Below are 288358 nucleotides of genomic sequence, written 5' to 3'. Positions count from 1 at the left end.
CCTTAGTGTTTGACAGCAAATCAGAATGTTTTGGAGATGGGGATTTATTTGGGGTGTCACAGTCTCTGAGTTCTAAATGAGTCAGGCAGGATTCATCTCACAGCAACAGCAGTAGAATCTACCAACTGTGAGGAATTTTTAAGTTTTATGAAGAAAATGTGAGAGACTGGAAAGATATAAAAGGAGGGAAAAGATTAGGAAATATAATTTATGAAGAGATTCACAGGGCTTATGCATAACATGATCCAGACTGTTCAGAAACAGTTACTTTTCACAAGATTACTGCGTATTTTTATAGCCACAAGATTGGTTTAGCTTCCGTAACTGAATGCATGGATTTAATATGTGTTTATTCCCTTTAATAAAAAGTATTCAGTCTTAAAGGAAAGCTACATAAGCCATTCAGAAGTTGGTCACGATTTTAATCTTGTAACAAGAAAACCTAAAAAGATTTCCCAAGAATTTTTAAAATCAATTAAAAACATAATCCTTTCTGTTGAAACATCTCATATAACATTTGTTTGAACAATAGAAGTCTAAATTAAATTTCACTTCAAAGTTGCTTGCTTAGTAAAGCTTAAAAGGAAGTGCAGTACTTTTGGAAATTTCCTTTTTAAAAGTGATTTTTGACCTTTTTTTAAGATGCATGTAAATTCTAAATTCAGTAAAGGCGAATATGCTGGTGACTTATTTTGGAGATGAAATGAAGGTAATTTATTCAAAACCAGAAAACAATGGAATATTTAAATAAAAAATTGGTCATTACTGGAGATAGATGTATTTAGAATATCTATAAAAGTTGTTTTATTTCTTTCTAAAATTACGTGTGAACCTCCCAATTCATCGCAATACTGCAATTTATATACCTTTATTTTCCCTCATAGCTCTCTACCATTTTAATGACTTTTTTTTTCTACAATTTTGCTTCTTGAAAATCATGATAAAATTGACAGGCCCAAAATACTATTTTTTTTAATATGTTTTTATGACTCTTATCTTTAAACTCAGGATGCTCATGCACAGGAAAGGAGAGGGTACGTAGAAGAATGAACCAGCATACTTGCTAACAGGGTAGAATAGATTAAGAAGCCTAATCAATCAAAAGGTTCCCCACACTGTAATGGTATGATCCTCATCATCTCCAGGACCCTGGGCTGGTTCATTGTCATCAGATGAGTTTACAATTGGACTGCCTGTGAAAATTCATGCAGATCTCCCAACCACCCCAACTTAATTTGGACATTGCACTCTGAAAACTGTAATATTTACCAATATTTTAGGTGTATTAGAAATTGGTGTTACAGATAATGGTGTTTTTTTAAAAGATTTTGTGACTTTCTCCCCTAGGGTTTAATGGGACCTAGAGGCCCACCTGGAGCATCTGGGCCCCCTGTAAGTACAGTCTCATCTCGCCTGCTGGCTAACATTAACATATATGTAAAACCATGAAATAGCTTGTTCAAACCCTAACAAAATTTTCCTTCCTCTTCTAGGGACCTCCTGGTTTTCAAGGTGTTCCTGGTGAGCCTGGTGAACCTGGTCAAACAGTAAGTACAGGTTTCACACGCAGACACTGTTAGCATTAGACATAGGACACCAAAGCAGGCTTGTAATGCTTAGGCCCCTTCCTCCTATCTATATGCACATCCTTGAATGTTTGAATTGGTTATTCCTGCTTGATTCTGTTACAGACACAGAGCTGAACACTCAGATTCAGACTCCTTCAGATTGGAATCGTAAAAGTTCAAAGTCAATTAGGATGGAAGGACCTTGCTTCAGTTCAGGCTCCAGCTATGCCCCAGCTCCAGTCAGAAACCAGTGAAAAGACTTACCTGAAGAATGATGCTTTAAGTAATCCACAATCTATTTCTAACAGGGTCCCCAGGGTCCTCGTGGTCCTCCTGGTCCTCCAGGAAAGGCTGGTGAAGATGTAAGTGGTGATTAAATATTTCTCATCTCTTTTGGGCTGTGATTTAACATTAGGTTATTGTTAAGCTAAGTGTTCTGTTGGTCATAATTTTTATATTGTTCTATAACATTGGATAAAGAACTCCCCAAACTAATTATTTTATGGTAAAAGAGATAATGTATGTTGGAAATGGATAACTTCAAAACCTCTCCAAACACATTCAGGTTCCTGAATACAGGAAGAGGGAAACTTGGAAGCTAACAAGCTCTCTGTATTTAATGAAAAAGAGAAACTCTGCCAATGCCTTTTCTTTTTTTAGCAGTTTACATTGTTATTTTATAAAATGAGTTTTCCTCTTAGTACATTTTTACTGCATTTTTCAGGGTCACCCTGGCAAACCTGGAAGACCTGGTGAGAGGGGTGTTGCTGGCCCTCAGGTACGTAGCCATATGCTGTATGCAATATAAAACCGTTCTGTTATTAATGAAGCCTGCTGGTGTTTCTGGATTACACCACGTTAACAGTCTAGTAATATTCCCTATGCACATTAATCCAGTTCCAGTTCTTACCTTCAGGGATATCATAGAGATGTGGTTTTGCGCTGTTTTCCCCAGTAAAGCTAGTGCAATTAGTAACAGAAGTGACTTAGCGAGGAGTGCCCCCACACAGGGGCAGGTGAGCAGAGGCCCTTGGTGTAGAAAGCTAAAACAGCTGTGTTATCTCATGTTAATGCTTGAAATTTCTGAGATTCAGAACTGGAAAATCAGGTTTATTAGTGTTAGTCTTGGAACAAGTCTGGTCCTGGGATGTTAGGGAATGGACTGTGTTCCTCACTTCAGTGATCGTGTCCCAATCTACTCACTAATTTTATTGAAAAACCTATGCTTCTTATTTCTATTTAACTGCATTATGTAGATGAGAAACAAGCATTGATGCACTTTATGTTTTTAGGGTGCTCGTGGTTTCCCTGGAACTCCTGGTCTGCCTGGCTTCAAGGGAATTAGGGTGAGTCTGTACATATGCTTTCCCTGAACAGTTAAGGCTGACAACACTTCAGCATACTGGAGACCCCTGGAAATCCCCTCAAAGTTAAGAAAGTACATTCTAAATGCATGAAGCTCTTTGAAGTTTTTCATATCTTGTGATACGAAAGACTGATTTAAAAAACAAATCTTAAAATTGTATTAGGCAATAATTTGGTGTGGAAAGGATTTACTTTTCAAGATTAAGAGTCTGTAACTATTAGTGGAAAATATGCACTTCATATTATTTTTCTCCTCCATATAGGGACACAATGGCCTGGATGGTCAAAAGGGACAACCTGGTACTCCTGGCAACAAGGTAAAGATGAAATCTGATAATGTAGGATGCATTTGTAGCACACTCCGGCAAGACATACGAAATCCCCTCCAGTAATCTTCCATGTTGTCATTAAACATTTCCCAGCTGCAGTAATCTAGAAGTCACTGGATTTGCATAGGACAAATATGTGCACATTAAGAGAAATTATTCCTGGGGCTTATTCTTGAGCCCCCAGTCAAGTTAGCACTTTCAGTGAGGAAGAGCTGCAGAATTTGCCTCTTAACAATTGGTTATCAGCAATTAAGACTGGTTTTTACTATCTCTGCTTTTCTATGGATTATATTTGGTGTTTTGGTGAATATTTTAAAACACATTAAAATGAAAAGATCTTATTTTTCTACAAAATCCAGCTCTGAGAGACACATGTTCTAGTGTAAAGCTTTCTGCTAAAACTTCGGGTCAGTGCAGTTTTCTTCTGAGTTAAGACAATTTATCTTTACAGTCTTCTTTTCACCTTCCTCGGATTAGTGCACATTTGAACGCTATCTTTAAAAAATGTTTTTAAACACGGTCTAGAAACATACTTAGAAAACTCTTCCTCTTCAGTTTCTCTCCCATTCCACCTCAGTGCCTCATAGCAGTGTTCTTAAAAATCACTGCTGCAGTATTAAGTTGTAGGAAACTTGTACACTGGTGACTCATTCACAGGAGATGTATATTCAAGAGGTTTTAACATAACAATGAAAATATCAAATACTAATTCTTGCTATTGCTTGTATCTAGGAGGTTAGCACTACTTGTGTAGAGAGTTCATAATTGTTCATTAGCAGTCTCCAGTATCACTGCAAGTTGTTAATCTCCAGAAAAAAAGTTTAGTAATGAGGTAGCAAGCACTCAGTCTTTCCAGACTTTGGAGGTTAAAAACATAAAGCAATAAAGGAAAGAACAGTTATTAGTAAGAGTGCAAATCTGACTGGAAAACACAAGCATAATAAATTAAAATCACTCACGATGTAACAGTACTACAGGCAGGGATGAAGGCAAGAACTTGAGTAAGTATCAGAATAAAGAAAGGGGGTGAAGAAAACTAAGATAGGTAAGTGAAGTGGCGTGCTCTGGCCTTCCTCTTCTAAGAGGACTCCAACTGGCCATGTTCCAGCATATGCAGGGATAGTCACAGTGTCTGCACCCTCAAGACCCAATGTGCTGTTACTGTATGCTGTGGTGTAAGTGCTACAGAGGATAAGGACAGTAGGGTCCAGTAGTTGAATATCTCTCTAGATGGTGTTGTGCTGTCTGTCCAAAGAATCCTTTAACTAATTCAGGCCTGCAAACTTTCTTTTTTATAGGGAGAACCTGGTGCCCCTGGTGAAAATGGTACCCCAGGACAACCTGTAAGTATTAATTGATTCTGTGGAAAATTATAATCTGATAGATAGGATTCAGCCAGCATTTTGGTCAGTTTTTGTCACCACTGACACTCCAGCTAGCTAGATACTCTAATGTGAATATTCAGAATATTCAGATAATGAATAATTAATATTCAGAAGATATTTGCATGGTTGCAACACACTTCATGTGGAGGCAGTAGAATTTATCTGTGTATCTTTGTTCAGCAAACAGGTATAAATGAGCAAATTTAATTTTTTTTTTCAGGGTGCTCGTGGTCTCCCTGGTGAGAGAGGAAGAGTAGGTGCTCCTGGACCAGCTGTAAGTGGCTTCCCATTTGTTTGTTGTCAAGACTGACCACTTGACTGTGGCTTTCTCTGATCATTGAGTCTTTTTTCAAACTCTGTTTCTTCACAGGGTGCTCGTGGAAGTGATGGCAGCACTGGCCCCACTGGACCTGCTGTAAGTTCCAGTCGTTGATCTTTAACAATCTGGTTCTGTTAGACCTTGTGTCCCTCTTTATGGAGCATTTATTGGGCTTCTCAGAAGTGTGGACATCTGCAACACAGTTCTTTGTTTCCTATCAGACAATTAAAAAAAAAACAACCCAACCCAAAAAACATATAAACCCTTTGTAGCCAATATACCAAGAGCCTGGGGATTTACATTAAACACGTCTGTATCAAAGGAGTCAGTTATTCAGTCATTTGCACTAGTGACTTCACAAAGAAACACTTGATCAACAGAATCCTCATTTCCATCAGTCTAACAGAACAGGTCTCATCCCAAAATTAAAAAGACTGTGTAGTTTTGAACAGGTGTGTACCATGCACATGTTGCAGATGGCCTCAGTTAGATATGCCCTGGAACTGTCACAGGCACTTCAGGACACAGCTGTGCACCTGCAATGTTGTCCTGTCTGACAAGCAGTAGCTAAAGTTTTTCATTCGCCACTGATACCTGGGTTATGTGAGCTAGTGAGAAAGGCCAGAAAGATCCAACTGTCCTGATCCATTTACTAAACAATAACTATTCTATTAAGTGCTAATCCAGTGCAGATTTATCCCTTTAAAAGCAGTTGCCATAGTACACCACCAACTTCAGTAAGCCTCATTTATGTCAGTGAAATAAATGTGCGTGCAAGGGTCTAATTTCAAAGCTGTAAAAAAAGTCATGAATAGCCCAGAATTAGTTTTTCCTTCCTGCCTTCAAAATTTGAGTCAGTGATAAATATGTACCTGGCTCTGTTGATTTTGATAAAGTTGATTTTACTCTTTGTCACTACAAATATCTGTCATGCTTTAACAGAGTGGAGGGTTGCCAGAGGTAGGAGTTTCACTTCAGTTCTCCCATATGGGTATTTGAAAAATATTTTTATTAGGCATTTTAATTGCAAACAAATAGAGACCTTACAGCCAAAATCTGGTGTTATACTTACAGTAGAACCAAAGCATTTTAGCTATCTTGAAGGCAAACACATTACCAAAGGAAAAATATTCTGTAGCTGCTGCCTGCAGAGGTGTTGATCTGGATGGGCAACAGCAGGAAGGTGTCTTGAGTCTCAGCATCTATGTCAGCCTGAAGTTACTTTACACATACTGAAGTTATCATGTAACAAACGTTCTGGGTAGCACTGACTAAGACTTTTTTAAACTAAACCAGAAATACTGTTACACTCTTCTTACCACTGGGAATATTAAAACACAGAAAGAGTCACTGTAATGGAAATCCAGAAAGTCCAAATTTTCATCCATGTGTTACAGGGCATTTAGTCTTTTTTCCTTCTCTTGCTGTGGCAGAATGCAGTGCTCACCTTCATACCTTGTGGGACTGTACAGCAAGATAACTTGCTTTGCAGATGCCTGTCTCTGCCCATCCCTGTTTATTCTTCCTCAGGTGTTTGGCCTCAAGGCAAGGTTTTACCAATCATTGCTTAATTCACACTTTTTTAGCAGCACAGTGAATGTTTTTCAGCATTGACCTTTGCCCTTAACAGTAATGAACCAAATCTGTCAGTTTGGAGTTACAAAAGGGAACTGATACTCTGAGGTGGTGATGGGTGGAACTGTAACAAAATGTGCATTTCTTACATCTGTGTACTTCAGCAAGCAAGGTGCTTCTGTCATCATCAAACACCCTTACACAACTGTTTCCCTTCCATTTCCTAGGGCCCTATCGGTGCTGCTGGTCCTCCAGGCTTCCCAGGTGCTCCTGGTGCTAAGGTACGAACATCGTCTTCTCCTGGTACATTTGACATTGAAGATGAAATATAGTAACTCGTATTGCTAGGCACTAAAACCCCCCTTCTTCGAAATGGGATACCTCTCTTATCAAGATCAGGATGCAGATGAATCCCTACAGTGTTTTGAGAAATCATGTATGAATGCTAGTTTAAAATACAGCAGTTAGTTCACAGATGAAGATAGATGGTATCAGACTTCCAGACCAAGTTCTTGAAATTACAATGGAGAAACTCTTAAGGTTTAGGGCAATACCATTTTGTTCTTAATACATTACTCAGGTTATTGCTCAAATCTTAGCATTTTTACTTGAGTAAGACTGTTGTTATTTTGAATTTTACTTTGTCCAAGAAGGGACAAAGGATTTGGGGCACGTGTGTCCCATTTAGCGCATCTAAAAATTTCACTGACCATTTTTCAGGAAGCTCAGAGGTGCATACACTTAAATGTAGTGTGATGCAATTTTTCATCCTTAACACAAATAGACAAATAGACAAACTCTGTTTCAACAGAAAAACATTTCTTATATTGATCCACACTTAGAAGAAAATACTGTTTGCTAGACCTCTTAATATTAACTGCAGGAGAGAGGAAGAAAATTAGAGATTCCATTCTTGTTATTTTTGTCAAAAGGGAAGACATTTGGAAACCACGAAGTCTTCTCTGATGTAGATGTGACTGTGGTTACAGCGTCCAGTTTCAAGAGAAGATTCTGTATGTGTCCAGGGTGAACTCTGACTACATAGAGACTTGCTGAAAAGTCATTACTAGCTGATTTTTTTTGTAATAGACTTAGTGAATACAAGCTTCTGAGAGCAAAATCAACAGTCTTTTTTTCTATCAATTACTCCACTGAACACTATCCTACAGCACTCTGATCAGACATGGTTTTGCATTTTGCATCAGTGCAACTGGCATTTTAAGGTGCAGGGTGGTGTTCAATTAGGTCTCATACACCATGAGGCACCTCAGGACAATGCTGGATGTGCACAACTGCAGATAAGACTGGAACAGTAATCCTGATTTTTCTAGCTCAGCCTCCTGTGTAATCCTCAGTGATAATGCAGCTTCTTAGATATGATGAGCATCTATTCCTGGCTTAGCCATCAGTTTTGATGGGACTTATCTAGGCTTCCCAGCTTCAGTGCCTTAAAATCTCTCAGCTCCTTGATTTCATGGCCTCTGAAGTGGGACTATGTATACCATATTGTCTTCTTAATGCCAGGCTAATACAGGATTGCTCTATTATTGCCCTAACACTGATGGAGGACTCTATCCTTCTCTCAAACAGGGTGAAATTGGGCCTGCTGGAAATGTTGGTCCCAGTGGTCCTGCTGGTCCAAGAGGAGAGGTTGGACTTCCCGGTTCTAGTGGTCCTGTTGGCCCTCCAGTGAGTAACTTGCCAAACTTTATCTATTGTCAGACAGGTACACTTGAGACTCTGAATTAACCAGTACTGTCATCTTTCTTAATAGGGCAACCCTGGTGCTAATGGTCTTCCAGGAGCTAAAGGTGCAGCTGTAAGTATGGCTATACACATACTTGTTTGCTCTGAAAGAAATAAAAATGGTTAATGCAACGATTATCTTTCAATAATGGGCTCCTCATACCATTTCTCCTCTCCATTGGACAGGGTCTTCCTGGTGTTGCTGGTGCTCCTGGTCTGCCTGGTCCCCGTGGTATTCCTGGACCTCCTGGCCCTGCTGGTCCTAGTGGTGCTAGAGGACTTGTTGTAAGTGACCTTGCATATTGCATCCCTTCATTTGGAAATTGGACGTGGTGTCCACAGTTATAAAAGATTTTCTCTAGATATATCTTTGGGTTTAGTGCAGACATTTTTTCTTGCTCCACTATAATTAAACATTGTACTTCATTTCTGTGTCACACTGCTTACTTCAGATGCTGAAACCAGAGGTTCACTTTGCACTCCCTCTGGGTGTCCTCAGCCCTGGCTATTTCACAGTTTAACTGCTGCCATTTCTAAGTATCTTTAACATTTGTCTTTCCATGCCTGTTAAGCCAAAATACAGTTATGGTTACTGACCATTTATCAAAGTAGAGGCAGGCATGGCACTAGATGATTAAATAGCTTCTTGATTCATGAAGAAGCTGTCCAGGTAGAAGTGAGATTTTTTTTTTGATGATGATGCTTAAATTTTGGAATTATGCTTAATTCTATATTCTCTTCTTGTTTTGGACTCCAGGGTGAACCAGGCCCTGCTGGTGCCAAGGGAGAAAGTGGTAACAAGGGTGAGCCTGTAAGTATGGCAATATGTGAATGTTGTTTCAGTGAATAAATCCTGATACAGTATCAGCAACAGAGCATCTCATTTCTTCTTTTCCTTCATTTGTCTGAAACAGGGTGCTGCTGGACCCGCTGGCCCTCCTGGTCCTAGTGGTGAGGAAGGCAAGAGAGGCAGCAATGGTGAACCTGGCTCTGCTGGTCCCCCAGGCCCTGCTGGTCTAAGAGTAGGTTTTGCTTTCATGTTCCAGAATTAGAAGAAAAAGGAAAGCGGAAGTAAAGCTAGACTCACAAAGGCAAATTAAGAATGAGTAATTAAATTTACATTAATGCTGCTAAACAAAGATCATTTGCCATTCTGAGCCTTTTGATCAGTTGTGACCAAACCTATTTTTGCTTTGTGTTAGTGCTTGTTACTACCCTAACCCTGAAGTAATTAGAGCTTGTTTTGATATATCCATTGTGTAATATTTAGTGAATTATCTTTGATTACTATTAAAGCTTTGTGATGGAATTTAACTTCTTAAACCAGATAATTGCCTCACATAATGTGAAGCAAACAGTTTCAATTCAGTGTCTTCAGGGGTGCCCAGTACCCTTTTCACAGGGTGAGGAGACCACTCTGAATGTCAGGAGGCATGTGGCTTCATGCAGGAGCAAGAAAATAACAGGAAATAATTGGTTTTCACCATTATTTTTCTGGTAGAGAGAAGGATTCAACATTTTACATTGGGTAGGGTGTACAGAATCATGGAGAAGCCAGTAACTCTCCACAGAGGAGCAAAGGCGCAACAGTGTGGGACAGGTTGCGGCATCCTAGCTGCTGCCTACAGCCACAGTAAGATTACAATGAACAGTGAAAATGCTCTGATACAAGCAGATAGAATTTAAAGAAATCTAAAGACAGTGAGAGATTTCTTTCACATTATACATATGCACTGAGTTGTATGTGCTTAGAGCTATATGTAAATCAAATTCAGCAAACCTGCTTGGAAGTCTGAAACTTAACAAGCACTGTACACCTTATAGGAACAGATTTATTTCTCCCTTTCTTGATTTGTTTTGTGTTCACTTGACAGGGTGTCCCTGGATCTCGTGGTCTCCCTGGAGCTGATGGCAGAGCTGGTGTCATGGTAAGGCTTCTGTCTGGGTCACTATTTCTAAACCATCTTCTTTTATATATAGATGTGTGATGCTTTTTGCTACATCCACCTAATTTTCTTCATTTATTTTGCTAGGGCCCTGCTGGTAACCGTGGTGCTAGTGGTCCTGTTGGTGCTAAGGGTCCTAATGGTGATGGTGGCCGTCCTGGTGAGCCTGGTCTTATGGGTCCAAGAGTAAGTTTGAACTCTGTGGTGTAAGTTTGAACTATGCAAAACAAAATTACAATATAGGGACAGAATTTTTGAGAAATCCCAACTGGAAAAAAGCAGCCTGTGCTGACCACAATTAGGGCGCTTCCACCACTCTATTGAAAAACCATCCATAAGGAAATTATTAAAAAGCATCAAAATGCTAATTGAAATTAGTCTGTTTTGTATGTGGTAACATTTGATTGCCTTGCCTTGGAGAGGTGCTCCCTTGTATTGGATACCACATTGACTTCTGAGAGGGGGTTGCTCTTGTGCTTATTTACAGAACGTGATCATTAAGATCACAGGTGAAGTGTGTGCCCCCTTTATTGAACTAACAGAAAAGCAAACCCCACTAAAATGATATGAGATGGCTGCTCTCTATTTCAACTTTTTTTTTTTGCAACTGATTTCAGTGAAAAGAAACAGCCACTTTTCATGGTGTGGGCTGCAGTCAGATTATGTCCACATCATTGTCTTTTATCCTCTTCATACCCCACACTCTGAAGTGAGAGTTTTCAATGCATGTGTGAACTGTCAGGCATCTGCAAACATTTAAGCACATTCTGTGCTAAAGTAGAGCCTGATTGAGTTTATCTAGGTGAAATAAATTCTTACTTATATTGATTTTCAACCACCATGGGAGCACACACCACCAAATTAAACTTCAGTATGTTTTCAATGTAAACTCGATAGAATATACACTTCTGTTTCCACAGTGCATATTGAGAACTTGGTGTCTGTGTTTGTGTGTGTGTTTGTGTGTGTATGTATTCATGTATTAAAAATAGGGTGAGTTGGTTTCCTTCTAAACACGTGAAATCTTTCTTTTCTCAGGGTCTCCCAGGCCAGCCTGGAAGCCCTGGCCCTGCTGGCAAGGAAGGTCCTGTTGTAAGTACCTTGCTTTTCACTCTGTTTCCCCATTGCATGTGAAACATAGGCATAAATGGAGACTTGAAGAAGCAGAGATCTCAGAACTGAGCTCTAACACAACTCTGCATAAAACCAGCAAGATTTTAGCACTGCATTACTCAGATGATCAGTGAGAATATTTGCATTCGTTTATGTGGGTCTCAGATCAGGCCACATAAATGTCCTGGAAGGGGAAGAAGAAATACACAGTCCTACAAAAAAGAGGAATGCATGAACATAGGATGTAAAATCAGTTTTTAAAACTTAAATGATACTTGCTTCCTGTCAGTATACATTTCTCCTAAAACTGAACTCTATTTAATTAGCCCAGGCATTTAATATTAATAGAAAATTCCTTTTTCTAGGGTTTCCCTGGAGCAGATGGTAGGGTTGGGCCAATCGGTCCAGCTGGCAACAGAGGTGAGCCTGGCAACATTGGATTCCCTGGACCAAAAGGTCCCACTGTAAGTACAGTACAGAAAGTTTCTATTGCTATGATGGTATTTATAGACTAATCTCTAGGTTCCCAACTCTAACAATCCAACACTTCTCCCTGTGTCTTTCCTGTACTGCTTATTGGATGGCATGCGATTACATTCAAGAGTTCTGCTTTAAAGTGTCTTCCAGTAATCTAAAACATGATTAAGCAAGTGAAAAACAATAATTAGTTTAGGAATATTTGGGCATTGAAGTGATTAGAATAATATATGTCTATATTACAATTTTTGCATGTCCATTTTACCATTTTTATATATGCAATTCAGTAAAACTTCTGTAAAGGTTGGCCATCAAACCTAAGTTTCAGTTCCAGAGCATTGTTATTTATAGAGCACAATCCAAAGCTCACTCTAGAATAAAAGCTATCAGTGATTTTAGTGGGGCTCTTGGCATGTCAGAGACCACAGATAATAATCTGGATTTCTGCTGCTATGCATACATGCATATGTGTATGTATATAGTGTATTGCATAGGATGCTACACAAAGTCATGAATTATGATCTCAAAAAATAAAGGAATGGTGTTTTCTTGAAAATAAATCTGATTTTGAGCTACTTTTTCTAAGTGGTTCAAAAAGGCAGATGGAGCTTGTGGGGTTTTAATTTTCATTAAAGAAATATTACAATACATCTACTAGCAAGGAGAATCTCTGTTTAGTAGTTTAAACTGAATCTCATAAGATGTCTTGGTTAACTTCTGTATCTTTTTCTTTCAACTTCAGGGTGAACCTGGAAAACCTGGTGAAAAAGGCAATGTTGGTCTTGCTGGCCCACGGGTAAGTGGATACATTTTCTCTATCAACCTCCAGAGAGAAAAAAGTAGGTTTTCAAAACCTCTTCAATAAGATAGCATTGTCATATGCAAGCACAAATAGATCATGATATAGGAAAGCACTTCACCTAGCCTTGTGTCATTGGGGACTATTAAGGGACAAATGAAAATGACTGTTCTTGGTTATTAATTGGTTAGTTAATTAATTATGGGGTCTTAGTTTCCTGAGAAGAGGAAAAAAATAGCACATCCCTTGCAAATTTTCAAGGACAGTGTGTGGTTTCTAATGTAACCTGTAAATTTCCAACCTTCTAGTTCTTCCATTTAAGGGACCAAATAATTGGTCTGTTGTGGGAAAAATACTTTCAATGAGATTCCTATATTCTGTAATTCAAAAACGTTTCTATAGGATTAATGCATTACATTAGCTAAAACAATCACCAGAGTTTAAAATTGTAAGCATCTTGAGTACCCTTTGACAGTGAAGCTGTTAGAAGTAAATGGTTATATTCAAAAGTTGCAGCTAAATACCTTTGGTTTTGTCACAGAATAACTTAAGAGAGATATTATTTATAATAAATCAAAACTTTGCTAACAAGTTTTATGTTTGAATATGTTTAGGGTGCTCCTGGTCCAGAGGGAAACAACGGTGCTCAAGGTCCTCCTGGAGTCACTGTAAGTAACAGCCTCCACACAGATCCAGTTTGTGATACACTCTTCATTAATGGGACTTCCCATTCTAAAATCTGTTTTCCTGTTTTTCTCCTAAGTTAATCACTTGTTTGTTCCATCCAGGGCAACCAAGGTGGAAAAGGTGAACAAGGTCCTGCTGGCCCTCCTGGCTTCCAGGTAAGTAACTGTGTTCTGCTCAATCTCACCTACGGTTTACAAAGCATGTGGTGCTTCTGCCTTAACTTCATTTGTATTCTTGTTTCTTTACCCTTAGGGTCTGCCAGGTCCCTCGGGTCCAGCTGGTGAAGCTGGTAAACCAGGCGAAAGGGTGAGTGACAGATACAGTACTCCACAAGTAGGGGCAGGCATTGCATAAGCATTATGTTTACAGTTGCACATGTGGTGAAGCAAGAGCCTGTTGGATCCATTTGCCAAGACGACGTAATCTGTGTTATGTGCAAGGTTCAGTAGTCCCTGTCGTTAAAGCTAGCAGCACATGAAGAAGGTCCGTTGGAATGTGCAACGTACTGCTTTCTTTTGCTGTGACACTGAACAAAGCCAATGCTGTGCTTTTTAAGCCTTAAGCTGCAATAAAATATTCCCCCTCCCCCAAAAGACAAGATAGTACATGAGAGATATTTTTACTTCAAATTTCTTGTGAAATCTTCAAGGTTTGATCTAACCTTGGATTACTGCAGTTGTATGCTTTTGCTCCTCAACTGATTTCCATGAATTTACAGTGGCATACAACTAAGGGAGCTCAGCAGTAATTCAGGCTTTACTTTCTGCTCAGTTAAAATACATGATGTAATCTGCAAATTGTGCGTCCTGTATGTCATAAACATCTTTAAAGCTCATACTTGGATCTCTCCATGTCCCAGTGAGAGACTTTACATTGCATGTACCTTGCAAATGAGTTTGGAATTTAATAGCTTTCTTCATAGGAGAAATTATTGTCTCATGTGCTTGAGATAGTGTGCAGCTATATGAAAGGGGTTTATTTCTGTGTATCTAAAAGACTGGTTTTAGTCTGAAGATTTTCAACATGCTGCTGCAATTTGAGAAGCATTTCTTTTTACTGTTAAGAAAGAAAGAAAAAATTAAGATAGTAAATTCACTTCAGAAAAAAGCTTTACCAATGTATCTACTCTCTTCTAGGGTCTTCATGGTGAATTTGGTGTCCCTGGTCCTGCTGGCCCAAGAGTAAGTAACTCATTTGAAATCTACTACAGACTGCTTACTGCCACAGACTCCCAGGAATGGGAGAGAGTTTTCTCTGTTCTTTGAATGCATCAGATTGTCTAACACAGTTACTGCTAATGTTAGTAAACTTTGAGATAAGCAGTATGAGTATTACCCAAGTAATGATATCCTGATGAGCTGATTACTTGTTTTTTTAATTAATGATCATCAGAGTGAGAATGTGTATAACACAAGACTGGTCCTACAGTGTAACACTGAGGCCTGATGGATATGAGAATTTTCATGTCCAGTGCCTGCGTACAGACCTTCTTAGCCTGACCATTTCAGTCATACTAACCCCTGCTGACTGGCTTCTACCTCCCATATCTCTCTGAACAAATGGTGGGCTGAATCCAGAGCCTGGAATGGTCATTAGAAGGTAATGCCTCCCACTTCCCTTTATTCCTGCACTGAGAATAAACATCTCTAAAGAGCTTTGTGTGGAGGCCATGCCATGCAGGGAGGTCTTATGTGCAGAGCAGTGAGTGTTTTGTAAAATGTTTAGTTCATTGTTCTCTTTGAAAACCCACCTATAATGAAGTTGGTATTTAAACTACTTCTGTTGCTCCCTCTTTTCTTCTGACCAAATATACTCATGACAAATATTCTCGTTCACTATTATCAGTCATGTCAATCTGTTTCAGTAACAGTCATCTTTGCTATTTGCAGTGTCTGAGGCTGTATTAGTAACCATGTCCTCTTTAAACTTTCATTTTTCCTAATCTATCCATGCCAAGTTCCCTTTATCGTTGTAGTAGCATCTTAAGCATCTCATACTAAACCAGTGTATTCAGTCTTCCAAATTAGGTCTTACTGATGCTTTCTACAACAAAATTAACACTTCCTAAAAATAGCTGCTTGGCACACAGCTTGTGCCAGATCCCATTTGCCTTTTTCACATCCACATCAGGTAATTTTCAGCCATGCAGCAGGTTATTCACTTCCTCCAGGGTAATAGGACAGCTTTTCTTCCTGTTGACAACAGTTTCCACTTCTGTGATACCTAGTTAGTTCAGAAATATCTTTCTTCATTTTCTGCCTCTCTGTCATTAAGAAAATATATATAAAAGTAATGAAAAGCTACATTAATTGGAGAATATCACTACAATATGAGTTAGCCTTCTGCGTCATTAGTGCTTTTCAGCAGTGTGCTGTCTCTCCTTGAGTCAGTTCTTTGACCACGTTACCATTCTTATGCAAACTCCCAGATTCTCCAGCATAACTAGAAATCTCCATTATGCCTTAAGACATTATTCACTGATGTCCAGTTTGATCACACTGGGATAATTTGAAATATCTTTAGAAAAATGGATACTTCTATCTTTGATATATCTATTCTGTGTTTAAACCCAGTTACCGGCTCTTCCCATGTCTCCAGGTGACCTCTGTTTCAGAGCTTATCCTTAAACCTGTTACACCTCACATCAGTAGGCTTTGGCTGTCATCTTTATTCTCCAATATTCACCAGGCAGTTGTCACTGTAAAGATATTTGTTTCCCAATTACTATGGCTTTAGTTTCACTAGAACCCATTATCTGCATTCAGATTGGCACCAGAAGCTCCATTTGACAGTAGAATGTAAGACACTGTTACCAGAATAGGCATGGTAGTAAAAATCCATGTTGAAGAAGTGCTTGTACTGTCAGCTGTTGTCATGATGCAAGACTTCTGTCTGTCACCGCTATATTTGGGCCAATTCTTATGACCAGTTTAGTTAATATCTGCACAATTCTAACACAGTTCTTGATGGTTTGTTCAGATAAAAAGCCGTTGCCTTGTCACTGCTACTAGTCAGTGCTTTTAAACCTCTAAGCTATGGAACAATGCAAGGGAAAACTCAAATGAGTCTGTCTTCTGCAGGGTGAACGTGGTCCTCCCGGTGAAAGTGGTGCTGTTGGTCCTGCTGGCCCCATTGGAAGCCGTGGTCCCTCTGGCCCACCAGGCCCTGATGGTAACAAGGTATGCCTTTTCCAGCCAACATTGCCTTACTGTGGAATTCCTGATGAAGGCAATCCAAAGCCTTCTTTTCTAAAACTGTAAATGATTACTGGTAGTAGATAGTTACCTATACATCATAGCCCCCCGGTCATTTCTTCAAGAAGTAAAACTCCATCCCAGCTAGTCCACACTAATGATAAAGGTTGTTATGTCCAGCACCATAGATGATGGAAGGGGAACTTCAGTTTGTACTCAGTTTGAATGCAGCTTGTCAGCTGGACATACTGTTTTGAGATAGGGCCTGAGATTTTGGGCAAAATTCTAAACCCACCTCTATTTATACACAGGAAATTTTTTTATCTAGTAAACAAGACTTTCCCCAAAACACGAGTACAATAGTGAGTGGTCATCTACCAAAATAACAGTGACTTGATGATAACTGAAGATGAATCTTAGTTTTCAAGATTCTCATGGTTAGTGTTTCCAGAGAAGTTTAGTTTGGAGTACTAGTTTTGGACACCCTAAAACCTCAGGAGCCCGTAGAATGAGATTGATTCATGTCTGGCATCTTCACTAGCTAAAGAAGAAAAATAAGTGCTATAGCTTAGGACAAACAAAATATTACTATTCACACTGTTTAGAAGGAAGAGGAATGATGGACAAAGTAGTAATGACAGAAATTTGTTCCAAATTATGTGAATGATTTGACTCTCTTTTACATGATATGCTGTTGTTCCTAGGGTGAGCCTGGCAATGTTGGTGCTGCTGGTGGTCCTGGTCCTGCTGGCCCTGGTGGAATCCCAGGAGAGAGAGGTGTTGCTGGTGTTCCAGGAGGCAAAGGTGAAAAGGTAAGGTGAACAACCTGCTATGTTATTGCATGCACATGTTTGGGATAAGCTGGAATTTTGTTACCTCACTGCAACTTTATTTACTTGAAACTCCATTAGATGATGACACATTACTAGAGTAGACCATCTTTTTTTTCTAAGGTTGTATTTTGATCTTTGCTCAGCATTTGGAATTGGTTTGTCAGTTCTTCACAGAAGTGGTTAACAACGGTCTTACATTTACGGATGAAATACTAAAGCTGTCTCTGAGTACAGGCTCTATAGTAGGAATGGGCCTTTTGAGCACAAAGGACTGACTTTCCTCAAAACCATGACTGCTGTAGAAGCAGTGACCTTATCAGTAAATTAGTTACAAAATTGTGATTATATCCATTTTCTATAAAATCAGAAACAATGCCAATGTAAGCCCATATATAAAGGTGTGAAGTCTGGTTGAAAGGCGTGTTGCTACTTCTGCTTTACCTGTATAATTACCTGTAAAATTTATATATTCTCTTCTGTTCATTATTTAAAATCTAAACTAGTATTTCTAGATCTGCTTTATTTGTTTTGACTAAAAAATCCACAGGAATTTAGCATAAAAAGAGTTGTAAGGAAATGAAGATGAAAATGGCTTGCAACTTTTTATAAGACACTAAGTACTGACATGCAGATTAATGCAGAAAAATAGGATGTTTTCAAAATACCACAGAGCAGTGGTCTGATGTCTTGACACTAGTGATGACCTGGATATAACATTTTGTTGTAAGAGCCATAAGGCATTTTATCTGACCACTCAGATGATACCATTGTTTTTAACAGTTGTTTTCCTCCTTCAAATAGAAAGTAAAACACATGATTACACAGAAGAATTTTTATGTATGGTTATTTCTTCACCAAAAGAAAAGGGATTTTGAGGGGGGACTTATATTCATCATTTGGTATATATATATCAACTTGGTTTTAAATTCAATTCTATTCAAAAGTCTTGCCCCCTGGGGGAAACTAAATAGGATTCCCATGAAAGAGGAAGGCTTCTACTTCTGAAAAGCATGTCAGTCCTCTTTGTCTGCAAATTCTCACTTTGCTAGTCAGTATATAGTCAGCAATAAGAATGAAATAGTAATCAAAGTCCATTACAAAACCCCCAACACTCTAGCATAGTAAGCATTTCATATGATATGCAAGTAATATGTGGGTACTCAGCAAACAGTTAGGTACTTACTTTGTACAAACTATTGGCTTGTTGCCCATATAATTTTTTATATCCCTGTGTGTATTCTAGGGTGCCCCAGGTCTGAGAGGTGATACTGGTGCAACAGGAAGAGATGGTGCTCGTGTAAGTATCTTTTGGCTTTGCTTGAGTTTACCTTGCTACACCTCAGAACTTAGGTGACTAAAAAGGATGTTCAGGACTTATATTTCCCCACTGCATTTGATTTTCTCTTATATCTGCTCGCTTTTGATACAAATCAATATGATTTTGGTGCCCCTTGTCCAGGGATATTTGAATCTAGAGGAAGAGAGAAAAGTGATCACTTCTCATGCACACAAGCAGAGAAATTACATGAGCAAACAACCTTGTATTTCATAGGCAATTGTTCAGTGGAACGTTGTTCTGTTTAACTTCGTGGGCTCAGCCTAGACAGATAATTTTAAAGACAACCTGCAAAGCCACAAAAAATTACCCTTATTTTGAGATTTTGGCTGTCTTTCCTCGAATTCATACTTTGGAAGGAAAATAACAGACCAGATTTTAGTTCGTAAAATCATGTGTCCTTTGTATATTGAAAATAGCTGGAAGAAAGTTACACATCTGTCTCCAGGAGGAAAGAGAAAAAAACAGGAAAAGTTATCACTCCTTCTTAACATTTTGCTAGAAATGGTGTCCTGTCTCTTGACCTACAGGGTCTCCCTGGTGCTATTGGTGCTCCTGGCCCCGCTGGTGGTGCTGGTGATCGGGTAAGTCTACTCTTCGATTGAAAAAGTATCTTGTTTGTTTATGCAGTTTACCCATGCATGAGTATTTAAGATGAGGAGCTCTATAAAAAACAGTTCCACCTTCCTAGTGTGCATGAGTTCTGCAAGTTTTTTTCAGATTTGGGAAGCAAGTGTTATTTGGACTCCCAGAAGTATTCAGTGGAGTTTGTCATAGCACCCCAAAAGGGTAGGAAAGAAGTGTACATATACATGGCAGTAGGTTATATGGGGAGAAGATAATGTTTTAGGCTTTGTTTGAATTCTTCCCAGGCTAATCTCCACAACCCTTGCATACTGTGAAAATGGTTCTTTATATGGTGATAAACAACCACACATTAGCTCAGAATGATTCCTTATTCTGAGTATCATTAGAGATACAGGGTGGGTGAAAACAGAAACATTTTCAGTAGCACCCTCTCCATTGGAGAGATGGGGAGACTCACTGCATAAGTTTGTACCACCAGATCATCCCTGTTCTAACTCCAGTGATGCTTTCCCCTATAGTGTCATAATGTTTTCTGTGATTCTGTGATCTGTTTTAGGGTGAAGGAGGTCCTGCTGGTCCCGCTGGCCCTGCTGGTGCCCGTGGTATCCCTGTAAGTGAAAAATCCTTCAACTATTCCCATGTCAAAAACATGATGTTCAGAAAAATGCCCTTTTAAAGCCCATTCCAACCAGTCCTCTCTTGTTTGTCCTCTCTTTAGGGTGAACGTGGTGAGCCTGGTCCCGTAGGTCCTAGTGGATTTGCTGGGCCCCCTGTGAGTATAGTTTGTGCTTTCTTCTCACTGGTGCCACCTCATTCCTCTATTTCCTTCGCGTGATTTTCCCACTCCTTGTTCTGTGTTTTTTTGCCCACAGGGTGCAGCTGGTCAGCCTGGTGCTAAAGGCGAACGTGGGCCTAAAGGTCCTAAGGGTGAAAGTGGACCAACAGGTGCTATTGGCCCAATTGGTGCTTCTGGACCACCAGTAAGTGAACTGTGTCTTTGTGAGTGCATGGCTCTTAACTGTGCTGTGCAAGCAATATAATGTCCTGAAGGCCTTTAATTTTGAAAAGGTAATTAAAAAAGGAAACAAAACTGCAAACTAGGCTGTGAGGTAGGCCACCATACTGAGTTTCATATATTATATAAACTTTGTCGGTCTATTTATGTGGGCTCAGATCGTGAGTCTGGAACTGAAATTAAGAGAAAAAAAATAAATTGAATTTGCCCTGAAGATGAGCAAAATCAGTCCCCAAAATCTGGGACCATTCAGGGAGTGATTGCGGGTAAGTTCTGAGCCTAGGATGATGGTATCTTCCTCCTAAAGACAGGATGTGCTGTCACGTCTTACTTCCAGACCCAGTCATCCAGAAGCATATGTGCATATTTGCCTGTGTACCCACTTGTGCACAGGCTTTTCATGTGTTAACACCTTTACAGCCCAAGGGTTTATACTGGTTCACATGCATGCAGCCTATTACTGGGGAACTGGTTGAAATTAATCAGGAAGTTGAGTCCTGGCATTTCAAATTCTGTAAAGTGTTAGAGGATATGGTGGCTTGGGGTTCTTACTGCATGCTTTGAATAGAGCAATACCAGGCCCTTGCATTACGTGGCTGTATTAGTCATGCAGCACAAATGGAGGACTTGCTGTTGTTCTTTGCCTTACTAAGTCTTTCACATTTCGACTTCCAGATTTTTACTCAGATGCATGTAGTATATGCAAGGCAAATTCATTTGAATCATAAATGCCTTATGCAACTCTTCTCAGTCCTTATGATACTGATTTAAAACATCTATGAGAATTTACTACTATCAGGACAGAAACTGTGGGTTTAGGCCCAGTCCTCGTCCTGTTAAAGTAAAAAATAAAACTTCTCTTAACTTCCATGTGAGGGAGACTGAGTGCTTATTATAAATAGTGAATATTAACAGTCTTTGCTTCATTCACCTGCCTTTTTCTATCCTTCATACATAGGGTCCTGCTGGTGCTGCTGGTCCTGCTGGCCCTCGTGGTGATGCCGGTCCTCCTGTAAGTCTTCAGGCTTTTGGCACTGACATGTTGTTTTTCATGAAGTCATTGTTTCTTTTAAACCAAATCTTCCTTTTCGCTTTTATTTTTAGGGTATGACTGGTTTCCCTGGTGCTGCTGGAAGAGTTGGTCCTCCTGGCCCTGCTGTAAGTAATAAATGAACAAATTCTGAAGGGAGAGAAGTCAGAAGGTGACTGGTTAGGAGTAATCCTCATTTTTATTACATGGGCAAAAATTCTCACTGCATTGGAATCACCTCAGATCCTTATAGGACTGGATGATGAGAAAAATTTTCTTAGCTGTTTAAACTCCCAGAATGGGAGTTAGACATTTAGTTTTGTTGGGGTTTTTTTACAATTCACCAAGCATCCCTCTGCATCTTTAGCTGCCTCACCACTTGCAAAAATCTGTGGCTCTTCTGGTTTTGTTCACCATGAGTAACTGTGTAGCCATTGATTTTGAGTGGAATAAGAAGGTCATGTCCTTTTCGAACAAGAACGTTAAGGTTATCTTTTGTCCATACTTTATAAAACATCTCATTGGGTTTAAGAATGTGAATCCCTGCTGCTTTATTGTTCAGCCAAAAATTCTTTCAAACTGACATTGGTAGCTTTCTTTTAAAAGGTATTTCCAAATACCAAAAGGTACTTCTTTCCTTAGATACTGTACAATTAAATATATTGTAAGTCCCAGTATCCAAAGCGAACAATCCCGCTGAGGTTTTTTTCTCACAGATTTTATAGTGCAACTAACGTCTCCAGAGTCAAATCAATATTTTCCTGCTGAATTTTACCAATTTCACCTCACTGAGTAAAAAAAAATACAACACCTCAGTAATTATACTGAATATATATATTGCTAACAAAAGAAATAGAAGTTGCTTCTTCAGAACAGCTGATAATGTGCTTGTTGCAAAGCACAATGTTTGTACATGGACATAATATGAATCTATCTCTCTTCTCTCCAGTTAATGGGTCTATATTGTAATCCTATAATTTTCATACTCAATCCTAGGGCATCACCGGTCCTCCTGGTCCTCCTGGCCCAGCTGGAAAAGATGGTGCTAGAGGTCTGCGTGGTGATGTTGGTCCAGTTGGCCGTACTGGTGAACAAGGTATTGCTGGCCCACCTGGTTTTGCTGGTGAGAAAGGTCCATCTGGAGAGTCTGGTGCTCCTGTAAGTTTCTGAATATCACATCTCATTAACAATGTTTCTCATCATGTAAATGTTATGGCTTCCAACACACTTTTCATATTTGTGAAGGGCTTTTCTCTTTTATCCACAAATTTAACAAAGCTTTTAAGTAGACTCTCCACTGAGACTCAAACTGTTCATAGACCTGTTTGATAAGCATGCCATAAAAAGTGAACATTATCAATTTATAGAATTTTTTTCTGTGATCTGCAGAAGTTGCAGCTAAGAATGAAATCTTGCCTGTCCTTTTCAGACATGTATGTTGTGACAACTGAAAATATGCATTTTCATTCCCAGTATAAAGCAATACCTAATTTTTATGTTCTAATTTAACTTCAATTATGAAAACCATAATTGAACTAGCAGACCCAACTGTAAGGAAGGGTAATGATTTAGGGTAGTCTGTCAGGATGATTGCTTGTGCCAGGTTTAGCACCTGTCAGATGCCACCTAGAGATCTCCTAAGGTTGCCTCAGGATCCATCTCAGAAGATCACTGTCTTCCCTATGGAATCCCTTCAGTCATCTCTATACCAAATACCCCAGGTTCCGTGCATCACCCACTGTTAACAGAATGGGAAGGGAAAAAGCATGTGCAGAGTGCTGTTCAGAAACAGCATCTTCACTGGGAGACAGCTGTAAGGGGAGTATAGCTGGCATTACATTCATACAGACATTTAAGTTTGGAGTTTAAAGTCCTGTGGCATGGTTACAATTTCTTCCATGCAGGAACTAGTACTGCACACACTGAGATCCTTGGAAAGTAGTTGGTTGTGGAGCATATTAAATGAGAAATGTTTAAAAATATGGGGGTTTAAACCATAAAAATATTTTTTTCTTTGTTAATATAAGTAATCATCTCTTCATGTCACAGGGTCCTCCTGGTACCCCAGGTCCTCAGGGTATTCTTGGTGCTCCTGGTATCCTTGGTCTACCTGGCTCTCGGGGAGAACGTGGTCTTCCAGGCATCTCTGGAGCAACAGTGAGTATATGACTAGTTAACTGCTTTGAAGAGATAGGTGTAAAAAAAGTTCAGGTCTCTTAAGGGGAACCAGTGAAAAGAAAATGTGGATTCTGCTGTTTTCATTGCTGCTGCAAGCAGAAGATACAAACCTAACAGACTTAGAGCAGTGAAAGGAATTACTGCTTGCTGCAGGCAAACAAGACTTGTGTCTGCAGGTGAGCGTATTGTTGAATGGCATCAGGTATCTGATGGAGGTAGAAAATTTAGAATGAAGATATTTGGTATAGTTATGTATGTTTCTTATGTTCTGAACCTGTTCCACTTCCAAAAATGATTGCAGAGAAACATTTCTCTTAGATATAGCCCAAAGGTTCTGTAGGACTGGTTTGTGTTGTATTATAATGTCACATTTTGTTACTACTGTTCCTGTATTAGGGTGAACCTGGTCCCCTGGGTGTTTCTGGTCCTCCTGGTGCTCGTGGTCCCTCCGGTCCTGTGGGTTCTCCTGGTCCAAATGGTGCTCCTGGTGAAGCTGGTCGTGATGTAAGCTATGTTTTATTTCTTCTTCAAAATCGCTTTTCTTTATTCTGAGCCAGAAACAAATACACAGAAAAGATGGATGTAGCTGGAGGTTTTTCTGCTAACAAATGTGGGCCTTTCTGTGTCTTCAGGGAATGCTATAGCAGGATTCTCATAGACATGGATTTCCACCATTCAATAGGTGATGCTGTTGTCAAGCCACTAGTTGTGTCTGAAATACATCCTTAATAAAAAGGAAACATACCCATCCAATTTAACCATCCAAGTTAGTAGACCACCTTGAAGAAGGGTATCCATAGAGTGGTTCTACATGAATTACAGTATAAGAACAGCTGAAGCAAAGCATTACAAGTTATCTTCTCTGTAGGGATAACTATAAAACTTTCTCTGTGCTTTATCAGGGAAGCTTATTTGATAACTTGAATCACAGTTAATACAGGACTCCCAAGAGCCCAGAGACTCGTAGGATTTCAGAGATATAAGAAAACAGTAATTTTTTTAAGTACTAAAAAGAAATTAACTTCCTGTTTTATGAGAATTTTCTGAAAGGAAGATGTTTGCTAGTGTACACAGTGAAGCAGTTGATGGGAAATTAACATTCATAAAGGAAACTATTTAAGTTTGTGAAATACCACAGCAAAGAAATTTAGCTGTGACTACTGTCAAAGTCCCTTTCTCGCCTCTGGCATTTTCCATCTAAAAAGTAAGTCTCAGTTTTGCAAGAGTGCAAGCTAGATGCCTTGACTTCTTCATTCAGAGAAAAAGAGCAGAACCCACTAATTTTCTTGCATACCCTATTTGTAAAACCTAAAATATTTGAAGATCATTTTACTTTTCTGAGAACTTTAGTACATTTAAGGGATTTGAGCGTGGCATCTATTGCAAGAGTTTTTCTTCAGGATTTACACTTTCCCATCTCAACGTCTTCTTACTCTCATTGGGAGCAATTAGACTGACACACAGTTCCATGTGAGATGAAGGTTAATGGAATTTCATACTTTTTCATGGTATTTTAACAGGGCAATCCTGGAAACGATGGTCCTCCAGGCCGTGATGGTGCTCCTGGTTTCAAGGTAACTTGTTCATCTATTTTAATTTATAATCAGGGAAAACATTTCTAGTATGTGTGAGTCAGTAATAACACTGTCTCTGCCTTGCATTCCTTTGTTCCCAGGGTGAGCGTGGTGCTCCTGGTAACCCTGGCCCCAGTGGTGCTCTGGGTGCTCCTGGTCCTCATGGCCAAGTTGGTCCTTCTGGAAAGCCTGGAAACCGTGGTGATCCTGTAAGTTGATGAGACCTTTATTTTTTTTATTAAGACAGGACATCAAATCCCTACAACATGTGAATAATTCCTTGCTTTCTGTAGAAATGTGTTGAGCATGGAACCTTACTGTGGGCGTAGCAGTGACATGTGTTTCTGTTCCTGTTTCAGGGTCCCGCTGGTGTTGTCGGTCCTGCTGGTGCTTTTGGTCCAAGAGGTCTTGCTGTAAGTCTGACTTCCAAATACATTACCACATTCCTGCAAGAAAAGAAAACATGCTTTTTTAATACTAAATTAATAATACATTATTTGAGTATGCCCAAAAATAGTGCTTAAGGAGCTGCAGATACTTAGAGACCTAGAATCTTGATCAGCATTCAGTGTTATGGGGCTGATCCTGAAGCTTGTGGGATTGATGCTTTTCCTGGGTGTGTATATATACTTGGCAGGTTCTGTGTGGAGCCGGGAGTTGGACTCAATGATCCTTACGGATCCCTTCCAGCTCAGTATATTCTATGATATATCAGGGGCAACCTACGGTATAATGTTGAATGCTAGTGCGTAATTCCTGCTTGACAGTAGTATATACTTGACAACACCTATTGTATTCATCTGACACCAAATCCCTTCCTAGGGCCCACAAGGTCCACGTGGTGAGAAAGGTGAACCTGGTGACAAGGGACATAGAGGTCTGCCTGGCTTGAAGGGACACAATGGATTGCAGGGTCTTCCTGGTCTTGCTGTAAGTAAATGATTTTTAGCATTTTTAATATAAAGAGCAAAGAAAACGAAATCAGGTCATCCTAGTGTGGAATTACATATGCACAACCCAGCAGGTTGATACCACTTACTCCACTGCATCATCTTTCAAAGGCCACAAGATTCTCTTTTACAGTCATAGCTCTTCACACAAAACAGCAAATTTTGATATTGCAAATTTTTGATATTGAAGTTGGCCTTAGAACTGTGACTACCATTAGTTGCCGTGAAACTTGACTACATTTGGCTAGCACAGAACTCAAAAAGCTCTGGCTTTGTTTTAATAGCATTTCATTCAAGATTTTCTTTCCTTAAAATTCTGTTATCCCCTTTAGGAATTCTGATTTTTTTTATTTTAAAGCCTTCTCTGAGAATCTGAAGAAATTCTATAGGTACTTTGATAGGTTATCCCCTTAAACTCCTCTTTAAGCTCTCTCCTCCCTCCCCGAAACAGGCAATTTTTACCACAGCTGCACTAATAAATGGCAGTAACCCTAGGTTCCCATTTCTGAGGACAGATACACATACTGAGTGTAACTGCCTCTTCAGTCATGGTAATAACAGTGTGTGTGTGCCACTGCTTTTTTTGATGACTGTGCATATATCTTTCCCAATAGGGTGCACATGGTGATCAAGGTCCTCCTGGTAACAACGGCCCTGCTGGCCCAAGGGTATGTGAATTTAAGAGCATATTCAAATAACTCTCCCATTCCTTCTGTGCAGTGTGTATTTACACTTCTATTTATATGAATCTCTATATGTAGTGTTTTCTACTGTCACTGAACAGTTTGAGTTCCCTTTCAGGGTCCACCTGGTCCTTCTGGTCCCCCTGGTAAAGATGGTCGCAATGGTCTCCCTGGACCTATTGGCCCTGCTGGTGTGCGTGGCTCTCATGGTAGCCAAGGCCCTGCTGTAAGTATAACTTACTTTTTGTTGATTTAATGCATTTATGTCACAGTTACATGAATATCACTTCAAAAGCTTAGCAATGTAGGAAAAGATGTGGGTGAATTTATTTAAGAAAAACTAAAACAAACCCAAAACTTCCAAATGTCTGTTGTTGTTCAGCATTAAAACTTCCCTGATAGGCCTAAACCTGATGTCCTTGTTCATTCCTTGGACAGAGAGCAAATACTCAAAGAAGATGTAGTGTGGTAGTCCTACACCGTGCATCTTCTGCTGCTTGACCCCAGAGTAGGTCCGTATGTGCTGCCTCAGATTAGAGCTGAGGGCACTAGGAGCTAAGTAGGACTACACATGTGGAAGCATTTAGTTGAGAGAATCTTATGACTAACCAAATACCTGTTGTCTCTTGCTTTTGAAAAACTTTAGGGTCCTCCTGGTCCTCCTGGTCCCCCTGGTCCCCCTGGTCCCAATGGTGGTGGATACGAAGTTGGCTATGATGCAGAATACTACCGGGCTGATCAGCCTTCTCTCAGACCCAAGGATTATGAAGTTGATGCCACTCTGAAAACATTAAACAACCAAATTGAGACCCTGCTGACCCCAGAAGGCTCCAGAAAGAACCCAGCTCGCACCTGCCGTGACCTAAGACTTAGCCACCCAGAATGGAGCAGCGGTATGTTAGTGCTAGTAGTTGCCCTCTCTGGGTCAGGGAGTAGTACTTCAAGCTGATAGGTTTCTCTGATGAACAGTATCCTTAGACACCCAGTGAAAATACTAAGTGGCCAATTAAGAAGTTCACTTTGTCTCCACTGAAAATAGATAAAAGGACATTCTGAAAAGCCTTTTATAGCTATTGTTGCACAATTAATGCAATAATTTTTCAAAATAATACAAAAATATTTAACTATAGCTTTCAAATATGGTTTCTTATAGATTAAAAATCTAAAATACATATTTATCCCAGTTACCCCGTTAATACTGTACCCAGTATTGTGTATTTGTGACCTCTCTCTGAGTTCCCGTATCAAGTGAATACAAACTGAACGCAAACGTTAGGCTGAGTGAACTATTGTTCTCCTGTCTTTCCTCACTGGCAGGCTTCTACTGGATTGATCCTAACCAAGGCTGCTCTGCGGATGCCATTAGAGCATACTGTGACTTTTCCACTGGTGAGACTTGCATCCATGCCAATCCTGACAATATTCCTGCTAAGAACTGGTACATCAACAAGAACCCCAAAGACAGGAAGCACGTATGGTTTGGTGAAACTATCAATGGTGGCAGCCAGGTAAGTGATGTATGGGAGGATGATTCTTTCCTACAGTGCTATTTGAAAAATTCCTAATTCACTGACTTTCAGCCAGCAAACACGTAAATGAAACTCTCTTAGAGACATGAAAAAGGGAACTACCTTTTATTTCAAGGGAACAGAGTTCCAGCTCTGGTTTGGATCACAATTTGCTAAAAGGGTTTCTCAGTATTGTTCTAATTTTTCTTGGTATCTGCAAATGATCTATTCAGCATGACTAATGGTTATTGCTAAGTGAAGCCTGGAATGGAATACACTACATTAGTATAAAGACAGGCCAGAAATTGTCTAAAAAAGTTAAGAAAAATATCTTTGCTTATTCTTTTAATTGAGATTTTTTACATATGACATTGCTCCTGGAAAGATAATTGCGATACACATTGCAGAGCCTGTGTGTCAGCCACTCTAACATTCAGAATTGAAACAAGAAATAATTCTACTTGCATGGTAGACACTGTACCAGCCAATTGCAAATAAACCACTTTTGTACAGTGAAGTACATTTTTAAATGAAATTAAGTTGATCTTAGGATGAAATCACACTGTTCAAGATCTTTAACATAAGAACATAAGATTGATCAGACTGGGTCGGAACAAGGTTCCAGGGTAGTCCAGCGTCCTGCTTCATACAGTGGATAAAAGTAGATGCTGTAAAAAAATGCAAGAATGAAGTAAGCATTTGGAATACCCACAGACACTATTCTATTAGACTCAAAAAAGAAAATAATCAGTATTTTCATGAGACAGTAGCTTTCTTTTTCTTGAACTTGTCTGATCTTGCCCTTGAATCCATGTAAACTGGTAACAACCTGTCTTGGAACAGAGTTGTACACTTTTAACTACACCCACCCATGTCTGGTTTTCAACCTACTTCCTGACAGGACTTTTTGGTGCTCTTGGGTTCCAACAGACAAATGATTGCAGACTTTTTAAAATGTTCCTAGAGCAAATACCACATGCATCCATTACAAATGTCCACCTTTCCCCAGCAATACAAGTGAATAGGCTCCTTTCTGTTTTCCAGTTTGAATACAATGATGAAGGAGTGACCTCAAAGGATATGGCCACCCAACTTGCCTTCATGCGTCTGTTGGCCAACCACGCCTCCCAGAACATCACCTACCACTGCAAGAACAGCATTGCCTACATGGATGAGGAAACTGGCAACCTTAAAAAGGCTATTATACTGCAGGGATCCAACGATGTTGAGCTACGAGCTGAAGGCAACAGCAGATTCACTTTCAGTGTTCTTGAGGATGGCTGCTCTGTAAGTAATGCAGAAACCATGGGAGCCATGATTGCCCATGTTTAAACACAGGATTGGGGACAGAATTGTGCTTTGATTCAGAATTACGTCATCAGTCAGGGCAGCAAGATTTTAGGCAGTGAAGATAAATAGCCTACAAAGCCACCTATGCCAGATCTTGATGGGAAGGACTGGGGTACAAACAAAGCCTACCTTGTACCATGCAGCTTTTCAGGGGGTCCAGACCCAAACTCTGTGTAAGCTGAAGACTGATAAGAAAATTCATGCACAGGCTGTAGGAGGGGCAGGATATTAAGTCCTGAAAAACTCAGGCAGGGTTCTCTGAGGATGTAAGAACAGTGTGAATAGTATGGTAGTTCATGATGTCGGGCATCTTATGCAGAACTTTCACTTTAATCTTCTGAAGTTGTATATGTAAATATCTCCTCAGTATCAGAGAACTAAATAGTTGGGTATCTGGTTTGCAAACAACTGCAGCAAAATTAATATGAAAGTCTTTCTGAAAATACCAGTTCAGGGGGAACAATCGTCAGTACTATGAACCATGTAATAACAATTGTAATGAATCTCCTTTTGCAGAGAAAGAACAACAAATGGGGCAAAACGATCATTGAATACAGAACAAATAAACCATCTCGCTTGCCCATCCTTGACATTGCACTTCTGGATATTGGCGGCGCTGACCAAGAATTCGGTGCGGACATTGGCCCAGTCTGTTTCAAATGAATGAACTAAAATTAACTTAAAGCCTCTCCCAAATTATTCTCTTGTCATGTCTTTTTATAATGAAAGCTGACTCCTTCCATTTCTTCTGTTCATCTACTTGCTTAAACTCTGGGCGAAAGAGAAGGAGAAGAATTGATTGGAGCATTGTGCAATGAAATTTAATACAGCCCCAAAAGGACTTGGAAGTCTTTCAAGATTTAACACCTTGCTTTGGGAAATGTCAACCTTTGTAAAGAAAAAAAAAACAAAATAAAAAAAATCATGAAAGTTCGCACCACTTGTGGCCTTTGAATATCTTCCACAGAGGAAGTTTAAAACCACGACTTCCAAAGGTTTGAACTACCTCATACACTAAATCGAGTGTGATCCACATCTCTTACAGGTGCTTCTCCATGTAACCTGAGGTACTTTCAGTTCCACTCAAAATACAGTGGTGCTAATGGCAGTATTAGAGAGTATCTTTCCAATACTTGAACTTTGATGGTGCTAGTAGCATTTAAAGTATCACTTCTCTGTTTCTTTGAAGTCTGTCTCAAAACTTCGAATGTCCCATCTCACCCGCAGCTTAAGCACGTGGATCATTTTTCCTCATCTTTGTCCTCTTCCTCCAAAACCAGGTGTTCCTGCTTTCAAATCTCATTTCCATCTTCTACAATGGGTTTAAAAAAAAATCATAATTCCTCAAAAAAAAGAAATAAAATGTATTTTGTATATGTGAGATGTTTAAATAAATTGTGAAAAAATGAAATAAAGCATGTCCAATGTTCAAAAAGAAACTATTTAACGAGTTACTTGCTTAGATGCATTGGCAGAAGCTCACACCCAGAATTTCGAATACGCCTGCATTATTAAAGCTCTCGTAGTGTACAGCTGTAACACACTTGGAACATTTGACATCTGCCTGCAACTGCCTTACGGGTGTGACTGTTTATTCAACTCCTCATTTCAACACCACCTTTTGAAAAGTCCACCAGAAAACTCCGTGCTCGCTGCATGCGAAGCTCAAGGGCAGAAGCAATTAATTCCCTTTTTTCCAAATGCTAAGCAGGATTAACGGCTGGAAGAAGGGAAAGGAGGCCTATGAAGACAGAAAGCTCCTCGGCACTGAGAGCACTGTGTTGGCTGATGCCGTGCTGCGGTGGGCAGAGCTGAGCTGTGTGCTTTCGAAATGCTCTGCAGAAGTCCATGCAAGGACTCGATCTCAAGTTAGGGGTCTAGTCAGGAAGATGGGGGTTTATTATGCCCCTACAGTTCGTTCAGTTCTGCGTAAGAGACAGAACTACCTGCTGTTGCTAACTTGAGAAATTAACTATGAAAAAAAGCACCATGAGCAGCACAGGCTGCTCTTAGCTGTGGGCTTTTGAGAGACGGCTACCAACAGTGCTGCTCTGAAACCAGTTCCACCAGCCGTGGTTATGGAATTGGGAAGGCGCTTGGGAGAACACACAAAGGACCATGAGGACAACAGCCAAAAGCAGGTAAGGGGAGTGGTGAGAAAGGCTCATACCCCAAGAGGGGTATGAAGGAAACATCAGGAGGTCCCCGTACCCTGAGGACAGCACTGCTCCAAAGGTTTGCGGCTCAGAGTCTGAAGGCAGCTCCGAACAGCGCAAGGAGAAACACACACTAAAAACTGTTGCTAAATAAAGGTTTGAATTGATTAAGGAAAAAAAGGCCAATGTGAAAGCATGCCCCTGAGTGCAGCTGCTGCATGCCCACAGCTGTGTGCTGCATTAAGAGAAGGGGACATGGCATGATAAAATACAGCCCCTTGTTCTCTTGAGTAAAACACACTGCCGGTAAATACCTGCATTTGTTCATTGGACCATGATGATTCTTAATACTTTCAACAGTCTTAGTATTTCAAAATATAAATTCTGCTGTTGCTGTAAAAAGAAAACAATTAAATGCTTTACTTTATAAAGAGTTCTTTTCTCATGTAAATTATCTACACACTCAGAAGTTCCTACAAGGACTGAAAAGATAAAATTACCTCCTTCAGTCTGTGTAATCTGCAAGGGTGTATGCAAAGCTTATTGCTAGGTGATGAAGGTGGACTACTGCTGCCTGGGAAGGCAAAAATCCCACTGTTGAAGTAACCCTTGAGGTTTAGAAAGGAAACTGTGAAGGGCAATTGCTTTCTCTCTTGTCATCTTCTGATTTCTCCTTTGCTCTCTGTGGTCTGTTCCACAGCAAACCCTGTTAGGCAGAGAACGCTTCCTTTCTACGAGCTCACTGGTAACACAAAAATTCTTCTCCTCGCCACAAAAGCAGACTCATTTAGAAATTAAACCAGAAAAAAATGCATAGTACCCACCTCACAACCTCTAGATTCATTAGCACCAAGAAGATACTCAGTTTGGCCTGCAGATTTTGAGCCTGAATTTACTGTACAATGAAGTATTTTGCTTATGCTATGTACAATATCGAAAAATCTATCTTTCTGCTGTAGCTGAAAATGAGTAAGATGAACAGCAGACAGGGCAGGAAGCCTTCATATTGTCTAATTTCAGGAATACAAAACGTCAAATAAACCTCTGGTGAAGTGAGCTCAATTGCTTTTGGGAGTGGTCTGCCTCCCTGTAAGGATTATTTAACTACAAGCAGGTATGCATCGGCAGTAATGCAACTGGACAGCATAAATTAGCTAAAATAAGGTTTAAATAGGTTAAAGTCTGTACTCAGAGTAAGAAATAAACTTTGGAAGGACAGGGAAACAGCAGGAGGAGCGAAGTGAAAGGTACTGTTTGCAGCAAACTCTGGCTGTGCTGCACAGGAACAGAATTGCTGGAGCATCTGTGTAAGGCTGGGTAGAGGTGAAGGAGCCACTGATGTGCACAGCACTGGCTGTGACACAACCATGTAAATGAAAGTACTGCCACCTTCAGCCCATCTTCCTCTGGAATCTGTGGGACTGATCTTCCTTTTGTGTGGTAAACAGATGTGTCCTGTCTGTCAATTCCTTACACCATCACCCCAGGAGGTGAACAGAGACTAAAAGGCTCCTGTCTGTAGGTGCTCCAAATTGCATCTAGGCTGAACCCTCAAGTCTCTAGTGCAAGTATTCCTGCATAAATCTTACCAAAAGCCTTCAGAAGCATTTGGTGCTCTGTGTGCCTCTGTGTGTATCAACAGGTCTTGCTATGTAGTCCTCTTGAACTTTACCATTGTGATGGCCAACAGCTTCTGGGCCTGGTGTCAGGCTGATCTATCCTGTTTCCTGTTTCAGCAGGCTTAGCTGGCAGCTTGTTGGCCTCTGAGTAGTGTGTGCTTTTGCATCAACGTGGCATAAGCAGGTAAAAAAAGAGGAGAAGAGAACACAGTAAATTCAACGAAACTCAAAACCTGGAAAGCTGTTGCAGAAGGGATGGCTGTAACTGTGTGAGCTGCTTCACTGGGAGGAGAATCGCAAACCACTGACCATTACCTGAAGGATCTGGTTTTATCAGCTTAAAATATGAATGCTGTGCTAAAGACTGCAAATGAACAGTGACAAGGTAACATTCTTGTTAACAGATCTACACTTCCACCACGCAGATTTAAGTTGCCGCTTTTGGCGTCACTTTGGGTTAGTTTTGCTGTAGTGCTCAGTGATTTCAGACAGGATCTCCCAGAAGGTGTTTTCCTGCCAGTATTAGAACCACATACACCAATTTCAGACAATGAGATAATAGCAAGTTCGAATAAAGCAGTTCTTAGGCATGCTACCAGAGTAATCTCTAATTTATCCAGCTTTACTTAGGTTTCATTCTGAGTTTACCAAAAAAACCCTGGTTTTCTGTATTGCTCCCCTGTAAATCTCACATGCAAAATGATTGCAATCTACAGTGCATAAATGAAGATATTCTGCAGAAATAACTATGTCTACATTCCTAGGCTGGAATAAATTTGTCCTTTCCCAGAAAATAGGTGATTGAATACAGGTATTACATGACCAAAATTTCCTAAATATGATACCATGCTTAAGTATACTCTCCAACTACTCATGAGATGGTGGTTCTTTCTAAGCCAGATATAGTTACCAAGGCAAACAAATGCAACATTTGAATGCCATTTGGAACACAAGCATTTGAAATATCTATCATTCTTTCAAGTAATTATTGTCAACAACATCTTAAAAAGAAACATGTATTTTATTCTCTTTTACTGCTTTCAAGCTATGGAAATTGGTTCATTCTTTGGGTAAAATGAAACAAGTTGCCCAAATGCCAGTTCTTTGTGAAACAAGAGCAGTTCTCCACCAGTTACACATGCGGAGTGCACCACCTATTGATTTACACAGTAATTACTGGCTCCTGATGAGCATTTTTCTAGTTGTTTTTTTTCCCTGAATTCACTGTCACGGTTTATATCCAGATCTTCTGAGCTGTCTGTAACCTAGAGTATGCCAAGGGCTACTTCTGAAAAATACCAGCATCACAACTCATCCTAAAAATACATTTATCAGAAGAACACCCATCCAAACTAGGAAAGCTGCTGGCAGCAAGCCATAGTCTCACTAGGGGCAGAAAAGCCTCAAGACAATAAGAATTTAGTCTTTTAGCTGTCAGGTTCTATGAACCTGAAACAGCAGATGCAACTTTATCTGATTAGTAGGTCCCAGGTGAAGTTACTGCGTGCTGCCTGTAACTCACCTGTCAGTCTCTTAAACCCATCTCTGTGCAGACACACTGCTGTTAGAGGGACTTCTGACATTGCAGGTGTTCAGTTGTGATCCAGAACAGGTCTGAGCAAAAAGACATCAACTTACAGAGGAGCCGCAGGACTGGGTTCCTTCTGTTCCACAATATTGCTACAAGCTTTGTAAGGGCATGAGTGGCAGAAAGGAAGGAAATTCAAGATACATCTCCCAGGCATGTCTTTCTTCCTCTCTGTCTTCCTAACAAACTGCTGGGTGCTTACTCAGCTCCCATGGTCAGGGTCTTAACCTTTGAGCACACCCTGGGTTATTGGATGAGAAAATTGATTGGAGAAGTGGAGCACTTCCACCAGCTCTCTAAGCAATCCCCTAACACTGGAATCACTCAGGCCTATACAACTTTATCTTAATCCAGGGCAAGGTTTCAATGTTTTCCCCTGCTGTGTGCCTGCACTTCTTAAGAGGTTAAATGTTTTTCTGCCAGGCAAGACAGCCTTGTCCTGAGGCCTAAGTGGAAGCCGTTAACTACTGCACTCAAGCTTGAGTAAATTATTCACACCCCACGAAACCAGCCCCCAGACCTCAGGGTAGGACCTGAGCACTGACAAACATGAGGTTCATAATGGGGGGAAATGGTGGCAAACCAGCCTGAGGTGAGAATGGATGCCCTCTCATTGCTGCCCTCTTATTCCCTCCATTGCTGCATTAGAAATCATCTCACAGAGTTACTTCAGAACGGCCATTATTGCAGGGCAACACACCGGCTGTAGCATTTATTGGGTGTTTGATATAAACAACCTCTGCGTCGAGCTCCTGAAGATGCAGAAGGTTTTTCCTCCATATTATAGAGTCAAAGTAGGGGAGAATCAGGCCCTGACTTGCTCTTTGCCAAGGCAGGCAATGGCACAGACCTCATATTTCTATCGTCATGCATCTTTTCAACCAGAAGGTAGTTTTCATTTCAGAAAGCAAGCAAGGCATCTTTGATCCTGTGTCCAGATGTTTAACTACCTTGTTAAAATTCCAGCTATCCAGGAAAGCAGCATTTCCTCAGCCTACTCAGCCGAATCTCTCTGAAAAAGAAATCTAGATGACCTAAAACCTGACAGAAACAATAGGGTGTCTCGGTAAGTAGATCGTGTGGTAGTAATAACTACATGTTGACATTATTGTAAATTCTAATCTAAAATTAATCAACCATTTAAATACATTTAATTATTACATTATTGACTAATGCTAGTATTATAGTATTAAAGAGTAATAATTAAATATTTCCCCAATGAGAAAATTCAAATTTTCCCATTAAAAACCAGAATTTGCTTTTGTTTTTCTGTTCAAGCAGTTCTACCATGTTCACGACTGTTGGACGAATAGGTGTTCCTTTCTTCTTTCCATACCTTCTTCCATCCTAATCACCAGTATGACAAACTATCTCACCCTGCCAGCTCTATTTCTACACCTGGATTTTTATGTAAGAGGATACTTTCATTACCCCAAGGCCATACCCCAATGCATTTTATACTTTTGCCAGAAGCAGTAAGTATGTCCCAGATCTCAGGTCTGGGAAAAACCATGCAAAAGCCTAATTGCTGAAATGATCTTCTTTACTCAGTGGTTTAAAGGTCAGGGTTTTGTCTTCATTAAATCCTCCCTCCATAATGATGACAGTTTTTTCTGGGCAATTTTGTCCAAAGGGGTTTACCACTACCTTTTGGTTAAGGTGTTCAGGATCTCAAGGTGTCTGTCTCTGCTCCCGATTCCCAGTAAATTCTCTACACAGTGCCTACCATATGTGTCAAGAAGAGTCACCCACACAAAGCCTTCCTGAATTTTGACAAAATGCTTTTTGTTTGTCCAATTCTTCCTGGTGAATCGTCTTTTTTACCTTTTCCTTAATTTTTATCTTTCATCATTTAACAGGGAATTGGACTTACTCGAATTCCTCAGTTCAAAAGAACACCCATGGTTTTTATTGCTGTACCTGTCTCAGCACCATGTTTGGTTTAACACAGTCATCTAAAATTTCGATTCCTACAGAAGCTGCACATACTGGAAACAACAGTTTCCCCAGACTCTGCAACAAGATCCAGAGGATCTCTGCTTATTCTTCCAAAGAGGAGCAAAGAGGCCAATTCATATCCATACTGAGCACCTTCCTCACAGTTCACAAAGCGTAGAATTAAAGCCTGTATCCTCTTCATCTCTCTCAGTTACTTTTGGTTGCAAGTATATATATGTATGAGGCCCTTTGAACCTTTACAGCTCTATATTTGGTTCTGGGGTACAGACTTCAGACACTTTATTTCATATAGTTCCTATAATTTTTGAAACTATAATTTTAGTTCACTGTCTTTGTTGACTATTTAAGGTTAAGAACTCCTTCCCCATGTGAGGCAACCTGGTGGCTTGTGCCTCCAGGTGAGAATGTCCTTGGCCGGCTCCATTCCCTGTGCCTGCTTTCTTTCCCGGGTGTGAGGACTAACATTTCGGGTCTGGCCTCTCAAGCTGGGATGCCTTCATCTCCTTGGGGGTTACAAGGTCTTCATCTCTGCTGGAGATTCAGGAATTACAATCCTACCCACCACAGATTAACCATTAATTACGCATTTTTACAAGCACATACAACAGTAAACTATACTGTTTCTGAGGCACCTGTACTGCCACCTCCACAGCCTTTACTGTTATCTGTATATCAGCATCTCATAGACCACTTCTTTGCTATAGACTTGGGTATCCATTCCAGGTGTGACTACTCTGTTAATAATATTACAGACCAAAGACCAATGATTGGATTAACTGAGCTTCTCACCTTTCTTCCAGGTCCTCATCAATGTTCTCATTTCCTCCTTATTCTCTGCTCTAGAAGTTTAGTCTATAAACCCATTTTCTATGTTAATTCCACATAAATACATCAGAAATCTCATATGCCACAATTCAGTGACTCTTCTATGTGGACTTTGCCTAAACAACTCCTTTACCTCTTTTCCACAACACAACTGCACTGTTCAAACACATGAAGAATGGTTGCACTGATTCCTATTGACCCCATCGTGTTTCTTAGCAAGGTTACAAAGCTCAATAGACATTCCAGTTAAAGTCATAACTTTTTACTATCTGAAGCGCTGACATTTACGATAGCATGATCTTGTAGAAAATAATAGTTTTTAACTGATTGTCTGATATGATGTGGATCTAGTGTGGTGAAAAAGAGCTGGGATTTCTTTTCCATTTTGACGTTGCTTTGCACTCTTCTGCCACCTTCAGGGCACAGAGCCATCTTCTGAAAGCCAGGAGGTGTTTGTAGACGGGAAGCACTGTCAAAACCAACAGACAGCACCAACCATCTCTTCTGCTTGTATCAGCTACTCTTTTGCACCCAGATCAGAGCCGCAGTTTTTTCTTGGCTACTGGCTCACCTCTTTACCAGCTAATTGTCTGTTTCCTGCTAGCAGCTTGATAGTATGACAGAGGTTTTGCCTCCAGCTTCAAAAACAGCATTTTGATTGCCTCTTTCCTAATATGTAGATCCCTATGGTCCAGCACCGTAGAAAGGGAGACATCTCAGAAAGATTAAATTCTTGCTCATACCACGAAACCAGGCAGATGAACAGCAGAGAGACCCCTATCAGTTTTCCCTGGGACAGAAGAGCTGACTCATAAAATGATAACCAGAGAGAGCTGCTGAAGGATTACTTCTGGTTTCAGGCTTTAGAGAAAGTCATATTTTGGCAGTTAAGCCTCTCTGTGCAAGCATTATCAAAGCATAGGTAAAAACATCACGTAAAAGAATCAGGTCCATATGCCTTTCATTAAAGCACTATTAAAGTGTGCCATTTAAAAATAAAGGCAAACAATACCAGCTGTCCTGCAGATTCCAACTCACCAGGCTTTTAAACAAAACTTCTGGGAGTGGCACAACGACTCAGCTATCCATCAATTCCCAAATGCCAAATCTTTACTAAGCCTGAGGTACACAGTAGCCCATGTTGATATTTTGTGTATCTATATGTATGTTTACCTTTCAACATCATAGAATTACACAGACCCATTAGAGCTCACAGCAACCCTACAGAGCACCAGAGACAACAGAACAATGAGAACCCTAAGGAACACTGTGATATTCTGCTAAAATTAATCATTTTCTATGCTGTTTTATCTTTAAATAAAAACCCATGGAAAGACTTTAGTCTGTTAACCCATTGCTGCTCCAAGCCTGAAGCTAACAAAGAATCTGTTATGAAACTATATGATCACAGAATCGTTGGAAGGGATCTTAAATTAAAGATCATCTAGTGCCAACCCCCTGCAACGGGCAGAGGAAAGAGGAGAACACGTCCCTGGGTGGGCTCGAACCACCAACCTTTCGGTTAACAGCCGAACGCGCTAACCGATTGCGCCACAGAGACTCCTGATTTACAATTATCTTTGTAATAAAAAAAAAATCAGTTTCCTTCCTAAAATAAAATTGCCTTCCCAAAAGCACTGACTGCAGGTAGCAGAGATCCTCTGCGTTAAATCCTATTATATCCTGGAAGCTTTCAAGCTGGGAAAAAACCCTTAAGAATACGAAGTTTAATTAGGGTAGGTCATTTCACACAGGATCTAAGTCAGTCAGTGTTTACATACAAAACCCTCTCAGGAGCACCCTGCAAATTCCAATAAGAAATTACAATGGCATATAAATAAGATTGTTCTTACTGGAAAAATTATTGGCTGGCAGGTTCTCCCTATCAGTTCTGAGAAAAGACCCCTGCTCCAGAGGCTTGATCTCTCACTATCAAAGTGAACACACAGGGATATTTCCATCCCTGAACTCAGTCTAACATGCCCAGTTCAAACTCATTTGAAGAAACTTGGCAAATCACAATAACTCTGAAGATCCAGAGTTACAGCAAGTTCAGTGAGGTATTACCTTCTGGAAATAACTTTATAAAGCCTGACTTCTTCCATTTCTAATCCAGGTTGGTTTTCATTCCTAAAAGAATATTACAGAATCAAATGTATAAACACCAGTTGCTTGGATAAATCAGAGCTGACAAGAAATTTAGCAATTTCAAAACAGTGTAGTTTTGCACTCATGTAACACCCAACTACAATTTTTCATTCACAAATAAATCCTCTCAATACTTTGACTTTTCCATTTTAGCTTTTGCCCCATAAGCTAGCCAGAGCTTCCCATTTTTATATTTGCATTTAAATTACAAATTCTGTAGCTCATTCACAGCTGGTTCCACAGTGAAATACATGGTTCTTTTACAATCCCCCAGCTTCACAGACTGAAATACTGCTGGATAAGCAACATGAGCTGAGAACATGAAGGGAAGGCTGCTGAATGAAAACACTTTAAAGGCTTCTCTGCAGAGCTTGGGTGCTCTCAGTGACCAGCCAAAGGAGGCTGTGCTGCCTCCCTCCAGCAGCATTCAAGAACCTGCTCAAATATTTGCTAATCAACATAAGTATATTGAATATTTTGGAGAGGTTCTGGAACACTGGATTGCACAAGAATAGTGACAATCATGAATGAATGAAAATGGGTCAGTTAGGTTTGGGGTATGAAACCCAGTGGGACATTCTGGTTTCTGATATCCAGTAAGGAGATGCTACTTCATTCATCATTAATACTTACATTGTCCTTAATTTTCTTTAGCCAAATGTCCTTTGTGACATTAAAGTTTGCCTCTGCCCTGTCCAGGATCAAAGATCAAAGGATTTAGTTTCCTATCCCTGTGTTTTCTTATCCACTGGAATTATTTTCCTACCAGTGTTCCAGGTGTCACTGCAGGCAGCAATAGCTGCTTCACTTCTCGCTTCCTTTTCTAACAGAAAAGCTTCACCTTCTTGTTCTAGCTTTGTATCTACTCCTTTTATGCTTGTGCACATGGTTTTGCTAGGAAATCCAGTTTGCCTCTTCATCTAAGCCTCTTCTTGATCATTTTCTAGACTTGGACAGTTTTCCTAACAATCATACCATTTTCCTTGCTGTGTTTTGCTCTATATCAATTGCTGTCCCCATTAGAGATTCCAGGCTTTGAAAATGGAACACATTCTTTAAGAATTAAGGGAATGGAAATAATCTCTCTACAGAGATGCTTTACCTTCAACCAGCACTTGTATCAAGTGCAGCCTGATCTCTCTCTTACTCTTGCCACATACTTTTTCCTCAACCTATGCTGTTTCCCCAGCTTCTGGAAGGTTGCACGACTTCTGTGCGTCCAAAGGTCCTGTGACATGCAAACCTTTTTAGCAGCATCAAAAGGTACAAGCCATTAACAAAGCTGTATGAGTAGATGCTGTGCAAGCACAGAGCAAAAAGATTCCAACTAGAGCAGAGTGAAGCCTATCCGAGGAGTGCTAGAGGACAAGTAACCATGTCAGCAGACTTTTAAAGAACTTTTAATAAGACTTCTAAGATCTTATAGATTCACCTTTAGGTCTAAAATAATTCAAGATGATAACATGGGAAGAGAAACAAAGAAACAGGAATTTAAGCACATAACAAGACCAAACTGGCCCAGTCTGCACCAAGTATAAAAATTAGGCTGAAGACCATATCTAGTTGTCCTAAAGATAGGATGAAAAGTCAGTTACATTTTCCTATTAGTTTTATAGTAACACAGCTTTGTATTAGTGATCAAGGGACGTGCTCTCGGGCAAGTACTCCTCTGGAATGAAGCCCATGCTCCTTCAGATGTTTGCATTTCACGATGCACTGAACTTTTCATCTCCTGCAGCTCCTTATCTGAATCTTGGGCAAGGCTTAGCCTTAACAGTTGGACCACCTACTAGTATTATTTTAATATTTCTTTAGCTAACGTTCTTTAACATTGTAAAACACTGAAGCAATCGGTACTACAATTATTAAATCTTTATTACATCATTTTAGCTAATTTGCTATATTCCTTAATTAGTATATTCTATAAAGTTCTTCCTGGAACTTCCTTGCGTCTCAGCTTCATGTCAAGGTGATTAATAACTGAGAATCAGCTCTCACTCACACCGGTACCTGGCCTTTTTACCAGAGCACACCTACCTCACATCTGTGACAAAGGTGAGTTTGTGCTGTGTTACAGCTGCACACTAAGCATAAGCTGCCTGAGACTTTGCTGTAGGTCCTTCTGAACTCAAGGCTATGTATTTTTTAATGGACCAGTATCAGACAGACTACTGCACAGAACGTTAATGACGATTAGTGTTAATGATTTTTACTAGAGATCACACTGGAAATGATATTTGCATTCCCTCTGTTTTAAAAAGAATGTGGTAACCACAGGCTGGCAGCCAGAAGAGAGGGCTTCCAGTGCTCCACAAATATGACAGGGTTTGAATAGCGGCTGTGTGGGCTTCCAGAGACTGCCCTGTAAATACAAAGAACTCCGAATTTTAAAGAGACACATCAGGGAGCATAGGGGGAAGATAAACAACGTGAAAACAAAGTGTTGAATAAAGAATAACTCCGTTTGACAAGGAACTGATTGGCATTTTCTCTCAATCAGGCGTCAAGAAAAGAGGGGGGAAATAAACAGAAATACTACCTACATACCAAAAAACTCTGTAAAAGTCATAATTTGTGATAAAATTTCTAAGTCTGGTGGCATACTTGTTCCAGTATTTGGTAAAGACAGTACTCAGGGTACACTGCTTGACTGAACAAGTCCACTGAGAAAAAAACTTCTCTACATACTCCCTCTTCATTAATGTAATCAAGTGTTTGCAATAGATAGCAACCATGCATACACACACTGCATGGAAACCTGATGCTTATAGAAAGATTGATTGCCATCATGAGGCTGAAAAGTCTGCAATTAAAATGTCTGATGCCATCATTTGGCAAGTACACAACAACTGCTGAAGGAAAAGCTGCCCTACTGAAAATATTACTCTGCCCAGAAATCCGCTGGATCTACAGCTTTATTTCTGGAATTACAGTATGGCCAGGGCAATCTGACAATGCTGCACAAATTAAACTGTGATATGGTTTGGGGTACAGCAGATCCTACTGATTAATTATTCAACACTTAACCTAGAAGGTAATGTAGGTAATATTTCAGTTAGTGTATAACAAGCAGCATGTTCTTTATGAACATAGGAATATTTTCCTTATGAAACTTACAGATTAGAGGTAAAGTGTAATTTTTCTTCCAGCTCTGGTGCCTATTTTCCTTGCTATATATACTTGTGAAAAGCTGATTTCATTCCTATAAGCACATAAAAACTTTAAAGGAAAAATATCCTGTGAGAATGCCCTAGTAGTCCTCTGACAGAGAATGTTTAAATATCAGCTCTCTGCAATAACTAACTTCAAACCTCAATAGTCACTTTATCTGTTTACAGTCCTTGGGATTGCCTTGTGCCTTTGACTGAGGAAAGTAATCTAACTCCAGAAGGCAGACGTGGCTATAATGCTGAAATGAGGAAACTCAAGAGAAGGAGATCTACTGTTAACTAAGCTTATCAGCAAACTCGTATGTGCATACCAGGTTTGACCTATGGCACAAAGTTCTCCTTCCATTTACACTGAGCCTGAGCCTGCCAAGTCAGGAGGCAGTAAAGGAAGAATTCTCTCACCTAAATTACACCCGTGTAAATTACATCTGTCCAATTTAAATTTATTATCTAAGTTCAAAAGAGCTTTGCCATTCCTAGTCCACCTTATTCTGAGTAAACGTGCCCTGCTCCCCAGTTCTACAGAGAACTACAGTTCTACAAAGATGATTAGTTTAAAATGGATTGGTCTGCTGAAAGTGGGTGGAGTTACATGAGATGAACCTAATGGATCTTTTCTGATTGCTTCATTATATTGACACATAGGGGAAATAGCGCAGACAGAAACCATGGTAATATCTTTAGCTTCTGTCATTAGAGACCATACATAGCACCACAGTCTCTTATGAAGACACTGAATTCAGTTAAGCCAAGGCTACACCTGTAGAGAATCGAAATGTGAAATCTTTCCTGTGCCTTTCCACTTTTAATATTCACAGCCATTACCCCGTGCATGCAGGAGTGCCACCTCTCTGCCTCTCAAAGGCACTGCTTCTCTGTTCACTGGGTCTTCTCCCTGGTAGCTCCAGGTGCTCCCCTCCCACTAATGGCCTTTGATGCTTCCAGCAGAACAACCAGAAAGCCAACATGAACAAGCTTTAACATGTGAACACCAAAACCTGAGGTCTGACTGATCAGAAGAGCTGGCAGACTCACGATTTACTTCCAGCTCACTGTTTATCAGCAGACAGGAAAATAAAGTAGGCATATAATTGGAAATTACAAAGCTGCTTCTAGCTAGGAATAGTTCATGGGGTATTTAGTAATCCCTAATTAGCCGTTTACATCAGGCCTTTTATACGTAGTGGTTTTGGTGTGAATCACTTAGGTATATGTAACGATGCCAAATTCAAATAGCTTTTGAAAAACCTGTAAGAAGCAACACCACACACATGCAAACCACTTCCTAACTCCTGGAACTTCAGCCAAAAGCTTCTGGCTGAAATGAGAGAGACCTCTCTTGTCAAATGCCTAAGCAATGCCTCAAGTGGAGGAGCAATGAAGCAAAAGCAGATGCCTCTCTCACAGCCACATACATATTTAGTATACACAGGTTGATCATCTTAATTATTTAGCCTGCAACAGCATCAGTGTGCATCTATCCGTACAGTCTTAAAATAGCAGAGATGTAATCCACACAACAGATTTCCAGGCATCACTGGAGGCCAATGTTGGTGCTTCAGGGCAGATAAGGACTGCCCAGGGACTTCCAGCAGCAGGCAGCAGACCTGAAGCAGCCCATAGTCTTTGGGACAGAGTTACTCTTTCTGGATGTTGTCATTTTCTCAGGTATCTATAAATAAAAGTATGGCTGGTTTGATCCCTTCTTAATTTCTGTTCTTCTTTCGTAGGAAGAAGCTGATTTAATCTAAGATCAGATAAAGTCCCTACAGAGACTACCTCACAGTAGAGAGCTGAATTCCTTTTTTTATTAATTTTGGGAGAAAAATTGAAATTTAGCTGCTCAGGCATAGCAGCCATCCCAATTGAGAAGCCAAGTCAACACTCCGGGAGCTCCAGTTGAACACTGTGCCTTTTGCATTTACACCACGCAGAGCAGCAGCATGAACTAGGGTTAAGTTCTGAGGAGCTACGCTCAGTCATAAATGCACCTTGCAGCCTTGCAGCACAGCCAGCAAGCTTAACACAGGTATATTCCAGAATGAAACAGGCTGAAGTAAATACGTTTTGGATGGATGAAAAGTCTTATTTATTAATAACTGTAATAAAAACAAATGAAAAACAGTATCTGGGACCCTTAATGACTGCAGGAAAGACACACTGCTAAGGCTCTTAGGAATCATTAATGTGTAACAATGCAAAAAGCTACCAAAAAATATTCCAGTGAATACCTTCAGCTACAGAAGCTGTTAATAAATGTTTAAATTGCTTCCTAAAGTGTATAATGCTTCCAGCTGTTACTTGAACATATGTGAAATGAGGGCAAAGAAAGCAAAACTCTAACAGGAATATTTTAACACATAGTAAGGTTTGTTAACTGTAAGAGGGCTTTAAGAGTTCTTGGCTCTGTGAATGCTGCATGACCAAAAATAATAAACGAATGGGAAATTTTCTGGGGTAAAATACTATAAGTGTGTGTGTGTGTTTGTTTTGGGTGATTTGTTAGGTTTTCAAAGAAAAAAATAACCCATTAACTACAAATCTGTACACTTTGGAATTAACCCAGTGGCTTTCTTCTCCCCTCCATGACATAAAAAACCTGAGCACTTTGAAATAGTAAAGCGGTTTTATTATTTTTTTTAAACATTGCTCACAAACTGAATGAATTAACAGACTGAAATGAAGAGGAAAAAACGGTTTGCAAATTGGCAGCTAGTAAACACATAAGGTGGAAATGACATTGAATATTTAGTAACAGTGCAAATCAGAATAGTATTTAGATCTCCAGTCCTGTACATACATGTGCACAGTGCTTTAAGTCCTTCTGTATTTCAGATAGGGTTTGAAAATAAAAGAACTTGTGTGCAGTCTGTAAATTTCCCAGTTTTGTTTCAAGCATTTCACTCCTTTCTTCCAACTATTTTTTCACATATTTCGAAATGGATAACAGAACTCCATGAGCTGCCGTCCAGCATAGCGTTGTTTGGATGACAAGGAAACAGAAAGATGGTGAATCTAAACCCAGACTTTTGTGTGTGTTTTCAAAATCCAGATAATTATTTACCCACCTAGCTGAAAAACCCCCAGCTTTCCCCATTCTTCTTTTTTTTTTGGCCAGTCGGAAGAGTTCTGCTGGATCCGAGGGAGAATGAAGAGATTTCATTTCAGAATCTGCCAAGCGCATGGCAGCGCTTCACTAGGAGCCAGAGGCTGGACTGCTCCCCGCTTACTCCCCGTCTTTATGCAGAGGCTCGCTAACACCCTTCCCGAGCTGTACGTTTGTTGCACGGCCGACACACGGTCGCTTCGTGTCGTGGCAAGGCGCTCCCTGCGAAGGCCCCGCAGCGCCGAGGGGAGGGGGAGGCCTCGGCCCGCAGCCCCGCTGCCCAGCGCCTCTCCTTCCCAGGGGCGACTCGAGTTTAACTGGCAGGAAGAGGCGCTGCCTCCTGCATGAACTCAGCATTCACCCGCAACACGCAAGGAAAGAAGAGGTTCTTTCCTCCTCCCCTGTAAAACCAGGCGAATCTCTGCGTGTGTGTCGAGCTTCTTCCACGCTGTTTGCATTCCGCGGGAGTCGACGTCTCCCAGCGCGGGCTGGCCATCCGCACGCCAAGGGAGCCGTGACACGCGTTTAAACATCGCACTGCTTGGAAGAAAGCCCGCACCGCTGTGCCAGCTGTCACGTACCGGCTCAGGTACAGCACCTCGCCCAGGTACTCTGCCCCTTCACGCAGCGCAGCCCCCACGACCCAACGGCGAGGAGCAAGTCGCCGGGGACTGGCAGGGGCCCCACCTCGACACCACCCTCTCGACCGCGGACCTCGGACCCAGCCCAAAGGGATCCACCGCACCCTGACGGGTGCCGTAGGGCCCCGCTGTGGGGCGGGGAAGTGAGCGCTGGGGCCGCCCGCTGGCGGCTGAGGGAAAGCGGTGACGCTAGGAGGAGGGGGAGGGCGGCGGCTCCGCCCCGGCAGCGGGGAGTCGGGCTTCTCTCCGCCGGAGCGGTGGGTTCGGTGGCAGCCGGCAGCGGCGGGGTCTGCCTTCGCCGCCAGCGGGGACCCAGTGCTGCCCCGCTGCGCCCGCCCGCTCTATCGCACACTGTTGTCATGGAGGAGCCAAGATGGCGGCCCTGGCCTACACCCTGGGCAAGCGGGAGATCAACTACTACTTCAGCGTGAGGAGCGCCAAGCTGCTGGCGCTGGGCGCCGTCCTGCTCCTCACTGCCTGCCACGCCGCCTCCCGCCGCTACCGAGGTGAGGGGGCGGCCGCGGGTGCTCCGCGGGGGGCCGCGGCTGTCGGGCAGCGGGAGGCGGAGCCCCGGCGGAGCCTGGGGACCGCAGCCGCGTAGGGAGAGCGGCGGTGCTCTCGCTTGCAGCAGCCGCGGCGGGGCTGAGGGGCCACTGGGGATACGCGGGCACCCCTGCTCCGGCTGTCTGTGGCGGGGAGCGTAGCGCGGCGGGGCAGGTCGCTGCCTGCTGCGGGAGGCGAGTGTGGGGACAGCGGCGGCGGAGGACACCCGGCGTGCGCCCTCGTCACGGGGCGCGGCCCGTAGGGCCCTGCAGGGCCCGGCTTCGGGGTCGCCGCAGGCTTCCCGCCGGCCGGGAGAGGCCCCGCGGCTCGGTCGTGCACGACCCGCAGGGTCTCTGGAGATGCGTGGTTTTTGCAGGGAGCACAGCCCAACTCTTGGGGCCTTGCCGGCGGCGTGTGGAGTGGCTGTGCGGCTGCAGGTGAAGGTGCAGGGGTAGAGGGTGACTTCTCGGGCACTTGATTTAGTACAGAGTGATTAAAGACACTTGCTTGGCAATTAGTTATTAAAATCTGTAATTGGTATAAAACCTGGTATATGTTCCTTTACTGTTAGAGTTATTGCCTCAAATGCAACAAAATCCGGCCTCTTCAGTGGATGAAGCAAAATAAAGGGTGGTTTGGTTTCTCGTGGCGGTGTGGCTCTGGACAAGCCAGTAACCAAGTTCTGGAAGCCACAGCTGTAAACGTGATGGAGCTGCACACGGGTGCACGGCAGTTATGGGATGCTTGCTGATTCCTCCTCTTTCAGGTTGTTTTGGCCCCAATGCTGTGAATCATGGCATGATCCATAAATGCTAATGTAACTGCTAAAGGAAATATTTTCTTGTTTCCCATTCATGCTAAGAATTGCAGTATGCTTTTGTGAATAAATCAAAAAGTCGTTCCATAGAGAGATCATTGCAGCCCTCTGTTGTAGGGCAACTACTGTTGTTGTATTCTAACACTTGCTGCCAGTGTCTGTGGAAGACGAGACCTGGGCGGTTAACTGTGGAAATGGGAAAGGGAGTATAGGGAGCCTTTAATATCGGTACTCTTCCCTAGATTCTCCCTCCGTCTCATGTGCCAGCCAGTCTGATAAACTGAACAGTACTGAGTTGCAAGACACGGAAGTGTTTTCTGAATTCTAGAGGAGCTCAAGCATGAAATAACCGAACTCGCCTGTTGCGCTGCGTTCCTTAAGGCCCAAATCAATCGCAAAACTAGACAGAAGGATGTGATGCTGCCTTAAAGAGTGTTTGTGACACTGGCCCAAGGAAATAGGGACTGCTCATATCGAACAGATTACAACGGAACTGGACGGTGCATAAAAATCATATATGGTGGGAGAGTTAATGAGGGGGTTGAATTGCAAATAACCAAATTAGGAGAATCAGCGGGCCTCTGTGTAGGTTGATAGGGTCTGTATGGATTTTCACAAAGCTTTCAACAAGTGCCTTTGCCCAAGCCTTTTAATTTCTTGATTCTATTACAGGGTAAGAGAAAGGCTTTCCAGTAACTGTTTAAAAGATGAGGTATAGGGTGAGTGACTCCAGAGTTACCAGTATGGTGTCTTTTGAACATGTAACATTCAAAGACATACATAGTTTAAAAAAGGAGGGAGGGGCATTTATAGCAAGTAACAAATATTTTCAGGATAGATACAAGCAGAGGTGCTTGAGAAATCTTATTGCAACCCTTCCATGATGCCGGACATCTCAAATTCAGCAAACATTAGGATTTTTTTTTGGCAATTAATGAAAAAACAGATGATTTCACTGTGATGTCACAAAGCTAAAGCTAACTGTTACCTTACTGTCAGTGGTGCTGGTCATCCCCTCTTAGTAGTAATATAATAGAGCTTGGAAAATGTGTAGTAAAGAGCAACTCAGATGGCAGTAGAATGAAACAGCATCTGTACAAGCAGTGGTGAAATAGATTAAAATCCTGTAGCCTGGACAGAAAATTAGTAATCTGGTAATGGTCTCAAATATTGACAGTTATTGGGGGAAGGTAAATTCATTGTGATTGTGTCATAACACAAAAAGCATCAACTGGAAAATAAAATTATCAGGCAGTACATCAAAAACTATGAGAATAAAGTGATTTTTCTCTTCTGCACAAGGCATTTTGAAATACGTTGCCAGGATTTTATACCAATACCCTGAAAAGGGTTATCCTGATTTGCAGAATGTGAATGAGGAGGGGCTGCAAACATTCTACACTCCTCAGGCTGTCTGTCTCAAAGTTGCTTGGCTATGAAGGCCTGGCCATGCCAGGGAAGGGATTGCTCTGTGTTTGACATGCTTTTATACTCTGTCTTTGGACATGTGTCATTAGCTGCTGTCAGGAAGAGGAGAGCAGGTAAGACCAGCTCTCTCACGTGAACGTATGTTCTGGCACAGTGGGGCAAACAAAAAAAATTAACAGTGGATTAGCCAGCCTCCTGGATATTGTGTCTCACAAATACATATCCAGGAATGTGGAGGAAATGAGAAGGAGCTGCATATGAACACAAAGTGATAACGTTTGTTTTGTGGGAGGAGTGGGGTTTTTCCTCCCCCTGCCAAATTGGATCTTTAATGTCTGAAGAAAACTGATAACCTAAAGTTTGCATTAGTTGAAAGAGCAACTGCCTGAATAAAAGAGAAAATGAGATTAAACATGCCATTTAGGCATGCCTGATGATACAAATGAGAATCTGGTGTATAGGTGTCCTGTAGAGTATATAAAGAATGGCAGGGCCCAGGGTTGGCCTTGAAGAACAATGATACGTTAAGTCTCACTTTGATACTCTGTTATTTAATGTCCTCTATTATTTACAAAATCAAACTTGTACCACAGAAACACATTGACAGTGTTGAGACTTCTACCTTGTCCTACTGCAGTTTTTTCCCTTAGGCAGTTCAGCCAGGGGGAGAAGGCCACAAATAATGTATATAACCAGTGAGAGAATGCCGTGTGTGAAGTATGTCAGTGGATCTATCTTTCTGTGTGCAAAGACTCCTTGACAGATAGTAGTTATTTTTAAAGCTGGGGTCGGGTTTTCTGGAAGACATTCTGAGAGTGATAAAGGTACATAAAGACTGCTTCTTTCATAGCTTTTTTTCTTACTATTCCTTAGTAGGAGTGAAAACATTAATATATTGATATTCTGTGTTTGCAGTGTGCCTGTACTTGTACCTTTTCAAATGAGTGGCAGGCAGTTGGATGCTTTAACTTTTTGGTAGTTTATCTTACTCAATTTAGAAACCCATGTTAAGTAGATTGCCATCAATTTTTCTTCTCCCATTGCACTATTGATAAGTTCACAAGTCATCAAATAAAGTTTTATGTTTTATGAAGTGGTTCATTTTCTCTTGGCTTCCTTTGGGACCTTTTGGATGACTGAGGCTTTAGTTAGATTTCCTTTGTTTTGTCTGATTTGTCTTACATGTAAAGGGTTCAGCTAATTTTGGCCTCAATCATGCACATACATACTATAGATAGGAGCAACACACCACTTCCCAGTAAAACTTGCATGTGTAAAAGCTACCTCTCTGGAAGAGAAATGCTGGACTGGGATTGTTAAGGTCAAATTCATGTTCGTATTTAGGGGTTGCCTACATTGTGTGTAAAACAGTCAATTAAGAGAAATTGAGGACTGTCTTTAACTTGTGGACAACTTCTGTGAAGGGTTTATTGGAGTGTTTATATACTATCCAGTGAAGCTGCTGCTGTGTACTTTTCAATTCATTTTAAAGGTAGAGTCCTAAACTTTCTTGGAAATAAGTTTTTATTTAAAAGTTTGCATTCTTAAAATCAGCACTAATGGATAGTGTTTAAAATGACGTTTTTATTTTGAATAATAGAGAACAATTTCATTTCCATTTCTTTGAAGCAGTATGCCTTTTATAGAAAGTGTTGTGAAAGATTTTTCTGGCACTGAACAAAGACAGATTTCAAAATTTCAATGGAAAGAAGATTTTGAGAATGATAAATTAGAATAATGACCATAATATAAGAGAAAGTGAAGTCTTTGTATAACTATACCATAGTGTATCTAAATGCAACCTATGGTAAAAATAAAAGATAATGGGTTGGAAGGATAATTTAAGCAAAGCATAGAGGAAGAACTTAAAAATAGAGGAAGAACTTAAAAAGAATGGTCTGTGTTTCCCATATAGAATGGTATGCAGATTTCTTTTACTCAGGTGGTGTTTAGTTGGGGGGGGAGGGGGGGTGTTATTGTTGGTTTTTTGTTGGGTTGTTTTTTTTTTTTCCTTTTAAGAGCTCATTTATGGTTAAGAAAAAGGTGTGATGTATTAAAATAAGAGAGTTCTTTGGCTGCAGTGTATTTCATCTCCTGAGTAAAACTTGGGCATTTCTGGAGGTGCTGCCTTGCTGTAACTTTGTTTACTCTCTTAGCCACTGTTTCAGCCTTTCTTTATTCTCCTCCCTCATCTTCTCCACCAAAACTTGTGCTGTTACATTTAACGAAAGGACATCAGGCATTAGTAAAGCTCTAATGCATTTCAGGAGCTTTCTAATATTGTTTGGGGAAATGGTAAGATACTTGGTGTCTGGAGTTGGGGAAGAAGGCGTAACTCCTTGTCCTAAAAGATTATCCCCATGCTGAAAATGTATACAGCATGTGATGTTTGGAATATTAGTTCAGTAAACATGCTGCAGGAGGGAGGATTGCTTTATCTGTAGGTAATTACGATGAGAGTGCCGTGTTACGCAGAGCTACCATTGGGCCATGAGCTCAAAATATGGAACGTGCTCTCCTATGAAGAATTAGTAACCTAACATTCTTCAGTCTTTAAAACTTGGTTGAGGAAGGATTGATGGTGGTCTACAAATCATGATAGACATGAGTGTGAACTGTCTCTTCCTATGGAAGAACTATGGAGTGCCAAGTAAATCCAGTAGAAACTATATTTAAAATAAAGACAGGCCATTCTTCAAACAATGGCTGTGCATATGGAACATTTTGTAGAAGGATGCTCTGGGTGCTAAAATATTGAAGAGAAGACTGCATGGTTTTGTTGGAGGGAAATCTATGGAGGCTTCTACAGAATAGGTCCAGGAACAATGTCTAGCTTGGGGAGTACCTGGACTGAACATACTTGGAAGAATAATGGACAAGAACATAATGTTTACTTGCTGTCTTCTTACTCATCCATGAGCATCAGTTTATGGCTCAGTTGAAGGCCAAATACCAGGCTAGACTGACCGAGTCACCCTTTCTCACAGTCCAATCACAAGCAATGAGTTGGATTTTTTTTTTAATTATTACTGACAGTTTTTTTATGCAGCTAATAGAAATGGCACTTCACATAAGTGTGTATGTTTGAGAATCAGGGAAATTATATTACTTAAAGGCCAAAATATAGAAGTAGGTTTGGGGTTTTTTTAAGGAACAACTGAAAGTACGGTCATTTTGGATTTATGATTTCAACTGGAAGATATCTATTCAGCAAATCTGAGCTATGCCAATATATTTAAAGACAGGTGAAGGTTCAGTTTTGCATGTCATCTGTTGTGTTCTGAGCTACTTCTGCAGAAGCTTTGACAGCAGGATCAGCAGCTGTCTTGTAAGTAGCAGTGGTTGGAAAAGGAACAGAAAGTCATGGATAAACTGCTTCTGGAAGATCTCTTCTTTAATCTGTTGAGAAATGGCACTGTACTGAATAATGAAACAGGCTCTTACTTGAAGAAAAAAAAAAAAAGATGATACAGCTGACCTGGAGTGACCTGTTCTGGTTGAAAGATAGGCGAGTTACAGACACTAGCTTTCTGGCAACTCTGTGGCCTCAGCTTACTTTCATGAGAGCGGTTTTAAATGTTCAGAAGCACGGAGCCCTCTGCATCTGGCCATTTGCCACATCCCGTTGCTGCTGTGCAGTAATTAATCAGTTTGACAAGGATAGTGTGTGTGTGTTGTGATTGGGAAGGAAGTGTCAATTTGATTTGTGGTATCTCAAGGATTTGCTTGAGAGGCTACTGGTCAATTTGAGAGAATTCCTGAGCTACCTTGGGGCAATTAATAGACTACTAATGATTATTAAAATAGCTTATTGCCATTTGTATATTATTTTAAACACATTTACATACATCAAAATCTGCCTTACCAAGAGAGAGCTCCCAAAACTGAGAGATAAGTAGTAAAGAATGCCAGTTATAATAAAGCCAGTTTATAATGCACATATATAGAAAAACCATTTCAGTATAGATACTGTAGTCATTCTTCCCACTATTAGCAAATTACGGAACTAAGTAGTTTTCTCAGTTATCCTATGTCCAACCCAAAAAGACCCACCATCACCAACAATGTTGATTCACAGCATATGAGAATTAGTTTGCTTTGACTGTGGTCTTAGGACCATAACTTAGGATATGTTTTCATATTAGAACCTTACACAAAAAGCCTTTTTTTATCCCATATGCTTTTTTTTCCCCTTTTTTTTTTATTTCTAGTGATTGGGCCGTGGTCATGTGGAAGCCTTTGTTTAAGCACAAGAGAAGTGATACCATGGCTCTATTTTCCCTAAAAGCTTTGCTGTAATATGATTGAGGACTCTGAGCTTGGGTCTTGGTCACATCAGGGGTGCCTTGTAAATTCTCATTCTTTCAGACCTCACACTACTTGCATCTCTTTCTGTTCACATCGTCTAATTTGCAGTTCTAGATTTTCTGCTGAGAATGGAAGCAGACAGTCCCTCTCATAACACGTGGCTTCCAACAGCAAGAAAGTCAGCTATTCATTATAATTAGTTCAAGTTTCAGCAGAGTAAAAGAGCAGTTCTCTGGAGTGTAATGAACTCAAGGTTTCACAGAGAGGGAAGTATGGGGTGTGATATGTTGTTTCTGCACAAGCTAGGACAGGTACTTGTCATTTCATTCACCACCACTTCCCTGGCTGTCAGTGTTCTGAAATGCCAAGTATACCAGAAACGTTGGAGGGCAGCTCCTCTTGCGTGTTCAGTTGCATTCTGTTATGGGCAGCCCAAGTGACGTGGGGTCGCGGGAAGATAAACCACACCGATTTCTGAGGGGGTATTTTATTTATTGTATATAGTAAAGTGACCTGAAACATCATCACCGGTAAGGTGATTAATCTTAATTAGGGTAAAACATCTCGACAGAAAAAAGGTAGCTGCAGTTCAGAATGATCAGCAAATCCTCTTGTAAATGTTTTTTGTTTTGCATATTAACCCAGCAAGTAACTTCCCCTGCTTGAAGGTGACCGCTGTGCCTTAAGGAAGGAGATGCAATAAACTTTCATTCAAATATCTGGTTGAGATTCATGTTCTATACAAGATGTTCTGCATAGTGATTCTATGTGGAAGATTATTATATTTAACAGATTGATTCTTTAATTTCATATTAGTGTATTCTGGATAGTAGCATTGTGGATTGACATCTTTTGGTGGAAACATCATTCTCAGTCACAACATCTTGTGGACAGAGGCCTGATTTACAGAGAAATGGCCTGTGATGAGTGTGAAGGCAATTTGCAGAAATTGTGCAAGATGTTTTTACAATAAGTTAAATTTGTTTGCTGCTGTTGACTGTTTCAATTCCTGTGTTATCAATATTGTCAGATAATTTTTTAGTAGCAATGAGGTTGTGTTTTAACTTTCATGTGTTTGAATTCTAATCTTAATGTAACATTTTAAAGGTGGCGATACATGTGAGTATCTTCTGTCCAGTGGGAGATTTCTTGGAGAAAAAGTATGGCAACCCCACAGTTGTATGATGCATAAGTATAAAAATAGGTAAGGAAATTCATGTCTTCTGTTCATCTGCCTGGAAAGAAGAGTCATTGTTTGATTGCAGCTGGAGTAATCGCAGTGTTGTCTGTTTTTCACTTTTATCACAATAGCTCGATTTCCAGGCTTTCAAAAATATGCAGCTTTTATCAGAAAGTAGCCTTTTCCTTGTGCATTATCTGTGTGTCTACAGCATTCACCATAGTTGTATTCATATATAAAAACACAAATAAGTGTCGGTGATAGATTGGTACTGATACCTGCTGTGGAGAGCCACAAGGTTCTGCAAGAGAATGCATAGCTTCTTATGTCAATCTCACATTGCTGAAAAGGAAAATGCTGACCTTATGTGTAGAATCACAAGTAAAAAAAAGGTCCCAAGTAAAAGTAGCAATCACTTTTTTTCATCTACTAATAAGAGATATTTATTTTTTAGAATTATGCTGTTTATTACCATATCGAAACTACTGTGTGTGTTAGCTCCACAGACTAGGAAAGCCTGCTTGTTTTTTTACCTGATCACATTAGCAGGAGAGTTCTTTTTCATTTCTATGCAAATTATACTAAACTTTTTATTAATTCACCATGTTTAAAAAAAGATTTACCATTCTGTAGAGCTGGATATAATGCTTAGAAGTATCTATATTGCTTTCTAGATTTTCTAAACACTTTTTCCTAAAATAGAAATTTCCTGTAACATGAATGTTGCTGTTTTGTTTTACAGTGAAGCAAAAAATTGTCTCATAGACAAACATGTTGTGTTTCTAGGAGATTCTAGAATTCGACAGCTGTTCTATTCATTTATAAAACTCATAAATCCTCAAGTCAGAGAAGAAGGAAATAAGGTGAGCTGTTTTATTGTATTTTGATGATGGCTCTGTTTCTTTCTTCCTAATTTACCCCATAACTCTTCTCTGTACTTCAAAAAAGCAAGAAATTATGCTGTTTTCTGCCCTAGCCATCAGAAAGAAAATCCATAGAAAGGTCTTTTGCAGAAGAACAAGATTAGACCAAGATAATTGTTTCCTAATGAGATGATTGGGAATCTGAGAAGTGAACTAGGAAGCTCAAGAGAATGCTTGTGACAGTCTACGAATAAATTAATGAAGCTCTCTTGTCCCACAGCGAGCTTCATATTTGGCTTCTTGATGAGAAAATGATCGCTTCTTTGTGTGTTTTTAAACAGTAGTAATTCATGGCTTATAATTGGTAATTTTAAATGTCAGTTAAATTGCTGATCTAATCTCTTCGTAAAAGTCCTTGGGGCAACAACAGATTTCCAGGTCTAACTTGAGGCTGAAAATAAAAATAGCTTCTGGTCTTACCTTCCTTCTGATTGCTGCTGAAGAGCTGTTTGCATTTTGTCAGGTGAAGAATGGAGACTGAAGCTTGCAGGGTGGAAGCAGTGAGAAAGGATTTAGCTGTGTCATTTGTTGAACTGAATATTCATTACTTTTGCTGTATTGTGCTTCTTGGGCATATCCCTTTATGGATTTGTGTATATATGTGAGAGAAAGATATTTCCCCTTGAACCATGGTTCAGATTTGTCAATTAATTAACACTTCTGTCATTTAGAAGTGCAGCCCGGCAGCTTTTTCAGCAACCAGCACTTTGACTTGTCAAAACAAGATGTTTGAATAACTCCTTTTTTCCTAGTCTCTTGGCTAGGTCAAAGTTGCTGCCCAAAAGTGAGGATATGATAGAGTGCTGTAGTTTTGGGAGTCGAGCAGCAGCTTTTGTTAAGTATTTATGAAATCAAGATCTCAGTTTGTGGAAGAGAACCACACTTGTTCTTTTGGGCCAGGATTGAAACTGTTATTTTATTTAGTAGTACTTTAAAGAAGGATTGTGTATGCTGTAGCTGACTGCTTCCTGTCTGATTTCTTACAGTATCAGTCAGCAGATTTAAGAATGCATTTCAGACTTCATTTCTGTCTGAGATTTTCTTTTATTCTTTAATTAAAACTGATTTGGTTGTTTTGTGCAAAGAAGATGGGCAGATAAAAAGGAAGTCTAGGGAAAAGGAAGTGTAAGAAAAGAAAGAAAACAAGTTAGTTATTCTCATTTTGGGAGACTAAATTTGAATAAATATTGTATACCTTTGTAACAGAAAGTATTGAACAGAAAGTATTTCAGACTTCGTTGGATAGATTTCTTCCAGGAAAAATAACCCCTTATACAAGTAGCTTGTTTTATAAAGATAGTAACATAAATATTTTGCATGAGTATATTGGCAGGTTTATACAAGAAAAATCTGTTCTACTGAAAATAAACATTTGGGTGAGAGCAAATTAACATGTGAATGTAATTTATTATTTTTTTCTTTCTGAAAGTTTGTGTTTTGTTTTATTGCTTTGTATTTTTTTACAGCATGGAAATATCCCTTTTGAAGATAAATCTGCTTCAATTAAAGTGGTAAGTTTTTACCTGGCATTAAATTTCAAGCCATAATAATACATATTATTATTTCATACAATTTAATCCAAATTGCAGACAGAGCTGGATTTTTCACATTTCCACAAATGCTGTATAAGTCAAAAGAAGATTTAGACATTGTTTATAGATTAAAAAAAAAATCAGAGGTCTCAATGAATTACATTTTGAATAAGATTCTTTGAGAGACTTTGGCTTTGAGTATTCCCTGTTAGATTTGGGCATAGGCTGTGAAGGCATATATAATTTTTCTTTTTGTGCTATTCCAGTAAGTATTCCTGCCACTGCTTTTGCATGTAGAAATAGACCACAATGTTGATTATGATGAGGATTTTTTTTTTTTAAAGAAAACAAACAAACAAACTCCTTGAGGGTAGGTTTTATGAAGGGCTCTGTTCTCCTCTCCCCTGGCAGTTGAAATGGTGTCCTCAATAGCTTTCTTTGCTTCCCATGACAGCTGTCAGCAGTGCTGGCATTCTGCTAGTCATGTATTTGTTTATCTCCTAGAGACAGCTCATTCTCTGTTCATGAAAACCAAAGCAGCAGTGTACTTGCTGACTTGTCTGCAAGTGAGTTTTCAGTACCTGCCTGTGCACTTTACAGCGTGAGCCCCTGGCCGTTTAAGCCTGTGCCATCTCGCTCTGTATTTGTGCTGTAAGCAGCCCTGGTGCAGCTGCAGAGTGGGCAGGTTTAGAAATCAATTCAGCCACACACTTACTTTGTAGGGATCCTTCACAGTTTAGTTAATGTCAATTAATGGAGTTTTTTGTTTGGTTGGTGTGGGTTTCAAATTTTTATTAGGCTACTGCTTGTCTTTACGCTGAAGGAGTAAATCTGCATTTATGTTGCAGGATTTCTTGTGGTATCCAGAAGTTAATGGCTCTATGAGACAACGTATCAAATCTTGGACAGAGGTTTGTGTTAAAACCCTGTTTATTTTCAGGAAATACAGTAACTGCCTGGGTTTTTTTTGGATACACACAACTGTGGTAGTTCAGCAAATGCAGCATATCACATATATTCAGTCAGTTATGTACCAGAGATCTGAAATTCGACATCAAAATAGCGAAAGGGGGTGTTTGCTGACGTATATGTTTCTGGGCTTCTCCTGGTCTCCCAATGATGGCTTCACTGGAACCAGAAACCCCAAACCAAAACAGAACACTACTCCTAGGGGCAGGTTGATTCATCCTATTAAGAGAGGAAAGGATTTTACTCTGATTTGGCATGTCTCTTCCTCTGTGTCTGCTATGGCTCTGCCTTTATGTGGCCAAAAGGTTTTGATCCTTAGCAATCCCTTCCAACTTGAGATAATCTATATTTGATGAATTTATGTTTATGTATGAGTGTTCCAAACTGAAGGACAAAGGCAATTTGGAAAGTCAAGAATGCCTTCATTTTTTTCCCCAATATTTCCCTCAAATTGCATACTAATTCATTTACTTATTTCAGTTATAAGTTGTGATGTTATTCAGCATAATATGTTTACAGATTGGCAACTAATTTTTTCTTGTTTCTCCCTTTGTTACCCTTTAAATAGCCTGGAGTTGTTTAGGAATGCTCCCCAGTGATTGTTTTGGTACTGTATCTGTCATTCTTGCACAACACCTTCCATCAAGTTAGCTGAAGTTGTATTCATTTTTCCGTGGTTTTTACAAAAAACTGGGACCTGCTAAACCCTTGTTTTACCAAGGCAAAACTCACACAGAGGTGATGAGCAGTGTTTGTGTCCTTGTACTCTCTGTTTGAGCACATATTCTATTCCTTGTCCCAGACATCATTTTCAAGCCGCTGGGGCAGTGACTGCCCATTGTCCTTGCTCTGTGTTAGCAGTGGGTTTACAGCCACTTCAGGCAGCACAACAGCTCAAACAGATATTTGAGAATGTGGAGACTCACTGACAGAAAAAATGCTTTAATAGTATCATCTACAGTTTACTTAGACCTTAGGAGGAGATGTTTAGATAGCTTTTAAAGAGAACTTCTGATGTTAAATTGATAATGATTGTGTTATTGTGCTTTATACTGCTGCAGATTCTGTCATGTGAAAAGTTTGTGTATCATAAGTTGATATTTTCTGTAATATACTTGCAGCCTGTGCTTTTCTAACCATTAGCTGATGGACAAGTTGTCACAGTTAATTAAAATATGAATCTTAGTTAACCTGCTCAGTATAATAATAATTTGTGAAGATTTAAAAACTAATCTCTTTTTAATTTGTGTCTTAGAGTTCTGTGGCAAAACCTCATATAATTGTAGCAGGAGCTGCAACGGTAAGTTACACATATATGGGGCATTTGAGTAAAAAGGAGGTTCTATTAGGATGAATGTTACGCTTTAAGATGGTTACATTATGAAGTTGTTAAACCCAGATGATAATAAAAAACACGCTCTCAGCTCTAAAATATCAGGTATATTTTGTAATACCTGTAAGATACACTGTATTTGCTTGTTGGTAGCAGTACTGGTTGATAAGCACTGATTAGCTTGAACTAGCTAATAAAGTGGCTTCTTTGCTAAAGCAGATTGTTCGTTTTAAAAGGTGAATAAACTGAGATGCATTTTTTATAAACTCTTTTCAGTCACAGAATACTGCTTTTGAGCATGGCACAATCTGAAATGCTCTTTTTGAGCACACATTTATTTTAGAGTTAGATGGGCAAAGCCCTGAATTTTACATAAATAATTCAACAGCCAAAGAAATTGCATTTCTTGAATTTTATACCACTGAAGTTTCTACCACTGCCATGAGCCTTACAGAAAACAGGGCTGACAAGAACCTGCAGATACCGCCTAACCCATCAGTTTGCCACAGTGCAGGAGCAGTTAGTTATACCTGTGTCACATGGGACAAAAGTCAACCAAAAAAAACTTCCAGGGATGGAATTTGGCAGCCTCCCCAAGAGCTCAAGAGCCGCACTACTGTTCCAGTAGTGGCTGGTACTGGGAATCAAGAGTCAAACCACTGCTCATCTCGTTAATTCCACGTTTGATGTCCCTTACTTCCAGATATTTTGGAACTGGAATTTGAAAGCAATTAGCTATTATAAATTCATATCAGCTCAAGTGTAGAGGGGGATAAATGTGTTATATTTTAAATAAAGTCCTTTGAAAGTAGTTTGGTTTAGAGACTGCTCAAGCATTCTAACAGTCTGGAAGCTCCTGGTCATGCCAGTCTGTAGTGAATTCTCCCCATTTTAGGGGGTGATCATATGTGTATGCAGACCCCCTCATGTTTCCTGAGAGATTAGAAATTCTCTTTTTCCTTACAAGTGAACCATGCAAATTCTCTTCCTCCCTAGAATCCATGTAAATACCTGAGCTTTAGGAATCTTAGCCTGTAATATCTCTTTTCAGTCTGAGAATCTAGCGTGTCTTAATAGCGTGAGTCATTGTATTTCACACAGAATATGAAACAGGCTGCCCAGAGAAGTAGTGGATGCCCCGTCCCTGGAAGTGTTCAGGGCCGGGTTGGATGGGGCCCTGGGCAACCTTGTGTAGATCCAGGCCTGGAGGTTGGTGGCCCTGCCTGTGGCAGGGGGGTTGGAGCTCTATGATCCTTGGGGTCCCTTCCAACCCATGCCATTCTATGATTCTATGATATTATATGTGTGTACTGTTCTGGTGTGCAGAAGGTCAGGTTGCAAAACTACAGGACTCTTAGCTAATTAATTCCTTTTACACACACACACACACACACACACACACACACACACACACACACATTAACTTTAACACACATTAATAGCCTTTTGTCCTTTATGAACAGGAGGAGACATGAACCAACAATATGTGTGTGATGCTGTCCTCTTTATAATACCCAACCATTAATAATGATATCTAGAGCTGGCCAAAGATAAACATCCCTTATTTTAAGGGATTTGCAGAAAAAGAAAGTGCTTCAGAAATCTGATGCATAAGCAATATTACCATGGCTAGCACCAGTGTGGTAACCTGCTACTAGATTAAACTGGTGTGTGCCCTTGGGCTTGTCAGCATTTTGAAACTTACCTGTAATTTAGCTCTCCATTTAGTCATGCTACTTTGCTTTGGACATATCTGTCTTAAGATGTCAACTCCACAACAATTTATAAATAGAAGTGAGGTCTTATAAGATGGAGAAGATCCAGCTAGTGAAAAAGACTCAGTAGCTTATTCTGGGAAAAGGAGATTCTCTGAGAATGTCACAGCAGTGCTCTGCTTCTTAGTTCCTGACTTCCTCTTGAACAGAATATGTTTCTTAAAATGTCTCTTTAATCATGAAATACCTATAGTATCTAAAGGTTTAGCTAATGGGAGAAACTGCTTTTTTTCCAGAGTGTAAGTTCTCACAGCAGCTTACTTGGTTTCATGAAGTATTCGTTTATATTTGATAATATTCTCAGGAAGTGGATTAATCTGTGTACTTGGCTTACATAAAGAAATTTATGTGAGTATTTAGAAATAACTAGAGAGATCACTGCATTCAGGCTAATTTATTTTTTTATTGTTTTTACAGATTTTGACCAAATAAGTATAGATATAGTAAAACTTCTAAATAATGCTAAATCTGCTTTTCCTGTAGCGTGGGAGATTGTTTTCAGAAGTTAGGAGAAATTGTTGGGGTGGATGTAGCATTGTTCCAATCACTTCATATAGAAGATTAAATCAGCATTATTTTTTTCTTTGCCAGATTTTGCTTGCATGCCTCTCTTGTTGTGGTCAGTTTTCCTAGAGTAAAATCTACCAAATTGGCCATGATTTTTATATAAGGTGACTGGCTTTGCTACTTCATAATTGTTCAAAGTCAAGAGGCTTTTAATTAAAATGCCTTGCATTGTTTAATTTCTGAAATATCAAACATACTTTAATATTATATATTCTGAATTTAAATGGTCTGTTTGAATTCATTTGTCTGTCTAGACAGTGGGTTGTCCACAAGCAGTTTTTTAGCACTGGGAAGGTGAAGACTAAAGAAATAATCTAGCTTTATAGAAATAATGAAAACCAGCTGCTAACAGAGCAATGGAATCAGTTAATTAAGAGTCCTTAGACACAGAGATTCTGAATAACTGTCTTTTTTTCTCCAGTGGTCTATCAAGATTCACAATGGCAGCAACGAAGCCCTCACACAATATAAAATCAATATCACCTCAATTGCACCTCTTCTGGAAAAATTAGCAAAAAGTAGTGATGTTTACTGGGTCTTACAAGGTAAAGTAACAAATAGGAGGTAACAATTTCTACTGTCACTGTCTGTTGAATCATTATTGTGTAGGATATGGAAAACTTGGTCTGCACTGCTTGCTTGCAGAGTAAAAAGGGTGTTGGTTGAATTCCAATCTGGCCTATTTTCCAGTCTTAACTGCCTGGTACCTAACTAGCTGTTACCTAAATTTGTGATTTTGAAGTGCTCTCAGGAAAACCTTTTGCCTTGTGAACTCTTAGTTCTTTGTTAGCTTACTTTCAGGTTCAGTATGCCAGGTCTGTTCTCTCCGTGCTGTGCTCCATACGTGCCTCCTGGGAGATAAGACCACAAGTGAATAAACCAGCTGCATTCCTGTGTTTGTGTTCAATTAAATTTTCAGATTACATAAATAATAGGAGAGGTTCAACAAGGGCATCCTCTGTGTGTGTCTGGAATGAATAGACATAATTTCTGAAGCCTGCAGGCAATTAAGTGCTGTTTCATTCCTCTGAAAAAATGAAATTCTGCCATCACTTAAACTGGAATCAACAGGAGCAGGTGGTATATGCTTATGGACTATAACTTAGAGAAATGAGAAGCCATTTTCTTCTGCAGTACCTAGAGGGTATGAGAGATTATTTTTTGCCATGTGTCTGTTCTGCTGCCTGCCTTCTGTCCTCTTGGCTTTGGAGTCTTTCCTTGGGGGATTCCATTACTGAGAGAAAGCTTAAGCAGCTCAGCATTCCAGCACTATGCGCTTTTCATGGGTTTGGGAAAATTAAGCAGGCATTCATGTCTGGCTAAAAGCTTTCTAATCTCTAAGTGCATATGCATGACTTAGGGAATGGTGTTAAGAACATTTCACCCTAAACAACTCTCATTGCTACTCTAGTTACTGTAACAGTCACTCATTCCTCACTGTTCCTTTTTTTCCATATCCCTAAAGAATTGTGACTCCCTAAATGGAAGTAGCCTGCATGACTTGAGCTAAGAATTAGTCAAATAGAAGATTAACAGGTCTGTTCTTTGTCCTTTAACATCTAGACCCTGTTTATGAAGATATTCTGAGTGAAAGTCGGAAAATGATAACTAATGAGAAAATAGATGCTTACAATGAAGCAGCTGTTCGTATTCTGAACAGCAGCTCCCGAAATTCCAAAGCTAAAGTTAAAGTCTTCAGTGTGTCAAAACTGATAGCACAAGAAACTATCATGAAGTCTGCAGATGGCCTGCATCTCCCTGAATCAAGTCGAGATACAGTAAGTGCTTTTGTCGTTGGTCAACATTAGAAAGTCCTAATAATAAAAAAAGATTTTACGTGAACATTCTGAAGTGTCAGACAATGTGTATGGGATGAGGCCAAACTTTCTTCAGGAAAATTTGTTCAGATGTTCTCAATAGGTGGGAGGGCAGCCAGCATATAGGCTATTTAAAAACCATCACAGTAAACACATTAGTGCGTAGCTATTTTAAAATAGCTGTTAATCCACTAGATCTTTTAGATCCTGAGTGCAAACTTTGTGCCTTCATCTGCATGAATTGGAGTGATAATGATTTGTCAGGCAGCACTAAGAAATAAATCTTAGATGTTCCTTTATGTGCCCATGTAATTTTTTTTTTTTAGCAGGGAGTATGAAAAGGATAGGGAAACACATAATATACACCTTTCTGGTGGCATGGAGTGCCACTGACTTTATTTCTTATTTTATTTTTACCTACACATACACACACAAACATATATATGTGCATGTAGGGGTGTGTATATGTATGCAGTGAGCCCCCCTGTGCTTTATCAGCGTGCCCTTCTTGTGACTGAGTTCTCCCGCCGTGTCACTTGTAGCTCCACTCCTGTGCAGGTTTCAGTTGCTCTCAAATGCCACTGGCTGAACTATCACCCCACTGCAGGTTTCAGTCTCACTGTCATGCTTTAGAGACATTCATTACTGTGCCCCTTTAAGACCCCAGTTGGTGAGCTATTTTTCATTTATGGTTCATTCAGCTCTTTATAGCTCCTTTTACCAGCAGCAGAGAGAATCTTTCTGTTCTCAGGATTAGGATTAGCTCTTTCTGCTCACTTGAAGAAGCTGAAGGGTTTCCTGTTCAGAAGAGAAGTTCAGACTGTACTGTGGAATGCAACTAGGTATATGGGGGTACTGTGAAATTTTATCTGCATAGTGCTAAGGGAGAATTGCGTATTGTTTATGTCAGTGTGGGATCTAGAAGAAAATTTTTTGCAATGAGAACATAAGCTTTTTTTATTGAAAATTGATAAAACTGTCTGTTTCTTTTGACACTTTGACAGAATGCGATGATTCTTATGAATGTCTACTGCAATAAGATCATGAAGCCCATTGATGGCTCCTGCTGCCAACCTCAGCCTCCTCTCACCCTAATACAGAAGTTAGCTTTCTGTTTCTTTACTTTGTCCATTATTGGATATTTAATTATCAATGTAATTCATCGGAATAATTTCCGGAAGAACAAATGCACTGATTTGGAAAGTGGAGAAGAGAAGAAGCCTGACATCAGCGCTCCTAACATTTCTACTTTGGAGATGCTCCTACACTCCTTCTGCAAACTTGGTCTAATCATGACCTATTTTTATCTGTGCGACAGAGCAAATCTTTTCATGAAGGAAAATAAGTTTTATACACATTCATCTTTCTTCATACCAATCGTCTATATCTTGGTTTTGGGGGTGTTTTATACCGAAAATACAAAAGAGGTAATGACATCCTACTTACAATGTTGTTTCCCAGTGGGAGTGTAAATAACTAATTGCTGAATATTAAAAATTGTATTTTCAAAGGCAGTATAACTCATCTGCAAAAAAATGCATTCACAACTAATATAACATTTGCATGATGTTAGATGCAAAAGCTTTTTGAAAGCATATGGCTTTGAATGCTTTTAGCCTTTGGCAGTCAGACATGGCATGGGGATACCTCAGATACAAGGCAGCATAAAGCACAGTAAAATCTGGTAGACCTGTGTCCACTAGACAAAAGTCTTTGACAATTGAGACCTATGTACCCATAAAATGGTTTATTGTTTTGAACTTTTTCTCCTCATTTTGTAGATGTTCGTTGTACTTTTTGGAATAGCAACACTCTTCTTTTGTTTTGCATTAGACTAAAGTGTTAAATAGAGAACAGACTGATGAATGGAAGGGCTGGATGCAACTTGTTATTTTGATTTATCATATCTCTGGAGCAAGCACTGTAAGTGATCAGAATTTTTTTGTAAGTGGGAATGCAATTTGGGTACATTACTTCAAAAGAAAAGTAGTGCAAATGTGTATTAGGGCTTAACATAGTAACTTACGCTGTTGTTCCTGTTAAAGGTGTTAACAGAATTCGTTTTTCTCTCTATTTAAATATACATTTCATTGCTTAGAGCATTTTGTGCCATTACTTAGCCAATGAAAAAATACACCTGTGGAATGTTATGATAATTTATTTTTAAATTGTAGCCAAACATCATTTTTATGTTCAGAGCTTGGAAGTGTTGAAGAGGAGCTTTTGGAGGTCCTTTCTTATAGAATATCGAAGTGAAGAGTAATAAATAGCAGAAACATTTTAATGTCTGAGAGGTTAGGGTTACCAAAGAGCTCAGGAAGAAACAGGGAAATGCAGCATGTTTCTTTTCTTAGTTAAACCTGATTTACTGCAATGTATAAAAAACATAAAATGGGGGAGGAAAGGAAATTCAAAAGCATATATGTGGCCATTTACAAAAGGTACTTCATTTTTTCTCAACAGTTTTTGCCTGTGTACATGCACATTCGAGTTCTGGTTGCTGCATATCTGTTCCAAACAGGTTATGGACACTTCTCATATTTTTGGATAAAAGGGGACTTCGGTGTATACAGAGTGTGTCAGGTAAGAATATCTACTCACCATTCTTATAAATAAATCTATTCACATAACAAAATACCCGTAATAGATACGTACTCCCTAAATAATGTGATAGGAGATTATTAAACCAAGGTTTGCACATGAAAAATGGTTATTGTTTCTATGTAATCTGACCTGTTGAATCAGTAATGTTTGTCTAATACAAACATACCATGTGTAAATGACACTTGCAGTATAAAAAAAGTAAGTATGTAGCCTTTAAAATATTAAGACAAAGTAATTTCCCAATACGTAGCGATGGGGTTTTCATTGCAGTAGCAATTTACAGTATATAGTGATGGATAGGTAACGATCCAAGCAGACTGGCTGGCAGTAACAGCAGTGCCATTAGTTATTCACAATAAATTTATTTGCTAAAACTTTGAGATTTATTCTGTAGTTAGTGGTGAGTAAGAGATTTATGTGGCTAGCTGTGATGTTCTGAATCACCCTCTGGAATAGCTTCTCTCCACCTATCTATGTTGAGAATAGATAGGTGGTGTGAACGATCTCATCTGTTGTCCCCTCTTGGCAAAAAAAAAAAATAATGTGGTTTTCCCAAATTAGCCATTGGAGAGACCACATTTTGCTTCTCTTACCTTGTTCTTACAACATCAGTCTGCTCCATGTTGATAGTTTCCCATGAGGTTGGGGTTCTTTATTCATATGCTTCCATTAGTTTTTTTTATACAAGTAGATAAATGTTTGGTGAAGCCACTTGCTGAAATTGTGAAAGCTTGTTATTATGGTATGCATTTTGGGCTTTTCTCCTCACTTGAAATGACAAACTTCTTGGTTGGTTAGTTGGGGCCATTAATAGTGTCCCGAAGCACTTGTGGCATCTTTCTGTACTTCAGCTGAGTGATGTTCTGGATTTATTAAAGAAACTTCAAGTTGCTGTTAAGTAGCTGTTTTGGATTGAAGCAGGTTACTAACACATAAACAAGCATCACTACAGTATTTGTCACCTCTTTCAAGACACAGGAAAGTATCGCCAAGTACTGTACGTTACTTTTTCTTTCATTCTTAACCGAGTTTGGGTTGTTTGTTGTCGGGGTGTTTTTTGTTATGACTGTTACTTCTGTTTAACAGTATATCCATTTGATGTCCATTTCATATGTACCCATTGGATATATATGGTATGGTCAGAAATACCAAAGCCCTGTACTGTTTTTCTTTATAAACAGATGAAAATTTCACTAACATTATCATATGTATCAGCTTCCTTTGAAAAATACACAGGGTTTTGGTGTTTGGTTGGTTGGCGTTTTTTAAATGTAAACACTGGTGTTTTTCTTGGTCCAAAAGGTTTTTCAGTTATGGCTTTGAGTTTTCAGATCAAAATGCAAAATAGGGAGAAGACAAGTATTTTCCAGTCAGCTCTATTGATCCTATACGTTGTCTTCTTTTCCAAAAGCAGTGTATTGGAGCCTGCCTTTGTTAACAAAGAAAACAAATTTTCACACCGTACCAGTACTGGAGAACGTGCCTGTTCTTGTGGTTTCTCTCCCAGGTTTTGCAGTGTGTGCTGTACCAGTTTAAAAATGACTCTTTAATTCCTGTTACACATTATATTGTCAGGTAACTCAGATCATCGTGCTTATTACATGGATTCAGCAGCCTAACTGCAGCGCTGCCAGTGACATGACCCTGGCTTTAACTGAGCTAGCCCAGGTGCAATGGGACTGGAAGCAGAGAGGCATTTACAGTGTCCAGCAGCTGGAATACTCAGTCCCCAGCCTGGAGTCAGTCCTATTTTACACTGTTTTCATTGCTATCTCTTCCCAAGTAGGCCAGCATAGGCAGCTCCAGTAATACATAACCAGCCTGCAGTCTTACATGGCATTATTGATGTTCCCTGAGATCCTTATCCCTGTTTCAACTGAAACAGAATCAGAACGTGAGATGTATAATAGATAGATATTTTTGTATAGTGCTGAACAAACTTGTCCCCTGTCTCTCTTATCTGTGCCTCCTAGTTTATATATCATCTGTCTTCCTCCTTCTGATTCCTTCCAGGTTTTATTCCGTCTCAATTTCTTGGTTGTGGTACTGTGCATAGTGATGGACCGACCTTACCAGTTCTACTACTTTGTGCCATTAGTCACTGTCTGGTTTATGATCATTTATGCCACCTTAGCTATATGGCCTCAGATCGTACAGAAGAAAGCAAATGGTAAGGTTCCCCCCCTTGTGGTATAAAGCATTGGCATGTTACTACAAATGATAGCCATACAGGAAATTATATTGTTACTAGATCTCAACCTGGCCTTAACATAGGCAGAGTATGTTAAACAGCTGTTCACAGAAATATGGCTCACAGAAATAGATGAATAATCTGCTAGTTGAGATACCAGCTGTTACATTTTTCAAGTCTGTCTGTGGTTACAGTCAGAATACTTTTTAATAGACTTTAGCCATCAGAAATGCGTTTTATAAAGAGCTGTGATGCTGCTGAATACAAGCTGAAAGCAGAGGGTACTCCATGTACGCTGAGACTGTTGCTGTAGTATGGTAACGGGTACGGCACAAACAGTCAGCATTTAGCCTGCTGACATGTCTCATCCATCCTGAGCTCTGATCCTGCTATATCCTCCCAAAGAAGAACTTGGGGATTGTTATTTTAGTATCTTAGATTAAGTGAACTATCAGAAGTATGTCTTGTGATGTGGGTATTTTAAATGAAAACTCAAGTGAAATCCCAGTTTACTTTACGCATTGCTGTTCACTGAACAGCTGTCATCATGTGGTAAGTGCTTATTACTTAATTTACCTAAATTAGAATTAAAACCTTAAAAGTCTTAGATCCTCCTTCCCTACTGATGGAGTAATATTGAAGTTGTATATTCTACAGGTATGACAATGGAATACACCAAATGCATGGTAGGAATAGATGCTGAAAAAATACAGTGTTTTTTTACAAGCTATCTCAAAGGCAAATAGCTCCAATACTTTTTTTTTTCTACACAGGCACTTCTTTTCCAGATAACAGAAATGACTATTGTGTACTTCAGAGCAATCATGTACTGTGAAACTAGAAAACGTTTCAGTGATAACTTTCACTTGTTTATCTCCCTGTTTACAGCTGCCAATTTGTTTGGCGAGTGTTGCAATGCTGAGAGGCTTGGGTAGAGATTAGTATCAGTCCACAGGTTTGAGGAGCAGTCTCTCAGACTTGCCTTAACAGGATATTTGTCTTTCACGACCTGCAGATGAGCTTTGCAGTACAGCTGGTGCCTCAAAGTTTAATATTTCACACAACAAATGATGTTGGGCATTTTGCTTTATTTATTTGTTTGCATTCACTAGACTAAGGACTGCCTGTGCAGAGTGCTTGGGAAAGCAGGGGCTTTGAAACAGAGCTTCTGTTGGAACACCTAAATTCTCATCTTTTCTATACATATGTTGTCCCTCTTTTAGACATGAGGCTGAAGTTACGATTAATAGGTTGTTAATTGGGAATGTTTATTTCAATTGCTTAAAGTAAAATTTTGTATGTAAATGTAGATAGGGATAAAATATTGCTGGCAATATTTGAACACTTATCCATTAATGTATGTATTACTAAGAATAGCTACACTAAGTAATTGGCAATTATTATTTAATGTGTCCTGGGTTTTTCCTATTGAAGAATTGATAACCATATGCTTACTCTCTGATTTCTTCCCCAGGGAACTGCTTATGGCACTTTGGTTTACTGCTGAAACTGATTTGCTTACTGACATGTATATATTTTCTCTCATATTCTCAGGTTTGTAAATGTTGACTGTTATTATCCTTAACAACCTAAGGGTATGTTAGCTACCTCTGCGTTTTAGTGTGCTCATAACTTGTATATTTACTCCCATATCATAAACCCAGAAGAAAAACACCCAAAGGAACCTTTCAGTTTCTTTTTATACTTGAATTGGTGTGGATGCTGGGAAAAACATAATTCAGGATCTTACACATTTCTTGGTAATGCTTGACATGTTTTCAGTATACTGCAGCACACTGAGTAAAGACAAAGGTCTGTGCTTTGGTTTTGGGGTGCGGTTTTTTGATGTACTTAAAGTCACTTGTTTTTGCTAGCGTATGGCGGTACGTGTGGTGATGTGGTGATGTAAAGATCAATGTCTCTTAGAGACCTGGCCTTGGCTTTGATACTTTGTCAAAAGACTGGTTCTGATGCTGCATTAGCAACTTCCTGCATGCTGCAAGCATAGCTGACAGAAATAAGGGCAGATATTGTTGCTTCTGGATTTTACAGGGGAGGCTCAGTGGTTTTCATCCTTCATTGGTTTTAAGTCTGTTGAACTGTAGTCTTCTGTATAGTATGCATTCATTACCCCAACACATCAGCATCAGCAGATCTCTCCCTTTAAGCCTGCAGCACAACAGGGAAGGTGTGGCAGTACTTTTATGGGAAGTAAAACTGTAACCCTCTCTCATCTGAACAAGTATTTCTACTTTTGCCTTTTCTTTTTTTTTTTTTTTTTCTTTTGTGAGGACAAATGCCTTCTAAGGGAGCCTTTTACTTTGGTAATGCCACCTAGCTGGTGAAGGAGGGATGTGATAATATTAAGAGGCAGCACATTGACTGAAATGTAGTAAATATGGTTGATACTGATGTTAATGCTTTTGCCATGTGTATTTTTTACAGGGCTCATTTGAGAAGATCTTTTCCTTTTGGCCACTGTCAAAGTGTTTTGAACTGAATGGGAATGTCTATGAATGGTGGTTTAGGTGGAAGTTGGATCGCTACGTATGTAACATTTGCACACATTTATTCTGGGGTCTTGAGAGGATTTTGTTTAATCTGGGGGGGACAGAGGTTTGGTTTCTTTTCCTCTGTAGAAAGTGGGAGTTTGTCCCAGTGTATGGTTTAATAGAAGACTAAGGTGCACCCACCTCACTTCTGCAAGTGTCTGTCAAAGCTTTCATAAAAGATGGATGTTGATTTTTTTGCTGCTGCATCCTGCTCAGTTTACTTTTAAAAAAGACATTAATAAAATTATCTAGATTTGTCTTTTCTCAAAAATTTTGTTGTGAAAATTTACCACCTGTAGCACTTCAGGCTATTAAAATGCAAGGTGAATTATTGATGTGGCTTTCTTCGTAGTGTTTTTTGAAAGTTGCCTCAATTAAGGATGTATTTCTTTTAAGGTCACCTTTAGAACACTTTTAAAAGAGTCTTGATGCCCAAATGAAACTACTCTTGAATGTGTTTTAAATGGCTTTCCAGTGGGAACATGCTTTCCTTCCAGTTCCTGGCCCTGTGTTGTGGGGGCATAGAACAGGGAGACACTGGTATTTTTTTCTGGTAAATGGAGTTTCTAAGATGGGAGCGTTTATCTGCTAACCTTGTCCTTAAGGGGCTCGCTTGCACCCATCTCCCTCTGGCAGCCTGCAGTCACTGAGACCTGCAGAGCAGGCAGCTGCCAGGTCCTGGGCTGCTCCTGTCAGCAGCACACACTGTGTTGTGACATTCAAACTTGGAGCTTTGTTGTCTGTGAACACTGGGTGTCCTGTGACGCTGCTGAAGACCAAGTCCCAAAATAAACACAGAAGACAAGTACCACATGGGCCCAGAGCAGCATCGTGTTGCTAATGAGAACTTGGCATCAGATCATAAAACTCTCTGTTGAAGAACTGTGCTTGTGAGAGAGGGAAGCACTTGTAGCGCTTCTGGAATGTCTTCACCTGCCAACTTGGGAGAAGGCCAGCAACTCTTGTCTTTATTCCCCAGAGAAAGGCCTTTTCAGTGCTGGCATAGATTGCAGAGGGGATAGGAGGTACTTGAAAGCTTCTTGAAATGTCATTGTCATGTCTTTAAAGCTCTGTGAAGCATTAGTAAGAGTGCTTTGTAGTTTTTGAGTTGACTAAAACGCAGCTTATGACAACCTAGTGTAGAAAACCCTATTTTTGTTTGCTTCAGTAAATCTGGGAAAAGACCTTTTGACACCTAAGCTTTGGTGTTGCAATAGTTTATCCTGTAGCATTTCTACTAGGAGTTTGTACCTGAAGTACTGGTAAAACCCATGAAATACTCATTGTGTTCTGTTTGTCTTTTCCAGGTGGTTTTTCATGGGATGCTGTTTGCTTTTATTTATCTGGCATTGCAGAAACGTCAGATGATCTCAGAAGGAAAAGGAGATCCTCTTTTCTCCAGCAGAGTGTCAAATGTTTTATTATTTATTTCAATTGTATCCTTTTTGGTACGTACCAAGTATAACTGGGTTTGCAAATCTCTAAAGACCTTTTCTGAAGTTCTTGTTTGGAAATTACGTTGATTTAAAGCAACAAGTCTTGATCTGGAGATGCTTCAGCTGTGTTTTTATGCACAGCCCAGCACATCAGAATAGCTTACCTCTTGTTTCCATTTTTAATGTTCCATGTAGTTGCTACACAGACTGATTTTTATATCTTTCAGACCTACTCTATTTGGGCAAGTAGCTGTAAAAACAAGACAGAGTGCAATGAACTACATCCTTCTGTTTCTGTGGTGCAGGTAATTATAATTATAGTCCTTTTCCTAACCATAATAGTATCTAGTCTGTTCTTATTTGGGCTGTTCTAAATATTTTTTTTAACTATTGAGGTTTTTTTAGCATGGAGTGTCAGATACTGAGTTTCATTCTTATGTCTGAAAGTGAACAAGGATGGAACTACATTGCACAGTGTTTGTCGTTGCCTCTACACACTGAGGTCGCATACTGTGGTGTGCGTTAGATTAACCTTGGTGTCCTTGGTGTGGGTTTCACATGCACCAAGTCCAAACCCAACTTTGACTGATTGCATAGCAGCAGAGAAGCAGCAAGCTGTAGGGAAGCAGGAGTGTTTGGGAGGTGTTAGTGTAGGAAGCAACTAGGGGACCCTGCAGGCAGAGAAGAGGTGGGCCACAGCGGCATGCATGTGGCTCTCTTAAATTGAGCTTTTCTTCTTACTGTTCCTGCTGCACCACTGTACCCCGGCTCTCATTCTGTGCTGTTTCACAAGGGGCAGCACGTGCCACTTAATTTTTTAGTATTAATTTGTCCATCTCACCACTCTCTCTTTAAAAAATGAGGGTTAACTCAGATTTGTGGCCACCTTCATCGTAGTCTAATAACATTTTTTGTGGCCACGTCTAGTAAAGGTACAGTAATACATCCATCAACATCAAGTCTGTGATTCTACTGAGGATGCAAAAGTGATTTGCTATGCTATAAGAATATGTGCAAGAGATTTGCAGGTTTAAGACCTACTTTTAAGTCTAAAGTGCATGGATTTTTATTTGGTATATAAAGAAAATCTAACGCATGGTGCACTTAAATTTAAACAGTGAAAATGAATAGACCTTCTGTGTGTGTGTGTGTGTGTGTGTGTGATCTGCCTGTCATCCACAGTCACTTTTTTTTTGTTTTTACCTTTTTATAAAAGATTTTAGCTTTCGTCCTCATCAGGAACATTCCTGGGTACGTCCGATCTGTGTATAGCTCATTCTTTGCTTGGTTTGGCAAAATTTCTCTAGAGGTAAGTAGGAAGATCAGAAGTGTGGTGAAATGATACTTGGGAGTGTAGGGTGGATTTGTATCTCAGTTGTAGTGTAACATGCAAATAGGGAAATCATTGACTGGCTTATTTCATGCCGTGACGCTGCGTTTGAGCGCTTCTAGCGCCATGGCTTCCATCTACATTTAAAGCTTAAAGCTGAAATGGCAGCCTCACAGTAGCACACGTCCTTCTGATGCTGTTTTGGGGGGGTGGTAGGGTTGTGAGAGCAAGGATTCACTGCTGGAGTGAGCTGGGGGTGCATGCAGTTGGAAGATAAAAGTTGAAGCCAGTTGAAGAATCAGCATGAATGACACAGCTATGAATGTGTTTGCCTAGAAAGCTTCCTGGCAGTAATGAACAAATGTGACTTTGCAAACAAAGGTGTTCTTAGTGCACGTTGTCTTGTTCCACCAAGTTGGTATTTTGTAAGAGTAGGAACTGTCTTGCTTTCCCTTTTATTTGCTGTTTAGTAATATTAAATGTTCAGTTTTCTTGTGTTACTAAAATATGTTTTAACAAGGGAAAGGAGCTCAGAGGAGAAACTCGCTGTACCACAACGAACGTGTAGCAGGGGGTTTGCAATCTTGTTTTAAAGGAACACGTTGTCACTGCTCTGGTTCCACATAAACCTTAAGGTGCCAATCAGCCCCAGGGACCTTTGCATTCATCAGCAGTTAAAGCTCTGCCTTTTATTTGCAGGCAGGCTAGTTCAGCCCCCCACCAGAGATACTGTAGCTGAGCGGGGGTGTATTTCTCCTCTGTCCTGACATGATGTCAACGATGTGCCCCTGTGCCATATTCAGTTAAGGGCTAAGCAAGCCCATTTTGCTGTGCATTGCTACTAACAGTTTTGTCTTCTAGCAAAGATGAGTGGAAATCAGCTTCTCACAGTATGTTATTTAATCATAAATGTCCGATGTAAGCAGCAGTACAGTGTGCTAGTGATGCAGTAGTAATAATTACATGCTCCTCTGTAAGTCGAGATGTTTCTAGGTAAGGACGATTAAACTCACTCTTCTTTTCTTTCAGCTTTTCATTTGCCAATACCACATCTGGCTGGCAGCTGACACGAAGGGGATCTTGGTGCTCATTCCTGGATATCCAATGTTTAACGTGCTTGTCAGCACTTTCATATTTGTGTGTGTGGCGCACGAAATCTCTCAGATCACGAATGATCTAGCACAGATCGTCGTTCCTAAAGATAACTCCACTCTACTGAAAAGGTTGCTGTGCTTGGCTGGATTTTTTTCTGGACTACTCCTCTTCTCAGCAGTGCAAGATCAGTCGAGGCATTAACTTGAAAAGATCTTGTGCCTCATCCTGGGGTACAAGAAGACATTTATATGAAGTGTGTGGAGAATGTATATAGTGCAAATGTACATATTTTGTGTGTGGGAACAGCTTCCTTGAAGAACCTGAGAAACAGGACCGCGCTGTACAGAACTGCATGTGGAAAGGAGCCTTTTCTACTGGGTGTATGTTTCTCTTTTCATACCTGTGCAAACGTGGCAGGAAGTGAAGTGGCTCAGCAATACCACCTGCGTGTCACGGGATTGACTTTACCTCGGGCCGCCGAATGACGGGCGGGTGGCTGGTACTAGGGCACCACCGAACACGTGCTGTGATCGTTCTCATCAAGGAACAGAGCAAACTCGTGATCCTTCCCTAATGGTCACGTTACATTAACATGATGTGAAACATGGAACTACCGGTAAAACAGGGCATTTTTCTGAACAAAATGGTGGGGTTTTGTTTTTTTGTTTAGAAATGGGTATTTTGGGTGGAGATAGTTTATGTTGTATGGAACCCTTTATACGTGGAAATAAAAACTCATCACCAATTTAGTGATTTAAGGCTATATAGAAGTTTACATAGTATTTTATGGGGTTTTTTTAGAAATCTAAGATATTTTTCACAAATATGGTGAATCCTGAGGTGAATTTTTTGTTACAAAACAAATTCCTCCCAGCCAAATTGTTTGCTTTTCCCTGACTTTTCTGACCAACTGTGCGCAGACCTCTGTACAAACCCAGTGAACAGACTGAGTGACTTTCAGAGACTCAGCTCAGTGTGGAGAATTTTTGGAAGAGCTCCTACGTTTTTCCAGTCAGATGAAGTCCCGTTACACCCAACCCAATCTTAAGGAAACGGGAGAAGAGGGGAACAGGGATCTTTGAACCTCTCCCTGAGCCTTGATCTAGGTCTCATTAGGGAACTGGTGCCATATTCTACCCTGCAATAGTAGTCTCCTTACCAAGGAAGTGAGGCAATCTGTCAGCATTGGGAGGAGGGGGCAGTTGGTGGTCGCTTGCTGCATGCAGCAATCCGAGGCTCAGAATTACAAACGAAGCGAGATGGGAGCTGTTTGGGTGAACCTTTCCCCTTTTGTTTATAGCAGTGCCCACCTTCCTTATGTAACTCTGTCCTTTAGGGTGAACAGGAAAATGGAAAGACATATCCCTTCTGTGTGGCCGTGACGAGCTGTAATCTGTTATGGCCATTTCTTCACTGGGGTTTTGGTTGAAGTGATAGTTTGACCTCTAATTGCGTTTTTGTTTTATTCTTCTCCTGCTGACTTCTTGTAATTGTAATTCCACACTACTCAGTCAACAACATGAGCACGATATTGTTTCCCAAGTGTATGTGCAATCATGTACGATCATAAACTCCACGAATCCTAATCTGTGCCCTATGTGCTGACACGTACATGTTTTTGAGCTTATCCTCTTAAAAAACTGAACTCAAACCTTCGGCCACCAGTTAAGTACAAAAGAAATGTGTGGCAAGAATGGCTTTGATTATTTATTTCCCCCTGGGTGGAGAACAGTTTCTTCTGAAGCATAACCAGCCATTCATCATATAAAATGAAAACCAGATCATTCCACAGTTCTACTAAACCTGCCAGCTGTTTGGAAGCTGGGAGAGAGGTACTCAGCCAGTTGTTCTTTGGGTGCGTTACTGCGAGGCGGGGAAGTCACCCTCCTGCGCTGGTACCTTGGAGCGGCTGAAAGCAATGGTGTAGGTGAGCACTGAAGGGGGTAGGACACGTCACCTCCACCTATGCCAGTACTAGGAGCAATGGGGAACTGTGAGTTTGAGGGATAATTTTTTTGTTCTTCACAACTTTAAGTATTGTAGATATAATTTATCTGTTGTACAGACTCAGTTAAAAGATTTATTTTTAATGTATGAAATAATGCACTTGTTTACTATTATTGTACGTGGGGTACATATATTTTCTTTTCAGGTTATGTAAAAATATGACATAATTTAAACATTAAATAAATGTACTGTGGATGCTTCTTTTTGTAATGGGAGCAGCATCAATTAAGTAAAAACTTCTTACTGTGTGACATGAGCTGGGCTGCAGCTCACTGTTCTGCCTGGGTTCAATCACAGGTTACTACTGCAGTGTTTCTCCAAAGCCATGTTCTGGCTACCGTTACATCAAAGCAGGGCAGGCACTCGTATCCCCAAACAGGAAGAGATGACACTGTCCCAGCTTGGATGAAAGGGCGGCCAAAGCCACCCCTGGCGCTTGGGAGACTTGAGCAGCAGAGGTCTGGCGTGGCTTTTCCTCCTGGGTGACAAGCTAGAAACCGGCTGAGCGCTGCATGAAAGCAGAGGAACTGACTTGGCTTTTCTTCAGTCTGGCAACAAGAGGAAACCCATCCTTGAGCTGGCTCTGGGCTAAGTACCTGCATGAAAAGTGGAATTCCTGAAGTCACACAGGAAAGAGCCAAGAGGCTCCTCAAGCAGAGGAGGTGGTATCTACCATGGGCACCTGAACTATGTGGTCCAAGTCTTCTCCAGCCTTTCCAGCTCTGAGCCCTACATGGGCATCACCCCCAGTTAAACAGAAAAAACCCTGCAGGGTCAGCCCCACTGCAGCTCTTGGGACACTCCACCATCCCTGGCCGTAGAGTTAGCAACCGTAACATAAAGTTGTGATGTTTGGGCACCGTCACTTAAAATAACCAGGCAGCAACGTCGCTACATCATGTTTTCCTATTTATTAGATTTTACATTTGGTGTATTTACAGAGACATCTGAAGTGCTTTCGATTTAATTTGGCTGCAACTGTCACTTAATACAATATCAGTTCACACTGGCATCGTGCATCATTACAAGAGGCTGTGAATTTACTGTTCTAACTAGTTCTTGAGCCATGAAGTGTCTTTAGCCAGCACTACAAATCTATGCTTTCAGAGTAATTATTTTAATAAGTAAAAATAAATAATTTGTTATGAAACTTATTTCAAATGCATGTAATCTTCAATCATAAAATAGTTCAGGTGTGTCTAATGATGTAGGGGAACAGTGAGTCCTTTTCAGAATAGGTGGAGCACCTGCTGGTACAGGCTGACTCAATGGAGAAACCTCCCTAACGCTACTGGGACGGTTACATATTCGCACAAGTAAGACGGGAGCAGCTTGGTTGGTACTGAATTGATTGTCATGTCACCCTCAAGTTGCCAGAAATGGTGTTGGGCTCCAACCCCAATGCTATTTACAAAGTTTAGTCTTAGATGGCATTAAAAATCATTATTTAAAATCCATTCCATTCATTCCTGTCTCAAAGCACTGACAGTTCACACGTGGGCTGCAGCGGTAGGAACCAACAGCACTCTCAGTCACCAAACACTGATCACACTGGTTTTTTCACAGCTTGGCTGAGAGGCAAAGTTCTATTTTGCTCTAGACCTCGGTGTGCAGTTGGCTCAGCCACTTTGCACCGACAGCCATCCAAGCTGCTGGAAAAAAGGAGGGGTCTTTTAGGGGGCTGACTGATAAGAGCATTTCCTTGGTACCTTTGGGATGAGGTAGGTGTGACACGTGCCACTTTTTGAACATCAGTAGGGATGATGGCTCTCTATCCCAGCTGTTCTGGAGGCTCTCTGAGCTCTTCAATGTGGGTGACTGCAGCCTGAGCTACTTCCTGCTGTACAGTAACCCCTGTGGCTGCCTCTGTTCATCAACAAACTCACTGGGTCACGCTTAGTGTTTAGGGCGGCCCTGCACTCTCTGGTGTTTAAGGCTCGATGGTGTGTACACAAGACTGTGCTGCACTGAGCTCTGGTTTTATACTTGGCTGCAGTTGTTGTACTCGTTGAACAGAACGTGCCAAAGGGCAGGTCGGGGCTTGTTTCAACTCTGCCAAGGGGCTGCCTTCAGGTCCAAACCTATGCACATACCCTTGCTTGCTTAAAAATGCACATAAAAGAAGGGTTTGTGTTTTGAAGGGACAGGGCTATAGCTATAAAAAGAAAATACCAGCAGCTACTTTGGTCTTTCTGCAAACTCCAGCAACCTTCATTTACAATTTCTTCTTAACCTCAGCCTTAACTTCCTAAATCAGTCAGAATTTCCCTCAGCAGAGACCTCAGAAACCTCAGCTAAGGAAATCCAACCAGCATTTAGCAACCTTCTGCTTACAACACGATGTCCTGATGAACATCCAGCTTCTGAAAGAGCAGGTATTGCAGAAGAAAGACAGTGCCTAAGTGGCTGCTTAAACCAGTCTGATGCTTTGAGCTAAAAGCCCAAGAACTGTTTGGTACGGCGGAGACCCAGAAGTCCTGCGTTATGCAGCAGGAACATTTGTTTAAAATATGCAAAACAACAGGAGGTAAATTATCACCACCTACTGACAAGTAAGAGAACCTCAGCTGAGTTCCTTTTACAGCTGCCGAGACAAACGCCTCTCAAAATAGCCACCTCCCAGGAAAAGACGAGTTCAGTCAATCAGCTCCTTTTTAAGCTGCTACAAAAATAACCCTCAGTATCTTGGAGAGCTGGTTCTCCCACAGCTCCTGTGCCAAAGAGAACAAATATTGTGGAGGATGTGGAACTAAACTGCATCAGGGCATGAGGAGTATCGCCAGAAGAACATTTTAGTGAGCGTTATTGAAGAGTTAGAAGTTAGTCCATGTGCAGCCCAACAACATTTACCCTTCCTTACTCGCAGACATTAATTTCTGCTTACAAACTCCTGTCACAGTTTCTTCTGAGATAACCAGATGAATGAATGGACAGATTTTAAATGTTTATTGCTTACAAGTTGCCAAATATGCCAAACACCTGGTAAAGGACCAGAAACCCAATTCTCAGCAGGAGCACTTTGAGGCTTTCATCTGGGGTTCGGTGTGGGTTTTTCCCTCCCCAGAGGAGCTCTGCTCATGACATTCCGATGATCTACAGAATTAAAGCCTAGTAAATCTGGAACAGTATTTCTGAGCCTCATCATATTGCACAAGTTTTCAAGCTCCTACACTACCACTTTTCATGTGCATCAGCCCACCGACTGAGCCCGTGGTTCCTTGAACCTGGTGCTTACTTAGAAGCTCTGATTTCCCTGTTAAAACCTTCAGGAGAGATCACAAGACAGAATAAAGTTTGGTATTTATTAATACATATATCTGAAAGATTATTTTCTGAATGTAACAAATATAAAAAGTTATCAGTGTTTACAAAGTGTCCAAAATGTCCCAAGTACAAAAGGATACAGTACATTAGTTACACGGAAGCGATCGTACTCTCTGGCACGGAGACCATCGGAATACTGTGGGCATGCACAACAGACACCAGAAAAACTCATGCACCAGTCAGAACAAAGGAGGAAGTAAGACAGCTTTGCCGCTTTCTCCGATTACAAGTTCATTGCTTCTGTCAGTTTCCTTTCCTCAGGAATACCATTTACCTGCAAGCAGATGAGAATTTGCATAACCCATCAGTGGCAGAAGCTGCTGCAACAACGCTGAACCCGTAACTGGCAGCACAGCACAAACACTGATTGTCAGTCCCTCATCAATCACCATGCTAGAGAAACACAAGTACAACCTGGCCCAAAAGACAACCTGCAGGTGAACAAGCCTGTGTGTCACCTTCTGGGAAAGGAGAGAGTGGGGAGAAGACTCTACACCCGGGAATCTCTCTCTGTCTAACTGGGATCTAACAGGCATCACAGGAAGACTCTGGAGCTCAGAGAGGGACATGCAGTACACAGTGCACACATACTGTTCTCTCTGCTCTGTTACAGGAGTACCCTATAAACATTTCCATCTAAGCACCTTAAAACCATCCTTGGGAATTCTGCCAATAGACCACTATAAAACTACTGCTGGAGACCAGTCGCGGTTTTCAGCAGGTTAACAGCAACATTAGATGTGAGTTGCCACCTTTCAGACCAATCTCTCCCAGTTATGTTTTCACTATGTGAAGCAGTCAAGCATTATGTCAGCTACCAGGTCTGCATTTTTATCTAAGGTTAAGAAAATAATTGTTCCTTAATTCAGCTAGGTCAGTGGTTATTAGACATGGGCTGCTCTTCACACTGCCAAGGGTGGTCTTTTGCATTACTACGTGTGAGGCTTTAAAACAGAGGTGTCTTAGTCACAGAGGTGACCAACAGGATGTTAACAATCCTGAGCGTATTACTGGGAGTTCTCTGCAGGTAAGGGAGAAAACTGAACAATGAATGTCTGGGTCTGTAGTTTCCTTGGCCTTAAGAAAGTCTTTTAGTTCTGTAAATTTCTTATTTGCACAGATCAGTAAAACTGATTTCCAAGTTTGTACAAATGCTACTAAAAATCTCAGGAGCACCTGAATTCTGTTTTAAATCATCACATTCTAAAGATGTAACCTTCTGACAGCAGGAGTCACAGGCACCCCTGAGAAGATAACCTGCACGGGGCACACGCCATCGTGCCACAAAAGTGCTTGCAGTGGCATCCATTTATCTGCACTACAGAGGGAGGTGTCACTGTGGACTAAGAGAAGGGAACACTGTCTGTCCCAAATAGCTTTTCTCTTCTCCCCTGTTTCTGAGAGCTGGTCACAGGCAGCATCTGCAGTAACAGTGAAAGCACAGGTTCCTGCCAAAACAATGTACTACCAGAAACAGACACAGGGCGAATTCCAAGCTCTGTTTTTACAGCAGTTCTTCAGTACAGCTTGCAAGTGACAAACCCTTGCTACCTCCTACTTCCCACCTTTCTAGAGACTTCTCACTGCTGTCAGCACCCAGTACTACCAGGTGACTTTAAACCTTTTCTACTACAAGGGAGTCTGGCATTCCCAGGACAGAACAGGTCTAACAGAGGGGCTGAGCTGTGACACGTTCCTATTCTGGACAGTGCCAAGGCCACCCACTGCTGCCACTGCACGTACAACAAAGCACACCAATGGCCAAGCTAGCAGAGCTGCAGTCAGTTCCCGGGTTGGTGGTTGGTTTGTTTTATAAATGTGGTTTTGATTTCCAGATAACAACAACGAAAAGAAACCAAACCCCAAAAGCACCACCTGGGCAGAAGCATCTGTTATATACTTGCCTCAAATCTCTGAAAGGTTGTCATGCGAAATTCTCCTTCAATCCCCGAAAGCAGTAATGAAGAAGAAGGATTTTGAATGAAAAGACAGAGTTGCCTGTGTAACTCCCACATTCAAACACATCTTCCTCGTGGAGCTGTAGGTCCCATATCATGCTCAATACACATACAGCTGGAGTTTTGCCTAAATACTCTTTGAATATTCAAAATATCATATTCTGGCCTCTACGTTTTCCGTGTATGAACCTCATCCCCTTTTTCTCCCTGGCCATGGCTGCAGCTTTCTCTCAGACTGGATACATGAGGAAGAGAACGATCAGCATTCCCCAATGCTCTGATGGGATCATTCACAGCCTCAGTCAGCACGTTCTCATTGGTGAGAATGATGTAATAGTGATGACCAAGACAGGGGAAACCAGCAGCCTGGGTATTTGCCTCACCACACTCCCCAACATCAACTCTCTCTGTTTAGCAACAGCTTCTCCTGAGCTTAACTAATACTGGCAGGAATTGGAAATTTTGATTTCCTATCAAATTTTAGAGAATCTGACTGGTGTAACCCCAGCTGGGGTCAGGCTGTAACTCCAGCATCCCACGCTGAGCCCTAACACAGAGTTCCTCCTGCTTGTTCAACGGATCCCACTGCAAAATTTTCACTGATGTCCAAACAAAGATCTGGAATGACAATGCTGCCATGCCTCTCTACATCTGAAATGCTTCCCACTGCCCACAGACTGTATGTGTTTTGGCTCCTGATCCCTCCACACCGGTCACTTAACAGCGACCGTGTTTCTCAGTACTGACCTGCACTCTGCTGCTGCGGAATCTGAGTCTGATGCGGCAGGTTCCTACAAAAACAATTCGGTATCTTTAGTGCTCCCACACCAACTCTGAAGCACGTTACACACAAACGCTCAGTGTTTAAATTTTGGGAGTTTTCTTACACAGCAACAATCCATTTTCAGGACACAAATGCATTGTCAGAAGGCCAGCCAAGTCAATAAAAGAAAGAAAATTAGTGTTAAGGAGTAGTTCCTACTATTGTACTTCTCAAGTAGGTTCAAGGGCTCAGACTTGGTGAAGCGCCAGAGGTAACAACGGTCACTGGAGGCTTCTGATGTCACACAAAGTTTGGCTTCCGTAAATGATGAACAGAGAAAAGGTGACAGTCTCTGCAATTTAATTATTGACCATGGAATGAATGAATGAATGAATGAATGAATGAATGAATGAATGAATGAATGGTCAGCCAGTTTTACACATCGGCCCAGTTCACTGACCACAGCAAAGTCACATTTTTGTGTCCTGCTTAAGTGTCTGCTTTCACAGCTACCAGATATTAAGGTTGCTTTTACAGAAAGGAATTAGTGGTTGGAATGCAGGTGAAGCAGATAAAAACACTATGCACAATGTAAGGAAGCCTTTGGTACAGGCTTTGGCACCCCAGTCATAAAAAAACTGCTATTCTGAACAGGTCAGGGACTGCAAAATAGAGGCAGTGGTACCAGGGAGAACTTGAGAACTTCTACAGCTGTACTTTCTGGGGCAGAGAGAAGAGAACACTCCTCGAGCACCGTCTATGTTATGAAGGGAATTCTGGGCAAGCATGTGTAAATTAGGGCCACGTTAGTGCCGGCCCTGGACCAGTATCACTGGGGCCATGCAGGCCAGCCAGCCGAGGAGCTACTGACTGGAGCCGGCGGCACAGCACGGCGCTGAAAAGCAACGCCAGCCACTTTGGAGACCACAGCCTGCCACCTGCTCAGCCCCAGGGACCCCAACCAAACCTTTCTAGGAGACTCTTTTTCCTACAACACAACCCGCTCCTCTGAATCAGGGCATGTGCAAAGCACTAGATGAGCCTGTCTTGATAGCTTAATTAAGTTACTGATAAATGAAGCTCAGAGAATATAAATGAATATTTTTCTGTCTGGCAGCAATGGAAACATCTGAGACCTCCGAAGGCCTTCAACTGGCACATCTGTATTTATTGTCTGTGTAATGGAACATGCTCTTCTGTTCAATGTTAACATTTCAAACGTAAACCACGTGTAACAGGTACGTGACTAAATCCCTCCGAAGTCTGGATGTGCTGCTATGAAACTACCACCAACCTGATAGTTCTGGTTTTACACCAAAACTCCAAAGACCAGCGTTAAGAGGTTGGGTGTCTAAAATAGAACAGCTTTCAATGGTTCCTCTGTCAAAAGTAGGTTTCCTCCAAAACGTATGGAAATGGAATTATTCCATGCAAAGCTGCTTGCTAACTCTGCAGACTGAAACCCAACGATTTAATTTTACAGCAGAAAGGCTTTTCTTGCTGCTGGAAATGCAAACGTCACAGCAAGCCTGAAGTGTCATTACCAGTACCTCTGCCATGACCACGTTTCAGATGACGAGTACTGGAACCCGTAGTTAAAACGTGCAACATAATGAGTGTTAAAACAACCCCCAAAGTAAAATCTAAATACTTACTGCTGTGTCTGCATCAGGGGCATGCTGGTGTTGTCGTAGCTGTCTGTGTGGAGGGGCGGCACAATCTCCCCAGTCACAGGGTGGAACACCGGCAGCGTGGAAAGCGGCCAGGCGATCTCTCTGTTCTTAGACATATCACGAAGCTCTTTGGTTGATTTCTGTATAGCACTGTGGTGGACCAGCTGGATGCTACGTCAAAAGGAAATGAAATAGTAACTACATATTTTAAATGCTCTATCAAAATGGACAGACTTTTACAATTATTATTTCTCTTTAAAATACAGGGACTTGACTGCCTGCTACAGACTGTACAGTGCAGCAATTCCAGTAAGCCTTTACACAGTTAATTTAACAAATGTTGGATTTATGTCAGTTTTTAAGGCAGTAATTATTGCATTGGATTTTGCTGTCTGGATAAGTATTTTTCACAGGATCCAAGAATGTGCAATTTACTGCTAACGTTCCATTTATTTGCTGCAGTTAAATGAAAAGTTTTGGTTAACTCCTGATTCTGGTGGTTCATCCATAAAAGCTCAGAGATTAATTTTAAAGCACTCCAGTTACAGGCACTGGATACCTTCCAGGATATTTGCTTTCCTGTCCACTGCCTTTGAGATATAGGCTGGGAAGTCCAATAACCAATAGGAGTATAAATTACGTATTTATTCTAACAGCACTATTTTATTTTGAATTGACAATCATTAATTTCAAACCCTTTTTATTCTGCTCTTCTATCCTCTCCAAGACTCTGATTTAAAAAGCAGCTTTCACATTTATGAATTAAACCATGGATTAGAGAGAATGACAGAAGATTATGACACACATGTATGAAGCATGACAAGCTACTGAGGATGAAAATTAAATGGTAAAAGAAAAATAACAGGAAAGAAGACACTTACTCTGGTGTTTGCATGTTTCTCTTTTCCCTAAAAACAAAACAAAATTTATGAATTAAATAATAGCATTGGTAGTTGGAACATTAAATCTATCTGGTGATGAAAATAGTACGTGATGTAGAAATGCTGACAAGGTTATTGCTAAACGCAGCTTGGCAGCATTTGCACTGGGTTCGTGAGGAGGCTTGGATGAACGCACGAACAGAGAGGCGGTACTGATGGCTGACACACACACACACAGACACACACACAGAGGAATGAAGATGCAAGTTAAAGAACAAGCTTCTGGCTAAAATAAATTCCGTGACAAAATGAAATTGTAGTTTGTGTAAGAAATGGCAGAAATTACGTTACTTGCTGCTTTCCTTTTATGTGCTACTCTTTTATCATATGTCTGAATTCAGTTCATATCCTCAACCACATTTATTTTATCAAAGTTAGCATTTTAGAAATTACTTAGCATTTTCCTGAATCAATGATCCTTTATTAGTATTTTATTTGTTTGGGGTATTTTGGGGAGCTGTGCATACATGGAGATTTTGTGGAGTTTTGAGCATATGTGGAGATTTTGAACCCTTTCTAGAAGACTTAAAGGCCCTGTGTCCATTCTCTCGGCAATTACTGTGTGTGCTTAGATGAGAAATAGTTTGGTATTTGAAGCAGGTCCCTTTTGGCCTGGTTTAAATGTTTTTAATGAACTGAATTGAATTCTCCTAACAAATAAGTCTTCTGTGCACTACGACCTCAGAACACTCTACAATTACTTATTAGTGTGTTGAAGTACTCACACTCCTTCCCGTCGGCAGCACATGATATAGGCAAGTATTAGAAAGAGCACCAGTGCTATTGCCGAGGGCACTGCCAGTGTGATTAGGAAATCCGAGTAATAGTCTCTGCTTTTCAGGGTGTCGGAAGGTGGCTTGTATTCTCCACCATCAGGTAATATCCCTTCGCCACGAATCACTTCCTGAAAGGTGGAGACTTGTTTTGTATTGTCAACCTGATACCCAGGGGAGAAAAAAAAAGAAGAAAAGAAACCAATTACATACCAAAGTAACAGTGTAAAAACAGGCAGCATTTAACCAGCCATAACATACCACAGAATCCATACTGCACATGTGACAAACTGTATATAATGTCATCACTTTTTTCAACCAGTAAAACCTGTCATTTCATCAAAAATTTGCAATCAATGTAATACCACTTAATTACTTCAGCACATTATCACTTTACTACTTTACTGTGTGCCTACCAGAGGTGACAGTTTTCACAGATTAATGTTAGGGATACCTCACACAAGCAGTATTTGAGTAAAACGGCAGTAAACACTTTTATTGCAGACTGATTATGTGGCACTGATGAACTCATCCACTTCTTCCCAGTGTTCCTAAGTAACGATACTGCCCTCTCTTGTACCGAGGTGGTAGAGAAGAAGAGTGGAGTACCCATGGATCTTCTTCCTCCTTCTTCCAACAGAGCTTTGCATCCAGTGCTCAGAAAAGCAAGAAGCTTGAACAGAGCTGCTGAGGACTGAGCAGCTCTGCTGTGTCCCCCACCACCAGTGCAGGAAGCACTCCAACAAGAAATGTGCTTTTAGTTGGCCAGAGCCAGATTTCCAAGGTTTTTCAACTAACCTCCAGAAGGTTGCACTCCTGGTCACAGGTCTTTTTTTTTTTTTTTTTAAATTCTTTTTCTATGTCAGTAACCAATATTCCTAGAAATCTAACCTTTTTTTTCCTTACTGGATTTCCTACTGCATTTCACTGTCTGCCTTTCCCACACGACTCTTCAATTTTCTGCCTCCACCTTCTTATTATCACCAGTTCAATACTACTGTTGAAGTTCACCAGTGTTACTTTTAAAGCTCTCTCCAGATCAGTAATGAAAATAAATTCAATTTGCCTACATGCTTGACCTTTTGCCTGACTGTTCATTGAGAAATTTCACAACTGATGGTCATTTCTTTACAGTTTACATTTGAAGTCCTAAACTGCTGTATTAAAACTTAAGCAATGGATGAGCAGGTTTTCATGGGATGCTAGAAATAACGTTGAGCTTCAAACGCATATGCATGTACATATATATTTTTAAGTGCAAGACAGTTTAACAAAAATTACTTTATGTATTATATGCTTGTTAAATTCTGCAGTTTATGTCATGAATTCTACCTGGCCACTTGGCTGAACCTCAAGTCCTAAGCAGACACACAAAGAAGACGGATGTGACTGACAGATGCCCATACACCAGGTAAAAAACAGCATTAAGATGAAGTTGCCTCTCTTTCCAGTATTTGGAATCCAAAAGCATAGATCTACTCTTTGATTTAGGTCCTAAACACCAACACCACCTCATAAAAAGCATGAGGAAGAAGATATGATTGCTGTATTTTCATTCACTGGTCTCTGCTGTGGTTATGGGACATGAAGCTAAACTCCCTCCCAGTCCATGGATCCTGCCCCTTGGTTTGCCATGTGGAAAGCAGACTGTGATTAGATAGAGGGAAGCTTGGCTTTGTGTTCCCCTTGATCCACCACATGACAGCATGCAGCAGCAATGCTGTTGGCAAAAGTAATCCCCCCAAGACTGTTTAAATTCAGCTACTGTGGCACGTGGCCAAAACCAGTGCCAAGTTCAGGACGGTTGGGTTATAGGCTGCTGTGGAAAATCACACTTCTCCTCAAGAGCCTGTTCCTGTTACACAGTCTCTGCTTTTCTCAGAACAGCCCAACCACTCCATGGTTAGTTTACGAGCCACGGTTACCAGGCATTTTATCTGGAGAAGTGCTCCTAACCTGCTGCTCTTCGTTCTGCATGGGAACTGCATCGTCCTTGTGTTAGTGCACCACTCCTCTGCTGTCTCTTTTGAAATTCACCCTGTTTTTTAAGGCTGTTTCTCCAATTTCTCAAGATCTGCCGCTCAATACACCTACAGATCCTTTCAGATTCACAGGGCAGGCAAATTTAATTAGTAAGCCCATTTCCATCATCCAGTTTATCAATGCAGAACAGCAATAATTAGTATTTCTGTTACAATTACAGCTATCCAAACAGCTCTCCACTAGGTCCTAGCTTCCCCTAAGCCATCTTCCTGTGCTTCCTTATGAGACAGTATGAACACACCTTACCGAAAAGAAATTACATCTGCTGCTGCAACTCTGTTCTACTTCTTTCTTCTAGAAGGAAATCAAAGACTGGACATTGTTTGTTCCTAATGAAGGCTGACTGACTGCTACTATTTTTCATGTGATGGTATGTATTCCAGCATACACAAGTCCCTTTTGCAAGTCCCCAAAGCCAATAAACATCAAATAATTTGGATATTCTTTTGAAAACAAGTATTTTTTCAGCTTTCTAACGGCTTTCCTGATTTACAGCCTATAGAAAGAAAAGGTTGTAAGTTATCTGATCAATTTTGTGTATGAATACCTTTTCTCATACTCAGTACACTTTTTACACTGAACAAAAGGCTTTTGTAACTCCCTTCCAGTTTCCTCTTGGGTGAAGTGATAGTTCCATTATACTCAGCTCTGGTGAGGCTGCACATCGAGTACTGTGTCCAGTTTTGGGCCCCTCACTACAGGAAGGATGTTGAGATGCTGGAGTGTGTCCAGAAGAGGGCAATGAAGCTGGTCTGGAGCACAAGTCCTGTGAGGAACGGCTGAAGGAACTGGGGCTTTTTAGTCTTAAGAAAAGGAGGCTGAGGGGAGACCTTATCGCTCTCTACAACTACCTGCAAGGAGGGTGTAGAGTGGTGGAGGTCCATCTCTTCTCTCAGGTAACAAGGGACAGGACAAGAGGAAATGGTTTCAAATTGCACCAGGGGAGATTTAAGTTAGACATCAGGAAGAATTTCTTTACTGAAAGGGTAGTTAAGCACTGGAACAGGCTGCCCAGGGGAGTGGTGGAGTCACCATGCCTGGAGGTATTTAAAAGGCATGTAGATGTTGTGCCTGAGGACGGGGTCTAGAGGTGGACTAGGCAGGGTTAGGCTGTGGTTGGACTCCATGATCTTAAAGGTCTCATCCAACCTAAGTGATTCTATGATTCTGTGTCTGAGGTAGCTCAACAATCATGTAAGATTATGTACTTTCACTATCTTTGTTCAAACTTATCTGCAACTTTCTCTTCCAATACTGTATCATTTCTTGATTCTCCTTACCAGAGCTAAAAGAAAATAACCTTAAAAAGCATCTCTTGGAATTACAGTCCTTCCATTGCAAGTAGTCTAGTGTTTGGTGATAATTTTTCTTGTATTTGTCTGAGAAGAATGATCACATGTATTTTGATTTCATTAGTCAATACTATTTTCTTCTCTTTTTCATTTGTAACATGAAATATGTTTTAGAAAATTTTCAGAAAGATTTTATTAGAGCACAGAAATACTAATTAACCATCAGTGCTGCAGATTCAATATTCAAGAAAAAAAATACATACACATTTTAGGAAAGCAAGTGTAACTTGCTTTATTTCAGTATTAGCACGCTGAATCAATGAGCTACTCCTACCCAAAGAATTCTCTCATTACTTGTAGTTCTGTAAGCCCTAGAGTTCTCTGGTCATTTACATACGTCATCACTACTGAAAATGAATACGGGGGTTTCAGTGGTGCTCAACTCTAATAGAATTCAGCCCACATGGCAAAATCCTTTCACAATCTTAAGAGTGTCTGTTAGATGGAAAACAATGTCCACCAGTCACAACAAAGCGGCAGAGCTGTGTGGCCAGGCTGGCAAAACTCTTACCTAAACCATGTCTGGCATAAAATACTGTACTTCTACAAATGCCACATTTATGCAATAATAAAATAACTCACCAGAGAGATTTTACACCAGTCAATATGGAACTGAGTACGGAATTTTTTATCACAGGTTATTACAGGCTCCATTTCTTGGCTGCATCTCAGCTGATTCTGTGGGTTTTCCACTTCTCGTAGGCAAGAAGAGAATGGAACATCTGCCCCAACCATAACATACACACTGCAGGAAGAGATGAGTGACAATCAGGGCAGCCCTCACAAATCCCCACAGGACAATGACATACTCTTCCAAACGTTGTTGTTCATGCAACACTCAGTTGTGCTTTAAAGTCTAAAAATCCTTAATTTCATTCTTTTTCTTGACAATATATTTCATCTAAGCATACAAATAACAGACTGAAATCAACAGGACTTTTCTACCTACTTAGTACCACTCAGTTCTGTTTTGCTCACCATTAGAGTTGCCGGTTTCTATGGAGTCATAGAGCTCCTACTGTAAGTTCTTAATGTAAGTAAATCTATACTACTTTTGAAAATCACATTAGAAGAGTCTAACTATATCTAAAGGAAATCTTTTGTCTTGCTTAGCTGAGGAATTTTATGTTTCCAAATAAAATTAAAACTTGCTAAGCCTAACATTGATATAAAGCTACCAATGCCCTCAGCTTCTCCTAAAAGACTCTACACTGCAGCTAGTCACTGCCAACAAAGTATGTGGAATACTAAAGCTGTAAAAAAGAAAGGAGTAAAGCAAAAACATTAGACCAACCCATGTGCTTACCCCTCTTTCATGTCATTAATAGGAAGTGGAACTCTCCCTCCCCTGTCAAGGGCTGAAGTGATGTTTATGGCATTCAAGCGTTCTGGCTGCCACACATTTTTCACTGCTCCAAGGAAGTCGCCAAGCACTTCACTTGCTAACATCTCTTCCACATTCATGTTCCGTATGAAGAACTCCGCTTGGTATGGTAAAGGGAAATCTAGTGTGATGAAAAAGGAAGAATTTTGCCTTAAATAAAGGCTCAGAACCAAAGAATTTGAAGTAATGATTAATGTAATACTACTTTAATATAACTTTCCAAAAACCTTGTATTTGAACTGGCTCATTTTGAACCTCATGTGACTACATTTAATTAAATAGCATCATTAGCTGTTACTTAAGCTGAAAATCATTGGCTGTTTATAAAGCAACTGGGAGATAGAGAAGACTAGAGAAGGGCCTCAGCTAACAGATCTTCATTTAAAAGATTAAATGACATTCATGCAAATTTTGGGGTCAAAACTTATCTGCAGTGACAATGAATTCCAACCTGCAATACTTCACATTATAAATATACAAGTATGGTGAAGAGAACTAATTTTAAGGACACAAACGACTCATTTTTAAAAATCTAAATATCCGTATTTGCCATTATCTGTTGTTTTCTGAATCTGCCTGTACAATTGCTCTCTGCATAAAGAACATGCAGAGTTAAGCAAGCTAAACAACATGCAGAAAGAGTAAAATTCTACATGTAAGGCCCTGTTGAAAAGATGGGGGGTAAATTAATTACAAAAAGCAAACATGCTTTCCCTTTAATGCATGAAGAATAATATTCCTACTTGTCAGAAATAATTTAAAGAGGGAGGTGCCTCTTTCCCTTTGTGCCTCCACATTTGGCTTGAACACCAGCCAGCTGTTTTACATTAGTTTTTTAATCTTAAAAGAATAGGAGCCGGTGAGATGTTTTTGCTTATTCAGTTCAAAACACAAGAAGCAATTTTCTGCACATACCTTCTGCTGACATTATATTAATTATCAGATTATGTCTTGCTGTCTCAAAGGTACGCCTGTTATATGCTGTGATCTAGATTTAAAAAAGAAAAAAGCTATGACTGTGAAACAACAACAACGCAAGTATGAAAATCCAGTAAATGAAACATCCATGAAAATTCAATTGATAATTTAAAAATACCACCTTTTCAATGCTCTCCCTCCTTATTTTGAAATGTATGAACATTCATTAACATAAAATTTGAAAAGATCAATTTAGTTGATGCAGTACTACCTTTAGTCAGCATGCGGGAATTTTCTTGACCAGTCTACAGCCAAATACAATTATCCAAGAGATATATGTGAATAGAATATATTTTGGTCCAGATAAAAGTGTTCTGCCATACATATGTATTCTTTCTTTTCAGCTATCTTTGATTTAAAAACAGCCATAAGCAAAGACTGTTTTTTCCATTTCCCCTTTGACTGGTACAGTAAGATCTACATTCCCTGAGAGCTCCCAGGGAACTAAACCAGATGGAGATATTGAAAGAAATGTGTTGGGATCCCAGCAACTCTCATCTTTGGGACTTCGTTTTAGCTCTAGACCCACTGAAGTCATACCCCATGAATGGATTCACAAGCATTGGTTGAACACAAGTAGTTTTTAAAAAAAATCATGGAATCTGTACCCATAGGGGAACTGATAATCAGTAGGTAGATGCAACATGCGTAATTCTAATTTTCAGAAGCTTACGATAGGATTATAAGGCACTGGAACAGGCTGCCCAGGGAAGTAGTTGAGTCACCATCCCTGAAGGCATTTAAAAGAGGTGTAGATGTGGTGCTTAGGCACATGGTTTAGTGGTGGACTTGGCAGTGCTAAATTACAGTTGGACTTGATGATCTTAAAGGTCTTTTCCGACCTAAAGGATTCTATGACCCATGATCAAATTACACAAGGATAACAACCTATAGTTTAAATGTATACGATGCCTGAAATGATCACAAATGGTCACTCCTCAATGGTGACTGTCCTACAAACCTGTACTGTGTTACGTGCTTGTTCATAAGGAATACAGGATGAGGCTGGCTATCAGTATAACTATATATTATTTTCTCTAATTTGTTTTTCCTGAAAGGTGATAAATTTGTCATGAATCAAACTGAAAACTACTTTCTTCCTAATTTTAGTCTTTAGTTCATTTCAGGGACAAAGGAAAAGCAGAGGAGTGGCAACAGTGACAGAACCATGTTGCTTCTCAGCAAACAGAGCTACAAAACACTGTTAAAACATTGTTAAACAAAAGTAACAGATGCTGCACTTCTTTTAAGGGATTTAAATGAAAAGGAAAAATGATCTGGAGCATCTTCTGCAGGTTCATTTAAGTGTAGAGGTAAGAGCTTACCTGACACAATTACAGCTTACACAGTGTGGCAGTTTCATTATGAAGTTAATAGGAAATAAATTCCTGAGATTTTTCAAATCTCTGTTAATTTTTCAGAACCTAACTCTCTGGCTGTACAAGCTCTATGCAGGAACATGACAGTAGCCACTCTTGAGTCTGCACTCCAGTGAGAGCTGCCAGTGTGGACCCTGCCCCTGTACCAAGCAATTGTGAGAGCTGGAGAGACTGCCTTTGGAGTGAACATTCATTCAAACACAGTTGAGTTGGAAGGGACCTTAAAGACCACCTAGTTCCAACCCACCCTGCCATGAGCAGACTCTTCTAATCATGAAGTCTCCTCCAATTAACTGGCCTACCCATGACTTCACCTCAGGAATCATGAGATGATGGAAGTTATATTCAGGCCAGGAACATGCAGCCACTCCTCTCAGACAGCACTAGGAGGTGCATCAAATGCAACCTGCCCTCACATACCACAGAACTAAATTTAAAAAGCCACATCTGAGAGGAGACTGCAATGAATTAATTTGTATGCTAGGCAAGATTTAGTTCAAATACAGGCTTGGGGTCACGCTTGTAAAGGAGGTCTTGATACAGATCCCAGAATCTAAAAGCACATGTGATTTGAAGAAAGGGCAATTTTAAATAATGGTTCCCTCTCCAGTAAGCTACGCAGAGTCTGCAAGTACTTCTGCACGTGATTAATTTTACAGATGTGATTAGTCCTGCTGAAATCAAAACTGAATCAAGCATGGGTGAAATTATCTACAGTGTAACTCAGCATTTAGAGATGTCATTCTTGAGGAAGAACAACTCTATCAAACGCAATTTAGAAAAAAGAAACTCATCAAGAGTTTAAGAGAAATGCACTGCTGAAGCAGCAAAATGGCTGGAGCAAGTTAATGAGCACTTAACACTGTGAGCCACACAGGGCCTGATTCAGTCTGCTGTCTGTGATACACATGGTGGAAAATAGTGTCTTTTTCCCCTCTCAACTGCCGCTCGATGAGTAATCGGTGCTCTTAAACATCTGGATAGCTAATTATAAAAAATAAAGCAGTGGGGTTTGTTATTGGCACATTTAGAATAATAGACTTAAATTCATGTACATGTTAATTAAAATCAAAACATGAATATTGGACCAGAAAATATTTTATTAATATTAATTTAAAACAAAACCAAAAAACACCAAACGTTTATTAACTGAACACTATGTTTTCCAGTGGGGAAATGTCTGGCCCATATTTAGGGTAGAATGTTACAAGGTTCAAAACAAAGATATTCTTCAAGTACAACTTTTGACAAAGGTTTTTCTTCCTCCTATATTTTGAATACAACTTTGATATATTCGTAATTTACTGAAATGAAATGCCTCTTGTAAAGATGACAGTCAAGGATCTAAAGGTATTTCATCTAGGAATAGTAAGTTTAAATGATCATTACTGTTTACTACTTATACCTTAAAAGTAAAACATGGAGCATCATACAACCTGGCTTTATCTCGAAAGAGGATACAATAGTGTAAGAAAATACTGTTGTTGTCCCTGCCTTATACTCCTTTTTTTTAATTAATGATTGTTGACAATTCTGAATCTTACACTCTAAAACATAATAAATCATTTTGAACCTTTAAAAGAAAATACCTCAATGATGGTTGGTTTGCCCACATTTTCTACTGTTGGTGAGCCATACAGCACTCCATCACTGTAGGGTGTCCTTTGTATATAGCGCAGCCATCCAGGTCTGTCAGGGTAACCCATTAAGTTGGTATTAAATGTTATAGGATCATTACTTAATTCACCTAGATAAGAAAAATCATATTAGAATATTTACAAGAAAATACTATACACTTTCATTTTGATGTTTCTTTCCATTTGAAAGCCTTATTTTGTCTGCCAGCTAAGTCTTCTAAATATTTCCAGAAAGAAAAAAAATTCTAACCCTCACTGTATCAGAAATACCTGAACTCCTACTCAGCACTTGTGTTAAGAAATTTGTATGTGAAAAGTGCAACCAACTGCAGAGATGAACGTGCTTTTACGTCTTAAAGACTCCCAGGTATCTCTGTGTGCTTGCATGCACTAACTACTAAGTCAGGTTTTTAGAGCTCAGTTCCACCTCCAACTGAAGCATCTTCCACTTCACTGACAAAGGCACAAAGGTCTCAGTCATTTAATTTCCCATAAACCCTTCTTTAAGTTATAGTTTTAATGATGCACTGGAGACCCGATGTATCCAGCCAGGCTTACTGTAAAGAGTGGCTGTATAATCATCAATGTGTGGAAGTTTCTCTTAGCATCAGCATAAACATATGGGCCTTCAGCACCAGCAACCTGGCAGCAGTTTGTCTTTAGAGAAAAAAAACAATTCAAAAAAGGACCAGACGTTCTTGCACAATGGACCCACCAATGGCTACTAAATGCAATGGTCCAGATGCAATCTCCAGAATCCCCAGCACAAGGGTTCTCATTGTTCTTACTGATGCCCTTACAAATGGCCAGATGTGACTTGTGTTTATTTTAGCTTTGTAAGGACTGCCAGATCCTCACCGCTGAGGCACGAGGACCTTACAGCAGAGCCACAGAACTCAGGCAAACCCACTTTGAGCCTACGCAGACACCTCTGCACTGCGCTCCTCCAACTCATCTTTGAAATGGCAACAGCAGCAATTGCAGGACAAGTGACAAGAGAAGTTGACAGGCAGGCTGGCACAGAAGGCAGAAACTGAGCCCTGTGAAGAAAGAAGGGCTGTAATCTTCTCCAGAGAGGAACAAAACGACTGCAACCTGTTGCCAAAGGGTACCTAGATTTCAAGTATGCATTCACACGTCTGGCTGTGGGTGGAAGGGACTAAACCCACACCAATCCAGCACCCAGGTATAATGATCTGGGGACACCCTGATCTATTCTATTGCATTCATAATAAAATTCCCAGTGTCACAAATGATTTTGAGAAAAATCTGAAAGCCACCTGTGATACATTCTGGTTTGCCCTTCATCCAGGCAGGCCATGCTAGCGATCCAGTACAGCAGATAAAAGGACCATGGTAGCAGCTGGCCTTACAGTGAATTTCTGATGTGATCACAATCATCTCTGGGTATCTGAAATTAGATTCATACTGCCTGTGAATCACGGGAATGTCAAGGCAGGCTGGGGCTGCAAGGCTTCAAAAGACAATCCACCTTCAGCAATATTTCCAGGTTCCTTCCATCTGTGTGACAAATTTGGGAGAAAACTGGGACAGAGGCAAACTTTACTCTGCCAGTCTCTGTCACATGAAACAAAGACCCATGTATGCACATCAAGAAAAACATCTGTTTTTCAAGGAGAGGAAAATTTTAAAACATTTGGGTTTATTCATGACAAAATTTAACCAATGCTAACTGAAGCTTATTTTTTCTTTAAAATTAAGTTTTCAAAAGAAATTCAAAAGCTTTTTAATAAAACAGGTTTAGATTATGTGTGCACTGTACATTTGACTCCTGGTTTTATAGGAAAATAGGATAGCTATGTTTATATAAATACAATGCATTTATTATTCCTTTTCATTGTTGATAAGCATGTGGAGCAGAAAGATCTCTCTTCCTCCCCCCATCCCCCAAGCTGTTTATTCATATTTTGAACCTGCCAATGATTAATCCTTTTGGTTTGCCTTAGGTGCACGTCAAAACATCATACTTGGGAAATCACAGCTCCTTCTCTAAAAACAAACTGCTTACAAACATTAAACTGTCCCTAAATAAAGGACGAAGGCTGAACCCAAAGGAGCATTTATTTTAAATGAAAGAAAACACCATTATGTAGTCTCATATTTGAGCTAATGTTCTATTTTGCTTCAAGTTTACTGCATGCTTTCAAAGTGCTCCTTCATATAGCCTGATACATACTACATCTGAAAGAGTGATTGGATAATCAGTATGTTTATCAAACATAATTAATAATCTTCCACAATTTCATATTCAATGTGAAAGCAAAGAAAAGGTACATTTCCTAATGCCAGATATATAGTAGCTTACTAGGTCTTCCCAAATATTTTTCACAATACATAATTTTATGAAAACTGCATATATGGTGATCATAAACCAGAACATTTTAAACTTGTAGGACCATGTATTTTATTTAATTTGAAGATATTTCAATAGAAACTAAGAATTGTCCTTTGCATGTTATATGCTGAACAGTAACTTACGCTGAAATGACTCCAATTACTTTTGAACATTTGTTTTTCTACATTTTAATATAATACAGAAGATCTTAGCATCCCATACCAGGCTTTGGGTAAGGAGGAAATTCCCCCTTAAAGTACTCTCTCTCCAAAACATGAACAAAAAGAACTCCAGCAGAGGGGTATACATTCCGATCAGAGTGCACCTTAGACAGAATCGTGTACACTGAAAAGCAGAAGGAAAGATAAGAGACAGAAAAAAGCAAAAATGAGACATGCTCTAGATAATACAGCATGCATTTCAACAGCACCCTGGGCAATCTGGGAGAAGGAAAGCAACAAATATTAGATACTTGTTAATAAGTTTTTTAAAAGGTTGCATAGATTTAAGAACAGAACACAGAGCAAAGTCCCTCTTTGCCCAGCAGGTTCCCTTCCAACACTGCAACAAACAAAACGAGCCATGTTAGGATTTCAGGAGTTGCATGAGTGGTTTATTGCAATAAAAGAAGAGGGAGGCTATTGTCATTTTATAGTTGGTTTATTTGTAATATTCCATCAATAAAAATGCATTAAGTGAATGCTACAATCATCTTTTCTTGATATTTTACATAAAAGTAAGTAACATGAGAAATACAGAGGAACCTTACCAATCAATGGTATTCACCCATCACTGAATGGAAATGGGAGAATTTTTCGTTCTTGTGTCGAAAAGGACAAAGCAATTCACCTGAGGATTTCTACAAATTCTTAAAGCTAGACCTTCTTAGATCAGCAAGTTCAGATAATGTACATCTAAAAATCTGGTTAGAGAGAGGTTATGCTTGTAATGAAGGATAAAACAGAAGGATGTGGGCAAGTATAGGACAGTCAGGTGTCACCACTTCCAAACAAAATAAAGCCGTATTTTGAAGTACTTAAAATTAAAAACCTAAAGGGAACTTAATTCAGAACAACCCGCCTATGTAAAAGCAGTATGCTGTTCTTTAGATTGTTACAAATTTAGCCAATAAAGCAAACATTATTTAGGAGTGTCATAGTTAACATGATACAATACACACATTTTAATGAATGACAAGAATACAAAAAATCATTATGATGCATTCAATGGCTAAGAAACCACTTTATCAACAAGTCTAAAAATTTAAGTACAAATGGAGAATACTGATCTAATAGGCATTTTTCATGGTGCCTTAACAGGACACACTGTAGGGTATATTACTATGCCATATTGCTATAACATTTTAAGCCAATGCCCTGAAAGAATCAATGTTTACTGTTAATTTTTGTCATGAGACAAGGATTACATGAGTGGTAAATAAAAATAATATCAGAGACACACACCTACTTGCCTTACTTGCTAAACTGAAAGGAACTTTATGGATAAGTCCTATCTCCAAGCAAAGATTATAGGCCATGCAGCATTTGGGTACTGTCATAAGAAAGAGCGACTCTGAAAGAGACTATGGAGTCACTGCACCAAACTTGTGAAGATAAAAAGGCAATTTTCGACACTTGGATCAATAAGCATTTGAAATGTGGATCAAGCTCATGGAATCTTCTAATCCTGGTATAATTTCTCCAGCCTTATCATTATACTGACCCTCTTACTCCAGATCTGCTTAAAAAGCAACTGCTAATTAGGCATTAATGACAGACATTCCATCCCTTGCACCACGTACTCCCTGTGGAATCTCTCTCACCTAATTTTAGATGCCTACAGAAACAACATCCACCACTGAGTTAGTCTGGCTCCTTTTATAGTCAGTAGAGAAGAAACAGACACTGGTAGGGGTTGATTAATTTGATTTCTCTTGTAAAATGAGATTAATCATGTCCCAGATTCCTGACTACACTGACTAGATCTCCACTGACTGCAGAGGCAGCGGAGAGAAGATGCAGACATCTGTAATGTAGACCTCCACATTTCGTTACACACTGACCACTCCTCGAGCCTGATACTGCAAAATTAATAGTCTCAAACTCTGCTTTTACTATTGACCAAACACAACAGCAGTTGCTTTTCCCCAATTTTGGAAACTGCTTTTAACACAGTACTGAACAGAGCATCTTTCTAATAATTTTCCCATAAAGACAAAATTAAAATGGATCCTGAAATTTAAATAACTACGGTTTTGTTTTCATAAACCAGTTTAATTATGTAGCCTTAAGTACAGTAACATAGCTATTTGTTTTGTATAATTTAGTAAATTAATGACCAAAAAAACTTTTGCATTGACTTCTGTGAATGAGCTCTAAATACAACAAGGAAAGCAATTGCTTTTAAAATATTTTCAAGAAAAGCTGAAAAGGTAATTTTTAATATTAGAAGAGCAGAAAAGCTGACAAAAATACAGTGGCTCACTGAAAAGCTATCAAATATATAGAAAAATACTTTTTCCCATTTCTTATGCTTTGACTCTACAATTAAAATCTATTTCAAAGAGGAAGAAGGGTGAAAAAGTCGTGTATATTTTCTCCTTAAGCAATAGGTTTAGAAAGAAGGAAGGATAACACAATCAGCAGTCATATAATGTTTCTTTCGATCGTCAGAGGAAATCTATTGCCCCACTATATGCCTGCCCATTCCTAGTAATGAGGCCTTTTGTGTTGCTGAAGTAAGCATACCAATAACAAATTCATGCAGATGTAAAACACTGCTCCTTGTGGAAGTCTAAAAAACCCTATCAGAAGGAAAAAAAAACCCTCACAAACCTATTTCATTATAAGGTGCTTGTCACTGTAAGACGACACAAGTATGGAGACTGAGATGTTGTAAGTTCTCACCCTCCTTGTTGGAGGAGCTCTCTTCTTTTTCGCCCATGAAGTTCCCTCAAAATCAGAAGGAAAATGACAAACCTTCAGCCCACTACTGCAATCACTGCTTTCCAACAACAAAACTGTCATCTTCAGAAACTTTTAAAGCCCACAATTGTTTTCGTAAGACTGACCGAGACCATTTTAAGTTATGTGGGCGTGAAAGTACCTACCAACTTCTAGCTACTAATCTAATACAGCAGGCTGACAGATGGGAATTGCCTGGGCAAATTCCCTGTGGTAGATCAAAATCCCAGGGACTGTGAAAGGCTTCTGTAACACTAACCATGAGAAATTAAAAACCTTCACTACACAGGGTCACAACAGATCACTGCTAGAAAAAAGATGGTATCAGCTACCTCTGCCTTCTCCTTTCTTGTTTCCAGACCCCTTGGAGGACTTTCTGTATATTTCAAGGTTTGAAGTTCTGCAGACTGGGAAAGAAGTAGATTAATCAGGAGCTGAAGGTTGGAAAACACACATCACTCTTTGAAACACGTACAGAAACCGTTCCAGTTGTTCTTCTTCTAAGTCTTGAACACGAGCATGGCCAGGAATTCAACCAGGATTATATCAGGCTCTAGCCCAGAGCTTGTTGTAGATACAGGTGACCCCTGTCTCCAGGAATTTCAGAAGATTTACCATGGTGGTTGAAGTCCGTATGTTGATGATCTTCAGAAAAAAATCCACCTGGATTTTTTTTTCATGGAAATTTCAATGGGTTGTCTCCCCATTGATTTTCAGCAGTTGAAGCATAATCCCAGAAATAATTTGATTTGGAGGCCAATCCAGACTGCTTGCCTTGACAGGCAGTCAGTGCAAAGCCTTTTCTCAGCTAGTACACACTAGCTAAAAAATTCTATGTGTACCTGCGTAAGTGACAGCAAACCAGTTGTCTTACATAGGCACGTGAAAAGATTTTTTTTAAATTGTTACAGACAAGTTACTTTATTAAGCAAACTGCAGAGGCATCTCCAAGCAATCAGCCGTGGTAAGAAAATGTGCAATATTAGGTATACACACAGCCATTATTTCAAGCAAAGCTACAGGAACAGGAAAAGTTGGGAAAGACTCACAAGAACACGCAGGTCTGGGAATGTTTAAAAGATTGAAGAAACGCAAAACTTTCCAAATTACTTACCTTGAAATAGCACCTTATTCCTAAAACAAGGACATGACTGTAAAAGCAAGAGTAATATTAAAAGCAGATTTGACTGAACCAACATGGGATTTAAATTTGCAACCTAAACTCACCATTCTTCTCAACAGCCTTTATTCTGCTGATAACATAACTGTGGGCTCGCTTAGTCGTCCAGTTAACAGTTCCATTATTGCCATCAGCAGGGCTTAACAAAAAAGCTTTTCAGAATAAAACAAATGCAAAAAAATAATTAGTCAGATCAATAGACTCCCAGAAACCAAGTATCAGATGGGATCAGATGCCTTCTAAACCAGGTTTTGGTTTTAGTCAGAGTTTAGAAAACTCTGGTTTAAAAAAACCAGGTGTTTGATTTGAATATATAAACATATAATAATCTGACATTCACCTTTCTGACACTCATTTTTCCAAATAAGCTAAGTTTACACTGAATCTTTAAACCTCTGCAGATACTTCTGGTGGCATAAATATAATAAAGATGATGGATAACATTCTCTGATAAATACATTTGCACTGGTAAAAGGTTCTATTCAGGCAAAAACATATCCAAAACTGGCATAAGTACATTTTGTCCAAAGTGGGGAAAGTAACATAACCAAGAGCACAGCTTTGCTTATGTAAAGATGCTTTGCTTGTACAAAAACACATGGGGTTGATTGCCTTGCCTCACAGGCATAACCAGTAATCAATTCTGAAAAAAAAGAACCAGTTAAAAATCTTTGGCTTCATACCAAGCAGCAAGAACACAGCCTGAAAACAGCTGGATCAGTGCAGCTGAAGGTGCAAGGCGGTTTACATGTGCTGAGGAGCAAATGATTACAAGAGACAGAAAGCAGCCATGGAGCTGACAGAAAGACTCCATTTCACCAGCAGCAGAACTGCCAGAGAAAGCTCCCTCCTCACTTCCCACTTTTTGTTCTTTTGTTCCCTTTTCTCCCGTGATGAATAATAGATATATCAGCTGTTTGTACAGTTAACTCTACTGGAAGTGCAGAGGGAAGGAATTGCAGTCAGATGCTAGGAAAGGGAAAGTGATCATAATAAACAGTCTTTCTTTTGAAACGGTTTGGGAGCAAGAACTGATACCAAACTCCAGTTAAGAGATGTTACCAGACTAACTTCTGTGTAACAACAGCAGTGTTGGAAACATCACGCAGCCGTACTTGCTGGGGATGCACCAGTTTGCAGGAAGAAACGAACACTTACTGGCAAACCCTCCAAGTATGCAAACACCATTTACACCAGAAGCTTAAACATCAGTGGAAACTTCTGCTGCCCTCGTTACACCAGTCAGCTATCACATTACTGATCCAGCGTTCTCCAAACGGAATTTAGGAGGCCTAACAGATCTGGCTTAAGCAGTAGTCAAGGTACACAAATAATCCATGCACGTGAAACAATTCTTAATGATAATTTACACAAAATACCTAAAATTGAATTGAGGGTGTAGTAAAAAAGAGGACATGTTCTAATTACCATACCATACCAACACCGTAACCTTTCTAAATTCTGAATTTCTGTTAAGTTTATTTAGATTTTCAATTCCCAATACATACAAAGGATTTGATTTAACAAAAAGGTACTATTCACATCCACTGTCTTGCAAGACAGATAACTTTCTCCCTACTAAACTGATCTGCAAATCTTAATATACCACCATCCCAGGGATTATCCAATTCAGTACTACACACAATCTTTAGTTTAAATTTTCTATAATACTGGGAACACTCAAATTCCAAAAACGTAAAATAAAACTGTGCCAATATTTCAACTGGATGAGCTGGACAATCAGAGGCTTGTCAGCTACAAACCAGCAGCAAGCAAAACAATTAACAAAAGATTTAATTACTGAATTATTAAATGGGGGATATTATACTTATCACAGTCCACAAGGATTTAATACATCTTTTGAGTCACTTTTAATAAGCCCATGGTTTTTTCCTGATAAAAACTGCAAGAAAGACATTCCCATTGGATACACAGCATACCAACCAGCACTTTGTGAAGCTAGATACAAAAATCATTCTAGCATATTTAAATGGGGTAAGGGTGGGGAGAAGACAGGTTCCAAAATGTGCTTTTTCAGTCAATGTATTTGATTTGGGTTCACCAGTTGTGTTAGGTATATATAGGTATATGCAGTGGGGATTATCAAAGCCAGCACACCATATGCTCACAACAGAGGACACACCAGGAATGCTGAACTCTTCACAAAAATTTGGGACATACCTCAAGCTTTCAGCAGCAGACTGGTTACAACCCCTGACATGTAAACAACAACATCAAGGAGGAGCAGGGAGATTTTCTTTTTGTACTTGACACAGATATGATTACTGCTCGAAGGCTGTGTCTGGTACTTACATAGAGCCTTCAAGAAGCACAGTGACAACATGAAGAAACTTCAGGGAAGATCTGTGAATATGATTAAAGGATGACAAAAGAGGCCTTATACTACAGAATGAAGGGATTCAAACTATGCATTTTATCAAAGACACAGTTTAGAATTAATTTGATCAGCCTTGTACTCATGCTGAAAAAAAATGTTAATAGTGTCAGGCTCTTCAGTCTGTTACACACCTCGACAGTTACTGGAGCACCCACCAGTGCTTCTCACAGCAGGAGCGATTCACAGCTCTGTGCCAGGGGCTTAACATGCCCAGGTAATATACACTTACAGTGCTTTTTTATTTTCTACAATGATATTTTTCTGTAATCAATATTTTAATTTTTCCTTAAAATAATAATTTTAAAATCTTATTTAACACTTTGATTGTATTTTTGTTATTTGATAAACATGAGTTATATCTATATTACTTTACACTGTTTTCCCCTTTAGCTACATTTGTAGATATGTAGACGTTTCAAGTATTAATATTTAACAGAGAAGATACCCACAATTTCTGCATACCTTATGATCAAAAAAGGACCTAAGTATCATGGACCAACTTCACTTTCCCCATTCCTTTACTGCACTCTGACATACTGCACCCTTACCTGTCCTTCTTACTGCTTCTCTGAAACAGGATCTGAAGCTTGTCTCTCCCACTACTAATGCAGAGCATAGCTCCATCACTCAAAACCCAGCATTTGCCCTCTCTCCTCCACCTTCACCTGGGACCTGACCACGTGTTTGTTACTTTCACACCACAGACCAGGACCTTGGGCCATGCTACCACTACCTCTTAAGTCTCTTACCAAGAAAGCATACTCCATAAAACTACTCTTGCACTCCTCTACCATGTATCTTAACTGTCTGGGAGCCCTTCCTGCATCCCGAGCTGGAGGCACAGGTTCATACAAAGTGCAGATTTCTCACGGGCTGGTGAGAATCACAGAGCAGGACAGCCAGAAACCAACAGCACCAAGTTGAAACAAAACACGTGTAAAGAGGGACCATCTGCATCAAGGTATATAAGCCACAGCTCAAATCAGAGTTTGTATCCAGGCTGAGGATCCACCAGTGTCCACACCAAGATACTTGCCCAACTGGTCACATCATCCACCAGAAGAGACAGAAGTTGCACCCTGTGCAAGATGTTTCTGTGCCACCCATTGATTACTCTGACATCTGAATATTTCTCCAAGATCACTCGAGAAAGTAGCTGAACTAGGAGTTTTGTCAGTCTCGCTGTGAAACTTTAGCATTTGCAATCTTGGAAATGCTGCCAATTAAGTACTGGGAGAACAAAAACCTCATGCTTTATTAATAGTAACATTTACCCACCACCATTCTCCCTCCTTCTGCAGGCCTGACAAGTGAACCAAATGAATTACCTTTTCCAAGAAAGTGAGGAAAAACACTGCTAGCTCCCACAGTCTAGCCCAAGCTGGTGGGGTACCCAGGTGGGGTACCTGGGTATGGCCAGGTCACCCTGCTAATCCAGAATTCCCCTGTATTTATCACCTCTTGATAGGAATTGAGTATCCCAGAAATTACCTCCAAAATTTCTGAGGCGGCAACTGATTTAAAAGACTAAAAGAATTCAGGAAAGTCATAGATTTCAAGACACCAAGATTTCCATCTCAGCACTGGACTGTTCTAACCTCTCATCTGCATGGCTTGGACTGCCGAAAAACCAATCTACATTTAAAAGGCATTGTGGTGGTTTGTGTTGCAGCTGTAACATTTAGACACAGTCTGTGTTTATATAAACAATTATTACGTATCTCTATATATTACATAACAAGTGCCATAACAACTGTTAACAAAACAATGTATACTTTCCACCTCTGTTCATGTTAATTCCAACACAGCAATACTTATCAGTGAATACTGAAATACAGACTTCCAGCCCTCAATCTATAGCACCTGATTTGCACTGAAAACGCTTCTGCAAGACAGTCATGTAAAAACTCTTTTCAGGCTAGAGCACTTTTTGGTTCTATTTCTCACTACAACTTGCTTGAAAAGCAGTTCAACTGATTAGGAGGGAAATTAATATGTGTCCTCCGATTTCTTGGCTCTTCTGTTTCCATCAAATTCCTATGTTAGTAACCAAAACTAGCAACTTATTCCCTCTAGAGCTCTGCCAAAAGAAGGCCCTCTACGCTGACAGTGTCTATTATGAACTTCTATTCAAGAGCCCAAAAGACATACGAACATAGACATTCTTGTATAGGTTTGAAATTCTTTCTTAGTTTGACTGCAAGGAATCTTTCTTCTAAAGAAAGGATTTTACTTGGGAGACTAACTCCTGCAGTACTGTAATGAACTACTAACCCAAACCAAAAACCTTACGAATTAAAATTAAGCCTCTCTTTATACACTAAAAGCTATGTCTAGAAGATGTATTCCTATTGTAAAGCTGACTTCTTATTGTCTGACTTTAGGACCTCTAAGATGTCTCTATATAAGCTCTACCACCTTTAAATAATGTGATTCTGTAATAAAAGCCATACTATAGAATGGCTAGCTTTTCCCTCCTATAATTCTTATTCAACCAAGGACTTAGTGCCAATAGATTTTATTTGCTGATCCATGTCAGATTAATATGGACTTGACAGGCAACATCTCCACAGGCAGAAAATCAGAAAATCTGTTTCTTTGCCCTTACAGTCAGACCCACAAAAGAAAAAAGGCCAGGTCCACTACAGTATTAGTTTGAAAACATCAGATCATCCATCAAGTGTTCTGCCTCCCTCTGCGGAGCACCGCTGAGAAGCAGAGTGTTGCCAATGGCACTTCTGCCATGCACAGCAGGACAAATGCAGGGATCTGCTTCAATCTCCTGAATACCCATCCTAGCCCATGATTTCACAGTTGTTTTAAACCAACAGGTATTTACAGCCCTGCTGAAATGGAGGATACCCAGCACATCCTCGACCACCTAGCACACACCAGTGTCAATGACCTCGTGCCAATCCCGGTCAACGGATTGATTTGGGTGAGCAATGTTTTGCTTGTGGATGGACTAGTTTTCAGCCAGATGACCCAATTCACAACATCACTGTACAAGTTATTCAGCGCCCACAATGGAAGCAAAGAAAAATGTCCAGATGCAAAAGGGCAGGAGAACGTTTTCTGGCAGCAATGCAGCTTTATGACAAATTAACAGTGACCACGATACCAAACCTTCCAAAGTGGGAACTAACGACTCCTCCCACATTTGGACCCCTTTATAGGGAAAGAGGAGTATGACTCACATTGCTCTACAACTCCTGCCAAGTTCTAATATGGCATACATCTCTAGTAGTTTAATCTAGTAAACTTCTACCATGTCTCTTGCTGTGAAGTTAAGGTCAAAGAACTACCTAGTTTGTATTAGAAATACTTAACCATAAATGTCACTTCTCACAAACACATTAAGTCCCCTTTCCCCCCCCTTTTTTTTGTGCAGAAAGTGGTAATCAGCTAGTGATTGGAGTCAGTATCTTTGATCTGAGTGCTAGTCACCTAGCAGCAAATGCACTTCCGAAATCACTCCTACAGCCTTTAAACTTTCCACCTCTTGAAACCAACGAATTTTCAGTTAGCTTGGCTATGGTAGGGAGGAACGCAGAAAACAACCCAGACTTCTCACAGCAAACAGCTTCCTTCAAAAAGCCTTTAAATGTATGTTTTATTCATCTTTAAGAAGTGAAAAAAGTTTAAGCCAAGTTTGTTCTGTAGAACATGTGCTCCAACAGAAACAGGAAAAAGTAATCTCTATTAGTAGCAGAGAACTCAAAGACTGTAGAGTCTACTTAACTGGATTCCACAGAAAGCATTTTTAGGCAGGGCTGTGGCTCTCATCTCAGTGCCAGCAGCCAAGGCTGGAAGCTTGTTTACATGGTCATAGTTGAAATGTTCTAAGAAAGCAGGAAGATGCTACCATGAAAACAACAGGCTTTGTTTTGGGGTTATTTGGGGTTTTTTCTTGCTTAAGGGGAGTAGGAGGGAGCTGAGGTAAGCTCCTGCAACAGTTTGCATCACAGAATCTCTACAAGCTGTCCTGTACCTGAATTCAGACCAGGAACATATTACAAAACTCCTCCTTGATGAAAAATAAATTTTATATAGTTACCTCTTAAAAGGACTTAAGTGAACTTAAGTTCATGCCTCCTTTTTTACATCGGTCTCAAACCATGTATTCTGCTGTTGTAACTAAATCCAACTGAATCAAGGTCTGAATTTGAAGTCAGAAAGTTAACATCATAAACCTAAGACTTCTCCCCGTGCCATGCAGCCTGGGAAGGACTTGTGGATTAAGTTCAAAACTCAGCTTCTAAAAGCTTATTTCAGATCAACTTTTTAAAACTTAGTATCTTAGTTGATACTGAAAGCTTATCTTAAGACTTCCCTAGTTCGTCCTTGGTTACTATTCCACAACTGGTGTTGGGAGAAGGCGGCACAAGAGGCAGGAAGAATTTCCACATAAGGAGAAAGCAATACCCTGCCTCTCACAAATGCAAAGTTTTACCATTACTTTGAACAAATTAATACTTAGATGCTAAATGCCTCTTAAATATTTCCAGCGCTTCATGTCCCTCCTGCTGACGGTATCCTACAACAAGTATGGCCATATACTTTAGGAAGTATTAGAAGCATACTTAGTTTTTACTTAAGAAGGTATTAAGCTTTCAGATGACATACCACTCACCTCCCAGACCACAGAATAACCTAAACAAATAGATTTCTTGTTGTTAACTTGCTCTCGGGGTAGCAACAGTCTCACAAAAGCATTCCAGTGGCTGGGCTGCTATTAAGTGTTACTTGTTTGAGGTATTCCACTGTGAAGAACTTGGTGGGTGTGAAATCCACCTACTTGGCTACTGCTTGCCAGCTATTATTTACGTACATTAGGGCGCAGGATTAAGGCTATTTCTGCAGCCTTAAGTTCTGACATAGTTGGACTAAGCAGTCAAACTGGGAAATAATTTGTTGCAGGGAAGAGGGGGGAAAGACACGGAAGATCCCCCCGTACTCACAACAGCCCAGTCGGTCTCGGGGACAGGCACCAGCCCTGTCAGGCCCACGGAGGGGGAAGAGCGGCCGGCACTGCGACCCGGCCCGGCCCTGTTCCCGGGAGCGGAGCCGTCGCCGCCATCCAGCGACTCTCGGCCAGGCCTCGCTCCGAGAGACCCGCTCCCTCACCGCGAGGCCTCGGCTCCGGCCGCCCCCGCCGCAGCCGGGCTTCCCTAGCTCGGGACCCCGCCGGACCCGGGGCGATGCCGCGCTGGGAGGGAAGGGCTGCGGCGGTCTTCTCTGCAGGGGGAGAAGCCGGAGGCGGGCAGGCCGCTATCCCTGCGCCGTGTTCGGGGCGCCCGCCGCCGCGCCGGGAAGCTGCTGGAGCCGCGGGGTGTGAGGGATGCCGGGGCTGCTCGGACCCCGCACCGATGGGGGCACGGAGGGGGGGGAAAGGCGGGCGCAGCGCGCCGCAGCCTGAGGGCAACGCGGGGAGGGGGCGGCGCCGCCGGGAGGTGACACGAACCCCGCAGGAGAGGGGGGGGCACCGCGTCGCAGGCCGGCGGCTACGGGCGAGGCCCATGCCAGCTTGCAGCGGTGAAACGCAGCCGTGACCGACCTGTCAGCAGGAGGGTGGTAAGGGCGCCTCCGCTGTGCGGCCAGGGCCCCGCCGCGCAGTACCGCATGGCTCCCCGCTCCTCCGCCTGCTGCTGCCGCCACCACCGCCGCCGCATCCTCCGCGCCGTTCCGTGCCACCGCCGCCTCGCCCCGCGGCGGCCGCAGCATCCTCCCCGCCCCGCCCCGCCGGCGGTCTCCTGGCAGCGCGGCCGCCCCGCGGGGCATGCCGGGAGGAGCCGCCCGCCGCACCCCGGCCGCGGCGGCCATGTTGGGGGGGAGCGGCGGGCGAAGGAATTGGGCTGCTCGGTGCGGGCTTGTTAGGAAGAGCCGCTTCCCCTGAAGGCGGGGTAAAGCTGGTTTGTGAGCTGCTGGCAGAGTGTCCTGCCAGGGGACGGCACTAGGAGAGGCGAGCGCAGCCTTGCGGTGCGGTGCGGTCCGGTCTCTATCGCCTCAGGCCCGCGGTGCGAATGTGGCAGGAATGAAGTCGCGGTGACGCGAGGTGCTGTTGATGCGCCAGGTGGGGAAGGCGAGGAAAGGCAGCGGTTTTGGCACCTGCCTGCCTACCTCTGTGCCCTGCCGTCGCTCCCTTGAAGCCAGGACCCGCGCAGCAGGGCAGGGTACCTCGCAAGCTTCCCTGGTGCACACAGGCGTGGTGTGCTCATGGAGCATGTGGCTTAAATCCTTTCAGCATCAGTTCTCTGAACATCTTGCTGGTTTTTAAGGTTTTGTCCCCATTCTACATGTAGATACAAAGTGGGTTTTTTTCTTTTTGATTTTCAGCAGCTGCACCTGCAACTAAGGGTGGTGTGAGTAAGGTGCTTGGAGGGGGTAGTCAGGGGTCCAAGCTCCAGGCTCCCATGAGCTAGGACAGTATTTATGCCACTGCAGAAACAGATCCCCCTGTGTATGAAGGAAGAATGTTGTCAAATACAGTTCTTGGCAGTGGTGATGTATTTTGTGGGTAGGTGTATGTATATGTCATATATACCACTTAAGACACAGCAGCATGTAAATACAGTGGGTTTTTTAGGGAGCTGCAGTCTCTCAGCTTTCTGTGTGGGTATATATGAATGTAGTCCTTGTACTACAGCTACATATAGAACCATATCTAGAGCCATGCCGGCTGTTATGTACTGTTCAGTAGGTTTGATTAACTTGTTATTTAAACTTGGAATTTAGGGCAGTTATGCATGGGAGGGTAGCTTTTTTGACAAACACTTTGTAAAATGTTTTGTTGGATAGTCTAGTATAGAAGTACATTTAAATAGGGCCAAGGCTTGGTTGGAGAGTTTCTGTGAAATAGTTGCTTGGAATTGCATAGAATGCAGTTGAAGATCTAAAATTTTTTTGCATTCCACAACTAAAGCCCCAGATCAACACATAGATGTTTCTATTTTTATTTTCTCCTTCCGGTAGCTTGTCATGTTTGATATTTGCAAATTGCAGTAAGTCTTCCATTATCCATGGAAATGACCTTCCCACCTTTGTTCTGTGTACAGAATTTTGATTTCTCATGAAATTTCATAAGCATTTCCACTCTTGCGAGACAAATGCATTTGGGAAATAAAATAACAATAATTGTATGCTTTTAAGGTTTGGAAGGAAGAAATATAATCTGGCCTACTCGAATTGTATTGACCCTACTGAACTCTTTATAAGCAGGGGGGTGGTGGGGGGGATGGCGTCAACTGTAGAAGACTATCCTATCTGACTTGAGTCTTGTTACAGCTCTAATTTTCCATTAATCCATCTGATAAAGGGGAACTTCACATAGCAGTAGAGAAGTTCCACCTGATAGTACAGTGCAAAATGCTCTGGTGTTTTAGTCAGCTTTTTATCCCAGATAAAGGATTTTTTATTCTCTTCCCACTGAGGCTTTATCTCAGAATTTATTCACGTTTTTGACGACATAGAGCAGAAACCACAATCCATCATTTACCTCTGTCTAGAAGTGTCATGGCACTCTGAAGTTATGTATGATTTTTTTGTGTTCATTCCCTTGTTGGAAGCATACAAAGCCATGCAGGTGCAGCTGTGCTGTAATGATCTTGGTTAACTAGTTCATCCTGTAATGGTAATGTTTAGCCTAACGAGTAAGAATACTGGTAGCTTTCCAACAGTAATTTTTACGCTTTTTATCAGTGTCTGAATTTGTAAACATCTGGACTGTCATCAACTTATTAATTACCATTTTCTCTCCAAATATTATCATGTTGAGATGTTATTTCTATCGACACTATAAAACTGTCAGTATCAATTTTTTTAATAGACTAGCATCAGTGTAGTAGTGCACAGGGCTCTGTCACATCTGCAAAGAAGGAAGGCTACCTTTACCCAAAACATGTTTGTGAGATAAACCACAGGACAAGAAATGGTTATGTGTCACTGATAGGTAAAGAAGTGCCACAAGGGCCTGCCTTGTCCCACTGCTTCCTCCACAGCAGCCCTTGTGCGTGGGTATCTGTCTCTTTTATGTTAGTGTATCATGAGGCTGGGATGCCAAAGCTTACAGCAGTGACCCAGCCCTGCAAGACAGACTTTGACTTCCCTGAGAAACTTTGGGAAATGCTCTGCACTTACAAGAATTCTTGCGAATTCTTAAGTTTAAGAATTCTTACATTCATAAAATGGAGTGATAGGGGCAAAACAACTCATTGAAATCAGCCACCAGTGACTTCATATGGGTTAGAAATACCCCCTCTTTTTCCTTGTGCTGTAATTTAACTGTAATAGAAATTAATAGAAAAGGATGCAGTAATAACACATTCTTACAGAAATTGCTCGATGTTCCATATATAGTGCATTTGCTTTGGCATGTAGAAGAGCTGGCTTCTGACACTTACTGTAATAGTTTTTAGCTCATTTTTTTTTTATTTCCAGAGCATAAAAGCCTCATTTTTTAGGGATGAGACAGTGGCAATTACGGTTTCCCCATGCATTCTGCAGGCTTAGTTCAAAGGTTTATTTAGTTTTTCAGATGTGTTTGGCAGTGAACTTCATGCAGAAGGAATATGAAGTAATCCATTTGCCTCTGGTTTATAGAGCACAGGTGCTTCCAGGTGATCTTCATAGACATTGAGTGCTCACAAGTGTTCAGTGCTTCTGAAAATGGTTTTTTTTTTTTTTTTAAGGCACTCATGAGGAAAATACTTGTATGTATGTATATAGCATTTAGTGAGGTTAGCAACTATTAGACCAAGTTATTATGTAAAGCATAAAAAAGAAAAATTGTGCTTCTTGCTCCAGGTTGCAAATCCTGAGACTTTTGTAATGCCACCTTTCATTACATTCCAAGGATTCTTCCTTCTTTTGTACTTCTGTCTTTCTGATGTTTCCTGGAATACTTTGGGCATATTAATGTGGTAATTTGTGACTAAAGTGTGCTGCTAGTTTTTATGCGGTGTTTGCATGTTTTGTATGCAGCAGTGCTACAAGACACTATATACAGCAAAAAAATTCTTCAGAAATGAGGGCCTTAATACTATGTTAAATGCACCCAACTGATGCTTATTGAAACAAAGCACATTATTCAAAATTGACTTTGAGAGTTGAACAGAAATAGATTTTTGAGCTGTGTTTAGCTGATTTAGACCATGTATTTTATCTTTTATTGGAATTTTAAATGGTCAAGAGGTGCTCAGAAGACTGAATTAGTAGTAGTTTTCTCTAGAATTTGGCATGTATTTTGGAAAATACTGTGTGTTCAGAGAGTGAACATTGTATATATCCAAATATGGAAGTGATAAACAAGACCAAATGGAAGGAAAAAAGAAAACCTTGGAAGAACTAAGAAGTGCACTGTAAGTTAAACCAGCCCACAGGCAACTTCAGTTTGCTGAACCAGCACATGTACAGCCAGTAGCTCTGTGTGTCAGTGACTTCAGCCTTACTATAGAGGTTATAGTTGCACGTCTGAGTAGTTCTTGTGGCTTTGCAGACTGCCCCTGGAATATGGGTTCTTGTTGACATCATAGGAGAGTTTTCACTCTATGTACAAACAGCCTGTGTTTGCCTCTTTCTCCCTCTTCTGGGCACTGCTGGGCATCAGGGAGTGAAACAATATCGAGGTGTGCTTTTCTTCTATGAGAGACTTCAGTTTCAAACATCCTTGCTGCTGGGTGCTCACTGATGGCTCATACCTTAGTTTAAAATAAAAGTATTGACTGTGATTTCTGCCACACAATTTTTCCTATGGTCAGAGCTTTTATGGAAGATGTTGGTTCAAAGACTTAATACTAATTTCTAGCTGTGTTTATAACTAAAAGAAAGAAAAATGGCTGTGCAGTGTTAAGTTTTGGTTTTCTCCCCTTGCTCTGTGTTGGGAAGGGCTGCATCTCGTAGAATGATACAGAGAATAAATGCTGCACATACACTGATTCATCTTGGGGCAGGGGGGAATAGTACCAGAACCATTATCTGAATTTCTTAAAATGTCTGTCTATAGTACTCAGATTAGTGGGCTACTTATTCCAGTGTAAATATCTCTAAATTAATATTTTTCTCATCTTTCTGTGAGCTCTGGCATTCCTAAATCTCTAGGGTTTAATTTGGTTTAATTCCTTGTAAATTCTGCAGAGAGTACTTAGTCTGATGACTAAATTAGTTAAAATTCTGAACTAATTATTATGTCTTCATTGTTCATCAGTTCTTAAGTTATCTGCAAAAATTCCTTCAATCAGCCTTTTCTGTAATCCACATCAAGACAAACCTCCCTCACCCAGGAAGGTGAGAGTGGGTGTCTGTTCAAAAGTGTACGTGAAATACAGTTATCAGAGTTAATGGATGAAAAATGAGAACAGCTAAATTCTGCTAATAAGTGGCTGCCTAGAGCTGTGCACCTTTTGTGGATAATATAACCAAGAACAGTCCTCTCTACTTGAGAGGTCCTGCTTGTAGAAACAAGACTACCTATACTCTGAATTATTTTTTTTAAATCTTTTTAGCTGAGCATAGGCCCTGGAGTACAGCTGCATGACAGTACAGTCCCCCTGCATGCACAGAAGGGACTCAGAAGGAATTACTGGAGGAAATGGTGCGCCAGATGGACACATCAGCAAATGCAAGTTGTGAGTAAATCCTTATCTCTGACAATAGGATTTTTAATTAAGGTGTTTTTTCTGTGCATTAATGTCCATCTCTTCCACCTTGACCAAATAATTAATTACAAAATTTACCGGAAAGGGATGATAATATCCTAGAACCAGGATTTGTAGAAACCGTAACTTGGTGTGGTGGTTTGACCCTGGCTGGAGGCCAGACACCCACCAAAGTCACTCTGTCACTCCCCTTTTCAGCTGGACAAGGGAGAAAGGAAATATGTAGAGAGGCTCAGGAGTGGAGGTAAGGACAGGGAGAGATCATTATGCAGTTTGCATAATGGGCAAAACAGACTCAACACAGAATGAAGGAAAGTTGGCATGGGTTGGTCTCTCCATGGGCTGCGGGTTTTGCTGCCAGGAGCTTGCTCCAATGCAGGCTTCCTACGGGGTCACAGCATCCTTCAGGTGTCTCCACCTGTTCTGGTGTGGGGTCTCCATGGGCAGTAGATGGGATCCTTACTGTTGTCATCCATGGGCAGCAGGGGGACAGCCTACTTCACCATGGTCTTATCCACAGGCTGCAGGGGAATCTTTCTCTCTGGTGCCTGAAGCACCTCATCTCCCCCCTCCTCCTTCTTCACTGGCCTTTGTCTCTGCACAGTTTCTTACATCTTCTCACTCCCTTCTCTGGTGGCAAAACGCAGCTGCTTGCATTTGTTTTCTCCTAAATGTGATTCCCAGAGGCACTGTGACCATCACTGATGGACTTGGCCTTGGTCAGCACCGACTCTGGCCTTGAGCCAGCTGGTCTTTGCTCTCTGGGACCTGCAGCAAGCTGCTGGCTGCTTCTTGCAGAAGCCGCCCCTGCAGCCCCCCTTCTCCACCAGAACACAGCCACCAAAACTGTGACATTTAACATCTCTGAAATGTGATCTAGACTGAATGTTGTACGTTCTATTTAGAGGTTTCATGCATGTTTTTATACATCCATGAGACTGTCTGTGAACATAAATCCTTTATTACGTTTGATGCAGTATCTCAGTGGTGCTTTGGAGAAGTAGTTTCCATGTTGGATGGAGCATGTGAATACAAACTGGAGGGCAGAACACACCTAGCAGGAACTCTTGCAAGTGCCAGACCTTGGATGTCAGTATCTCATTGGCCAGATTATGCAACGGGCAGATCCAGCTTCATTACCAGTTCTCTGCCCAAAGAAGCAGAAACACAGGCCAACACTGAACAAGGCGTAATTCCTCTTATGGGGGTAGTAAACGCCCAGAGCTTAAGGCAACAACTTTGAAAAAAGCAAGTTACTCATACATCCTAGGTGATGAATAGAAGAGGGTGTTGGATTTCTATCTGGAGTCAGCTTTTGCCAAGAGTGTGGGAGTTGCAGAAACACCTCAAAGGAGCAGAGCAAAAGCTTGTGACAGATGTGAGTGTTATGTGCAGATTTAAGAAAAGGGTTTGATGAAAAATGGAATGTTTTCAGCCTGAAGGCGTGAAATTTGAGAGCAATGATAAGGGCCAAGGTTTTCATGGAACAAAGAACACGTTTTCTTTCTGTTCCAGAACAAGGTTTGCTTGGAGGAACAGTGAAATACTTGTATATTTTCTGTTAGAAATGTGCTCTCCAGTGTGTTTGTGTGAGGTATTCCCCTATGTGGAGAGAGCCAGGTGCAAAGTGGCTATTTAAGAGTAAACAAATAGTGTGTCACCGAGTACAATAATCAGATTTGCAGCACGGGGAACATGGAGGCTGGAAGAGTGGAATGCAACTGTAGTTTCAGGATTGTTGAATGTGGTTCTGTGCAAACTGAGATCCAAAGGCGTGCCTTATCTAAACCTCTCTGAACTAGTTTTGAGTAGCATGGAGTTCATATCCAGGATCTCAGGATGGATTTGTGTCTTGTGTACATGCGTCTTTGAGAGCAGCAAACATTAAAATTTGTACCCCAAAGAATGAGTACCAGTGGAGCCAGGTGTCTTTAGCTTTGGAGAGAAATGCCACACATAAACAAGACTGCTCAGGTGACTCTGTTGTTTCACTGCCATGGCTTTGCACATGGAGTGCTTATGTGTTTGGCAAGTAAGCTGTATTTGTTTAGGAGAAGCTAATCATGTATCATGGTGTTGTGGTGTGGTCTGACTAGCAAAGCAAACAACTAGCAGTTGCCAAACCTCTTAGCTTACAAAACATCACAGATCATGAGGGGAAAAATACAACATGAAGAGTTATTGAAATATAGGGTTTCATCTGGAGAGGTAGAGGACCAGCCAGCTAAAGGCAGGTGATCAGAGAAACTAGAAACCAATCTGTGAAGGAACAGCCTATGCAGGCATGGTGGGTTGACCTTGTCTGGAAGCCAAGTGCCCACCAAGCTGCTCTATCATTCCCCTTCTCATCAGGACAGGGAGCAGGGGAAAAATAAGATGGGAAGAACTCATGGATCAAGATAAAAGCAATCTAATAAAGGAGCAGCAAAGGCTGTGCGTGGAAGCAAAGGAAAGACAAAAGATTCATTCTTTACTTCCCATCAGCAGGCAATGTCCAGCCATTTCCCAGGAAGCAGAGCTTCACTACGCATAGCAGTTGCTCTGGAAAACAAATGTAAATATCGAATACCCCCTCCTATACACCCCCTCCCCTTCTTTCTCTCAGCTTCTATTGCTGTGCAGAGATCATATGGTATGGGGTATGCCTTCTGTCACTTTGCTGTGCTGGCTCTGTCCCTTCCCAAGGTCTTGCCCATCCCCAGGCTACTGGTGGGTGGGATGTTGGAGAGACAGCTGTGATGTGTGCCAGCACTGCTCAGCAGTCACCAAAACAGGGGTGTGTTAGCAGCCCCCTGGTCACTACCAATACACAGCACAGTGCTGTGGGGCTGCTGTGGGAAAAATTATCTCCATCTCAGCCAGACCAAACTCAACAGGGTCTTGTCCTCTCATTGATTTCAGTAAGAACTGAGAATTTAGCACTCTGGAAAATCACATATTTTCAAATTTAGGGCTCCAAAGAGTGAATGCAGTAGTCTTTTTCTGGGAATTCATGTTTCAGGATTTTCACTTACCAATCCTGGACAGGCTATTTGATTTCTCTGGGTAAGGTTTTCATATCGGATGATAGTAAATCGGGTGAATGCTAAAATACCCAAGGCAGGTGAAGGATATAGTTACAGCAGTGGACTGCAAATCGTGCTTTTATCTAGTGAATGGAGCATGACCACGGTAAGCAGTGGATGCTGTTAAATCTGGGCCTATAGTAATAGGAAAGAGGAGAAGGAAAGGGCGATACAGAAATCAGGACTCCTGCAATCCTTACCTCTAGAAGGGTTTTGAGCAGGATAAAAAGTTTTCTAGTGAAGCCAGATTTTCTTAATTGCCAGATTTCTGGATCTAGTCTTTTCCATACAAGCTGCAGGTATATTCTGCTTCAGGTCTATAGGATTCAAAATTCATCTTTTCACCTTCTTCTGCAGTAGAAGGAAAGTGTGTTCTGACTCTTCTTGGTTTCCTTCTGTAATGCTTACATGGAAATAAGCTACAGCTTCCTGGCAGCCCACTGTTTTTGCCTTCACACACATGCAAAGGTTATGGATTTTGTGCGCTCATATTTTTTGGTTTTGCCAAGGAAAGTTGGACCAGATGATCCTTGAGGCCCTATCCAATCAGGTATTCTATGATTCTATGATCTTTCTGGATTTTTTAATGCAAAAAGCTGAGTGTTAAACTCTTAAAACAACATCAGGATAAGAAATCTGACCACTAGAAAGTATTACTATCTGAAAGTCCTGGTTTCACAAGTGTTGTCATGTAGTCATTCCAAATAAGATCTATAATGGATTCCTCAGGTTTTTATAAGAATTCTTTTAAGCATTTTCCCATTATTTTCCAATAGACCCTAGCTGTCTTTTGGTTTAAAGTAATTTGCAAGAGATTGAACTTAAACACAGCATTATTACAGATTTTTAAGTCAAATTGTGGTCGTGATCTGTCATTTCTGTAGTTTTTGCATTGTTAGCAAATCTGGGTTTGAAATGAGGTTGAGTTTCATTGTTCTGAAGTGTTGTTCTGCACAATGAAAGTCTTGATCTGTGCTATTTTCTCCTACGAAACAAATTCAATGCTAACACATACCATAGATATAAAGCTTCTTGATTTAATATTATATGTTGTTTTTGCTGACATTCTGAATATTTTACGTGGTTTGCTGTAGTGTAAGACCTCCATTTCCCACAGCAACTCTGAATTATTTTGAAGATGTTTTGAAATCTTTAGCACACATATATCTTTGTCCCATGTGATTAGAACTTTTATCTTTAAATCTTTGTTGCTTCTCTTCATATACTTAAAACTCAACCTTAATTTTTGCGTAAATTTTAGAACAGAAAAGTTCAAAATAATAATCCAATTTTTAATTATGAGTTCTTTGTCAATCTTTTCCTTCTTTAACTCTACAAGACAGTGCATGTTCTGTGTTGCCTTAAATATATAAAAGGTACCCTGCAGGCTTCAATGTATGCCCAAAGAAATGGTTTTACTCTCTTGTGTACAGATTTGCAGTGAGTACAGAACAATATTTAGATCTCTCTGCTTGTCTCTGTGCAATCTCTCATCTTTTCTCTTGCCACTATTCTACTTTCATTTTAAAGAAGCATCTTTGTTTTTGTCTGTGTGTTTCTCTGATGGTAATGCTTTCCTGTGAGGTTTTGGTTGAGATAGAGCTTTCTTCATAGCAGCTGGCATGGGGCTCTGCTTTGGATTGGTGCTGTAACAGTGTTCATAACACAGAGATGTTTTTGTTATTGCTGAGTAGTGCTTACAAAGAGCCAAGGACTTTTCCCAGACCACAGTCTGATACCTTAGCCTGCCTCTCCAATCTGTTTTGGGATTTTTTCCCTTGCTTTTAATCCTTCTTTCCCTTTCTCCTTCTCCTAGAGGAAACTGAACCATCTCGCCATGTCAAGATTTCACAGCGAATTCATAGGAGTCTCCCAGGCTTGTCATTGTGCTGTCATCTTGAGAAGAGGAGAGACCTTTTGTCAGCACTGTCCTAGCTCTGATCTTGTCATGAATACCTGCAGCAAGAAGGCTATTGCTAAAAGATTCTGGCAAGCAATGCAACAGGTTGGCCCAGCATGGCTCTTTGCAGGGTGAGTGTTGCAGATAAATGGGTTGCTGTTTAAACTAGAAGGGATGTGTCCGGGAAGTTAGAGGTGCCATGCCCACAAGTGAAGGATGTGATGCATAAGGCATGTCCACATCTGCAGTGTGAACTGTGAAAGGGCTCTTAGCATGTGTGTTTAAAGGGCAATAGGTCACTGTGAACAGCTCTTCTCTACCTTACCGGAGTCTGTCTAGTTACAGTAGGAATTTACTTTGCTTTACTGGAAATGTCCTTCTTGAAAATTCATCACCAAACATTAGAGGATGGCTTTTGTTTTTCTTCAGTGACTACTGATGTCCATCAAATGGTAGTGTCTGCCAGCCTCTGCTGTGTGACAGGATGTACTGTACCCTGAGCTTCTTATTTCTTGCCACATTTCTTCAGAAAATCATGTGAGAGGTGGTTGTAGAGGGAACTGAGTGTTGCATATACCTGTTCTCCAGGTTAGATTGTACCCTTTAGTACTGCATAGACAAAATGGGAGGATTCCTGAGATGAGACAAGCTATGACTGTCTCGCATGTGAGGAAGGATTGCAAGTGTGAGAGTACCAGCTGGAAGCAGTATGTGCTAGGTAGGGGAGGGCAGGTGTGAATGCACAGAGGAGGGAAGATAATACATTTGGAAACTGACCATGTTAAACTTCTGTACTAAACAGTATCTCCATAATTTTTAAATTTTTTTTTAAACTATGCACAGGGCCCCCTTTTTGGGGTAGGGCTGGTCTTTCAAGATACTGTAGTTTGGCTACTGTGAGGAGGGAGTTGTACGCCCAGAATGATGGTGGGAGGGGTTGGTGCCCAAGTTTTGAGCATTAGCCTGACTCATTTGTATTTTTCATCCTTTCAGTGGTCCACTCCCTTTCTCTATATTCTTATGAATACGCCCCTTGTGTCACTCTGGTTATGTGGGCCTGATGGAGTGAACTAAGTGAATGAAAGTCTCAAGCACCATGTATCTTGTTTATTTGCAGTACGGAAGGTGACAGATCTGTTTATCAAGCCAAAAGGTTTTAACCAATAGACAGATAATAACTTTGCCAGTAAAATAGTAAGCTGTACACAACCTGGGGAATATTCTGGAACTCAAGAAAAACAGTGATTCCAAAACTGTTTCTTTCTTTTACAAGTTAGGAAATGGAATCCTAAAAATAAGTGTAAAGATAGTAGATGCTCTGAAGCAGATCAGTCATTCCTGCAGCACAGGATTTTCCTACCTATTGTAGTAACCATGTATGTTAAAATCTACAGAGAAAAGTCCAGAGCACATGAAGACAGAGCAGAGAGGTATTCAGTGATGTGACTTGTATGACATCACACTACCTTGTAAGGAAGGGACCAGACAGAAAGCAGAGCTGAAGTATTTTAAACTCCAGCCCAGTTATAAAGAAGTGTCTTTGTACACTGACGTGGTTGTGCATTTAAATTTTGGGTTTGGGTTTTTTGTGCCACAGTGCAGGGGAACACATTTGCCCTCCTTGGTTTTTTAAAGTTGTTGGATCCTTGTCAGCCTACCTGGTGGTGGGAGTTTTGGGGCAGTGTCATACACAGAAGATTTTTGACAGTGGTTTGTTGGGTTTTTTTTTCAGTAAGGCACAAGTAGCTTCATTTGAAACTACAAGCTTAATTACAATACAAGAAGATAAATTTATATTTTATTGTGAATACACAATTTTATAAAGGCTAGACCATGTAAATTGCCTGTGTGAAGAATAAATGTGAAAGGTTTTCCTGTTAAAGTAACGTTCCACTTTAAACATGTACCATCCCCTGAGTTGTAAAATTACTGCCACCAGGCAAGCTAATGATTCAAATCCTTTTGTTTAATTAGAGGTTTGTTGATGAGCTTTTTTTTGAAGGAGGGAGAGGGAGGATAGTTTGTATTTTTGGAAGGAAGGGAAAGGCAGGGAGTTATTTTGCTTTTTCAAGGAATAAATGTCCTATATTATACCAACTAAAGACATGTATGTTCTCAGCAAAGTGTCAGAACAAAGACAAAATCTCTGCATGGGAGAGTTGACTGTGTAGGAGGACCTTTATGTAGCAGATCAGCTGCATTAAGCTAGAAATTACAGTATTTAATTCACGGTGAAGTTCTAATGTGAGCCTGTCGCACAGGCTGTGTCGAAAGCTGTGTGCAGAAGTTCTTGTTCTTTGGCTCAGGAATACTCACACCCAACTTTTCTTGGGCAAAAAAAGTATTCCTAGGTGGATATATGTGGAATAATGATATGTATGGTAGTGTTATGTTTTGTGGTGGAGGGAGTGAAAGTTTGCTGCAGGGGACAGGAAGTGAGTTTGCATTGCCAGTGCCAGAGTGGAGTCAGGCTTGAAGTGCCAGTACAGCTGAATATAGAATCGAAAGCAAATCGGAAATAATAAGCACAATGGGTAGTACTTGCTGGGATGGAGGAGGCTAGTGAGGTGATTTGTGGTTTTTAACAGGAAATGCTTTTGTAGAAAGGGTTTGAAGCAACTGTGGGAGTACCACGTAGGAATTAGAAAAAGCAACAGAGGAGGTAGCAGTAGTTTAGGAACTTCAGAAGAAAGACGATGAGAGCTCAGACAAAGATTTCAACCACAGGGAGTGAGAGAAAGGACTTGCTTATTTTTCAAGGACAAATTGTAAAGCGGAATCAACAGGACTTGGCAAAATACTCAGAGTGGTGGGAGAGAAGAATGACTACAAAATGATAGATGTGTTGTTCTGACAAATCGGAGGATGTTGAAGTCGTAAAGGCACAGAAAAGTGCTTTTGAGTTGGGACAACTGCTGTGAGATTATAAACATAGTCAGGTGGTAAGTATAGCTGAACAGAGCTGGAATTGCCAGACTGAAGATCCTGATATTTAAGTAGGTGTGACATAGCAAATTATGGCTCTTAATTGGCATTTCTGTGCCTTTCTCTCTTGTTTATGCTTTGGAGCTGGGTACAAAGAATCTCTAATAATCATGTAAGAGAAGTGTTTGGCTTGTATAAGCCAAGTGGTTTCTGCAAGCAGAAAGTACAGCAGATTTGCATAAATGTGACAAGACAGGCCCTAGCTTGCTGTAAGAGCTCACATGATCAAATTACTATTCAGCGATAGTAACACCTGACTTAAGGTGTTGGTGGTGTGACTGGCACCAAAAATACGGCTGAGCTTTGTCTTTGCTTTAGATACTGGGATGGGAATGTTCACTGAATACATTGGACTCTCTCTAAAAGATCTCACTGATTCACCAACTTCTGTAAATACTAAAGGAACAAACCCACGGAAGTTATGTTCATTTTTACTTCAACTGCTTACTTTGAGTTCACCTGGCCATTATTAATGAGAATATTTTGGGGTTTTGCCAGAGACACAAGACTTTGTATCCCCACCTCCTTTTTACTGTCTTTAACTTGAACTCTGTCTTGAAACAGTTTAGCAAAGCTTCAGCTGTCTCAGTTTATATCAAGAACAACAACATAAATCATATTCCAAAATGAGATTTTTTAGAATAATCTTGAGCAGTGTGCTGCCAGCAAATTGTCCTTTGATTTTAAGATGCCACTGAATCTTGAATTGGTATTCATGTTTGAAAGTCTGTTGTGCTTTTTTTATATGAGTTAAAGCTGCTAAAACTCAAACTAAATCCTGCCTGCCCCTTGTCCCCTCCTCCACCCACTGAAAACATAATGAAGAGGTCTATTATTTGCCAATGGTGCAGTTACATTATTATAAACTTAGAAAGCATAGCAAGCTCCAACATGAATTCTGTCTCCTTTGAAAGGCAGAGATTCTAGAGATGACTGGTATGTATCCACAAAGGGGGTTTTGCACAGTTCCTACTGAAATTCAGATGCAACTTAAAATATTTCTAGCCCTTGAACAAGATTTTGCACATCATTAAGTGAGCAAGCAAGTCCTTGGCAATCGTCACAGATGCTTCTTTTTTCAGAAAGAATAGAAAACACTTGTTCTCTCTCTGCATGACTGAATTTCACAACAAAGAAACAAAAAGTTCTCTCTCTCAATCTCTTTTACTCAATATTAGCTGCAAATTCTGTAGGACACTGTACAGCCTTGGTCAGCTTGTTGGGGAAAAACCTAATTTTTCTCGCTGTCATTGTGTAAATTAAGCTATATTGAAAAGCCAGGATATTAATCTCATGGCTGTATAAGTTGTTAGTAACAGATTGTTGGAGTTGCCTTTTTTCTGTATCACAACAGTCATCCATTATTGCCATTTCCTCACCCAAACATGAATGTCAGAATACCAAATGCCATTTATAGGAGTACTCAGTTACCACAACTCTTGAGGTTAGTCTAGCAGTATTTGCAGAGACCTTAACAGAATTTTAGGTTATTGGTGTGTTGTAGCATTGCATGGCTGGGTTCTGGTGGAGAAGGGGGGCTGCAGGGGTGGCTTCCGCAAGAAGCAGCCAGAAGCTCTCTGCAGGTCCCAGAGAGCAAACACCAGCTGGCTTAAGGCACCTCTGGGAATCACATTTAGGAGAAAAAAATTGCAATCAGCCGCTTTTTGCCACCAGAGAAGGGAGTGAGAAGATGTAAGAAACTGTGCAGACACCAAGGCTGGTGAAAAAGGGGGAGGAGGAGACTCCTGAGATGCCAGAAAGATGCCTCTGCAGCCCATGGAGAAACCCATGGTGGAGCGGGTGTCCCCACACAGCCCATAGACAAGGCTGAGACCCCACCTGCAGCCCATGGAAAGGCCCCACACTGGAGCAGGTGGAGACACACAGAAGATGCTGTGACCTGTATTGGAACAAGCCTCTGCCAGCACCTGCAGCCCATGGAGAGAGAGAGAGAGAGAGAGATGAGTGGGAGAGAGATATCCATGCCAGAGCAGGTTTGCTGAGGTGGGGTGGGGAGGTGTGGTGGGGAGTGGAGCTTGTGACCCCATGGAGGACCAGGCTGGAGCAGTCTGGTCTTAAAAGACTGAGAGACATTCTATGATTTATGACTGCACCCCACAGAAGTGACCCACACTGGGGCAGCTGGTGAAGAGCTGAAGCCCCATGGGAAAGGACTCACATTGGAGAAGTTCGTGACTGACTGTTTCCCGTGGGTGGGACCCCACGGTGCAGCAGGGGAAGGGTGTGAGGAATGTGCTCCCCACCCCCCCAGCTAAGAAGGAAAATAACTTGTGAGAAACTGACCGAAACCCCCATTTCCCCAGTCCCTGCCTCTCCCTGTGCCACAATGGGGGAGAAGAAGGGAGCAAAATCATGACTAAAGTGAAGTCTGCTAAGAAGGGATGGGTGGGGGAGAGGCTTTATGATCTGGTCACACTTCTCGTTACCTGACTCTGGTTTCACTGGGTGTGCGGTGTAGTGTAATAAATTAGAGAGTTTTCTCTCCTTTATTCTGTGTTGAGACTGTTTTGCCCATGACACTAATTACAGAATGATCTCTCCCTGTCCTTATCTCGACCCCTGAGCCTCTCAATATACATTTTCTCCCCTGTCCAGCTGAAAGGGGAAGTGATAGAGCGGCTTTGGTGGGTGTCTGGCCTCCAGCCAGGGTCAAATCACCACATGGTGCCACTCCAATATTGTCTAAGTTACAGAGCTTTTAAGTATCTTTTAGAAATGCCTGAGCTGGATCCTAAGCATGTTTCACTGAAACTATAACAGCTCAGTTGAGTGGCTTTTTGTGTTTCATAGAAGCTTTACTGTCTGTGATGAGAAGAATGGTTGTTTTCTCAAAAAGCAGGGTCAGTGCACAACAAGAAGTAGATGCACAATGGAATCTCCTCTCAGCTTTTGTGAAGACCAACTGCAAGTAGAAAGCATAATGTTGGAAGTAAATAGCATGAATGCTGTGTTGTAAGAGATCTTCTATTAATCCCTGCCATTCTTTGAGGAAAAAGAAAATACAGAATTTTGTCCAGTCTATCTAAATAAAAATTTTCAAAGCTAGATGCTTACGGATGAGTATGTAGATTCATGTCTAGTCAAAAGGTTTTCTCTTTGCATAATCTTAGCTGGCTAGATCTTATGTCTCTATGCTCCTTTTCTAACAAGTGAAGAGAGGGAGGCAGATCATAGCAAGCTGAAGTAAGTCTCTTGAGATAAGTGAGATAAATGCCTTACTGATGATGCTTATCTGTCTTTCCATGAGATCTCTGGCAGTTAAATGCCTAAACTTAAGTGAAATGAATGTCTTTCATGGTGAAAACCTTCTTGAATGCAGATCTAAAAATAGAAGTGGTAGATAATGTACCTTCTTAAACCAGTTTTACTACTGTTTACCTTTACCATAGTATCTCAGAACTCTAGATATGCATAAGGTGCTTGAGGCTATATAATCATAGAAATAAACCCAGTCCTAACTCCAAGAGTTTATACCCAAAGTAGACAACAAGATGATGGGAGAATGTAGAAACACAGAAGAATTAAAAGGGGCAGTGAGAGCGCCTGGGTCAGTATCAGTTACAGCCTATCCACAAAACAGTAATTGCAATCAAGTTTTGCAGACTTCATAGCAAAAGAGCTTTGCAGGGTGAATTGGAGCATAGACAGGGCTGTAACTTTAGAGGATGTTTCAAACGAATGCCTCTGAGGGGAAAGAGGCATTGGAGATGTATGTTTGGAAAGCAGACACTGTGAAGTGATGGGACGTTTGGACCCTGGCTTAGAGCAGAGTTGTCTAGAGCAAGATGCTTAGGCTGTGCCCAATTCTGTTTCAGTTACCTGAAACAATGGACATTTCAGCTTGTGTGGACAACCTGTTCAGTGTTTGGCTACCCTCACAGTCAAAAAGTGTTTTCTTATGTTTAAGTGGAATTTCTTGTATTTCAATTTGTGCCCATTGCCTTTTATCCTGTTCCTGGGTACCAATGAGAAGCACCTGGCTCCATCTTCTTTATACCCACACCAACAGGATTCCCCTGAGCTTTCTGTTCTCCACGCTGAGCAGCCCCAACTCCTCCAGCCTCTCCTAACATGACAGATGCTCCAAGCCCTCAATCACCTTCATAGCCCTTCATTGGAATTGCTTCTGTTTGTCTGCATGTCTCTTGTGCTGGGGAGCCCAGAACTCAACTCAGCACTCCAAATGTGTCTCACCAGACGATGAGTAGAGGGGAAGGATCACCTCTTTCTACCTGCTGCTAAGGATCTTAATACAGCCCAGAAGGATGTTGGCTGTCTTTGCCAACATCAAAGTTTGGCCTGGCAGAAGCTAGAGAACTGAATTAAAGTATGAACATAGTGAGCTGTGGATGGTATTGTCCCCATTCTTAATCCAGTTTTCTCAGTCACCAGCTGTTCCAGGCATACTCACCATGAGGTGTTAGGAAGAGAAGTTGCTTTATACAGATACTGTTTCTATCACTAGGGTGGTGCATAGGGCTTTTGTATAGTATCTCCAAGTGAAGATTTCGTCAGGCACAGGAACAACTCCTGTTGAACTTAAGGAGCAGAACTGAATCTCATGATTCTGCAAAATATTAGTTAATCTGCTGACAGGATCCTGAGCTGGAAAGGGGGCATATTGGCCAGGAGAGGAAAATGAGACAACAGGATACCTACCTGCTGCATGCCAGAGAGCAAAGATAGCACCTTCTGCAAGAACAATGCAAGTTGAACAACTAGGAGAGGCTGGAGTGCAGGATGGGTCAAGCAATGGAGGGAGTAAGGGTGGTAGCAGGAGAGAGATGGGAAAGCTCCTAAGTAGGCACCGGGCCAGTTTGCCTCTGGGATGAGGAGGAGAAGACTTGAAAGGAGCACAAGGACAAGTATGGGGAACTGGGAGGAGGTTAAAATGGAAAACTTTTCCATATGCTCCCTTCAAAAAGTAGACGATGTGCATTTCCACTTTCCTGGGTGATGTAAGTACTGATGACAAGAAAAGCATGGAAATTTCTTCTGAAGTTGGACACTACTACTGCTTAACAGCCCAGGGTAAAGACTTTCTAGAGATACATAAAATTTATCTGATCCAAAATTTCTTTCTAAGCTACTGCTGTTTCCTAACCTCATGAAATGGCACTGTGTGGGAGCTACACACTTCACATGCAATTCCAAAAGATGGCAACCTTAGGCTTCCAAACTGGGGCCTCTGCTGAACAGCTCTGCAGCTCTTAGCAGTGGTGAATGTTAGAAAATTCTGGGTTCTCCCAGGCTGAGCTTCTTTTTATTCATTTAGTCTATTTTCCATATTTTTCTACATATAAAACAGAATTTACGTGACTCGGTTTAAAAATGGGCAACTTCCCAAATGTATTTCTGTGTCTGAAGGCAGGGGAGGATAGGAACCCTTAGATCTGCTATCTCTGGGTTTCAGTCTGTGTCTTCTGTTATCTACAGGAGTGAGGCTCTGCTATCAATCTGTGCTGAAATGATGCTCCTGTGAACAGTGATAAAGCAGAGACAGTTCAGCAGAAGCATGAGAAAGGAACTATTTAATTTGATGAACTGTAGTATACTTGCTCTTGTCTTACTGAATTACCAGGGCTTTATACACACAGTCCACCCGTCCATACCAGTGTAGTTTAGATGGCAATCAGGACCATGTTGAAAGCTGTGTAGCTCTGGGTAGATACACACTCTTTCACTTGAGACATAATAAGGTACAGAGCCTCTTCCTGTGACGCTCACGACTTCAAAAATCTTTTTTATGTCCAGTTCCTGCTTTTTTGCTGGGGTTTTTTTCATCATGAATTTTACTTGTGAATCTGTAAGGACAGAAACTTCATGGACCATTCCTTAAAAAAATGTGGTTATTTTAGAGTGGTTTATCCAAACATGTAGATTTGACTGAAGTTGCACTGACGAAAATAGAAAATTCTGATGCTAACATAAATTATGTGTTTCTATAAGAAATCCCCTTTTTATATTACAGGATCATTACTTGATGGAAAATCAGGCATCTTGCTTATTTTTCAAAAGTCATGTTTGAAAACCATTAGCTCAGAAAATTCCATCTTGGTTTGGCTCAAATCCAGCTTTTGAAATCTCAGCTTTCATGAAGCAGAACTGTCTTTCTGCGGGCAGTCCTAGCAGCAGGGTCAGAGTCTGAGCCCCAATCTGGTTTATGCCAAAACTTCTGCAACTGTTCATCTGCTTTTCCCCTCCCCAATTCAGGGATAAAATATTTTATCTCATTTTGGTTGTGCCAGTTTCTTACGATTTCTCCTTCTTTATATGTGCTGTGGAGGGGTAAGTACTGGCCCAGTCTGTTACTGTCTTTCCTTCACATAGGCAGCAGAACTGGGAGAGAATTTTGAGGGTGTTTTTGCTGCTTTTTGCTTCTGTGTGGAAAGACTGTGGTTTCAGTGTAGCCTGTGGGGATATTTGCTTTCCAGAATGCTGGTTGGTCAGTCTGTTTTAACCAACTCAATATTCTAATCATTTGGTGCCACTTCATATTACTCTTTTCATCTCAGTTAGGTTTGTAGCCTGCTTAGGTCAGATTTCAGACAGGAATCTTATCTCTATGAGGTTTATCCTGTGCTACAACCCTCATTACTGTAGAATCTGAGCATCTCAGTGTTCAGTACATTTATCCCTGCCACCCTGTGGAACAGAAAGCTTGTTTTCTATCTGCTTTTAACAAAGGGGGAACAGCAGAAGGCTGGATGAAATCGAGTGAAGAAATGGAAAACGGGCTCCCGTGCATAGCTGTCAGGTGTTTGGCATCCTTGGTACCTCTTAAACAGTTGGGGTGATAGATGTTGCATATGGGGAAGGGTGATCTGAACTAGTCAGCATTCTCAGTAGGAAACCACTCTGAGCCAATTAATGAGAATGAGGAGGTTTCTGAAATCCTGCCTTCTCCTGCAGCTTTGGCATTTAGCTTTCTGTGGGCAATAGGCACCTCCTTCCCTTGGCACACTGCCTCTCCTGCCAGTGCATGCAAGGCTTGTTCTCAGGCTCTTGTCTGTGCTCTTACCCTTCTATGTCTTTTATTAAAATTTTACAAAGCAAAAAAACCCCACACACAAAACCACCAAACCCTTGGTGGTTTCCCTCTTCCTTACACCCCTTATACGTGAATCAGTAGTTTATAAGCATTAACCTGAGAATTTATGAGGGCTTGCTGCTCATGTGGGCACGGTGAAGTTGCATCTCCCAGATCCTGGGAGAGTGCCCAGCTGAGCGGGCTGCCCAGGAGGCTGGAGCTGGGGAGGGAGCCCTGCTGCCAAGGCTCTGTGAGTAGGCTGGGAGGAATGCGGGAGTCCTGGGGCTGGGAGGAGATTGACTCCTGGCCTGGCTCTCCCAGCAGGGAGGGGTAACCTCTGGACGCTACTCCCAGCTTCCAGACTTGTTTGTGCATTTTAATTCCAAAACTAGTCCAAGGGGTGCAGTCTGTGGTTTTGTTATTCAGGTGACAGCCCTAACTTCTCAGAGGTAAAGGTATTCTCTTTCATGTCTTCAGTTCCACTTCCCCTTCTGCAGTCTCCCTTCCAGGCTGGTATTTAAGCATGTTTTGGAGGCAGGAGACAGAGGATGCAGGAGAGGAACCTCCACTTGCTGGAGACCTTTGACCCAGGTATCTCCTGTTCTTTCCACTGAGTGTTCTAACCAGCAGGATACTGTGTGGAAATGAACACTCGAAGCAATTTCTTCCTCTCTGGTGTGTTTTAAAAGAAAATGATCAATTCATCATTTTGTGAAGTACTCTGGGCTCCTGCTGTAGGCTGGGTATGTTCTCAGTACAGGTATTGAGCTCCTCTGGGGCTGGAGTGACACCTGGGGTTTTTGGGTCTTCAGTTAGAATAGGCAAGTGGCACAGCTGCCAAGACACTTCGTTTTCTGCTTGCACAGAAGCAGACTTTTAAGGAAACTTTCAGGTTTAAGTGGGAGGTGCCCCTTGGAGGAGGCACTTGCAGCTGCCTGGTTTATTGTTTTGGAATCGCTACACAATTATGTAGGTGTTTAAGTTCTCTGTTGAATGTAGCCTTAACTGAGTAGGGGCCCATGTTAATGCTCTTGTTCCTTTTCCTGTCTCTTTGCCAATTCTATTTCCAAATCTGTAAAAAAAAAAAAAGATACAGTTACTAATCATAATTTCTGTAATTCTTTACCTGATAATCATGTCTCTGATATTGCTTATCATTATTACCACTTCTTTCAATCATCCAGCTTGTTTTAAATCTGTATATGCTCTATCTACAGCAGATAATTACATTTAATTTTAAGAACGGGGGGGGGGGGGGTATGAAGTGCTGTCATTATTGAACAGGCTGCAGAAAACAGTCCTGGGGATGGCTCTTCATTCATCAAGGATCAGAATTTAATAGAGCTCTCATATTTTGTATTTAAGTGAACTTTTTTTTTTCCTCTCATTTTTTTACTGTATCCCCTTACCTCTGTATTTTTCTATTAAGGATGCTGGGACAGTTACAACTGTAACATATTGCTTCTTGCTCCTTCAAATCAATTTATAGTACAAGTTCAGTGAAACAGTCTCACTCTTTCAAGGGAGAATGTAGATGTACATCCGCTGACAGAATTTTATCCATAAATTTAGATACAAAATCTCTCAGAAGACATTGTCCATTACTGGACTGATTTCAGCCTAATAGTGTACTCTTTATTTTATGTTGATTACATTGGTCTGTGGTCAGAAAAAAATGCACTCCCTTATTCCAGTACCATTTTTTCCCCTGAAAAGTCTCATAAACTAAAAATAAGCTTGGCAAAATACTCATTTCTACTTTTTTATTTGGCAAAAATGAAGCTAGCAGATGATTTGCCATCCAAGGCATGGTCAAAATTTGAAAATGACTTAAGATTTTCCCCTGCAGAAACTTAATTCTTCCATTATTATCGGCATTTCTGCTGCACACATAGCCCCTCTCAAACTTCACTGGGGATAGTTTCCATGGGAACCAGAGAATGAGAACTGATGAGTCTTGAAACAGTCAAATAATAATCTTGCTTTTTACCAGTGGGCAAAGATTTACTTCTCCAATATTTAATGGAAGGCACTAGAGCTTATTATGTTTTGAAGGAGAGAAGAAAAAAGAGACATCTGGAAGGGGGCCAAGTTTGCTTTATATACCTGTAGGTTCATACTAGCTGTATTAAGAGGGGAAAGTGCTATATTGTCCTGTGCTTTCAGAATTCCTGAATGATAGAAAAGAAACTCTCTGTTAAATCCAAACACAGTCTAGGGAAGATGAGGAGAGAGCAGTGGTCTCTAGGGGGTGAGCTGATTACCTGTGTGGCAGAGGTACAGCGTCACTTCATTTTAGAGGCAACTGAGTGGTCCTGCAGAAAACAGTCCTGGGGGTGGCTTTCCAGCTACTGGCGCTGACTTCTCCCCAGAACTGAACTGTCCCAGGTTTTGCACCATGCTGAGTGTATCTTACCATGACTGGCCACCAGCCACAGTGAGGGCTGTTTATTGTGTTTCCACAGGAGGGAGCAGACTCCCTCAAGAGTGTTGTTGGGTAATAAATAAAGTCATAGTGAGGTTCAATGAGATGCGCTGCTCAGCTGGCTGCTATTTGGTTGCCATATTCGTAGTCATAGGGTTTATTTTCTGGAAATACTGAAAATATCCCTGAAGGATCATAGAGATGAGAACACCGTGTTTCCCTCTCATAGAGAAAAAGCATGGGAAGGGTAGAGAAATGTCTGTTCTGTGTTAGATCTGTGATGTCTGTTACAAAATGACCTCCTGGCAGGGAAGAAAGCAGCTTCCATGAATCTTGCAGCAAAACATCCAGTTTTCTGTAAATGCCAATGCATAGACAAGACTTGAACTGAATTCCTGAAGGAGACTCAAAATTCAACCAATAATTTGTAGTTTTTATGTAGCACACAATTCAAACTTGCATTATAGGAGGGTAAATATCAATATATGCTTTTAAATATATATATACGTATTTACTCTTAAACTCATTTTTATGTTCTTTACCATCATCTGATTTTCCAGTGTTTTTGAGCTTATGTGTTTACTATACTCCGTTGTATAATTATTTTGATCTCTATTCCATAAACATAAGGAGAGAAAGAAGAGAAGTGCATACACAGAGAATTATTACAGTGTTTGGAACACCTTTTTTTTTCTTTTCCAATTCATTGAAATGCTATCTCCTGAGGGAGAACAGCTATTGTTATTTGTGCACTGTATAATATATCAAACATAGATGTGATTAATGATTTAATCCAGTGATTAAATTAAGAAATCCCACTTCTGTCTCTTACCGGTAATCAGTATAGACACCATCATAATTCTGTGTAATTCTGTATAATTGTGGAGATGTCACCAATTCCTGTGACCAGTTGACCTAACTGAAGTTATAGTGGGAAAGAGACTGCTCCTCCTCTTCCCCGCAGTCTATAAAACCGGCTGGCTGCAGATGTGGAGTATAATGAGCCACCACATGCTGATACTGGTAGGCTGCTTAACACTGTGTTCCCTCCTGTTCTCCGAGCTGTATCCCTGATTGCTGACCACAGACGCTAGGCAAGATGAGTACGACAGGAGAAACTGAAGGCTGTTACTACTGATGAATCATAAATCTCAAACACTTACTCTTTTGGAGAAGAAGGCATCAGGGCTGCTGCTTATCTTGAATGTCTGGGTGGTGCAGAGAGAGAGGAGACAGAATGTGATGATAACCATATAAGAACAGCAGAAATGGTGATGGTTCCTACACATCTGATATGAGACGGTGGAACAAAGGACAGGGCTGATACAACTGCCATTTCATCACAGCATGCCCAAATCAAACAGCATCGTTTCCTGGGAGATCGAACAATGCTGCGTGCTTTTTAATCACGAGAGAAGCTCTCTGCTGTTCTCACAAGTCCTCCAAAACCTGTCTAACTCAAGTGGGCGAGGATCAGCCCACCCATGACAAACTGCTGCGGCTTTATCCTACATACTGTATATTATCAAAAATGTTATGTCTGCTCTGAACAAAATGTCCAAGTGTGATAAATGTGGGCAGCGCTCCAAGAAAGTGGGCTTGTCTTCATGAGAAAGCTGTACTTAAAATCAAACTTGAAGCTGGTTAATTCATTTTAATTAGACTAATCTACAGACCTTCATGAGACACTCATTTTTTTGGTAGATGTGTCATGCTGACTGAAAGGAATGTTTTGTGCCGATTAGTGTGGTGCTAACTAAATTAGTCCGAAATCACATCTGAAATTCACTGACTTTCTCTAGTAGCTATGGTTGTGTGCTGTGGTCTTCTCTGCTCTGGACCCCTAGTTCCCACTGTTCATTGTGCAAACAAAGGGGCTTTAGGAAAGCTTTCACTGAAGCAGCAGGCATCCTTTTCCCCCAGAGAGAGCCTGTATTTCTATTAGGTTAGAGAAAGGTTTGTGTAGTCCTGCCTGCTGAATGTACAGCCACACTGTTCTCGGACTGCCCATGGTAAGCCCCACTGCCAGAATTCATCTTGTTTTGATATGGCATGAGCCAGAGTTGACAATACAGCTCCTTTTATTGCTGAAAATCTTGGTAGAATAATACTAATAGAAAATTCACTCTCCTGTAAAACGTGCTATCCCAGTGGAAGGAAAAACTATCAGATACTTTTTTTTTATTACCCATCCAAGGAAGGAATGTTTTCTCAGTAAGTAAACTATGATCCTAGATTCTTTGAAGAAAGACAAGCATCAGCTAATCTGCAATCACTAAAAATGTGTTTAGTGTGTGCTTAATCTTTGCTATCATGCTTGATTGTCAGTCATCTTTGTTTTACTGTGTGTGTTTTACTCTTTGAACTTGATTATTGGACTAAAAGCTTGAAGGAGCTTTTACAATGAAACTAGGATATGGAAGGCAATGTACAGAAAGTTGCAAGAGTTGTTTAAAAACAGCTTGTTACTGTGACATTCATGCCTAGCATCAATATGCTGGGGCAAGGTTTTGTCTGCAAGAGTAACAGTAGTCATTTTAAATTAAAAAAAAGCCTGATTCCCAGTGAAGGGTAGAAGCAAAAAGCAACAAACTAGCATGATTTTGATGACCCAGACAGACAAATCTGCCATCAGCACCTTGCATACTTCTTTTACGAGGACTTGTATGAACCAATACTATTTAGTTGTTCATTTCAATGATGGGATGAGGTATGGGGTTTGTTGTCTCTTCCAATTACTCATGTCAAATATGTTTTACCTCACACAAGACCTTTGAGGTGACTATTCAAGAATTTGGCAAGAAGTAACTTAACAACCACTAAACAGTCCTTCACACAAGATCTCTCTATTTCTGGAATTTGTTAAATCTATGAAATGTGAACCTAAAAGTGAGGTAAGGTTAGGTAAGAGGGGGAAAGAGCAGAGATGGTGTTGAAGTAGTTTGACTTCAACATTTACAACGCTGGGAAGCAACTCGAGAATTACAACCTTTTTCTATCACCTATCATTATTCCAGGTACTGCTTGAACTGTTTCATTCCTTTTTGATATTTAGGTGGGTGTTACAATGTGTATGACATATCCCAGGATGATTTTTACTACATAAGCATTATACTATTTGCAGGCTTTCCCTTTACCATATAACTTCTTGAGTTAAACTTACTAAGTCTCTTATTTTTTTAAGGAAATAAAGGACTGTTAGACCGGAAATCCTAGAGAAACTAGCAAGGAATTTGTGCACAACCAAGGAAAAGCAACACTTGAGAAACTACTACAATTTGGTAAGTGAAACCCCGTGAAAAGGTTCTTCACCTGGTGCAGCTGGTGAAGAACCACAGCCCATGGGAAAGACCCACATTGGAGAAGTTCATGGAAGACTGGCTCCCATCAGACAGACCCCAAGCTGTAGCAGGGGAAGATTATGAGGGTTCCTTCCCCTGAGGAGGAAGGAGCAGCATGTGGTGAACTGACTGCAACCCCCATTCCCCATCCCCCCGTGCAGGGAGGAAGAGAAATTTGAAGTCAAGCCCAGGAAGATGGGAAGGGTGGGGGCAGGTGGTTTAAGATTTAGTTTTTATTTCTCATTATCCTACGTTGATTTTTATTGGTAATAAATAAAACTTATTTCCTAAAGTTAAGTCTGTTTCGTGACAGTAATCAGTGAGTGATCTCTCACTCCTGTGGCAGGAGGGTTGGAACTCTATGATCCTTGGGGTCCCTTCCAACCCAGAACATTCTATGTTTCTATGATTCTCTCCCTGCCCTCATCTCAACTGACAAACCTCTTGTTATATTTTCTCTCCCCTGGCCAGCTGAGGAAAGGTGTGATAGAGCAGCTTTGGGGGCACCTGTTCTCCAGCCAGGGTCAGACCACCACACACAAGCAGTACCACATGAGGTTTAGTAAAAGTAAGTCCATGACTGTTTTGGGAGACTTGTACCACAATGTGTCAGGCCTTCTTGAGCTCTCAAAACAAAGATTCTGGGGAAGAAGACTCCTCTTGCTTCCCCTCCTTGTCTGTGTACCTAACCTTTGTCTGTGTGCATGGGTAAAGACCAGAGAACTATGCTGGGAGCTCTGCTCCCCCTTGTACGGACAAGCAAAGCTATAGTCTCTGTAGTCAAGGGGCATAGAGATGACCTCCTGGTTTTCTCTGTGTAAACAAGGCATCCCAGTGTGGGAGGCACAGCAGCTTTTCTCATGCTGCTCTCCGCTCTATAACCATCTAGAGCAAGTCCCCTGTGTGTGCAGCAGGATAAGATTATGCCACAGGAGGTGCTTAGTAGCTAGCTTTCCCCTCTGGGTTTACTGTGAGCTGTGATTAGCTCAACTAAGAAGCAGCAGGGGAAGAGTTCCTACACCTCCCTACTGTTAAGGAGGTTGTGGCTGTTTTTTTCAGTTGATGTGGTTTTTGCCACTATACTCTAGCTACCTACCTGGGCACAGTCCTCCAGGAGAACTCCTGATTTTGGACTATACCCTTTTCCATTTGGTAAGTTTGAAAAGAATTAAAAATTCATGTAGGATTCCAGTCTGGACTTTACTGATTTTGTTTGTACAGGTTTGGTTAAACAAAGAAATAAACACATAAAAATCAGCACCATCTCTGTAATTCCTACTCCCTCCCATTGGTTAAATATACAAAATCAGCTTTTAAAGTGTACGTAGAAGTAATTCTGGCATAGCCCAGTGTTTAAGAATTCTACTTTTTATTTTGAAAATACTAGCTTCCATTACCTTGTTACTTTATACACTTCATTTTGCACAGGTTTCAAGTAACAGAATTGATTACACCTAACTAAGGTGTGTAAAATAAATAAATAAATGCAAAATAAATTCCCTTCTCCAAAAGCAACACAGAACAAGCAGTAGTGCATGAGATGTGAACAGCTTTCTAATTAATGTGAATCTCTACTTTCAGAACATTTTAAGGCAGTACAGTCTGGAACAATTACTTTAAAAAACAGTCTCTGTTTTGTGATGAATTATGGTCTGCTCTCAGAAGACAAAAAAGTTACACAAACATTCCCTTAATTATGCCCAAGATTAGCACAGGAATTTAAAAAAATCTAGTTCTCTGGAGCATCTATTTTTCTTCTCCAATTTTGAGCCTTCCACAAGGAACACAGACTGTTCTGTACGTGTCCTCTTTAAAATATCTTGTGTTACAGATGAATCAGTGAGTGAGGAATTCATTACTCATTCCTGCAAAACAGTCTGTTGAACTTCCCCACCTATGTGTCCTGTGGATGATACCCCTACCAGCTCATCTCCTAACGAACTTTCTCAATTCTTCAGTGGGAACTTCCTGACGTTCTTTTTGATACTGTACCCACGAGGACCTTGTTACTGACATTGCTGAAATGGGATGCCCCATCAAACTCAAGATTTCTAGCCTTACAGTCTCTGACTACAAGGGTGGCTGGTATGTATCTTGGGCAATCATATATCCTCTGGCATAAAGTTTTACAGGTAGCTTTAATCTGAGAAAGAGCGTGCATCTCAGCGATGGCATTGCTGGCAGATGATTGGATATTTGATTTCAAGTTTATGCCTTTTCAAGCTCATGACAAATGAAAAGGAGATGGAAAAAGTTAAACAAGGCTATGTGGTCAGGGATTCTGAGTGCTGAATCGAATGGTTTATGTCTACCAAGGCGATCTGAAGGGGGAGGCAAAAGGATGGATGGGCAGAAGGTTGATCTCCTCAAAGTGAACTGGAGCAGAAGTCATTCCTTGCAATAAGATGGTCTGATAGAGCAAAGGTTTTAGTGAAAGAAGGCAAAAAAAAAAAAAAATTAAGGCCTCAATCTTGAGATTGTCAGTCCCCAAAATTCTCGCTAGCATTGGTTCCCAGACTGCAGAGTACAAGGGCAGAAAGGATAAGTGCCATGGATGAATGTTGGGGAGAACTTGTTTATGCTCAGACTAAGCAATTTTTCTAAAACATATCTGTATGACCAGACCCATAAAAACGGGGGGAAGGGAGGAGGCAGGGAAGTGGAATTATTTGCACTTGGAGGTTGTCCAGTGTCCAGTTTGATCATAATAGTTTTTTTCTCATTTTACTTCATAGTAACATGAGATGTTACACTGTCCTTTGAAGGATGCTTTACTTACCCTTTCATAGTACTACTGAACCCCAGTTTAACTCAAGTATATTAAAAGAAGTGTCTAAGTGGAATATATACATTTTTATTTCCCTAGAATATCTTTTTCTGCTTCCCTCCCCCCCCCCCCGACTCAGCATTCTTTCCCATTTTTTGTCCTGTCGCCAACAGATAGTTCTGCTGGCTGTTTGATGAGTTCACTATTACAGGAGCCCTGAATGCAAGCTACAGAAAATCTATTTAAAAGAAAAATAAGACATATTTTGGGCACCTAAGAGCAATACGAAATGCTCTGGGCAGCAATGAGAAAGTCCACTTCAACGTAAGTAGTTCAGCCTTACGCATGCACTGTGCGTGTTTCTGCCTTTGCGGTACAGGTTCAGAGCCCAGGGCTTCCCTGCCAGACAAGGCACTGCTCCCCGCAGCTTGGCAGGTTTACAGACATTCCCTTTTCTACTGATAAGGATGGTTCAATGTAGTCAATCACATTCCTCATTCTGTTTACTGGTTCACAGTGTTACTGAATGTGCCATTAATTCTGAAGCATAATTAATTAAAGGAAGCTGTAGAATAATGTGGCGACTAATAAAAATCAGAATTTGGTGCCTTGGTGCAATGCAAATTGTCAGTAGCTAAGATGCAGAATTTAATTTGGTGGTTTCTCTTTGCAATAGACAACATTTTCTCCATTTTTTTGTTCTGCTAAGTTGTCTCAATTGTCCTTTTAATCTTAAACCAGTCAATACACCAGGCCAACCTGGTGTGCCCTGTGTCCTAACACCTAGATGATTTTGTACTGGGAAGATCCTTGTTAACAAATAATCCATCCATGATAATGCCACCATCTGCTGTCCGGGGAGGAGGGAGAGCAATGGAAACCAGAGGAAGCAAAATCTCAAACTCCCTTACTTGGTGCAGACTCCCTCCAGCAATCCACCAGTCTTATTTAGGCATCTGGCAGGGACTTGGCAGCTTTGCAGTTGTGGGAAGTGACAAATGATCGTAGTTAAACTTATGCCTAGCATTCTCTTTATTTTTTTACAAAGATAGTAAAATAGTTGCGTGGTACCCGTTTGCAGGCATGCATCTATGTATAGATTTAGGTGGCCCCACCAAAGCACTTACAAACTGCTTAGAACATCCTGCATGGGCGAACTGTAGTGCTAGTGAATTTAGGTTTGATCTAAACTCCCACTCTCTCAGCTGTTTCTGAAGGCTTGGTGCACTGTGTTCTTTTTCCTTCTCTGAATGGCACTCTGCATTACTAGTAGTAGCACCATGAGTTACTACTACCTCATACTATATGAAATATCCATTAACTCCATTAACTTTTTTTCCTTTTAGTGAAATAACTAAAGAGTTTCTTTACCTGATGAGGTTAGTCTCTTCACTGCCTGTGTATACTCCTGTATAGGGGTTGTGGAAAGCGGATTGAGAAAGCTCTAAAATACAGGGGACTGGGAAAGGCTCTTTTCCCTTCCCCCTCTCCCACGCCAGTTACTTGCCTGTGGTTTTGTTGTTTCTGGGGTTTTGCCCTTACTCAGTCCTCTGTGCAATCTGGGAGGAACACTGTCCTGCAAGCTAATCACTCTTGTTGCTCTGCCTGAGCCGCTTCCTTCCTCCTTTTAAAAAACTTCTTTCCCTGTTCCAGTTACAAGAAAAGCTGGGGCTCCTGAAGTACAAAGCAACACTCTGTACCTACAGCTGGGATGTTTTGGGACTGATTAGATGGCATCTGTACCCTACAACTACCCCAACTGGAGCAGGTGGTTTTCTGCCTGATAGAGAGAATATTCAGATATAATGATATGCAACTTTATTCTTTTATTAGAATCTACATGATACCAAGACACCAGCCAGTACCTGATGCATTTCACCATCTTATTGTTCGTGTGCTTTCTAGCCTGGTTTTCATCACTGTAGTCAAGGCATCAGTGGTGCTCTTGAATAGAGGCATGGATACATGCAGCTACCTTATCTTCCTTTGTTACAGTCATTGTACTGCCTATCTGAAAATTCTGCTGCATTCAAAATAGATAAATAAAAAGGGTCAAGTTCCTTTGCTCCTCATGCACTCCTTCCAGCCTCACTCTTCTCAGATCTGACAGGTTGCTAGCATTTATACCCATCTGTATTTCCCTTCTGCCTCCACCTCCTCACCATCTATTCCTAACCAGCTTTCTCTTTCACGTGGCACAGCATGAAACTAATACAGAACTGCTGTGTAGTACTCTGAACTAGCTTAGACCCTCGTAATCTCACTTGCTTTCCTTCACCCTTCAGTCCAGCCCTCTCCCCCTCCTTTACAGCCACTTTTCTCAGATGACATGGTAGAGGTTGGTCATTTGTAAGAGATGTATTACACAGAGCAATGCCAATATAATACAGACGAAAACCTACTTATATGACCTCATTATAAAGAATTTTACTGTAACTGCAAAGGCCTTGGTAAAACAGTTAAAATTCTTCACTTTATTTCTTCTTAGTTGTGCATCCCTTCATGTTCACTTGTTGTAGACTCTTGCTTTTGGTATGTTTGCTTCTCTTAGGCTATCAGGCAGCCTGCTTGCAGTACCTGTCTGTGCATGACTCCATGCCTGAATGAATGAAAATGGTCGCTATTTACAGGGGGCACTTGAATAACCAGTGGCCCTCTCAGACCCGGGTGCCATTCATCAGATGCATCCCGGAGCTCTTCAGTCTCTCTGCCATTTCACAGTAAAGTTATATATGACCAGACCAGACATAACTTGTTTGGTGAAAAAGGGTGGGTGGGTTGTGTGTGTAAACATACCTTTCCTTGGTAGCGAGAGTCCTGTTTGCCTCTGGTTTAAACAGAAGCTTCTCTTCCTGGAGAGCCAAAGATCCATTGCCTGAACCAATTGTGCTGGCCTGTTCCAGCACTTGCTGACACGAGTTGCAGCTTCTCAAGTTCCTGGAGAGATGGGTCATTCCCTTCTGAGAGAGCTTGCATCTACTTTGTCGTTACCAGAAACACGTAGTGCAGCAGGGTAGCTGTAATGGAGCTTTCCAGAAGGCAGCCCTTTTCTTGAAGGACAGGAAGTGGAGCTTCTGAATAATGGAGGGTTTTGTTTTCCAGCTAACTTGTCTTTCTGCTTGCTTGCACCTACTCTGTCAAATGAATTTTTATTGAAGCAGCAAAGTCCTTCCATCATTGGTCTCGCTTTTGGATATAGCCACTGACTTCACAGCGAAAGGACAAGGGGTTCCTCTTGTCCAGTGATGCACCATCTCATTTTTATTTACAGACAGACTAAGGGAATGTAACTCTTCAGAGCAAAAAAGCAGCTCGGTACCGTTTTCCACTCTAAATGGTTTCTCAAGAAGGCGCTGAAACACGCCTGCCACAAGGGAGGCATTGCGCCTTTCCTACGATAGGGAGAGCCAGAGAGCTTCTCTTCACTGACCTCGGCCCTCGCCTCTTCGGGATTTCAACGTTGCACACCTAAAGTTTAATATTAGGCCCGTTATTCGGCTTGCAGAGCTGTGGCCTTTCTTCACTCTGCTTTCCCGGTGGCTTGAAGGCTTTGCTTGTGCAAAGCTGGCTACCTTATAGCTGCTATTTCTGTGTATTTTTGTCTTTGGCCTAGATCCTTTGAAAGCTTTTCCCTTCTGTCTCATGCAATTGCTTTTTCTGTTCTGAGCCAATATTCCTCTATAATTCTGTACTCCTTAATGGGAGTGTTTCTTCCCTTTCTTAAAGATGCCTTTGTAAACTTCTGGACTTTGATTCACTGATTCTTATGTTTTGTGTTTCAACGTGACAGCAGGGTTCTCATTTTTCTTTTTAAGGCTGTGATGAAGAGTTCAACCTTCTTGATTTCTTTTTCTTTTTAGACAAGGGCTTTATCATGAGCACAGAACCCTTACTTATAGACACCTCTAACTGGTATCTTGTATTTATCCAGTGACTGCAGCTCAGTGATACAGTTTCTATGCTTTGGCAATGAGCACAGCTTTTTCAGAATAACCGAATATTTTTAGCTGGCCTACATTTGTTATCTGATGCCATATAGAACATAGTAATTAAGTATTTAATGCTCTTATGCACTAAATTAAACTCACTACCAAAGCTAGCTTTAAGACAGAATTTTCACTGAGGGTGTATGAGCAAGACATCTGTAAGACAGGAGGAAATGTAACCAAAGTGGGCAGCAGGTAACCAAGGTATGGGAAACTGTGGTTCCACTGTTTTGAGCTCAACAGCTGTTTCCTCATTTGTATTTAATTACCAGATTTATTTTTTTAAGGAAAAAGGAGAAACAAATCCCCTGTACCCAGCCCACATTCATGTTACCAGGAGCACTGGGACACTGACTGCAATGATGTGAGCTCAAATAGTGGCACATGCCATCAGGTTCAGGGTCGAGTGATCCAGACAAACAATTTCCCCACTTGCCAAGAGATTGCACACTGAGAGGCAGCAGTTCTGTGCTGTATTTTGTGAACTCCAAACTTGTTTCTCTCTCTGAGAAGTCCTTAGAATGTTGTTTCCAGAATGGGAATGAATACAGGCTCCAAAGTGCCACTGGATTCAAATAGTCAAGTGAGTTGGAATAGCTAAGAGCTGCACTGGCTGTCTCTGTCATGGCACAAAACGTTACCCAGTTTGGCAAGGTAATGATTACTGAGCTCGGTAATTGGGTTTACTTGTCTGTTACATACTGACAGGATCGAGTACACTTGTAAGCTTTGAGCATCAAGTATACTTCTCCCTCTTCTCCCAGTTTTTCTCTGGCTCACTAAGTGTTCTTGAAGAATAATAATGGTATTTATTGCACAAGAAGCGCTCTGAGATAATGGTTTTGCACAGACTGGCCAAACCCATTACTTTCTGTATTCTCGATTCTGGATGTTCAGAAGAAATTGCTTTTTAATAGAGAATTAATTTTGTTATAATAAAAAAGATTTCCATTAAGAAATAATGTTATTACATAATTACAAGGCTCCAAACTATCTCTTATTTCTGCTTCTCTCATTTGGAATAGTTGAATTAGTAACATTTCCAAGTCTGTATCTTTCTCATTGACATTGAAGAGTTTTCTGTACCATGTACCTACATATGATACTTACCTGAGGAATCACTGCATGCAACAGGTACCATTCACCTTGGAGTATTTTACACATTTTGTCAACCAATCTGTTTTCCAGAATGCTTCCTAATAATTTCCCCACCTGAGCAGCTGAACATGAAGTAAGAGTTTTGCCAGTTTGATTCGTAGTGAAGCCCTAACAGACCGAGCATTTGGTCTTTTCCTTCCCTATGAGATCACGTATTTTCTGCAACTAGCTGGCATCATTCTAGCTCGGCTGGTAACTAATAGCTGTCTGTGTTGTCCTGTAAATTCAGAGTTCAGTGTTGAGGGCCCATGAGAGAAAGCTGTGTGAAATACAGCTCTTTTGACCATTCTTCAGCTTTCTAGCTTTTAACATAGGCAGCCCCTATTTCAATGTAAGTAGCTGCACACGGTGTAGAATTAATCTCTCTCCCTTCTGAAAATTCTATTTTATTCTATCCGTAACTGTGCATTTCTTGAATAATTTACAAGGAAGATGTTTAGGAATGGATGTGATAAGTCTCCTCACTGTAACTGGGAAAAGGCCATTGCTAGTCTGAGTATAGGCCTTCATCATGCTAATATTTGCTGTTCCAAAAAAAACTGCAGGAACATGCAGCTTTCTTATCGTTGGCAGAGATTTTCTTCGGATCTTTAAGGACAGAGCTCTTTTTCTGATGCTATTCTTGAGCTTTCAAGTGGTTTGACATGTTCTATGTAAAAACAGCACAATCTTCTGAAGTTGCCAAATTAGTGATATTAATGAGCTCCTGTTTTTAACTATCGATGGCTTCCTATACAAAAGAATTACACTTACTGCAATCACAGATTGCTAACGATTGAAACCAAAGGTGATCAACACATTAATGCTGCTGTTTGCTGTTTGTTTTACATTCCTGCTACACCAGTACAGGGGAACCCGAACTTGAACATTCCTCTATCTGCCAAAATGCATGTATCTTGTTCAAACAAGATCTTTTCTTCTTTAAACTGGATTATGTAACAAGAATTCACGGCTGAGTGTCAAAAAATAGAACTCAATTCTGTTTGTGCTGTGGTATGTATAAGGAAGGAAAAGCTCCTCCTCGCCAGTGGTTTGGCAGGATGGCAGACAGAGGCTTTCCCAGTCAAAGATCAGAATAGGTAAATAGTTTCCATTTGGACGTGTACATACAGATATTATCTTGCAAGGCTGGAAAGACACTGACAAGAGATGGATGATGGAATGACTTTTTTCTTTGCCATGTGGAAAAACTTGCATTTCTGCTCTGCGGTGCAAATAAATCGCTATCTCGGATCCTGAGTGGCTTAGAAGCACGGAGGTGACTCAAAACAACCCACCAGTGGCATCCAAACAGTCGTGTTTGTAAGTAAATATAATTCATGCATATAGAATAAATAGAAAGTCAATAATTTTCAGTGTTGGAGGACTGCATCAAAACTGGTTTTAAAAGATACTGAGTGCAATTTCAAGTGAAACTGTGGGGTTAAACAACTTGGGTCTCTCTCCTTGTCATATGTGCAAAGTCAGAATCATTCAAATGGAGCTGCTACTCTGGTGCAAGTAAAATGACAGTCTTATTCTGCTGTAAAAAAAATACTAAGCTGAACAGATTTTAAATTCCCATTGGTTGGGAAGCAGAGTAATTCTGTAACTTCAGTGAAGTTACTCTGAATTTATACTAACGTAATAAGGAGGCCCTTGGTCCCTTATCTTCCCGAAAGTGTGCTGTGCAGCATTTTAGTGTTGCTCAGGAATTAACAGAAATGTCAATCATGCTTTAGCAGAGCCTAAAAATACTTTCTAGTCAAACGGATTGTCACAGAAGTACTGAAAATGTAAAAGGACATGCAACTCGGGTTTTTATAGTTAGCCGCATGGCTGTGCTCATATATGAAGAGCCTGTCTTGAGAAGTGGCATGCCAATCAAAACAAAATACAGTTTATTATCCTACAGACTATGAAAATACTCTTTAAGATAGGCACTGTGTAAATAAGGATGTAGATTGATTGGGTTTTTTAAGTTATTAGGAAGTTTGAATACCTCAGATGTCTGTTAGCAAAGTCGAACCCTTAAATAAGGTCCAAACTGTCTCTGATTGAGGAGCTGAAATTGCCAGTAGTTGCTAAATCTTGTCTGTCCTGAACCTCAGATGGCTTCGAAGGAACATGAAATTACTTTAAATAATTTTGCATTAGATTCCGTGACAAAGCTGGGTATTGTCTGCTCACACATCTGCGCTGTCTATTTCCAACACATTTAAGGAGAACATAAATGTCTCCCTCATAGTGGAAAACTTGAGAATTCTTGTGTGCTTCTTCTATCAGCATCATCGAGTTGTCTCATTTTCTTACTTTCTACTGAAGTGTAACATGGGGATAGTTTATGCCATTCTGACATGAAATCATACACATTCTTGGATATACTGTTTAATATATATATATATATATATAATGGGTTAGAAGTAGCTGTTTTGTTTGCTAGACTTCTGTTAGGGAAAAGGATTTGATATTTATGGGCCTGGTTATGTAGATATGGTAGTGGATACTTTCCTGCCTTCCCCCAAACAGTCTGAAATCAGCTTCAATTGTGTCATAGATCTCCCAACATTTCCCTGAGACCCCTTTTTTGCTTGTGTATGTGAATTATAAAACTCTTCCAGATACTTATCTAGTACAAGTTAAGCTCTTCAACAACTCTGCATGCTTAGCCTAAATTCACAAAGGAAATAAAAGATTTAAATTTCTGCTTTATGCCTCTGTTCTTTCTCAATGATGCTCAATGTTCTGTTAATGTATTTTGATCTTCAGCAGTCAAGCAACTCTGAGTGCTCCTACAGCTTCATGTCTACAGAATCATACCACTAGAAGGGTGCTGCCAGAGAGGTTTGGCCTCAGATCTGGAGTGTTCCCTGGGGTTTAGAATTTAACAGGGAATGTCCTTGGTAGGCACACTGGGTTTAGTCCTTGTGCAGGGAATCACAGGATCACAGAATGATAGGGGTTCTAGTCCAACCCCCCGCCAGAACAGGATCACCTAGATTATGTCACACAGGAACACATCCAGGGGGGTTCTGAATGTCTCCAGAGGAGGAGACCCCACAACCTCTCTGGGCAGCCTGTTCCAGTGCTCCAAGTTTTTGTTATGATCACTTGGAACCTCCTGTGCTCCTGCTTGTATCCACTGCCCCTCGTCCTAACACTGGACATCAATTGCACATTGGACATCATCTGTAGGACACCTCACAGCAAGCAGCTGCCAAACAGCTGTTCCCTCGTTCTTCTGCCTTGGGAAAGGGCCTCAACGAGCAGCTTTCTGTGACTCCTTTTGAAGCTCTGGTCCTGCCTATAGCCTTATCTGCTCTGCTCTTCTCCCTGTTGTGCCCGGGTGCTTTGGCATGGCAATGCTGAGCAGCTCATGGAAGGCATCAGGATCACCCCTTGCCTCCCTCTGTGTCCCTGTCCTCAGGCAGCAACAGCCCGAGCGGGGGCCATGCGGTGTACCACATCGGGAGTGTTGCTGGCAGTGGGAAAACCACTATCGAACAACCTCACTTCTGCTCCTGGCCTCTTGTTTATGTATTTATGAAGAGGCTGGTTTTTTCAGTCTGGTTTACAAGATTTGTTGTTTGCCAGTCAATATTAATGTGCTGGCTATTTACCTTCTATTGAAGCAATCCTCTGGAGCTGCATACCCTCGGTGCAAACCAGACCAAGTAGAGACTGGCACCTGTGAACGCCTGGGGTAGTACATAGCACCCATGCTTCGGGCTAATGAATTAGACACCTAATGTCCTTATTTTCAGTCGCTGCTGTCTTGGTTCTGTATGCATAATAATTAGTTTTCAGAATTTGCAGCGTACGTCCCCAGGCCATTTTCTGGATATTTATGCAATTAGTTTAATGAACTTTGCTTAGGAGTTGCTATGTGATTAACAGTCATTACCTTCTCGGATTGCCAATTTTACAAATTACCTAGAGATTTCACGTTCCGCAATTAAGTTTTCTTAGTCACCGCATAAAGCCAAAACATTTTTGTGGCGAACTCAGCCAGCTGCCAAACAATGAAGGCACGCTGGTTGCGGTTGTACTCCCGGGGGAATCCACTGTCATCCGCCGGCCCTGCCAGCAACTGCCGGAACAAGGCACGTTCCCGGGGCTGTTCGGCGGGCCGCCCGTGTTTGCCATCAGCACGTTACTCTCTGGCGTACGCGGGTTAAACGGCTCGATAAAGAGAGAGGGAACGCGCCGGGTCTCCGTCTGCAGCGAGTTCTCGGTGCGCCCGGCGCGACGCGCTCCCCACCGGCTCCCTGAGGCGGGCAGACGCGGGGCGCTCCCCGCCGCGGGCCGCCGCCGGGACCCCGCTCCCTCCCCCGCGGAGGCGGGCTCGCTGCCCTCCTCAGAAACGGGCGGGTGCCGGCCCGGCCCGGTCCTCGGGGGTCGGGCTGGAAACAAGCGTTACCGGGGAGGAGGAAGGGGGCGAGCCGGGGCGAAGGGGCGGGCGGTCAGCCAGCGAGGCTCGGCGCTGGCACGGCGGCCGAGCAGCGCGGAGGCGGCGTGGCCGCTGCCGAGCCCGGCCTCCCCAGCTCGGCGGTAACCGCCCGGGGCCGGACTGCAGCGGGAGCGCGGCTTGCCGCCTCCCCCGCTTCCCCCCCCGCTCCCCACCCCCGGCGGAGCGAACCACTGCGGCTCGCCGAGGAGGTGAGGCACCTGTCACCCGCCGGCAGCGGCGGCGGGCAGCCCCGCGGAGGGCGGCGGCGGCTCGGGGCGCGTCCCGCGGCGGGGGCGCGGCGGCCGCGCCGTGGCGGAGGGGCGGGCGGCGGGCGGGAGCGCGGCTGCGGCGGGGCGCGGCGGCTCTCCTCCCCCGCGCTGCCGCCGCGGGTGTGCGCGCGAAGCCGTGTCGGTGCCCCAGCCGTTGCCGCTGCCTGCAATGGCGTTGAGGCGCCGCGGCGATTGCTGCCTCCTGTCAGACGGGCGGCGGCAGCGGCCGTTCTCCGGAGAGGCGCCGAGCCGCCGCGGGCTGGAGGAGGAGCGGGGGCAGCGCTGAGGCGGGAGGCTGCGGGAGCCCGCCGCGGCTCTCGGCTGGGTAAGGCGGCGTGCGCGCTCGGCGGGAGAGGCGCCGGGCACCGCGGGGGAGCAGCCCTGTCACTGGGCTTTTGTTTCCCGCGGCCCGGCCGCGCGGGGGCGGCTGCCCGGGCTCTGCCCCGCCGCAAGGTGCTGCCGCTCGGGGCCCCGCGCCTGCAGCCCGGCGCGGCCGCCCGAGGAGGATCCGCCGCTGTCCTCTCGGGTTAAGTTTACTGCCTTGCGCGGGAGCCGCTGCCGTGTGTGGCCTTTTTAATCGCCCGCGGCGACCGGCGCCCTCGGCTCGGGCAGGGACGGCGGGAGCGGAGCGCGGAGGGGCGCGGGGACGGGCGCGCCTCTGCTGCCGCGGCGGCGGGGTTCCCCGCGCTGCTACGGGCACCCTGTGTTGCAGCGCCCGAAACCAGGCGTCCCCGTCACGGCGGGAGCGGCGGCGGCGCGGCGGGGCGCGGGCTCCTGCAGCCAGGGCTGGGCAAGGGGAAGGGACCGGGGTTTGGCTTCGCGGCCGTGCAGGGGCTGGGGGCGGCCGACGAGCCCCGCCGTTCCGGTACGGCGGTCCCTGCGACCCCCTGTCCCCCGGCTTTGGGCTGGGAGCGGATCCAGCCTCTGGCTGCGTGGCTGCCGCTCCTCGTTAGGTACCCCCAGGCTCTTCCTGGTGCTAAAATCGCTGCCCGTGACAAGGGGCAAGTTTCTCTAACTGGATTTCACTTTCTTTACCGTGCCAGCTGCGGAGGTTAACTTTGGGTGCAGTTTTTCTTATTCTCTCGAGCTGCCGTTTGATTTCGCCCCTCTGGGTGTATTACGCTTGCTGGTAGTTCTACCATTATGTTTCTGTGAGAGAGCAAGGGCTGCCTTGCAGTGCCACAGGGAAGCAGAACCGTCATGTGTGCAGGAATTACTTTATAGCTCCATGTGAGTAACTCGGAGGTTTGATTTGAGGGGTTGGGTTTTTTTTTTAATTAAATTTCTTAGACAAGTTCCGTAACACAGGAGTAGTGTTATTTTTTGGGTCACGTTGGCTTTCCTTTGCATGCATGTTTGCAGCAGCCACAATACTTTATGAACGGTAAGGTTTGATAATCCTTTCCTTCACTATAGAGTACTGTGGACTGCAGATTATGGAAAAGTTGGTAATGAGGAGTTTTCTCCTGTCTGCGCGGTGTTACGTTGTGTGATTATTTTTCTGCTACTTGTTAGTAAACATGTCAAATAAGGGTAGGTTGAAGTACAAAACCCTGACATGACTCAGAAAACCTTCCTTTATCTTGCAGGTTAAATCAGCCGTTGTCTTAAGAGCCCTCAGTTGTGCTGCTTTCTTAGAATTGACCGCATGTGTTTAGCTATTTGCCTCCAGACCTTCTGCCGAGTATGGCCCCGCTGAAGGGCAGTGCCCCCTGAGAAGAACGCTCCTCAGGCAGAACCTCAGCTGTGCCAGACTGCTGAGAGCGGTGCTGCAGAAACTATGTAAGCTGGTTTTGCGCTCCTGGAGGAAACATGATGAAAACGGAGTCTTCAGGAGAAAGATCAACCCTCCGAAGTGCCTCTCCTCACAGGAATGCTTACAGAACTGAGTTCCAGGCGCTGAAAAGCACCTTTGACAAACCGAAATCAGATGGAGACCAAAAAGCGAAAGAGGAAGGAGAGGCCTCGCAGAGCAGGGGAAGGAAATATGGCTCAAATGTCAATAGGATTAAGAACTTATTTATGCAGATGGGCATGGAGCCCACTGAAAGTGCTGGAGTTACCCCTAAAGCCAGGGGAAAGGGTGGCCCTCCATCACCACAAAGACGAATTAGGCCCAAAGAATTTGTAGAAAAAGCAGATGGTTCAATTGTAAAGTTGGAATCGTCGGTCTCGGAAAGGATTAGTAGATTTGATACTATCCATGATGGTCCTTCCTATTCCAAGTTTACTGAAACTCGGAAGATGTTTGAGCGAAATGCTCACGAAACAGGACATTCCAATCGCTATTCCCCAAAGAAAGAGAAAGTCGTTTCCAACGAGCTTCCAGACGACTGGTGCAGCTCTAAGTCTCACAGAGGCAGCACTGATTCACTGGACAGTCTTAGCCCAAGGACAGAGACTGTCTCTCCAACTGTGAGTCAGCTCAGCGCAGTTTTTGAAAACACTGACTCACACAACGTAATCGTCATAGAAAAGTCGGAGAACAGCGAAGAGTACTCGGTAACCGGTCACTATCCACTAAACCTCTCATCCACTGTGGCAAATATCTCCTCCCCAGTTGCAAACCTTGAGGGTTTCAGTCCTTTGAAAGATGGCAGCACGTGGTCCCCCCCAGCCAAACAGAGTACAGGTGTGATGGCTGTTGAGAACTCTCAGCAGAACAGCACGCCTTCAGCGCCGAGACAGAAGATGTCCACAGGCACTTCAGCAGGTTCAAAGACAACTGAAGAAATAAAGAAGAGTGCAGAGGCAAGTGCTGATTCTGTTGAGAGCTCTTCAGCGAGTCAACAGGATTTGGTCAGCGTGCTTGACAGTGAGAGATCTGCGGACAGCTCTGCTAGGAGTAAGTCAAAACCAGAGGCAGACGTTTTGGTGCAACAGAAGGAACGGTCAGAACATGCAGAGGGTGTCTTTGATAGACCCGAAGCTGCAGAATTATCACGAAATACAGCTTCAGGTGGTGATCTTGCCACAGATGCTGTTTCAGATGCTGCCGAGTCCCATTATGATGAGGCAAGTGAAAAAGAAGTGCAGGAAGATGTGAATAATTTCCAGAGTTCCCACGTGTACATGCACACTGACTACAATGTATATCGGGTACGATCGAGATATAACTCTGACTGGGGAGAGACAGGTACAGAACAGGATGATCAGGATGACAGTGACGAAAATAACTGTTATGAACCTGATATGGAATATTCTGAAATTAATGGATTGCCAGATGAAGATGAAATCCCAGCCAATAGAAAAATACAGTTTAGCCGCGCTCCAATTAAGGTAAAGTTTCCTACCCTCTTTTTTCTGCAGTTTGGTTTTGACAGCTGATCTCAGCTCTGGAAAGATTGCAGAGGATCTTTCAATACACATTTTTATTACAGTCAGCCAGCAAGTGTAATCTTAAATGAAGTAAGGAAGCTGAGCTCTGATGGGCTTGTGTCATTTCCTAGACTACTTGATGGTTGACTAAGCCAGCAGAAATTGAGAATGACAGCTGGGTTTGTGAAGATTGAGAATTTTAGCATGTGTGTTTTGATTTATATGACTGAACTGTAATCACATGGTGAAATGTAGATGTGGATATTTGGTGGCCTTTGTGCTGCTTGATTTTTGGTTTTGATTTGAAATCACAGCTTCTTTAGATCGAATGGCTTTTCTTCAGCTCTCATCAGATGTTCATTAAAGTCCCAGTGTTTAAACATTGTGTAATGAAATACAATGTGATTCTGTCTCACTAGCAGAGGGCTGTTAATATTCTGTGTCTGAATTAGTATTACCTTTTCTAGTAGCATCGTCACTTGTTAAAAATTTTAAAGCATTGTTAGACGTATATCTAGTATAGCTCTGCTCCAGAAGGGCAGAAGTTGGTTGACTGAAACACCTACTGGTGAGTAGGTTTCTTGAACTTTGTTGGTGTAAGTACCTTGAAATTGCAGCTAAGAATGTTGTTTGAAGTACTTTTTCAGTTCAGGGAGGAAGAACTGGTTGCATTTTGTTATACCAGCTTTTCTCTGATGAGCCTCAGGGTTAAGTATAAAAGTGTTTTATTTCCAAGCTGGTTTTAGTGCAGGTGGTCTCAAATGGACAATTCTAAAATGTAGCCATTTTTCCAGAAATGGCTTTTGAAACAGCCATATATCACAGAGCACCTGAAATCTAAACATTTTAAAATTAAAAATACATAACTGAAATCGACTGCATTTTCATTGTGTGAGTTTAGCAGCAAAAGTTACTAAATCAACAGACAGAAGTCTCACTATCAAACTTGAAGTACTGAGATTTACAAAATCTGCATTTATACCACCTGTGGTTTAAGTTAGGGTGAGATGTAAGTTTGTGTTAGGAAATTTTCATATGGAGGATGGAACTGGGTTTTCACATGTGTTTATTGGGGAATGGAGGGAGGGGAATGGTCTTGTGTTCCTCATACTTAGAAAAGACTGATTTTTACAGCGAAACAAAATATTGCAAGCCAAGATAACGGGCTTTTCAGTGTTGTTTTGTTAGTATTTTATTAGGCTTGTGCCATGGATCAAAAATTCTTAACAGTGTTTGTGCTCCCTCTAGATAATTCCCATAATCAGACTAGCTGGTTTTCTTCACTTTGTTCATTTTTTTGAGATGAAGTAGAGAAAACTTGCATTACAAAGGATTATGAAAGTTGTTGTCATCCCCCCACCTCCCCCCAGGCTGTATTAACAGACAAGATGATGTTCTCTTTTCTGAAAGATCTACCAATTATGTGCAGCAGTTTGTTTTATCATATTATAGTTCCAAGAGGTAAGAATCCAGAGGGTGACTCCACTGATTTTATTTTTGAGGTAGTTGGATTTATCTGCTGTTTCTGTTTTGAAAGAACGAATAGTGACAGCCTTACTTCAGTATAGTTCTGTTGTCTGACTGAATCATGCTGTCATGCCAAGTGCTGTAAGAGTATTCTCTTAGTTATTTAGTTATAACATTTCTCTTTTCTTCTCAAGTTTTTCATGCTATGTTCATTTCAGATTACATATTATTAAGTAATAATAACAGTCCATCAGGAAAATGCTCTAAAAGTAATTTGTCTAAATAAAAAAAAGTACATTTGTCATGGTTTTAAGCACAAAGCACTCTTAACAAGCTTATCTAAAGTGAAAGAATCATTGCTTTAATCATTTTGGCATCTTTATTGCAGATAGGAAGACAACAGAATAAAAGCTGACTGAGAGAGAACAGTGTAGGAGGGACTGTGAGGTTTGGGAGATCCCCTGCTTTTTGTCCTGGGTGCCTCTAGTGCTTGCAATCTGTTAGTCATGTGGGGAAGCAGAAGTGAGACCGTGTGGAAGGCTTGCACCAGGAGGAAGAAGTACAGCAACGTTTGGGAAAATGAAAAGCTGCTTCTCACGCCTTCCTCCCTTTTCTCCATGGCACTCTGCAATTCCCTGGGCAGTGTTAAGCAGTGTGAGCCCGGGCAGGCTGCCAGTGGCATCAGGTCACTGCCCGGCCACGCTGCCACAGGCAGGTGCTGGGGAAGGGCAGCTGGAGAATCCCTTGGTGGGTCCTTGGAGGCTCCCGCGTCTCTGGGCTCCTGGGCTGTTTCTGACAGTGCTGCCAATTCAGCACGCTGGTCATGAACTGGCTCTGGCAAGCGGTTTCTGCCCAGCAGATAGGGACCATCGAGCAGTGCAGGGGGCAAGGGGAACTTGGTTCTGTCCCCCTGCACGGCGCTCTCGTCCGAATTTACCTGATGGCTCCCATTACCCTGCCCCTTGCATGGGGACGGTGCTTGCTAGCTGAGTAGACAGCAACAATTTAAGAATTTTTCTGTTCTAGGAGATTTTGTGCCTTAGTGGGTGTAGCTGGTTTCAGTAATAATTTCCTGAGCTCTCCTGCAACCGAGGAGGAGGAAAACAAAGCAACATAGGAGTATTTTCTGAACTGTTGAAACCTGATTTTTCATTATTAAAATCAAGCAATTTGTACTAAACTACTCAGATAGTGGTGTTAAAAGTCCAACTCAAATTCAAGACATTTAATGCTGATTTCACTGTATTGTACCTACATTCTCTTCCTACAGGTGAGCTTTGAAATAATTAACAAAATTGGCACCTGTGAAATGAGTGGATAGTTGTTACTCAGTAGGTTTAGGTAAACATCTTTGAACTGTTTTTCCACATCTTTCAGGTAGACGTGTAAGAAGTAAGGAAGAGTGCTGAGACCGTAGAGCAAAGAGATTCACTTACCACCACAGGGAATCCTTTCTGTCCCTTTAGGGGAAACATGTTGGACTGTGACAAGTAATGAAGTATAGGCAGAAGGATGAATAAATAAAATCTTACTCATGAAACGGACAAAGACTGAATTCTGCTTATCTCCCAAGCAGGAAAAAGGCCTGGTTATTGAGGAACTTGCTATAAAGAGAAAGACTCAAGTCAACCGACACAGAAAATCCTGCTCTGTTACAGCCTGTAATTTTGCTGTCACAGATCCCATGCTCCATGGGCCATTTCTTCTGCCCCAGGATTATGGGATATGTTTGCTGGTCTCACCTCTGTTGAAAATTAGTCCCTTTAGAAGTAGGTGGCAGCCCAGAGGCCATTGCAGGCTTGGAAGGTTTCTAGGTATTTCGGCTGTGGCATCACTGACATGAACAGTTGAGTGTGTCTGTGGGAGCTGAAGTCAGCTTTATGCTGTTTGATTAAAAAACAGCCCAAGAGTTGGTCCTGGTAGTGGGAGTGGACATGACTCTGTATGCCCCTAAACAAGGTACACGCTCACTGATACACCAGTTCATACGAGTATTTGTATAGTGCTGTAGAGGCCTTTGTCAGCCTGGTCTGTTCTTGTGCTGAGGTGGTGTGTTTCTACTCAGGGATAGAACTGAAACACTCCCAGGCAGGTGTAAGAGGTGAAAAAGTTAAATAAATATAATGAGAAAAAAAGAAAGCCTAAGTTTTGCCAGAAATGCTGTGATTTATTGGCCTTTTGCTGAGTTTTGTGGGGTTTCCTGAGGGTTGGGTTAAATGCCGCTTTCCAAACACTGCAGGCTAATTGGACAAGATTTGCAGGTAGTGCACAATTCATTAGCTCGTGGCTTTGCTCACTAGCAAATGGAAATGTGTTTTGGGGCTAAGTGAGAGAGAGAGTAACAGGAATGGTAAGCATAAAGTAGATGGCTCTTCCATGCTTCAGTTAATTCTGTATGAAGGAATGATGATCACTAGTGTATGTGCCTCACGTTCTTCCTCTCTTCTGTCATGCAGCAGGACACTCAGCAACACTTCAGTTTTCCAGATTGTGTTTTGTTCAAATGGTCTTCAGGCACTGGGATTTGTGCCCCTCTCTCTCTCTCTCTGACAGTGTAATTACTTTGGAAATGTTTACTCTCTAAAATATTATTACTCTATGTCTGGTAAGCATCAAAATAAAGTCTGCTGGAAACATTTTGAAGTTTTAGTGTTGGGAAAGTATTTCTTTGCCTGATTCAATGTTTAGTACAGTATTACCTGTTGTTAAAATCTTTATGAGCTGTTTTGGATTACAGAAGTCATAAGTGAAGGTTACCCATCCAAAAGTACTGTACAGTCCCTGGTTTCAAAAATGCCAATTCTTCTATTCATGTTTTACTCAACTGAATATGGAGTTGCATTTAGATGACCTCCAGATCTCTCTTGCAACCTCAGCGAGCCTCTGATTCTATAAATACAGTAGTCCCAGCAGGACCCTTCTTGAAGGCAGATATGGAAGACAGGACTTGCAGAAAGATCCTGAGCCTCTATCAGATTTAAAATGATTACAGAATATGAGAAATTCATCCACTTTTGAACGGATTAAGAAAACTTTCAGATAAAGATAAGTAGATTCCTTCTGAAATCACTGAAATGAAATATTTTCCTTTCCTTAAATTTGCCTCTTTGCTCTAGCTCTTGTCTCCATGCTTTATTTACGACATTGGGAGTGGATGGTAGTTTTGGCTAAAGCATGAAACTGGGAATTAAGTAGGCTTAGCCTCTGCCTCCTGTAATGTTGAATAAATCACTGAACCTTTATGCTGGTATTTGAATTCTGTAAAATGGGCAGCAAGTTGGTAATTAATTCCATTAATCTTGACTTGTGGTTTGACATACCAAGCTATTGCTTGGGTAGCTTGAAACATGTATTCTGCTACATAAAATGACCTTATGCTTTTTTCAGGTGTTATGAATTATTGGAAAATCTACAGACTTAAGTAGTCATAAAATCTGCTGTACTGCAAGGATCGTGATGCTTATTTTGATTACCTGAAAAAGTTAATGATAAAAACTCAGGTTCTTTGCTCTGGTGCTAGAATACGTAGTTTTTCTGGGGCCTGTTTCAGTACGTTTGTTAGATCTTGGTATGAAAGGCAGAACTTTCTGTGTATTTGTCAGGGAAAGGGAGAAGTAAGTTAAGGATTGAAATACTGGATGCTCTTAAATAAAGGACGATAGTGAAGGGATAAAACACTCCAGAACAAGCTGCTTTTTTGATTAATAAAAGGAAAGTGTGATCTACATGGTTATCCCATATGTGAAGTGTATTACTGAGTTGGAATAGTGTACTTTATCTGGGTGAGTCTTTCACACTCATTTCAGATGCAAAAGAGTGTTCTTGTGTTAAGTGTAGATGGAATTAGTGGAATACAGTAGATGGAATAAAGTTATTTGACTCCCACAATATGCTGTGGAGAATTTAATGCTTGTGTAGGTCTTAATTTCACCACTAATTCTAGAGACAAGTTATTCCTGAATGCAATGTTCACACACAGTTATTGAACTGAAAAGAAATAATGGTGCTTTAAAATGGGTTTCATAAGCATTGAGAATGTTCTACAAGAGTTGTTTGTAGAAACCAAGTTTGGATAGAATAATTGGCACCAAAGGTTTATGTGGTTTAGATTGAAAGGTGTTTCTAATTAAAGGGTTTAAATTTCAAAAATGCAGACTGAGAAACTGTAGGGAAATGGTTTGAAATTAGTTGAACCAAAGAGCTCAGGGAGCTAACGGTGGGGTTCTTGGAACCTCTTTGATTCAGAATTAGAAAAAGTGCATAGGATTTGAAAAAGAAAAAGCAGAATACATGAGCAAAACAATTGCCGACCTAATCAGAAGAAAAGTCAGCCAAAGAGAATATCAGAAGCTAGCCAAGAACTAGCAAGGAGGGCAAAAGTGGTTGTTCAGAAAAGGAAGATTGTCATAGGGTTCAGAAGACTTAAAGTGTGGATAAGATGTTGCCAGAAGTCAAGCTGAGTTTGACCTTGCAAAGGAAAATAATTCAAATAGTAAAAAGCTATTTATCCATTAAAAAATGAAACAAGAAAGGCGTTAGACAGTGAGCATGAGGTTACAATTAGAGCTATCACCCCAGTTAATATTTTGCCTTAATTTTTTGGCACAGTTGGTCATGTTGAACATGGAATCAGGATTAAAAGTGAAATAAACGTATCAGGTAGAAATTCTTACAGTGGAAATTTTATAATGGAATTAAGATGAAACCTAGAAGTTCCTAGTGCTCCGGTTTGCAGGGTACTGGGTGAAAGAAGATGTGTTTTAGAAAATGTTTTGAAATGTTTGCTACAAGAAACAGAATAGAAATACTCTCTCAAAATAGAGCAGTATTTAATTGCAGAAGAGCAATGCAGTAGCTATTTTTCAGACAGTAGAGAAGAGGTGGTTCTGGCAGCTTGAATTTTTTTTTTCCCTAGCAAAGGAATAGAAAAAAACTGAAAAAGAATCAAAGGCAGGGAGGCAAATGGAAAAGGGGAATACATGTAAATGGCTTTATGAAAGGTAGTACATGTCAGGCTAAATCAGTGTCTGCCTTTGATAAGATAGAGGACCTTGTTAAAAATTTCAGTAGTTCTGTCTCAGAAAGTTGGAGCACGCTAATGACACTTGCCTTTGACAGAAAGTGAGAAAGCCTTATCATCACACGGGATTACAGTAAAATCTGGGTGACTGGGAGGACTGGAGTACTGGGGATGGATTTATCAGCTCGGAAGTTTCACGGTAAACTAGTGACTCATTTGTAGGGGATGACAGCAAAGGAGAAAGCCACTCTGTGACTTGCTCGTGCAGAATGACAGCAGTACCCTGCGGTGCTGTGCAGCTGTGAGGAAGGGAAAGTGCATGCTAGATGCATGAAGCAAAATATTTTGGTAGCGGCAGGGAATTGTGAGTGCCATTTTATAACTCGCCTAGGAAACTTCATCCGGAACGTGTCTGGTACATTCTGTTTAAGGTGAGTGTGCCAGAAAAGCTGCAGCAGCCTGCTGCTCTTAACTCTTTTTCTTGGTTAATTCTATCATTAAAACAGGGGCTTAAGAAATTTGTCTTGCTCAGTGAGGGAAAACAAAGCCTGAAAAAGAGCATAATTGCATCTCTGATATATTCATAACGAAAAAAGGACCAAAAGGGGAAGGGGCAGTGTTCCACTTTTAAGGCAGAATTCAGCATTTTCCACCAAAGATTCAGGAACTGCAATAGCAGGCATTCTTACGTTCCTAATAGACTACTGTATTGTCTAACAGCATCTATTGGTTCTGTTAGGGGTTGGAATTTCCTTCAGCACTATTGAACTTGCAGAACACAATAATCTGTTTAAAAAAGTACCTGACATTCCTGAAGTTAAATGGTACAAAATGATAGCTGTTATGTAGAAAGTACTCTAGTGAGAGCAGAAGCAACTTTTACTTATTAGATTGAAGAGATGTGTCAGATCACTCAGATATTTCCGTATGATAAAGTCAGTGGAAGCTGTGAATGCAGAATTTATCTCTGAGGCCCATTTGCCTTGCATTATTACACATACAACTGCAGTTCTGAGTCTCTGCACATCTGTAACTTTTTATGTTCCTCTGGGCAGTTTCCATCTGCCTTAGTATTCAGTGCATAATCTCAAGGGCATAAGATGCAGGTTCACATTGAAAGGATATCTTTTAATATCCAGACTGTGCTTCATGTAGATGTGTGGCCTTGTATTTTATAAGATACCTGTATTTCAAATTTACTATTCACATTATTTGCTTAAAAGCAATAAACTATAGGGGCTTTTAAAAGTCATGCTATCATGTCCTGTCTAATTCATCTACATCAGAGCCTTTGTGATAACATCACACACACATCCCCCCTGAAATGTTTTACCCAGCTTGTAATCATGGTTACATCTTTATAAGCTTGCAGTCATCTTTAAGATGGACTCTGACATATTTGGATACTAACAGATTTAGATTCGGTAGATATGTAGCTTCTGACATATTTAAGTATTTATGTGTTAGCTCTGCCTTCTTAGAGGTCCCAAGATAAATGTTAATTAGTGTTGATTTGAGTGATTGTCCACTAGATTTTATTGTGCATGGGCTGCTTAAACAGAATACTCAGGCTTTTTAAATACTGTATTTTTTCACAAGGGTAAACCAGAGAGAACTCATGGATCTAGAGATTTAGAGCATTCTTGAAAAAGCTGGTAATTTAGAAGTGTGGCAAAGTGCACTCATGCAAACAAGAATGTTCCAGTATGGTCTTTGGGAGCATGAGACTACCAGACCTCGTAGCTATTTATTCCTCTCTGCTCAGACTTTTTCTCTGAAGAAGTTGCTCAGTTTTATCTCCACCTTTACTTGTTTGGTAGATTTACTAAAAACTACCATCTTCATGTTTTGCACTTTTCTTTTATGTTGATATTTAAGATGTGGGGAGGGAAATACCATTAAACAGAGTTTGGAGGGTGGGGTTTTGTTTAGGTTTGGTTTAGGTTGTTGTTTTTTTTTCTTTTTCCACTTCTTCCTCTGTGGCTAATAAAGCAATTTCCAACCTTAACAACTGTGGGTCCAAAATAAGTGCTAAGACTTTCTGTAATTTACTACAAGTGCACAACACAGTCATTACCAGTAAGTCTTGACCATTAAAAAGGGGAAGTGATGCTTGACCAAACTCTTAACCTTCTACAATGAAATGAATGCCTTGATAGATGAGGGAGATTAGTGGATCTTGTCTACATTCCCTTCAGTAAGGCTTTTGATATAACTGCCTCATGGAGAAGCTGACAACATAGGGGCTCGATGAGCAGACAGTGAGCTGGATTAAAAACTAGTGAACAATGAAGCAAGTAGACAAGAACCACATGAAATTTAATAGGGAGAAGTGCAAAGTCCATCTGGAGAAGGAAAGTCCCATGCACCAGTATATGCTGGGGGCTCTGCAGCTGGAAAGCAACTTTGCAGTAGAGAATCTGGGGTCCTGGTGGACACCAAGTTGAACAAGAGCCAGCAATGTGGCTCTGCAGCAAGGAAGGCTGATGGTATCCTGGGCTGTCTTAGGAGGAATGTTGCCAGCAGGTCAAGGGAGGTGATCAGCGCTAGTGAAGCCATGCTTGGAGTGCGAGCCCCTGAACAGGAGTGTGGAGAGAGTCCAGTGAAGGCCCATGAAGACGAGGAAGAGTCTGGAGGGTGCAGAGACAACAGAGCCAGGCTCTTTCCACTGGTGCCCAGTGTCGGGACCAGAGAGAACAGGCACAAACTGTAACACAGGTTCCCTCTGAACATGAGGAATCACCCACCTCGGTGAGGGTGACTGAGCACTTGAACAGGTTGCGCAGGGGGGTTTTGGAGACTCCATCCTTGGACATACTGAGAAGCGGTCTGGACACAGTCCTGGGAAGCCAGTGGTGGCTCTACTTGAACAGGGTGGTGGACCAGATGATCTCCTTAGGTCCCTTCTGACCTCAACTGTCCTGTGGCTTCATTTAAATCAGAATAATATTATTTTCCTATAGTGAACTTTGGAAAGTAAGCAGCTAAATTGCATTGATAGATGAATTCTTTTAATTTTATTACTTGTAAAATATACTAAGTGACCTCTCATTTTATTTACAAATTTATGAGTGCCTTGTTTTGCAGATCCAAAGGTGGTTAGGCAGCTGTAGAAGTTTCTCCGATTGTAATGGTTAAAATTGTTTAAATACATAGGAGTATTTTAACAAGAGCTCATTGAATGCAGTTTGAATTTGTACCTGTAATTGCAGATAGTTAAGTTTAGTTCAAGGACTGATCATAACCTTTTAATGTTTCCTGTCAATGAGAATCTAGACCCAACACTGAGAAACAAAATATCTAAGAAAGGATTTTAAGGGGCTTTTTGGACATACTATGTTGTATTATAGCACGAGCAGATTGACCTAACCTTGTATGTTAACATTTAACAACGAAAAAATTGTGGGAAATGTTTAAATAAATATTATTAGTTAAATATTTATCATTATGAAGATAAAGTAAAACCAGCCTGGAGAAAACTAAAACTGCTGAGGGGTAGCATTCACTTGCAGCAGAAGGATTTTGCAGATAGCAGTAGCCTGAGTCTGTACGGCTGTTGCTGTCCTGCAGCTGGGCAAGCGCTGGTTGGAACAGGAATGTGACCTGAGCGCTCGGTTGAGGCCAGATATTCCAAAGCTCTGGTCAAACTGGTAAATAATTCGACTCTGAGCTGTACACCTTCAGTGCAATCTTAAAATTACTCGTGTCATGCAATGTACCAAGCTGCAAACATTGTGTAGTTTATCTATGAAATCCTTCCAGTAATGATGGAGAGAAGCTTTTTGCTGACTTTTGTAAAGCTCAGATTGTCCCAGAAGAGAGGTCAATGTGTATGGCTGAAAATGACCCACAGCAAATTATAAAACATGAGAGAGATTAGTGGGAAGTTAACTTGAGTAGCACGTTGAATAAAGGGATTAAAACTGAAAAATGGTAAGTAACATAAAGTAAGTTCTTCTTCACTTCTTTGGTTTAAAAGTGGGTCTTTTAAAGCAAGCTCCATATATGATTTATTTTATTTATTTTATTTTTCTCGTCCAGAGGATTACTTGTGTTTCTAAGCCCCAGAGAACCCCTGTAGTTAATCCATGCCACTAAGAACCGCACATTTCTGAGCTTCAGAAAGCTGGATTTAGCCTGCAGCAACACAGCAGTGAGAACCATGGGGGTTTGACTGAAGGGTGGGGGTCTCCTTCCCTAGCCAGGCAGTGGGGTGGGAGCACAGGCCCAGCCAGAGCCTGGTCAGCACCCTGCCCCTGGTACGCCATAGTGCTGCACTTGCAGCAGTTAGGACTCCAAGAAGCTGTGGGGCGGGTGCGTGGCCTCTGTAGGAGCTAACTGCTGACCATGGCATCAGTATTCACAGCACAGCTTTATCCAAAATATGCAGTCAAACCCTTTCTTCACCATTTTGCCTCTGTCGACTTCTTGATGATGATACCTGAGCAGTGTAGTCTGACTCAGATTTTTTTGCAAAATGTAGTTTCTGGTTGTCTTCTATTTATCTTCTTGTTTTCTGCTTTGTATTGATTCTGGATGCTTCCCGGGCTGCATGGCCTGCTGATGGCCTAGGACACAGTTTCCTTTTTATCAGTCCACTTGTTTTCTAGGGCTACATACTTGACATTTTGCATTACATTAAAAAATAGAAAAGGAAAAAAACCCTTCCTTTTTAATTGTCAGTTTATGAATTTTTGTCACTGTTTTATGTAGAGCATATTCACTCAAAAGACTAAACAATCTACTGTGGTGCCTTTTTTCCACTGAGTTAACTTTGTTACACCATTATCTGTGGATTTTGTTTATTGCATTTTATTGTAATAAGTAATGTATGAAATATATAACTTCATATCCATAGAGGCTTTGAAAATGCTGCTCATTCTCCGGTTGCTCATGCTCTCTCCACAGATTCTTCTGACTGATCTCACTCTTTGCTTTGATAGCCTGCTTCTTTATTGTGTGAGACAACAAAATCTAGATGTGCCATATGTTCTATTGCAGTTTTTTTAATACCATGGCTGACACCTGAGAGGAGAAGGAAGCATCTTCTCTGGGCTGTGTTGCGTGGAGTATCTGCGTCACCTATTAAGTTTTTAGAACATACACTCTAACACCTACAGAAGTAAGAATTAACAAACATTTGTGTGTGCAGATACTTGACTAATACAATATTGTAGTGGTAATTAATCAAAAGGTTTTGAAAGAGTTGTTTGGGTTTTTTTTTAACCGAAAAACTCTGTAATTTATTCTTTTATGATAAACATAATGCTCCCAAGGGTGTGGGATTTGCTTTAGCTGCAAGAATTTTTGCAGTGCAAGGTAAACCTGCCAGGAGGGTGTAGCAAAAATGTCTGTTAAGGGTAAGCATAGCGTGACTTCTCTCTGGTATAAGGTATTTTTTGTTCTCTTTTAAACAAGAGGGTTACTATAATAATGAAATACAAGATCAAATTCTTTGTCTTTTATTAGCACTGGAATTCCAAGATACAACATCACTTCGTGACTTGCTGAATAGTAGCTGTCTTTTAATGACTGGCTTGGATTACTTTTCTCTGAACAGGAAGGTCTACATTTTATCTTTTGTCTTACTATCTGGAAAAAGCACCGGCAGTAGAAGAAAAGGAGGACTGTCCCTCACCCCCCCTTTCAGACCTCACATTTGATGAAATTCTTAAAGTGAAAAAAATGCACTTGTAGAATAAATTATATTTTAAATATCTTACTTTGAATCAACTGCTTATGCTAATATTTATGTCTGCATATTTGGTGCAGACGTCAGTGTAACCATGAGAAATAAGGTATTTTTGGGACTTCCTGATGTTGTGCAGCCCTTTGTCACCCTACCATTCTGAACTTGGTCAGTACATTGCTTAGGAGCACTGATAGCAGACTTGTAGGAGTTGCACCACCAGCTCTGATTTCAGTTCACTGAGCTTGCATGCAAGAATTGGTGATGGCACCTGATGGGTTATCAAACATGGTGACACCAACTATTCAGTGCAAACTGCACTGTGCAAGATTGGCAGGTGACAGTGCTGGAAACCATCATTATGGCACCTCTGAGTCACGTGTTGTCTTCTGCACCATTTAGTCAGCGCATAGGGGACAGTAAATAAGATATCAGCATGAACTGATAACAGGGCAGCTGGACAGACATGATGATGGCCATGACCTGAAGGAAGGCAGAGACGCTAATTTCTCTGCTCATACGCCCGTTTGGCCGTGCTGAACAGAGCTGCACAACTGACAGGCAGTACTTGCTTCCTTTTCTTAGTGGTATGATGCAGCCAGTAAATTCGAAAGAAGCAAATGTGAATGGGCAAGTTTGAGAGTGTTGTAGCACAGCAAAATAAGGTGGTACTTAATGGTAAAAAGCTTGTCAAATTGAAATGAATTAGGGGAGTTTTTCTTAAAGATGGAAGCATAGTTATGGCCTTTAAAAGCTGAGAGGGAACCTCTCTGCGCGCTTGCCGCCTGTGCTAAAAGCCAGCAATGAGATTGAAGGGTATTTTTTGGTTAAGACCATAAGAGCATCCATGTGTTGGAATAGAGGGGTTTCAACTGGTGGGTTTTTTGGTGTTACTGCAGCACTGTTGACATTTAATGTGAACATGTCTGCAGAACTGTTTCAGTGAGTTAGAATTTTACCTGTTTCACAGTCTCACCGTACTGATGCACTGATCTGCACCACAAGACACTAATAATTTCATGTCATGATTAAAGAAAAATGTATAGCTTTGTCTACAATCTGCTCTAAGTGAAAGATTCAACAGCTCAGCAGCTAGAGAGTGAAACAAAAAAAAAAAAAGAAAGCTACAGCTAACTGTAATGAAAAAAATCTGAGAACTGTGGGGAAGTATTGGCATTTACTGTAGGCTCTGACTGTTCTCCCAAAGCAGCCATCCCTGGGAATTGCAGTCAGTTCTGCAAGGAACCTAAAACAATATGCTGAACATGTTGCCTGCTATCTAATTATGCTATGTACTGGTGAGTTGGTCACTTCATCCAGTTACAAGAACTGTGTCAGAAAATGTCTGCTTTGGGTAGATCTCATAACAGTGGTAGAATCATAAAATCACAGAATCATAGATTGTGTTAGAAGGGACCTTTAAAGGCCATCTATTCCAACTCCCCTGCAGTAAGCAGGGACATCACTAGATCAGGTTGCTCTGAGTCCCATGAAGCACAACCTCTATCTCCAGGGATGGGGCCTCCACTACCTCTCTGGGTAACCTCTTCCAGTGATGTACCACCCTCTTAAGCTACTTTGAGAGGAAAGCAAATGACTTAAAGCTCCTAACATTCAGTAGTTTTGTTGAATAATTTTTTTGAAACTTGTATTTTATAACAAATGGCATCATCTTCGTGAAAGTGTATAATGCCTTCAGTTGAAAGCAGTTCTTGAGTTTAATTATGAGTCAGTAAGTCTCCTTTGTGTGATCACATCACAACTCTATAAACTGATCAAGGAAATTCTCAGAAAATCTTTGCTACTGCTTAATGGGGTTTCTTACTTGCTGATCTTAGAGTGCGTGTACATTACTTCATAAGGACTGGCAGCTTTTTCAGGTGTGCTGTGGAGCTATAGTGAAATTCTATAAAAAACTTCAGCTTGACCATGCAGTTAATAAAAGAGCTTAGAGAAAGGATAACCCTCTTTGGAAAACATGCTTAAGAAGGGCACTCAAGATCTCTTTCCATCATTTTCTGGGAGAGCATCTACCTAAATATTACATTGTGTGTTCTTCCATTCTTTGTGCTAAATGGGGGACTGAAAGAACCCTCTGAAGGGAAAAGTCCTGGCACTGGGAAGATCAAAGGACACATACGATTGTGTAGCTTAATATTTAGACTTCCCCTTGGGCACCAAGGGCAGCTTTGGGACCTGAGATGAGCTGAAAGACTCATTAAAATGAAACAGATAAGGAGCTATTAGATTTAAGAAGAGATTCTTTCACTTAAAGGGAATTGAATTTTAACTCCCACATAGTGGATAAGTGTTATAACCACTTGGCCTTTTATATGAAGTGCACCACTATCATCTCTTCCTCTCTGGGATAGGTGTTCACAAAGAGAGTTGGATCTTTCCTGGTTTTTTGATCAAATGTGCCAGTCTCTTGCTTTGGGACACAGTTGTAGGCTGTGAGCCCTGAGTAAAGGGAGGTCTATGTTTGCAGCTCTTATTAGAGCTGTAAGCTGGAAGAAGTCAGAGAGACTGCACTACTCAATAAATCGATTCTTGATGCTAGGCAGGGTATTGTTTGATGTTTGTGCTTACTTTCTGGAGCACCACTCCTAACACAACTTAATTTCCTGTCAGATTTTGTGGGGGTTTTAAGTGCTTGACTCCAGGTTTTTAATTTAGACACTACATAAGTGTGTTTTCCTTTGACCAACTGATAAGGCCATAAATACTTTACCGGGTTGTAGTCCCCAGTTAGTGATAATAAATAGTATTTGTTTCTCAAACAGACTCCTTTTCTGGATGCTTTTACATACTGTTTTCTTCAGTCACAGTCTCAGTGAAACCTGACTTTTTTTCATCTGTCTCTCCTATTATGCTATTTGAAAGTGGTGGCTGGAAGGTGACAAAGACTAATATTTAACTTCACTGCTGTAAAGCAGTTTGAATGTGGAGCATAATCCTGGGAGGGGGGGGGGAGGAGAGGAGAAATAAATAAAGAGTTATTGCAAAAAGAAGCTAGAATAATTTTAAAACCAGGATAACCAGGATAGGCTTTCTTATTCATGTCGTGAAGCTGCCCTGGTTCTGATAGGCAGTCAGGGCCTTATTGAGGTGTTGGCTTTGTGGTTAGAATGTCTCTGCCTGCATAATGAATATAAATAAGCCCAACAGATAACATAGTAGGGAAACAGTCGGAGGAAGATAAAATAATGCTCCATTATGCAACTCGGATTAGTGGAAGAGAGAGGAGTAGAACTGAGACCTTCTAATTTTAAGGGAAAATAAAAATTGTAAAATTCAGATAATTGGTTTTGGGGAATCTTATGATACTGATGAATTGATGTCATAATATTACAGTTCAGAGGAAAAATATTATTTGCCATTTACAATGTGTGCTCACTGACATACAGGTAAATGAGGCACTGGTGAAATCTGGGGAAAGCCCCAGGAGCTGCAGCTACCCATGCTGGAAAGCTTGCCTCCTGCTCTGTCCTTCAGTGTTTCTATTTGAGAGAACTTCTGTGCGGTCTTTAACATCTTCAGAACACACCTCCTGCATTGCCATAGCTCTTTACTAACTGTGAAACCCGATTTCAGAAATTAAAAAAGAAGTGGGTAGTATACTGTGGACAGAACTGTACCTCAGGGTAACTCTGGCTGACAGGGGCGTTTGTTGTCAATGGTATCTTCAGCAGATCAGAAACTGAAATTAATACAGAGGAAGTAAAAGAAAGAGGCTTCAGCCTGCACTTTGGGTTCCTGGTGTTTTTATGATAGTGCTGACTTTCTTCTTTGCAACAGTCGAATGTGATTTGAGACCTGTTTGAAAATACTATCTGTCTTGGGTGTAATTATATGCTTGGCCAATAGAAGTCGGAAACGAATTACAATTAGCAGAATCTGTACTCCTTTCCTTTGTATAATGGTATCAAGCTATGTTCAGGAAACAAAAGAGATTTAAGAGTGGGGGACTGTCATGAGGAATGTGTATATATTGCTGCATGCATCAGTATAAAATAGGTGTACGTGAATTATAATTAAACAAGACGAGTTGGTGCCAAAAACAGTCTAGTTTTAGCTGGTGTTCAATAAAATGCTAATTTATTTTGCATTCTAGTCATATACTTTGTCTTACATTATGTGTTACATAAAATAAGCCAAGCAAATTCTCCTTACTGAGCCTGCCTGTCCAAATGCTAATTTGCTGATGGATGGTTGTAGAATTTGCTAATAATTATATATATGTCACAACAAGAGATTGTGAACTTATTTGACGCTTTCACAGAATTTTATTTGTGGTAATTCAGAGATGTAGTTTAGAAAGCTTCCAATTTGAAGATAAAATTCTTTTCATGATTGAGTATTTAGGATCCTGCACACAACTAAATAAATGTGGGTTCTTTCCCATATACTAGAGGATGCAGGCACATACTTCTGGTAAGTTTTCTTTAAGCTGCCTCTGTAGAGGCAGCTGTATGCTATTTATGTCTCTTACAGGTAGTAGCTTTTTCTTTTTTTTTTTTTTTGCCTTTTTCCTGTGGTGGTTTGAAGTGTGTTTACACAGCAAGTACAGTGGCTTTTCCGGCACCAACCTACAAGCAAGGGTGCTGAGAAGCTTGATGCAGAGATATTAAGCTAACAAAACGATGCTGTCCCATTGAGAAGCTCTGTGGACTTTCAGTGTTCTAAGTATCTTACAGGATGATAAGACCTAGGGGATTTTTGCACTACTGTGTGCTGCAGATTTTGGTTTGATTTTCTGTTTCTGTTTTGCTATATTGTGGGCATACTTAGGACAGTAGAATCCTGCAAGATGCAAATTAACATTTCCCCCCAGTGCAATGAATTCCCCTTAGCTAAGGTAAAAGTTTAGACTGTGGCTTCTTTTTTTTATTTTCCTGTGGATATATTAAGAAAATGTATTTCTTATTGTGATTTTCAAGTAGTTTTCACAGTCATTATATAACACGGAGGGTTTTGTGTTCAAATCTGCACAAGATATTTTTGCCGTTATGTGGGGTTATCTTGCTGCTGTATCAAAGTTTTTTTTCTGGTACTGCAAATGAAGAAATCAGTACACAAGAAGCATGTAACAGCATATGAAAATTTGATGTGATTAAGGACTCTCTGCACTGAGTGCAAAGCTGTGCAAAGCTATTTCAGTTTGCATTCTTACAGAAGCCCCCTGAATTGTTTGCAGTTGGTGATGTTGTTTCTAGTTGAGAATCAGCTTATAGGATTGAGCTTTGAGAAGTATTTCAGATATTACGAGCTGGTCTTTTCTCTCCAGGGTCTTTCAAAAGCTTTCAGAAATGCTATTTGGAAAACTGAAAAAGAAAACTGACATAAGTTTCCCACAGTTTAGAGTAACAAATGTGCATCCATTGTATATAATATGCCATGGTGATGTATTTAAAATAAATAAAATGAACTACCCAATTTAGTCTCTGACATGAAGACTGAATTTGTCTCTCGTTCTCCCCTGTGCGCATACACACCCCCTCGCTCCACCATTTTGTGGCCTTGGGCCCTGGCTGCATGTCAGCATTTCTGGCCCATCTGGAAAACAACAGATGCTGTCAGCAGCTCATCACATCTTCCAGAAAGCCCCTCTTCAACCTCTGCAGAAGAGAATGGTCTTCTCCTCCCTGTCCTACTGGGAGGAGCTTTCCTGTTTTCCATCAAATTAATCATTCGTTTTTTCCAGTTGCCTGTGTGCATGTATACATGCCTTCAGTTAAATACCTTGTCTGCAAGTACTGATCATGTGTTGCCTTGAATTCAAATTGCAGCGTGGATGGATACTGCAAATTTGATACTTGTGTAATTTGTGCATGAGGAGAAAATGGACACCACCTAGAAAGCACTATCTAAGGCCAGCTATTTTCATTTCTTTGTTATGTTTTAATTTGCTCCAAATGATGGTTTTGTGGCTGAAACACTTGCGCCTTCTAGTTTGCACAGTCAGTTTAAACATTTTCTGAATCATGGCATCCAAATAAAAAATTGCAACTGTCAAGTACTGTATTTAGTGTTACTTAAGTCTGCACATATGAATTAAGCATAAATGAGCAAAATATTTTGCTGTGTTGTTACCTAACTATTTCTAGAGATTGCATTGCCTAAGGCTCTAAAACTGGAAAAAGACTCATCAGGCTGCAGAAGTTTGGTGGTGTTAAGCTCACCTGTTTTCAGTGGCATTTGCAGTGGAACTTCCCTGGGGACCTGTGAAGGCCTAAACATCATATTTCAGCCATCTCTTCTTTTAGACACTTCAGATTTGCTGGTGCTACCAGGGTCCGTGTCCCTGTCAGCAAGCTAGCAGAACCTTGGGAGGCAGTTTGGGTTGAATGAGCACTGAAGGGTTTGAACTCCTGCTCGTGCTTGTAGTACCCAGGGAGAAGTACTGTCTCCTCTGGCCCTATGTCAGGTTTTCAGGCACTGTTAATGACCTTGCAGTTTAAACATTAGAAACGCTGTTCTAAATAATCCTTTTCTACTTTGTGTAAAATAAGTAAATCTTAGGCTTATCTGAATAGCTACAATTCAGCAACTTCTATTTCTGCTGGTACCTTCTAAATTTTTTGAGTTACTTATCACCCTGATGACTTCCCCATGGTTAGTCCAGTTACCTTGGAAACCAGTTTACCCGCATATCTAATCTCTGAACTGATGAAATAATAAGTGCTGCCTGCAAATCAATTTGAAGAAAGCTTTCTCCTGTCTTAATTGAAGAATGTTAATCTCTTTGTGCAAAAACTATCAGAATTTCAGAAGGGTTTTTTTTAGATTAAAGTAAAATGTTGCGCTCATTTTTCATGTTAGTCCTTGAAAACATGAAAAGAGGATTAACCTTATCGTATATTTTGAAAAAGATGTAAATATCTCTTATGAGCAACTGCTTGCAAAGCAAAATTTAAAAAATGTGGAGAGGCACAAAGCTGAAGCTACATCATGCAGCTGTTGAATCAGCATAGCACCAGAATTTAACTGCTTTCTGGGTAGTTCAGAAACTCACACAGTTGGGGCATAACTGCTGCCCAGACTTGCAGAGGAGTTTGTTCCTGCCCCAGTGCTAGTGAGGAGCATAGGCGGTGCCTCTGCTAATTTATCCCCATCAGTCCAGGCTTCCTTGGAACAGACTAATCTGAAAGTAGTATTTTTCTTGTCTTTAATGAGATAGGTAAAAAAGGAAACAAAAGTATGATACTTTTTTTTTTCCCTTTAGCTTTTTCTTTAGTTTTTCACTGTGTGCTCACTGGTCTTATTTTCATCACCACATTATTACAATTTCATTTTTTAACTTACGTTACAAATGAACATGAGAAGTTCCATCCAATTTTACTGGCACAACATAGAAACGCTGATTCTTCTCATTATCTGCTGATAGTTTATTCTAATAATCACAGAATGACAGGGGTTGGAAGGAACCTCTGGAGATCATCTAGTCCAACCCTCCTGCCAGAGCAGGATCACCTAGAGCAGGCTGTTATTTTTTCTAGGTTTTATCTGGAAAGTGGAAGTTAAAATATTATTCTGTTTTTTCAGAATAGCCTTACTTATTTTCAATGTAAACTTTATTTATCTATTATTTCTGGGTACCTTTCCTGAAAATTAAACTATTTATAAGAGAAAGCTCTGTCTCCCACTCAGACTTCATTGTCATGTCAGGCTTTCTAAGCAGAACTATCTGTGCTTTTGTTTTCCAGTGTATTTGAGATTATGCTTTTTGACAGTTTGTATAGCCAAATCATACATTGTGTGACAGAGATGGTTTTCTAAAAGCAATTCGTCAATTTTAAGCATATGCTGCACTGTGGTAAAAATACTTTATTATTCAATGGTACAGTAGGTAGTTGATATACTGTTTTCTCATTCATGTTTTTTTCGGTATGGTCATCTGCTTCTCCCTTTCTTTGACACATTCAGGTCATTGAAGCTTTTCCTGAGGGTGAGCAGGGCTTTCACGTATTGTTAGATTTGTATATTCCAGAATTCAGGTAATGAAAGTTGTGTCCTGAAAATTTATGTAGAGTCGAAGAGTTTCTAGAATTTTTAATAGGATTTTTTTTCCCCCCAGAAGCTTTATCAAGTTTACCAACTGCTTAATTGAGAGGAAAAACATTAGAGAGCAAGATTTATATACTCAGCTGGAAAGAAATGCAGTTTTTCTTGTTTGATTAGTCTACTTATGGTTGCCCACTAAGATACTTATGGTTACCCACTAAGATTTCAGTAATTAGAGACCAAATATTTGGTGATAGGATTTAAGAGGGAATTTTGTTAGAGTTTATAGAAAATCCCTCAAAAATTTAAGATGTTTATGGAAAGTGTGTATAGAATCTATTGTGATAAATAACTTCTATCACTGTTCAAGTGTGTGTATTGCAGTTCTTGGTTGCTTGGAATAAAAACCAGGGTGCCTGAAATCAGGAGAAAACATGCTATAGACTGAAATAAGAGATTCTCAGTTGGTACAGTTTTACTTAGAGTAGATTTAACTATGTTAATTTTTATCTACTAACATCCTGATTACAGATGTGGTATTTTTCAATGTTTTAAAAGCATTTAAAATAAATAAGTCATCAGGAGTAGCTGGCATAGATTCTCCAAGTCATACTTGACACACCTGATACCGCCTGTGATGAAATGATGGGCCTGGTAGGTGAGGGGAGAGCAGTGTATCTTGTCTATCTTGATTTCATTTAGGCTTTCGACACTGTCCTCCAAAGCATCTTCACAGAGTAGATGTTGAAGTCTGGTCTGGATGAGCAGACAAGTGAACTGTCTGCTGTAAACTGGCTGAATGGCTGAGCTCAGAGGCACAGTGTCTAACTGGAGGACTGCAACTAGCAGTGTACCCCACTGGGCCTAATCCTCTTCAACATCTTCTTTAGTAATCTGGATGATGGGGCAGCCAGTTTGCTGAGGCACAAATCTGGGAAGAGTGAGTGATATTCCAGAGGGTTACGCTGCCATCTAGATTGACCTCAGCTGGAGAAATGGATGAATGGGAACCTCATGAAGGTCAGCAGGAAGTGCAGAGTCCTGCACCTGTGAAGGAACAAGCTGCAGGCTGCCTGGCTGGCAAGCAGCTTTGCAGAAGAGGACCCGGAGATCCTGGAGAACAAACTGGGCAAATTGGGCAAACAGGTCACATCAGTGAGTAGGTTGAAAGCTGACCTGGTGAGAAATTACTGGATAGACATTCTCAGGAGGTGAAGAATGTTTTCATTAGTTATGCTGACCGAAAGCAACTGTGGAGATAATTTAATGTGTAAACAGTATAGAAAAAGCACAAGTTGACCTTGGAAAGTGATGTAACAGATGTGAGATTACAGATAGTCAAAAGGGCAATGAAGTCATGCACTTTCAGGTGTATGACTGACACCACCTGGAAATTCAGGAGAAAGGAAGAAATACTTGGATTTGTTGTTGATCACAGGACTAGTGCAGTTAGTCTGTTGGGACCGTGTAGCCATGGACAACACAAGTCTGTATTTAGAGAGAGGCAGTGAAGTATTTCTAGTACATGTAGGGAAGTGCCGGGAAAACCAACCCCAAGCAACTGGTGACAGTTCCAGTGCCTGGCATTTAAGAAACCTGACGTTGCACTGGAAGGAATGGGTGGACAGAGCTGACTGTAATGGGACCCAAGAGAGCCATGAGTGAACTTTGGATGGAAAGTAGAGGACAGTTGTTAAAACCAGACCAGTGTACCTTGAATCTTTATGTTGGGGCAGAAGGCATAGAAATAACGTTAAGGCAGACTTCCGTAAGCTCATGAAGGTGATGATAAAGTACCCCTCAGAAGTGGCATTTGCTCTCAGAATTAGAAGGGAAGTCCTGTTCTGTTGATATTACAACGTCCTAAATGAAAAGTCTTAGCTTCACTCTGTATGCTGGATCAAGGCAATGACAGGAGAAATTAATGCTTGCAGAAGCATGCTTTCCCACTTCGTTTTGGCAGGTTTATCACACAAAAGCTATGGATTTTTCTAACGTGTTAGAACTGATAAACTTGTCAGCTGTAAAATGCCACTGATAACAAGTATAGTTCTGTTTGCATAGTAAAGCTCATTCCATGTGAAAAAAACTAATGTAGAGCTATGGTGCTTCCTATCAGAACTGAGAAACCTGGGACCTGAGATTTCTGGTGTGATTACACCAGTGGATGCTGCTTCAAGGTGCAAGGCTAAATACTTCAGTGGACATTTCCAGGGATCTTGCATTCTTTTGCTGCATTGTTCCCCATATGCATTTCTAGACAAATACACTGTATGGCAGCCTTCCGTCCTGAATGGTGTCCTGGTTCTGGCCAGGCGAGAGTTAATATCCCCAAGCAGCCCGGGCTAACTAAGTTCACCTGTGCTGATTGTTTGGGGAGGTTAGCTCTGGCCTGGCCAAATCCAGGACAGATGGACAATTCACAGTCTCTCAAGGTCATAGACAAGCCTGAATAATGAGAGAAATGAAACCTTGACAGTAAAGAAGGAAAGAAGTTTTTCGTCTTCATCAATATTTCAGTTTTCACGTGTTTATGGGTAGAGGTGGGTAAAAAAATCTCTGAAGTTCATCCAGGCACAATACCTCCATTTTTGATTGAGGTGGTTCTAAGACACCTAGTTTTGTATTCTGGATTAAAGTACAGAAAAATCCCACCAGATTCTTAAACAATCTCTGTGAGTATTACCTCACTAAGAGTACATGCAGTAGAAAAATAGGTAAAAGCTGATGCAAAGTAGTCACCTTAAAGTTAATAGTCAATGACAATCTAGTCAGTATAGTCAGTGTAACTGATACCATCCCAAGGGAGATGTCTGAAACAGATGGATTAGTTTAAAATGAGCCTGTTTCTTCTCTACATTGACTGTGAAGTTGGCCTTAGGTATTAGAATACTGAGAATTAATGAAACCTGTACTGCAGTGGTCACCTGAGATAGACTCTGCCATTACTTGACAGTTCATACTAATTGGTAAGACAAGATTCATACACATTAGGGCTCTATTTTAATTAGCATTAGTAACTGAAATAAAATTGCATACTGCAGAAACACCTCTTTCCTCTAGAGTTATTAAATTCAGTATCTGGATATTTAAGAAATTAACAAAATTAACGTGGACTTTTTCAAATTATGTCATTAATGGCTTTGAGCCTTGGTTGTGGGTCTTAGATCACAGTTGTGTTGAAAAGATAATTTCTCATTCTTGGACCCTGCCTATTAAATTCCTGTTTTCTTGTTGTATCTTGTAGTATATGACCATCTCATTAATTACCTCAGATACCACAAGGAAATGGAAATCACGTTCAGTTGGACTTTTCTAAATTCCAGTTACTTGTCAGAGCAATCTCAACAGCGGGATTATGACATGTAGTATTTAATAGTGTATTTCAGCACAACTTCAGAACTTCAAGGTAATTGAAATAGTTCGATTTTATATCAGTAAAAGACCAAAGTAGTTGAATAGGTACTATATACAGATGTGCATTCTAAAATCTTTAAAATGTCCAGTGTTGGGGATTCCACCACTTCCCTGGAGAGATTATTCCAGGGGCTGATTGTTCTCATTGAGAACAATTTTCCTTGTATCCAATCGGAATCTCCCCAGGAGTAACTGGCACCCATTACCTCTCGTCTTTTCCCCGTGACCCTTTATAAAACAGGAGTCTCCATCTCCTTTGTAGGCACCCTTTAAGTACACTGACACGGATGATGAGGTCTCCCCTAAGCCATCTTTTCTTCAGGCTGAACAAGTCTGAATCTCTCAGCCTTTCCTCATACAGCAGGCTTCCCAGTCCTTTCATCCTCTTCGTGGCCCTTCTCTGGACCCTCTCCAGCCTGTCCACATCTTGTTTGTGTAGTGGGGACCAAAACTGAACACAGTATTCCAGGTGTAGCCTGACAAGCACTGAGTGGGATAAAGACTTCTTTAATTGTAGGTGGCTCTGAGGTAAAGCACAGGTTTCCACTCAGTATGGGTAGCAGAGGCATTCGCAGAAAAGAGAAAAATATGATACATGAAAGTATAAAGCAGATTCAGTATAAATCATTTGTGTGTGTGTGTGTGCATGCTCCAAAAAGCTGCAATTTCTGCAGCTTTTTACCCAGGGTAAGACTGTCCATGCTAGCAAATAATATGATCAATCTAGAGGCAGTCTGGAATGGCCTGTAATGCTGGTAGGCTTTGTAAAGTGTCCAGATTATGTTTCTTCAACCATGTCTTACGGTAGACAACAGGTTTCTTCTGATAAACTCCACCTTTCCTTACTGATAGTCTTAATGAGTGCTAGTTTTAAAATGTTGAAGCATTAATCTGAAAACAGTGAATCATTTTGGAAACCCATTTTTTGGGGCATGCTAATCTACTTTCAGATGATGACATAAACACAGCTATTTACTGTATCAGACAATTCATAGGCTTCTGTTGTGAGCTGTGCCTAATTATATTTTTTATGAAATTATATTTTTTTGGCCAATAATATTTCTTTTCTTTGGAAAATGGAAACTACTTCTTTCCCCACAAAAAAAATACAAACCCACAACCCATAAACCAATCTGCAGTAACTTAGTTTTGGTGAAAACAATGTATTGCTGAAAAGAACTGTTCAGATGACATCAAAACGTTCAGTCTTGATTTAAAATATCAGAATGTTGTATTAGTTCCAATTAAAAATGTTTTGAATTAATTTGGCATGAAATCAGTCTGCATCGCATCCCAAGGGAGCTGCAGTTAGATGCTACATGTCTTTATCTTCCCTTATGGCTTAGGGTATGCAGCTGGACTGTATGTGTAATAATGCATGGCTGCCAAGTGCTTCCTAGTTTGATGAGTCAGTTTGATGAGACCAAGTGTCACAAGACATCTCCTGCCAAGGAATATTAAAGTGCACATTATAGGGTTTTTTTTAATTTTTCATTTGAACTATTACATGTAGGTAAAAATAAATATATTAGCTATGTTTTGCATAATGTTCACTAAGAAAATTTTGATGCTTGTTCTTTTTCCATGCTCAAAATCCAAACCCTGTCTAATAGTTTAAAATGTTTGTTACTGTATTAGGAATAAAGTGAGTTTACAGTGGATGTGGTACTCAGGAATGGACATTGCAAAGGCAAAATGTTCAGAACAGACTTGGACAGATTCATTTTAGGACACCTTCCTGGTGGTATATCTTTGCTGTAGTTTTGAGTATAACTTCTGAAACTCTCAACAAGCCATGGATCAGTGGCTCCAATGCCATTTATTGTAAGGAGGTCTTCCTCAAATCATCTTCCTGACTCCCGCTCTTTAGTGTTCATCATACCTATGGATAAAGAGATTTGAGTCTCCCACCATCTAGATTTTCCTAGTTTTCTAGAACTTCACTCCAGTACCAATATCATAAGATTCAAGAGTTTTTTAAAACATTAGATTTGGTTGGATTCTTTCTTTATTTTGGTGGGTACTCTACAATGCACTGATAACATAAAAGCATCAACAGAACTGGCAGAAATGACCCTGCTTTATAAATTGAGTGTATCATGTTCTTACTGATGTAACTGTAGTTGCAGCAGTTCCAGTATGAACTTCTAATTGCTACAAATGTTATTTTTTTCAGTCTTTGGGGACAAAAATAGTCTTTAGCACTGGACCCAGCTCTCAAATTCAGGTGCTAGCCTGGAGGCAAGAGACCTGAGTTCTTCTGGTTAATACTGTATGTCTGAGCTGAACATAACCTGGGTTTCTCAGACTGTAATTGCAGTTCATTCTTCATTCAGGCATTTCACTGTAACTTTTCCTAACAAATTATCTCATTAAATTTAGTAAATAAGACCTGTTCCACTTGGCTGCATGCACCATTGGTTGTATTAAATAACTAATTAGATGCACAAGCGATTTAATAAAGAAAAATTACACTCTCTCCCAGTTCCATAACCCAAACAGTCTGACAGTTTCAGTAGCACCAGTGAAGTGAAAGTAGCTCCAATCACCAGAAGACACATTTGTATAGTAGCTTCTGATGGCCTTGTCAAGGAAATGTTTTGAAGCTGGGATTTCATAAACATTGTAAATGTCTGCATATTATCTTACCTCTCTGCAGTTATTTGAAAGGCACACTCTCCTTTTCAGTGAATGAAAATTCGAGACTCAACATTTGAATTCTTGTCATTTTGCTCGTTTAAGCTTTTGTTTGGATCCGTTTCCTGATGGATTAAGCAAACAGCTGCTCTTTGATCACAGCATCTGTGCCCCTTATTTTGACTTGAAGTTTCAAAATGTGCAGTTCATGAGAGGTCTAAGCAAATGGATTCCTTTTGTTTGTCTTGTTCAAAAGAAAGCAGTTTGAAGACTATTAAGGGTATTACTGTGCCACTGTCAATGCTGCTATAGTTCAGGTTGTATCATTGTTTTGCACCTATCAGAATGTGGATGCAGGGTTCCTGGGAAATAACAAAAAGTATTACTACCTGAGAAAAAAAATCGTTATTTAGTTGTCCATTAATGAAAAGGCTTTCAGTTAGCAAAAAGTAATTTTGCTAACTGAAATGCCAGTATAGATTGGTCTGGTCGAGAGTGACAGAAAATACAGGCAGATTGTGATCATGCCATTCTTTTGATGCTGACAGAAGAAAGGAGAAGCAAAAGAAAAATAGCATCCATCTACACACCATCTTGTCCAGAGGACAGTGAAAATGGAGACTTTGTAGGCCAACTGTTATAACCATGTGTGCTGTTACTTACTTTATGGGGTTTTTTATTTTTCTATCCTACATGGATACAGTTTGTGGTTTGGCACATTAAATTGTACCTCAAAAAAAGCAGACACAAGCAAATTTAGTTGCTGATGCTTAAATTACACAATACACATTTCACTAGCTTTCAGAGTAAATATTATAGTTCTACCTATATATTGATATTGAGGGGGTTAAATGTGAGAACTCCTGGGTTTGGTTTTATTTGCAGTGATTGCCAAAAGATTGTAAAAGATGCTGAAGGTTGGAGCCCTCATCTCTTTCCCAAAACTCTCTGTACATCTAAGTGCTCATGACACCACAGGGGTAAAGAAAGATTAGTCATTCCTTGTCCATCCAGCAGCGACTGATTTCTGTTCATCTTGAAATCAGCATGGAGAGGATGCTGTCAGTGATCTCTTCAACCTTTTTTTTCCACCACATCTGAAAGAAGTGACAATTAGAGGTTCTCATTCTTTTTGTGTACATAGGAACAATATCATTAACAGGTTTTAGGCAACCATCGGACAGCCAGAGTGGGCAGAACTGGGGAAGGTCCGGGGTACCCAGGAGCTTATCCAGTCCAAGCGTGCCCCTGGGAGAGAAAGAGGCAAGCAGAAGCAGTTCTGGTTTATGCTCTGTGCCTGTAAACCACTTCTTTGTTGTTTTTATGCTTGTATTCAGAGTTTGCCTCAATGGTCGCCACTCTCCCTTTAAACCCTTTACTACCCATTCAGAATGTTCTGCTTATGTTGCTTCATAATTCACTGTGTGGCGTTCATTAAATGGATATTTTAATGCAGAAGTAGAAATCTCTTTACATGTTTCTTTCCTTACATCTGTTAAGAGACGAACCTGGACGTGTGGAGAGAAGGAGCAGGAAGCGTGGCTAACCATCCACAAAACAGGGCATTTACTTACACAATGAAGATCCACATTCACCCTCTCCATTTCTAACCTTGGTGCCAGTTCAAGTCAAATCAAGCCTGTGTTTATTGACTTGCCAGAGTTTACTGACGGGAAACATTACTCTTGGCAAATTACAGAACGGCCAGGAGTATCAGACAAAATAACTGACGCTTCACTGCAATAATATAAATGACCTAAATACCCAGTCCTAGTGGAGTCTTCTGGTGTGTTAAAAAAGATCTTTTTTAGAGTACAGATTGCACACAGTGTAGCAATGTCAACATAGCAAAATAGCTAACAAATTTTTAAGGAGCTATATTAATCGAAAATGTTCTCAAATAAACATAAAGTCCTTGTAATTACTGTTTTATTGACAGTTAGTAGCATGTTGTCTCTGTGACCCCTTTGGAAGAATGTTATCTTTCATCTTTTCAACATGCTGGCACATCCCCAAGGCTATGAAAAATCAAGTCTAGAGATGCAGGAATGAAATGCATTTTCAAATGCTGCTTTTCCCCTTACATTTTCTTCTGAGTTAATTTATCTTTCCCTTTTTTTTAATTTCAAGCTTTTATTTTTTAGATGGTTTCTAAAATTAGATAGCACCTTCTAATTGTGATTCAGTTTTAACATTTTTCCTTTGCAAAAGCACTGTCGTAGCTTACTGAGATGTTGAGCATCCACCTCACTTGCTAATTTCCACAGGAGCTGGAAATGTTCAGCTTTCATGGAAATAGCACTCAGGATGTCTCAAGCAGAGAATTTAAAAGCTGTGGCTCCAAAAATGGCAGGCTGCTTTTGAAAATACAGTCCTATATTTGAAGGTTTGAGGGTTTTTTTTCTGCATTGATTTTCTCCATTTTAGTTTGATTCTGAATCAGCTTCACTGATAGAAATGGGATTGGGATGACTGGTGTGTCCCAGGCATGGTGTGCCAAGGGGGCCGAAGAGGATGGGGCGAGGCAAGATGAAAGCCCAGTGTCAGAATCAGGGGTCCTAACTGTCTGGTTTAATGCCCACCGTGTGTGTGTGTGTGCCCCTGCAGTACTCTGTGGCTGCTCAGCCTGATTCAGCGCAGAGGGGTTTTAACATTGGGCTTACATCCAGCACAGATGAGTATAAAAAACCTCCGTTCAAGATCCCGTATGGTAACATGTAGGGGTGAGAGGGATTCAGATTTGAGGCAGCCCTGGATTTCGTGGTGAATCGCGCCGTACCGGTGAGAGGGTCTGTGTATATTCAGACTGTTAAGGTAAGTCAGCACTAGAGCAATTACATGGATGAGCTCCTTGGGCAGATTGACTCTGTCAATGCACAGCAATGTTTATTGAGCACTGCAATATGGGTAACACGCAAGGGAATGGCACTGCTTTAAAATCCTGCCTAGTGTTGCAGTAGCTGCCTGTGTGAGATGATCTTTTAAGGTAGTTTACTTCAGCTATCAAAAGGAGAATTTCAGCAGCAGAGACAGGGCTGCGCCTTTCTCTAAGGAAGGCAGGTAAGCAGCTAACATCCAGGTTGTTCTGCTTTTACTCACTATGTTTTAAATAATTAATTGTGCAGAAGAGCTGCCGAGCAAGAGCAAACGTCTGCAAATGACATCACTTTGGCACATAAATAATACATTTAGATGTCGTTTGAAATAAAACAAATTTTAAGGGCTGAAAAGAGAAGGAACAGGAGGAGAGTGCTGAATGTAGCATTACAAAACGTGAGGTTAGGGATCAAGTTGAGGCCAGGGCACTTGGTCCAATGTCCCAGCTTTCCTTCCTGCTCAAAGGTGCAGCGGAGAGGAGGTAATGCGACTAGTACAGCATCACCACTGTTTTACCCTCAGAGCATTTCTAAGTCATAAACTGAAGTGCAAAACATCTGTCAATTTTGAAATAATGGGACAAGAATTTTTACCAAAAGATTTCACGTGGATATTCTTTTTTCCGTCTTACTTCAAATTCCATTCTTTTACATTTAAATTTTCTATTCTATTTCTAGGATTAGTGTGTACCTTTTAACTTGCAATTATAACCTCTCTTGATGCTTGCTTAGCTATACATCTTATGGAAATTCTTGTATCTCATTACTTGTATGGAGGTCGTACATGTGCCACTCTAATCGGATTTTTAATTCGTGTTTCCCCCTGCTCTGCTCAGCCAACCATAATACCATGGAGAAATATTCTGTCTTGAGGGCAGGAATAAAATTTATGGAAATAAAATTGATATCTAAGATCTGGTTTTGAAGGTCGACTCTGCTTACATCTGCCCTCTGTTTACTGCAGTGATGGGAATGTGTATGCATAAAAAGGAGGGCGAACCTCTGTGATTGCATCCTTTCCTGGCAAATACTACTTAACAGCCTGTATCTGACTGTTTCAAAGGCCTGCCGAGCTGCATTACTGGAACTACAGGTCACAACTAACAATTATGCAAGTTAATTACTCTTTCCTCAATTGTTAAAGGCTTATATAAAGGTTTCTTTTTAAAACATGTATAATTGCCTTGAAGAAAAAACTGCTATTATTTGCAGGAGAACACATTGTATAATAGAAGTCAAAGCAAGAATCTACCCTGAAGCTTGCTCTCGCAAGGGTGGTTTAGCCCAGATCCCCTGAAAATAAAGTCCTGAGGCCAGGTTCATGCGTACTTTGAACTCATCTGCGTGACTAGGAACTTGAGCATTTTGAAACATGTACATTTTATTTCAGGGACCTACCCTACTTGATGTAAAAAAAAAAAAAAAAAGTTCTTTAGATATCTTCAGGCACTAATCTTCAACCAAAAATACTATTATGTTTGTAGAGCAGCTGGGAATATTCAGAATCCAGAGTAACTGGGAAAATTCAAAACATGGCTGCTGTGAAACTTCTATTTTAATATAGCACAAATAGTTTAACATACAGTTGTTTCCGGGTTCAGCTTTGGAAATGCAAAATGGTTTAAAAAAAGCCACTAAATTCAGTACAAAAGCAGTAATTACATTCCCTCCGGAGCCAAGCTGGTGTGTAACACAGCTCCTTTTGACTTTTACTATCTGTGGGTTTTAATGTAGGCGGAAAACTTGCCACAAAATGATAATCGGATAGTACTCGACATTTCTAAAAAATGTTTTTTTTCCCACCAGATTTGCAGCCTACACAGTGAAGTTATGTACTTGTATCATGAGAAAATGTAATTTAGGAAAGCAGGAATTCACTGAATATAAAGTCTCAAATGGCAGAGGGGAATACAATTTCAGCATTAGGCTTTTATAAAAGGAAAAATGTTAGTAATCTTTTATTCATGTGGTTATGTCTTGAATATTTACAAATTCATATTAAACAGCATGGACCATGCAGATGTATTTTTCAGTACAGAGCAGTAGGCACCACACTCGTAAGAGGAAACAGAATAGAAGTAAAAGCTTTTATGATTTACAGAGAAAAAAGTCCTTTTTATGACCACTGGTTAGAAATGGGATCTGAAATAGGCAGCAGTACGGAATTGGCATAATACCACTGGCATGAAAGAAAGTGTTTTCACTCCCCTCCCTTTGCCTGTAATGACCGCCATGCTAAAGATAATTTTTCAATCTAAAACAAAAGAGAAGAATATAATTTAGTAAAATGCAGTATATTTAAATTTAAGATCTTAAGATAGAACAGAATTTTAAGAGGTTTTTCTTTAAAACAAGCATCATTATTTTAGAGTCTTACTGGTTCAGGTGGTTTTAGTTTGGTTTAGCATGTGTTTTTGCTCAGAGTCCCTATTATTCACTGTATAGGTAAAAAACTGCAATTGTTTTAGTAAACTTCAGACTGGCTGATCTGCTGATAGCAAGATGCATATACCTTAAGCTCATGCAATATAAATACACTTACTGTGGCCATTATAAACATTTTATTAGGTATTATAAATGAGGAATCTATGTTGATGGTTACTGTGAATGGGCACACTTCTATAGGTGCAGTTTAATGATACCTTCGTCTCTTTAGGCTGGCACACTTGCAAGACGTCTCCATGGAGTAGTGAACAATATATTGTATATGTTAATAAAATAATGGCCCCAAAATATTGTATCGTGATTTGTTTCTTTGAAGGAATTCAAAACAACTGCTCTCTTACAGAGGGTTTGAGGAGTGGAGTGTGGAACCAGCTTGCTGCTGTTTCAGCCTTGTCTCAAGTGTAAAATGGAGCAAAAGTTCATTAAATTCATGATTGCTATAAAATATTGAAGTTTAATCTACATCTTGCTGGAGGAAATGCTGTAAGAAGCAACTATATAGCCTCAGGTGTGTGTGCCTATAATTGTTATATAGCATCTCTTGTATACCATGTAAAATGCCTGCTCTCATAACTCCAAAGTGCAGTGGCAGCAGCATTTTTTTCCAGTCACAGGACACATTTCACGGATTTATGTTAATAGAAAGTGGGTGCGTCTTCCACTACTGCCAGTAGTATATTCTGGACAAGCTGCATGAATTCAACTCCTAAATATTGCCAGAAAGAGCAGAATAGAAGTAAATTCTTATCATATTCTTGAGTTTTTCTTGAGAATTTAATCTAAAATGTTTCATTAAGCCCCTGTTAACATACCTGTTTGGCTGTCTTGAGGTTTATTTACAATTCAGAGTTACTCTAGTAGAATGAGTTTATTTGGTAATAAGGATTTTGTTTTATTGGCTGTATTTTGTTCTTTCTGGACATCTTGCTAATTCCTTGGAATATTTTTTCCAAATATTATCTTAGATGACTGAATGCTTTTTGCTTCCTATTTAAACTGTCACATGTGCCTAACAGCCACTTCAGTTCTTTGCGTTGTTACCAGAATTTAGATCAAATTTCCATGCGAGACCTCTTAGACCGTATTTTCTGTCTTGAACCCCTGCTAGACCTGAGATATAATGCTAGTTTTAAGACAGGTTGGTGACAACCCTTGATGTTAACAGTGCAGCTGTGGTTTCCCAGAAATTACAGTAGACAAGCTACTTGCACTTGCTGTTGTGTCTCGTAGAGGTGTTAAAGGAAGCAGGCCTCCAAGAGCAAACTTCATGGAAAACATGGAAAGAGTAAGAAAAGAAATGTATTCACTATGTCCAGCTCCAAAGTTGTTATCTCTTTCTTGCAGCTGAGCAGGACGAAGTGGCTGGAGATGCTAAAACCAGCTCAGCTTTTTAAACTGCAATAGATCAGGACCTTCAAAGTGAACGGGCTGTTTGTCAAGTACTGTAATTTATCCCCTTGTAAAGTCATACTTCCTTATGAGTTGTTGATACCTGATCACATGGTTGTGTAATTGCCCGTTTGAATGCAAAGGAAATAGTGAGAAATGCACAGCCCTGGGAGAAAGAGATCTCTTGGCAGCAAGCTGCAAGCTTCAGCACATCTTCATCAAACTTGCCTGGAAGCATCAGCCAAGCTTCAGCTTTATTCCTCTGCAGAAGGAATTTGGGGAGGTTGTGGCATTTTGTTTGTTCATTGACTGTCTCTTAAGTTCTGAAGAAAGATTATTTCTGTAACAGGGAAAATAATTCTGGAAAGATGAAGAATTCCCGGTCAGAAATTCCTCATGCAGATTTTTTTTAAAAAATAATAAAAACACACAAAGTTTTATTAACATTTTTTTACTCCACACCTGCCTTCTACTAACTGGAGCGATAGGTATTGGTTTAAAAGAAAGAAGGTAGTTTTAAATCAAACTTTAAAATAAAGAGGCATTTGCAAACTGACCAGAAAATTTTGGCTAGCTTTGTGTTACTGCAGCTTTCAGGAGATGAAAAACAAAAGACATGTGCTATGTAGAATGTAAAATTATTATTTTAAAAGTATTATTTAAAAAAAATGAGTAGTGTGCAGCTATTCACCATTTTAAGGTTTTACAGGTAGTTTGTATGTGATAATTCAGATAAATTAAATGAGGTCTGCAGTGTTCTTTAACCATTTCAGAAATGCATCTTTTTCTTTTAGAGTATTTCTTCTTCCAGTAGTTGAAAAAGTAAAAATAGTTCTGGTTACTTATTTTTGTCTGAAATTGCTCTTTGATTTCAAAATGAAAGGTTGACATCTTCTGCTTTCTCTGGAAAAAATGTGGATGAGTTCTTCAAGATTTATATTTTAAAAAGGAAAAATTCTGAACCTTTAAATTTCTTTAGAAGTATGCTCAGCCTATTTTAGAATACTAGAGTGGCTCTTGACATGAATCAGACACATTTCCCTGGCTTTTGCTATTTGATTGGTTCTTAATGGCTTCTGATAGACACTGTAATGATGTACTATTATTTTGATCTGGATTTCTTAATTGTTTTAAAAGGAAAAAATGCTTTAAATGCTGTGGGTGGCACCGGGGGAAGCAGAAGAAACTCCTTCACTGATATTTTCCAAATAGGGACTAACCTGGTACCAGTTTTTCCACACTATTGACAAAGTATGTCATGCTTTCTAAAGCTTCTCCTGACAAAGAAAGCCTTTGGGGAGATGTTGTGAGGCAGCGTTGGGCCCCCCCGCCCTGCACCCATGGGTGTACTGAGGGCTGAAGAGAGGCTGATGAGCAGCGTGCTTACGGCCAGCCTGGCGGGCAGTGCCAGGATCAGCCAGCATCCCAAGAGCCCCGGCAGCAGCTGCATTGAGGTGCTGAGGTACCGGGATCAAGCAAGTGACACGTGACATATTCTCTCCAGTAGGTTTTTTTAATTGTAGTATTCCCTGATATATTGTCCTTGAAGATGGAGAAATGAACACAAAGGGCCTGTATTAGAGAAACTGGTATCAAAGGAAAGTAATAATGCCGTCCTTAAAAAGAGAGATAAGAAGAGTTTGTTGCTGGCAAACTTCCAGGAAATTTGGAGAATAGTAAATTTCAATAAATAATTTCTATGAAAAAAAGCTAAATGACTCTTACACGCCATTTGAAAGAATGTGGAGACAGTAGTTTTTCTCTTTAATGTGGAAAACATTAATTGGAACGGTAAAAGTTGCATTGAGAAATTAAGCATAACAAGTATGTACATGCTTATGCTCACACATAGTTGTATATTGCACATAAATACCTGGAAGGTACTGTAGGGTAAGTGTACACACATAACTTTTTTGGAGCACTGGGTGAAATGTAAATAAGACAACAATTTGTGAATGCATCCTCTGGGCAGATATGGCTGCTATTAGAGAAATACAAGCATCTTATGCTTTAAAACAGGTAGAAAAATGGTAACAAGACCTCTCCAGAATCTGTATAGCTCTTACCGAACACTCTGTGTTAAACTCAGGCCTGAATATTTACTGCTTTTCATGGTATTCAACCATGATGGATAACAACATATAAAAGCCTCCTGATCCTTCTGTCCTTAATAACTTTGCATGGGACTGCATGGAGAGAAAAAAGTCTTTGGGCAAGTCAAATAACTATTAGTACTTAAATAATATGAACTTGATTAAATTAGATGTGTCCTGTATACTCCACACAAAATAGTATACTCACCACAAGGTAATTTTAAATCACTTTTTTGGGAGGAGGTTGAACAGGGGAGACTCTTTCTTTCCCCTCTGTTTCTATTAATTTTCACATTTTTAAGTACAGGAGAAAAGCTGATCATATGAAGGACAATATCTCAGATATTTTAAATGTATGTAAATCTTGTGGTTTGCATTGCAAACAAATTTGTCTTTGATTATCAAGGCAAAAACAGCTGTATGAAATGATGTGCTTTTTCTCTCTTATTTTTAATTCAAAGCAAATTTGCCTTTAAAAATACCAGAAGCATATTACTGGTGGTAAGAGGAATCGTGATGTTAGTTTAAGAACAGCTTTTGATGATAACTGTCTAAAACTACCACATGGAAGCCAAGCAGGGTTTGGAAGGCACTGGACATTGAGAATAGGGTCAAACCACTCGTGAGCAAAAACCTTGCTGAAAGGCTCAGATGCTGTTAGAACTTAACCTTGCTATTTATGCTGTAGTTCATGTCAGATTTTTCCATTTTAAGCTCTGTCCAGGAGCTATTAATTCAGCTGCAAGAACTTGCTTCAAGCTGCAATTTTTAATACAGTGTGTCAAGGTGGAAAACCAACAGAATCTGGTTTGTAAGGTTTTGAGTTGCAGGAATCTTCAAAAAGCTGCTGAGATCAGGAAACCTATAAGGCCTGGTTTAAACTCAGTCAAATCAGACATTAAATGGATTTCAGTTCAGACCTGTTACAAATGAACAGATTAAAATTAAATTCAATTAAAAATTAAGTAATATACTTCTTAGGATTTCAGCTAAATATTTGGACCAAATACCACACTACAAAAAGTCTATTCTAAGGTCAAAGTGTGAGGTGCTCCACTGTGCAGTCAGCATGTTAGGAGAGGGAAACAAGTAGGAAAGAGTAATTACCTTTAAATTGGTAGTCCAAGAGTCCGGGCAAACTCTTCCAGTGTGCTTTGATAATGGTTTGGAAGAGTCAGCGGCTTGTTATGAACTTGGCTGAATATAAACTGTTCTTTCTTGTGATTGCTTTATAATGGAGGCTGTAGCAACTTTTTAACTTGTACTGAATTAATTTCAGACAGATCACTTAGCATATAGACCAGCAAGTCTTAGAGGAGCAAGAAGCATACGTGTTCAACAGAACTTTTTTTTTCCCTCCAAAAACGAAGAATGGTTTGTTTGGACTCATATTCTATGTCTGTGCCTTTCAGTCTGAGCAGAAACTCTCTAGTTTCTTCAGCTGTCATTGTAAGCAATGATACACACGTTATTCTATATTCAATTATTGGCTGAAGAGTTAGATTTCCTTCTCTTGCCTTGTGGAAGGAACAGGAGCATGTTCAACATGCACTCCCTGTGTCTTCCTGGAAATCCTTCACCTTGTGCAGTCCCACACAGCTCTTTTGCCCTGGTAGTCCCATAGCTCTGCCGTGCTGATTTTCTGCTGTAGGATTTAGTTTACCTGTTGGAGAATTGGTGTAATACCCTCCCTGTTTAATTTGGAAAGGGTTTTTTTCCAGTGTGAGGAAAACAAGCTCTTGTTCAGCCAGCTTCTGCGTTTGGGCAGTGGGAGAGGTGGTGAGGGTGTTAAGTCCTGCGTTTTGAAGGGTTATATAGCAGTTAATAAAATTTATGTTTCAACAGTATTTCCCTTTTTAGGTTTTACTTGTTCAGGGAGATTTAAATACTGCTCAAAGAGTAGGCTTGGAGTGTGGGAGGGTGCCTGCCTGCCTTCAGGTAGCAGAAAGTGGGCTCATTTGCCTGCTGGGCTGGGCCTGCTGACAGCTTCCTCAGGGCGGTGGGTTTCCATCTCTGCACCCAGTGAGGTTCCTTTTCTCAACTGTATGGTACAGGCATTATTTAAATAGGAAAGTTAGCTTCCTAACCTGAAATTATGTGGTGTGAACACTCTTCCTCTGTAATGTCATATAAGGAGAACAGGAAAATGTAGAGAAGAGGCACAAGGAGTTCGACAAAGATGACCGGTGGAGGATTGCAAAGTCAGTACAAGTAATGCAGATGAAAGCAAATGACAGAAGACAGTAGTAGAAGAGAAGCAAAGCAGTTTTCACAAGGATTTCTCTTTCTGGGGTCCCGTCACACCAACACTCAAAACTGTCTCTGCAGTCTTAAAAGCAGCTTTAACTGTCAAAAATAGTTACTTGTAACATTGGTTCACTATTGGGAGTTTTGGAAGACTGAGTTGAATACTCAATTGTTTTTAGAAATCATGATTTAAAATATAAGGAAATGTATATTTTCTGAAGGGATTGATATTTTGACTAAAGGTGAGAGGAATAACCTGTGATGAGCTCGTAATTTTGCTCAGTGCTGTGGCGTTTTGCCTTGAATTTGATTTTGGGTGGTGTTGATTATATCAAGTCACATAAGTCAATTTAACATTGTTCCCCTAAATCCTGTTTACACAAAGGTTTGGATAAATCTGTCATCACCTCCACATTATCATTGTCACTATTTTTTAGAAACCAGGCACTGCGTTGACTCGTGAATGTAGGCCCTGCTGCGGCATGGCCTCTAAGGTTTAGTCTGTGCTATAAAAAGCATTTTCCCTGGTTCCAAGCATGCTCTAGCCCACATCGCTACCGTCTCTGAAGCAGATAACGCAACTGATGGAGTGTTGTGTAAGACTTCAGTAAGTATTCCAGAAATAGCAATTCTTTTAATGGAGATAGGTCTTCCCAGTGGGAGCCTGTAGCTCCGGAGGCATTGCTTGCATTGCTTTTGCGGACGCTGTGCAGCTGGCGTGGTAAGGAGGAGCTTCTCCTTTCTCTCCCTCTGCTGTGGCAGTCGCTTCAGTCCACCTTTGCTGGGTTTTATCTGTGTACCACTAACCTTCCAGCATGGACCTGAGCCACAGCACTAGTCTGGATAAAAAGCAACCTTGCAAAAAAAGGGAACTAGTTACTACAGACACTTACAGATTAGTTTACCTGGCACAAAGAAGCAAATTCCTGATCTCTCAGGCTTCTGGATGGTTCTTAACATCCAGAGCACAACTGCAGAAATCAGGTGGTGTTTCTGCTCTATCTGCCGGAAACACACAGGATCAGATGCTGCTGATATTAAAATCACAGCCCCTTTTCAGGAAATCTGACTCGGTATCTTTCCAGGACACCAAGTGCTATTTAAAGCATAAGCAGACGGGAAAGAAAAAAAATGAAAATACTACTGAAATGAAGGAAAATATCCTGAGTTAAAAGCAGAGTTAGCAAACTTCAAGCTTATTCCCATAAAAGTAAAATAGTGAATTTGAAAGCTATGCTAGAATGTATTCCCTGAAGATGTTTCTGTGGATTTCTTTCTGTAGATGGTTTCTTCTAGTAAGATACTTCCACAGCTTTACATATTTATTAATTCCCTAAAGGTAGAAGATGTGTTAGCATAACTGACACTGTTAAGGTAATTCCTCTGTAGAATTTTCTTCTGTCTAACCGAGCCCCTTCAGCCTCAGAAGATGGAAATGGCTTGCTTTTTTTTTACAGCCTTTTCCATGAGACCTATGGATTTAACAAAACTATCAGGGAAGAGGATTGTTTGGTGTATCTATTCGCCTGTTTTCTTTATGAAGAGTGCTGTTTTGTTTTGCTTTTCTGCAGTAACTCCCATTTCTCAAAACATCAGCACAGAAGCCAAATACAGGATGTACAGGAAGCATAAGAAAATAGTTTCTTTTTGCAAGAGATTTGATTGTCTTCAGTAAATTCTTACAATCAGGTTTTCCAGCTGCTTTTGCAATGAAGTTTGACTAATCAGTAAGACACATAAACTTCAGAACATGAAGTTTCAGTGTATTGTATGGCAATTAGCTTGTAAAAAATGCGTTTCAGGAACAGCAGCAGCGGTCGTGGCACATTCCTTTTCTTTATGTGTTAAGGAAGAACAATCAAATATGTGTGAAATTAATTTAATCATTTCAAATTAGTAAAAAAGAACCTGATCTGCTTGGGAAAATACAGAGCTCATGTGCATAGCCAAAGCAAGATATGTAAGATTTTGAAGGTACTTTGCATGGAAAGTAAACTCCCCCAAATGGTTAAATCTATTTTGTACTGGAAATTCATTTTCTAAATTAGCTTTCAAGTATGCCGTTGTTATTTCATTGACATAATGAGAGGTATGAGATTTGCCTGCACTGAAGAGCACAGATCTCAGAACTGTAATTAATTTTGGAATGGACTTAAGCAGCACCCAAAACTGGTATGTTAATTAAAACATTTGAAAAAAAAGGGCCATTCTGGTGACTGCTTTTTGTAGTTTTGCTTCCGACTACCTACAGTACTAATGTGATTGCTATAATTTAGTGAAAGCTGTCATAAGGAATTAATTATTATTTGTCTTTATTCAGTCTTTACAGTCTGTAAGATGCTTGTTAGTTTAATTACTCCTGTTTATAGATTCCACTTGCCTTCCTGCCAAAGGTTTAGTGTCGTATTTTGTCTTGGCAATAATATCTAACTCTTCGTTTTCTGTGTCTAAGTTGATACCTGATGGCTTGGTTGTCTTGTCGTCTCTTTAAATACAAGTAATAGTTCATTGTTAAAGATTTTGAGGTGTCTTTGCTGCTTTGCTTCCTTCTGTTGTGCAGTATACTTCCTTGTGCTTTTTTTATCTACCTTAAAAGACCAGTTACATCCCTTATCCCTGCCTGGCATGTATTTCTGGTTTTGTGATTTTTTTTTAATGGCTAACAATAGAAGGAAAGAAAACGTGGGGTGTGTAGCAACAGCCAGCTGACCCTTCAGCAGTTTTGCAGCAGTTACAGCAGTACAAGCATGAGCTACTTTAGACGTTTTAACATGTATGTCAGCCTGGGTAATGAGATGTTTACTGACTGACTGTTCTGGATTTAAACAATAAGGATTTTGGAAGAAGGGTTGGTAGAGGGTAATAGTGACTGGAACTAGGGCATTTCTCGGGTGCTTGAGCTTTAAGAATGTTCACAAGAGTCATCAGACTTTGCTAAGCTGGAGAACTCTGCTGAGAGAGTGCTGAGATGTAAGATTAGGGCCAGTAAATTGACTTTGACAAAATAAAAATAGCCATTTTCCTGAGTTAAGGTATAACGGATTGTGGAAAGGCTTTGATGGTGGTATTGCCTTGGTGGAGTGGACAGGGTGGCTAGGGTTGCCACCTTGGTAGCGGCTTTTGGTAAGACAGACACATGCAAAATCTTGCAACTTTATGCTTTGTTGCTGCTGCTAAGATTGAACAACACATGTACAGCAGACACTTGATTCAAAACCATTTGTCACTCATTGGAATATGGGTAGGTCTGGTCAGCGTTAGAGGAACAATCGCTCAGGTCCATCCCCAGGGTGGCCACCGGTGGCATGGTGTCCAAGGCATGTTCCTCAGCAGCATCCCCGTGTAGAAGCTGCTCTCCCTCATCATCTTCCATCACACCAAATGTCACTACTAGAAGTCTGGGTGGGGAAAAGCATTAAAGGAGAAAGGGTGTTGAGAAATGTAACTGTGAGAGAGGGGTGAAGAAAGGAAGGAGCATGAAGCAAAAAAATGAGAAAACTGCAGTTGTCTCAGTGAAATTATTGTTATTCTCTGTAAGTGTGGCTCTTAAACTGAACTGAGATTGGTGGGATCCTCCCAGCCTGTGTTGTGATTTCTAGTTTGCTGGATACCACTTTTTGTGTTTTTGATATTAAGTGAAATTCTCAATGAAGCACAGTTAATGTATATGGCAAGAAAATACTATTTGCAAGGTTTAGTGGTTCAGTACATGAGAGAGGATTTCTTTTAACTGTGTATTTATTATTTTAAATAGAAAACTGTCTATTATTGCATCTTTGAGATGTGAGATCTATTACTAGACTTGAAGAGGTGTTGATGGGCTTCCTTTACTTCTCCACGCTAAAGGGAAAAAATCAGAAATTACTTAAAAACAAAAAGCAGAAATTAAGTAACCTTTCCGTTACAGGGAGGTCTGCCATTGACTTAGAACGGAAGCTGGACTAAATTCCTGTTGGAGGAGCAGATGTACTTTACAGGTGTTTTGGCCGTCTCGGTCTTCTCCAGTTCTCTTTCATAAGGGGTTCCATGGCCAGCAGCCCTTCTCCCACAGCCTGCCTGCCCAGGAGTGCGAGCCTGTGCTCCCTCAGCAGTTTAAGGATAGGCTTCCTCTTCCATGAAGGAACTGGTAATGCATATGGGAAAATTTCAGTAAAGTTTTTCTCTCATTTTACATATATATTGTATAAAGCAGCCCTATCAGTTGTAACTGGCTGTTGTCTTGGATTTGACTATGATGTGATTTATCAGTTTAAAATACCTTGAGTGCTGTTTACTTCCGGCCTTTGAGTGTTAATTCTTACGTGCAGAGCTCGCTATTGTCCTTTAAGAAAAGGAAATGAGACCATGCAGGCTCTCCTTTGCGTTCCAGCTGTTCAAATGATCACAGATGAGCTTGGGGTCAGCCTGACATCGCAGCACCTCAGATTGCTTTGCCTTTCCTCTGCCAGGAAGGATCCTTGAATTTGGACAAAACATCTTAGAAGTCCATATTAGTATTTTTTCTTTTCACTTTTTGTTGCGATTAACAGCTACTTTTTTGTTGTGGTGGCACCAACTGTGTAAACAAACCGAGCAAGATTACCACAGATATTAGGGAGAAATGCAAACCTCTTCAGTTTGACAATTATAAGCTTCCAGTTTTGCTTTCACATTCATTTACATATTTATTGGCACTCTTTGGTAACTGCTTTTATTTTTTCATGTGCAGTTCAGTTGGAGATCAGCTAGATATTTTATTTCTGTCCATACTTAATTATGACTGTATTCATTTTAGATTAATTCATCATTTTGACGGTAGCTCCTGCTGTAAATATTGAGCCAAGTCTTGTGCTGATGTCAGCAATATTCTGCCACGGTGGTGTACATGATATGTCTTTTGTTGTCTTTAATGGGACCTATAGGAAAGATTAATTGAATAAAACCCCAGATGGCATTACAAGATGGCATTCAATTAAATTGAAAGCCACCGGGTTAGAGTGATATGGGTTTTTTTTTTGGTGGTGTTACCTTTTGATCTTACAAGATTGGAAACTGTACCGTTTCATTTAAAACAAGAGTCCCAGGCTTCCCTGAATGTTATTTCTTGAAGGAAAATGAGAATAACAATGCTACTGATACAGGCAGGGGAGGAAAATTGTGCAGTGAACTACCATTTTCAGGTGTTACAGCATCCTGGGAAAGTTCTGCCTTAGGATGACAAGCTTGTTCTAATACTAGTGATAAATTATTTGGGTCTATATATAGAATAAATTAATTTAACATCTTAAGAACATTAAGGTAATTACAAATACTGGCATTTTCTTGATTTATATAAACATAAACCAATTCGGATTTCGATGAGTGTTTGCAATGAGGGGTAGTCACCTACAGCCCCTAAACTCTGTTTCAGACTCTTTTTGTAACAATATGAACAGACGAATACATACAAAATTATATCGAATAAATGAAAAATTATTATATTTGTTGCTTTTTAAATGTGATTTTCAAATATCATTTATAAATTTTTGCAAGTAAAACATTTGTAAACATAAAAACATCAAAGCATTTCCATCTCACATCTTGACAAGGAACCTACATTAACAACAAAAAGCAACATGATGAAGAAGGATTAACATCGTATAAGCACACCCTTGCTTTCCTGCAGATTACCCCTGGTTAGCTTATATTCATGTAGCACAACAAGATATTTACTTATTTGTCTGTGGCAGAGACTTCTGTAATATTTTTCTCATGGCACCTAAGAAGTTTGCTAAATGTAGACTTGAATAACAGAATGATCTGCGTTCAAAGTGGGGGGGAATGGAGAAGAAACATCATCATCAGATTCCTCTTGTATTATTGCTGGGAATTCATGGTTCTTCTATTTTAATAATTAAGGGAATCATGTTTGCTCAAGAATTTATTTTCAGTTACAATTCCCAGTATGATTTATTCATGTAAACTTCCTTTTCTTCTCACATGAAGAGGTTCAGAAGCCTTTCTCCACCGTCCTCCAGGCAGCAGTGGACTGGCACTCAGCACAGACTTGTGTGAAGGAGAGAGAGTTCAAAGAACAGCTATTAATCTGTCTAATGAATAAAATCCTTTGTAAGCACCATAACATTTTGAAAGGGAGCGAGTTCCTGCATACTCAACAGATCTGATTACCATGTGACAATTACAGTAGACTATTGTAGAGGGTGAAAAGGCCTTTAGAGACATCGAAGCATATAATAATGTACTGGAAGTTGGCTTTAGTTCATTGGTAATATTCATCTCAAGGTTAGGTTTTATGGCATCTCTTCCTTCTGCATATGCTCAGCTCTTGTTTTATCTTGTAGTGCTTGCCTTTATGAAAGTTAATTGTATTTGATTTGACTTTTTGTCCCACCCGTCCCTTTTTATTAGAACAATTTGTTTCCTTTAAATGACTGTAGCCTGTGTGACGTCTGTAGGAACATTTTTCTGCAAAGCTGTATCTACCCTATGAAAGTGAGCAGGGCTGGTGTATAGGTATGAGCACTGACACACAGTCATCCTTACGGTTAAATTGCTAGGGCTGGTTACATACTGATACAGATACAGCCCGAAATCTCAGCCCGTTTGGAATACCAGCTGTAGCATGAGTGTGGCAATCAACAGCAGCACCTCAGGTCACCAGCCCATGTTTGCAGTGGTTTTGGAGAGCTGAGAGGTAGGGAAAGGGGAGTGGGCTCCATGTGCCTGACCCAGGATGGAGAAAGGTGCAAAGATGGAGAAGGATGGAAAGAAAGCTTTTTGAGAGTTGTCTGAAAGAAGGGGAGTTTGTGTATCAACTCATGAGGTGAAAAAAGAACTGATGCTGTTCTTTGTCCCATCACCGAGTGTGTCCTTCTGCCTTCCTGCCAGTCTTGTGTTTAGACAGGAGAGGGGCCTCACAACTCTCCTCCCGTCTTTGCCTTCTGTCTTCCAGCCTTGCCTTGAGTGCCACACCACATCCTTATCTCTAAATTGGAGAGATGTGGATTTGACGGGTGGACCATCCAGTGGATAAGAAACTGGTTGACAGAACATAGACAAAGGGTGGTGGTCTATGAGTCTATGTGCAGGTGGAGGCCAGTGACAGGCGGGGTCCCCCAGGGGTCTGTCTTGGGACCCGTGCTCTTTAACATCTTTATCAGTGACATCGATGATGGAATTGAGTGCACCCTCAGCAAGTTCGCGGATGACACCAAGCTGAGTGGTGTGGTTGGCACAACAGAAGGAAAGGAAGCCATCCAGAGGGATCTTGACAGGCTGGAAAGGTGGGCCTGGAAGAATCCCAGACATAGATACAGACTGGGAGAAGAGCTCCTTGAGAGTAGCCCTGCTGAGAAGGACCTGGGGGTTCTGGTGGATGGGAAATTTAACATGAGCCAGCAGTGTGCTCTTGCAGCTCGCAAGGCCAATGGTATCCTGGGCTCCATTAGAAGAGGGGTGGTCAGCAGGGACAGGGAGGTGATTGTCCCTCTCTACTCTGCCCTCATGAGGCCCCATCTGGAGTACTGTGTCCAGATCTGGGGCCCCCAATATAAGAAGGATGTAGAACTGTTAGAGAGGGTTCAGAGGAGGGCCACAAGGATGATTAGAGGGCTGGAGCATCTCCCCTACAAAGAAAGGCTGAGGGAGCTGGGCTTGTTCAGCCTGGAGAAGAGAAGGCTGCAGAGGGACCTTGTTGCAGCCTTCCAGTACCTAAGGGAACATACAAACAGGAGGGGAATCAACTTTTTAAAAGGGCAGATAATGGCAGGACAAGGGGGAATGGACTAAAGCTAAAGGAGGGAAGGTTTAGGTTAGATATTAGGGGGAAGTTTTTTACTGAAAGAGTGGTGAGGTGCTGGAACAGGCTGCCCAGAGAGGTGGTGGATGCCCCGTCCCTGGAAGTGTTCAAGGCCAGGTTGGATGGGGCCCTGGGCAACCTTGTGTAGATCCAGGCCTGGAGGTTGGTGGCCCTGCCTGTGGCAGGGGGGTTGGAGCTCTATGATTCTATGATTCTGTGTTCCAGCCTTGCCTTGAGCCGGCGATGGTGTAATAACACAGCATCAGCTGTGCTGATAGCACCTTCAGCATTGATTTAAATAGCAAACCTGTACTAGCCACAAGTCAGGTAGCCACAAATATGAACAGATTTTAGAGTAGTCAGGAGTTTTTAAAAACAGAGATAGTCTGGTTTACTGCTCTGAGACCCTTTTCTTAGAGTGTGGGGTCTTCTGGTGGTTCTTCAGGATATCCAGCATTCACAGCATTTGATGCACTGGGATACAAATCGCTGTGAGGACTACTGCTGAGACTGGTCATAACCGTGGCTTTCATTGCATGGGAAGCTCATTGCAGGGTTGCAGACCTGTTTCTATTCTTCTGTTATTACTTCGGCCAGGGGAGAACACCATCATAAGCATAGAGAATTTTGAATAAAGTATGAAACTTGCACTAATGGTTCAGAAACTTTATTAATTTTAATTAATATGAATTGTTGCTTAGTATCTGCGTTGGATAGTAGATGCTTCTTTCCATAAAGAAAGAGGTTTGTTTTATTCTTCTGTAATTAGTTTTAGGGAGACAATGAACTTTGACTTCCTCCTTCTCTGTACAAGAAGTTACTTGAAATAGATACTTTTTATAGCTTGGCAAAAATAACTAGGAACATTGTAAACGGGAGAACTGACAGATAAAGTGTGAAGACCTGGTTTTTTAAAGAGCCTAATGCTTTGTGCTCTCCCCATGCATCTCGAGAGGAGTCACTTCTGTAGGTTCTGCAGGAGGGGAGTTTTTGCTCCACGCAAGTAGCATGTTGAAAAGCTGTAATGATGGAAGGAGCAGTGGCTCTGTGTTGAGAGGCTCAGGGAACCTGCATGGGATGTGTTTGAGCACTTAACCAGTGTGTGCAGCAGAAAGGACTTTTTCTCATGAAATACATGCAAATGTTGGGCAGGTTGAAAAGGTTGCCTTTGGGCTTCTCTAGGTGTTTTAAGCAGAGTGGTCCATCCACAAGATGCAGGTACCTTTCAGGGGCAATATTTGCATTGCCAATATGAGCTTCTTGATATATTTTTTTTTAATGCTGTACAGTGTTTTAAGAGTTTTCACTTTCCTTTCTGCTTCTCAAGGAAAATGCCTCTCATTTTTTATCCCACTATCCACTGTGAATATCTTACTCAGCCTGGATAGGGTATTGCTAACATTTTGCTTTGCTTCTGAACCATTTTCTGAACAAAACAGTGAAACAGATTAAAGCTCACGTTTTTCTTCTGTGCTTCTCTGAAAAAGTGCATCACTGATGATGCAAAATAAATGCTTTTGGAAACAGTTTAAAATTTTATGTGAAACACTTAACACACACACCCCCCTCCAGTGTCCCTGACGTCAAGCTGAGGTGGTAGCAGCCAGCCATGATGAGATTTGAAAAGGCACCATGTTTCTGTGAGCAGTGGTAATGTAAAATGCAGATTAGGAGACCGCAGAAGGGTAAGAAAGCAAACTGCCATCACCCACAACCTCAAATATCTCTGCTCTTTCAAACAGCCCTGGGGAAGAGATGAGCAGAGGAAGACCTGCACCAGTGTCCTGAATTCTCTTCTCTTGGCCTCTCTATATGTAAAGACCAAGAACAAATGCCAGAAACTTCCTCTTTCAATTTGTTTGCAAAACTTGATCTGTAGCTTGGATAATTTCTTACTTGAAATTGCGATAAAGGAATAGAACTCATTAATTGTAAGCAATGTAACACTGATTTGTGTTTAAGAAATGGAGGCAAGACATACAGTACCTTTAGTCACTGTCTTTGCACTTTGATCTTAATATTCTTGGAATCTAGTCATCTGTTAATGTTTAGGTGAGTACCTCCCAAAGAGATTATCCACTTCTTTCTGTTTTTAGCTGGATTACAGATCATTAGCAATCTTTAGATTCCTGTGTATAAGTGCAGTAAGAACTACATACAGACTCGATATTTAATACTGCGCTTGTGGGAAGAACTAAGTTGCTAAGCCACTTAGGTACTCAACAGGTGGGGGGAGGCTGGGTTAAGCCTTTCCTGATATATCATAGCCTTTCACTGAACACATTGGGTTCACTTCAGACCAAAGACAAGCTTCTGTTTAGTATTAGTGCCCCATTAGATCACAGAAACCTATAGACACAAACACAAATTTTTGTAGTGATGATCTAATGAGTCTTCTGACGAGGACAGGATGCTGTCTGTAATGTTGGATGTTCTCTACGTGAGGCCCTAATAAGGTTTTTTTTTTATTCTTTCCTCCCACCCCGTGTTTTTTCCATTGTTATTTTTTAGATAAATTAGTATATTTTAATTCCAGTGATTTCCATACAAAATTAAAAACTTAGTCCAAATACTGCTTTTTGAAATAGAATGTCCAGCAAACAAACTACAAAACCAAAATTCATAGATGTGTGTCTTTTTAACAGTAGAACCATTTCTGTCACCTCGAATTTAGATATGGGGAGCTGAATTTTTGTGCAGGCTTAAGATGTTTAAGAAATAAATCATAAATTTTTTTTCTAAGAGAGATTGTAGGTTTCTTGATACATGACGTTGAAGAGTTCTTCTTGACTCTTGCATTTTGGGAACTACATGTGACTTAAAGAATGCCATTTAAAAACAGATAAGGTATAACATTTCTGTGATTAGTAACCCATCATTATATTATATTAACAATATAGTATCACAGTAAGGGATTGACTTGAGAGTGCTCACAGGTGGAAACAATGTGGGTTGGTTGGATAGGAAAATCCTACACCAGTTGATACTTATGGTCTAGTTGCCTGTTTTCCCTCACAATTAAGGTAGTTGTATATCTAAATCTGTCTGGTTCCTAGCACATCTGTAACAGAGCACTAGGGGGTTGAAAATAACCTGGTTTGGGAGAAACCCACATGGCAGAGCAGTGTTTCAGAATGCACATGTGTTTTGAGGAAGTAGGGCAGAGCGTTGAGCTCTGCATCGGACTTGGTCAGCCTGATTTCACAAGTGGGAAGGAAGTTTTAGGGAGAGGGCTGTGTGGAGGTGTTAGAGGATGTAGGGACCGAGTAAGTAAAAATTGCAAAATGTGGGAGTTTAATCTTAGGAAACACTTCAGAAAAGGATTTTAAAGTTATTATTTGGGGATTTACCTCAATCTTGACCACCAGTGTGTGACTAAATGGAGGCAGGCTCTTCTCAGTGACGGAGCATAGGAAGTCCCATGTGAATATACGGAGGAACTTTTTCACTGTGAAGGTGATGGAGCACTGGGACAGGCTGACCAGAGTTGTGGAGTCTCCTTCTCTGGAGACATTCAAAACCCACCTGGATAAAATGTTGATCTAATATAGAAATTAATATAATCAACCTATATTGTATTCACATAGGTTTGGTATTCATTTTATTAAAAATTTAATTTTTTGAGGAGGAAGGGTTTGTTTTTTAATTTAACATGTTGAATTTTGTTTTCTTTCTTCCAATTAATAAATATGCTACCTCATGGATTTTAGTGTAAGAGAGCTAACTGCTGAACATAAAATCACAGACAAATGTTGGTCAATGCCATGAAACAGTTATACAGTTTGCCATAGGATCCTCCCTGGTGAGTAAAAGTGATCTGGCCTTTTTAACATACCAAGTAAATCAATCAGTCCATTAGGAAATAATAGGATTAGCTAATGATGCCTTAGAAAAGGATACAGATGGTGCAACTTTAACTTAATCCTGCAGCTCTCTTTTTTTTCTTCAATAAAAATGTGTGTTGAGAGAGGTTTATCTAGTGTTTTACTCTAGGGAAGCATGTTGAGGGGTGGATAACTAGAGCTCTAAATTGTTTTCCCACACGAAGGCTAAATAAATCTCCTACCCATAACAGGAAATATTGAGATTATTTTTCTATAATGTATAAATGTGTAGTTATGTCTTGAAAAAAATGTTTTCCTTCAAAGTTACTAGAGAGAAAATGTAGTGGTATGATACTGGAAATACATATTTTGAAGAATGCTTGTATAACAGAGATTACCTCAGTATCTGCTGAGCAGATACATGACGCTTTTCAGCTAAAGGATTGCCTCACCCACTAGGTTTTGGCATGTTCTCTAAAAGGTCTTGAGTAAGGAGTGGGAGTTCAGGGCTCAGAATACGGGTGGTGTTTGCTGGTCAGCATTTCAGCTTCTTCTGCCTGAGCAACATTTGGGAATTAGCTTCTGCTTATGACTGAGAGAATGTTATTGTTTAAATAGTTGAGAAAATAAGTTTGTTTCACGTGTAACGTATAAATACATATATAATATATATAAAATATACAGGCACAATGACTTAAATTATGGTCTTGTAAAACAGCTTAGCGTTATGCTGTTCTTGAGAATCAGCACAGTTCATATTTAAGTCGTTCTCTGGCTGGTTTCAAAAGTTCACATTACAGAATTTAGCCATGCAGGTTTTTATGTGCAATATTCCCACTCACCAGAGTAAGTAAAAGCGAAATAACAATGTAGAGGAATTTGCGATTAAAATATAAATCCAATTCTCTGGGTGCTGTACGCAGATATTTAATTAAGGGATTATCTGCATGACTGAAGAACAGAAGTAACATCTGTTCTGAAGTACATAAAATCAATATAAACTTATGCTTCTTAAATGTTTAAAAGAGAAGTTAGAAAAATAAGAAAGAAAAACAGTAAAGACAAGGAAAAGTTTGTGTATCAGACTCCGAAGGAGGAAATGACATGGTTCTTTATAAAAGAGTAACTTTTCCCCCTTATTTATTGACAAAGAGACTGTACAGTGACATAGCCTTGTTTAATTCATGTCCAAAATGCAGGTAGCAAGACAGATCAAAAAGGAGTTTGCTAAGATCTTTGTACCACTCTTACTTGTATATTAAAATTCTTGCATTCCCTGAGCATCAGCTGCCTATTACGTTTCCTTTGCATTTTATATATTAGTAATTGGGAAGTTCATGAGCCAGCAAGCCTGATGACATGTCTGGGGACACATTCCCCAAAAAGAGGTACAGCTCTGCCTTATCTGGGAGCCTTTGTTTTTGATGTCTTTAGTGATGAACCACTGGGAGAGCCTCAGAATTTTCCGGTTCAGCCTATAGTTGTTGTTCCTGAATAGGAACAATTTTCTATGCTAGGGTAGTAGGCATTTTAAGCCACTGGTTATTGGCCTGCTATTGATTGGATTGAAGTGGAGATGTGTCTCTGACATGTTTCAAAACCAACTCTGAGTGAGTGCCTTTAAACTTGCCATGATGTTAATGGGTTTTCAGGGCATTGAGCGTGTTTCAGTGTGCTTGCATTAGTACAGCAGTGCAAGAGTAGTTTGGATAGGAAAAAGACAGACTGAATCTCTCCTTATGCTCTCATTACTATATCAGGACTAATTTCTATATTTTACTCCACTATTGAGAACCCTGGGGGTTGTAAATAGTAGTGATTTGGTCATGTTGGGTCAAATATCTCATTCTTATTTAAATATCTTAATGTCCAAAGAAGAGGTGGGCCTGGGATTGCCCCAGTGGAAAGTCTATATGGGCTGAACAGGGTTTTTGATCACCTCTCCAATCTGTTGTTTCTACTCCTCTTGTTTTCTTTCCTTAAAAGATCCCTGTAGGTTTGCTAATGAGAAGTCTCATGTGTTTAGTTTCAGTGTGTTTTATACTTTTTGCATCGTAAGCAAAATGAATTGAGAAGCCACAAAAAGGCAAAAAATGGAAATTTCAGATCTATGAATTCTTGCCTGTTTTATCCATTTCTACTAACCTGTGTCTGTCTCCATCCTGATCAGGGTTTCGATGAGACCCTCTGGAGATCACTTTGGCCCCTTCCAGCTCATCCTGCAGCTCTTTGATGACTGCCAGTTTATCAGCTTGCTCTCAGGAGAAGTATATTGATTCCGTATATCTATAAATGTTTTAAATTAAATACCAACAACAATTTGCTTTTAATTTGTATTTGGATATTGGCTGTTTCTGCTGATTAATTCTTTGGCCTTATATTTCTAATGGTCTCTCCTTCCTGGACACCTTAACTACACCATGCATTTCCAGGCTGTTTGCATTTCTTTAGAGGGATTTAGAGAAAAGGGTAAAAAAATATTCACTTTTCACAATCTTTTCTATCTTCAGGAGAGCCCATCTACCAAAATGGGGCATTAGGTGATTTGTGTGTGTTTGTGTTTAAGCAGTAGTTCCCTTTATCCTGGAACTTCGTAGATGAGTTATCTTCAAAGTGAGTATCTCAGTGGGCCATGGTGGCTTCCAAAATCCTTTTTCTCTGCTGCTTGTTTTACTTCAGTTGTCTTTCTGTTGAAAGAATTTCTTAGACAGTCATAGTTCACACCAAAACTTGTGTAACTAGAGTGTCTGGCACTTCTCATTTTCTTTCTTTCAAAAATGAACTTCTATAAACTGTATTATTTTAGATATATGTATTGACTCTATTACATTCTTTCTGAGGTTTTCTGATATCCTTTTAGACATTTCAGTACTTAGAGTGATGAGCTTACAGGGGGAAGGAGGTTGCAAAACTCTTCATTTTCTCAAGGGCAATCAGATTTGAAATGTTTTTTCTTTTTTGTCTGAAAATAATTTATTAGTCAAAAGAAAAGGACCTTTTAAAATATTGATGATTAAAAGATTAAAGATATGTCTTGATTTTACAGAGTCAAAGATGTAATTCCTTTTTCTACTAGAGTATAGTTGACCAGAAACCACATTATAGGCTTGAAAAAGTCATGTTCTTATGAACAAATACTGATGTATTTTTCGTCCTTATGAAAATACACCATCCTGTGTCATCAGTTTTCATTTAAACTCACAGTAAGAATTATGAAACAGATATGGCAGAGGGGAAAAATTAGGTTGTCTTTATATGCATATCCTCCAGCCTGCCTGCCTGGTTAGCTTCCTGTGCAGTGTGGAGGTTACTGAGCCCATCACATTCCTTGTGGGATGATGGCCTGCTTCTCCCCAGAAGGAGAAGATAGTTGGTATTACCAGCTGATACAAACAACATTTAAAGTGCATTGGCAAAGTTAGCTTCCAGATCCATTTCTTTGCCACAGGGCTGAAAGGAGGAAAGGCTGAGCCCCATGAGTAGGACACATCTGTCTCTGCTGTCCCAGCACAGCTCGGGGGTGAGCACAGTTAGCTGGAAACAGGCAAAGCAACAGCTGTGGCACTTAGGGATCCTTAAAAACAAATGAAACAAACTGCTCAGTTTACCCACACAAGTCAGTTTTAAACAGAATTAAGTGGTCCAAATTAGGTACAGAAGCATCCTGTTGGTCTGTCAAGTACATGTGCATGGGTGAAGCTGGAAGAGGGTCTGTAGCTGCCTAGCCCCTGCTGTCAGGCAGCATTGCCTCTCTGCCAAAAACCATCTCCTGCCCTTGGCCAGCAGCAGCCAACACTCAGACAGGCACCAGAACTAACCTCACCCTTTTTTTTTCTTGCACTGATATAAATCACAAATCATTAAATACTTAGATGGGCCCTAAAGCACAGGAGGTTGTGTGTTTTCTTCCTGAAATTTGGCTTCCATCTGCTCCGCAGCTTTCAAACTTCCAGAATCACAGAATGGTTTGGGTTGAAAGGGACCTCTAAAGATCAGCATGTCCAAATCCTCTGCCATGTGCAGGGACATCTTTCAGTAGACCAGGTTGCTCAAAGCTCCATCCAACCTGACCTTGAACGTTTCCAACGATGGAACATCCACAACTTCTCTGGGCAACTAATGTCCCACTACCCTTGTAAAAAATTTCTTCATTGTGCCCAATTTAAATCTACCTTCTTCCAGTTTGAGGATTGGAACTAAATGTTTTTTGGTCTCTTCCAACCCAGAGCATTCTATGATTCTGTGATTCTAAAACTGTTGCTTCTTGTCCTTTCATTACAGGCCCTAGTCAGAAGTTTCTCTTCATGTTTCTTATAAGCCCCCTTTATATACTGAAAGGCCACAATAAGGTCTTCCTGGAGCCTTCTCTAGGCTGAACCCACCTCAAGACCTTACAGGATTGTGAAAATATACCAGTGATGGTATAAATAAATGTATATACATGTGTGTGTGTGTGTGTGTATGTATGCATGCATGTATGTATGTATGTATTTTTCCTAATGGGAAATCATGATCCAACTGCAATATCTCTGCAGTGTCTGCTTACTGATAATATAATGAGAACGTACATATTAATAACATATATTCTGTATAATAATTACTATTATAATAGCTACTCTGTCACAATAATATAATATGATAATATATATGAAAATCAGCCTCTTTATTAATAAAAATTTAAATACACCAGCTCAAAGACTTACTCTGGCATGAGTTTCTACCTGTGTCATTTTACTGCAGAAGTTTTGTAGAGCTGATGGTGAGCATCTGCTTTTTGAGTTTACTGGCTGTATTGGGATTCAAGGATAAAAATACAATGTTTGGTTTGTTCTCAACTTCTTGTTTTTACTTGTTTCCTAAATCTGGCTTAAAATATGTCTGTTGAAATGTGAACTTTCTGCACTTAAAATAACTTCTAATATTGCAATGTTAACAGGAGGTTTAACACTTTTCTATTAGACTGCGTCCTTTCTGACAGTCATTGTACCTCCATATGAAGATGCTTCTACATACACATCAGTTAAATCCTGCAGAGTGTGATATTAGGCTGTCAGTGTGCTGGGGTTTTTTTAAAGCATTTTGAAGATATTATAAGGAGACAGTAGAGACATTGTAATAAATTGCTGGATACCTCATGAGAAAGAAATGTTTTTTTCCATGTAGGAAGTGCCATCTTAATTTAGAGAAGAAATTGAGTTTTGGGAAAATGTTTTTTATAGGGTCTTTTTAATGGATGGCTAAGGGAAACAAACATACTAATGTACAATTATTGTAATGTATAATTGATATTTGCAAAATTGTAAAGGCTTCTTTTGAAATACTACTCTACTGGTATGTTCTTGCCCAGGTTTTCTTATACATCCGTGGTTAGAGGATATCTACAAATATGTTTTAAGTTGTGTTCTTTTGACTTTCTAGAGGGGAAAAAAAAATCAGCTCTGATTTCATTCATGGTACAAACATGAAATGAAATGCAGTAAAATTGTGACCACTTTGGTATAGATTGGGACAGAGGACCAGATGGGATATGATAAATTTATCATCTGCATTTCTTTCATCCTGTAGGAAATTTATGTAACTTTTAAGTTAGAAATTGATGCTGATTATTTCATTTCAGATGCATGTGATCATGCCGTAACATGCAGCTGCTTTACTGCTGAAACTGTTCGTCATAGGTCATGGAGCCAAAACAACAGTAAAGCAGGATGAGCCCTTACGCCTACCCGTCTTTTGAGATCTAGCTCTCCGGATGGGGTAGTTCAGTCTCCTGTTCTAAGCACAAACAAAACTTGTTTCAGACTAGTAAGTGTAATGGATTATTTCTGTTGCACTGCATGCCTAGTGTTGCTTTTGAAACACTTTTACTTCACCGTGTAAAATTTTGACAATTGTAAAATATGATATTTCAGGTTGACAGAGTTTCTTGGATAATAGTGTTAACCCTTTGACATTTATTTGACTAAATACAATAGATTTGTTTGCCTTAGGTTTGAAGTTGCCCAGAAGGATAATTTTGATTTCATTTCCTCAGTGTCTTGGAGGTGAAGTGTCCCTCTTGCTCTGCCTGCGGTCGGCTCTGGGAGCTTGTCACCTGCCTGCAGGAGAGATGGGCAGCCGGGGGCTGAGGCGAGCTTTCCGGAGAGCATTGCTTTCCTCTCTCTCCCTGCTCACAGCCTGCCAGACCCTTCCCTCAGCAAGGGGAGCAGTGGGTCCTCAGGAGAGTAGAAGAGTCATCGTTGGGCTTTGTATGTACTTGAGCTGTGCCATAGTTAAATCAGGGCTGTTCCTTGCACCTTCTCTAAGTGGTGAATTTACTTCCCTGGGTAATGACAGCCTGTAGCACCTTGACTGGATTTTAAGTAATGACAAATGTAATGAATTTAATAGTGAATTTTGAAATAATGTTTATATATTACTTTTCTAGAACTGCTTTCTTTTCTTTGAGCTACACAATTTTGACCCAGAATACAAGTCACCACTGATGACTTGACATCTTTGCATCAAGACATTTTTGTGTCTTTCACCTGTTTTGCTCTTAGATAATATTCAGTGTTTCCATATGCCAGACTCAAGTTAGCGAGACTTATGTATTACTTTCCTCCTACTCCATTTCTCTTAGAGCTACTTCTGAATCTCGCCAAATCCCCCTGCTGCTGTTCTTCTTTTGAAGTTGCGATTTTGGCTTTCAGATCGTAAGCCTCATGCACCAAATTGAGCTGCTGTGTCCCCTCTGGCCAAAACTGGCTCCTGCAGCTGTGGTCTTTGCTTTTCTCTGGTACTGAGCAGTCGTGCATGGTGCACCCCATACTTAATGTCTACCTTCAGTCTTGCTGTTAGCTGTCAACCCAGATGCTTATTTGATAGACGTGCTGGGTATCTCCTCACTGCAATTTGTGGAGTGGAAAGGCATGTCACTGAACTGCTGGGACACCTTGCCCCTGCTGAAGACCCAAACTTCATTCAAAAAAAGGTTTTCAAAACCATAAAGTCATGCAGTGAAGTGCTTATGAGACCAGTGCAAGAAAACATTTTGCTCTGGAGCAGATTTTTATTTATAAATATAAATTAAAACTTATTGAAGACAGACAAATGGGACTGAGTCCATGGAGAATGGCAGTATTTCTCTCACTTGATTAGTCAGTACCTGCAAGCTGCCAGGTTTGAGGCTTCTCCCTCTTTCAACATACCTTGGTGTGTATTTTATTTTACTTTGTTATTAGTACTAGACGAGAAAGTAGTGAAGACGAGTTTACTGTAGAATGATTGCTTTCTTTTACTACCTAGAATCATGCTGTATTTTTTTCATAGCTGTTGTTTGAGAAGAGCTTTTTCCAGTTTTCCAGATTGCGTGTAGCACATCTGGGCTGTACACAGTGGCTGTCCTGGGTGCATTCCACTCACCGTGTTGGTTTTACTTGAGAGGGCATTCTTACTAGATGTGAGAGCTTGGTTTTGTGTCGTGGGCTTGTCAAGGTCTCATGCACCTCATGAGGGGCTTCAGCCTTAGAGGAGGGGTAATATTTCCATCGCTCAGTTACGTGGGGTCTGCTCAGCACCCTACATTAAGGATCTGGCACGTTAATGACATGCCATGGAGACGGTAGGCAGAGGATTTATTTTGTTGTACCTGGTAGTGGCAAGCTCTTATGATAGTAGAGCAGCAGTTCGAGGTAGCTTCCATGAACCAGGGTTAACCTAGATTCAATTATCTTGCATTGCGCACAGAGGGATTTTCAGCTAGGTGATTATCGTGTAGCAGTAGTCTCTTGCTGACTAATTTCTGGTTCCCTGTATAGCTCCCTAGTTAATCAAGCAGTTCAGAAGGCAAAGCGACAGCCTTTAAATAGTCCTTACTACTCAGTGGAAGGATTTTTGTCCTACTCTGTTTCGGCAGAAATCAATACGAGCTGTAAGACAATTAAAGCTTTGCTAAAGCAAGGACAAAACTTGAGTATGAAGAGCCAATCTTGCATCCATAATTCATTTTGTGTGCATGTGTCAGAACCCATTTTGTGCATGTGATTTTCAAATGCCCATATTGGATAAAGCTCAGAAAAGTCTACTGGGTTAATAAAATACCAGTTCTTTCCTAAACAAAGATATGATGGCTTTTCCAGAAATCTCCTCCTTGCTAGCTAGCAGTAATAACATAAAAAAAATAATAATTATAGTTTGTATTTTTATTGAGTTACATTATGACATTTATCAGAAATAAAGTTAAACTTAGGGCATGGAAGACACTGTAGAGTCACCATCTGAAAGCTTGAATTTAAGGCTGCTTGTGACAGTTGCCCTTTTGGCAAGACAGACAGGCTTTCAGCTTTAAGGTAGATAGAGTAAAATTACTTTAATACTCCTTTTATGAGGCCTGCTCAATCAGATAAAATAATTTTAAAAGCATAAGTTGAAGCAGTGTCTCATACTTTTCAGGATAAATAAACAGAAATATGCATCATATGTTCAAGTTGCTTTTAATTCAAAGTATTGTCAGGCAGTTTTTAGTTGTTTGTTGTAAGGTTACTGGTTCTCTGCATCTTTTTCACAGAATCACAAACCAGTGGGACTTGGAAGGGACCTCTGGAGATCATCTAGTCCAATCCCCTGCTAAAGCAGGATCACCTAGAGCAGGTTGCACAGGATTATGTTCAGGCAGCTTTGGAATATCTCCAGAGAAGGACACTCCACCACCTCTTTGGGTAGCCTGTCCCAGTGCTCTGTCACCCTCATCATAAAGAAGTTTTTCCTCATGTTCAGATGGAACTTCCCGTGTTCCAGTCTGTGCCTATTGCCCCTTGTCCTGTCAGTAGGAGAGACGAATCTAATGCCTTCCTCTTGACATCCACCCTCTAGGTATTTATAGGTGTTGACCAGTTCCCCTCTCAGTCTTCTCTTCTCCAGGCTAAACAGACCCAGCTCTCAGCCTTTCCTCATACAACAGATGCTCCAGTCCTCTGATCATCCTTGCAGCCTTCCACTAGATTCTCTCCAGTAGTTCTCTGACTTTCTTGAACTGGGGAGCCCTGAACTGGACACATTCTCTGTGACAGCCACCTACTGTTGATGTTCTCTGTAGTAGCAAAACCATTTAGCCATTTGGATTAAAACGTCATTTGGAAAGTTACATGATAAGGACTCTCTGTCCACTGTTGCAATTGCACTTTAAAACTTGACTCTCTTTTTCTCCTCCAGTCTTTTGAGCACTTTCCTTTTATGATGTTGATTCAGTGCTTTATGTGGTGGGGTGCTCCTGCTTCTGGAGATTTTTGAATTCTAAAGAGGCAAGATTTTCCTTTTTCTTTGAAAAAAAGTGGATGGAATCCACTTTATACTTGCAGAATCCATCTCTCAAAACCATACTGGCCCAGAGCCAGGAAGGATACCCACCTGATCTGTGTATTTGCTCAGCTTTCTCACCCAAGAGTGGATGCACTCCTGTGCTCAAGCAGCAAGAACTCATTCATGCAGCCACTTATCTGTGGGTAATCCTCTTGGTCTTGAGCAATAAATATGTTTGGATAATATTTTACCTTCTGGCATGCACTTTTCATTGGGTTTACTCTTCAATTGACTGTGGAAACTTTTCTTCCCTTCAAGACTGAAGTGGTTGATAGTATCCGTTTAAACACTGTGGCTTCCTTTCTTACTTTACTGCAAGGAATTGAAAACTAAAACTTGAGCTTACAGCCAGAACTCTGTGTGTGGTTATTAAGTTTACTAGTGCAATAGAAAAGACTTTTCCCCAAGATTTTACTTATAAGCAAAAAGTGCTCTTTTGTTACCTTTTTTTTAGATTCTCTGAGTCTTTAATCAGTAACAGTACAGTTAAAGTTTTCAAGATTAAAGTTTTACTAGCTTGGCCTACCGGTTTGATGTATTTCTTTTCCCACATTACCTATATCTAACCAACTCCCTCATCCAAGACAGTGATTTTATTCACACCTGGGTTTTTTTCAGGGGTAAAAAGCAACCAGGAGTTCTGTATGCCTTGTATCAATTGTCTGCCTTGCACAGACACCCTGTGAGCATTAGCATTGTCACGTGTGGTCTTCTTGAGCTAGTACTAACTTTTGCTAGTAATACCAAAGAAGGACTTGCAAAGATCACTTTGAGTTCTTTTCTGTTTTTCATTATGTTTGGTCTATGAGGTTTGATTAAGAACAGCAGTAATGCCAAAAAAAAGCATCCTTTAAACACTGATGGGTATTCTTGAAAAACCATAACTATATCATGTATTTTAGAATATATGCTTTTGAAAAACTTGGATGGGTGCTTTTTCTTTTTTTTAGGGACTCTTAAAAATAGCTAAGGTTATATGCATAAATGTATTTTAACAAAGTTTCATAAGATTAGTTTACTCTCTTCCTCTAGTTGATTATTCACAGCCCTTAGTTTAGGCAAGAGTCACAGCCTTGCCGAGTTCTTTAGACAATGAACACTAGTTGACTTAAAAAACATTTGAATGTCAGGATTTTTTAGAGATTTTGGGATATGTGCTCTTTATTAATTATATTAGACAGGGGTAACCATTAAAATCATGCTAAGATTATTGAAAGGCTTGCAGTATTGGGTTTAAAGCATGTGATACACAGATTATACTCATTTTCATTTGTAATCTGGAGTATATCCAGCTTCTACTAAATGGTGTCTGTTTTAAAAGAAATGTGCAGCTGTTTGTACCCAGAATACAGTTACTGTGAGTGACAGTGATACCAGCTGTGTGCTGCAGACTTCAGCTGGTGCAGTAACTGAACAGCTCTCTCGTAGATGCCCCGGCTCTGTTCATTGACCCAACATACAGAGAGGTTTTTCTGTAGCTTGTACAGCTCTGTACTTTCGCCCCCTCCACTCAGGCAAACCTGGACAGATAGCTAAGCCTCATATTTTACTTTCCCTCACAAAGGTGGTAAGTTTCTCGTGAGCTTCGGTTATTTCTGTTTGAAGCCAGTCAAGAAGTTGTGTCTCATTCAAGTCAGCTATAAAGCTCTGGGAGTTTGTTGGCGGTATGTCTGCTTCCATAGCAGCTTCTGCTGTTGGACATGTGGTGGGGACATAGGTGGGTTCATATTTAACACCATGCATGTCTTCACATCCAGTAACAGACATGTACAGACCTGGTGTCCCACCTGCTACCAGATGTAGCCATGCATGCTGGAACTATTATGAACTATTAAGCACAGGGGGATGCTTGGTCAGTCCCGGAGCAGTAAAGCACAACATTCACATGGGGAATAATATACACCAAAGTTCTTTAAGAAAAACAAACCAAACAGAACTCCCCCCCCAGAAGTCAACAAAATACACATGTACATGCTCCCTGTTTCCCACAGCAGACAGGCTGAAACCATTTTCTTTTTAGAAGAGAGAGAGAAAAAAAAATTATGTATTTTTCCCACTCTTCATTGATTTCAGTCCTGTAGCTTTCCTGAGTTGTATTCCAGCATGTTGAATGACAGGGACATGACAGGAGTCTGGACTCTCTTCTCGCATCAGCTGTCAGTGGAGAAGGTTCATGTTCACTAAGATAAGGAGGTGGTATGAATGGGACCAGCAAAAGTCTTCTGCTCTGCCTTTTTGAAGCACAGCAATAATAGCCCTGCAAGCAGTGTCACTGCTTCGAGCACCCCACTACCATGAAGAGTCCCATGCTCTACTGGTACCCCAGCCCTTCGAGCCCGCCATGCTCTACCGCTACCCCATCCGTATTTGTATTTCAGCCCTTGTCCTCAGAGGCTTTAACCACTTGTCTTGGCAGGTCGATTACGTAACAGGCCAAGGCAAGCGGTATGTGCTCACAACGGTAGAAGCAACCACCGGCTGGCTAGAAACATATCCTGTACCTGGGCTAACTCAGCTCACCTGTGCTGGCTGCCTGGGGAGGTTAACTCTGGCCTGGCCAGAACCAGGACAGCTTTGCATTTGGCTCTCCAGAATTTCAAATCTGTCACAGGTTAGTGTGCAGGGAACATCTATGAAATATGAATTTACGCAGTAAATTTGAGTACAAAGAGTAGAATTGTGTAAACACTTAATGTGACCAAAACTTACTGTATTCTCTATGCTCATTTAGGGTTTTGGCTTGGGTTCTTTTTTTCTGCTCATTTAGTTTTTCCACAAGATGAGTGGCAGAGTGAAAAGCAATCATAAAATAAACTACCATCTCTTCCTCTTGGGGTTGATGAAGTCAGTGTTGCTATTGATTACCAGACTTAGTGCCTGATGCTGTAGCAATCACTGAAGTTGAAAAATGTCCAAAAATAGTGTTGAATTGAGTCACTGTAAACGTGTGTATATGTACTGAATCCCCACTTTGTGGCATTATTGCAGTGGTCTCATCCCGAGCTAGCATTATTCATTAATACCGGCTTACCCCCATGATCCTTCTTTCCCATTGTCTATTTGTTCAGATATAATGTGTGCACACATTTGTAACCTTCTGCTTCTTGCTCCGTTAATACTGTATTTTAAATTGCACTTAGAGCTGGTGGATTTGAACCATTTATGCAGTCAGACCAGAGAACCTCTGTTCTTGGCTGTGTTAGAGCCTCTGTTACCCCATGTACCATATGAGGAGGCATTAGAGGGACTAAATTCCTCTGGAAATACGGACTGTCTGATTTTTGAAGCATTGGTGTGATTAACTGTAATGTAATACACTCAGTATGAATGCTTAATGGATAAACATTCTTTTGCTTACTCTAGGCAGTTTTACATCTTACTAGGATGCAATTCATTCTGCTAAACAGTGTGAATGTGAAACTATCATTAGAAAAAATGCAGTCAGCCAAAATTAATTCTGCCTGCAGGTGCAATTAAGGGATTGGTAAGTCTACAATATGAAGTAATTGAGTAGTGATCTGGCGCTGAGAATGCTGCATTGCACTTTCTGTTTGAAAGATGTTTACAAAATCAAGCAAACCTTTTGCTGTATTACAGAAGCTTTTCCGATAATCCGCTTTAGCCTCTGTCTGTTTGTCCATTTTTGGGTACAGGCAGCGGCACGAGCAGGCCGAACGGCTGGGTTTTGGTGCGAGCTGGTGCAGCACTCCTACCGAATTAAAGCAACGCCCCATTAATTGATCTCCTCATGTCATTGCATGGTGATGATAATGTGAATATAACAATAGGCCGCTGAAGGCTTTAGATTCCGTAGGATCGTGAGCATTTTAGTCAACGTAGAAAAATACCCGCTTGTACTAGAAACTAATACTCCCTGTAACATTAACCCCACTTTCCATTGGAGGATTATACTTACCCTGTCCAGAAGGCTGGTTGAAGGGCTGTTTACTATCTAATGTCATATTTAAGCTGTGCTTCAACTTCTAAGCTGTGTACTTAATTAATGAATTGTCTGTGTGCTGGCAGTCTGCAAAGGAAGAGTTTAACAGCTCTCTGAGGTTTTCTTAAGAGAATATAATAGATTTTCCCACAGTCATTTTAGACCACACGACTAACTTTATTTAGTAATCTAATCTCAATTAAAGAATTCATTAAGTAAGAATTTCTCATTAAAAAAAAAATCCAAGCATTTCTTAGGATCTTTATATGAATTTATTTATTGTGAAAGGGATGGCTTTAGAGATTCAGAAAGGCCAATGACCAATATGGTCTCGTGTGGAAGCCCATTTGCTTATTACACCTTGCTCTGAGGCAAGGCTGTAAAGTCATCTGCTTTCTGGCACTGGAGATCTTTCTCCCTGTCTCCCTCAGTCTTTGCTGCATCTGCAGCAGTATTGGTAAGGTTGCCAAATGCGGTAGCTCCTAGGAAGGAAACAAGGCATGTGAGAGAGTCATAAAAACCTTTGCATCATTTGCAACTTTACATCTCAAAAAAGCAGAATAGGATTTGTATTGATGACATAATATTGACAGAAGTGGACACCAAGTCAGACTGTTTCCACCTAACTCTTCTTACACCTCTGCTCTTTTCTCTGCTTTAAGTAAAGGATAGGTAGCAATGTGTGCTGTTTATAGTACGTTTATATACATATATAAAAGCATTGTATTTTTTTCTTTTATAAAATGTCATAAATTCACAATAAATCCAGAGTTGGATGTATTATCTCTATATAATTTATTCAGCAAGACTTCTAAATTAATGCCTCTGATCACTTTTTTGTGCCCTTTCTTTCCTTTGAATTATTTTCTTAACAATTCTGACATCTGCAAATGAATAAAAAGAATTGCTTGTGAAACACTGGTTTTGCAGATTCATGTTCAGTGAGTGTGCAGGTTATACAATTTATCTCTGCTAAGATTTCTTTTAAATAGAAATAAGAATGGTTTATGAATAGCAAGTATTTTGATTCAGGTGTTTGTCTCTGAGAACATGTGTGGCATTTTTACTGTGTGTTTGGACATCCTGACTTGTAGGCTGGGAGAGAGTGAGATTGCTGGGAGAAGAAACACTGACATGTTGATTCGTGGTGACATTGCTACTGTATGGTAGTCTGTACTAATTGGTACCAGAAGCGGCATTTACTCTTGGCTAGCTCATGTGTCACACTTTTGAAGGCAGAAGAAAAATAGCACCCTCAGTTGTGATGTAAATTGGCAGCAATGCAAGGATCTGGAAGAAACACTGCAGCAGATTTGGGAATAAATATCTGGGACAGAAATTGCAATTTTGCTTCATGCTCTCCTATCCTTTTAAACGGGTTTAGTTGGACACCAAAGGTCCAGACTCAAGGCTGTACTGTATTATAATTAATTTGTCAAACTCAGTTTACTACAAATGTTCTGGTTTGCATGCTTTTTTTATGTTCGAAGATGCAATGAGTACTTGAGCATGCTAGTTTGTTACCTTGGCAATGCAGGGACTTGCCAAAAGAGTGATAAAATATATCTGCTGTCACACTGGAAATGAATTTTCTTCTAAAATATCCGTATTGATATTTTTATATATTTTGGTATAGCATAGCTATCAATGTGCTGCTTTGTTTTACTGGCTGGAGACACTCTCAAGGTGTAGGCAAGTGTTTTTACTTTGCCCTGAAATGAAAACGCAGTTACAGTCATACAAAGCCATTCAGGTTTCAAGGCCAGTACGGCACTGTTGTAGGCTGGAACCTGTTAAGTTGCTGTACCTAGATCTGAAATCCATCCGGGATCTGTGAAAGAAGCCTGGCAGGAGAGACTTTGTGAGGAACCTTGAGCTTCATGGGATTGCAGTACAGTGGAGCTCATTTCTTGGCTCTTTGCAATTGTCAAGTTTACTGTGATGACAAATGCAGGGGGGGGTGTTTCCTGATTTTTATTCTCTAGTTCTCAATTGTGGATTGCTGACCAAAAATAGACAGCAGAAGATACAAACAATTGCTAAGTAGATTGTTGTCATTAACGTTCAGTAATACAAAGTAGAATTTAAAAACAGCACTATCAGGGCAGAGGAATGCGTATGAAGTGTATCTGTGAAGCACACGAAACTGAAAAAGTCTCCTTGGGAATCATGTATGATCAGTAAGACTCAGGGGAGTCACCCCACTAGTCATTTATTCATCCCATTATACTGCTGCTTCCAAGCTACTGCATCACCAGGAAATAAAAAAAAAAATCCACTGCCCAAGAAGCTTTAGTCTCAGGTCTGCAAAATTAATCAAACAGAATTCAGTGACAGTCATTTAGTGTGTACCATTAATGTAAGAGAAAATAAGGACTGTATTGGAATTTCCTATTTGTAATAATGGTTATGATGAAAAAAGGGGGGTGTGGAAGAATGGAAAGGAAAAAACCTCATGGAACTGTAACAAGTCACTAGATGCAAATAAATTAGGAATATTCGGATTAGGTGATTTAGATATTAGATTTAGATATTTTTCTCAGTTCCAGGTTATAGTGCACCATGCTGTTCTCCTTGCTTACTAAAAAACCCTGAGACACAGCACCCTGGTAGCTGTGCAAGTTGTGAACTCCATGCGAGCCATGTTTCAATACCAGTGAATCTTTTTAAGCCTGACCAGGGTGACCCTTTCAGGATAAGCAAGTTGAGTTACTGAGATTGCCTTAATTCCAGCAAAAGGCAGGTCTGATGTTCAGGTACTCTACAAAGGGTTGCGCAGCGAAAGCACGGAAAACAGTTTAATAAGAAAAGAGCAGAGGAATATTCTCAGTCTCTTTGTGTTGAAGTAATTTGATGCTTGCCAGTGAGTGAACTGTTTGGGTTTTTAGGGTTGCCATGAGAAAACAGCTGAAGTTCTACAAGGGTTGGTTGAGAGGCATATTTGCCCTCAACAACCATAATTTGTTGCCTGTGTAGAAAAGAAAGAAAATATTCCTGTCATCTGTGTTTCTCATGACACAGTGTACCTGGAGTTCCATGTGAGCAGGTTTGCTGCTCTTAACGCGCAAGCCCAGTCTACGAGGACTTAAAGAGGAGACAGTTCAGTGTTGTCATTTTTTCACTGTGCGCTAGGTCAAGATTGCATACAAGGACACAAGGTGTTATATAATGAAGAGTTCTTCATGTTTAAGAGACCAGCATTGCATTTTATATAGTTTCTTAGGTGGGTAAGTATTAATGTGTTTTCAGAGGAGCTGATCTTGTTCTCAAATCCTTTAAAAAGAGTGCAGGTCTACCCTCCCACCTGCTTGCAACAGGCTGTGGACCCTAAATCCACCTTAAATGGGTGCAGCCTCGGAAAGGCCACATTAGGCTACTGCAAATTTTAGTCAAAGCTTCAGCCTGTGAGTAATTCCCTTTCAGCAGAAGCTTGCTGTCATTGGGAGTAACTCACTCTTGAACTGCAGGATACCCTCGCTCTCTCCCTGATACTGAACTGCTGTTGGCAGGAGTGATAGGACAGGCTGCATTTGGTTTTGTTAAATGCTTCATTGAAGTATTGTCCCAGCACTCATTGCTTTGCAGAGGACTCATCATCCAGAGTCTCTGAAAGAGGAGCGTTGCTCGGCAGTGGCTTTGCATGTAATTAGCAGGTGACTGGAGATTATCTCTGTCAGGGTAGCCTTAGACTGGGTCAGTGATACATGCTGTTGTAGAGGAATGAACAAACTACATTTAAAAAGCACAGCTGAAGTCAAAGGGGTTCCTCCTCCCCATGAAGGAGGCAGTGCTGCTAGCTCACTCATGGAGTCAGAGAGTCAGCCTCTGGAGAAATGGAGTTTGTCAGAACTCATCTGGCTTTTGTAAGACGAACTGCTGGATGTTTTTTCCTAGACTGGATATTTTCAGAAGGGAAAGTCTCCCCTCACAATGAGTGAAGAAAACTCACTGTAAGAAAAGAGTGTCTTTTATCTCCTCATTGATCCTCCTTAGCATAGCACACACAATACAGGATCTTTTCAACACAGAGAATGTTACTTACTACTATAAAAATATTACTTATCTTCTACTTACCTAAGTAAAAATATAACTTACCTTCAATGGGCAAGGTTTTAGGTATCACTGATAGGAAAACTTGGTGCTATGAGATCTTGATCTCTCTCGTCACATAGCATCCATCCATAGCAACACAATATTAGCCAAATAATGGTCAGGAAAATTTTTCATGTTCTTAGAAACAGCTCTAAGAACAGATCTGTATTAGCTTTGGGTTTACTCTTTAGCAGCAGGGCTTATTTTCACTTGTTAATTACTCTGACCTGTCTTAATTAAGGAAACAGTATGACATTTTCACATGGGACACACACCTCATTTCCAGGAACTGTGATTTTGTATTTTTCTGCTACGTGGACAAGGGGTGACACAAATTGCACCAAAACTAGTACCTCAGCTATAGCACTAGTGCAGTCTGAACAGACAGTGAATAGTAGGGTGTGTAACTTCCCCGACTCCAGGAAATTCTTTGGTAAAATGTTTTTAAAGAAATCACAACTAAAACCGAGCCGAGTGGCAGTAAGATTGGGCAGAGATCCTATTTTTACATAGAAAAACTGAGATGACAAACAAATCTGAAAATTTGGCCTTCTACTTGATTTAGGGTGCCAAGGCCACATTTTTATACCAGTATGTTAATGTTGAGCTACACAGAGTATAAAGGCCGAGGTAAGGGATTTGTAGTGGAAGAGTGGTTGGATGTGCTGCTATATACATTGTTGCATCCTTCTTGGATGTTGAGGCCTATTATTTTCAGTCCCTGCAGCCCTGCTGACCTGAAGGACCTTATAATTTAACAACAGTGAATGCAGCGGAGAGGTCAAAGAGTGGGCGGGTATGTCCTCTCATTGTTGAGAGCAGATGATCCATCAGTACCATAAAAAAAAATTTCTTCAGTTGCTCCTGGCTCCTTGTTGCATGTCAGAAGAGGTCTCTGGAATGTAGAAATCTAGAGCTCAGATACTTTTAGGATTTCAGAACCCTTTTGCCAGGGTCTTTTTGCCAGTGTTTCAGGCCACTTAAGACAGATCTTTCTCCTTCAGAGCTTTCTGAGGGAACCCTAGGCTTGGTTTTGGTGTTAGACAATCAGTTTCTTTCAATATTGTAACTGTCTAATTCCCATCTGTGTCTCATCCCTGCAATTGCTTCTTGGGAAGATATGTCTCCTTGGTGCTTCCCTGCTGAGGCGTTAGTGACAGCTGATGCCCACGCAGGCTTTAGGGGAGCGTGAAGCTAGGAAAGCTGGAGGAAGCCTGTGGTGGCTCCTCCTGACTGACTCACTCCCTTTGACTGTGACAGAGCGACCTCGTCACACCTTCTTTAAAAAAGAAAAGACACTTGTTTCAGACATTGTCAAAGCTTTCTCTCCTCTGTGAAGCTATGCTGTAGAGAGACTGTCGAGCACATGGACAAACTCTGGCTTATTTTTTCTCTCATTTAGCTTGTTGAGCACAGCTGGAGAGTGTGCTGTGCATGGCTCCTGCCCTGGAGGGGTGCGGGACAGGAGGACTCTTTACAACTGCTTGTGCTACATTTGCGACACTGTAGATCGGCATCATGTCCATGAGCGTGCTTGACATTCATGGCATTCATATGGCTCTTCCTCACATCTCTCCCCATGAGAGAGTTTTTCATCCTAGGTGGAGGAAGCCCAGCAGTCCAATTTATATTCAAAACAGGTGATTGTAAAGCTGCTCTGAAGAAATTGGCAGCTACCCTGCAAACGTACCTGTTCCTCCTCACAGACGGTAGGGAGATGCTGTTGCATGCTTCTAGACTTGAAGACTTCTCCAGACTGACAAAGTACTGAGGGTGTCATCCATGACTTAGGATGTTTTTCTGAATATCCTATTTCCAAATTACTTACTTAGCCATTATGTTTCCTTATTTGGATTCTTGCTAATGAGCACAACAAAACTGGTCTGTTTTCAGCTGTTCTGAAATTCCAGCTGTTGCTGTGATTAATAATTATGCTCACCATACAAAATATTTATGATTTCCATCCATGTCTTCATTAGAGACAAGCCTCTGGGTTTTCATCTTTCCCAAAGTCAACAGGATGTACGTGGCAGAACCAGCCAAAGGAAATTGTTATTGCTATCATTATAATTAAGGTTGCCAAAGGATGGATCCACGGTGTCAGGTTGATTAGTTCCCATTAGTGTTTGCACATTTCTGTTTTCTCCCAGTTTCAGTACAGGACAAATAAGTTGATTCACATGGAGAAGTAAATGTGTGACAAAAAAAGATTAGAGTCTGTGCTGTAAGGTCCACAGTCTCCAGATGCAGACATTGTGCCAGGTTTTGTTCTGTGAACATGAGACAGCCCTCTGTGACTCTCCTCCAGCAATTACACAGCATACCCTGGAGATGAGTTATAAAAAGATCAAACTGAAAGGTAGTTCTGTAATTATTCACCTTCCTTCATTGGATGTTTGCACAGTAATGACCTAGGGCCAGGAGAAGACGATCATTCTCAGGGATTCTCGCTAGTATTTGCAGAGAGGTGACCCGTTTGATTGCTGCTGCTGTCTGCAAAGAAGGCAAGAAACAAAGGGCTTTTAAATTTTTGAAGTTTTAAAAATGGTACACAAGAAGGGTAGTAAAACCAGTTGTCACTCTGATGGAGCTTGTCATGTGTGCTAAAGCAGTGACCATAGGGTATTCATCAGGGAAGCCACATTTGGTCCCTTTACAGTATGCGGCTGCTGTTTCTGCAACTGTGGCTCCATACAAGACCCAGGAAACCCAAATTCTGGCCTTGGTCTTGCCTTGGTAGCTGTGAAAAAAGAAGAGGATGTTGGAGCATCCCAAGACTAATAACATTGGGGTTTTATGCTTGCAAGCATGCCTGCAAGTCTGTTCTCTATAATGGGACAGGAGGTGCCTCTGTTAAGTGTCTTTGATTGATGTTGCACAAGGACAGTGATGAAAGGAAAAGAGGAGGTAGGTAGATTGTGCAGGTTTAAGGAGAGGTTTCAGCAATGTTTACTGTTCACACAAGCAGTGCCAGTCTCTTCTGCTGGAAGGTGTCATTCTCTGCTCAGTGACAGCTCTTCATCAGCTAGAGAGTACTTCTGAAGACTTAAAAGGGCCATCAAGCTCAGCTGGTTGGTGGCCACCAGCAGCACATACAGTAATGGTAATGATGGGGTCCAGAGCACAAGTTGTAATTACTACTCCGTGGACTAGCATCACTTTCAAAATAGACACACCAGAATTCCCAAACCTTTACCCTGAATTTTCAGAAATAAGTAAATGCTTGGGAAAAGTAATATTTTATTCATCTCACATGGCATCATTACAGTGAGGTGCCTACTCGCCTCCCTATAGTGGATGCCAGAGGCATGAATTGCTGGCAGATGTTCACTGTGTTTGTCCCAGTTTTGGCAGCTCTGCTTTCCTATGCACTGTGATCCATCTCACCCAGATGTCTGGGTCAGATCTTAGGTGCTGTATATGCTTTCTGAATAGAGGCACGATGAGCAGGCATTATGACAGCATAGCAATAGTGGGTGGAAAGCATATTTTCATAATTGGTATTGCACAGTTATCATGTTGGCTGTGGTCTGATGTGGAACAACCTGGTGTAATCAGGAACTGCATGTAAGAGAAACTATTTATGTGTGTGTGAGAATTGAGTAACTGAAGGTGTGGTAGAACACCTACTGCAGTGAGGTGCAGCTGGTATCCAGTTCTTTCACAGTTCTTCCTCTTTGGTGTTCACCAGTCATTGGAGGGGTAAAAATCACAGACATTGAGGCAGTCAGCAGGAGCTGAACCTGGAATCAGGTCTTGTTCTGTAGCATGGCTTGCTAAGACCATACAGGCATATCCAGTGTACGCTCCCTATGTTCGGGACTTAAGGGCATCAGATGAATTGGTTTTTGTGTTGCAGAGTTTCTAGTGTGAACACTAATAACATGGTTAATGTAGCGCCAAGCTGACTAGCCCATGGGGGGGGGGGGGGAAAGCCCATTTGCCTCTTCATAGTTCATCTTCATTCTGACTCTCTTAAAAAAAAAAAAAGAAAAAGAGTTGTCACTGCTTGGTGGTGACTGCTAACAAAATCTTGGGAACATTCTTGGTAGCTGAGAGCTATAAGAAAATGCCACAAACTTGTAAAACTTCCTTTTTCCAAGAAAAAGTTTCATTTTTTCTGGTCTTACTCATAAAATGAAATAGTAGAAAATGTGGGTTTTCTTCCAAATAGAGTCTGCAGTGTAATTTTATAGCTAGTGATATGTCTTACCGAGACAGTGCTCTGTCACTGCTCTCTGAAAGAGAAGAAAGTAGTCATATATGTGTATGTATGATTTCCCTGGGGTGACACCCAGATGGCTGACAATATTACCTGCTTCTTTCTTTGGTCATACAGTTTGTCATTATTTTGATGCTGGATGAATCACTGATGACCTTTTTCTTTCACTTCAGAGAAGACAGAAGTATGTTCTGTTAACAGCAGCGTTGGAGTGAGCCCATCAGTTGTTCCGGGTTTGTTTGTTTTGACAGACACATTGATCATTGGTATCCATTGGCTTGTCACCACTGTTGGTGGCTTTTTATTTACACTCTAGATTACAAGTGCTGTTATAAATCCTAGTAAATGTCACAGCTAAATTCCATACAAACTTTTTTTCCCGTGAATTCTAGGAGAGGTACAGCCAGAGATTAAATGATATATTGGATTTTCCTGAAAAAGACCTTTCTTTAAGTATTGCCTCAGTAGACATTATTGTAGTGCATACTTGGTCAGTGTGATGGCATAACCAGATCTTTTAATTCACGGAAAATGGGAAAATTCCCATGAGTCTGAAGTCACACAAACACACACACTCTATGAAACACAGTGACAGCAGGCATGGTGCAAGTAGGTCTACTTAAATCAAGTTAAGCGTACCTTGAGGAAGAAGTTATAACTGTTCCTGATATTTTTAGCAAAGTAAGATCTTGAGTGACAGTTCTCATGACTGTATGAAGCAAGCAGGTTGTTACTGTCATGGACATATTTTTTCGCAAAGAAAGAAAATTTCCAAGCACAGAATTTCTTTTCATTGTTTTAACACCCAGAGATTCGTTTAATAGAATCAGTCAACCATTAAATGTGATTGTGCAAAATGAGGTGACATGCAAGAATATCCTACTTCTTCCCCTAGTCAAAACACATGTTGAAGGCAGTGAAGAAGATCATTATCATATAACCAATGTACAAAAGATGCTGTAATGTCTTTGTATGGCAAGGCTTTGGTAGCAGGGGCGCTATGGGAGTGTCTTCTATGAGAAGCTGCTAGAAGCTTCCCCTAGGTCTGACAGACCCAACTTCAACTGACTCCGAGATGGACCTGCCACTGGCCAAGGCCGAGCCCATCAGCCATGGTGGTAGTGCCTCTGGGATAACATAGTTAAGGAAAAAAAAACCCTGCTGTGAAACAGCAGTCTGAAGAGCGGAGTGGGGAGATGTGAGAGCATCAAGTCTACAGGCACCAAGGTCTGTAAAGAAGCTGGATGTGGAGGCGCTCCGGGCACTGGACCAGAGATTCCCAGGCAGCCTGTAGAGAAGACCACAGTGAAGAAGGCTGGTAGTTGAAACACCCAGTGGGGTTAACAGAAGGAGAAGAATTTAATACATTGTTCAAAGGCTTCAAAGAGTGCCCGATGCAAATTGCATCCACAAACAGAAGCTTAGAGGAGGAGTTGAAGGTGATCACTTACATTTTGAAGGGGTTGGCTGTTTGCGTAGCTTCTCCATTTGTGTGTGCATGGCCAGAACTTGCACATGGATTTTGCAGTTTACTATAGACCAAGTAAATTGTTACATTTCCTTATGCTTATTTCAGCATCAGTGTCTTTTCTCCAATCTTATGCATACTAAAGCAGCATAAAATGTTCAGCTGCATTGGGCAGCGTTCAGTATGGGACTTATTTTACTTACCTTTTGCATATATTTATGAAGGCTTCTTAGGAACATGATGTAGTTCAAACAGCCTTTCATCTTTTTGTAAAAAGTTTGTCATCTCAATATTGGAAGAAGCAGTTTAGTAAGTGTTTCACATTATAAAATACAGGAGTTAAAATTTCCATGGAATGGCTGAGGTCTTTTGTCTTCCAACAGCTGCTTTTTATAAAGCTGGGAGGTTTTCTTGCAGTAGCTTTATGGTAGCCATAATGCAGTTACTGTACTTATAGTATTGAATAGTGGTTTCATATTGCCATTTTCATGTATTTACTGTTTAAAAGAAATTAATCTGCACTAATAGTTTTTTGGGCAGGCAAAACCTCAGGTGGAAATGAGCCTAGTTCCTGGCATTGTGCTGGGGAGCAGGCTGGCATCCTTGCTCCAGGGAGAGTTGGTAGAGACCCCAAGCAAAGCTGTAAAAGAGCAGGCTTTTTAAGACCTAATATACCTACATAGCATGATGCAGTGTTTTATGTTGAAAGAGGATGGTGATATAGAAAAACATGGCTACACAATTGTATTTCTGTGAGGTGTCTGTGAAAGATTGAGAGGAGATACGGGAAATTACTTTCTTTTATTTGAAGTAATGAACATGATATATGCTTGGGGCTGAAGTTTGGTATAATTATTACCACTGTGTATTCTTTCATTACTGCCAGATGTGGACAGGTAAGTGAATTAGGCTGGCAAACTCTGACATCTAAAATATGAAAATATTATTTTCCTCGCTGTTTGAAGTTCCTGAAGGTCTGAATAATCTCTGATTGAAGACCATGTTCCTCTTGAAAGTAGGATAGACAGCAGCATAAATAGTATAATCAGGTTAATGTAGTCATTATTAAATTACTGCTTTAGAGCTGGAATAAACCTGCAAACCCAGTCAGTTTAAAAAATACCCATGGCTGTGTATGTATGTTGTTCTCCTGAAAGACTGATACATAATATGGAGCATAATGTCTAATGGTATCCATAGGTGGATTAATGTACATTAATAACCTCTAGATATTGCAACTCTGCAACACCACAGGACAAAGTAGTAGCAGTTTTCCTAAGTTGGAAGTCTTTTTGGAGTAAGTAGTTGAGTGATTTTTGGTGTGTTTCCACAGGTTTTCAATACATATTCCAATGAAGACTATGACAGGAGAAATGACGAAGTTGACCCAGTGGCTGCATCAGCTGAATATGAACTCGAGAAGCGTGTGGAAAAGCTGGAGCTCTTCCCAGTTGAACTAGAAAAAGGTATGTGTGCCCTTTCCAGTTGCTGTGACACTGAGCTACATGCCTGAAGAAGTCTATACATGCCTACAGAGCCTATCTTGAATTTCCATGCATTTGTTATAGTAATCACTCTGGCTTTTTGGATTTATAGAAATGTTTGATAAGGAATTAAAGAAGCAGCTGAGAGACATACAGTTCTTCATTTTCCTAAGTGGATTATTTTGTGTCACTCCATTGAAATATGATTTTATACAGTGTTTGATGTCTTTGAGGTCTTCCACTGGAAGACTAAAAATCTTGATTGTAGTTCTGAGCTCCTCATAAGGGTGAAGGTGATATTTTTTGTGTGCAATTAAAATGGTAGAATAATAAAGTTGGTAAAAGGAAATAAAAGGATATTAATATTACTGACGTGGAAAACCAAGAGGAACCAGACCATAAATGTTTACCTAACATATTATAGAATCATAGAAATATATACATATAACTACATGAATCCAATGTAAGAATTTTCTGCTTTCCTTTTTCACAGATGAAGATGGACTTGGCATAAGCATTATTGGAATGGGAGTTGGAGCAGATGCAGGACTTGAAAAACTGGGAATATTTGTCAAAACAGTAACAGAAGGTGGGGCAGCAGAAAGAGATGGCAGGTAAACTAGAGTCAGTATTTGGAAATCTTCCCAGCAGTAGTTACTATGAATTATGAGAGTTGTTTGCTTAATGTATGTCATAACTCAAAGCTGTAAAATTCAGAAATTTCCTTAGTAAGGTCCAAATACCTGATGTGGTTATGGGAAGACATCAGTTTGGTGTACTGAGTTTGAGCTGTTTAAGGAGAACAGGATTGCCTAAGATGTGTGTTTGTGACTTCCGGAAAACCCAGATGCTTTAGCCTGAGTAAAGCTGGAGATTATAAATTATGTAAAAGTTTTGAAGGTGTTGAGCCTCCTATATGTTCTTTTAGCTTCAGACCACCTCTAAACAATCAGTGCTTATGAAAAAAATACCTGCTGAACATTTGATTAGGAGAATAATTAACGTATCTGACTGATTACACTCTTACTAAATACACATCCTTTCAAGTGTACTAATACAGCCTGATACTCTGTATTTCCTAATATGCATAGTCTTCTGCTTTACAGCTCAGTTATCACCCCTATTAATGCACTGGAAGTACATTAATCAATTGGAATAGGGAGCTGTACCATAACTCTTGCCCACTCAAGAACTGAATTGGTGTTTGTAGTATTAAACAGTGCTCATATAAAACCTGGTTGCTTCACCAATTGGTTACTTGATATGTGCAAGTTAAAGAATTCCTTTTGAGCATACAATTTCCTGTCATTCAGGACAGAGCTATCTGTGCGTTGCACAACACCTGCCACAATCAGACCAATGTTTCTTGTTAAAAGAGAGAAAAACGTTCTACTGTGTAATCATTTAATAATGAAAAGCATTCTTAAACGTCTTCCAACCCTTATATGTCGCTTTGCCCCAGTGCATACCCCTTGTAAATTTGCAATGCAAATAAAATACTACATATCTGATACATTAGCAATTAATGTAGTATTCGCTACTTCTGTTTTTACCATTAATAGTTTTTTATATTAGTTACAAATTATAGCAATTACAAGCACAGATAAATAGAGTAAGAATAAACTCTAAGAAGTTGATACTGTCTTCCAAAAAATGTATTGCAGTAACATGTTCCTTACTGATGAACACCTATAACTTTTCAGCCAGGCAGAAGGTTGTTCTGCTGTGGAAACCCCACACAAATTAAATCAGAAGGCTCTGCATGGCCAGGGGTTGCAACAATAACATTGCTCTGAAGCTACTGAAGTAAACCATCTTCCACATTGGGCTTGCAGGTATCTTTACAGATCTTGGCAGTAAGATCCCAGGTTGAAAGCCAAGTACTTATTTATCATAGGCTTAAAAATTATGAAGGGGAGTGAAGAAGCTGACACCTCAAGATGTCATGACTTCATCCATTACTTTAAGTGAATCTTTTTCTGAAAGCTATGCTTGAGCTCAGCCATAAGGCATTAAGCTCACGACTGGCATTCTGTGTGAAATTCTCTGGTGAAAAATCAGAGTTGCTCACTACTGTTCTATGATGATCTGCACTTTCTGTTTGAGTGGGCTACAGAAGTTAATGTTCAATCACAAGTCTTTTATTTCCCTAGGTGGCATCTGTAAAGAGCTTGTCAGCTGAGAAAAAAATATCTTTCTGACCATTCTAATATTTGTGTTGGTTTTCAACTGGCTGAATGTTCAGTCAGCTGAGAAATAGCCCTCTGATTTTCTCTCTTGAGAGCCTGACTGATCATTCACTTGGGAAAGGGATATGTAATCCTCTTAGTCAGGAGCAGCCAGTTCTGTAATAATCTGCATCACTGTAAAGGGTCCTGTTAACTTCATCTCTGTGAAAAGCCTAGTTAATCATTAACGCTGATAGCAAAACAAAGTCTCCTAACAGAAAATAAAACTGTATTTCAGCAACTGCATCAGATACTCTTAAGTAACTGCATAGCAACCTTCAAGCAGGCTCTGCTCAAGTTACAATTTAAAACATTAGAATAACTGTAGAGTAACTCCCATCTTTTACTGAAAGATTCATCGAGTCGTGATAGGAAGTTCTGGGAAACTCAGAATCTGTACAGAGGGGTCTCTCAGTGATGGAACACCACTGCCTTGATTCATGTTGGTGCAAACAAACAGGTTGTGTTCAGTTGTCATCTCAAAGGCATTGTGTTGAAAGGTCCTCCAAAATGAATCCAAAGGCAATCATGTTGATAAATAATGAGAGATTATTAATAGAGTGTACAATATGAAATCAGTCATTAGGCCGAAAATGAAAAATAAAATCTTTTCCTGGATGAATTCATAGCAGCTTCTTGCAAATTATTGTGGTGATGAGTCATTCACATTTTAAAGTATTTTCATAACATTGAGAACAACAGACACAGTTCTTAACTTGAAAAGATCTCTGAATGTCTCTGCACAGGTTAAATTTTTGCTTCATTATACAGAGCAGTAATTATGCAAGTAATTTTGTTCAACTTTAATTAGTTCACTTTTGCATTTGCTATTTCACTGAAGTGCTGCTTCACATAGGCAAAGATTTAAGCCAAGACCATTAGAAAATAATTGTCAGAAGAATTACCAATGTTATTAATGATAAAAGCAGTTAAACCTCTATATTTCAGGCTTTGCAAATCTGAGCCTAATTTTTTGTCCATGTTTGAAGTGCAATTTGAGAGACAGAGGAAGACTGTTCTTCCACCATTTAGTTTTCAGCCAGGAGGGTGACAGCTTCCCAATCAGTGAGCACCAACTTCTTAAACTGCTTTTTTTGGAGCTCCTGTGGCCATCTGACTGCACCTTATGTTTGCTAAAGCTAAAAAAACAAAAGCCAACTTAATTTTACAGTATGAAAATAAAATTAGTGTGATTGGTGTATTTTTTAAATGCTTCAGTGAAAATGGAAATAAAATTTTGAGATTAAACTGCCTGATACACTATTCAAGAGAGGAGCTTATAGGCTGTCACAAAGATAATTTTTTCAAGGTTTCTTGTATATAGAAGGGAGATCCTGCCCAGAACAGTGACATTCCATGGTGTGAGGCTGCCAAAGGATAAATCTTGTATTTCTTACTCATCAGTGGAGTCCCAAGAATGGAAGGTAGCGCTTGAACACATGTAGAACTGCAAAGCATTGCCTCCGACTTGATGGAGAAATTAGTGCTCCAAGTCAAAATGCTTCAGCTCTCTTTTGAAGTCTGTGTTCTTTGAAAAGAAATCTTATCTCTGAGATATTATAAGATACCAGATAGCTTAATTTAGGTATTTTCATATCATTTTAATGGGATTCTTTTCATAGCTGTTTCTTGGTTCTTTTGTAAACTGTGTCATTGGTATCAGTAGCATCCATTTCAGTACGTGAAAATTGCTCCCTTTGACAAGTTCTGAATGGGGGATGGGGGAGGGTAATTTTGTAATGATAGGACTTAATGCATTTCTGAAGGACATTTTAGTATAGCAGTCCTCCTTCCAGGCATTTGTAATCCAGATGAGTGTAATGCCTGCTCTAGGGATTTCATAGCAGTGCTTGCTTCAGATAAAAGCAGCGTAGTTTTTATTCCACCTAACTTTTCCTGCATCAAACATTGTATTGACTGTAAATAGGTGTTTGGTTTCAAAGAGAGAGTTCTTTATTAAAACAGTCCAAGGTCTTATTACTGTGTGGAGAAAGATCACATTTATACTGGGAATTCATCTCTTTGGAACAAGTTAGATGAAATATTTTAAGAGAGTAGGTCACAATTAAGTCTGATGCACAAGCTCTTTTCTCCACAGATGAGCAGGTTGTTTTAGTTAAATAGTGCATTTTTTTTCCATTAGTGTGAAATACCAGAGCTATGTCTTATGCTGTTTTTTCAAGATTGGCTTAGGAAAGAATGATATAAGAACTGTTCGAGTATCTCATTTAATTTAAGTCATATGGCAAATTCAAGAGTTTGTATTGCTGTATTTATATACAAGGAAAGTGACTGGATTATTTTAATTGCAATGGTAACTTTGAAGCTGCATTTGTGAGATGTCTGTGTGCGAGGAATGAATGATGCATTTTTCTTAACTCAATCTTTTTGTGACTGGGTTTTTGTTTAAAGTCTTTGTTTAAAATCAAACTAAGAAGATCTCTGCTAAGTTTTGCTGAAAAATTCACCAAGAATCCACACAATTATTTATATCTTTGTGTTTCTCCCCTGCAAGGATCCAAGTGAATGACCAAATTGTGGAAGTTGATGGCATCAGTCTGGTTGGCGTTACACAAAATTTTGCTGCAACTGTTCTTAGAAACACCAAAGGGAAAGTCAGGTGAGTATTTTAGAAGGAAAGAGAAACAAACATACAAAAAAATTGAATTAAGATTACCTGGCTTCTTTCACAGGGTTGTCAATATGCCCTGGAGGTGTCAGAGGTTTTGGCCTCTTTGTGACTTCTCTGCTTTTATCCCAAGGCAGGGATGAGCTGTGGTATTGCAGATTTTTGTTCTGGCTTAGATTTTTGAAACACGACCACTGAAACAAGCTGAAATAGCCCATAAAAGATGACTCCTCACAGATCTTCGCGGACCTCAAACTGTTTGTCTGAGCTGTAATGACAAAGGTCATGGGTGTTGGTCAGATGGAAACTGTGGTGCTACTGATCTCCTCCCTGCTTTTCCACTGGGAAGTCTGGCCACGTTACTGCCCCAAGGAGGGAGGAGTAAGGCAGTGAACATCCCTGGTGCTCGCAGATGCCACCTCAGCACAGAGAGGAGAGGTCTGGATGCAGTAGTGTTAACATATACCAAGCTGAGGAATGTAACATCCCAGTATTTATTCACTGAGCTACCTGAGTCGCAGCACTCTGTTCCTCTGCTGTGGTTCATTGGAAGGCATCCCTGTGAAAATCCATACAATAATGCATAGGCTAGAAAATGTAATATAGACTGCAAGCAAAATTCTGAGCTCATGTAAATACAAGGCTGTAAAATGTTTGTAAATTAATAAGAACAGTTCCCTAGAAATGAACTGGTTTGCCATTTTAAAACCTATGCAGTCAGATATCTTTTCTGTTTAATAGCTTATTAATTTCAGTACAGATTTAACTCTACAAAATAAATGCAAAAATATCTTTGGCATATTGCAAAGCAGCAGCCATTCTGTAGCCACCCTTTGGTTCTGGCTCAAAATCCTCTCTAGGGAATACAGTTGAATTCTGTAATTGATGAGTTTAGGGCTAACTGCTTTTGAACCATGACTGAACTAGAGGTGGTAATATATGCAGTCCCCCTCAGATGGTGGTGCTATATGCTGGCATGCACATTTCCACTATAATTCCATACCTGGTCCCACATGACATTAAGGAATAATACTGCAATATGGATTCTACAGAGAATGGTTGATCAAGGTTTTATTTGAAAGAGATTATTTAGGAAAAAAGTTACTACAAATTTTAGTGTATTTACAGGTGAATATATTTTAGTGTAACATTTGCAGGTTTAGTTGCATCAGTACTATTTCTGCAAAGGCTGACTCATGCTACTTGGGTTCCTGCTGAGTTTACTGTAAAAACGAGTATATACTTTATTAGGTTTTTTGCAGAGCTGGGACCTTCAGATATAAAATCCTAATGACAGAGAATAATGTCTTCCTGTGTTGCAGTACACAAAAGAAATGCTATGTATGTTTTGTGTTTGATATTTTAGCTAAAAAGAAAAAAAAAAGAAAAAAGCACTCACAAAAAACATGTACTATATGCATTTAGAATTGGCTCAGTTTGTGTAAATATTATTGCCTAAGTTACAAAATAGAATACTTGCTTCCATGGAAAAATAATGGGTTTGGATGAAAGAAGTAACACCAAATTATTTTCACACGGAATGCTCTCAGAATCTTCTCTTGAGAAGTAAATTACAGTCAGACTGGTTTCCCTTTTGCCATAAAATAGTGGACTGTATTTCTTCACTGTCGTTGAGCTCACATTGTCAGGTGTACTATGTATTTTGTGCACTGGGATCACTGGCTTCTGACGGGTCTCATTTATCAAGGAGATACGTGTGCGCTTCTAGATTCTTCCTTGTAAGTAATCTTAAGATACTGAGCTTTCATGGGAAAAATGACCCAGTGCATTCATGTGACAACTAGATTTAAAAACCTCATAAAATAATGTCAAATTAAAAATAAAATTTAAAATAGAATGTTAATTATGAAGCAATATTAAAATGCCCTTAAATAAAGCATATATAATAATTTATATGCACACTGGCATCCTATGTGGTTAGCAACATCTTACTAATGCTTATGTCTAATGAGAGGAAAGGAATGGCTGGAATTCGGTGCAACTCGCCCTGGTTTTGATTCATTTAAATCTTCATGGGGAAAAAAACACTGAAATGTTTTTCAGGCCAGGTGAGAAATGCATTATTTCATTCTTGGTTTGTGGTATGGTGTGAGCAAGACTTGGTGAGATGGCTGAGCATTGCGGTGCGCAGGTTCCTGCCTCGCTTGTCCTGGACTACTGAGTTGTCTGATGCTCTGCTGGCATTGATGAACTGTATTGGCTTTAGCTGCTCAGAATCAGAAATGGTTCCACAAAGTTGTTGTGTGGAGATTTCAGGGTGCTTGACATTTTGGTTTCACTGTAGGTTTAAATGTTTGCCTGTAAAGCAAGTGAGAACTAATATTGATGAATTTAGATGTGAAAGAAAATGACGTATTTTGGTCTTGCTGACTGCTTTTCTTTTGCTGCATGGCGAAAGAGCCCTGCCTGCTGCTCGTTTTGTGGAGAGAACAATTGTTGCCTGACAGATCTTCTTTCCCACTTACAGCTCTGTTAGAGCTGGAATGGAGAAATCCCTCGTCTCCACTGTCTTTGGCAGATAGAGCTCACCTCTGCACCTGACCTGCTCCAGAACCTTAGGGACAACATAAGAGGATCTTCTGGGGCAAAATCCCTCGCTGTCCTGCTGGCAGCATGGTGAGCAGTGCTGCTGACCCTTGAGAGCACGTCCCCATGGAGCTGCCAGTAATGATCCATGTCACCACAGGAGGCAGGAGCAGTGGGAGAGGTTGTTGCTATATAAATACCTTCTGCCGTCCTTGCAGCGAGTGTCCCAGCTGTACTACGAGTGTGTAGGCAATGTATAATCACACACCCTACCTAATGAGACCCAAGGCAACTTCCTGAGCCCTTCTTTCACAGAAGTCACATACAGACTTAGTCACATGCCTGCATTCAATAGTGCCAGTTTAGTGGATTTTATAGAACTCCTTGAATAAGTGGAGTTAACTTGCGATCACAGCATAAACTGTGTGTATCTTCCTTCTGCCTGTCATCCTGTACACACAGGGATCTGTGTGTGTTTCCCTGGCATTGCTTCACGTTTATAATGCATCTATACAGCCATTTTATCCTTAATCCAGTCAAAGTGCATGCTAGGTTTTGTAGCAGGGTTTGTTATGTGAGATCAGTTGCAAATAAAGGACATTCATGAACAGGATGACATTAAAGCTACTTCTTAATTCTTTACAATAAATGCAGTCAATACCTCTTCACAGACCTTACTAAGTACCAATACTTAGTGGTTTATTTTTCTCCACTGAGTGTTCTGAACACTTTGAATGATCCTGACAGTGGAAGTCATTGACCTAGAATAGATTTTTGCAGTGTGTCTGCCAGAAGAATGTATCCAGACTGTCTGTAGCTGAAACAGTAAAGAATCTGTGAAAATGAAGACATGGCTTTTACCTTTTGAACTGTTCTAGGTTCACAGGGGCAGGAAAAGAAAAGCTATGATTATTTTATCCATTGTTTCAGGTTTTAGACTATTCAGAAGAGTTATCATACCAAAATGGAAGATCACTGACCCAACTGATTTGGCTTTTCCGATGATAATTCCATTATTCTTTCTGCTTTATAGGAAGATAGTCAGCACCCACCTGATCTATTCTGATAGCCTATGAGACAAGGAAAGAGGGAATTCTTTCGTAATCCCATCTGGCAATCAGCTTCTGGGTTTAGGGATGAGAATTAGTGTCCTCGTGACTTTAATCTGGCAGATACAACTGTGAGTGTTATTTCTACTGATGTAAATATTGTCTTCTTTATAATTTTTCTTAACTATTTAGTTTACTAATACCTCTTCTTAGTGGATTTGACAATTTGATTATGTACAGGAGGGATTTTCCTTTGAAATGTGTGGTGGCTTTTAATATTTCTGAGTGTCGTCCCTGCTCTAAGATTAATGGAACAGTCAGAGGACAGCGCCAGACTAATATCAATAATTGTTCTGTGCTTCTGCTGACCCCGTTTAGGATGTAATCCATCAGTTTGCAGCATGCAAGTGGTGCCTGCAATCATAAAAGACAGGATAAGGAGGCAGCTTGACAGTGGGAATCCTGTCCTGTCATGGAGCTTCTCCTGTGTTCCTTTGCTTATAGTCTCCTCATGGACTGTGGTTCTGAGTCTGCTAACCTGAAGTCCTTTGAAGCTGCTTGGGTGATGCTGAGTGTCTGTGACCCCACTCTTTCACATGTTCTTTAACATAATGAAAGGGTGCTACGGCACTGTGATGTTTTCACCAGAGAAAGCTCACTTGGAGAGTTGTGTGCCTCCAGGGAATTTTATTTTCAGTTACCTTGAACACACCCTCCAGAGGGAAACTCTTGTTCTTCCACAGAGAAAGTTTTGTCCTTTTACGGTGCTTACCTAGTCTGTCTATCCTAGGACAAATACTGAGCAGCTCAGCCTCACTGGATACAAAGGTTAGTGCAAAGGTAGGGTCCTGGGAAAGGAGGACATAGTCCTGGGAAGACTTAACTGTACTGATCTTGCGTGAGAGACAGTCACCGGAAAATCCCAGTCCTTCGTGTGCTGCTTGTGTTGTTATCATTATTGGTTTCCCCTGAAAGGCTCATTTTAAGGAAGTTAACAAAATTCAGTGTTTACTGGAGAGGCGAGTTTTGAATTCCGTGTCCTCCTTCCGTATCCTGTCGTATGAATGTGACTAAACATTTTCTCAGCTTTCCAAACTGTTGCTAGGCACTGAGCGGATGCTCTCAGGATGCTTTCTGAGTCAGTTCTTAAGTTTTCAGGGAACCACTGAGAAACTTGATTGGTTTCTCATGATTTGCACCACCATGAAAGTAATTAATTGTATTAATCCTAACCTACCAGTGAATTTACCAGGTTTTGTTTAATTAAATTCTGCTGAAATGCGTTAAAGTCTTCCCATCTTGATACAGAATCTAAATCATTAGTTAGCAAATTTTGCCCTGTTTAATTAATCTTCTAGATCATTGAAGAGTAGGTTCTAGCAGTAGCAGTGTAACTATCAAACCCTGGGGCTTTGCACTATTCTCTTTTCTAATAAAAAATCACATTACTATTTCGGGTTTTTTCTTATCTGGATGGTTTTAATTCAAAGCAAGGTTTTGTCCCAACTCCCACTCCCAGTTCACAGCCTAATTTCTTTCTCCTTCTGTACTGCAAATGCAACCTTTCAGAAAAGAATGAAGCTTTTACTTTTTTCAGATAGTTTTTATAGAAGAAGCAATTAAAGGATGAGAAGTGAAAATGCTCACTCCTTAATTAACACAACTTCTTATGTCATTTATTCCTTCTGCAGCTATTTCCTCACCCCATCTTGAGCTGATTTTTTTCTGAAAAATGCACTGCCTCAGAAAGCAGCATTTGCATGCCTGCTGTTAGTTTTGTTTAACATCACAGCATCTGGAAAGGTAATTTATACAGTCATGTCTATGCAAGCAGTAAGACAGTATAGAGGACAGATGAAGTCAACCGCAGGATCTAGCCAGCAGCAGTATACCCCAGTGGGAGTGTTTGTCACAGTAACAGTGAACAGCATTGCTTTATTCTTGTGTCTCCTTCCTCTAAATAATCATCTTCTCTTCTTGCAGTGTGCACACCAGCGCAGATTTTCTCCTGCTCTTTCTTACTTTTCCTACCTGTGCCTTTGCCCTATGAAACATCTGTGTCCTTCAAAGAAACATTTGCAGGCAATGTCCATACTGCAGATCCACATTATGGAAGGCACAGGAGAGAGTCTTTTACATCTTCCCAGTCCTGGGTAAGAGACAGGACCCAAAACCAAAAGATACCATCATCTGTGTCTGATTCAGAGAGCTGGATTATATTGTCTTTCTGCTGACTGGAGGTGATGGTTTTGTTCTTCCTTTCCTTGTCTGTGTCTTTTTCCTCGAATCCAAATGCCAGAACCAAGGAGAGAAAAGAAAGAGGAGAGGAAAGTCCTTTGTTCTGTAGTACTGATTGCTGAGCTGGGACTTTAAGAAAGGCTGCATAAAAAGCCACGTGTGCTTGGTGCCTGTTTTACTTCTTTGATAAACCTGAACCATGGACCCGTCAGAAACTTGACTCGTAGTGCCTTGTACCAAATTAGTGTGAATTTCTCCTGTCTATTCCACTATGGTTATACTAAAAATTCCATTATATGAGCTGTTTTCTTCTTTCTGGTCTCCACAAAGAACTCCTACAAGCACTGGTAATCATTCTGCAAGACTACTAAGAGTAGTGTGCTGAACTTAATGTGAAAAATTGCTCGCAAACACTGTGCCCCCTTCGCACCGGTGAGGTCAGACTGCATTCATCAGTGCTTCGCTGGTTTGTATTCCTTGGCTGTGCCTGTTGTGCTAGAGGAACTGTGCCTCGGACAGTTCTTCAGTGCTGAGGCCAGCTGGCACTAGAGTGGTCAGCACTCATACTGCTAAACCTTCTTACCCTTCAGAGCAGGGTGGCCATATCCAAACTGACTGTTGGAGACATCCAAGCTAAGTCCTAGCCTTTGCTAACTCCTGGGCTGTGCCTGAGTATTATTTGGTAGAATATTAGTTAACCTGGGACAAGTTCCAGAGACCATTTAGTGGTATAGATGATCCATTACTATTGCTTGGGAGCATTCCTTGGCACCATTTAATTACTGGCATAAACACAGGTCTTCCTAATTTTAATTTTATGGCAAGTTATTTCATGAAACTTCTGCACATTTGGGCAGGAAATTACATGTTTGAGTGCAAAATACATAAATAAATCTTTGTGAAAAAGTTTTTTGGCTGAATTATCAACCATCCTGCTAGATATCTAGAGCATTGTTTTTAAAATTAAGTGTAACATGAATTAATAAGATTCAGCAGGGATGGATTTCACTAGGAGTCTGTTTCTTTTCCCTTTCTGTTCCTTTCAAGGAACAACTTGACAGATTTTGGATCACTTCATCTTCGCGTTGGTTGGATCAAAGCATAACCTCCTACTCCTACAACTGAAATATCAACATAAATGTTTATTTAGATGATATCTTGATTTTTTTCAAAGTGTTCGGTATGTTGTTGAGGAAGCTCCTGTCCAGTTTTGGTGCACCTTTATTAATCTGATACAACACTGTGGCAGCTGGGCAGAAATACCCACCATTCACACTTGCAGCATAACTCAGGAAGTCATAGGGATGATGCTGTAGGAGCAGTTGACTACACCTGGACTGTGTTGTAAGTGCGATACAGCTAGTGTGGTATATGGACCGTAATCATCTGGATGAAGGATATATCCTGAACTCAGCAGCTTAATTGTGACCCATCTGTATTTTGTTCCTGGATGCCAGCAAGGATAAGGGTGAGGGAATGCAGAACTTACTTCAAAATGCAGTCAAGTTTTAGAAGTACTCCCACATAGCACTTGCACCTTTTGAACTGATGTATGTGCTTCACTTGTACTGACGTACCTTAAAGTACAGACTTGCAGATGCATTTCTTTGAACCACCCATTTCTATAAGAATTGTGTGGTGCTTTAAAGAAAGCTGATTAAATGATCACCAGGTATTTAAGAAAACCTTTTATGCAAGCATAGTGTTGGGAGGCTGTCAGGCTGGCTGGAAGAGATTCTCTGCCTGCACTCTCAGAAGAGCGGAACAGTGGAAGGACCAGATCCTGGAGAGATGCCAGAACACCGAATCCCATGGCTAATTTGAAGTACTCTTGAATAGAACTAATATGTCAGCGAGACCCCAGACTGGAATTTATTTCTGTGGTAATAATTAATCTAAGTGCATTAATATTGGTGTGTGGGTTTTTACATGGCTTTGTAATTGCCTGACTCTATATCCGTTTAGCGTTGATAGCAGTGCAGCTTATCAGGGGCTTGTATCCAACATGCTGGGGGGAGACTGCTGAGGCTCTTCCTGCCTTAATGCTATTGCTTTGCTGCTCCTCCACCAGAACAATTAGTACTGCTGAGGAAGAACTTGAGTATGTCACTGTGCTCTGGGATCTAGGGTGGAAAGGCATGAGAAGTATTCTCCTTGATCATGCCAGTCAGGTAGGATTGGACACAGGTCAGCCCCTGTTTGTGCAGCTGATGTTACAGGGGAGGTATTGGTTGTTGTATGGACCTTCTCTAAGGAATGAGATGTGCTGGGGAAAGGAGGAGTCTACCTGAAAAAGTGGGACATGGACATGATTGCCAACAGGTCCCATGATCTTAGACAGGAGGAATGGTGACTTAGCCTTTGCTTTGGAACCAGCGACAAGCAAATTCAGAGGTTATGGTTAGGGACTTATGGAGGACTTACACTGCTCCAGCATCTACTGGAAGGAGAGCATGGTTGGGTGTATGTAATCCAGGAAATTTTTGGAGTATATCATAATCAGCTTCTTGACACAAGTGTTCAATGAGGCAATCAAGGCTGTCTGCCAAATTTGTTACTCATGAACAAGGTAGAAACAGTTCTTCAGTGAAAGTCAATGGCAGTTTTAATCGCATCAAAGCTAAAATACTGGAGTTTAAGAACTGGACTTCAGGAGAGCAAATTCTGGCTCGTACAGGGATCTGCTTGGCAGGATCCCACAGGACACTGCTCTGAAGGGTAAAAGGGCCCAGGAAACCTGTTTGGTGTTTGCAAATACATGGATACAAGAGCACACCATGCCAAAAGTCTTGCAAAACTCTATTTGAGTAACATCTACTCTCTTCCATGGAACCAAGCTTGTTGAAAATGATGCAGTAAAACAGGAGATAAACAAATGACTGCTTTGCCTCAGTTTTTCCACAGACTGGCTAATGACCTCGATATTGTTGCAGGGACATCTTCATGTTTCCTACATTCTGAAATGGCTTGTCACAGAGCAGCAATGGCACTAGAGTGCAAGGATTCATGTGTGGCTCTTGATGCCTTTAGTGCCTGACACCCATGCACTGTATCGCAGTCTTCAGAATCATAGGATGGTTTCACTTGGAAGACACCATCAAGATCATTGAGTCCAACCAGTGTGCTCTGACAGTTTGATCAGTATGAGTATGGTTATACAAGTGAAATAGATGAGACCTTGTTTAATTCAAATACTTATTAATTTTTTTAAAGTAAATGAATAACATTAAGGAAAAATAGTTTAAAAAAAAAAAGTTTAAGTCCAAATGCTGGATTATGCACCTGGGATGGAGTAACATGGGGCATAAGTATAAATTCTGAGAGGGTTGGCAGGAGAGCTGCCCTGCAGAAAGGGATCTGGGGATGCTGGTGGCAGCAGCAGTTCAGCAGGATGCAGCCACACGCCCTGGCAGCCAAGATGGCAAGCCACATCCTGGGGTGCACTGAACACTGTTATAACTAAGCTGGGAAAGAGAGATGGTTACCTGGCTGTATTCAGCATTGGTATGGCCGCACCTGGGGTACCATGCATAGTTCTGGACCACACAACTTAAGAAGGACTTTCAGGTCCTTGATAGGTCCAGAGAAAGGGTGGAAAAATGTCCTGTGAGGAGCCACTAAAGACTCTGGACTTGTTTAGCTTGGAGAAAAGGAGACTGAGGGATGGGTAACCTCATCACTCTCTACAGCTTCCTGAGAGGGGAAACAGAAAGAGTGGTGCTAAGCTCTGCTCCCTGGTATCCAGTAACAGGACATGGGGGAATGGTTCAGAGCTGCTCATGGGGAAGTTTAGACTGGACCTTAAGAAGCATACTGAGAGGGTGATAAAAACTATGAGAGGGTACTCAAACACTGGGACAGGCTTCTAGAGAGGTGGTCGATACCCTGAGCTTGTCATGGCTTAAGAGGCATTTGGACAATGCCCTTAGTACCGTGCTTCAACTTTAGGTCAGCCCTGGAGTGGTCAGACAGTTGGACTAGAAGATTGCTGTAGGTCCCTTCCAGCTGAAACAGTTCTGTTCTATTCCATTCTATCCTTATGAGTAGTTTAAAAATACTCTATTCTGAACCACTACTTCAACAGTAACAATAGCAAGTAACACAGCACACACTATGCATACATCTCATTCTTGACATTACTGTTGCATGTTACCTACACCTCATGCTATGGCCAAGGATTTCATTTTTCCACATACCTATCCTGACTGTTGACTGGGCAAAAGGACACAGGTTGGCTCAGATCACTGATAAGCCAGGGTCCTGCTGTCTGTTTTCAAACTCAGGATACAGCAACGTGGCTTACTTCATCTTGGGTCTCAGGGCAAGGATGGAAGCTAATGAACTTCTGCACAATAGGTCATTTTACTGGTAGCTCTGTCTCCAGGGCCAGTGGAGGCTCTTCCCCATAGTTCCTCTTCTGTGTTGGCTTAACATAGCTGGCATCCTCCGCTAGACTTTACATGGGCTTTATTTGTGTTAATTTGGGTCACTTCCATAACTAATCTTCAGGCAAACCTTATTTACTTCCTCCTACCAATCACCCTCAGTTCTTCTTTGTTATAGCTAATAGCTTTAAAAATTGCAGTGTCAACACACTTGTCCCTGGTGCAGGGGAGAGCTGGGTGGACTTAAAGGCCTAAGACAGAAGGCATCTGTATCAAGTTTGCTGTGTGGTTGTTTTACCTGACTGGTAAAACCTAAAAGCTTACTGGGTTAAACCACGACAACAGTAAGAAGGTAACAGGCAATGAATACAAAGTGCAGCAAGAGAAATTCTGACTAGGTGCTTCTGCCCAAAAAAAGTACATGGGAACAAGTTGCATCCCATCATGAGATTCAAAACTGATCAAGGCCATGACAAAGTTGGCCCTGCTTTGAATTAGGGGGGGTTGGGATGGACCAGAGCTCTCTTCCAACTTAATAGTTTAAGTGATTCAGAGTCTTTGTAACCAGTTTCAGATCATTTTATTGAAGAAGCATAACTGAACCTTGGAACTTGTGAATTCCTTACATCAGCCAGCGACCTCTGCATTTGAGGCTGCCATCTTTTCAGAGAGCTTGATCTTGTTCATGAAAACCAGACAAGTTCCAGCTTGCGCTGCTGTAACTAAATAAAACCGCTTTCTTTCAGGGTTCACGCCACTTTTAGCACTTTGGATTAATTATATGGCTATTATCCTAATGGAAGCAGCCAGAGTAAGTAATTGAAGACATCTTGAAGTAAATTAGATAAATGGTAGCAGAAGCAGCTTTGTGCTTTAAAGATCAGAGGAGAACCATTTTCAAAACCCATCTGTAAAAACTTCCCCAATTACATTGAACTTTACTTTTTTTATTGACCAAACTATATTTAAGGGAAGGTTAGGAGAAAAAAATGTGAATTCTGGTGCATCAAAAAACCTCATTTTTGTTCTTTATTTCTTAGAAGGAGTCTGCTGTTGTCTCACTTGATTTTTTCTGAATTTGAAGAATCCATGCTAAATTATTTTAAACTGAGCATTTAATGCCTGAGGCATTTTTAGGATAAATTGTTCACAGAGAATAAATCACTAAAAATCCATGCTGCAGAATTTCAGTTTTATGTCACAGAGTTGGTGCCTCCATACATTGTTCTAGTACCAAAGTTCTTTTGAAAATGGAAATATTTTTTATCTGGTTCCTCGGGTTGGTAAAAAAAATCAATAAACTCTTTTATTTGTTATTTCAGGAAGCACAGGTCTGCAGATCCTTGTTTAATAAAAGATGGAAATATGCAGAAAGCCATATAACAGCTGTACTTTAAAATCATTAAATTGTGACCGGATTGCAGGAGATGCAGGGGTTGCAGCCAATGCTTTTCTTAAGCACCATTACTGTAGTTTAATTTTCAATTTATCCAGGTACTGTATTCCTTTAGTTCTTAAATCCGAGGTAGAGTCAAATATTAAATAATTAATATTATTATTAAATTCCTAGCTCTGTCCCTGTTTATTTTAAGGATGACCAAAGAGAGTATTTCACAGCTGGTAATTCAGCTAGATGGTGGGTAACTCTGAAGATCAAGGTCAGTTCATGCCCTGCTTCTCTGTGATGTTCTCTCCTTTTTATGGACATCAGAAACAATCAGTAATGGCCTGAGATTTTTAGTACAGTGATGGCTTGGGGTGCAGCTGCACAGATTTGCTGGGGTTTATTTTGCAGTTGCTGGCTTTAATAATCACAGGGAATAGTATTGTGAAGAAGTTTAAAGGCTTTAAAACCCTCATTTGTCTCACATCCAGAAACATAACCGGCTTCGCAAGTATATTATTGCTGATAGAATTTACAGTGCCTTGTTATAATACTTTTGGCCCTTGAGACTAATTAATCAAGTCTGAAATGCATGTGCTTAATTTTGGTGAGGCAGAGTGATGAGAAATACATAATTAGCCACTTTGTTGAAGTGTGCATATTATGGTTCAGTGACTAATTTTCTGGTCAGTGAATCACAACCTTATGTCTCTCTTTGTATTTAAACACTTCAGATTATGATAGTTCTTGTATTTAAAGCCATTCTAAGCATAAAGATCTAATTCATGCTGAGCATTTTAATAACTGCCTCTCCTTTAGGGTTTTCTGAGAGAGAAGTGCTTCCTCATCTCTCTTTAATTTATAAAATTATAATTTATGGCTTATTTTAGTTACAAATTAAACATAATTATATGTAGCAAGGTATTCTTAAGGTCAAGGAGTGTAGTATGGCAAAAGGTTTGGTTCAATTTGTAAAAACTGTAATTGTTGGCAAGGCAATACTCCTTTTTTACAAATACACAGTTCTGTATCTACAACTGACATTGATGACCAAATGCTTCTAAATATTTATTTTTTTAACACTTTGGAAATGTCTCACTTTGAAGCAGTAATTTGTAGGAAAATAAAACATTCCTTGCCTATTTCTGTTCTGGAAAACATTTGATTTAAACTTTGTCCTTGCTTTGAGGTTTTTATTTGTTCATCATTTGACAGCTTCAGGTATCATTGAGGAACTTCATTTTGACATATGATCCAAGCCTTGAAAATCCCACCACTGTAAACTGTGAGTGGCTTTAGCATGAGAAGAAAAATTCAATTAATGAGCTTTAGCAGATTTAGTTCCTATTTAAACTTGTTTGACTGTATGAAAATATTACTGCATTGCAGTCTGATGTGTCAAAACCACTCCTAAATTATCAAGAGTTATCAGACCTCAGATGCTTTGTATGCTCTCTGTTGTAAGTTTTCAGTGTACACAAATGATTGTATGAAGTTTTCAAGTATCTTATTTTCTAGGGGAGATGAACTATCAGGCAGAGGGCAGGAGGGAATACAGTATTTGCATCAGTTTGTGTGGTTTCATAATTTACCACTTTGGTGATCTCGCTGATGTATTTAAAAAATATGATGCTTTCTCTGTATAAATCATACACACATATATAATGTTGCTTAAGGTGTTTATTTAAAATCGAAGTGGGATTTTTCCATATTCTCTTTTAACTTGTTTTTACATAGAGGAGATAAATACTTTGCAGATATGGGTTGAATCCTTTCTTATTTCATGTAGTAGTATCAAAAGTTCTTTGTTCCTCCCCATTGAGACTGAAAACATGGCTGGTTTAGTCTTTGCAATACTTGGCTCTAGAATTAAAATTCAGAGGAAACAGGATCCGACTATGAGTCAGTATGCAGAACGGATGAAGTATAGGGACCATGAAGAAACATTCTTTTTCTTTCAGCCCAAGGTCTTTATCATTAACGAGAACCAATGTCAGATTTCGTAATTGTAGCATATGAGTGCCAGGCTCTGATCTGTTTTGATCAGGATTAAAATGCTGATGCTTTTCTTTGATTTTGTTCTAGTTTCTGCTGTATTTTCTGTAAATGTTTTTAAACGAAGACACTTCCTTGCAAATTATTTTCAGATCATCTTGTATCGTTATTTCAAATGGAGTCCCTCGTTCTCACCTTACTTACCCTTTTGGAAGTAATTACTGACATGGATATTTTGATGATGTTGAAATAATCTTTCTATAAGCTATCTATAGTGCCTGACTTTTTAGAGTTTGACAAATTGTTTGGCATAGGAAGTGCATTCAGGGTCACCCACTCAGGGGAAGTCGGCTTAACACATGAACACCAAATCCCAAATTACTTTAACAGTGATAGGCAGTACTAATGAAAATCATTTTCTTACATGAGATACAATGCACATTTCTACCTCTCATTCCAATAATATATTAAATACATCATTTGAGCCTAATGTTGTGGAAGCAATTTACCGTACACAGTATCTCAGTGTCACTTTATTGTGCTTTTCAGCTCTGCATACTACTTTTTTCACCTGTAATTACCTAATTGTCTTTCCAGCCTTTTAAGAAAATAATCCTTCAGCTTGACATCTTTAAATCGTGCTTTTGTTCAGTAGTTTACAGTGTTGGTACTGTATAATCGGTGTTTATCATTAATACCATAGATAGCAAAATATCTAATTACAGTTACACTGCTGTGGTGAAAAGAAGTGTTACAATCTAAGCCAATTCTGGATTTCAGTTGCTGAAAGCAAGACTGGAAAGCAGTCCTTGTAATTCTCAAGAAAGGAGGCACTTGCTGTGCCTTCTGTTAAGCCAGAGAAATGTGCTTCCAGTGTTCAGCCATAGCTAACTGGAGAGTAATGCTCCTTAGCAACAGAAGTTGACGAAATAAAGGATTTAAACACAGCTTAAAATTAGGAAAGTAGTGTCTATGTCAGATTTTAAAATGTGGAATTAGATTCACTGTTAGAGACTGAAGGAAAATATAAAAGTTCAGAAGTCAAGTCTCCATCTTCTAAGTCAAGATAGAGAAAGAAGTTTCTCTGGTGCATGTACCTTTCCCTATGAGCTGCCAGAAGTTTGTCTAGGCTGTGACTGTGCATCTTGTCTTCTGTAGGCTCCTGGAAAATGTGTGGCTCTTAAGGGTTTTTTTAATTGACCCACACTAGGTCTGTGTCCATAAAGGTGAAATTGATCACATCTTTTTTGCTGACATGTGGGATGTAGGCTTCAGGGGTCACTTCCCCCCACACTCCTGTAAATACCATCAGGGACTGATCACATAGGGCACTTCTGGCAAATGTCACAGAACACGTTTAGAACCATCACAGCCATGTGTCTCTGAAGAAGAAGGCACAGCTGAAAATCAAGAACTTGGGTAAAACAATAAGAGTAATATTTTTCCACTAATGTTTTTATATAGGTTTGTAATTGGAAGAGAAAAACCGGGACAAGTGAGTGAGGTTGCGCAGCTGATTAGCCAAACTCTAGAACAAGAACGCCGCCAGAGAGAGCTGCTGGAGCAGCATTATGCACAGTATGATGCAGATGATGATGAGGTAACACATTGTCTAGTGTTTAACTATTCTGTGTTTTTTAATGTTTTGTTTTCTATTCCTAATTCCTGCTTTTTAATTGTCGCTCAGAGGTCAACTTCTGGCCCTCTCCAATACTTCTGCTGATGATTTTTACGGATTTCGATGATGAATATTATTTGAAGAACAAAGTTACTCAAAAGCTTTTCAGCATGGATTTAAAATGTTTGTTTTGTTCCAGAAGGGCAAATATCAAATAAGTCAATGCTTCTGTAATCATTGCTCTTCTTCTGAAAGTGTATGCTTTGTCTGAAATGAGGGAATAAATTTGGTTTTCTTGTGCACTGAAACATTAGGAGGGGTTTGGGGAAAATGGTAAAAATCACCTTCTAACTTTTAGGGGGTTGGGGAAGTTTTGCACCTTTGTTTTTTCCTAAAGGAACTGATGTTGTTCTTAATTGAGAACATTGAGAAGTTTTCTAAAATTTTTAGGTAGGACACCTTCATCCACACACTGCTTTTTGTGAACAGATCATCCGTGGGATAAAGAATTATCTACCTTGTCAAAGAGTGTATTAGTGTTTATGATTAGTGCCTGATACCCCAATGTAAAGTTTTTGAAGCTATCATTGGCTTTATTCAGTAAATTTTACATAGTTTCTTCCATTCCTTTAAAATTTGAATATACCTAAATACCAAGGTGCCTGGAAAGATTAAGGAGAGATCTTTTTCAGAGACTGCTGTCTGTCTTACTCCCTAAATTAGCTGCTGGGTTAAGGTAAAATGACTGTTGCTGTAACAAGCCACTTAGTTCAAGCATACCATCTTCATTTCCCATTGTCTTGAATAATGTTACTTGAAGTGCCAGACACCATGTATTAGTGGGGTTTTGCTCAGGGCAGATGGTTTTGGTTTGTTTGAGGAAGGAGGCAGTGGGGGAGACAGGGGATTCACACAGTGCATTTATTTCAGTTTAGGGGTTTTTTAGGTACTGAGGGCTTCTAAACAGTGAAATGGGAAAAAAATACTTGGAGATAAAATCAGGGAACACTCGGAGTTTGAAACATACTGTTAAACTAACAATAGGTCAGAACAATCAGAAGTGTCCAGGAGACCTGGGAAAAAGTCCTGTCTAGGCCCGGAGATGCTTCAGTTACTTTAATGTCCACTGATATTAAAAATATTGGAATATGTGTTAGAATGAATCCTGTCATAGGTGCATATTTAACTCATATAAATACAAATTGTACTTAGATGTAATGGGGATGTATATGTACGTGTACCTGCGTGAGACTATGAAGGCTAGAAAATCCATATCCTCTCTGTTCCTTCTCAACCCTTAGAAGCACACAAGTTCTATTTAGTTTAGAATTGTTTAGTTTAGAGTTTCAGCACAAATAAAAGATTTAGCTTGATGCAGCCTTTGTTATGGTGATTTGGGGAAGGTCTGTCTGCATTATCCTGGCTGGTGCTGCTGCTTCTTCTTTCTTCAGAATTCAAGTTCTTGACTGATTTCTTGAAGATAGCTTATCTCCTCCTCAAGAGGCAACTCCCTCTGGCCTTTGGAACACAAGACTTCTCACAGCTCATCATAGCATGCTGTAGATGTCAGGGTTTGAAGACCTGTGACAGGAGAGGTGTGTCTTAAATGCCTGAAGTATAAATCCTTCTTGCTGTGTACTCTCTCGCAGGGTGAGGAATGTGTGACATCCCTGTGTGAGTAGTGGATGCGGTACTCCTTTTACCTAGAGGATGCATCCACCTGCAGAAAAGGCTTGTGTTGCCTACCTTCATGCACCACACAGATGCCGTAACTCAAGATCTGGCAGTAAAGGAAGTGTTGTTCAAACCATACAGGTCAATACCGACCCTGGTAGTAGCTCAGCCTTCAGCAGGTATTACTGCTGTGCTGATGCTGACTGTGATACTTTTGTACTGATGTCTGTGCAGGTGTTTCTCAGCACAGTAGTGAAAGAGGAGGAGAGGGATGTGTAGGTATCAGATACTTCTTGTGATGCAGCTTGTCCTTGCAATTCAGTGGTTACAAACTCTAAAGTCCTCTTCACTGCATAAAGTTTTAACACAAAAATACTAAATGCAGGGTTTTTTATTGGTAGTGCTTTTGGATGGTAGAGAGAAAATAAGATAGGGCAAGTAGCTAACAGAGTTAAAGGCATCTTTTCTAATTGTAGCACTACACTGAGGATGATAACCACCTCTGTGACCATGACGTGCTTTTTGGCCGTTAGCGTTTGCAGTGCAGAGGACTCCTATGCCATGTGTGAGGAAAGGAAAAGACATCTACCAGGGGAGGTCCAGAGATGAAAGATCTCTTCTGAAAGGGGAAGCAATTAGGCTTCAGAGCAAACGCAGTGCTTCAGTTCTCAAAAACTACATTGGGATCATCAAAGGTCATACACATTTCCTGCTTGATGCCATACAGATATTTGGGAGGGGGGTTGGTAAGCCTTGCTCTCAGAATACACATGTAGTTTCTGGAGGCTTATCAGAAGTAGATTTTAATGGAAAGCTGCAGCAATCCTGATTTTTTTTTAATTTTTTTGTCATGTCACCTCACTATGCCACCCAAGTAAACTCACACAACTTGCACCATTCCCAGGCAATTGACACAATGGAAACTGTGATCTAATGCACATTAGACACAGTTCAAAGACACTTTTGGTTACCACAAGCACTTCTGCTCCATTTACTGTCAAATACGAGCATTACTTCTTTGAGTTCACCTTGCTCTGTGAGGGCAAAGGTGGCTGGGCTTGTGTTGCTGTGTTCCAGACGCCACTGCCAGCCCTGACATCTCTGGCTCTGGTATGCATGGCATCTTTTGGGCAAGAAAATCTTAATTTACACTGTCTGAATGAATATCCACACATGTACAAAAAACCCTACCTTTTTGAGTCCATTTCTTCAGAGTGATAGTGATTCTGACTGCATGAAGCTCAGGAGTATTGGGATTGGCAGTGTAAGGAGTTTTGTGCTAAGGTGGCAGAGAGTTGTTCAGTGTCAGAGCTATCAAACTGTCCTGTTCATTTTCATACAGTTCTTAAAATACAGTAACATGGGTATCTATCTACAATGCTGCATAAATAAACAAGAAGGGGATCTGTAGTCAACCCTTCATTGAGGCTGTCAAATTCTGAACCTCAAGAGACTTTACCACAAGGACAGCAATAACATACCAGGTTTCTAGAGCAGAGTATCAGTGATCTGTGTTTGAGACACTGCACGTGACTGATAGAGCTGGTCAAATCACAGGAGGAGAGTGTGTACCAGGCATCTGCAAGTCCTGGTGTTTTATCTTGCTGTGCCACCAGCAGGCTATATTTCCTCTGTTTTGAAATTTGGGGCAGTCTTCATCATAACCCAAGAATCAACCAGCTGTTTTATAAGGATCTGAGTTCTTTAGAGAGTCAGTTTTGACTTCCAAAAACCAGTGTGCACTGAACTTGAGTCAGATGCTAAATTAGACAGACACTTGTTAGCCCACAGCAACTTCTCATTCCATTGCCTTGCGGAAGTGTTAAATGACTTACTTGTTGGTGAAGGTCCACAGTAACACACATAGTGTTCCCAAAAGTTACATCATTTACTATATAAATGCCCTGCATTCTTGCACTTCAGAATCTCCTGTTATTGTGGACTGCAGGTCATCACAGGGTTGCAGGATGCTTTTGGGTGCTCCTTCATTGAAATCTTTGCATGGAGACAGCAGAACCATGTGCAGAACTGACAAACACTAAAAGAAGGGGGATGCCCACAATGGGGTCCATGCAAAGACAAGCAGGGTAAATGTGCAAGAGCTCACAGTTTGTCATGAACCTCCCAGGAGCCAAGTGGAGTTATTTCTCAAGTACTCTTTCCAATAGGCAGTGTCAGCATTTCGTGATGGTGTTTCAGATGCTGCCTCTAGATAGGCTGCTGCAGAGCTTACTCATCACCAGTTCATCTAGCTCCTAAAATCCCACATCCTCTTGATTTGTTGTATCCTGTCAGAAAACAAAACTCAAAGGTTTGAAGTAGATACTCTCTTTGAATTTCCTACTTAGGGTTTTAAGTACAACCTGAATCTGTATCCTTGACTGAAACCTTTTGATTGCCCTGTGTTAACAACAGTGTTCTGTGCACATTTTAGTAAAATTCTGCCATTTCTTGGAATTTTGATTTGAAAATGGTATTATCTTCTTCATCTTCTGCAGTGAGTGGCAAAAGCCACATGAAGCAGATGACCTGTGTCCCTGGAAACCTGCTTATTGTGACGCAGTATGTGAAATTAATAACATACTCCGGAGTTCTATTCACTCTGTGGGCATGGACAAGTAGTTTTATGCAAGTGACATTTTAATGTATTTTAATATCACTAATAGGCATTTGAATATTTTTTCATTTTAAATTCCCATTTACCAGGACGTTCAGAGAGCAAAGTAACATTAGAACCATTGAAGCAAATCTTGACACAGGAAAAGAAAAATACTGCAGTGTGCTTGAATGTCACTCAAAGAATACCTTTGTTAAACAAGAGCTTTCAGAGAGTACAGTTTTCCCAACATCATTAATATGAAGCACTCCTGTAAAAGTGATGATTGATACAATAGCATTATATTTTTCTTTGCTCCTTTGAAAGAACTAAGTATAAAGCATGAAAAAAAATGCAATTAAGAGGTGGGCTTGAGTTATTTTTATAGTTCTACAAATAGTGTTCCATGATGGTGAGAGAGTTTCAACACAAATAAAAGATTTAGCTTGATGCAGCCTTTGTTATGGTGATTTGGGGAAGGTCTGTCTGCATTATCCTGGCTGGTGCTGCTGCTCCTTCTTTCTGCTTGGGAGAGTTAGGCCCATTTCAAGAATTTACAAGGCAGTTAAACAATGTGAGTAACACATTTTCCCTTTTAAAGTGGGAAATTGCAGTTCATGTTGGCAAAGATAATTTCACGCTATTGGCTGTGATAGCATGTAGCAAAATTGAAAGGCTAAAATGGGAAACTGTTGCTGGGGATGGGGTAAGCTTAAGCTCTAGGTGCTGCTGAAATGAGAACTAGGTCTTTTGCATGGATGAGTTTTGCTCACCAATACAAACTGAAGAGTCTGAGATTTTCCTTCAAGAGCATGTAAGTTTTTATTAACTATTGAGTAACAAAAATATTGTTCTTGTCAGCTAAGAAAACAAAATTTGTTGCAGGGAACCTCAGGCAGCTACATGAGCTACTGTTCCTTACAAGGCTTTGTAATTTTTAAGTAAAATAACTTTTGTCTGTGCTTTGCTGCTTCTTGTAAACCACTGAATTTCCATTCTAGCGTATTGGTGCAGGGTCTGAACAAGCTTCTAATAGTTTCATGTGAAGCAGAAGCCAGCAAAGATCATTTTCTCAGGGAAAGTGTGCTTCGTGTAGTTTATCACACGTATTTGTGTAAAGTACACATCGTTTCTTTTGAACCTGCATTTGTGTTTCATGTGACTGTAAGATCAGACCCTTTTCTGCTGGAGACAAAAGCCGAAGTCCCATTTATTTCTGTGCTCAGCAACGTGTGTGTGCCATCCTGCTGTCTTGTTTACCTGAGCAAACTGCAGTGCTTCACTTTGATGACTACTTTTTGCATTAATTGAAACAAAAATTACTGTGCCCACTGGCATTCATTATGTACCATCTGAAGCAAGATTTTCCTTTGTGTTCATTGTAAGCTGCCTGATGTCCCTTTTCAAACACTGGCTCCTGCAGCCAGGAGAATACTGCCTGCTCTTGAATATTTACCCAATATAAGTTAGTCCATCATACAAGGGGGAATGGATTAAAGCTAAAGGAAGGAAGGTTTAGATTAGGATTTAGGGGGAAGTTTTTTTACAGGGAAAGTGATGAAGTGCTAGAACAGGCTGCCCAGAGAGGTGGTGGATTCCCTGTCCCTAGAGGTGTTCAAGGCCAAGTTGAATGGGGCCCTGAGCAACCTTGTGTAGATCCAGGCCTGGAAGTTGGTGGCCCTGCCTGTGGCAGGGGGTTGGAACTCTATGATCCTTGGGGTCCCTTCCAACTCATGCCATTCTATGATTCTGTGATTTTATGTGTTCATTTTTCTTTTTGTATGAATTACTTCCTTTTACTTTAAGTCTTCGGAGGGATCAGTTTTGACAGAAGTGATCTGCTTTATTCTTTTACCAAACTGGTAAATATAATTAGGATTTTGCATTAAGTTAATACGTTCCTTTAAGATGCATATGTAGCTGAGCCAGATGTGGGCTTTTTATGTAAACTGGGATTGATTTTGCTAGTTAACAATCCTACTTCTGCCTTCTCTTTGCATGCTCCAGGGATTTCCTTGCCATTGCTGGTGGACCCACAAAGATGATTTTTTCACATAGAAATGATGGTTGTGTATCATGATATTATCAGTTTTTCAGGGATAATGACTGCAAAATCGACAGTACATGCATTGTGTTAGTATTTTGTCCCCACAGTTACTCATTTCATTGAAATCCCACTGACATTTTAGGGTTAGTTGTTCCGCTTCTCCACACCCCGATATGGGGTGTGAAGTTGGTGTTACATTTACACGCTCCTGGAAAAAGCCTAAATTTCTGTTTAGGCAGTAACTGCATGTAGCTGTGAGGAACACAACAGAAGCAGAAGTTCCTACAAGTGTAGCATAACAGAAGATTTTGTGTATGTGAGATCTAGACATACAAATGATGTATTTTATTTCAGGTGTTGTTTTGTTTAGCTGCGATGCTAACATGACAGAATTCCACTGAGAGGGATCATGTGTTCTTTGCTTCTGTTTAAAATAAGAAAAAAAGAAGCAAAAACAACTGGATTTTTTGGTTGAAGATTACTGAGATTCTTGTACAGATAAAGTGTGTAAAGTAGACAGTTACTGTTTGAAGAATATATAACCATTTATAGAAACAGAGTTCTCTCTAAGAAGTCATGTGCATTGATGATGATGTTTAAAGTATGAATGGGTTTTTTTCCATAGTTTTTTTTCCATAGTTCTTTTAATATAAGATTTTTTCCAATCCATTCAATGCTTTATGTGTGTTTTGGCTTTCTTTTCAAAACTTTAGTGGTTTAAAAAAAAAAAAGGACAATATAGACATTTCATGTCCTTTAAAAAGTCCCTTCCAATTGAAGCCATTCTAGGTGCTACTTGTCCAAGAAATGGTGATGTTTTATTGCAGTTATATGACCCTGTTGTTGGACACATACCTCTTCTGTGTTTACTTCTGCACTTAGACTTAGCAAGTTTCCTTGCACTGCTTTTTAATTGAGAGACATTTACATAAGCATAAACAACATCTGGGAAACTAAATTAAGGTGGGAAGTTGAGATTTGAACTGTTGTTTGGACATCTGAGTTCTTCCCTGTTGTTTTGAAAAGTTCTTTTGACAAAAAAATTACTCTAGTAGATAATCCTAGCAGTACTGACAGTATGCTCCTGGTAATATTATGTGCTTTCATCTCAGGAGCTGAAAGCTCATGAACAAAAACTTGAGTAGTTCTCTCGGATTTTGGTATTATTGCTGTATAAACACGAGAAGGACTGCACCCCTTTCCCCACCCTTCCTTTTCCATGTATTTTTTGAGTCCCAAGCTTTATAAATCCAGATGTGGCCCTGAGGGAAGTGTTTGCTTTGCAACATGTTTGTGTAGTCATTCGCCATGCCATCAGGCTGCTTGTGATCAGTGTGCTGTGTACTCCGGCTTCCAGAGAGAGCCCCACCGAAGCAGAGTGGTACCCAGGCATGTTAGGCATGGGGAGGCATGAGCACAGATGAGATGTGCAGAAGATTGTCAAGGCAACTTGAGGTTTAATACTGTGAGCTTTTCCCCTGCAATATTGCTGTTTTATCTTTAATCTTGAGGTACAGATTGTAGCATATGAATTTTTTTAATTCTATTTTTTCAGCAAATTATTCACATCCCATGGTTTACCAACCCAAGAAAGATCCACATTTTCTGTTTAAAACTAGTTAGAAGCTCCCTATTCAGTGAAAATTCAGTGAACTGACTTCAGTCTCTGAACTCGTCTCTTGACACTCGGTTTCTTTTTCCTGCTGTAGCTTTTCTGTGTGGGTGTTACTTTTCTATTGTTAATTTGTTTATAAGGAACAAACCAATGGATTTTAAAATTCACCATGGAATGTCACTGGAGAATTGTTTCCTCCAGATGGCTTTAAAAAGACTAATCAAGCTCCTCTCGTCCTGTTGTCCTTTTATTTCTGTTTGGAAAAGATTCCTTGTTAAAATCTGAGAAAATTTGCAGAGTTCTTCTTGTGGAAAGGAGGCCTCTCTTGGAAAAGGATGAAAACAATTGAAATTTAGAGCCAGTAATGCTTAAGCACTAAATTCCTAGTGCTAAAGATACTGTTTTCTCCTCTCTCTTGATATTCTGAAATACTGCTGTGGAGAATGCCTGGTAGAATTAATAAGTACTGGAGTTATAGCTAATGAAGAAGATAAACTTTTGTATGCAGTATGCTGGGTTTGCACAGTAGCTTAATTACTCTTTGAACAGTATCTGCCTAATAAGAGGATAACTGGAATTTCTTAAATGCTATAAAATTAAGACAGGTGAATATGCTACAGATGAAGAAGATGAAGACATGGGACCTGTCCTTCCAGGAGGTGACATGGCTATTGAAGTGTTTGATCTCCCTGAGAATGATGACATGTTCTCTCCCAGTGATGTGGACACCAACAAGCTTGCTCACAAATTCAAAGAGGTAAGTTATAGATTGGGAAACATTCCTGAAATATCTCACTGGAATTAGATTTCTAATTCTCTCATTTGCTCAGTGCTTGTTTTTTCCCTTGAAAGCTAGGTATTTCTCTTGAAAACTGAGTATACTCAGTACTGTTGAATGACTCAAAAAGTTCTGCTTCAAAGCAGCAGAACTCTAGTTTGGAGATGTATTAGCATCAGCTTTCAGTTTGCTTGGTATTGATGGAAGGCGGTTTATAATTTCAATTTTCAGCACAGAAGTTACTTGCCTCAGCACTTAGTTTGCATTTTTCGATGAGGAACAGGAAGACAAAGTACATGTTAATTCATTACTAGCAGATTGCTGCTTTTCTTTTTCTGTTTTTTTTGAGGGGGGACTTGGGGGTGGGTTTTCTTGGTAAGATTCCAATCAAAAGTGTTTGGGAAAACCAAACAGCAAATGCTAAATTTCAGTGAAAAGGGACATGTGGAGCTCACCCTATGCCACTGTGCAGCAACTCATCAATGTACAGCACTGTCATATGTTTGGCCATGTGTTTAGAAAGATGCTGTATTGAGGAAGCAGGCGTATTTCAAGCTGGTGTTTTACCAAACCCTGTGGTTACAGAGTTTGTTAGCAGCAGCTGGTACTAACTGGGACTTTAATCAGTGGCGTTCCTTGTGGTCACTGAATTAATGTAACTTAACGTGCCAAAGTGCTGAGAAACATTTCTTCTGTATCTTAGTCTGGGCTTTTGATGTGGTTTATTTTTGAGCTTTCCTGAATTCTGATACAAATAAAGATATGAAACAATTGGATTTATTAAAGCCAGTAATTAACAAACAATAATGGGCTGAGTGATGACAATGAATTTTTTAATGGAGGAAGACGGAAGGGGTGAAATAGAACCACATGAGATTTGAGCAGCAGACCCTGGACCCAGAAGAGAAAAAGTTTTAAGGTACAGAGGCTCCTTTTTTATCTTTCTTCCTCTGTCCTCTCCCCTATCCCTAACTAGATAGATAAACTATCCAGTTTATCTTCTATAGATACATATTTTTATTACTCTCTGGTGAGAGTAATGTATGGAAAGTAATGAATCAACGAGCAACCAGTCTTTCCCTTTTCTGCTGATACCCTTTTCAGCCTTTGGATGCCTACTGTTATTCATCATTGTTTCCTGAAAGCTTTTGACTTTACTTAAATGATCATTTTCTCACCACATATTTCAAGTTCCATGCACTTATGTAATTAGCAGAAGAGTTTTCTTAATTTTCTAGTACTTTGCATCATCTGTAGTGATACTTTCTCAAAGCGGTGGGACGTTGCTACCGTTCTGGTTGTGCCAGTGTAACAAAGCTACACAGGCCTCAGACGGGTGGTGGACACGGCACTCGCCTGTGAGTCAGTTACCTGTAAAACTGCGCTCCAATACAGCTTCCATCAACTTGGGCTGTTGCCACACTTGAGCATGTCCAAACTGATTTGAAGCTATTTGCAGACCTCTTTGATGTAATGGCCTCAGAATGCTGTTGTAGAGGCGATCGGATGAAGGGACTCTGCCATGCTCCAGTTTAAGTGCAGATGAGAGCCTGGGAAGGAAACATTAAATGCTCCTGCATAAGAGTGGACTCTTTCTCGCTAACCCACGCAGTTGCCACTGTTACAAGCATGCCCCTTTTGTTTCACTGATTGTATTTAACAGTACACAGCTGCATTTTGTTGGCTGCTGCAGAGTGAGTACATGTATTTTTCTTGGTATTTGCCCTAAATTCTTTTAACACTGGAGGACTTGTTCGCGATCACGCTGCACAAGCCCACACAGTGTTTTCTGGAATTGTATTTAAAGAATAACTGTTCTTTCTTGTTCTTACTCCAGAGATTAATGGAAGTATTAAACAAGTGGGTTGGACGTAATCTTTAAGCATAATAGTTTGACCTAATTAGTTGAATTCGGTCTTTGCAATGAAAAATGTGCTCACATACTTTGAGAGCACTCTTACTTGAAATGCGTTGCTTTTGGAATGAAAGTCAGAAGAGAGATGGGCATTCCTGGGTGAATCACTGCACTTCTGCAAATCTTGTTTTCCTGAAATGGGACTGATTTTCCTTAATTACTTTGAGGGAAAGAGCTAGAAGCTTTATTTTAGCTCTGATGTTTGAAGAGAAATAAGGTCTGTAGGGAGAAGGGACATTTTCTGTAAGATTTAGGGGTTTTTTTTCATGCCTTAATGAAAACAATGTTGATGTTGTTATTATTATTATTTAAAAGTTGTCATTGAGATTATTACATTCAATTGAGTACTTTCTTTCCCAGAGTACATTGGATATTTTAACATGTTCTAGCTTTTAATCCCATTCTACCTTTTGCAGTTTTCAATTAATTTAATATATTTCTCTCTATAGATCTTATTTTTTATAAAATGTTTTATTTTTTTAAGAAAATGGATCAGCTTTCCAAGACATATGATAAGGAAATGTGCCAAAAATTATTCAAAACGCCTTTGTTAAAATGAGGCCTTGACAATTTTGCATTATCTTCGAAAACATAAAAAGACAAAATAGCATCTGCCAAGTATTTGTCTGGCATTCCATGGGGCATGGAATAAGGTATTTCTGCTCCCCTGTTAGTAAACTTGCTGTAAAATTTTTAACTATGGAGTCCAGATCTGCTTGCCAAACAGTTGACCTCTCCCATTGTTCAGTCTAACCTATAAATGTGTTAGGATTTCTCATGTAGTCTGCAAGCATTAGTTCTTAAAGAAAAAAAAAAAGGAAAGAACAGAAAAAAAGGAGATGTCCAGCTACACATTTGTCTGTTCAGCAGGAAATTGTCTTTTTCCTTCTGGCTCAGTGGGATCTGCTGTACCATGTACTGATTCAGTGATCTGACTGAATGTCAGAATGCTCAGTATTCATTTTTTAACTTAATAACAGAGTATAAAAATAACTGTTAAAACCATCTGTACCTGAGCAGATTGTCATTTATGCAACAATTTGGAGTTTATTTGTATGTAATAATAAGCTGTTTAAGTGCTGCTGATGGGTTTGTGGGGTTTTAGAAGAGATGGGAGCGGACTGTAAGCAGGTGGCCTAAAGCTTTGAGTCTTGATTTCATTATTAACTCTGCAAAGGGCAAAGTCTAGCTCATCCATCCTTCCCCTGATTTCATCTCCCTCCAAACCAGAGAGGTAGCAGAACTGAGCAAAGGCCTGGACCCTTCATAAACACTGTAACATTTCAGAGGGTTCTTTTGTAATGTTTCACTACTAACAAAAAATGGAATGATGAGAAAATAGCAGTTCTCAGTCTCTGAAATTTGCAGATCAGAGGTTGGATTGAATGAGCTCCGAAATTGCAAGTAACCTCTTGCAAATTCTTATAAATTATTTCTTTAGTCCCCCGTATGTGTAATTACAAAAAGGTACATATCTTTCTCAGCTCCCTGGTCTGCAGGGTGGAGTAGCACCACTGGCCAATTCTTGCTGTTCTCACCAGCTCCAGGGCTACGGAGTGCCCTGTTGCCAGCTGTACTGACATGTCTCCATCCTGGACCAGTAGCCCTGCTTTCATGTGGCATGTCCCCAGGAATCCCGTGTCATCTGCGGGTTAGCTGTGTGCTCAAGGCAGGTTCGGTGTGGCCTCATGTGCATGTTCCACCTACTAGTGTGCCTGGTGGGCCTCCACATTTTACATGACTGTGCAAGCTGTTACAGTCAGTGAGGGGTTTCATTTGAAGTGAAATACCCATTTTCACTGACCACTTGACGATTTGTTACACTTTTCAGTGCAAAGTCCAAACTGGATTGTAACAGATGATCCTGGCAATGAGAAGTGCTCACAGCCTCCTCAGACCAAGAAATTAGCTGTGGAAAGAACATTTCAAAACTGTTCCTCATGTGGGATTGGTTGTGTCAGTATCTCCTTTATTCCTTCCAGCAGAAATTCAGCAGCTCTCCACCAGAAAAGACAAGGTTTATTCACTAGATCATTAAGGCTGATTTGCAAACCAACCTGCATCCAAGAGTGTGAATTTCCTGTGCTGCCACAAGAAATGCCTTCAAGATATGTCTGATGAAAAGGGCATTTGAAAGCTTGGCCTTTCTTAAAGATTGTTGTACCAATCAGTTCTGTGATGGCTCCTATTTTTGAAAATTACTCCTTTCCTCCAGAAGAACTTCTCTTTTAAATTATTTTTACTTTTTTTTTTTTTAACTAACAGACTGGTCTTCAAGAATGTAGCCATTGCTTCACCAAAGATACCAAAGATGATAATTTCTGGTTCAGTACAACTCCCTCATGTACTCCATTAGCTCAACATAAGCTATTCCCAAAGGCTCCCGTTAGTCTTGTAAGAGACTTAACCCCCATGTAAAACATGCTTTTCCATACCTATTCCTGGTAGTCATAAATAATGGACGAAGGCTTTGTCTCCACTACAGTGCCAGGTGCCAGCTGAAGCTGTAGTTCAGGGTTTACCCTTGCCCTCAGCATACCACACACAAGTCACTGATTCAGATTAAGCAGTGCCTTAGATTTAAAGTTTTGGGGGGCTGTCAGAAGTTTGTCTGTGCTGCCTGCTTTAAATGATAAAGCTGCAGGGATTTGGGTGCAGACCAGTACTGGGTGGATGTGCATGATTGTTCCCATTTAGGCTAGGGTTATGCTGTTGAGCATGCAAATAGCAGACCTTTGGGGTGAAACTGAAGATGTTTCTGGATGTTGCCTAATGCATTCAAAAGACTAATTGGTATTCACTCCACAGGATCAGTGCAATGTAGGTTAGTCCAAAAGAAATCCCTGCAGAATGTGTGCAGGGAGATGCCAGGTCCTCAGCACCAACCCTTTCGCGGTGCAGATCCACTCTTCTGTGGCACGCTGCTTGGTAGTCTAACACCAGCCTTCAGCACACTGCCTAGGCTGTTAATCTACTTGTGGTCATTTTGGGTGCTTGAGTGGTGTTTCCTGTTTTTTACAGTTTCCTCATGTAACTGCTCTCAACTGAGGCTTGCTGGCTTGGCCAGGATAGCTCCAGCTGCCAGTGGAAAAGCATAGCCTCAGTTTACCCTTTTTCTTGCATGGCATAAGCGTGTGAATCTTCCCTCAAGGTTTTCCTGACTTCTTGTGTTGTTAAACCGCTTATTTCCATATTTGCTTTTTTGTACTGTGCCTGCTTTAATCAGTGCAGTGGGACTTACTGACAGCACTGGGATGTATCTCACATTCACATCAGAGGAGAGCAAAGCCCAGCAGGATAACATCTCTACTTTTTTTTTTTAAGCATAAGACATTTGGTTTTGCTAAACAGATTGGATGTTCTGATTTGAAATTATGAGTGGTTAGACGGCATCCTATCTTTAATTAGGTTGCACAGACTGAGTCATTTTGCAAGCTAGACATTTTAATTTACAATCTACTGCACTGCAGCACTCTTCAAGGCCTTCTGCTATGTAATAAGATATTCAACTTGCAGCACTGTCTTTAAAAATACTGGAGTACTCTGTGACTTCACTTGTTTATTTTATATTTTCAATTTTAGTTGCAAATCAAACATGCAGTTACAGAAGCTGAAATTCAGAAGCTGAAGACGAAGGTAAGAATCAATATACAGTTAATATATGCTGCTTTTTCCTTTCTCATGCAAAATCAGATCTGAAGACGTATCTTTATGTGGGTGGAGAAGTCAACATCATTATTAAAGGCTGATTAAGAAGCGCGGTGGCTCAGCTAAATCTTGTATTGGTATATATTCTCTGTTCAAAGTTCCAAGTAAAATTTCAAGTGCTGCTATTAAGAGAAACTGCCAACTTGTGTAGCTTCGATTTAATGTAGATTTTAAGGGCTGTCATAATGACTAAATGGCAGATTTCTAGTTTTACAATCCTAATGCAGGTTTTTAAATTGTATTTGGGTTTAATATTCAAGTCGAAGTAGGGTTTTCATTTGCCAGTGATGTTTAAGTATCTTTGTAAAAAAATCATATATTTAAAGGTATTTAATAAAAATTCCTTTTTTACATACAGAAGAAAAAGAGCTGTTTAATATTGCTGCAGTTCTTTTTTAAAGACAGTATAGAAAGGAAAAACCTTACTAGTTTAACGGAAAACATCATCTCACAATTGGTTGCTATTTGTTAGATTGAATTTGCTATAGCAGTAAAAAGAAATTGTGTTTTTTGTACTAGGATAACCTTTATGGGAAGTCAACTGATAATCAGTTGTTGAGTAATAGTAGGTTTTAAAATGACATCCTTCTCTTTGAGTTTGAGTACATTATGAAGGAAATAATAAAAAGACAAAAAGAAAATCGTACTTCAGAAAAAGATCTTACTCTTTCTAGCAGCTATTTCCACATACCATACATTTTGCATAGTGTTTATCAAATCTGCATAAATTATTAAAGATAAATTCAGAGTGCAACTATTTTCTGTAATAATTTCTATTGTAGTGTTTCAGTTCAGAAAGTCAGAAATCTTTTCTTCCTCAGCTTTCCAGTTCCAATCTAGCAATCAGAGCCAAATGGCCAATCCCTTGGGATTGTGCCAGGCCCCACTGACTTCATGGCGGTGATGCGTGGGTGTAAACATTTATCCCTGCAAATCCGTGGGCAAGATTAGGGTTAATGTGCCTTTTTGTGTTGGACTTCTTTACCTAGTGTTTTGAATAGAGCCAAATAAAATGTGGCTAAAACACCACAAAGTTGTTGTTTTCTTTTTGTGTGCATCATCCTCTACGCTAGCAGAACTGCCTAGAGCAAATTAAACAACCTTGATAAGCAAGTAAGGATGTTAAGGCTTCTATTTTTGCCTTCTATCTAATAAAAAACCTAGCAAAGGAGATAAACTTTATTATAAACTCCGCAGTAAAAAGGTCACTTGGGAAAAGTCATCGGACTTAGTTGGAGCCAAATAGCAGAACTCGTAGTGGAACTGGACTGGTCATAGACAAGTGGCACCGGTGTGTTCGGCAGAGTTAGCACCTGAGATCTTACACAGCAGGGGCATATTTTTCTTTTCATTTTAGCTCCTTACAATGCAGTAAGCAAGTTTAAAGAAAACAGCAGTAATATACCTATAACAGGTTCTCTTCATCCTCATAATAGTTCTGGCAGAGTATCAGTATTGAATGCAAAACTCTGTGCTTGTGTAAATGAAAAAAGATTCTAGGGTATGACCCGCTCTTGAATTTTGAAATATGCTCCAAGCTCTTCGTTTGGCCTTCTAGATTAAGCAAGATTATGACTTGAAAACAGACATTGTAAAAATTGGATAGATTTTCTAGTTTGGGTAAAAAAGCAGATAATTGTGGGGTGGTTGGCTTTTTCCCCCCCTGTTGTTTTCTAAATTCTTCTTAAACCAAATAATAGAACCTGGAAATTAGATTCCCCCAAAATAAGGAATTTCTCATTTAATGATGAAAGTCTGGAATGCTTTCCAACATCCCAGCATTTCCAACCTCTGAACCAGATGCACAGAGCAAAACACATCCCAAGGACGGACTGATTAACCCTGCAGTTTGCCTGAATACTCCACTATTGACATCTTTAAAGCATGTTACTGTTACAGCCCAGGGACTAGCTGCTCAGAGCAAGGTTCTGTTTCATTTCATGGGAAAAAATAGTACATGCATCAGCCTGTGTTCTTTGTCTTTGAAAATACTTTTCACTGCTAGCATATTACTTTTATAGCTATTAGTTGACTGATTTTCACTATTCATGTTGTTTACAACCATCCTAAATGATTAGGCGGCACTTCACACCTTTTTACTGACTGGCATCTCCACTCTTCTGTTCAGCTGCAGGCTGCTGAGAATGAGAAGGTGAGGTGGGAATTGGAGAAGACCCAACTCCAGCAGAACATTGAGGAGAATAAGGAAAGGATGATGAAATTAGAGAGTTACTGGATTGAGGCACAAACCCTCTGTCACACGGTGAATGAGCACCTCAAGGAGACGCAAAGCCAGTATCAGGCTCTGGAGAAGAAATATAACAAGGCAAAGAAATTAATCAAGGATTTTCAGCAAAAGTAAGCAGCTACGCCAGGCTCAGCAAATGACTTAGTGGCCAGATAGGAAACATATATGTGATATATTTTGAAATATGAAACCCACTATTAAACACCTGTAAGGTAAACACTATTTTCCACTTTTTTTCATGAAAAACATGTGGTCTTTGTTATGGAAAAATGTTTTTAGTAGCCAAGTGTTAGTTTAGTACTGTTGAAAAATAATACTATAACTAAATGAAGACTCCCATCTGTAGTGTTCTAGGATGGAATGTTTCAGAATTACGAGATAACTCAATGCGATTGCAAATAGCCAAGAGCAATCGTAGTAAAGCATTTGATGAGCAAGGTTTGCAGCAATTTATATTGGTATTGTGTCAGCTGGATTCACTCCTGCTGTGTACTAATGTAACATCAAAAAGGAAATGGTTTTGCTACATTTTACGTTTTATTTTTCTTCTTCTTGTAGATGTCAAGAGTGTTTGAGCTGAGTTGAGCTAACTGATGATTACCTGGCCCCCTCTGTTTCATGTGGTCCCCTCTCCCTGATGGCTAGCAAGAATAATAGCATCTTACATTTCTATAACAGCTTCCATTCCCCCGAATTTCTACATTTTTTTTTGCATCAACTTTCTCATTTTCTGCTGAAATACACTCATTTAAAGAAGAATACGCAAAAGCATATAGCAATGTCAAGTGACAACCAGGAGTGCAGAACTGAATGTCCTGTCCCATTTAAAAGGGGGATAGATAGTCAAAATTTCATTATGCATCTTAGAATTTTGGGACTCTTCTGGAACTAGCTGTCATCTTGTGTGCTTTCTCACTAACACCTTAGATTTTCAAAATAAAAAGAAATAGGGAAGATAGCTAGAATGATCATGGATAGTCCTTCTACTCTTATTCTGCTTTATATTAGTAAAAGGTGTAGTCAGTTGATTTTTATTATCTCAGATTCCTAAAATCACCTAACAGATTTCCTTATAGCTTACTAGAAAATCAGATTTGTACTGGGAAACCTTTCTGTAAAGGAGCGCAGTCATACTCTAAAAAAAAAAAAGGAGAGAGATTTTGCTCCATTTTCTACAAAAGATTACAGAATAAACTAAGCTAAAATTGTTTTCATTGTAAATACAGATCATGAAAAGTTCAGTTTGATTTAACTGTTTTGATTATCAGTTAGAACAACTGATTTTTTTTTCAGATTAATTCCTCTTACCGTTTTTATATCTTCACCTGCATATTCACTTAGACTAAGTAATTTGTTAGGGTTCTATCCTAATTGGAGTTCCATGCTTCTTACTAGGTTAGTAATAAAATATTTGCTAAGGACAGATTTTTACAATGAATAGCTGAAGCTGTAGGAGAATATTTTGTTTTCTGTTTGAATCTGATTGCTTTGATGACAGCAAATACTTTTTTTTTCCCCTAAGAGAACTTGACTTCATCAAACGCCAGGAAGCTGAACGGAAGAAAATAGAAGATTTGGAGAAAGCTCACCTTGCAGAGGTTCAAGGCTTACAAGCTCGTGTGAGTAGTATTTACTTTCATATTTGAAGAATGATACGATTCTGTCTGATAGCTTGGGGAAAATAACATATCTTAGAGATGTGTGTGTGTGTTCTGGGTAACACTGTTATATTTCTTTCAGATACGAGACTTGGAAGCAGAAGTTTTCAGGCTAATGAAGCAAAACGGGAGCCAGGTTAATAATAACAACAACATTTTTGAAAGACAGACATCTTTTGGAGAAGTTTCTAGAGGAGATCCAGTGGAAAATCTAGATACTAAGCAAGTGTCCTGCCTGGATGGCTTAACTCAAGGTTTGTTTGAACCAAACCATAACTCCTATTAGTATGTATGTAAATAGCATGGTTAGCATTTGGGATTTAAAAGAAGCAATTAATAATGCACAGATGTTGTTATTTTTCTAAAATGCAGTATCTAATGCAGCTATCTCAGAGTTATACCAAATAATGCCAGTAGAGTCCCAGAATAGCTGTACAATGTATATTCTTAAAGAAATGGAAGCGAGTACTGATAAAGTAGAGAGTGTTACCAGCTTCTATTAAGGTTTCAGTGGGATGCCACCAGCATTTGGCTTTAATTCAATACTTCTATTTTGCTAATAAAACAGGAGAAAATTATTATTTCTCCTATGTTCCTAAATCTGTCCTTACCCAACCACCAAAGATCAAACAGTAACACAATTACCAGAATGAGGAAAAAAAAGCTAAATTTAGCATTTTGAATGGATCTCTGCAGGTTCTGAACCCACCTTGGTAGAGACATCAAAAGGAACCATGTGGAGGTGGCACCCACCATTTCTCAGGATGGAGCCTTTTGTGAATAGAACGCAAATTCTTTACTAGCACATTAATTAAAAATCTTACTCAGCTATATAGCACAGTTTGATTTATAAGATAAGACTTGTAGGAATTTGTTCTACATTACCAAAGAGCCAAAACAATTTTTGGCAACACTGATATCTAGATAGATGCTGTCAGCATGGTAACTGTAACCTATACTTGTTTTGCATATAAAAGATAATCTGCATTTTTCGGGCTGTGCCAGTGAAGATACACAAATAACTTTAACTAAAGTTCTGTAATTGGAAGTAGCTCCTCCCTGTTGAATTATATGCAGAATTAAAGCCAGTTTAAGGCTTGAACCAGATTTAATTGAAAGGTCTACAGCCATGGAACAAAATTGTCTGTCGCCAGAGCAGTAACTGCTGTGTGTTTAGTAACATCTGTGAAATCAGGGGGCAGAGGTGTTGGGACTCTGACAAGGGGGCACCAGACTCTGCTCCTATATAGATTTTAATTTTAAATAAAACATAATATTATTAATTTCTCTGGTGGAAAAAATAATGGCTTACATTACCAAATAAATTCATTTCCATCAAGCAGAAAGATGTTTTATTAAAATTTATATTTCAGAAGTTGTTTCGTGTGTGGACCCAAACTGAGTATTGCTCTACAAACAAATCAATATAAATTAATTTTTTAACAAAGTATGTGTGTAAGGAAGAAGTCGTACTGCTGACAGGGTATTTGAGTGATCATCAGACCTTGTGAAATTGGATTGCACAAATCTTCACTTTCTAGTAAGTGATTGCTATACTGAAATCTCTGAAGTTTGGAAAAGCACTCAGGATGACAAGACAGTCTGTATTTAAGTCATGGAGGCTCAGTAAGCGTTACAGAATATTTATGCATAGCAACGCTGTCAGCAGAAACCCTCTCAGTAGTTCACATCAGGAGAGGAAAGTGTCTTTTCTTTAGCTGACTCACAAAAATAATATTTACACTTACTGTTGTAACAATATCAAGACACATCCATGGCTCGAGAGCTAAAATCCTGGAATTTCTACTGGGGGAAAAAAAAATCTAAAATTCTTTCTAAAAATTTGAAAATTCTTTGTAAAACATTAAAAACCTGTGTGTGAGTTACTGTCAAGTTACAGTTTTCAATTGATATATTTGCATGAAAATTTAGATTATTTAAGAGCTGCTGTTTCTCATTGCAAAAGCGTTTTCCCTGGAGAAACGTTACCAGTGTTCAGTGCTCTGAGAGTTAGGATAGATGATCTGTGAATTGAAATGCCCAAGTTTAACCACCTGAATGCAAACACAGATTATTTGCGAGGAAAAATACATAATCAGCGGTGATTTTTTTTGAGAGCAGAAAAAGCTTAGTTAGACCTTAGCTTCCAGGCTGGATTTGTGTTTTTAACAAGAGAAAAAGAAAAGCCCTTTTTTAAAATGAAGATACCCCTACCCGTGCTGCAGCACTCTTTGACTTCCACATACCTTTGTCCATAAATTCCATAGCACTGTCTGTGACATCTGACCAGGACAGTAGTGTAGCAAGACTTGCACTGCAGAGAAAGAGCCTGTGTCTCCGTATCAGCTTTGTGTAAACCTTCTAAGGACTTGCCATTAGTAATACTAATCACTAATAATTAGCATATTTGCTAATCACCCCATGGATGTGACTGCATCAATGGACAAGGTAAGAGCTGCAGATGTCATCTGTCTGGATTTCTGCAAGGCTTTGGACATGGTCCCCCACAATATCCTTCTCTCTAAGTTAAAGAGATACGGATTTGATGGTTGGACTGTTCAGTGGAAAAGGAATTGGCTGGTTGGTCGCATCCAGAGGGTGCTGGTCAATGGCTCCAAGTCCAGATGGAAGACAGTGACAAGCGGAGTTCCTCAAGGGTGTTTGCTGGGACTGCTGCTGTTTAAGATCTTTATTAATGATATTGACAGTGGGATTGAGTGCACCATCAGCAAATTTGCTGATGACATCAAGCTGAGTGTTGAAGTTAATGTGCCAGAGGGGTGGGATGCCATCCAGAGAGACCTGGACAGGCTGGAGAAGTGGGCCCAGGTGAACCTCGTGAGGTTCAACAAAGCCAAGTGCAGGGTCCTGCACCTGGGTCAGGACAATCCCGGTTATCCATACAGGTTAGGAGATGATGTGCTTGAAAACAGCCCTGAGGAAAAGGACTTGGGAGTACTTGTTGATGAGAAGGTGGACTTGTGCCACCAATGTGCATCTGCACAATGTTTTCAGAGGGTAAGCAGAATTCCTCCAGGTGCAGTGCATTGTGTACACTGTCTCTGTGACATTCGTGGAAGTGCTTCTGTCTATTTATGGATTTTACTTGGCAAATGTAGCACATGCTTCTTCTCAAGCCTCAGCATTAGGTTTGTGGGGTGAGCCTGGGTATAAGCAACCAAATCCTGCAATTTCTATTCTGAAATTTGCAGGTCTCTTCCCTCCAAAAATCAGATTTTGTAAAAATATATATATTTTAATTAAAATTATGCTAAGAATGTTTTTTACTTCAGTGTGATCCAAGGTGGTTATTACATTCTTGCGTGGCAATAGATTTGGGAAGAACTGTAACGGACATGATTTGAAGGTTCCATATGTACAAACATAGCTGTTCCTGCCATTGCACGTGCTCCAGCTGTGTTCAGCATCATGCCAGGCTGTACGACTCCTCAGGCTGTAACCTAAGCTCATACCGAGTTTGAGGGGCTGCCAGAAACATCAGGGGAGGTTAGGAAATCCAAACCAGTATGGCCCACGTAATTCTTCCTTTGCTTTGCCAGGGAATACTAGAAGCCTGAGGACTGTGTTTCTTTTACAAATCAGTGACTTATCTTGAGAGTCCAGAAAAAAATCGATAAAATGCATTGTAGATTTCTGGTTTAGTGGTCATGATCTGTGTCAGCAGTAGAGCATCAAACTGATTACTGGAAGGAGTCAGTGGTTTAAAATCTAACCAGTGCAGCGCTGATGTGGTCTTTGACAGTATTTACTCATCTCAGCGCAGATGCCCATTCAAGCCGCTTTTTGGGTGCCTTGAGATACCCTGGAACGCATCAGTTCACAGGAGATTTTGAAATCTATCAGCCTGTGTAATGGAAAAACAGTGGGAGGACAGGCGAACGTGTTCCTGCTGCACAGTGGTACTGAAATAATTCAGATGGAAGCCCATTGGAGTCAGGTGGTGCAGCACCTCCTGAAAGAAAGTCTAATTGCATCATCTCTGAGAGCAAAATAAAACCTCCTGTGACTTCTATGTGAGAGATTTATCAGGCTCCCTAGTGAGCTGGGAGATTCCTAGACAAATACGTGGGGTACGTGTTTATGCCAGGGACCAGCAAGGGCTGGTGGCTCTCTGAGAAGAGGGAGCTGGGACTGAGCCACGTGGCATCAGTTGTGGCCGAGGCAGAGACCAACCAACAATAGCCCAGTCTTACCATAGCCGAGTTAGGGGAGCAGGACAGATCCAGTGACAGAAACTGGGCTCAGCTGGGAGCATAGGCAAGTTCATGGTGGTGAGGCAGGTTTGAGGGCAAGCCAGGAGGTCTGTCCCTGAGTTCTGGCTCAGGGCCAAATGCATAGGGTGCATGGGCTGATTGCAGGAGCCCAGCTTGAATGCTACCTCTGATGTGGAAGGAGCCCTCAGGGATGTTGTGTGAGCTCTTTCTGTTACCATGGTTAGGTACCTGCAGCACAACGGAGAGCTGCCATTGAGTGCAAGCAGCCCAGCTCTGAGCTGGAGGGAGCAGTGAGCTCCAGGCCCAGGTGGTATTTTGCTTAAACAAGGCCGATCGATATGCCCACTTCAGTGAGTGAGTGTTTGCGCTGCTGTGTCAATAGCTTGCATACTTTCAGCAGTGAAAGGAAGGGGTGTATGGAAGTGCATACACCTGACAGAACAAATGTAAGCAGTTCAGGTCATGGCAACATGCAGTTATTGTACCGAGTACTTCGGGTGCAAGCTAACTGCAAGTCAGACAATGGTAATGATTCTGTAGTGTCATCTGTATGTAGAGTTCCAACTCTGTCACAAAGAGGGAAAAAAAAAAGAAAACATGGTGTGGAAGTCTCTGCAGTGCTTTGAGGCAGCCATTCTGCAAAAACAAACATTAGTTTGAATGAGTCTTACCCCTCAGCTGTTCACTAGCATACTAACTCAACACGTGGCTCTGATCTCTAGGGGCAGTTTGCGCTGAACTGACGGATGATTACTGTTGAGTTAGGAGACTCTGACATCCCTGCCTTTGTCCAGCTGCCTGGTTCTGCCTCTTCCATCACCCTGTTCTGGCACTTACACTCTTGGATGCACACACCAATTCACTGAAACAACAGAAAATTGATCTAAGAGGAGAAGAGGTTGGAGTATCAGACTAAAATTGGATAGCTTCTGCTGGGTCAATCATTTGAATCAGGAAGCTGCAGTCCAAATCCTGGGGGAGGATGGCAGGATATATTCAGGAATAGGATGGCTTGGAACCAAGGAAGGTTTGATTATTCTGGTTTTATATAAAATATTTCTCCAGTTTTCATGTATCACATAATGGTGTTTGGGCAGTAGATGAAAGGGGAAAGATCTCAAACTGCTTTCCCATCAAAACTAAAGAAATAAGTTTTCATTATTTTTCCAGCAGAAAGTATTGTGTACAAAGACATCAGTGGGTACACATGAAAGTGACAGAATGCAGCTCTTTTCCTATGGTATATAAAAGTAATGCAGCACTAGAGTTTGGGGAGCTGGGGGGTGTGGTGTCCATTTTGTTATTTTAAGGTACATATGGCAAAAGAGAACATCTGCACAAACCCCAGATATTCAGAAATACAGCAACTACATGGAGTTAAGAAGTAGGAGAGTAGACTGCAACTCCCAGATTTTGCCATGATACTCTGGTGACTGTTGGGTTTTGTTGGGATAATTACTGCTACATTACTACTCATAGAGCTTTTGAGTTACTACATCAGGATAATGACAGACCTACATGTCCAGCTCCACACAATGTAGTCATTTTTCTAATCGGGGAGAACTAGAGTCCCTTCATTCTTGTAGGGATCATGGCCTTCCCATGCCTGCCTTGAGCAGCTGTGATTCAGCGTGCCTTTCATGGACCTTCCGGGTGGATTAACTTCGTTTCCTTTTCACTGTCATGATAAACTTTGTGCAGCATCACTGACAGCTGGTTGCAGTGAAAATTTATTTCAGCGCTCGCGGGTTCTTCCTGCAAAGCTGTAACACTACCTTGCTCGTGGTTCTGCCAAAGTGTCTTCCTGTTGGAAAGCTGAAACCAGGCAACTGCAGTAGATGGTGATAATCGCAGTAATGACTGCACCCTCTAGACTCCTGCTTAAGGAAAGGGACTTGGCAGAGTGTCTTCTGATGTGCTCCAAGTGCAAGTGAGGCAGGGCTGTATTTGTGTTTGTTGGGTAACTCTTACAACCTGTATGTACGAGGGACCACGATGGTTGGTGCCGACAGAGGTGGTTTACTTAATTTTATCTGAGTTGATGTAAATGTTAGGAGTTTGAAAGAGCTGTGAATAAAAGAGAAGAATTTACAAGAGGAGATAGTGGTTCTGAGGACAGTGCAGCAAGGAAGGAAGTAACAAATGAGATTGCAAGTTTCAGAAGTGTGGGTTAGACAGTGAGGTGGCCTAAGAACCAGTGGAATGGCATAGCTTAGAGGGGAGGGTTCTGGTAAGTGGCGCAGAGTCTGTTTGGAGGCCTGTAGCCAGTGGTGTGCCTCAGGGGTCAGCACTGGGTCCGGTCTTACACAATGTATTCATCAATGACTTGAACAAGAGGACAGAGTGTATGTACCCTCAGCAAGTTTTCTGACTATACAAAACTGTGAGGAGTGAGTGGCTGACACACCAGAAGGCTGTGTAGCCAGTCAGCAAGACTCAGACATGCTAGAGAGTTGGGAGGAGGGGAGCCAAATTAAATTCAATGAGGACAAGCATAGTGTCCTCCACCAAAGCAGGAATAACCCCATGCACCAGTACAGGTTAGGGGTTGACCTTCTGGGAAGTAGCACTGTGGAGAAGGACCTGGAAGTCCTGGTGGAAAACAAGCTCTCCAGGAACCATCAGTCAGCCTTCATGGCCAGGAAGGCCAGTGGTGTCCTGGGGTGCTATCAGGTTGAGGGAGGTTATCCTCTCCATCTACTCTGCCCTGGTGTAACATCTGGAGTACTGTGTCCAGTTCTGGGCTCCTCTAGTTCAGAAAAGACAGGGAACTACTGGAGAGACTCCCGCAAAGGGCTGCAAAGATGAACAGGGGACCGGAGCACCTCTCGTATGAGGGAAGGCTGAGCTGGGTCTGTTTAGGCTGGAGAAGAGTCAGAGGGGATCTGATCAATACTTACACATATTCAAAGGGTGGATGTCAAGAGGATGGGGCCAGTCCCTTCTCAGTAGTGCCCAGTGACAGGACAAGGGGCAGTGGGCACAAACTGGAACACAGGAACTTCTGTCTAAACATGAGGAGGAACTTCTTCACTGTGAGAGTGACAGAGCACTGGGACAGGCTGCCCAGAGAGGTCTTGGAGTCTCCTTCACTGAAGATACTCAAAACCTGCCCAGACACAATCCTGCAACCTGCTCTAGGTGATCCTGCTTTAGCAGGGGGGTTGGACTGGATGATCTCTAAAGGTCCATTCCAACCCTTACTGCTCTATGATTCTGTGCTAATAAAAAGCTGCTTCCAGAAGGTTTTGGGTGAATAAATGGGGTACCTTATTTGAATTGTGACATAGAACCTTGAACAACAGATGACTTCAGAATCCAAAGGAAATTTTGGATTCCTCTCTGCTGTCCCCTCCTGAGAAGGACAGTGTGATCGAGTAAGCAACCTGTTTCACTGTAGGTGCAAAGGAATGAGTTTGACAGTTGTTTCATAATCCTGTGAAATGCTGCCTGTAAAACAATCCAATCACCCGTGGTTATCTGATTATTTGGATACTGCCTCTATCACTCTCTGTGTGCTACTGACTGCAGGCATTGCTTGCTCGTGATTTGCACATATTGTACAAAGTTATTTTGGGAGAGATTTGGTACAGGAGAGAACATGTCCTGTTCTTTACATGTGTGAGCCATTCTGGATATGATAAAGCAGCCAGAGGACTGCCCTAGATGTTCCTTCTGTAATTCAACAAGCAGCCTGCAGAGCTGGTGAAGCTGTAAAGGGAAAAGCTTAGTGAAACAGCTGTGTGAAAAAATGACAGTCCAGTCCCTCTTCCTCAAGTGGCTTCCAGGGACAGGATTGGGGATGAATGAATTGGTCCCCTGGGTCTGAATTGGTATGTTCATCCAGGTTGGGAGAAATGGCTGTCAAAGAGCAGCGAGATGAGAATTCCTTTGCTTTGTGCCCTGATGGATGAGAACCCAGCAAATGCGAGTGGCTTTGATGGATTCTAGGTAGTCGTGCTTTCTGGGCTAGCACAGCTAGTTTTGTGTGGCCTTTATGGAATAGTGGGAATCATTTGTTCAATTTTTAAGTATTTGCTGTTGATTCTTCATTGTGTACTCTCTGGATCTGTGCATAGAAACTTGCTAATGGGTTATGAAAATAACTTTTTTTGCATGTGTACTGTAACAGTTATGAAGCCACAGGTACAAGTAAAACATGTAAAGTGCATGTACTTGCAATTGCAAGTCCTGTCTTAGGAAAAAGTAGTGAAAGATTCTTCTGTTAAATAGCTTCAAATTGTGTTTCCATACAGATTTCAACGAAGCAGTGCCAGAAACAGAGAGGCTGGACTCCAAAGCTCTGAAGACTCGAGCTCAGCTTTCAGTGAAGAACAAGCGGCAGAGGCCTTCTAGAACAAGGCTGTATGATAGCATCAGCTCAACTGATGGAGAGGACAGCCTTGAACGAAAGGTGAGAAGGACTCTACCCTCTCTTGCAGGCTTCCTGTGGAGCGCTAGATTGCCCCTGTAAATCATTTCATCCTCTGTCTTTGTCCTTTCATTGTAGCACAGGTAGTATTTATTCCTCTGTGGCCAGTGTGCTATGAGTGTCCTTGAGTGATGTGCAAGTTGGGTCTTCTTTGAGTCAGCACACCTGGTTTTTTGGTAGTGTTGTGGTTTTTATTTTTTAACAGGAATCCTGGGCTTTCTGATCTATGTGTGCTTTATAATGTAGAGTGGGTCCTTTCATTTACGCAGGAGATGAAAGGAACTTGAATCGTACATTTCTCTATTTGTTAATCTGTTAACACAGCTGATGCAGTATTCACTCATTGTTTTGTCCTATTCTGACTTCTGTCTGAAAGCAAATACCAATAAACAACCCTCTGTGTGGTATCAAAAGGTAATGGCATGAATTGCTAAAGCGTTTCCTACAAATAGAAGGCTAAATAGTGAATTAAAGAATTGCATGTTCAAAGTAAACCTTGCTCTGATTGGTTATTAAATGGTATAACCTGCTTTATAATCTCTTATACCAACAGCCGTCAAACAGTTACAGTAGTCCCATGCACATTTCAAAATCACCACTGCCCTTATGCATGAGAGCATCCTCACCAGCATCAGATTCTGGTGCTTCCTCCCTCTCCCCCGTGGCTAGCAGTGCAGCAATCTCACTTGACAACTTAACTGAAAACCAAGAAGAAGGACAGCACCACAAAGGAGGTGTCCTTTCCCCACATGCTCGGGGAGACACTCCACTTTCCTCTCCTTCAAAATCTGGGCACAGCTCTGAAGCATCTCCTTTGCATCACCCAGCTGGCAGGAATATTTTACAGGATAAAGGTATTACTATTTCTTACAATAAATTGATGCATCATTTTGATCACTTACATCTACATCATGAAGTTTGGTTGTGTAGTAGGACCTTAGCATCTAGAAAGCCATCATCTCAATTTCCTTTCTCTACCTTGAAGTCAAAAAAATTACAAATTTTCTTGTACGATGGTGTAAGAAAAGGACAAAGTTTAAAATGAAATCAGGAACTTCTTCCTTGATTTTTTTCTGTTCAGTTTTTTTTTTCTTCATTAGATTTCCCTGAAAAAAGCTAGGGGGGAGTTGGCTTTAAGAAAATGTTCTATTTAGTTTAAAAAAAATATTGGACCTTGGGACATTTCTGTATTAGAAACAGGCTTAACACAGTGTACTTACTCAAATTATGTGATTTGGCAGTGGTAGATGCTTTTTTTGGAGGGTGGAGAAAGGAGTGTAAAGCAAGAATAACAGATTGTAGCTTTTAATTGCCGAGAGGCGGCAGAGTCTGGATTGAACCAGAGGTTAATGTCTGGAGACTCTTCACTTACGGGAAAAAACACCAAGTAATTAGTTTGGGAAGTTTGCCGCATTGATATTTATTAAATTCAGATTCTTTAAGTGTAAACTGGATAAAACATGATGCAGTCATCCCTAGCTCAGGTACATGGCTCAGAGACCAGTTGATTAAACGCGTTAATGACATAATATGGCACAGAATAGTGAGCCCTCCTCTTCAGATGCCTGGTGAAGTCACCACTAGCATTTCACACAGCTCCGGTGTTCCTTGCACCTTGTGTTCACAAAGAGACTTTGGCTTACTTAAAGTAACCCAAAAGAGCAATTTGTTGAGGATTTCTGTTTGTGTGTCTGAAAAGATTTGCCACTGATTTGCAGCCTCTTATTTCTTCATCTTCATACAGGGCTTTCACCCAGGTTCCTGAAAGACAGAATAATGAAGTCTGTTGAATTTAGGATGGGTTATTACATGCTAGCATTTTTGCCTGGGATCTGAAAATGCTAGTCTAACTGTGTGGTTTCTAACTGTATACTTGTTAATGAATCAAAGTTAAATTAAATATTTGAGGTTTACCAGTAAAAATAAGGGTGTGAACATAAGAATGTGACTTTCTGATCTTGTACTTCAGCTTTAGTGCATGATCGCTTTATCGGTGAAGTCATGAGTTCTGCATTTCCAGTTGATGTGTGAAAAATACCTTGATCAAAATTTAGTGGAGACTAGCCTTGTAGTGTAAGGAATAGGGTATTACATTCCACCCACTGTGTTGCTCTTTCCAGTTCTGGTTTGAAAAATAATCTCTGTCTAAATATTCATGTCATGCTTTCCCCACTGTGACTGTTAAGTAAACAACCAGTGCTTTTGGGTGTATGGGGATTCTGATGAGTACATGAAAATTAAACCAGAGCAACCGAATTTCAAATGAAAAATTTGCATTTAGGAAGTCCTACAAAAAAGAAATGTCCTCAAGCAGTTGTTTGGCAACAAGTGTTGTAGGAATACTATTTTAATTGATTATTAATTTGGCTGTCAAACTCTTACAGGTCAGAAAATAAAAAGCATGTTTGTTCTGTGTGTTCAGGTAGGGCTTTTTTAGAGGTGGAAAGAGAACACATCTGTGGACACATGTGTGTCCATTCTTAATCTCTCATTATCAACAGTGAGCATTAGCAAGCTCACACATGTCTGTTGTTTTGGGGCTTGTTCTTAAGAGATTCTGCAGTGTTGTGGGACAAGCTGAAGTGGCACGAGAGGAGTTTCATTGCAAAATTATGAGGAATTTTGCTTTTTTGTCTTGTGGCAGTACTCCAGTGTTGTGAGGCTGCCCACAACTGTTTTGTTTTCCTGGGGAAGAAAGTTAGGTCTAGTCTTCTTTTACATCCATCAGCCACAGATTATTTACACTGTCTCTTTGAGGCTAAAGGTGATGGATTAAACAGCTTCTGTGTGATTTATTCTGAGGAACCAACTCTCCCACACCCTATCTGAAGAACTACAAGGACTTAGGGAAAATGCACCTATCCAGGGTGGTCAAGGTCCCTTCCTGCCCTGCAGACAGGCACTGCATACCTGCATCTGTGCAAGTCCCTGCAGATTCAAACCTGTTCTGCCACTGGAGCTGGTTTTGGGATCTAGCCCATCCATCTTCCACTGCATCCCAAAGCCAGCATGAATGTTTTCCCCAGCAAGCTGTCATTATTGAGAGGGCCCTGGCAGGGCCAAGCTGCACCTGAGTGGGAGCAGAGAGAAACAAGAACAGAAATTTGCCGCAGGAGGCAGCTGCTGCATGTCTCTGCTGAGCTCTCCAGATTATTTCTTCTACTACAGCAGCAAAACCTCCAGCTACTAAATTCCTTCCATTATTTGTCCACCACAAAAGCAGTGTACCTGATAGTTTCATTTACTTTCACTGAGAAAGCCCACCACCAGCAGCCCCCGAGCACCACTTGCCTCTGAATAGCTGGTGTGAAAATAAACATTATGAATTTTATTCTTGAAAGGGGCAGTATTGCAAGTGGTTAAAGGAGAAGTATGTATTCAAGGAGAAAGAGGACCCATAAGAGGAGACCGGATTAGGGTTGATGCAAAGTGCACTGCCTAAACTTCTCCTTGGCCTGCCTTTGTGGGGGATAGGTAACTTCCTGAGAGACTTCACCTTGCCTTTTTCTTCTTTTTTCTTTTCTTTATTTTTCTTGACATGAGTTTCCTTGTCAGTTGTTCTTAATTTTTTTTTAATGTAAGGACTTGGTTTGGTAGAAGTAGTATGACTTACAGAGTGTGCAAGAGGCTTATATTCCTGCTTTTCCCAGGGTTTGTGAATCAGTTGCACACTGAATTTTTTACTTGACTGAAAACTTAGTCAAATATTATTCACAAAGCAACGTACAAACTTCTATACACATAGTTGACTGTCCTGTGATAGTGTCATGGTGTTTGGGGTTAATTCTAAGGGCTACAGGAGGAGAAATCACAGGCTGGTTTCGGTTGGAAGGGACCTTAAAAAGCCCATCTAGTTCCAACCCCCTGCCATAGGCAGGGACATTTCTCACTAGCTCAGGTTGCCCAAAGCCCCATCCAGCCTGGCCTTTTTCAACTGCTGTGTGTTTTCTTTTAGCTTCCATGTAGATTTCACAGGATGTTTTACAGACTGTGATTCATTGTTTTGGCTTATAGGAAATGCAGGCTGTTTCCTCTTTAGTCTTTAACAGTGTCTGTAGAAAAGATCAAAAATTGGTAGAAATCTCAGGGTAAATTTATTAACAAAGCTACTTTTAATTATTTTTTTAAATTCATATTGGTTGGACTTACAGTTACATCCTTATTTTAATAAAGACATTCAAGCTAAACAGATAGCTATTACCTAGCATGCCCATCAGAAAAGGTACCCTTGTCTCCAAGGTTCAAGGAAGTATTTCAGGAATCATTTTGAAAATATAGCATACATACCAAATTAATTCTGTAAATGGAGATTTAAGTGGCTACTGCTGAGTTTTAAAGTGTATTCAAAATGTTTACCTCTAAATCTTTTGTGCTGTTGGACTTTAAACTATTAAAACTCAACCAAAATTAGCTTTTTCATTTTCTTCAATTAAAACAAGATTTTTTTATGTGTATTTTCAAATTCTGAAAGTGTTTATTTGTTTTTATTCCTCTTCACATCATCTTCTCAAAAATTAGAAGAATTCACCTGATTAAGTTGTGTACTCGCACAATGTGTACAGACATGTATGCGTATGTAATTACAAAAAGATAACACAAACTGTTCTGGATGGAAAGTGGAATAGCTATCAGTAGGAATTAAAAGTAATAATGTACATTCTTCATGTACAAATGTATCCTAGATGGTGCCCCATGTGCTCAGGCAGCAAGAACAGCTAGCCCTAGTATAGGGCATACAGAAAAACTAAAGCGAAAACTTGCAGATCTTGGGTAAGTATTTCCTTATTTTAAATACTTTTTTTTTCATTAAAAGGATTAAAAGTAAAATTTCAAAGATGTTTCCTGATGTTTTCCAATATTCTTGTAGGGCTCCCTTGAGAAGGAGTTCAAACAAGGGCAAGAAGAGGAAAGAGAAAGAAGCTGTTAGGGTGACCTATGGCAGTAGGTACGGGTAAATGCTTGAGGGTGCAAGGAATGGTTTGCCAGAAACATTGGAAAAAGCTAATCAGCCTGGCAGATGGGAACATTAACAGTCCCACTGACTTCATATAAAAAAACGTTATGTTTAGAGACAACCCGAGTTTACAGGTTTCTTAACTGATGAAAGACAGACAATCTAACAATACCGGGAAGCTTATAGTATCGTGGCATCACTAATACTGTTGCATCTGCTAATGGGATTTGCAGAAATAGGTTATCAGAGCTGGCCTACATGATGCACACACAGTAAGTTAATAATACCCATGAACCAGAAATCCTGACACAATTCCACAGATTTTTTTGAAAAAGCCCCCCACGTGAGGGTGGGCAGCAGCTGTTCACTGCAGTTTCATGGCACTTGCATCACGAGTGCTTTCAGAAGGGTTTGTTCCTGGAGATGGATGTTATAAGTTGAAAAATGCTGACTGTATTTGTCACATAGCCAGCTCTCAGGGAAGGAACTACGAATTCCTTGTGAGATCTGATGAGACCACATCACCAGCATCTGGATTCTGAATAAATAAATGAGTGTACAGAACAGCAGGAAGCAATCTTCTCTGCAAAAGCCAGCATAGATTTTTACTGAAGGTCTCTCCTCACCTACTGATGAGTCTGACAATGTCCCAGGTTCAGGGTGTAATATCTGGTTCCAGGTATGAAGGACAAGTTAATGTCAGGAGTGCTAAAGCAAGCTTAATGCATTCCAAAAATTGAGAAAGGACATAGCGACACAGAAACTCTGCATGTAAGACAGGCAAAACAAAACCTACATGAGAAAAGATCTATTGGAAGAAAGCAAGCTTTGAATGCTACTCAGAAAATCATTGTGGTGGAAAACCAGTATGTGCCCATTTGTGGGATGTTGCTGACAGTCTGATACATGAAGACCCAGTGACAAGTATATTGTGTAGCTCCATAGAATCAGAAAAGCAAAAGAAGCCTTAGGCTTCTGCCTGACTCCCTCAGGCATGCTGTACTGAAGTGTGACGTTCTGTCTCAGCGTGCATTTGTGCATTTGTATCCTGCAGATCTCTGGCAGGATCTCCTGTGATCTTAGGCAGTAGTCGTTGCCTCTGCCCTGGTGTCAGAACACCCGTTCCAGTTGGTTCCACTGGTGTGTCTGCTGGCAGTGGGACTTGGAGTCAGTGATACTCACTGCTGGATTTCCCTAGCGACAGGGAGAGATTTCTTAAAGCAAATTCTGTGCACCACAGTGTAGCTGTAAGGCAGCTAGAGGTCTTAGCAAGGTATTAAATATCACATAGCCTTTAAATACCAAGCCACAGGGTGGGGGAAATGAGTGTATACTTCTCTGTAAGAACTTGGTATGTTCCTTAAACCAGCATAGGATGTTAGAGACATTGTGAGTTCACACAGGTATCAGAGAAAGCAGAACTTAGTGTGGAGAGGTGAGTTACTTATTAGACCCTTTGATAAATCAATTGTTTGTATTATTTGTTAGTATTTCTGAGTTTGAATACAGTTACTCAAAGGGAAGTTTAATACTGATTTCAGTGTCAAAATCCATTTCTAATTCTCACTGTACTTCTGAAAACTAGAATGTTTCTATTTCAGTATGACTTTTTAAACACACTTTGTCACTTCCTTTGTTACAAACTCCAAAGCCTCAGAAGAAATTTAAGGATGTTTTCTCTGCAGTCCAAAGATGTATAAGGTCTTTGAAAGAAGGAAAATTATGATCAAAAGAGAACATCCTGTTATAATTATGTCCATTACAGCAGCTGATTGAAGTAGAATTAATCATGCAGTCAGATGGATGTTGCATGCATTATTTTGTTGTTGCTGAAAAAAAAATAGCACTCAGGATGTGTAAATAAAATCCTGAATTATTTCCTAAGACTACCAATAATGTTAGTTACGTAAAAATTCCCCATTTAAGTAAGAAGTATGTATCGTTCTACCTGAAGCTGGGTGTTTCAGGAGACATAATTTGTTTTTCCTTTCTCCTTTCAAGCAAGATTAGAGGATGAGGGAGGAGTACAGGACTGGGTCGGATACATCTACATTTAGGGAGCCAAAGGGAGGGAGGTTTCTTCTGCTTCCATGGGTGGGGGCCCTTAGATAACCTCCATTTCATCCATACAGAAAAGAGGCTTCACAATACACAAAGCTCGAGTGATTATGTTAATAATGATTTAGAAGCTGTCCAGAAGGTAGTAGTGGAGGGGAGATTTACATACATGCAATTTACTAGTGGCTGCTCAGAGCAGTAGAAGTTTAATGCTCTGAAACAGCAATATATACGCTGATATAAATAATATGGGAATATGACACATGCATAAGTTCTTTGAGGCAGCACTTTGCATAGCTATTTTTAATTTACATACTGTACTGCTGACATGATACATTTAGTGAATAATTTAGGCATTTCATTTTGTAACTGTTACATTTGCCTTGATCACATTATCCACTGCAATCTTTGTTACTACAAAGAGAGCTGGTAGTATCACATAGGTGTTTGGTTTTTTTTTCTCTATTAGCATTTTTAATTTTCAATAACTTTACAGTCAAGATAATAATACTCTTGTCAGTATTTAGCTTTTGTAACAAAGCCCCAGTGGGGCTCATAAATCAACCAACACAATATGTGGCTTCTTGGCTGGAGCTGGTCCACATCCAAAAAGTGGGAGTATGGGCATTTTCAGCTGGTGTCTGTCTCTGTTGGCTGGCTGTATGTTGTCTAAGGCAGTTTCAGTTGGGAAAAGAATCAATCCCCCCCACACTTTTTGCTTCTTGTGCTGAAAGATTTCAGGCATGCCCCTACCAGCTGCCTGCCACAGCTCTTCAGTCACAGTAAAGGGACTGTCACTATGTTTACAGTTAAGAGTCTCTGTAGCATTTTGTTTTATTTTATAATCTAACACATATTCCTGCTCCTTTCTCTTAAACAGGACCGCCAGAGAGATGCTGCAGAAATCAGCAAACACTAAATCTTTAACAGAGCGATCCTCCTCTCTCCCACACTGTGTACCATTCACATGGTATGGAGAGAGTGGCAAGGGATCCAATTCTTCCAGCAACCTGCCATCACCTACCAGCTCAACTGAGCCTTCCTCTGAAAATATAAGTCCTGCTAAAAAAGGGTCAAAGGTAGAAAACAAAAACTACCTTATTCCCTGTGTCAAGTGGCATAATTGGCTTCATGTTTCTGGAAAAAGAACAGGCCAATATGTGACTACTACAATAAACAGTGCATGGTGTTCATTGTACGGTTAAAACTCATCCAAACAGAACATCTCTGTCATTGTACCCATTCCCATTCTACCTTTTTACTCTGTCGCAATGTACATTAATTCAGTGAACTAACTGTGGTGTGCTGTACCGTAACAAAAGCAAGTGGTGCCAGAGGAAATTAGCATTTGGATCCACTGAACAAATGCTAGTTTTGTGTATTCAGTTATAGATACTCTCTGCATTCTTCAGGACTGATTGTGGGAATACCTACCCATGCTCAGATGAGGTGTTTGCAAGTGAAGAAATGCTGTATGCCGTCAGTCATCTGCCTTTTTTTCCCCCAGTAATGAAATCTGTTTGTCATGCATGCTGGATGTTGGATTTAATTCTCTATATGATGATGCTTGAACTGTAAATACGGACTATTGCAATTTAATACATCTGTGTGATTCCTTTCTATGTGCATGAATGTTTCAGCATGGTAACTCCTTAAATAACCCTTGGTTACAGTAACATACTTAGCTTTTTTCATGTTTGTTTTCACTTCTGAAAAATATTTCTCTGCCTGTATCTCCTTATAACTCGTAGCAGTTGACTTTTTATATTGGTGTGGTAAAAAGAAGCAGATACAGTTCTCAACTTACAGGAATATGAATCAGAAATCTAATTTCTCTGTCTTTTACACACACATGCATGTACATAATAGCAGTTTCCACAAGCATTTCTTACTCTTTTTTGCACCAAAAGCTGGTGATACCTTACTACTGGTGTGCACCAAGCTATGCAAAGTCATAGCTGTGCTTGTGTTAACTGGTAAGGAGAGCAATGAAAGGCTCACTATTTCAAATCAGGCTGATAGATAAGACCACAGTTGAAATATGTGAAGATTAAAGTTAATTGGTTACCTGGATTCCTTTGAAAAAGAAAGATAAGGATTAGACAGAGAATCATAGAATGGTTTGTGTTGGAAGGGACCTCACAGATCATCTCGTTCCAACCCCCTGCCATGGGCAGGGACACCCTTCATCAGCCCAGTTTGCACAGAGCCCCATCCAGCCTGGCCTCGAACACTGCCAGGGAGGGGGCAGCCACAGCTTCTCTGGGCAGCCAGTGCCAGCGCCTCATCACCCTCATCATGAAGATTTTTTTCCTAATATCTAATTTAAATCTACCCTCTTTCAGCTTAAGGCCATTGCCTTTTGTCATGGCACTACCTGATAACTCCTGTTTGTGCCTTTAAACAAACATTTTATAAAAATAATTTTCAAATGGGGAAAAAGCTCCCTCTTTTACAGTTAATACTAGATTGAGGTTTTCCTAGGGGGAGGGTTGTCCTGCCATCATCATTATTTGCAGGTCTTGGCTATCTGATGTTTTTCCTATAGAAAATTAAGTTTTAAAGACTGTAATTCATTATAAGGTCGAAGCTTGCACAAGATGGAGGTGAAAGAAAAATCAAGAGTACTTAGAAAAAGATGCACTTCACAGAACAGGAGGTAGAGCTGTTGAACTTCTGGCCTAAGAACACTGTGGGGGCTAAAAGTGCATATTAAGAAAGCTGCTCTGATTTTTTTCTCCTCTGTAAAGACTTGGGAAAAGCAGTACAGGAGTGCTAAATATAGGTGTGAGAAAACTGATCACAAAAACGTTTTGATGTTCTCTGTAAAGTTTGCAAGGTCTTCAATTAGCAGTTCCTGTACTACTACTATTCAGGTTTTTAAAGCTCAGCTCGATACCAACATTTAGTTGGATTTCCAGCAAAAGCAACATGACCAATATTCGGTGTTCTTGGAAGACTTGTTTTCAGGAAAGATAGGTCCCATATCGTGGGGGGGAGAGGATGGGAGAATAAAAGGATAATGTTTCTAGTGCTGGTTTTGGTTTTGATGTTTGGATCAGGTTTTTTTAAAATTGAATGTCAAAGGTGAATTGAATTTGGTACTCATTTACATGTCAGAGTAGAGATTAGAGATTTCCATGTCATCAACTGTATAGTCAAATTAAATAGAATGTCACGGTGTCCTTAATTTTTTATAGGTTTTGGTTTTTTCATGGTTCTCACTCAACTGTGAAATACTTGTTAATTTTTGTCTCCTTCTGATGGCAATTTTTCTGTATTGCTGGAAAATACGTTCACGCTTTTGCTGTTCTTTGCTGTGAGGTGTGGTGTCTGTCATTGCATTGTTAAGAAAAAACAGGGTTTGTTTTACGGTTATTAGTAGAGCAAATAACATTCAGTATCAAAACATCTCTTGACTTCCATTTTTTTCCAAACATATAGGCAAAGAGGGAGGATCCTTTCACTTTTCTAGGAGGTTATTTGGGAGTCAGAAATGGATTCACGGGATATTCTCCTTGCTCTTGAAATAGCATTTTTCACTTCTCTCTGCTAATTAATCCTCTGTCCTATTCTTTGTGCTACTGCCTGTGCTACGCGTGTCCTGAGCATTTGGAGGACAGCAAAATACTAGTGATTAACCCACGGAAGCAGTAATTTAGCTCCAGGATGAGAGCCAGCGTTTTAAGAGGGTGTCTGGAATTTACTTTCAGACCCCTTTGCTCTTCATTGAGGCATTAAGCTGGCAAAGGTGTGTCTTGAGGTACACAGTGGTAAAAATACTGTGTATTTTATAAGCATTAACCATACTAAAAATTAGGCTGGTGTGTTGCAACTGGTTTGGTAAATGATTGAAATCACTCCTGAACTATGCCAACTCAGAAGACAAAAAGCGAATTTCCCTTTCAGATGCACGTATGACATTGTTTGCTCATTCTAACGCATCTCTTTCTCCACAGAATTTCACGTTCAACGATGATTTCAGTCCCAGCAGCACAAGTTCAGCTGATTTGAGCGGTTTAGGAGCAGAACCTAAAACCCCAGGCTTCTCACACTCCTTAGCACTGTCATCAGATGAGGTATGCTCACAAAATTGCTTAAGGTGGGAAAAAGTTTTTTGGCATTTTGCTTGATAATTACTCCAATAATAAAGGGATATTTTTTAGGCAGTAGAATGGGAGAAGAAAATCGTGGTTTCTAGATTTGTGTTTTTTCTTGTTCGTATAATAACGACATTAAAGTTCCTGTGGCATTACTATAAAAACCAGAATGCAGTTGGTTTTCTGAGAGAATCCTAAGAGATGCTGTATCCTTACTGTATCCTCACACTTTTCAACACATTCTTCCTATATTCTAAATATGTACATGTGAACCCAGAGATACATATAAACATACACTAAACTAGACGTAATTGAGTCAATTTTAAGAAAATAAACATGCAGTATAGTTTGGTAAATATAGTTGAGATGTAAAGCCTCTTCACCTAGACTAATTTTTACCCTCATACATTAAAATAATTATGGCCTGTACATGCAGTAATTGTGTGTTACTGTACTTGAATATATGTATATTAATTAGAATTTATATGTGTTAAACCACTTTGCATTCTTTGTGCTTGCTTTGCACAGTGGATTTGAGTTCAACCTCTTCAAATCAGAGTTTTTTCAAATAATGATAATGTGAAAAAGCATTCCCAGCACTGTAAATTGTTGAGATAATTGAGCTGAATATAATATATTGAAAATACTTTCCTTAAAATGCCAGTTTTTTTAATTCAGTTGTCAGTGAAGTTGCACAACTTGGCAGTAGCTGACAATGTGTCCTGTGGATGCAGGAAACCTGTGCCTTTGTTCTTTTCATTAGAGGTTTGAGCCACGGTTTTGTTCTAGAGAAGAGGAATTTGAATTATCTATGTCTGTCTTCTTTTAATGATAGTTTGGTGCATTGGGTTAGTGCCTGCATGCTTTGCATGGGTTTAAAGAATGAGAGTTGTACTGTGCTGTCCAATTTGCCAAAAGGCAAGCCTGCAAGCTCAACCATTGTTTAGAGCTTACTTGCTGCAGGTAATAAAGGGCAAAAATTTGTGAGACCCATAGGAGAGTGCAGACAGTTCTGTCTATTCTGTGAATTACTGAAAACAACAAACTCATCATTTACACTTTATTTAGCATTAATACTATCTTGATACCACATTTCTTTCTCTTCACATGTTTCATTTCCCTTATATGAAGTATTTTATTGTGCCAGTGCCCTGTTCCTGATGCTATTGAATCAAAAGCCCGAAAATGCTTTCAGTTTGCTTGTTCAGCTCTCTATTTGACCGTTTCTAAACCACCAAGCCTGAACAGGTCTATAAAAATGGATGCTTTTTCTCCATCATCTGCTGTACGCCAAATTGCAGCCCCCGAGTCATGCCGGGCGCTCGGGGAGAGCCGCAGCGGAAGCCTCCAGCACTGCTCTGCAGGGGCCTAGGCCAGCGCTGCTCTCCGGCCTTTCACAGCTTATTGCTGCAGGCACTGCCCCGCCCCGGCTTCTCTGGCAGATCTGGCCTGGTTGTTTGAGGGAGATGAAAAATATGAAAGGATGGGTGGGAACCCGGTTTTTGCAGGTTGTTCTTCTCTAATTGAGGAGCATTTGCTCTGACAATTGGAACCATCAGGAAGAGTCCCACCGGTTCCAGGGTATCAAGACCAGGAACTCCAAGGGGGTTTCACTGACACAGTCTCAGGTTTAGCTGCAAATCACATGTGTGCTGAGCTTTCAACATAACCCCTCTGCTAATGGAAATATTTTTTTTTAAAGAAATCTCTTTGGCTTTGAGTAGCTGTATCTGTTTGCAAATATCAGTGCTGCCCTTGCCTGAACTTCTATATGCTGTTACATGTTCTGTATTTTCTTTCTATAATGCTTTTCTTTCCCATTTCTTTGTTGCTCCCTCACTCAGAGCCTGGATATGATTGATGATGAGGTGAGATACTAGTGTGCTGTTGTGGTGAATCGTGTGACCATCACGTGGCAACGTATCGTCTCGTTTGCAGATTTGCAGTTCTTGCTTTACGGCGTTGGGCGGCAAACCCTTTTGCTCGAGCAGAACACGCAGATGTTGCTGGTTCCCCTCCCCTATCTGCTAAGTTTTCAAGGCCATAACAAATTGCAGTTTTTGCAGTATGCTGGAAGGAAGAGGAGGGCTGGTGTCAGAGCAGATTCCCCAGGCCAAGCATCAGCTGCACTGAGCTCCTGCTGGCAATGGGAGAAAGGAAAACCATCTTTTCCCCAGCCCTGAGAACTGGACAGCCAGAAGCTGAGAGACCTCCCAGCATCGTCTAACCTGGTGTAAGAGCTGCTCTTAACAGCAGACAGCTGCTGTGGCCTGTAGCAGCTGCTTTGCTGACCGTGGCTGGCACAGAGTAGCTTTTGTTTCAGGGCCCGGTGGCGTACCCCTGGGTGAGATAAAGTGGCAGAGCAGAGACGGGGTTGCTCCAGCAGCTAATGCCCCACCTGTTGCTCCCAGTGCTGTGTTCACGCTTTCCTCCTCCACAGCACAACGCGACAAAAGCAGGGCCAGGGCTGTGGGATCACAGAAGTGTAGAATCTCCTGAGTTGTAAGGGAACCATAAGGATCCTCAAGTCCAACCCCTCCACACAGGACCAGCCAAGTCAGAGCATGTGACTCAGTGCATTGTCCAGATGCTTCTTGAACTCAGTCAAGCTTAATGCTGCGACCACTTCCCTGGGGAGCCGTGTTCCAGTGCCCAACCGCCCTCTCAGTAAAGAATCTCTTCCTGATATCCAGCCTACACCTCCCTTGTCTCAGCTGTGTGTTGTTTACTGCTCTTCTGTATCATGTCATAGTCCTCCATAGAGTGTAAGTCACACTGGCTGTTTGATGTCATCACTTTGAACTTCAGAGTGGTTTTCTGCAGCATTTTTCCCCCAGAATTTCTTGGTTTATAGCTTAAACATGTTGTAAAGATCTGTGAATGAGCTGTGGAAGTGGAATGCAGAATTCATTGCATCCTTTGGAAATGTTTTAATTTGAAGAATAAAAGTCTGCTGAGGGACTGGGAGCATACCTGTTCTGAATTGTGCCACCTGGCCATTTCAGTCCCTGTTGGGGGTAAAGGGAATGCCACTTCCTTTTTCTTCTGTTTACAGTCAGAAGCCTTTTCGGTTGCCTTGTACCAGTTCTTAGATACAGACGTCATACAGCAGTGTGAAACAGTTTCCACTATTGTGTAAAGATAGTACTGATTCCTCTGCTCTGGCAGTCTGTACAGAAAACTGTTGTTACTTGTCCATGTTACCTTTTTAATAATAATAATAATGCAGCATGCTTTCCTTACAGATCCTTGACGACGGCCAGTCTCCGAAGCACAGTCAGTGTCAGAGCCGTGCTGTTCAGGAGTGGAGTGTGCAGCAGGTTTCCCACTGGTTAATGAGCCTGAATCTTGAGCAGTACGTTTCCGAGTTCAGTGCCCAAAACATTAATGGGGAGCACCTCCTGCAGCTGGATGGGAGTAAGCTCAAGGTAATTGACTGGTTGGACTTCCAGCCTAACTCTTTTATTTGCTGTCACTTTGGATAATCTTAAAGGAAGTAAGAACGTGGACAGAAAGCAGTGAATCCCTGTGTGGGGAGTGGTGATAGACTAGAATAATTACCACAGAATACAGAGCCACGGCAACACTTTAAGAAATCCTCATATGCACTTGGATTCAGAAGCTTCAGAAACAGAGGGCATTTGCTTTGTGAAATCTCTGGGTGTATATAATGTACCCGTTTTTGCATGTGCAAGTGTATAATGTGCATGTAGAAGTGGCATTTGCATGCACATATTTCTCATCCAGCTCTGTTTTGCGAAAGGGTGATTCAGAGAAGGTAGCAAATAGACATACAGCAGCTGAAAAGTGCGTTAGTGGGATACTAGAGGCATAAGCTGCTACCAGTTGTACGATGTTAGAACTAAACAGTTTTGATGTATAAAGCATGCATTGTTTCTTGTAGTGAAAATATGAGCCTACTTTTGTCAAAAATAATTACAGGAAAGATTTGTGGGAAGCTCAGCAGATCTGAAAGTCCAAGTTTGGTGATTCCTTTCTGAAATCTTTTGCTGGTGCTTCACCGACTCCAGGGCTTTTAGAAGAAAGCAAGTGAACTTTTGACTAAGGCATAGCAGTAAGAACTGGGAAGTCTTGCTCTGTGTAGACTTAGATGACTTCAGGCAAATGATTTAATCTTTATTTGCCTCACTGGATCAATGAAATCAATGTCAGTGGTGGCAGTGAGATCTAATTCTTTAATATTCTGGAAGGCATTGAAAGCAGCACACAAGTGAATTTCTTACACTGAGTCTGTCTGAACTTTGCTTAGTTGCTGTAGTCTTCTATCTAAGAATAGTTATTACTAGATTATGAAAAAATAATTATAAACTCTATGAAATATTTTTTTCTTTATTGTTTTCCCTACCTCAGGCACTTGGTATGACATCTTCCCAGGACAGAGCAATCATTAAAAAAAAGCTAAAGGAAATGAAAGCCTCCTTGGAAAAAGCCCGCAAGGCTCAAGAGAAAATGGAAAAGCAAAGGGAAAAGCTTCGGAAGAAGGAACAAGAGCAACTGCAGAGGAAACTGAAGAAAACAGACAAGTCTACGTCAGATGCAACAGAGGGCACTAATGAGCAGTGATAAGCAGAAGTGCTGCCGTGTTAGGAAAGTGGAGGCACTTCAAGGGAAGAGAAACTTATATCCACTCCGGTGCCCCTTCAGCTTTCTTGTGTTCGTTCCACAAGAGTGTGTACAGAGAAAGGGGGCTGTACATAGAATGACATAGGGGCGTTTCTATCGTGTAGTTTTCTCCTCCCGCATACCCAGCTCACGCTCGTTGCCGTTGCCATGTGAAACAACCCCAGCCCCTCGGTTTGTTTTGTTGTTGTTGACAGCTAACAGATTTCATATTTGTGTGGCAGTGTTTCCTTCCAAACTTCTCTTCTCTATTGAGCTGTGTGTGTTTGGTCACTTCAGTAACCAGCATGATGCTGAGGAGCATGGTCCACTGCTTCACCTCTTCTGAACAGGATGGCCAGTCAAAACGGCTGGTGAACATTTCTTCAGCTGGGTAAAAGGAGTTGTGCTCAGTCTGGTAAGAGTTGGCTACACTTTCTAACTGGAAGGTCAGCTTCTTTACAGTCTTTGGATACTCAGTTCCATCTACTGGAGTAAGTTTCGTCTTGCGTCAGTACCTTGAAGCGACACTGCTCTGGAAACACAGCTGTTCAGTGACTTCTTATTATACACTGGAGATAAAGACAGGAGAGTCTATATCCCCC

General features: G+C 40.6%; 4 protein-coding genes across 6 annotated transcripts in view; 3 read left to right on the top strand and 1 right to left on the bottom strand.

Annotated features, from left to right (window-relative positions):
* COL1A2 (collagen type I alpha 2 chain) overlaps positions 1-30890 on the top strand; it is a gene marked incomplete at its 5' end in the record, with an annotated part of 38466 nt that extends 7576 nt beyond the window's left edge. Inside the window, 46 exons of the mRNA XM_084260679.1 lie at positions 1348-1392; positions 1494-1547; positions 1877-1930; positions 2293-2346; positions 2861-2914; positions 3197-3250; positions 4561-4605; positions 4868-4921; positions 5018-5062; positions 6769-6822; positions 8132-8230; positions 8316-8360; positions 8474-8572; positions 9045-9098; positions 9202-9309; positions 10162-10215; positions 10321-10419; positions 11272-11325; positions 11712-11810; positions 12566-12619; positions 13237-13290; positions 13411-13464; positions 13562-13615; positions 14446-14490; positions 16390-16488; positions 17208-17315; positions 18580-18633; positions 19203-19256; positions 19817-19870; positions 19979-20032; positions 20133-20240; positions 21234-21287; positions 21380-21433; positions 22302-22463; positions 23355-23462; positions 23880-23987; positions 25004-25057; positions 25159-25266; positions 25417-25470; positions 25880-25987; positions 26622-26675; positions 26809-26916; positions 27337-27583; positions 28008-28198; positions 29243-29485; positions 30065-30890. Coding sequence (XP_084116805.1) covers positions 1348-1392; positions 1494-1547; positions 1877-1930; positions 2293-2346; positions 2861-2914; positions 3197-3250; positions 4561-4605; positions 4868-4921; positions 5018-5062; positions 6769-6822; positions 8132-8230; positions 8316-8360; positions 8474-8572; positions 9045-9098; positions 9202-9309; positions 10162-10215; positions 10321-10419; positions 11272-11325; positions 11712-11810; positions 12566-12619; positions 13237-13290; positions 13411-13464; positions 13562-13615; positions 14446-14490; positions 16390-16488; positions 17208-17315; positions 18580-18633; positions 19203-19256; positions 19817-19870; positions 19979-20032; positions 20133-20240; positions 21234-21287; positions 21380-21433; positions 22302-22463; positions 23355-23462; positions 23880-23987; positions 25004-25057; positions 25159-25266; positions 25417-25470; positions 25880-25987; positions 26622-26675; positions 26809-26916; positions 27337-27583; positions 28008-28198; positions 29243-29485; positions 30065-30211 — 3816 coding nt within the window. The 3' untranslated portion in view covers positions 30212-30890. The remainder of the gene's footprint in view (positions 1-1347; positions 1393-1493; positions 1548-1876; positions 1931-2292; positions 2347-2860; positions 2915-3196; positions 3251-4560; positions 4606-4867; positions 4922-5017; positions 5063-6768; positions 6823-8131; positions 8231-8315; positions 8361-8473; positions 8573-9044; positions 9099-9201; positions 9310-10161; positions 10216-10320; positions 10420-11271; positions 11326-11711; positions 11811-12565; positions 12620-13236; positions 13291-13410; positions 13465-13561; positions 13616-14445; positions 14491-16389; positions 16489-17207; positions 17316-18579; positions 18634-19202; positions 19257-19816; positions 19871-19978; positions 20033-20132; positions 20241-21233; positions 21288-21379; positions 21434-22301; positions 22464-23354; positions 23463-23879; positions 23988-25003; positions 25058-25158; positions 25267-25416; positions 25471-25879; positions 25988-26621; positions 26676-26808; positions 26917-27336; positions 27584-28007; positions 28199-29242; positions 29486-30064) is intronic.
* Positions 30891-47118: 16228 nt separating this feature from the next.
* CASD1 (CAS1 domain containing 1) lies at positions 47119-75529 on the top strand (the record flags this gene model as incomplete). 2 transcript variants are annotated; one of them, XM_084279897.1, is made up of 18 exons in its annotated part: positions 47119-47266; positions 54964-55060; positions 55779-55899; positions 57426-57470; positions 58340-58402; positions 59716-59760; positions 62557-62680; positions 63699-63913; positions 64957-65379; positions 65786-65875; positions 66416-66535; positions 68570-68726; positions 70222-70301; positions 71193-71294; positions 72607-72747; positions 72963-73040; positions 73952-74044; positions 75095-75529. In XM_084279897.1, the coding sequence occupies 18 exons, from the start codon at positions 47134-47136 to the stop codon at positions 75359-75361; spliced, it is 2394 nt and encodes a 797-aa protein (XP_084136023.1). In that variant the 3' UTR covers positions 75362-75529. The 2 variants fall into 2 exon arrangements, with proteins under 2 accessions (XP_084136023.1, XP_084136024.1); XM_084279898.1 differs by lacking the exons at positions 47119-47266; positions 54964-55060; positions 55779-55899; ... (2 more) ...; positions 59716-59760; positions 63699-63913 and having other exon boundaries at positions 62660-62680.
* Positions 75530-80534: 5005 nt separating this feature from the next.
* Positions 80535-109941, bottom strand: SGCE (sarcoglycan epsilon; the record flags this gene model as incomplete). 2 transcript variants are annotated; one of them, XM_084260431.1, is made up of 13 exons in its annotated part: positions 80535-80765; positions 82396-82430; positions 83197-83240; positions 84868-85056; positions 85767-85793; positions 86552-86763; positions 90577-90739; positions 91301-91499; positions 92294-92366; positions 95325-95482; positions 97951-98073; positions 101919-102023; positions 109827-109941. In XM_084260431.1, the coding sequence occupies 13 exons, from the start codon at positions 109939-109941 to the stop codon at positions 80715-80717; spliced, it is 1494 nt and encodes a 497-aa protein (XP_084116557.1). In that variant the 3' UTR covers positions 80535-80714. The 2 variants fall into 2 exon arrangements, with proteins under 2 accessions (XP_084116557.1, XP_084116558.1); XM_084260432.1 differs by lacking the exons at positions 85767-85793; positions 97951-98073; positions 101919-102023; positions 109827-109941 and having other exon boundaries at positions 95325-95456.
* Positions 109942-150109: 40168 nt separating this feature from the next.
* Positions 150110-287717, top strand: PPP1R9A (protein phosphatase 1 regulatory subunit 9A; the record flags this gene model as incomplete). The annotated part of the gene is made up of 18 exons (XM_084279913.1): positions 150110-151576; positions 224892-225024; positions 225536-225656; positions 229786-229890; positions 244962-245097; positions 253649-253804; positions 259323-259376; positions 261577-261806; positions 263219-263315; positions 263437-263608; positions 271846-272003; positions 272575-272875; positions 276704-276791; positions 276889-276966; positions 279914-280112; positions 282993-283112; positions 286379-286561; positions 287505-287717. 18 exons carry the CDS (start codon positions 150110-150112, stop codon positions 287715-287717), a joined length of 4011 nt encoding a protein of 1336 aa, XP_084136039.1.
* Between the last annotated feature and the right edge of the window lie 641 nt (positions 287718-288358).

This window comes from Gallinula chloropus (assembly GCF_964237585.1).
Source record: "Gallinula chloropus genome assembly, chromosome: 2".
Taxonomy (NCBI): domain Eukaryota; kingdom Metazoa; phylum Chordata; class Aves; order Gruiformes; family Rallidae; genus Gallinula; species Gallinula chloropus.
This window is presented reverse-complemented; position numbering and strand designations above follow the sequence as displayed.